The 277,998-nt window shown below is 42.0% G+C and overlaps 8 protein-coding genes and 1 long non-coding RNA gene across 22 annotated transcripts; 2 read left to right on the plus strand and 7 right to left on the minus strand.

The window, feature by feature from the left end:
• Window positions 1-1,903: 1,903 nt before the first annotated feature.
• GID8 (GID complex subunit 8 homolog) lies at window positions 1,904-10,117 on the minus strand. 3 transcript variants are annotated; one of them, XM_072110932.1, is made up of 5 exons: window positions 10,000-10,117; window positions 6,961-7,083; window positions 5,764-5,960; window positions 4,964-5,161; window positions 1,904-3,712 (listed from the first exon to the last, which is right to left on the minus strand). In XM_072110932.1, the coding sequence occupies exons 2-5, from the start codon at window positions 7,076-7,078 to the stop codon at window positions 3,539-3,541; spliced, it is 687 nt and encodes a 228-aa protein (XP_071967033.1). In that variant the 5' UTR covers window positions 7,079-7,083; window positions 10,000-10,117; the 3' UTR covers window positions 1,904-3,538. The 3 variants fall into 3 exon arrangements, with proteins under 3 accessions (XP_071967033.1, XP_071967035.1, XP_071967034.1); XM_072110934.1 differs by lacking the exon at window positions 10,000-10,117 and adding an exon at window positions 9,921-9,985; XM_072110933.1 differs by lacking the exon at window positions 10,000-10,117 and adding an exon at window positions 9,799-9,939.
• A 5,801-nt stretch (window positions 10,118-15,918) lies between these two features.
• On the plus strand, window positions 15,919-56,062 carry DIDO1 (death inducer-obliterator 1). Of its 5 annotated transcripts, none has more exons than XM_072110936.1 (17): window positions 15,919-16,074; window positions 22,628-22,754; window positions 23,086-23,194; window positions 26,623-27,373; window positions 27,997-28,309; window positions 29,857-30,132; window positions 32,017-32,239; window positions 45,297-45,804; window positions 46,330-46,489; window positions 46,572-46,688; window positions 46,966-47,064; window positions 47,718-47,850; window positions 47,998-48,490; window positions 50,401-50,551; window positions 50,644-50,733; window positions 50,874-51,069; window positions 52,019-56,062. In XM_072110936.1, the coding sequence occupies exons 3-17, from the start codon at window positions 23,119-23,121 to the stop codon at window positions 55,243-55,245; spliced, it is 6,813 nt and encodes a 2,270-aa protein (XP_071967037.1). In that variant the 5' UTR covers window positions 15,919-16,074; window positions 22,628-22,754; window positions 23,086-23,118; the 3' UTR covers window positions 55,246-56,062. The 5 variants fall into 5 exon arrangements, with proteins under 5 accessions (XP_071967037.1, XP_071967036.1, XP_071967039.1 ...); XM_072110935.1 differs by having other exon boundaries at window positions 22,628-22,731; XM_072110938.1 differs by having other exon boundaries at window positions 22,628-22,731; window positions 45,300-45,804.
• On the minus strand, window positions 55,826-60,946 carry LOC140064244 (uncharacterized). 5 transcript variants are annotated; one of them, XR_011847735.1, is made up of 3 exons: window positions 60,754-60,946; window positions 56,162-56,285; window positions 55,826-55,942 (listed from the first exon to the last, which is right to left on the minus strand). It is a non-coding gene; the product is annotated as an uncharacterized lncRNA (long non-coding RNA). The 5 variants fall into 5 exon arrangements; XR_011847733.1 differs by having other exon boundaries at window positions 55,830-55,942; window positions 56,158-56,285; window positions 60,783-60,946; XR_011847732.1 differs by having other exon boundaries at window positions 55,830-55,942; window positions 56,158-56,285.
• On the plus strand, window positions 60,763-68,772 carry TCFL5 (transcription factor like 5). 2 transcript variants are annotated; one of them, XM_072110942.1, is made up of 7 exons: window positions 60,763-61,071; window positions 61,372-62,060; window positions 63,865-64,036; window positions 64,107-64,284; window positions 65,070-65,289; window positions 65,404-65,545; window positions 67,273-68,772. In XM_072110942.1, exons 1-7 carry the CDS (start codon window positions 61,042-61,044, stop codon window positions 67,393-67,395), a joined length of 1,554 nt encoding a protein of 517 aa, XP_071967043.1. In that variant the 5' UTR covers window positions 60,763-61,041; the 3' UTR covers window positions 67,396-68,772. The 2 variants fall into 2 exon arrangements, with proteins under 2 accessions (XP_071967043.1, XP_071967044.1); XM_072110943.1 differs by having other exon boundaries at window positions 60,764-61,071; window positions 63,865-63,934.
• Window positions 67,845-114,474, minus strand: COL9A3 (collagen type IX alpha 3 chain). The gene is made up of 32 exons (XM_072110941.1): window positions 114,220-114,474; window positions 112,003-112,071; window positions 96,787-96,822; window positions 96,497-96,568; window positions 96,155-96,208; window positions 91,648-91,683; window positions 89,755-89,778; window positions 88,001-88,054; window positions 87,656-87,709; window positions 87,295-87,336; window positions 84,873-84,929; window positions 83,753-83,806; window positions 81,718-81,771; window positions 81,549-81,602; window positions 81,378-81,431; window positions 80,439-80,492; window positions 79,973-80,026; window positions 79,770-79,823; window positions 79,291-79,344; window positions 78,788-78,832; window positions 78,637-78,690; window positions 78,349-78,402; window positions 77,724-77,777; window positions 76,642-76,713; window positions 76,280-76,315; window positions 75,597-75,641; window positions 75,324-75,356; window positions 72,950-73,096; window positions 72,061-72,115; window positions 70,320-70,502; window positions 69,766-69,843; window positions 67,845-69,655 (listed from the first exon to the last, which is right to left on the minus strand). Exons 1-32 carry the CDS (start codon window positions 114,280-114,282, stop codon window positions 69,474-69,476), a joined length of 2,031 nt encoding a protein of 676 aa, XP_071967042.1. The 5' UTR covers window positions 114,283-114,474; the 3' UTR covers window positions 67,845-69,473.
• A 12,796-nt stretch (window positions 114,475-127,270) lies between these two features.
• Window positions 127,271-139,948, minus strand: LOC140064245 (uncharacterized). The gene is made up of 7 exons (XM_072110944.1): window positions 139,635-139,948; window positions 137,767-137,865; window positions 134,651-134,717; window positions 133,739-133,817; window positions 133,172-133,238; window positions 132,933-133,081; window positions 127,271-129,063 (listed from the first exon to the last, which is right to left on the minus strand). The coding sequence occupies exons 1-7, from the start codon at window positions 139,758-139,760 to the stop codon at window positions 127,995-127,997; spliced, it is 1,656 nt and encodes a 551-aa protein (XP_071967045.1). The 5' UTR covers window positions 139,761-139,948; the 3' UTR covers window positions 127,271-127,994.
• Window positions 139,949-142,125: 2,177 nt separating this feature from the next.
• On the minus strand, window positions 142,126-163,357 carry LOC140064246 (uncharacterized). 3 transcript variants are annotated; one of them, XM_072110945.1, is made up of 9 exons: window positions 163,271-163,357; window positions 163,136-163,174; window positions 153,468-153,606; window positions 152,795-152,875; window positions 149,998-150,061; window positions 144,787-144,865; window positions 144,259-144,325; window positions 143,963-144,111; window positions 142,127-143,524 (listed from the first exon to the last, which is right to left on the minus strand). In XM_072110945.1, the coding sequence occupies exons 3-9, from the start codon at window positions 153,570-153,572 to the stop codon at window positions 142,396-142,398; spliced, it is 1,674 nt and encodes a 557-aa protein (XP_071967046.1). In that variant the 5' UTR covers window positions 153,573-153,606; window positions 163,136-163,174; window positions 163,271-163,357; the 3' UTR covers window positions 142,127-142,395. The 3 variants fall into 3 exon arrangements, with proteins under 3 accessions (XP_071967049.1, XP_071967046.1, XP_071967047.1); XM_072110946.1 differs by having other exon boundaries at window positions 163,136-163,171; window positions 163,271-163,331; XM_072110948.1 differs by lacking the exons at window positions 153,468-153,606; window positions 163,136-163,174; window positions 163,271-163,357 and having other exon boundaries at window positions 142,126-143,524; window positions 149,998-150,089; window positions 152,795-152,877.
• An 11,258-nt stretch (window positions 163,358-174,615) lies between these two features.
• Window positions 174,616-181,967, minus strand: LOC140066061 (opioid growth factor receptor-like protein 1). The gene is made up of 8 exons (XM_072113613.1): window positions 181,894-181,967; window positions 180,906-180,974; window positions 178,723-178,812; window positions 178,479-178,545; window positions 177,571-177,649; window positions 176,275-176,341; window positions 175,920-176,068; window positions 174,616-175,014 (listed from the first exon to the last, which is right to left on the minus strand). Exons 1-8 carry the CDS (start codon window positions 181,894-181,896, stop codon window positions 174,786-174,788), a joined length of 753 nt encoding a protein of 250 aa, XP_071969714.1. The 5' UTR covers window positions 181,897-181,967; the 3' UTR covers window positions 174,616-174,785.
• An 18,870-nt stretch (window positions 181,968-200,837) lies between these two features.
• MRGBP (MRG domain binding protein) lies at window positions 200,838-205,899 on the minus strand. The gene is made up of 5 exons (XM_072110949.1): window positions 205,681-205,899; window positions 205,103-205,224; window positions 204,197-204,278; window positions 203,528-203,602; window positions 200,838-202,227 (listed from the first exon to the last, which is right to left on the minus strand). The coding sequence occupies exons 1-5, from the start codon at window positions 205,817-205,819 to the stop codon at window positions 202,037-202,039; spliced, it is 609 nt and encodes a 202-aa protein (XP_071967050.1). The 5' UTR covers window positions 205,820-205,899; the 3' UTR covers window positions 200,838-202,036.
• Between the last annotated feature and the right edge of the window lie 72,099 nt (window positions 205,900-277,998).

The raw sequence follows: 277,998 nt of genomic DNA on the forward strand, positions 1-277,998 counted from the left end.
CCCAGGGCAACAAAATATAGAATAAAAATGTCAGCATTTCCCCAATATATTCTAGGAGTTCTTCCTAACAGCATTTAAGAACTATCCCAAAAATGTGTCAACAGGCAAAACTTTGGCTACTAATGAACATTTTCCATCCAGCACCTGTATCAGGAAAGGCAAGGCCAACGAGGCCCTCTAATTTATCATTAAAGGAGTCCTTCGTCCATCAGCTCTCAATTCTCCTCAGAGACTTCTTCATTAAAGAGGTGATGAGGTTGTCCAGGATTAGGAAAAAGAAATGGCCGTTTTGTTCCTAAAACACTGGCACCCTTGTCTACACATAGTGTTGGTATTTTAACATAACCCCATTAAATGGGGTTGAGCTGGAATGCCATACACAACCTGTAGACAGGTTCTCTGGAAGAAGGCAGCCATATTTATTTCTAAATCCTTTAATAAGCATAATGAAGCAGCCTCCATTGTCACACTTGTTAGTAAGAAACCTGGGACAATACAACAAGGTGTGTATCAAGTGGTACAAGAATTCAACTAGGTATATATTTCAATGGGTCGGTCCCAATATGGAAGATAGAAAGACAACTATATGGACTAAGACTAGGTTTTCCCCCAGATGTCCGCCCAGTTTTTTAAGAAACAATTTAGTATGAATTCTGATCAACTGAGAGTGATGGAGGACTTTGGACGTTCATACATCATATCAGCCAATAAGTAACTAGCACCAATCTTCACATGAAGCCTGCAATGTCTCATAGTCCACAAAATGTCTGTCTAACAGGTACTTCCTTTGTTAGTGCGCCAAAGCGAACTGATCCGCGATCTTACTGGCCTTAGTAGGTATATGGCACAAGCATATTCTGCTGCAATATACACAATATGATCACTCAAATGAATGATTTATTTATAGATCAGTCCCCCCAGAGGTAGATACAGACCACCAAGTGTGTCATCAAAGCTCACTACCAAAAGTAGAGCGCACCAACCCACTGATGCTGGCAAAAATCAGTTATACTAAAAAGTAAACAGGCGACAGTGACACAAATTATCAGCTCCTCCGATCGCCATTTTACAGTTTATATATAGATAAAATCCACATAAAAATACATGTACAAATCGTACTTATCCTATGTTACATTGTGTGTTCTACTTCAGAGCTGTACTTGCCATTCTGCTAATGGAGTCAGTACCGTATTTTCCGGACTATAAGGCGCACTTAAAAGCATTGGATTTCCGTGGAAATCCAAAGTGCGCCTTATAGTCCGGTGCGCCCTATGTATGGCGCTGGGCACAGGGCAGCGGACCATACTTACATAGGTCCCCGCTACCGGAGACAGCAGATCTCCAGCGGGAACTGCAGACCACGCGGCACGAACAACTTCTGCCGCGTGGTCTGCAGTTCCCGCTGGAGATCTGCTGTCTCCGGTAGCGGGGACCTATGTAAGTATGGTCCGCTGCCCTCCTCCACCTCCCCCTCACCTTCCCCGCGTTCCCCGTCGCGTCCCGTCGGGTCTCCGCCACGCCCCCGGACCTCCGCCACGCCCCCGGACCCCGCGCCTTATAGTCCGATGCGCCTTATATATGGAATTATTACATATATAAGGCGCATCGGACTAATGCGCCTTATAGTCCGGTGCGCCCTATAGGGCAAAAAATACGGTATGTACATACAATACTTATCATGCAAGGGTCCCGGGTTGCACTCACTATTCTGCTGGAGTCAAAGGGGGGATATTTATCAATCTGTTTACAACAGAAGCATGCAGTCAGAAATATTTCTAAAAAGCAAGGTAGACACTTTTGTGATAGGTACAAAAAAAAAAAAAAATGCAGGCTTGGTAAAAGTAGGTGTAAACTAAATTGCATAAAAAGAGGTGCATCACACAGGTGGAGTTTAAGACTAGCCTAACTTTGCACCGTTTATTATTACTTTATTAAAAGTATAATAACTTTACGCTTTACAGATTAAAAATTCAAACTTGTAGTATACTCTCGTCTTGCAATCAGATCCTATTATACTGTAGTTCTACACACTCAGTATATTGCCATTGGAGCCACCATGTACAAACATTACACATCCAGTATTACACGTCATATGCTGAATCCAAATTCTAACCACTAAGTGTTTTTTTTTTAGGCGAATAATTTTTGATAAATATTCAGTGACATGATTAACTAGGTTCATGTAGACACTGAACATTGCTGAGAAAGCTTTTGGATTCAAACTATAAAGCCTGAAGAATAGTGAATACAGTGGAGTAGATCACATTTACGTTAAAGGAGAAGTCATGAAATGGATACACAGCGACTCCTCCAGTAGAATAGTGAATGCAGCTCTGGAGTATAATATATACACTCAAGGGATATGTTGGTGTAACTCTGTGTAGGATTATTAATCATCCATTATCATACCACAGTCTGAATTATCTTCTGCACAGATTACTTGATACGATTAATGATTTTATTCAATTCAGAGAAAAATACTCAATCCACTATTTGCCTTTCACCACGGTTTCTAATGTAAAATAGTTTGCACCAGGTCAGGCGTATCTTTGCACAGCAATGTTTGAGTTAAATGCTCAGACCTTTTTAGATCTAGATCTATACATAGTGTACACATTTGCATGAACGTGGAATAGAATGGTTATTCATGTACAACATTATGCTGCAAGTTTTAACTGGATTACTGTGGTAAAGGGCAAATACTGGATAAACCATCAACTAACATCTTGCAAGTGTTGTATGCGGAGGTTACTATAGACTGCATAGGTTGTGATTCAGAATCAGCACAAGATTAGTTATGTAATGGATTAACATTGTGGGGGGTGCGAAACAGATTATTCATATAATTTTTAGGCTTCTAGAATCCTAACTCTTCTCTATCACAACTTAAAAAAAAAATCTCAATTTGTGCAAAACTTTTTGACTCCACTCAATACAGATTCATTCTATATATAAACTGTAGAAACGGACCAATAAGCTTTCTTTGAAGATTCAGATGCATACACATGAGCTAACTCAAACATCGTATACTACATACAAATAATCTACTTACTTATAATGGAGAAGAACAAGGCCACAGCAAATATACAACGTTTCTAATATAATAGTCACAATTAAGGGGGAAAAAAAAAAATCTTAAAGGGGGCACATTACTAATAAAGTCTACAAGTTAAATTCTGCCAAATAGTTCATAGAAGGCTATAGTAAAAATGGGCTTTATAAATATATAGGTCACAGATCACTGTACTGTGGCTTAAATACTCTGTATTCCTGTGACAAAATGCATAGACTACTAACTCCTCCCTATATTGTATACTGGACAGCCAAGGGCAATAGGGAAAATAGACCTACTTTTTTTCTAAATCTTGCGGGGCTTTGCTTGGTTGGACCCTTGCCCCCTATAAATGTTGGTGCCCATAAGTAACCTGCTCTGTGAAGTAAGCGTCCAGGTGCTGGTACAAAGAAAAAGAAACACAATGCCGCAGTCACAGACTGGTAATGCAGGAGGTCGCACACGTTCCCACCGCCAGCTGGGAAGTTACTTGGGGTCCTCCACTGTGCCTTTACTTAGGTCATTCATCTTGGGATATTTGACTTTCTTCTGGTCAAGCTCATTCTGAGCCCACAGGAGCAGTTTAAGGAGCTTTGCCAGTTTGGGTGTAGACTCGCGGTTCTCATAGTCTAAGACAGCTTGGTTTACTTCACTCCAAACCTGTGAGGACATAATAGAGCGATAACTGCACTATATATTACACACACACTCTAACGTGGATACCAGACTTACTTATGGTATATACATTTTGAGTTTATAATTTTGGATATACACTTTTTAAGATATACTTTTCAAGCTATGGTTAGCAGTATCATTTTATATTACTATCCATAGGCCAACTAACAATTATATTTATTCTGTCCTATTGCTATTAATGCGCATGATTAATCTGTTTGTTCACATCTGTGACACAACAGGTGTTCCTGATCAAGTGAAGTACGTATCTTCTGGATGCTGCTGGCTTTGCGGTACTGACAACATGGACCAGGATGGTAAGCACCACAGAGACCACCAGGTAATTCTATTATAGCACCTTCCACAACGGGCGATATTATTGGCGCAAACTGCTAGAGGGGATGTCTTTTACACATAAAAACCCACTCGGATTTCATCACCACGGCACCCCTTGAGGAAGCTTGCGGCAAAATGTGCATCGGAGTACAATGGTGGTGGTCACTAGTTCTGATATTATGCAACAATCTGGTTTGTACATCCTTTTATTGTCTCTTTATGGCTTAACCTATAATGGTTTGAATGTACCCATCTGTCTATTGGTTAGCAAATACTTAGACCAGTAGTGATAGTGAATTTCATCTAGTGCATAAAGCATATCATTTGGTAGCTTACTCATTTGGTATATTACCATTTATATATGTATATTGATTCAGACTGTATATATTTTGTGTGACCACCACCATATGTGTGTTAACAGATGTTTTACAAATTTTCGATTAATAAAGTATTCTAATCTGACTCCAGAGATGCCATAGCAACGATTGGCACCCTCGAAAACGGTTCGGGGGCCGATCGTGGGGGAAAGACCCCCCAAAGGCATGTTAAATGCAAAGGTCACACTGACTGTGACATTTAACGGGTTAAACACCCGTGATTGGAGCCCACTCCGACCGCGGGTGTTACACTGGGGTGTCGGCTATCAGTCACAGCCGGCACCCCCTGTTTCCCAATGCCGGTTCGGCTCAGATCCTGAGCTGGACCGGCACCAGCTCAGAGTCCGATATTTTGGACGCTGAGCGTCAAGAGGTTAATGTTTTTCAAAGAAAGCTGTCATGTTTTCCTTCTTACAAGCCTTTAACCTACTGCAGAGAGTTGCATGTGTGGTTGAACTATAAATGAAAATTCCAGACTACTGTCCTGCCGAATGTGCTGTTATAAAAGGTGAGGATGAAATACCTTCTGTCGTTGCATCATGTTAAGCAAATCACCAAACGGAGAGTCCTCTGGGTTGTCAAAAGCCAAAAGCGCCAGCGTCCGTTCCATCTCCGTCAGACACTCTCTACTTTCCTCCCCCTGCTCAGCTAGCTGCGTCTGGGCAAACTCTAAGGCGGCTTCTGTCTCCCTCTGTCTGATCAGTTCAATGAGATGCTGTTGCTGAAAAACCAGAAGAGGAAAGTTTAAAGTCTGCTTTCATCAACTTTACCGATATAAAGCAAGGCACTAGACAAAGAGGTTTAAAAATAAAATGTGGAAAAACAAAAAAAAAAAACAAAAAAAAGCTTTTCGTTGTGCAATTTACATTGGCTCCTGCTGCCAGTTTAAATGAAAAAAAATCAATTCCATAGTGCTTGAGGTTTTTATGTGTGAACAGTGTGAGCTAACACAGCCTATAGAAGAAGTGGACTGCAGGTATGGCTATGCTTACAATTTCCAAATACTGCTGCACACATTGGACAGCACACAAATGGCGAGGATGGGGTTTGTGGCAGGACATAATGTACCAACAGGGCATCATGGTGCAGATTTCAAGCACTTGAGGCAAGATTTGACCCTTGGAATAAGAGGTTGTTCATACATATTTTTTACATTTTTATAGTTACAATTCTTTTATTACATAAGTTGGCAGCATGTATTTAATGTTTTTCAAGATCCCATCCACCTACTCTTATAAGTGACACATGGGGAATGGAGCCCTGTAGGTAGCCCTTTGTTTTCTATACAAGGATTACCTTACTCCACAGCATCTCCGTACTGACCTGCAGATGAAAATACAGGTAACGGTGAGTGTCCAGTAATTCAGGGTGGAGGGAGTTTATTAGGGCGATAGCTTCCTGGATCTGTCCTTTAAGAATCATCTCCCGTATTTTAATCCTTTCATCCAGGCTCTCCAGGTCTACACTGGGCTCAATACCAGATTCCATCCGAAACTTCTCTGCAGCCTCCTTGAACCCCTCTGTAATGATATCCAAAATAAGAGAAGTATACTGATCACACTGACCTCAATAATAAATCAGTGTACTATGAGCTCCCTCTAGTGACGACTCTAGGCGCACGATCTAAGTGAATCACGGCACAGTGCATGGTCTGACAAGGCACTTTCGGTGAACTCCATCGGACGGGTAGTAAATGAGCCCCATTATGTGACTCGTAGTCTTCATTCTGTAACAGCTTATATTTCTGCTGCTTGTGAGTTGCTATTGTCTCAAAGATGCTGGGGGGAGACTTTGCTGCTACATATTTTAACACCTCAGTCAGCCTCTTGCTTATTGGTAACAAAAAAAATAATAATAAATACTAATAATATGTTGGAAGAGAGAGGGCCATAAGAGGCAAAGTAAGTGGAGGATAAAGCCCTTTCTCGGATGACATAAAGCTGTATATAGTTATAGTACGTCCTTATGTGCATAGGGGTTAAAGGGAAACACCAAACGGAAATGTATAGGTTAACTACATTATAGCTGGTGCTCAATATTCAGGTCACATGAACTAAGCAACTGGCTAAGCTCAAAGACAGACGCAACAAACCAAAAAAAAAAAGGCAAAGAGCAACACCAGCCATCAAAGTTAATAAACAATAATTTTATTTATAAATTTATGCTGCTGGTTTTGCGGCAAGCTCAAGGCTGCCATCATGCAGACGTGTTCGTGGGGCCTAATTGTGGGGTGTAAGCTCCATGTTATTGCAGCCCTCCTTGCTTCTCCTACAGTCCCAGGAAGTGATACTTTAAATTGGCACTGAAAGCAGCACATCCTGGGCTACCAACAATTGCAGGACAATGCCTTGAGTAACTCAACATGTCTGGCAAACTGTGCTGTTACTGCCTGGGTGCATATAGAAATGGCTCAGTATCAGCTCTGGCACCTGTGCCATAGGTTTGCCACCACTGCCCTATGTAATGTGCACTGCTTCTGCTCTCTTATGAGGCACAGACTGGTTAACAATCAGCACTGACCAGTTACCAAGTAGTTCATGATCAGGCGGTTCATATCCGCTCTCTGGATGTGCAGGTTGTTCAGCTTCTCCATCCATTCATCCTTGGTGATGTCTTCAGGCTTCTCTGAGTAGCTCATGGTTGCTGCATGAAAACAAAATATATGTATATATAATTAAGTTTTAAAAAAATTTAAAAATTATTTGTTTGAAAAATATATACAGGCGGTCCCCTACTTAAGAACACTCAAACAGACCTCTGGATATTGGTAATTTACTGTACTTCAGTCCTAGGCTACAATGATCAGCTGTAACAGTTATCAAATGTGTCTGTAATGAAGCTTTAGTGTTAAATGTATATACATTTAAGAAATCTACATTACCCTCGTATCTCCCAAATCCCTCCCCCATCTTTGAATACAGAGGCCAGCATTGACCCAGTCATGTCCAAATTATTTGTTATTTTTGGCCCCATATTAAAAAAATGTTTTTTTTTTTTAGGAAATTTGAAACTCCAAAGTGTTGCAAATAGCCCTAAGCTATTTCCTATGTCAGATAGGGGGGGGAAGTATGGTTTTGTGCCAAAATCTGTGCAACTTTCATGTCTAAAAAGCGAGAACGTAATAGGCAAACTTTCACTTTGCAAATAAAGAAGAATACGCCAAAAATTTGATACACGTGCCCCTTAAAGGGCTTTTCCCACGATGGGGTTCTCACTGATGACCCCCAGAGATCACAAGAACTCCCGTGGGGTCCTAGGTACCTCCATCGGACCCCATGTCACTCAGCAATCTCAGTAAGCACCGTAGAAATTAATGGAGCTGAACGGACATGCCTGGCAGTCTGCTCCACTCATCTCAGGGATCAGGGGTATTTATTGAAAACTCAAATATATTGTTTAAAAAAAAAATGCAAAACAAGTAAGACAAACAGAGTACTTAAGTTGAATTTGTATGCAAGTTAGAACACATATGTTTTTAAAAATTCTGTCCCTGTGAAAACTAGATTTTCAAAATTTTGTGCTGTCGACAAGAAAGTGATTTCTAGCTGCTGACAGGTTCCAGGTGCCTTTGCTATGTTGATTTTAAAAAATGCCTTTGTCAGCATTCTGAATACTTTCAGTAGTTTATACAAGTTTATTTTACATTAAATTACTCCCTGCCAGCCGCATGTGGTGAGCCCCGGGAGGGGACATCTGGATCCTGCGTCTCCTCTCCTTCACACTCATCCAGCTTCCTAACCCCTCCCCACTTCCTGTTTAGGGCGCGGTCCCACGTTGCGTTTGCAAACGCAGACGCAGACCAAACCGCGCCCACCGGGCGGTCCGCGGTCTAATCGCATCGGCGTTTTCAATAGAAACATAGAGAAACGCCGATGCGATTGGACCGCGGACCGCCCGGTGGGCGCGGTTTGGTCTGCGTCTGCGTTTGCAAACGCAACGTGGGACCGCGCCCTTAGGTGCATGAGGAGTCCGACTCCGGCTGCCATTCACCCCTGGACTCACTACACGCTGCAGGGAACTAGGAAATTTAAAATAAACTTATATAAAGTACTGAAATGATTCAGAACGCTGAAAAACGTCACCCCTGCTGACAGCTTTGCTTTAAGATACATGTGCCCCGTAGAGTGTGTGCCAACTTATCCACAATCCACAAGACGACCAGGGGGGCGGCCCTCGGGCCGAACGCGCATGCGTTTCCAAGGAAATACATGTGATCGGCTATTAATCACATGCGTTTCCCTGGAAACGCATGTCCATTCGGGCCGAGGAACGCCCCTGTGCGCTTGCGTCGCATTATGAACAGACGGTTAGCGGAACACGTGACCACAGCCTGATGGTGCAGCAACACGTACAGTTTTTCAGATGCAGTTTTTGATGCCCAAACCAGGAGTGGAGTGAAAATGGAGGAGGGACAGCACTTCTTAATGACAAGTCCTTACACATTAGGATCCACACCTGCTTTTGGGTTCAAAAACTGCATCTGAAAAACTGAACATGTGGCTGCACCACATGGCGTTTTTAGGACGTTTTTAGTTTTGGTTGTGTGGGTATGAATGGAGCTTAGCTGCAATACCATGAACTACCCATGATCAGAAAATGGGACGAAACAAGACGTTTTTCAACCTCTGAACATTCCCTGTAATAAGAGCCCATGTAGACCTCCACCAAAACCCGATGTTACATGAAACCACTGTGAATTACTAGACACCCAGCTGTCAGCTCCTCTGAGGGGGCAGTGGGCATAGGCTGCTAATACGGCTACTGGTCCACCAGGACTGTGGGATGAATAGACAAATGATAAAATACAAAAGCAGATAAAAGGAATGAGACATAGACACTGCACCAACAGGACAGAAAACCTGTAGTGTTTTTATGACTAATCATTGCCAGCCTATATCATGGGAAAACACTACAAAACATACACGTATCTGATAAGTCAAGATCTCTGCTCATGTCATTGAATGAAATCCCTATAAGGCTACATGTGTATTCATAAAAATATGTGCAAGATTCTAACATAGTTTGATTAAGCCCAATACTCAAAATTTAAGGCCCTTCTATGACTTTGGACTAGATACAACAGTAACGCCATAATCTCCGGTCACACAAATGCTGTCATGGACATGTAGCCGAACGGGTGTCACCGCTGGGTCATGAGACAACCGGATATTTTTTATTGTATTATGATTTTTCCCCAAAGAAAATAAGAGACTGTGGTCCCGATGCATGTCATCCACTATCTAGCCCTGAGATGCATAGGGAACACATACACACGTATATATGTCCCCACATTCCAGCACAAGCATCACCTCCATTGTCTACTACACACACACAAGAAGCAGGACACAGGGCAGACACCTGCACAGATGGAGGACACGGAGGCCCCGGGCAGACGAGGCAGTGGCTATGGGAGCTCGTCTAGGTCCGCCCGATGTAAACACAGCAGTGACAACCCGGGGACCGGCTTAGGATCCAGCTACCTCCGCTTTCAATCGGTCACCGATAGCGGCCAGCAGCACCATAGATTGATAGCCAAGATCGCCCCCGGTAAACACTTACCGAACTTCCGGCACTGACGTCACCACAGCACCGAGAGCTCAGAGCGCGTCACATGACTCTGCAGCATCGCGAGGTTTAGTCATGTGACCGGTGGCTTGTGGGCTGCTGCTCTGCTATTAAAGGACTCGCCAGATGTACCCCATAAAGTGACATGCTCATAAAAAGTGACAAAATAAGTACAGTCAATTCTGTTGTTCCCACTCCCACATTTTTACCATTAATCCCAAATGTTATTTTACAAAACAAAATAATAAGGATCAAAACAAGAGCTAAATGCATAAGAGCAAAAAAAGAACAAAAGTACAAAACATCACAAGAAATAAAGGCGCAAAAGGAGCGCATACTAGTAGAATTAATACTTAACAAGTTTTTAAATGCCTGCAAAAGAAACAAAAAATGATTTGTAGGAGAGGGCAACTAACCAAGAAGAAACCATTTCAAACAAGAGGGAACAGTTAGGCTGGTGACACACGTGGCGTTTTTTTTGTCGCATTTCTGATGCGATTTTGAACGCATTGAAAATTTTTGCTTCCGTTTTTAAAATGCAACGCTTGATGTGCGGTAATTGCATGCATTTGTGTAATTTGGAATCTGTAATAACGCAGTGATCTTCTCCAAACACATGAGTTTTCAAAAACTTAACCGCTTTGAAAAACACAATGAAAATGCACCTTAAAAACGCAGACAAAAAACATAGGGGACAATAATACCAAGTTAAGAAACTTTAACCAAAAAAACATTGAAAAAGCCAATATGCAAATATGATGTGTTTTTCAAGAATGCAAAACGTGAAGAAAAAAATGCACCAAAAACGCCACCTGTGTCACCGGCCTTGGAGCATATAAAAAAACTTTGGCCAATAAATGAATGATCAAATGCAGGCATAGAGGCATGGAGAGGATTATGAGACCTTGGAGGAATGTTGTGACTTCATGTGATCAAATATATGCATGGTATACAGTTTGCTAATGTTAGGAGGCTAGAAGACCTGAGATTATGCCATCCTGGTCACATGACATTACTGCTACATGTGGAGAAAGAATTGGTATCAGTTGCTGGATTCATCCCGAGGAGGCAACACCCCCTCAACGCGCTATAGATATCCCTGGATATCACACGGAAACAGTTTTAGCTAAAAGAAAGGTGTCAGTTAGTTAATAGGGCTCTATTGGTAACCGATTTGCTGTATTTGTGAAAAATGTGGTGACAAATTCCCTTTAGTTCTAACATAGTTTTATTGAATAGAAAACATAATAATGCCTTACAATAGGTCATGGCATAACATATACCCCTTGCAGGGGGAACTCATACAAATTATTTTGTAGTGATACATAGCCAACTACTGTATCAAACAAGCATAACTAGTGTAGGGGTGACACAGGGGGGATTGGTATATAGAGTTAGTACAAGATCAGTATAGGTGATTGCTATATGTAAGAGAGATAACAACCATATGTATTGATGAGACGTGTGATCTGTTTTGGTGAGGCCTGTACAGTGATCCATGGATTTCAAATGCCCTCAAATACAGGTAGTGTGTCTGTCCTGGTCGACCTATCCTCTCAAACAACATCAGTAGATGATGCATCTAGTGTTTTCCCTTTTGTCACTATATGGATTTTAGTTGCTAAGCTATAAACTAAATCAAGCGATGAGCTTTATCTTTGGGGTTACCGGGGTCACATTACCTAATACAGAGCACATAAGGGTCTAAACGCTGTTCCAGAGAGAGGCGACCAGGGGGCAGCGCCACCATATGTGGGCCATATCACCCAGAGCATTACATCCTTTGAAGCAGCTGTTGAGTAGGTGGGGAAACATATTAGCCAGACCGGTGTTAGTGTAATAAACTCTATGTAGTTATCTAAGGGAGGTCTCTGTCAATGACACCTGCTGGCTAACCTTGCCAGGGAGAGTTCACAGCCTAAAAAGGGGGGGGGGGGGGTGACTTCAAATTTAATAATGATTTCATTGTTAGTTAGGCGTTTGCCCCAGACATCAGGTTCCTAATGTGGGAAAAGCCTTTTGCCTCCCACCACCTAAATACCCCATGCTCCATCCCCGGGAGAAAAGTGGGGTTATTAAACAATGGTAGTAATGAAGTAATGTTGGAATCTAATAAATCTAAAGTTTTAAAGAAAATCTACCATCGATATACATTCACCGGCCACTTCATTAGGTACACCTGTCCAACTGCTCGTTAACACTTAATTTCTAATCAGCCAATCACATGGCGGCAACTCAGTGCATTTAGGCATGTAGACATGGTCAAGACAATCTCCTGCAGTTCAAACCGAGCATCAGTATGGGGAAGAAAGGTGATTTGAGTGCCTTTGAACGTGGCATGGTTGTTGGTGCCAGAAGGGCTGGTCTGAGTATTTCAGAAACTGCTGATCTACTGGGATTTTCACGCAGAACCATCTCTAGGGTTTACAGAGAATGGTCCGAAAAAGAAAAAACATCCAGTGAGCGGCAGTTCTGTGGGCGGAAATGCCTTGTTGATGCCAGAGGTCAGAGGAGAATGGGCAGACTGGGTCGAGCTGATAGAAAGGCAGCAGTGACTCAAATCGCCACCTGTTACAACCAAGGTAGGCAGAAGAGCATCTCTGAACGAACAGTACGTCGAACTTTGAGGCAGATGGGCTACAGCAGCAGAAGACCACACCAGGTGCCACTATTTTCAGCTAAGAACAGGAAACTGAGGCTACAATTTGCACAAGCTCATTGAAATTGGACAGTAGAAGATTGGAAAAACGTTGCCTGGTCTGATGAGTCTCGATTTCTGCTGCGACATTCGGATGGTAGGGTCAGAATTTGGCGTCAACCACATGAAAGCATGGATCCATCCTGCCTTGTATCAACGGTTCAGGCTGGTGGTGGTGGTGTCATGGTGTGGGGAATATTTTCTTGGCACTCTTTGGGCCCCTTGGTACCAATTGAGCATCGTTGCAACGCCACAGCCTACCTGAGTGTTGTTGCTGACCATGTCCATCCCTTTATGACCACAATGTACCCAACATCTGATGGCTACTTTCAGCAGGATAATGCGCCATGTCATAAAGCTGGAATCATCTCAGACTGGTTTCTTGAACATGACAATGAATTCACTGTACTCAAATGGCCTCCACAGTCACCAGATCTCAATCCAATAGAGCATCTTTGGGATGTGGTGGGACGGGAGATTCGCATCATGGATATGCAGCCGACAAATCTGCGGCAACTGTGTGATGCCATCATGTCAATATGGACCAAAATCTCTGAGGAATGCTTCCAGCACCTTGTTGTATCTATGCCACGAATAAATGAGGCAGTTCTGAAGGCAAAAGGGGGTCCAACCCGTTACTAGCATGGTGTACCTAATAAAGTGGCCGGTGAGTGTATATGTGCTTATGTCTGTGCAAAGTATACATGGTATATGTGTATTCTGAAGAATAACATGCGGTATGGGGCCGGCAGCGAGGGTTTAGGTATATGGGGGCCCCCATTTCTTAGTTCGGGGTCCACTGGGGTCTTGTTACACCATTGTTTCTAAATGTACAAAAACATTACAAAACCTATACAAATTTGTTATCCCTGTTATTGCACCGACCCAAGGAATAAAGTAGACGTGTCATTTGGGGCGCTCAGTGAAATCCAAGCCAACAAGAAAATGGCACAAATGCATTTTTTCACCATTTTCACTGAATTTGGCATTTTTTTTCCTGCTTCCCAGTACACGCCATGAAATAATAAATATAGTCACTCTGAAGTGCAATTTGTTATGCAGAAAACAAGCCGTCACAGAGCTATTTACTTGTAAAAATAAAAAAGTTATAGATTTTTTGAAGGTGGGAAGTGAAAAATGGAAATGAAAAAATAAAAAAGGGCGAGGTTTTTAAAGGGGTTAAAAATAAGCATAATGAAACATTTTTGGAAATTGAGAAAGTAGAATGTGAGAGGGGCAAAGATTATATTAAACTAATGTCTAGGGTGGAGTATCGGTGGATATTCCAGCTAGACACAATGGCACAGAAGAGTTTAAATAATGAAATTTAACTATTAACATGTATGTAAATCTTAGTAACAAAAGCCGGCAGCATTGTATAAACAAATCCCTTTGTTCCATTTTAGAGATCTTTTTATGATTACAATTCTGTACCTCAGAGTAAACAAACTCATTCTAAATTCTTGTCAAGGTGTTATTTACATTTTAAAGAGGACCTGTCACCTCTAAAAACTGCACTTAAGTAAGCAGCTCCTAGTGCTACAGCATATGCCACAGTGTTACACTGCTAGCGTTATCAGAAACCTGCAGCGCTGTACAATTGAAAATGCTGGACCGCGCTGTAAGGCCGGCGGCACACTTGACGTTATGAACCCTTTTTTGGGCCCTTTTTTTAGCAGTCCGTTAAAAAAACGCATGCATTTTTGAAAAACACATCTGTTTTTGAGCCGTTTTAATTAAGATCATTGGTAAAACCGGTCAAAAATGAATGCATTTTCAAAAAACACATCCGTTTTCAAAAACGCATGCATTTTTTAATGGACTGATTAAAAACCTCCGAAAAACGGGTTCAAAACGCCACATGTGGCTGCCCTCGTACTCCATAGGCTGGCGGTGACTGCCGCGCTTCATGGACCCTAATCCCGCCCCTCATGAATATGCCTGACCAGCGAGGTTTCCCATAACGCTAGCAGTGTAACACTGCGGCATATGCTGTAGCACTAGGAGCTACTTACTTAGTGCTCTTTTTAGAGGTGACAGGTCCTCTTTAACCTATGTAATATCTTAGTTTATTCTAAATAAATTTAGTTTTTAATTTTAAATATGACATACTTAGTGGGTTGCAATAATGATTATAATTGCAGCAAGCAAGTTTAGCAGTCTACCACATCCATCCAGTGATACAAACAGAGGTGGGAAGTAACTAACACCTCACTGAAGACACTACTGGCTAATTAACATCTATATAACGATTCCTGACAAAGAAGGTAGTAAGTCTTGGAAACACATTGGAAAACAGTTGTATAACCCTGGGCTTTCCGTGGAGTAGAGGTGCTCGCCAGGTCTCCTCCATATTTACAGCCAGATTATTTATCTACCAGAGAAGGTGATTACTATCGGAACAAGCCTGGAACACATGGTGACGAGTGCCCAGGACTGACACATGGTAAGGTAATTTTCCCTGATGTGGATGCCTTGATTATAGATACACATTTTATAACAAACCAGGTCTAACACATTTATATAGTCTTGTACATTATCATATATCCAGCCAGCGCAGGAGTGAAATAGCTCAAAACATATTTTTCCCACTCGTAACACTCTCCAGCCCAGTGCCTTGTGCATTTTTTACTACTAGAAAAAAACTGGTTTTGGAAAGATTGCCCACAACAATCAATCACATTATATCTTTCATTTTTGAAGATCTTTAGTACAAATGCAGGCTCCACTGTGATAGGTTGCTTGGGGGTTTTGCTCCAATATTTTGCTTTGTAGGGGCATATGTGTTGTATACTGATAGATATATACATATTGTAACCGGTGTGTCAAAACTGGGATGTATGAAACCAGACTGTAGTTTGAAATCTAGAGTATTATGCAGTCAAAACGCATAATAAACGCAATGTGTGAATGTGGCATCAAGTTGTGTATTTATTAGGCAATGTGCATGTGGTCTGGATCTACTATAGCAGTTGAGTGGTTGGGATCAACTATGGAATACAACGTGTGCAATGGAAAGTGCTAAAAAACAGGGCAGAAACCAGACATTTTTTGCCACATGTGGAAAGGCAATGCAATGTATGCTTCGGACTTTATAAATGCCAAATGACTACTACAATTATTTGGTAATGTGACAGAAAGGATGTTATTATCAGTTTGGCTTCTAGGCGCATGCGTATAAGACAACGCCCGCCATTTTCTGTGTACAGTATTCCCTGCATTCCCTCATGTTACAGAAGCCCCAAGCGTCAGTGCGCATGCGCCGGTGGCATAGATTTCTCCTCCATGAGCCCCTGCTTTTGCTCTGCAGGGACCCCGTACACGAACGGCTAATGGCGGTTGTCGTGGTGTGAGCTTAGCGGCTTCGTGAGGTGAGCGAGCTATAACACTTTAAGAAATCTCCGCGGGTATTTAGGAATATTTGGCGTGAAATTTGTCTTCGTCTTGGAGCCGCGGTTGAGGAAGAAACACGGGGCGGGTTATGGCGGAGACAAAATGGACGGACGTCGTCTGAGGCGTAGTCAAGGCGGTTTGTAGGTAGCGCCGTGCTCAGGGAGACGTGAGGGAAAGGCTGTGCTCCTATATAGGAAGGGGCTAACCGATACTCTGCCTCGTGGATATTTTGGGGCAAGTCTGGTTAATGGATGATGTGGGCGACTCCAGTTATTTTGTGTAAAATGGCGTTACAGGGTGAATGGGAGGGAATGCCTGGTGTATTAGAGGGTGAGGCTGTGATCTGTTTACCGAATTATGTAGCGATTTACATTGTGTTAGAGGCTTTAGGGAAGAAATATTAGTGACTGAAGGTAAGATGGGGATTGAGGTATAGTTGTTGAATGTTTTAATAAGGATGAGTAATGTAATCTATTTTAGGTTTTGGAAAGATCTGATTCGGATTCAGTGATAACCCCTAGTGCCAATCCTATAATATGTTCTCCCATTACACAGTGCTAGCTTTCCAGTCACATACTTGTAGGTGACCCGGGGCCTAGGTTCCGGATGCATGCCAGGAAATCTCCAGCACTAGTCTCCTTTGCACACATTGTTTTGGACTGTGTGATATCTGTCGTTTCAACAGCTACCACACACCTGTGTGTCCCTCATACACGTTTCTCTGGTTTCCACTGCCTTGTGTGAGAGCTATCTGTCCAAGCCACACAACTCAGAGCAGGTCCTATTCCAGCCTGTGTTCGTGGATGGCCTTTTTACTATCATTGGTGTGTGTGTGGGCCTCACGGTGATCCACATGCTGCAAATTGGTAGGTTCAGGTAGGCTTATACATATGGAGGCTAAAAGATTATCATTTTGGCTTTTTTTTTCTGTCCTGTTTTAAACACAGAATACCATAAACTGCTGTATTCTGCACTGCCTATAAATCTGTGCAATGGACACCATCATAGTCTGTAGGAGATGTGTTTATACAGTGGGACACTATACAGTTTATCTGCTATTGTAAGTATAGGTCAGGAATTCTCTCGACGTGAATTAAGAAATGGGACGGTTATACGTACTGTTTGTCGTGTGCCTTTGCCTGAATGCATTTGCTTACCGATCGCATGCGTTTCACTGGCACGGCTAGTGTTTTGCTTGTTATCGCTAGCAGTATATGTGACCGTAACCTAAAACAAAATTAAAACATTCTCCAAATGTTTGTCCAAAATTTTTTTTAAAAATATACTTTTTTAAATGCTGCTTATGTGCCAGCTCAATGTTGAAAAGTATTATACCTTTTATGGTATCAATGTATAATGTAGAAGTTGGTATTCTGGTGCATTTGATGTCATTTGATTGCAACGGACCCATGCAAATGACTTTAAAAAAAATCCTTTTTTGTGGAGGATATAAAAAAACTGTACAAGTCCTATGTCTACCCATCTTTGCAGTCTGTGTTTTGCCCTAGAAGTCTATGGGAACATGAAAAATACTGATATTGCACAGATGGCACTGAGGTGCCACCTGCATTTCATCCGTATTTGCAGATTACAGGCGGTCCCCTACTTAAGGACATCCGACTTACAGACAACCCATAGTTACAGGCAAACCCCTCTGACCTCTGGTGAAGCTCTCTGGATGCTTTACTATAGTCCCAGACTGCAATAATCAGCTGTAAGGTTTCTGTAATGAAGCTTTATTGATAGTCCTCGGTCCCATTACAGCAAAAAATGTTTAAACTCAAATTGTCACTTGGGATAATTTTTCTTTGTCTGCATCTACAATTATAAAATATACAGGTTCACTTGCATACAAATTCAACTTAAGAACAATCCTCCGGACCCTATCTTGTACGTAACCCGGGGACTGCCTGTAGTTGCTATTTAAAACATAACTGTAAAGTTATTAAGTCTTTCATATAGCTAACATTTTTCCAAAATTCATTACATTATTGCAGCTGTTTTCTTCCAAGTATTTTGGTTGCTAAGAACAGTCTGTGTAGTAAAACTGAGGGTCAGAAAAGGGTGAGGGGTTGGGGCAATGCAGTGTGTGTCCCTATCTCTGCACAGTGACTTCAGGAAGCAGCTCCATCATGTCTGCTCTTGTGTTCCCACACACAAATTTAAAGCTGCTCAGTTTAATAGTTTACAGAATAGTGCACAGAGTGTGATCTATACGCCTGCTCTACAAATCGCCTCCATCTCTACATGGCTATAGTTGGGTCAGTGAAGAAAATGAGATGCCATCCTTTTACACAGGATCAAGCCTATTTACTTCTTTGTATGCTATGTCTCCTCCGTTCTCTGTACTCCCCGTTGCCCACTGTCCTGGGAGGAGGGTAGAGTGATGGCTTTCGCTGAACAGCCTGGATGACACACATATCTTGGCAGGTACTCTGTTTAGTATTCATAAGGCTCTAATACGTTATAGGTCTATATTTGTAACATTGCATAGATGTATATGGAAGTGTGTGTAGGACGTTTGTAAAGCTGACATTGAATTTATCTGGTTAGGATCAATCCTAATTTATCAGGTTAGGATCACATCTGCGTTGTACAGAATTAACACTGGAGATGTTTCGGCCTGAGATTGTGTCCTTGTCTGGGCTGCTAGTGGTAGAGAAGAAAGCTTAGCATTATGGGAAGTGAGGGAAACTGCTCTGGTCCCAGTACCTTTTAGCTGATGTCACACCCAGGAAGTGGGTCTGCATATTACCTGATCAAGAGAGTCTTCCTTTCCAGCATGGTGAGCTCACATGTCTGCATATGTTCTTGCTAGGTCTACACTTAATTAGACATAATGGTAGTATCTAGCTTTTTATGTAATTATTTTATGTTCGCCATTCAAGCCTTTTGATGCAGTTTTTAGAGTCAGAATTGCCTGTGGATAGAGTATAGAGGACACGATAACTAGTCTGGTCGTGACTTTTGGGAGTTTGACTGTAATGATAAATGCACACCCTCGTAATGCACTTTTTTTTTTTTTTTTTTTTTTTGTGTGTGGAAAACTTGCGCCATAAATATTAATGGACACAACATGGAGTGTTTGCAGAATTGCATTTGGATCTTAAAGTGAACCAGTCATCAGGGAGGTCAATTGATTAAAAAGCCCTTGATTTATTCATATTTTTGAAATGAACATTTTGTCACTTTCCTGATAACGTTAGACTTTAAAGGGAACCTGTCATCATATTTTCACACATACAGCTAGTGACGGGTTCATATAAAGCCCTATTAACGAACTGACATCCTTTTTAATTTATAGCCACATAAATTAACTTTATGTTCTTTTTCCTGGGATTAGAGGAAGTGTGTGCTGCGCGGCTGGTCCCTCTCATCTACACCTCCCCAGACTGATATCATCACAGGTCCTTTTGGCCTCCTAACGTTAGTAAACTGTACACCATGCATATATCTGATCCCATTAAATCACAACAGTGTCTGTGGCCTTCTACTCCTCCTTATCCTCCATGAGACTGCTGTGATTTCATGTGATCAGATACCTACATGGGTTAGACTTTGTGGATGTAACGGGACCTTTGATGATGTAATTTTGGTCACATGATTTTAAGTGCCCAGTGATGTAAAAAGGTCTTTATACAGCAGCATAGCCTGTCAATCAGGAACAAGGAGGCAGGACAATGCAATTAAATTTTAATATGCAGGACTCAATTAGTGTGTCTCACAGCAGGTTAGTTCAATGTAAGTTTACAAGCTGATTTTTGTAACTTTGCAGCCATGGAAAGAAACCATTTAGGCGTAAGGCCAATGCGTTTTAATCATAGTTTTAATGAAGCCTTTATTTTGGGTGGGTTAATTTAAAGGACCTCTACCATCAGGATGAAGGATTGTAAACCAAGTACACTGACATGCCGATGTGTGCACTTTCTGGCAGGATCCACTATTGCAGTTTCTTATGCCCTTGTTTTTAAGATATAAAGATTTTGCCTTATTATGCAAATGACATCAATGGAGCCCCTCAGGATCATTTGCATAATTTTTTAAACTTTTTTTTCCCATAAAAACAAGAAGTTAAAAGAGCAGAAAAATGCTTATTTTATAATCCTTCGTCCTGGAGGTAGCTGTCCTTCAAATAAACTGACAACTCCCAAGTTCCCATACCACTACACTACACTTGTGCCCACATTGTTTGTAAACTAAGAAATCTTATCCCCAGAAAATGAAGTTTGTAAGCATACTTGGCACCCTGCTTAAAGGAGTAGAGTGTCCCCCTGTGCACCCTGCCCCCTACTGTAATGCAGAGCTAAATGGCTGAAAGGAGGGGGAGGAGGGACTTGGCAGAAGACATGAGGTCAGAGAAACACTGCCTTGGATGAATAGCGAACTCCCTGCTGCTGTAGGCAGCGTGCCAAGTAGGCTTACAAGCTTCATTTTCTGGGGTATAGGAATGGCTCATTAAATCAGTTATGGTTTTAGCTAAAAAAAAAAAACTGTGGGTACAAGTTTGTATAGTGCTTTGGGAACCTAGTGTCTTAGTTTGTTGGAGAATATAAAGTGAGAATGGCTATTGCACTGTTCCCTGGCAGGCAGATGGTGCATTCTTGAGCTGATTACATGATTCCATCTTAATGCAGTTCACTGATGTATCAGAAAACGGTTAAGACTTAACATTTAATTGGTGTATAATTATAGTTTCAACAGTTTTATTCGATGAAAAAAGTCGGCTGTCTGTGGGGATGTATATGCGGCTCTATGCTCTTAACATGCTCTCATAGGGAGAACATTATAATCCAGTTTTATTGGATAAATAGGCAATTACTAAAATTAGCATATAGTTAAAAGAACAATAGAGACTTATATACACATATGTATCGCTCCTTGTATCACAGATGGCTCTCATGTGTACTCTAGACTGTGACTCGGACACATATGGGGAGATTTATCAGAAATGTCTGAGAGCAGAACCTCAAACAGTTCTGATAATGTCCCCTATAGAACATAGTGGTGGAGAGTTATCAAGTTTACAATCGGACCAATCGGAGCGCAGCTTTCATTTTATAAACAGCTGTGGGAAAATGAAAGCTGAGCTCTCATTGGTTGCCATGGGTAACTAGAACAGTTCTCGAAGAGACTTATTATAAATCTCCCCCAGTGTATTATCTTGTATCGTGTTTGCCTGTACATTGAAAACACTTGTACTAATGTAATGTGGTTGAATAGTCACTAGGGGGAGCACATGACTAACTTTAATGATTGCTTATTCAGAGGTATGTGAGCCTATCCAATATCCTCAAGATAAATCCCTGCTCTACCTCATCTTATAAAGAGTTGCACCAGATGCATAATGCACCAGCTAATTGCTCCTAGTGGCATCAATTTTCTCAAAAGCTATTCCTCTTGACATATTTTTCCAACACTTTGGGGTCATCTGGAGAGAATAGAGCTTATTTTGTATAGTAGAGAAAATTTAAAAAGGGTGCCAGTGCCCAGTGTATTATTATCTTATAGAGAATTGCAGGAATTGACATACATTGACATTCTGTAAATTTTAAAAACTGCAATTTGTTGCTATGGATGTGAGCCAGATTTTCTGTAGTCAGTTGAAGTTTTAGCTGCATGATCTACATGATTTTGGTGTGGACGGTCCTAAACCTGTACATTTATACCCTGCTCTTGGCTGTTTCTGTGTGCTTGTAGAAAATTTGTTACGTGGATGTACTTGGCTTGGATTTTGTGCTACTAATTGTGAAAAAATGTCTCTCTTATCCTGCCCCCCCCCCCCCCCCCCTATTTCCAACCTGAACATTTGGATATATCATGTGCCAGCATTTTCATTTTATCTTGATGTGTTTTTATGCCAACATTTCCTGTGGCACAGACACAGCCCTCTGTATATCATTCGCTAGGCAGGATGGAAAGGCGTGAATGCATTTTTTAAGATGATTTATGAATGCAGGATAGAAAAGCTCAGTGTAAAAAAAAAAAAAAAATTACTCCTAGAACAGTACCAAATGTTTTTATTTTTATCGTGTGCATAAAAATTGCAAATGCGTGGTTAATGAAAGGTATATCACAAAAACCTTTATCAATTGCTTATCTAGTCTCTAACAGATAATGACAAAACATTAAAAAAAACACCATAAAGGGGTATTCCCATAAAGCAAATGTAGAGGGATAGGAGCTAGCTTGCTGATCAGTGGGGGTTTCAGTGCTGAGACCCCTGCAAATCGCGGAGATGAGGTGTCTGAACCTCTGAGCCCCCCCACTGACCTTCAAGTTGGCTCCTATCCCGTGGATAAAGCCTAACTTTGCTTCGTGGGAAAACTCTTTAATGACTTATCTGATTAATAGGCATCCTCCCTAGTCTCTTAATGTCCCTTAAACAATTTCATGAGACTTTTATTCATGGCCTCTAGCTTACGGAGGACCCTTTGTTTTCTCAAAACATATGTAGATATCTTTGTGCGGTAAAAATAGGAACCCAACCTTATGCAATGTCAAAACCTTTGTTGTTTCTCCTCTTCTTTTCAGGATAGCGCCCTTCAGGGTGAAAAATCCAAAGTATAAAGCAGCCGTACATGTCATGAGTGTGACTCGCAGAATGGATTCAAGGTTAAGGTCTCTCTGAAGCTCAGGTAAAGCTCCTAGTGACACATAGGTATGCATTATTGGTTTCTGTGATAGGTGAACTATACTATTTCAGGCTTTTAACTACTCTAAATACATTTTGTGGTTGACTGTATGGTTTACTAAATGTAGTTGATTTAATATGTGGTGTTTTCACTGCAACTTATCTGCATTAATCCTTTCTAAACACTAACTAATTATTAGGGCTTAGTATGGAATGTTTTGGGCTCAGCCACCTTTTTATACTGGCCATCCTTCACTATACAGTCAGACGCACTTTGTTTTCAGCAGCTGTTGGCTTGACGCTTGCTCTGAAAGACTTGGCTACTGCTGCTCTTACAAACATTCATGTTTATTTGCAGAGTTGCAGTGTGGCAGCAAAAGCATCACCTGCAATGGAGGAAGTGACAAGTTCTTCAGTGACTTTTGAAACTGAACTGAACCTTGAAATCTTGGAGAGCAGTTCTCCTGGTAGGATGTAGTTTATGTACTTTACATAGAATGAGTACAGTCTTTTAATATGTATTTTAAAGATGAATCTTTTTAACTTAGAAGAAATTAGTGGTTTAAGTTGCTGTCATAAATTGTGCATGGTGCTGTTGCCCACACTAGTGCTTGGCAATTAATGGAATTCATCATTTTTTTTTGTATTCGCTCATTCAGAAGCGCATGGTTTTCCGGCCCCTGTTTTCTGTGCTTCAATAGCCAGTTAAGACATAGTAACATTACATCATATATTAAAAAGTGGTGCACAACCTTTTCAGGGTGCGTTCACATGTGGCGTTATAACATGCATTTTCAAATGCATCACAACAGCTGAGAAGAGATTAGCCTAATTAAATTGCTGTCAACTGTCATTGCCTTTTGCCCTGCTCTAAATAAATAACATTTTTCAGGCACCACTGCTCCAAAGTGCTATTGTACATTGTAATGAATGAGGAGGAAAATCCCCATATACTGCTGGTTAACGTACCCTAGGGAGTCTGAAAAATAGTAAAAGTAAAAAAAAAAAAAAAATTATGATAAAAATAACCTAAAAATTATAATCGCCCCTCCTTTCCCTAGAACTGATACAAATATTAAAAACAAGTAAAAATCATAAACACATTAGGTATTGCCGCGTCCGAATATGTCCAATCTATCAAAATATAATAAAGGTTTTTCACTGCGTTTTACCACGTAATGGAAAATAGTGCCTAAAGTCGAAAATGGCACTTTTTTTTGCCAATTTGAAAAATATAAAGAAATCGATTTAAAAGTGATTAAAATGTTGCACGGTCCTAAAAATTCTAGCAATGAAAACGCCATCAAAAGACGCAAAAAATGACACCACCCACAGCTCCGTACACCAAAGTAGGAAAAAGTTATTTGTGCCAGAAGATGGCAAAATGAAAAAAAAAAATGTATACAGGAGGTTTTAATTTTTGTAAATGTATGACAACATTATAAAACCTTTTACAAATTTGTTATCCCCATGATTGCATTGACCCAAAGAATAAAGTAGACTTGTCATTTGGGGCGTACAGTAAAAGCTGTAAAATCCAAGCCCACAAGAAAACGTCACAAATGCGGGTTTTAACCATTTTCACTGCATTTGGAATATTTTTTTTTTCCCCCGCTTCCCAGTACACGGCATGGTATATTAAATACCGTCACTATGAAGTGCAATTTGTTACACAACAAATAAGCCATCACAGAGCTATTTATGTGGAAAAATAAAAATGTTAGACTTTTGAAGGTGGAAAAACTAAAAAGGGGCAAGTCGTTAAGGGGTTCACATGTGCCTGCGAGAGCCTGATGCAATCCTCTTCTTCAAACATTGCTGCCTGTGCAGTAGCTCCAACTCCTGTTCTGATGATGCGCACCTATAGCTAGCTTCTATGAGACAGGAGACGGAGCTACATGCGCAGTAGTTGGATAGAAGCCAGTGAAGGAAGAGGATCCTTACGGGCTCGCACTGGTGCGTGTCATGAGTCTGATGAAGAAGAGGAGTGGGTGTACCTTGGGTGAGGAATAGCCTGACTGGACACAGAGGCTGCTCCACTTCCCAGTAGCCCTTGAAGGGACTCCCACTCGCGCTTGCCTCTGCAGGTAATTTACATATTACTTTTACAACTGTTTTTAAATTGGCAAAATAAAGATTAGGGTTAATGTAACTAGAATGAACTGCTCATGGTAGGTTTCTTTTCACAGTAGGCATTTCACAATATTTCCTGGTTTTTGTTATGCCATCATGCCTGAGCATTAGGGCATTTTTAAATCGGTGATTTTTCACTGAACCCATTTTGGCTTGTGGACACACATGGATTGTTTTTCTCTTCCAGGCTTAAGTATTTGTCACTGATAGCTTACTGACTCCTTCTTTTCAATGAGCTTTTTCAAACTTCATTCTTTTTTCACTGAGTAGTTTAGAACATGTTCTTTTTGTGTTCACTGACATTGGATCAGTGGGAAAGAAAACTGACGTGTGAAAAAGCCCATTGAAAAGAATGGTTCAACAAAGCCTCAATGACTAATCACGCTTAATAGCAGCATTTGGTGATATACTTTACAGCAGACTCATTATTTTAGGCAGCAATTGACTCCTTGAGGTCTATGTGAGGGATTTCAATGCTTGCTCTGTGTAGATAGGTGTGGATACATTGTCAAAAGTAGTTGTGATTATGGTGCTTTCTTTAGAAGTGTAAATCATCAGCTTTAAAGAGGACCTGTCACCCAATTTATCGGCACTAGGAGCTGCTTACTAAAGTAGTGCTCGATCAAACGCCCCAGTGTTAGAGTGATAGCGCTACCGGAAACGTCCGGTAATGCTATCAAACACTGCGGCAGGGTAGGATGTAATTTTCGGACAGCTCGCAAAGCAAAGGTTTCCGGTAACGCTATCACTATAACACTGCGGCGTTTGACAGGTCCTCTTTAATTTTATCAGAAAAATCTAGGTAAAATCCATTCCCACTACATAATTTTAGTGAATTCTTTGATTAGAGATGAGCGGACCCAACATTCAAGTTTGGTATTGGCTTTCGGCCACCTGACCCATCTCTCTGATTAAAAATTTTCCTTTAGCTTGAACCATATAATGCAGTTAATATTGGAGTTTGTTTATAAGGCTAAATCCATTTAATAGCTTGTAATTGACTCCTTTCTGACCAGAAACACCACAAAAAAAGGGAAAAAATAACCAAAATTTAGAAAGCATAAAATAACTTTTAGATCAATGAAAACAAATCCTTTTTAAAAGACAACTAAATGTACATAATAAATAGATCACAGTAAACCTGTATAGACCCCAGAAAAAGTCAAGGTACTTGCTTATTGCACGTTACCCAGAAGAACACCAGAGGAAAAGGGGGTCAAAGAATTTTGCTTAAAATAAAGGTGTTTTTACAACAAGGTCAACAATGTGAAACAAAGTAGGGAATGGAACTGTTGTATACACAAATGGCTTTAGGAAGACTGTCGGATGTAAAAGTGCAATGGACAAGGACTGCGAAGGTTAAAGTACTCTGTAGGGCTGCTGCCCGACACTTCAACTGTTTGCGACTATTGGGGGCAGGGGATTAAGATTAGAAATCTGTTATTGATTATGTGAATGAGCACAGCATTGGCTAGTTAAGAGGAAACCTACACAAAGGAAGAGATTTCTCAGAAGTGTGTGAGGAAAAAGTCCTAGTTGTTTATGGCAAAAAAATTGGAGCTCAGCCATAATTTTTGCACAACAGAAATAAAATCTGAGCTCTGGTTGCCATGAGCAACTAGGACAGTTAAGAAAACAGTGTTTTTTTTTTTTTTTTTTTTTTTAATATAATGACTCTGAACACTGACACTAAACCCCCAAGGGATTATATATGGAGCTCTTTTTCAGGTTTTCTCTATTTCTACTTTTGTTTTTATAACAGCCTCTTTTACGGATGACAAAGAACACATTAGTGAAGATGTGCTGAGATCCATTAAGCCAACAAGCAAGGAGTTCAGGAAAACGTGGGGTTTCCGCAAAACAACAATTGCTAAACGTGAGATAATCGGTGACGCTGATATGGATAGTGCAGACTCCACGCGTCAACAGACCCCCTCCCTGCGGCGCAGTGGACGCCAACCAAAGCCTACTGAAAGGGTAGAAGAGTTTCTAACAACTGTTAGAAGAAATAGAGTAAGGAAAAGCAACAATGTAGAAGATTCTAGTGATAGGTCATGTCCAGTGACTGATGCTGAAACTGCCTCTGAAGGGAGTGTAGAGAGCACCCCTGAAGTCAAGCCAGATTCCAAGGCAAAGGGTTCTTATTCTAAAGTCCCGGTTAAGAAAGAAGAGGATGATAGTTCTGATAGCGATGGAATGACTCTTAAAGAGCTTCAGAACAAATTGAGAAGCCGGCGCAGCAACAACTCTTCTGGTGAAAATGTTACCGCTCACACCAGGAGCACTGAACACACCAACACTTCAGAATCTACTGTTCGCACTAGGAGTGCAAATCGTGCAGCCTTGCTTCAGCAGCAGGCTCAGTCCACTCCTATAAAGCAGGAACCCCACAGTCCTGAACAGATTCAAAACCAGAAACCAGAGAAAATGTTTTCACCAAAAGTTAGACCTGAAGCAGAGAACTATGACCCTAATACACTATACTGTATATGTCGTCAACCTCACAATAACAGGTATGGTGTGTCTGTTTTTTTTTTTTTCTCTAAGGTATTATTCATTGTTCACATGTAAATATTGCTTGTGGGTTGAATGCCTCATAAATACAGCTGCAGTAAGAGAAGTAAACACGTGCATAGTACTAGTTATAGCGTTACACCTTTGAATCCGCTTTGTCTCAGAAAATGTACTGGAGGCTAGATGGACCAAGCAAACTTCTGTAATCTGAGAACACCATTTAATATCATCATTTTCAGATTGACTACTTGCCCGGACGCAACACTGAAGGCAGCACGGCTCTCATTGAAGTGATTTTAACCTTTGGAATCTGTTAATTCTGTTTTTATAAACATTAATTGCTGACAAAGTTGAAAATTTTATATAAAAAGTCATTGAATACTTTTATTAAAGGGGAAAAATAGCTAAAAATTCACACTATTTCAATACTTTATGGTATTTAACTGTGAACTTATTCACTATTTATTACTGCAATAAATCTTTCATGATGTGCAGCGATGATGAACTTGATGAGGGCACAATATGAAAGATCACCCTGCTTGGACCAGTACATGGTGAAAAACACATCCCCCCCCCCCCTTTCTTTCCCACTTCACTTATTCATGTTTCTATTGAAATACAGGTTCATGATTTGCTGTGACAGATGTGAAGAGTGGTTCCATGGAGATTGTGTTGGAATCTCTGAAGGTCGTGGTCGACTTCTGGAAAAGGATGGTGAGGATTATATTTGCCCCAACTGCACCATTTTACAGGAGCATGAAGAGAGTGGAACAGATGGTGAGCACCAGGAGGCTGCTGGTGACAAGGTTTCTGGTGCTTCTGAAGTTACCAGTGTGGGAACAGTGGAGCACTGCACACCTAGTCAAGGTATCAAAGGGAGAATTGAGAAGGCAACGCACCCCAGTGGTAAAAAGAAACTGAAGATATTTCATCCTGTAAGTATTCTTTACTGGAAACTTGTTCAGAAATGTTCATCAGAAGGCTATCAATTGGATACATACTGACTCAGATAACCGTTTTCAGAATCTTTATTTTAACAAAGTCAGAGGTTGAAGCTATGGGGGGAGAAAAACTGAAAAGCAACTAAGCTTCATATCTTGTAGGACCCATTTTCGATAAGCTTTTGTTAATCTCACCTCGTTGATTGTACTACCACCCCAATTCGTCCAGTATTATTTGAAAAGGAAGATATGTATATGAATACAGGTCGAGTGTATACTAAATATTTTCCAACCAAACTATATATGAATCTTTTAATCTCTTCCTGCTGTTTAACATATTGCTGTCTCCAGTACATTTTAATTGATACATTATTGTTGATGACCTTCTTGGGCTTCAGTCACACTTTGCGTTTTGTTTGCACTTAATGCATGCGTTTTCAACAGCTGAAGAGGAGATTTGAATAAATTGTCAACATTGCGTTTAAAAAAAAATGTTGACAACAATGTAATTGGGCAAGTCTCCACTTCAGCTGTTTAAAAATGCATTGCGTTAAACGTAAACAAAACGCAGCATGAGGGTGCGTTAACACAGGAGTCAAAACACACTGCAACAGCTGAGGAGAGATTTGCCTAATTCAATTAATAGCACTTGCATTCATCGGTCAACGCATTAACGGATGAGTTTTGTAAACGTAAACATTAATTATATTAGGCTAATCTCTCCAGCTGGTGCAGTGTGTTTTGAAACACGTGTTAACAACCTGTTTGAATGCAACCTTACTAAGGGCGTGTTTACACGATTATTTGCAGTGCGTTTTTGACACATTCCAAATGCTTCAGCCTTGATCTCATTCTGAGGTTACATTTCGTTTAAGCAAATGCAGTGGAAACTCAATGTAACCTTAGCATGTGATCAAGGCTAAAGCCTTTAGAATGTGTCAAAAACTTGACGCAACCTATTGTGTGAACACACCCTTAAAATAATGATGGGCATTAACAATTTCTTCTATAAGATCATGGTTGATGTCTTTTGCTATTTATAGAAGCTTTCACACTAGCTGGTTGTCAATTACTGGCATTCCATTTGGCACCTTGCTGCTATGTAACTTCTTCCAATGGAAGTAAAATTTTCACACTTTCACACAATTTTCACTGCATTTTGGTCTATTTTATTTAAAAAGATCGTGAAATCTGCTGTGTTCATCTGAGATTTTGCATATCCACCTAAGAACCAGTCCTGAAACATAAAACCAGTCTATCCCGTATGAACTTGCTTTGTCTCGCAACTGTTTATAATATTTAGAAATATCATTATTAAATATATCATAACCCATAAACTGGAAAGCTAACACCTGAATAATCCCATCCAGCCACTCTAGAATTACTCACATAAAATGAAACTTGCTTTTCTTTAAAACAATTGTACATCATACAATTAAATATTGTCAGTTAGCTGATTGTAAGCCCTATTTAGCATTTGGATATTTTTTGCTCTTTGAAATTACTTGTCTTTATAAACTTTTTTAAAATTTTTATTGCAGGTGGTGACTCCAGAGTCCGTTGTGCAAACTGAAGTGTCTGAGGCAGCTGAGGTTCCCCGTGACGTGACGACTTGTTCAGAGTTGGCTGACTCTTCAGATATAGCCAGGTGCATTGGGCCAGGTTGTGCAAACAATGCACTTCCAGACTCCGTGTACTGCAGTCATGATTGCATACTCAAGCATGCCGCAGCCACAATGAAATCCCTTAGCTCAAGCAAAGAAAGTAAGCCTAGGGAGAAGGTCAAAGTAAAATGTGAGAAGAAGCCAGCACCAAAGGTGAGGGTTGCATCTTTATATTTACACTAGGGGAACTCCTTTTTTTGCCCTTAGACATTTAAGTTTCCAAAGTTTTTGTTTACATTATAAAAGTATAGTGTTAACTGTTGGAATTACAGTTCCACCACTAGGGCCTATGTAGCGCCTGCTGTTTTTATTGGCTTAAAGTAGGTTTTTACCATGCAGCTTTATGCCTGTCACATGAAGCTGTAACAAAGTACAAAATAACAATCACTTTATCTAAACGGTCAACCAATAGAACAGGCCATAATTCCTATTGCAGCCATTGGAGCTTTTCTTTGATTTCTTAAACCACACTGGAATAACAATAACAACTCAAGTATTCCTAGATCAGATTAACCATAAACATCACTTAATTTACTTTGAACAATTACATTTTGAAATGTATTCCACAAGTTTACAGTTCTTCTGAAATAATCACTGGGTGAGCCCTCTTCATACAGAGTTGGGCTCACCCAGTGATTATTTCCAAACACCCACCGCTAATACATGCGATTGGTGTTGTCACCAATTGCATGTATTAACTTTTTCGATGCTGCTGGCAGCACCTAAGACGGCCACACGTGGACTCCACCGTCTTTTTTACGATTTCTGCTCCCCGGGACGTTATCGGGTAGTGGCAATGAGACCCGAGGCTGTATGGCTTCTGAATATTCATTAGTATTGCAGTAGTATTGTTAGTGTACAGTAATATTGTAGTGTATGGTAGGAACGATCAGACAACTTAGTTTTAAAATACCCTAGAGTAAAGAAAATGGTTAAAAAATTTTTAATTGCCCCCCCCCCCCCCCCTTTCCCTAGAACTGATTTAAAACATAATAAATAGTAAAAATCAGTTGTTGGCCATTGCTGTCTTTCAAAATGCCCGATCTCTCAACATATAAAAACGGTTGTTCCTGGCAGTAAACCCCATATTGGAAAATGGCGCCCAAATGTCCAAAACGCTCCTTTTACACCATTTTACATCACATGAAAAATGTAAAAAAGGTCCCTCAGTGCTCAAAATGGTAGCAATGAAAACCTTAGATCATTTAGCAAAAAATGACTTCTTGCGCTCTGAAGTACGAGAAGTTATTCGTGTCAGAAGATGGCGACACAATGGAGATCATTTGGAGCGCACCATGAAAGTCATAAAAACTGAGCCCACGGGAAAGTGACAGAATGTTGGGTTTTTGCCAATTTCACCACATCTGGAATTTTTTTTCCGGATTCCTAGTACACGGCATAGAGTAATGAATAACGTCACTGAGAAGTAAAATATGTTTTGCAGAAAACATGCTGTCACAGTTTACATAGAATGGAAAAAGTTTATGGATTTTTGAAGGTGGAGATCAAAAAATTAACCAAAAAAACGCTGCATATGTCCTTGTCTTTATCTTGGCTATATTATAACAGGCCAATTGTAATGTAAACATTGGGTGGGGTTTCAAGTTAAGTGTCTATTCTGAGGTCAATATATCATTTATGTTGGGCTCTCCTTTTTGCCCATCCTTTACATGACCAGAATAGTTCGGCATATGGTGCTGCTGGGGTGTGATCGCTCATTTTTATGAGTTGAAACCCTTTTATTCTTTGTGAGAGATTTCCACATAGCAATTTTACCATTTTTATTACAAACAAAAAGGTTTTTTATCAGCCTTTTCACTTTACTACACGATCCCTATATGCGCCCTTGTTTACAGATTGGGACCCTCTGCTTTTATTGACGCTGCGCATGTAGTTTAGAAAAATCCTTGGATAATCCATAGATTAAATTGAAGCATAACATCTTAAAGTGTTTCTTTATTTGAAATGTCAAAGGTAGTTGTAGAATAAGTTGTTATAAAAATGTTTCATTTTCTTGTGTTTCTGCTTATTCGCTAGACTTCATCAAACCCAACAGTTGTGCAGAAGTCTGCAACACCTGAGAATTCAGATGCGGTAATGAAGAATGTCCTGGTGATGATTCCTAGAGTGGAAGCGGAGGCCAGCAGTGCGCTGAAAATGGAAAGTGGCAGCAGCACGCCTTCCTGGGAGAGTGACCATAATTACATTGCAGTAATGCCAGAAAAGACTGCTGCCATTTCATCCACACTATTTTACAAATGTATGTATCACATAGGAATTCTCACCTAGGGCACCACCAACCTCTTGACCACATATGCATCTTTTATAAACATGGTACCATTATGCCAATATTGAACACTTCACAATCCTAATTAACATAACACCTTCTATCCATACTACTGTCTTATAAACATATGCCTACATTTGGGGATTTGTATGATATATATAAGGTAAGTATTGCCAGGTGTAGGCTGTGGACCAACTTGGGTAATTTCTAGCTCTCTAGCTGTTGCAGGAATAATGAGCATAAAACACTACTCTGTTCTCCTTTTCCTAAGGAAATTAGCAATTTTTACAATTCTAATTCGCACTTTGGTGTAGGTGTATTCCTCAGCATTAGGACCACCTAAATTCAATTCACATACACCTGACTTAAAACAAGACCTGTATAATGTTTATTGAGCTTTCATAGAGGCCTGTTTTTAGGCCTTGTTCAGATGGCTGTAATGAACCTATATTTATGCATCTCTTATGGCTGCAAATCCAAGTCTATAACAACCTGGAATTACAGCACTAGAAGGATTTAAAATTATGGCTGCCTGAATGAGGGTTTTTTTTTTTTTTTTTTTTTTTTAATTTCCACCTAGGTTAGTATAACTTTTAGCAAAGCTTATGTTTTTTTTTTTTTTAAATGATCTGTGAAATATTTGTTCACTGTATCCTAATGCAAGCCAAATGAAGACCTCTCCTGTTAATCGCATTGACATCAATACAGGTAAGTGTTCATGGACCTATCATATTGTCATTGTTTTTGAGGAAATGAAAATTAAAAAAAAATAATTATTGCACCCTCATGTGAAATCTTACTTTTGCACATTCTGATCTGAGCCATAAATGGTTAGGAAATAGTGTCACAGGCAACAAACCAGTTGAATATAGTATTTTGTTGGCATAAAATATACACTGGATGTATCGGGCAATTTGGCACAAACTTTTGAAACCACCCACAGGTCTTTATGGCTTAATGTCCCAGTTCTCCTACCCATGATGTCTGTGGATGCAAAAACATCAGATTAGTCTCTGGTACACATGGCACCTATGCCGTTGTCTGAAGTGGGAAAAGTGGGTAGAGGTGTTGAAAGTTTCTCTTAAAGGAGGACAGTTTCAGCCTTCTCTCACAAAACCTTTTGAGCTTGACTTGGCCATCTACTAATAATGTGGGGAATACATATTTATTTTTTTAAGTTGAACCACCAGTAATGGATTGAATATGCTAACGACTGGGTATACTTGGGCATATATTTAAAGAAAAATGGGTTATTGTCATTTGACCTGTAATAAAGCTGGGAAGTGCCCCGTTCTTATTTCTTGAACATCTGACTTGCTCACCTGTGGATCAGCATCATCGCATCACCATGATGCTCGGAGTCCAGTTCTCTGCACTGTGGTCAGTAAATCTGAGCAGCACATGGTAAATGATTATTGGACTGACCACGGTTGTGTGCTGGTTTAACACTTGTGAAAGCTGTATGGTCAAGCACCATGAACCTGCAGCGAGTAATGCTATTTCACAGATTAGTCTTGTTGAGTAACAGGCTAATCCACAAACACATCTGGCTGTAAATCCTAGATCTTAACTTGGGGTTTCTTTTTTCCAAAATGCTAATGCTAATTTTTTTTTTTTCAGCATATATTGAAATTATGAACTACCCCTTGCTTTTGTTATTGACTTGATAGCGTAGTAATACTTTATGGTCCTTTAGAAGTTTTATCAGAAAACGTCCAGGAACGGTTTCTGTAGAAGTGCTGCTTCTACACAATTTTTTTTCCCCTAAACTTTATGGACATGCCTGATAAAATGAAGCCTTGTGTGAGATGTCACAGCTCTTATACTGGGTGGCAGTCAAGTAGATTTTTCTTTTTTATTGCTCTTGTCATGATCACTACTTGTTCCAGCCCAAACAGGAAAATCTAGCAGGATCCAAGGTTTTCCCTAGCATTAAGCCAAATCCTGATCTTTGGATGTCAGAAGATGTTGAAAGGTAAAGGTTTGGTACACTTGAGTCTTTATTGTGATTCAGCATTGGTATACCTGGGCTCGTAGACAAACACCGGTGTCTGAATTGAAAATGTAAATTACACACATTAATTGGCGAGTTGGCACTGTCAAATCATTTTCATTACTTTTAGTGGGAAAAGTACTTTTACTGTAGATGGTGGTACACGTTGAAACAAGATGTCATGGGATAACATATTTGTATGGTAAACTGATGTCATGTGATCACTTATTCCTACATGAAGGGACATTACACGAGTGAACAACCAATATTTTCATAATTTCTGGCAGTCCCTTCCCAGGATGATTGGGGGGGGGGGGGTGATAGTACTTTTCTTGCGTATGCAGTCATGCTCGCTGTATGTGCACAGCGTAGCATTCGTATTTCTGTATGGTGTTTTTTTTGCAATTTTTTATTTTTTTTTTGGTTTAGTCCTATTCCTGGCATTGACTGACCTTTATCGGCATTTTGGGGACATTAAATAGTTCATGAGATGTGTTCCCCGCAGGTGATCCGAAGTGTCATAGGGGTTGGGGTTTATCTGTAAGGGCATCAGTTATGGAAGGGTTTTGGTGTTTAATGTAACTTCAGACATTGGTGAAGAACTGTGTGCCACACACATCTGCAGGTCCTTGGTTGCCATAAGCTGCAGCAGGTTTTCCTGGTGCCTTATTTCTGTGGCATTTTTTTCCCATTTACTTCCACATGAGCGTCATGGGGCCAACTTTTTTTTTTTAAATAAATAAACAGATTAATCATCTAAGTACAAGGAATGTTAGAACGCCACCCAACAACCAACCCGCCCCCCCTCCCGCCATCCCCAACGCCTGCATTAGCTTCTTCTCCATAAACGCTCAAATTGGGCTATATTAACGCTTGATTTCTCCAGCGCTGTATGAATCTGTATATACATGACTTTTTATCCATATGGCAGTGTCCGAATAAGATACGGTGGGCTGACAAGTGGTGGTTTGGGGACAGGTTGCACCTCCCACTGGTTCTGAGTATTGCCAGTATATACGGCAGCCTACGATGCACAACCGTATGCAACCCATATTTTAAATGGCTGAAACAGCACAGTATGGTGCACAATGCAGCCATTCAATTGAAGGCTGTATTGCCCATTGAAAAGAATAGGGACAAATAGTACCCGTATACATGGTCGTTTTCAGTCTTGGGCTACATTAATATGAACGTGTGATTAGACATGACATTTTCATCCATATCTTCATGTATGGCTCTGTATCTGTATGAAATGAAAATAACATGTTGCACATTCCCTTTGACTTCAATGGGGCATTTGGACACAAATACGTGAAAAAATAGGACATGCTCAGTTTTCATACAGCTCAAACTATACAGAACGGTGCTTAATTCAATGGAAGACTCTATTGCCCATTCAAAAGAATGGGGACATATGGTGCTCTCAAGACTGCATACATGGCTGAGATATATACGGAAGAAACTACACCATGTTTGGTCACATTTTTCTTTTCCCAGACAATGATTGATTATGCACACAAAATCTGCAGCAATACATTTACAGGATCGGGGCTTCTATACCCACAGCGGATATTTTTCCACTGCAGGTTTTAATCCAGGTTTTCTATAAATCCTGGTAGTTAACATCCTTTTATAAAATCTCTGTGTCATATATTAGGGCAGACTCCTCATGTTTGTACACTGCTTTCTAGGTGTACCAATTCACACAAAGTATGCAGTACAGATTTATGAGCAAAGTATGCCAAAAAGACTCGGTTACCACTTGCTAGGCACTTAGAAATGTGCCCTAGAAAGGAGGGGGTTCAAAATAACATAAAACTGGTAAACTAAGCCAGCTAATTGAGGCAAAGTAGGTCTAAACGGTTTTAACATACAAGAGAATTGCCATCAGACACTTTGATATATCTGGTAAAGCGTTAGTCTTTCAACATGTTTGGCAACTCTGCCCCATTGTGTGCAGGTGTCATACAAATTGCCAAAAAGATAACTGATGCTGGACTACACAAATATTTTTACTCTATGCATAATCTTGCATCTAACATTATGCATCCATGAAGTAAACCAAGCTGTGCATGGATTATAATGGTGGTTTTTCTATTTACTATATTAGGCAAGCGGCATGTAAGTAGTGCAATAAAAAGATATTAGTGAAGTCTTTTTAAGAAAGTCGAGCTTCACAGACTTGTCGGAGAGAATGACTGCTGTACATATTGAACAAATCTTGAGAAAGATGACATCTGTAGCAAATCACCTTGTCTCTCTCCACGCCTTCCAAGAGTGCACCAAGAAATGGAGTTATTTCTACTGTGGGAGAATTTATTTATTTTTTTGTTTTTTTTTTCCAAGCATCTGAGAACGTTTACAATGTTTCTATAACTCAGTGTGGTTTAGATGTATAATGTCTGGGATTAGACCTGTGCTCCTCTCACCTCTTGTGTACACATCTTGTTCTGAGCTTTCCATTACACTCTGGTTAAGAGGAGCATAATGGAAAGGTCTTCCGCTCACCTTCTTTTCCTATAGACTTGAGTGGACCTTCTATTGTGATTTTGAAGAGAAAAAAAGGGTGTACTTGACCTTTAAAAGGTAACCATCATATCAGATTTTTGATATTGTGTGTTTGATTTGTAAGGTGCTACTGAATATGATGGCGCTATATAAATATCTGAAATGATGGTTATGCTTTAAGCTTGTAGCAGTAAATATTTGAGTGCTGAATGGGTGTATCCCAGAAACCTCTCCTTTTCCCCCTTCCACCCTGTGTTATATACATGTTTGTTTTCATGGTCCTTGTGCTGCAAATTGAAGACCATTCAATTTCACCTAGGGGAGACTGAAAGACTTTAAGTAAATCTACCATCAAAATCAAGCAAGAAAAACTCCTAGATCCAGACACAGACTGTTGTAATGTTCTTATATTTATCTATGGCTTATTTTTAAAATTAACTTCCATATACGATAAAGAACCTGAGGGGCTGTATCCAGAGCCCTTCAGTGTTGCAGATTCTCAAGCTGTTACAAGCAACAGCAGGAAGTGCACAGCAAGTCATTATTGAAGTGCTCTGGAAATGCTGAACAGAGCCCCTTGAGCTCATTAGCATAGTTTTACAAGTTGATTTTTAGAAAGGAGGCCATGGATAACAAACAAGATTGGCACAGTACCTGAATCTTAGTTGGGGTCCCTGGTTTATCAAGGAGGATTTTGATGGTAGATTTCTCTTATACGGGGCAGCATATGTATAATGTATAACACTACACTGAAACTGCACAACATCACAATTAACAGATTTGCTGCTAGATTATACTGTTCCAAGGTGAGAGATATTAGCTGGGGGGTCATTCAAACACATTTATGACTAATTAGAAGTGTGGTAGGTTCATGCTTTGGCGCCAGGGCTGTGTTTTAAATCCACAGCATGTCTAGAACCTAACCTTACGGAACGAACACATTGACGCTGTATTGCAGATAACCCAAATGTCTGCTTTGGAGAAGATCATAAAAACCCAAGATGGAGCGGCAGCTGTTGATGCCTTCATATTCTGTTGATAAGAACTATAAAAGACTTAATAAGCAGTTGCAGGACTTGGGGATGTAGAAGCTGGTGACAGATACTGGCTTCTAGTAGTAAATAAACTCCCTGTATGAGACCTCGAACTCTGTTGGCACTGACTCAAACTTTACAAAATAAGCCTACAGTGCTTTATATTATGTTTGATGAAATGAGGCTGGTGGCTACCAGAGACAACACCTGCTGTTTGTCATTACGAAAAATGTAGCATCTGTCCCTGCCCCCTCCCCATGTCCGAAACCCTTGCACTCATGCTGATAGGAATTTAGATGAGGTCTTGCTTTGGATGTTATCCTCTCCTTGGTCACTTTACCTAGTAGGTCTATAGGTTGATGGCATTTCCCTGTACTTCTAAGCCTAATTGTCACCTAGCCACCATTTTGCTTTGGAAAAACCCTCAAGGTTGTGAAATGCCTGAACTTGCACTGGTCCTCGATGTAGAACACCAGAGCCCACTACTCGTGCATCTTCATATGGACACATCACTGCTGTAATTCTGTAACCGATTCCTAACTGGCAAGACTGCAGTGTGCTGCTAGGGTCACATGGGTAAGTATGGACTCTTGTTGGCGTGCGTGTGTGTGAATTTTTTTTAAGCAGAACCTTTCCATTTTGAAAATTACCATTGCGTTCCCATTAAATATAATAATTTTTGCTACGTTCTTGGAGGGTGACCTATCTCTTAAAATTGGTGAGTGGCTGCTGTTATATTCCCTTCCATTTTAATAAGCACTCAACACCCTATAACTCCCTTCCAAATCTGTCCAAACCCATATAATTGGGGGAGGAGATGGGGGGGGGGGGTTACTTACACGTGGTAGGAACCCTTATGACCTTTCTGTTTCTGAATGATCTCTGCAAATATCTGCATGTATGATGGTTTACTCTTTTAGCCCCCCTCTCCAGCACACAAGTTTCTAAAACTAAACTTTGTTCTATTTTGTGTTAAGGTGGAAATGTAGTTGATGGAGATTTTGTTGCGACTGAAAATGATTTCAATGTTGCTGCTGTGTGTGTATAAATTGCTGCAAGCTGCTTTGATGAATTGTGGTCTACAACAAATTTGTAAGGTGTGAATGTACCTTTCTAATTCATGAAAAGGTTTTTGCCTGCTTGTGCTCGGTGACATTTGTCCATATATTTTTGGGGTGCTTTTATCTTTGACTGAATTTCCTATATGGGTTAGATTTTTTTTTTTTTTTAACTACAGAGCTAGAAGTGTGATGGACACTGGCTGAGTGGATTTTATCAGCTAACGCACGCCTGTTATTAAGCCTTTAGTAATGCAGTGAAAATTACCACATAAGCTGTTTGTGTAAACCTTTTAACACAGATTACCAAGGTGCAACTGTGCTAATATTGTAGTAGTCTCCCTTTTAATCTATGGGATCTTTGGAAGAACAGTAGCATTTTGTTGATAGGGTGGGCAGCTCTCATGAAATGTACATCACTGGTCCTTTTCAAAGTGCCCTTAGAAAGCAATATCCACAAACTGGACTAAATTTCAAGAGCCAAGCAACTGCAGATGCTAAATAGTGAAAATCAGTAGTCCCCAACCACCAGGCCGTGGCCAAAAAGGTTTAAAGGGGAAAAAAAACAGAATACTTGCCTCCGACACTTCTCTTCTCCTCTAGGTTCTTGGCCCCGCGGCTTCCCAGGGAGACGGCCAGAGGCACTTTTATGCGTGCTGTCTGTGGGCACGCTATGACGTAATTGGCCACGTCATAGTATTTGTTCACGTAAAAGTGCTAAGGGAGCTGCTTCTGGGACATTATTATGGGGGGCTCTGCTGTGGAAATTTTATTGAGATGAGGCTGCTGGACATTTCGGCTTATGATTTGCTTTTCATTTTCAATTAAAACATCGTCAAGAATCCAAGGCGAAACATGTGTTGATGCAATGTCCCTACTATTGCTACAAACTAAGCCATACAACTTTACAGATTCTGCACACAGTAAAACTTGGAACCATTGCCCAAAATCTGTAGCCAGCAGGGGGTGACTTAACGGTAGCATAGGACAAAAACTTCCAAACATAGGCAACAAAAAGAGGATGTTGTCAAGTATCTCTTCCAGACACGCCTGTCCACGCTAACACTATCAGCAGGTGCCAACAGTAACTGATGCTTGGTGCTCTGTTTGATGCAACCAATATCAACGGAGGCCACCATTTCTGGTTGGTGTGAATACTTTCATCAGGGAACAGCACTGAACTCCACTTGGCATCTACAGTGTAAGGGATATCAGGTCCATTCAAGATGAGGATACCTGTGTGTGGTGGTGTGATAAGGTACCATAATCTTGTTCCACAGGGCACAGGTTTAGGATGAGTCCTAAAGAAGTCAACTTCTGTGACTCTTCCAGCCAGTATCTGTTGCAACTTGCTGATGACCCTCCAAGTTAATGGCCACTTTCCTTTGAGAATGTTCTTGAAGCCTTGCAGTGGTGTGGTACTGTCTTGTGATGTGAACATGTGAGTAGTATGATGAGGATGGTTTAAAATACCAACCTTACTGAACCAAGAATTGAATTGAAACAGGTGATCCATAATCTCGCCTGCATGTCCATTCTCTGCCTGGACCATTCCCAAATTAACTCAGATTTGAAATAGAAGTGATTTGTGTAATAGTGGTTGGAGGTGGTGGCATGACTAATGCTTGCCTGGGGCTGTATAAAAGAAGAGATTATTGGAGCTTTATGAAGGTGTTATAGACTTTAGGACATTTGATGTCCCACTAATTCACACTGCTTGAAAAATAAATAAAAGGAACATTAAAATGCCACATCCTAGATCTCAATGAATGAAATATTTCAGCTGCATTTCTTTATCTATTACGTAGTGTAATGCATTGAGAACAATAAAACACAAAAAAAGATCACAGGAAATCATAATATCCCATGGAGGTTGGGATGACATTAAATCAGTGGGAAATACATTTATTTTCAGGCTTAAGTGGAAATGGCTTAATACAAGGAATGGAGTATCCATATGTTGTAGGGCCTTTACCTTGCCTTTTGACCTCCCTACAACACTTGGGAATGCTACTGATGAGGCGGTGGATGTTCTTCTGAGGGAATCTCCTTCCAGACCTGGATTGTAGCATCTGTTAACTCCTGGACAGACAGGTGTAAGGAACGAAAGATATCCCAGATGTGCTCAAGTGGATTCGGGTCTGGGGAATGGGCTGGCCAGTCCATAGGATCTTTGCCTTTATTCCTTCATTGTCATACTTCAGAAGAAACCCAGGACCCACTGCACCAGCATATGGTCTGAGAATCTCATCCCGGTACCTTTTATAGATGTCGGGGTACCTCTCACCAGCACATGGAAGGCTGTATGCCTTTACAAAGTAATTCCACTCCACACTATTACTGAACTTCTGCCATCAATCGTGATGGATAATGTTCCAGAGAGTAGACCATTCTTCACAGCATTTCCAGACTGTCAAGTCCATCACGTGCTGAATGTAAATCTGATCTATTCAGTGAAGCTCACAGGACGCCAATGCTGGTGTTCTCTGGCAAATGCCAGTTGCCCTGCACAGCTCACCACACAGACTTGTGAATGTCAGGCCCTCCTACCACCCTCATACAGTCCATTTCTGACTGAACAGATTTATGGATATTGGTGGCCTGCTAGAGACCATTTTGTAGGGTACTGATCCTCCTTGCACAGTGGAGGGAGTCGTGGGCTCATTCTAGGTTGTTTCCCTCCTGTGGCCCCCTACACATCTTGAATCTGCTCCATGCTCTGAACACTGCAGACAGTAATAGCTAACCTTCTTTTTGGAGCTTGCATTAAAGTTCTATCCTGGACAATCTCCACTGCCTGAGCAACTTCTGTAGGTTGTAGACGGTCTCATGTTACCTCTAGGGTCCGAAGGCAAGATTTTCCCTTATGGAGAGGTTGCCAATTAAGGCTGCCTTATAGACCTGTGGAGACTTAAAGCCAAAGATTCTCCACTAGGGAATTCTTGGAAGTATGCAAATACGTCAAGGTGATCCCACTTTATGTTTTTAGACTTCTTGTAGATCATACTTTGTGTTAAGGGGTGTTGCCTTTCAAGGCAACAAAATAAGGCATTGTTTTCCATTTAAAAACATTGGAAAACTTATTTACATACTTCCTCGAATTTCCTAGTGGAGCATCTATGGCTTTAAGTCTCCACATGCCTATAAGGTGGCCTTAATCGGCGAACTCTTACCTTCTAACGCTAGTCAATAGCCTCTCAAACAGCCAATCCAGTTCCCTACAATGTACTGAGGAGACCCAACCAGGTCGAAACAGTGCTGTATACGGTTGGAAGTCTGTTCCTTCTGGAATAGATATACTGGTTTGGCTTAATCCCACATCATGTTATTAGACTTCTTGTAGGTCATACTTGGTGTTAAGGGGCCTCCTTTTCAAGGTAGCAAAAGGGGGCATTGTTTTCCATTTAACCCCTTGGAAAACATATTTGGATATTACTTCTAGGGTTGAGAGCAAATGCAAAACTGCCAGAAAGGATGAGAGGAAATGGTCTGTGGTCACCACCTACAGAACAACTCCTTTTTTGTGGTTGGCATGTGAATGGTCCATCGTTTTCTGTTACTGTTTTATTTGCACAACAGTAGAAATTAACAATCGGCGTTGATTCATAATTGGACATGGTGACTTCACAGAAGTTTGATTTGAGTTTGGGTTCTTTCACTCATCTGTTGTTTCACCACATTGATCCTTAACTGATTTTTGATTGAGTTTTACTAATACATTATTTTCAATGTGCTTTTTCACATTTTTGTGCCAGTGGTCAGTAGTTTGGAGAACATTTTGAGCTTGTCCTATTTTATTACTAACCACGTTGAATCAGTGGAAATCTAAGATTTGAAAATACATTGTAAAGAATTAGTTCATTAAGGCATCAATAAAAATCACAGAAGCCAAGAAGAGGAAAAACTGGTGCATGCGGGTGTTCCAGTACTTTTCAGTGTGTGTGTGTGTTTTGTGTATTTACACATTTTTGACTTTTAAAAGGAATACTAACATTTTGTGCGTTGGTGCCTCATGAAGATTTCATTGCTCTTTTTTAATCTTCACCAAAGTGCTTGTATCTCAGAGCAAGTTGTTAAGGAGTTGGTTACTCTTCATCATAATAAGGAAAACTATTGTATGTACACTGTCTGATCAATATTATTCCATGGAGGCTGTTGATGGGTCATGTGCCATAACCCTCCATAAGCAGCCATACTGCGATTGTTGGACCACAGAATAGCACAGCAAAAATGATGGAAACAATCTTGCAGCTTTGTCAACAATGTAAACCATCATACAACCTACCCCCACCTATTTACAATGTATTGGAGATTTTAGTTGTAAACGGCATAATGAATGCCATTAAAAGGAGCCCATCAGTCTATTGAAAAAGTGGTGTGAAACACTTACGTACAATACAGCTGCAAGTCTGTTCTGAGTGCTCAGACCATGCTCAAATACCTGCCTGAGGATCATCCACTGTACATCACTAATCCTGGTCTTCAGTTTGGAAAATATGGTGTGGCATAAGAAGTGGAGGCTTGGTTGTAGCATCCATTGTAATTGTGAAAGTGGATAGCGTTGTAAGGTGTTGCCTTTTTTGGGCCTTCAAGCAGTAGCCACTATATATTGTATAACTGGCCATTCATTTAATATTGGCACATTTCTGGGCAGGGAAAGTATGCAGCAGAACCGTAAGGAACTTTAATTTTTTTTTTTTTTTTTTAAATCTTTGGGTATGTAAAATACTGCATTCTGTGCCATTCTAGTGTCCTGGAATGAGGGTCACAAATCGTCTGTTTATATGCATGGGGCCCTCTTGCACAAGGGCCAGTGTGAGGGTGATGATTCTGTGTGTTCTCATAGGACTTTGTCCATGAGCAGATGTGCTAGAGAAGAATACTTTTACCCTTTTTTTTTTTTTTTTTTTTTGTGTGTGACTTTGAGATTTCTGTATCTCCAAGATGTTGTGTGGTTTTTATATTCAAATATAAGCTTGCATAGTAACTATGGATTTGCACTGATGTGGTGGCGGTTGTTTACATTGAATCTTGTCTTAATGCATGGGGAATAACATCGAAGTCACAAATATCTTGTGTACCAGAGCTTCTCACTAGTTTTTCGGCATCTTTGGTATTGTGCTGTGTAGGGCATGGGTCAATGGTCATGTCACACAGCTGTTTTTACTACTGATCACGGACTTGTTAAGCAGAAAAGGTATATTCACTATAATTGCAGCATTTCCAAGTCGATATTACAGTTTTTCACTCATCCAATGCTATAGAAAAAGCAGGCCACTGCGCATGAAAAGCAGATGAAAATCTAATCCAAAACTGATTTTAAAATCTGACATACTAAACAACACCTGACAGAAAAGCTATTGACTTACTGTATTTCATGGATTTCTGCAATACTTGTGTGAAACCAGCCTTGGGGCAGTTGCGCACAAATGAGGGTCTCTGCTGGGTTTGAATAAGTAAATCTTTGTTATGCTACTGGGGGAAAAAACATTTATTTTTAAAGGAAATTGAACATCAAAATAAAGCAAACGTAAAGGGGGCACTTACTCATAGAGCCGGGCACAGTCTTAGGCTATATTCACACTGCCGTTGCCCGCCCATACTGTACCGTAGCGGGCAACGGCAGTGCACAGGGAGAGGAGGAGGAGGAGGTGAGCGCAGCTCACCCCCGACCCTCTCCATAGAGATACATGGCACACAGAGTCATATTACGGGAGAAGATGGGACAGGTCCTATCTTTTCCCCGGGTACGGAGCAGTACAGTGCCGCACGTGTGCTGCACCGTACCGCTCCCGTAAGTCACCGTGCACCCATTGCTGTTTATGGAGGACGTATATCGGCCGTATATACGTCCTCCATACAGTAGTGTGAATGTAGCCTTACCCTTCCTCCTTTCAACGTTTAAAATTTATGCTAATGAGACAGACATGCTCTGGGGCTGTTACACTGTGCAGGAGGGGGGTAGTGCCAAGGGAGGAGGGTGAGACTTGCTTTGGCACAGTGTAATGAACCCAGAGCACTTTTGTCTCATTAGCATAATTTTTTAAAATTGATTGTAGAAGGAAGTAGGCCGTGTATAACAAATAAGAAAATTACGACACTGTGTGCCTGCATCTATGCAGCCCAGAAGGACTCTGCTAACACCCCTACAGGCCTTCTGGCTCATGACAAAAAGGTCAAGGTGCCTGGATCTGAGTAAGAGCCCCTGAAATAAGGCCAGTGCTTGGTCCATGATTCGGGTCAAAACACGGCTATGAGTTACTCTGGTTGCATTACAGTGGATTTCACACGCCCGGAGACCTGATTATTTATGTGTTTTATGCTCATTATTCCCTGCACAAAACTCCACATTCACTTTTCATAACGGAGAACTATGCTTTATTCTTTTCCTTATTGATTATTGCTAATACTGATTTTCATTTGTTTTTCATTTTCAGCAGCAGAGAAAGTTGATGAACCAGAAAAGAAGGCTGAAACTCCCTCGCCACCTATCAAAAAACCACCTAATTCTCCCACATCAATGGTGATGAAGCCAATTTCCTCTCTTCCAAGAATTCCAATGAAAAAGAAGATATCTCCACCTTTGGTGCCCAGCAAACCATCATCAACTCCGGTTACGACCAACACCACAAACTTAACGCCTGCCAAAGCCAAACCCAGTGCTAGCTCCAGCTTTTCTTCTATTAATAAATTGCCACCAATCCCCAAGAAGACTCAGCCATCATCCTCTTCAGGTCCCATTGTGAAGAAGACTTCCTCCAACCCCTTGCCCAAGAAAACGCCTGCTTTGGTCTCCAACGCAACCTCCAACTCTGCGTCTAATACCAACTCGCCAGCAGCATCAAACGTGTCCACCAAGCCGACCGCCAGCTCCTCACAACAGGGTCCTAATGTTCAAATGCGGCAGAACATTCGAAGGTCCTTGAAGGAAATTCTCACGAAAAGGTGTGGGACTAGTGCTAGAAATTTATACAAGCTGCAGGGTTTATGTATTAAATATATCCGCTGGTTCACGATAAACACTGGATTAAGAGCAACCTGATTTATAACGGATCAGTAGAATGGTAATCTAACTATACAAGTCACAATAGAGTAACACCCTAACTCCAATGCTCAATACTGAGGGTCCACACATTGCAGTTTAACTGCAGCATCTGATTTTGGTTTTAGTGAGGACTTTGACCTCAAGTAAATAAGCTCTTTTTTTTTTTTATGTAGTTCTACCTGCAGTTGGTGATCGCACCCCCTATGGCTGCTTTCACACGCAGCGTGCTGTAAATATGATTTAATCGTTTACAAGATGTTAAAGTTGCATGTTAATGCAGTCTCATTGGGCAATATTAGGTGACTGCAACATCTGCCACAATCGGAACCTTTATGGTAGAGTAGCCAAAGCCTCATGAAGGATTTGTATATTATTGTAACTTTTTAAATTATTTTTTTTTATTTTTTTTCCTCATGGCTTTACAGGATGAATGACAGTGATGACTTAGTGATGTCTGAGAGTGAAGTTGCAAAGATTGCTGTAAACCTTGAAAAAGAAATATTCAACCTTTTTAAGGATACAGATAACCGCTATAAGAGCAAATACCGGAATCTGATGTTTAACTTGAAAGACCCTAAAAATCAGGTAAAATTTCACTAGAGCATTTTATACTTTGGAATATAATTCCATTTATTTTACATTAAATAACACATGTTTGTATTTGTAGGGGCTGTTCCATCGAGTCTTGCGTGAACAAATCCCGTTGACCAAATTGGTGCGCCTAAAACCTGAAGAGCTTGTATCGAAGAAGATGTCTTCCTGGAAAGAAACTCCTGCTAAATCGGTGTGTTGTCCTGTGTTCCAATTTTCAATATTTTGCCCACTCTATCCCATAGATAATGCAAGAAAGAAAGATGTCTATTTGGTATAGAATCATAAACTTTCATTTGCCTTTCTCTTTTCATACCTTAAAAGATGTCAGGCTCCTTCCAGCCCCCTGCTTCAGCATGATTAGATTATAGTACATCTCTACTGCGTTTTCTTTTTTTTGAGAGTGAGAGAATGTTGTGCTTGTTTTAATTGTTTTTTTTTTTTCCCTCCTCTATTCTCTCATTTAACAGGGTGCAATTCTGAAAGTCCGGTCTCGTGGGGAGAGTAAATCCCTCTCCAGGATTGCAGTTGATATGGAGGAATCTCCTCCCATGTCTGATACTGATACAGTGAGTTTAAGATCTAAATGGAGTAGTTATAATACATACGATATACAGCATAACCACTTCAATATTGTAATAATTTGGCACGGTTGTTAACCCTGTATGGAGTGGGCCCAACCATACAGGGTAGGTCTCTATTTCATACAGCAGTCACCCACCGCTGGTGCTAATAGCAGATGTTATCTATTGTTAGATTTTTCTGGGCTCTATAGACTCCCCAATTGAACAGATCTAAAGATTGAAGGGGAGATGATATTTGAATCTAAAGGTGAAATCCTTTAATGATGCAGCTGATTTTTTTAAAAAAATCTTAATTTGGTGAAACGGATTTAAAGTTATTTTTTCCTAACTTCCCAGTTCATTGAACAGAATATTAAAGTGCCTCAAGGAATTTAAATGGCAAAATAAAGTTAGGCTTTTGAAAGGTGGAGAGTATAAATAATGGAATATGTACAATATGGTTATATACCTGTAATAACAATGTATTGTACGTCAAAGGAGAAGCTTCTCCAGTGCCTGGGGTGAGAAGTGCTAGGCCTATACTAGATTAAAGCAGCGCTGTATTTGTTCCTTTGGTTGAATTACTTAACTCTGTAATTTTTCTTAGATTCTTGCATGAAAAATGTAACAATTCAAACCCTGTTTTTTATCTGATTTAGGAACAGCAGGAAACTGGTCAAGCTCCAGAGAAGAGTAGCTTGGCCTTGCCAGATGTATTTACCAGCATGCTGAACGACACAACCAGCCAGCACCGTGCCCACCTTTTTGACCTGAATTGTAAAATCTGTACAGGTGATCAACGGTTTCCCTTTTAAATCTGCAGCCATATTGAGGAGGATGAAGCTATTTGCTTCAATTCAATGAGGAGTGTAAAATTTAATCGGAAATGGGATGTTGTGTTTTGATGTGTATTCTTTAATCTCCCATTTCACTGTGTAGGTCAGATCCCGGCTGATGATGAGCCACCACATAAGCGCGCAAAATCCTCATCGTCATCCTCAACAGTGACAAAGAAGGCTGAAAGAAAACCAGAACCTGAGCTTGTAGATGAGCCGCCACCACCCCCAGAAGAAGAGCCTGAAACACCTATGGACACTACAGAAGATGAGATTATCCCTGAAACGACTCCAGCGAAAACTCCTGTTCCTGTCTCTACCCCCACATACCCTGAACCAGTTCCGCTTAGTTCACTTCCCCCTTCCAACCCTGTCACCACAGTTACTGTATCTGGTAGAGACCCTAGAAGAGCAATCAACCGGCCCCCAGCACCTGTAGTGCCCACTGCCCTCTCTGTGAGCCCTCGGAGCATTCGAGATGAGGAGCCGCCTGCACCACCACCGCCTCCACCTACCATAACTGCCCCAAAGTCGATCCTGATGAAGCCAACGTCTGACATCCGATATTTATCATCATCCTCCTCATCAAACATCAAGTGCGTAGTCCACAATATGAACATACACCATGCATGTCTCCACATGTGCATTGCCTTCAGCATACTCCTAACTATTCAGGATAGCAATAGATTATTACACCAGAGCGTAGTCTAGGAATAATACTTTACACAAGGTAAAAATATATAGGTGAGCAAAGCATAGCTGAAATATGCCTCTGTTGTACCCAGAATACTCCCGCTCTATCACAAATGAGGATCCAACGGTGGATTGAATCCTGGCAGAGAACATCGTTTCCTTTGAGAAAAATCGATTTCTGCAAATGCACATACCTGAAAACATGGCCACGCTGAATACAGTAAAAGATTTCTGTTTTTGCCAGGGAATATATAATAGCCGATCGTCATGAAAAATGTGGACCTCTGCAGCATTTGGCTTCTTTCATGTGGGATTATGGATTCATACACCCATTATTCAGTTTCTATGTTTAACTTCTATTCCTGGTTCAGTATCCAGACTAAAATACTGCCATGTGAAGACATTTTAGATAAGTTTGGGTGTTGCTCCCTTGGCATAGATGCTTTACAGCAGTCTGTGGAGGAGCTCGGGCTGTGTTCAAACAGGTTCATATTTTCATGAAATGGCTTTGTATACATGGGGCAAAAACAGGAAACCTTCTACTGAATTCACTTTCCCACATTTCTAGCTGTGCCAACCTATAAGAATAAAAGTGCAGGAAAACCTTTCCCACTGATGTACAATGCAGTAGGACACCCCCAGAAGAGAACACCGCTACGGACACAAGTTATGGGAGGCAAAAAACACTCCCAGTACAGCTTAAAAGTTCCTTTGACGCTTTGATCAGTATGCAGACAAAACGGAGTGGAATCTACAGGAAGAATGGAAAGAGCGGTGCCCATGCTTTGCTAGACCCATTCCCAGTTTTTGCTTAGATACTGCAAAGAGATGGTATCTATAATGGAAATTTTCTGTTATGGAAGCAAATATTGGGAATGACGCGCATCCCAGTGCCTGCACTCTTCTTGTATATTTTCTCAGAATGACCCACAATATTGAAGTCATCTGGATTTTCCCACATTCTTTTTGAGATTACCTTATATCTGGCCTATATACAGATTAGACGTATAATACTGTTACTATAGTCCGAGCTTGAGCACTAACACATACACGCTTTCTTCAGGAGCAGGATACATTCATTTAGAGCAGTTTTCGTAGCACTATCCCTAAGGATTTAGGATTGGACATCTGGCATCTCATGATCAAGTGTTTGCACAGGAACCACAGATCCGTTCTTAGAGCTGCAGTAACCCAGTTCAGCCACAACAAACTCAATGTCCACATAATAGAACTGCTTCCGAATACGTTCTCTGGGGTAACGCCTGATTGTGGGGGTACAAAGTGTTATGCCCCACTAATCTGATATTCATGGAAATGTTAGATCATAAATATGCATCACAGAAAAACCATATTGTGCTAAAGACACATTTAGAGTTTACATTGCTTTTTTTTGTTCAGGTTTTTGTTTAATCCAAAGCTAGGAGAAGATTTCAAAGGAACGTGAAACCCCCACTAATGGATTTATCCTTCCTGTGGAATTTACTCCTGGCATTGTTAATTTTTGCTGTGGATACGGATTACACATTTCTACAATAGTTAACGTTATTAGCTGTATTTACAGTACTAACGTGTGTGTTCCTATCCTTAAATGGATTTTACTACTTGTAAGTGCCTTATGGCCTGCACATTTTAAAAGGAATATTGGCTACTCCACATCTCCTTTACAGTGGATTGGATAGAACACACACACATCTAAGAGCAAATGCAATGTATCTAGATGTAAATTAGGAGATGGTGTTCATCTAGTGTGTAGGCTTTTGGTGGATTGTGTGTGGTTACCTTCTGACCTCTTTGCATGGCTCTGTCTTTGCAGTTTATCAGATATCCGGTCACAACAAGAAGACACGTCCCTTTTCCTCTCTCGCCTGAGTCCCATATGGAAGGGATTTATAAACATGCAGTCTGTGGCTAAGTTTGTCACCAAAGCATTCCCTGTCTCTGGCTCTGTTGAGTATCTGAACGAGGTCAGTGTTGAGTCTTTTAATATAAAATGGACTTAAGTAATCCAGGTCAGTCCAAGAATCATTTAACAGACTTATATTTATGCTTCATGTAGGATTTACCGGACACCATCCACATTGGTGGTAGAATTTCTCCAAAAACTGTGTGGGATTACGTGGGCAAACTAAAATCCTCTCTGTCAAAGGTAGGTATGCTGTTTTATGAATCGATTTCTAATTACATGAAACTTGTGTAATACATCGAATTTTAACAGTATTTTATGTTTCCTTTGAATAATGAGTTGTTTTTTTAATCACATTTTATTTTTATGTTCTTGATTTCCAGGAACTGTCCTTGATCCGTTTTCACCCAGCCACAGAAGAGGAAGAGGTGGCATACATCTCTCTCTACTCGTACTTCAGCAGCCGTGGACGTTTTGGGGTTGTCGCCAACAACAACCGACACATTAAGGACCTTTATCTCATCCCACTAAGTGCAAAGGACCCAATTCCATCAAAACTTTTGCCCTTTGATGGACCAGGTAAGATGCTTGTACTTAAAGAAATCCCTTTTAGCCACATGTTGTGATTTAAACAAAAGGGTTAGGTAAGTATTGAACATAGGTGCAGAGTATAAGATCAACATATGACCAGGAATGCACTGCTGTTTGATGTCGTTTATTTTAATAAATAAAATTTTTATAAAACTTTGTCATTGTCTGGTTAACTTCAGGAATCAACATTCCATCCACTTGCAGAATGTAAAAGTTAAATGCATCACATAAACAAATAGCAAAGACACGGATGCCTGTAACAAGCGTCTTCACAGGCTCAGTGCAAGAATCCTTTCTACACCAGAGCGATTTTGGATGTTGTTGAACTCCTTTTATCCGAGCAAATCTACCTGCAAGAAGACAAATATGAGAAATTGCAGTCAGAAAATAAAAAACTGTTAAATTCAAGCACATATCACATCATCACCTAACTGCTGTGTTATACTATGAGATCTTCTTAAACAAGCAGACTTCTAAGTAAATCATTTGTAGCCGCAGGATATGTCAGACTTGAACTGTGGGATATGCTTTATACAATAGTGTTTACAAGGGAAGAACTTAATTTATACACAAGGGCAGTATGCATATACAATTGCCTGGGTTCCTCTAGTTACCTTGAGTAGATACATTTATCTACCTTTTATGCATAAGAAAATCCCCCCTGTTGGTTAAGTAGCATAAGCCTGGCCACCTATGCTGTAACGGAGACTGCGCACCTGAAGATGACATGATCAACGTGAAACTAGAACGGCAAACAAACTTCATAAACTCAACAGTTGTCGGGCCACTGGATATGCTGAATCCTAATAATTACGTTAAGAGTGCCTAAAGAGTAGTCTAAAAATAAAATGCATGTTAGATTCCTTTGTGCCTTATTAAATAGGTGTTTTGGAAAATGCGTGTTATAAAAAATTTTTTTCTTTTTATTGGTTTGTAGGCCTTGAATCAACACGTCCAAACTTAATCCTGGGATTGGTCATTTGTCAGAGAAACAAGCGACCAGCTTCAAGTGAATCGGATAAAGTAGAAGAAAAAAGAACAAAAGTTCCAAACCAAGAAGAGACTGAGGTTTTGAATACTGCAAAAACAACTGCCCCAGCTCAAGCTGAAAAAAGGCCCCAGAAATACCAACCCTACCCAAGTGATCCAATTCAAAGTACTACACCACCAGGATCTCCTCCTCCTCTTGCAGAATCTGTTGCAAAGGTGACCACCTCTACTCTTTCTTTGCCATCTTCAAAAATTGATACCATTACTCCAGCCAACACTGCACGCAGCTCTTCCCCACCAGCTGAACAATCTGTACCAACATCCACGACTGCCACTCCTCTGGAGCACATTTTGAAGACACTTTTTGGAAAAGCAAATGATAAGAAAGCTGAAACCTCTAACTCTCCTGCTGTATCTGCTGTTACATCCACCACCACTACTACTGCTGCCCAGCCTGTAGTGGAAAGGGGGTTTGTGGACCCCATTGTACAGCAGTTTGGTCAGCTGACAAAAGAAAAAGCTTTAGAAGAGGAGGATAACGATAGACCTTATGATCCGGAAGAAGAATACGATCCAGAAAAGGCCTTTGATACTTCAGTTGCTGATGACAATAATGAAATGCCCTATGAACCAGAGCAGCCTTGTGAAAATTTATATGATGATGAGGCCTATGATCCAGAGGATGAAACTATCTTGGAGGAAGCAAAAGTTCCAGTAGAAGATTTGCCTAATAAGATGACTAATGCAAGTAAAATCAATCCTGGGGAAGTTGGCACAGAGTTTTTGAGCAATGCCCCTGATTCTTCCACGCTTTTCGAACAACAAAAAATGTTGGAAGAACTTAACAAGCAAATAGAAGAGCAAAAAAGACAATTAGAAGAACAGGAAGAAGCTTTGCGGCAGCAAAGAGCAGCTGTTGGTGTGTCTATGGCTCATTTCTCAGTCTCTGATGCGTTAATGTCACCTCCACCAAAATCCTCTATAGCAAAGAGTGAATTCTTCCAACGAGAGTCTAGCTCAACTAAAACAGCTATGAATGCAACTTCAGAACAACTTCTAACTACTTCTCGAGATCCAAGACAAGCCAGGGATCCTCGACAAGCTGCAACAAAGAGAATGCATTCAGATATTGTAGAAGATACCCGCAAACCATTGGCTAGTGAAAAAGAACATGGACCATTTTCCCCTGAACCTAATATGTCTATCCCTGTACTAATGCCATTTTCCAGCACAGAGGAGACTAAGCCCTTAGTTAGTATAGACATTACTAAGCAAACTATTGAACCCGAACTTGATAAAGTTGAGAACAATCTTAAGCTAGAGGATGTACCTTGGAGTAACTTACAAAATAAAGCTCTTACATCTGAAAGTTCAATAGGCATAACAAAACCTCCACGCAAAGTTCTTTTACCAACACCTGAAGGTATACCACCACTAACAAAAGCCACCCCATTTACTAGTAGCAACACAATGCATTTTCCTTCTGCTCAAGAGCCAGACTGGGTCATGGAATCAAAGAATTTTGACAGTCATTTTCCTCAAGAAAGTGATGCTGATCACTTTGAATCCCCAAGGGAAATCTTTGCACAACACAAAAACCAAGCAGCCTCCTTCCAAGAGAATGATGATCGGCATCTGCCTCTATCTAATATTTCTTTATTGGGAATAACGCAGCGTGACCCTCCACCTCTCTTTGGTGATCAAAGACTGCCAGCTCCTACGTTTTCTGAAGACAGCCTTCCCCTTAACTTAGAAGGATTTGGTGGTCATCAACAAAAGCTTGAGCAGAAAGGACTTGGTTCGAATATGCCAGAACAATTTGGTCATCAGACTCAAACCCCTTTTAGTGAGCGAGTACCTCTTAATACATTTCCCACTCAAAAGGTAAATTCACCTCCTAGATTTGACAGGCAAAACAGTCCTCATTTAGAAGATACGCGATTTGATGGAACAAGTAAGCCACATTTAAGATTTGATGGACCACCCAGATATGATGGCCCCCAAAGATTTGATGCTCCTGGAGGGACCACTGCATCTCCATTTATGGGAGGACAAACCCAACAATTTAATATTGATGCTCCTATAAGACCTAGAGGTGCTCAAATTCAGCCATCTTTTAGAGGGCCTGTACCCTCACACTTTCCATCACGTGGGCAATATCCAAATGAATATGAAGACTTGCGTGGCTCAAGTAACTATCCTGCACCAAGGGGCCCTTCACCTCATCTGTTAGATGATCCCAAAAGCAATTCACCATCTTTATTTCCCAATCAGCGAGTTTCTGTTCCTGTCCCATATAGTGGACAACGTGGTCCAGCACCTTCCAGATTTTCGGATCCACCTGAACAAATGAGACCCCGACCACTGCTTGAACTTCCTCCTATTCCCCCTCCACACAGAATTGGTCTAGATTCCCATCAGGATTTTACAGAACATAGGCAGGACCCAGATCACTGGGGATCAAACAGCTTCAGGCAAAACAAAGACCATCGCAGTCAAGGTTTTGAGGGAAGACCTAGAAACTTTGATTTACCTAATGAGCCAGAACCATCTGAACATGCATCAAATCAAGGCTTTGATGAGAGACGAAGAGAAAGAGAAAATGATGTACAATGGGACAGAGACCGTGGTAGAAACTGGAACAGAGAGAGAAACTTTGAGAGAAACCGAGATTATGATCGACCAAGAACAAGAGAGTCAAATCGAGACTGGGAGAAAAACAGAGATGGAGACAAAGAGCTGGAGAAAAGGGAGTGGGAAAGAAACAGGGATAGAGAACGAAACAGAGATCGTGACAGGGACAGAGGAAGAGACAGAGATAGAGATCGGGATAGAGATAATGACCGAGATAAAGACAGAGAAAGGGAAAGAGAGCGAGACAGAGAAAGAGACAGGGACAGACATAGAGACCGTGAAAGAGATTCATATAGACGAAGAGAACGATCAAGAAGTAGAGACAGGGATAGGTCTCGTAGTAGGGATCGTGATAGGGAGAGGGACAGAGACCGTGAACGAGAAAGAGATCGCGACAGAGCAAGAGATCGGGACCGAGATAGAGGACGAGATCGCACGGTTCGCAGCAAAAGCAGTGAGAACAAAGACTCTAAATCTGAGAGGTCGAAAGACTCTTACAAAAGCACGACTCAAGAGCCCACAACTTCAAGTCACACGTGATGAACTTTCTAAAGGAATGAAACTGTAATGTGTGTGTATATATATATGTGTGTGTATATAATTATATATAATTGAGTTTTATATATGTGTATCAGTCCCTCAAATGAGAGGTGGTCATACACACTGGGCTACAGATATCTGAAAAATCGCATGTACTTCGTCTCACTGTCCCTTCTCAAGTGAAAACTTTCTCCGCCTCTTCTTTCCACTCACTTTAGACAGTTTAGGTGATAATCATCACTGTATTGTTTGTACCTGTATCATTACTGTACTGTTTGTACTATTCTTAATCAGTTTATATGTGAGGGCCTCTAGATATTTGTACAAACTTTATAAATGAGGTTTATAGTATCCTATACAGAGACGCCAGGACATTACCCTCATTCCTCTATTACAATAAAATATTTAGTAACATAAAGAGAAAAAAAATCCAGGAATTAAATTAGTTGTTTAATTTAGAGATTTGCATTGAAATGCAAGATTAAATCTTGTGCTGCTATTATAGAGAAAAATCTTGGATTGACCTTCTCCATAGAATTCCCACTAGTCCTTTTCGCCCTTTTCCTCTAGTAACTGACGGTTTGGTGAAATGAGCCTGTTCCTGTGAAGGCCACACGATCAGAAGGTTTCCATTGTATTGCACATGCATTCTTCAGGTCATGATCTTCATTCAGGAATGGAAGGGAAATATTGATCACTTGTTTGTGTAAAAAAAAAAAAAAAAAAAGCATTTTTATATGGCAGAACATCACTGTACATTACAAATGTAAATGTTAATTTTGTAAGTAGAATAAATATCTACTATGGTTAATTTTCATTCATTGATTTTACATATTCTGTCTTACGGGAAAAAAAAGGTTGATTTCAATTCTCTTCCAACATTCGATGCATAGCAGTTAGTTGATGTTTTACCTACGTGAAGTTTTGGCGTCTTTATACAGACAATAAACATGATATCTCCTCTTCAACATGTAAAAGGAAAGAATTGTGGGGGTGAGATGTTAAGCAGCGATTTCCACCAGTACCTGGATCAAAGGCCCCTGTAATTTAAAAAAAAAAAACTCTTTAAACTTGTGTGCCTGGAGCAGTGTGCGGTGTCTGAACCAGCTTGTGTCTGCTCGAATAAAAATTAGGTTGTCGATTTCCACAGACACCTGCTCCATATGGAGGGGTCTTAGCTGATAACCCTTTTCCATACAGGGTTAATGATAACTTCTACCGTGCACTAGTGTTCAGCTCTGTAACCCGGTGACTGGACTACCTGGACATGTCCTGCACAACAATTGAAGGCCCTTTACTGTATATCATCTGGCATTATAGGGGTGGGCAAAAGCAGGAAGTTTAGTTGCTCTAAATGGCAGATCATCTGCTGCTGGGGGGAAGGGGCTTCTGTAATGTAAACAGGACCCTCACACGTCGCATTTAAAAACTCATTGGAATAGCTGAAGAGTGATTTGCCTAATTGAACAGCTGTTAACATGTGTGTTTACAAAACAGTCGTTAACGCAATATTACACATGCGTTAGCGCAAGCATTAACATTCGCATTTTGTTAACGCAAATGTTAACAACTTTTTATTCAGGCAAATCACTCTTCAGCTATTGTTAAACGCGACGTGTGACCGCACCCTTAAAAACTATTTTTATCCAGAACGAGGCCATTAGAAGATAAAGGCAGAACAGATCCTGTTTCAGTGGACAGACACCAGGGTGTAAGTGTACTTGGTGTACAATGCTTCATCCATGTGGTAGATTCCCTTTAGAATCTGTTCTTTTAATGGAGCACCAGGCAATGTTATTTTATATGACCTGTACCGACTATATAATGTGTCCCTTATCTGCAGGTCAGAGGAGAACAGGCTGATTGATCGGGATCCACCTGCATGAGAATGAGATCCTAGCAGTGTGGAGAATGGGAGTCCTGCTCTCACTGATCAGTGAGGATCTGCCTGCATGAGAATGGGATCCTAGCAGAATGGAGAATGGGAGTCCTGCTCTCATTGACTGATCGTGATCCGCCTGCAGGAGAATGGGAGTCCTGCTCTCACTGATCAGTGAGGATCTGCCTGCATGAGAATGGGAGTCCTGCTCTCACTGATCAGTGAGGATCTGCCCGCATGAGAATGGGAGTCCTGCTCTCACTGATCAGTGAGGATCTGCCTGCATGAGAATGGGATCCTAGCAGTATGCAGAATGGGAGTCCTGCACTCACTTACTGATCGGGATCCGCCTGCAGGAGAATGGGAGTCCTGTTCTCACTGATCAGTGAGGATCTGCCCGCATGAGAATGGGATCCTAGCAAAGTGATGGCAAACCTTTTAGCGGCCCAAACTGCAACCCAAAACCCCCCCTTATTTATTGTGAGGTGCCAACCAAAAATTAAAGCTTGGCCTCCTGAGGACAAGATGGAAAATTTACATCATTTTAGCTTCTTGCCAGTGTCCCTCTGTACACAGAGAATCATGGGGGCAGCAGGAGGACCTCCAAAGATAATTCATCCCTATCTACTCATTCTCCCTATTCCTACAAACCCAAGTAGTGAAGTATCACTTAAATATATGACTGAAAGCAGCATCTTTTAAGTTGCTTGGAACTGCAGGAACATTCTTTGAGTCCTGTCTGGTGCGCTTGGGTGATGGCACGGGTTCCCACAGAAAGGGCTGTGAGTGCCTCCTCTGGCACCCGTGCCATAGGTTCGCCACCACTGTCCTAGCAGTATGGAGAATGGGAGTCCTGCTCTCACGGACTGATCGGGATCTGCCTGCAGGAGAATGAGATCATAGCAGTATGGAGAATGGGAGTCCTGCTCTCACTGACTGATCAGGATCTGCCTGCAGGAGAATGGGATCCTAGCAGTATGGAGAATGGGAGTCCTGCTCTCACTGATTGGTGAGGATCTGCCTGCAGGAGAATGGGATCCTAGCAGTATGGAGAATGGGAGTCCTGCTCTCACTGATTGGTGAGGATCTGCCTGCATGAGAATGAGATCCTAGCAGTATGGAGAATGGGAGTCCTGCTCTCACGGGCTGATCGGGATCTGCCTGCATGAGAATGAGATCCTAGCAGTGTGGAGAATGGGAGTCCTGCTCTCACTGATTGATCGGGTTCTGCCTGCATGAGAATGGGATCCTAGCAGTGTGGAGAATGGGAGTCCTGCTCTCACTGATTGATCGGGATCTGCCTGCATGAGAATGAGATCCTAGCAGTATGGAGAATGGGAGTCCTGCTCTCACTGATTGATCGGGTTCTGCCTGCATGAGAATGGGATCCTAGCAGTGTGGAGAATGGGAGTCCTGCTCTCACGGGCTGATCGGGATCTGCCTGCAGGAGAATGGGAGTCCTGCTCTCACTGATTGATCGGGATCTGCCTGCAGGAGAATGGGATCCTAGCAGTATGGAGAATGGGAGTCCTGCTCTCACTGATTGGTGAGGATCTGCCTGCATGAGAATGAGATCCTAGCAGTATGGAGAATGGGAGTCCTGCTCTCACGGGCTGATCGGGATCTGCCTGCAGGAGAATGGGATCCTAGCAGTATGGAGAATGGGAGTCCTGCTCTCACTGATCAGTTGAGGATCTGCCTGTATGAGAATGGGATCCTAGCAGTGTGGAGAATGGGAGTCCTGCTCTCACTGACTGATCGGGATCTGCCTGCATGAGAATGGGATCCTAGCAGTGTGGAGAATGGGAGTCCTGCTCTCACTGACTGATCGGGATCTGCCTGCAGGAGAATGGGATCCTAACAGTATGGAGAATGGGAGTCCTGCTCTCACTGATCAGTTGAGGATCTGCCTGTATGAGAATGGGATCCTAGCAGTGTGGAGAATGGGAGTCCTGCTCTCACTGACTGATCAGGATCTGCCTGCATGAGAATGGGATCCTAGCAGTGTGGAGAATGGGAGTCCTGCTCTCACTGACTGATCGGGATCTGCCTGCAGGAGAATGGGATCCTAACAGTATGGAGAATGGGAGTCCTGCTCTCACTGATCAGTTGAGGATCTGCCTGCATGAGAATGAGATCCTAGCAGTATGGAGAATGGGAGTCCTGCTCTCACTGACTGATCGGGATCTGCCTGCAGGAGAATGGGATCCTAGCAGTATGGAGAATGGGAGTCCTGCTCTCACTGATTGGTGAGGATCTGCCTGCATGAGAATGAGATCCTAGCAGTATGGAGAATGGGAGTCCTGCTCTCACTGATTGATCGGGATCTGCCTGCAGGAGAATGGGATCCTAACAGTATGGAGAATGGGAGTCCTGCTCTCACTGATTGGTGAGGATCTGCCTGCATGAGAATGAGATCCTAGCAGTATGGAGAATGGGAGTCCTGCTCTCACTGACTGATCGGGATCTGCCTGCAGGAGAATGGGATCCTAGCAGTATGGAGAATGGGAGTCCTGCTCTCACTGATTGGTGAGGATCTGCCTGCATGAGAATGAGATCCTAGCAGTATGGAGAATGGGAGTCCTGCTCTCACTGATTGATCGGGATCTGCCTGCAGGAGAATGGGATCCTAACAGTATGGAGAATGGGAGTCCTGCTCTCACTGATTGGTGAGGATCTGCCTGCATGAGAATGAGATCCTAGCAGTATGGAGAATGGGAGTCCTGCTCTCACTGACTGATCGGGATCTGCCTGCAGGAGAATGGGATCCTAGCAGTATGGAGAATGGGAGTCCTGCTCTCACTGATTGGTGAGGATCTGCCTGCATGAGAATGAGATCCTAGCAGTATGGAGAATGGGAGTCCTGCTCTCACTGATCAGTTGAGGATCTGCCTGCATGAGAATGAGATCCTAGCAGTATGGAGAATGGGAGTCCTGCTCTCACTGATTGATCGGGATCTGCCTGCATGAGAATGGGATCCTAGCAGTGTGGAGAATGGGAGTCCTGCTCTCACGGACTGATCGGGATCTGCCTGCAGGAGAATGGGATCCTAACAGTATGGAGAATGGGAGTCCTGCTCTCACTGATCAGTTGAGGATCTGCCTGCATGAGAATGAGATCCTAGCAGTATGGAGAATGGGAGTCCTGCTCTCACTGACTGATCGGGATCTGCCTGCAGGAGAATGAGATCCTAGCAGTATGGAGAATGGGAGTCCTGCTCTCACTGATTGGTGAGGATCTGCCTGCATGAGAATGGGATCCTAGCACTATGGAGAATGGGAGTCCTGCTCTCACTGATTGATACCTGTGTCCTGTGGCCCCATTCATTATTATGAACCCAGGCTCCTCCTGCAGCACCATCAATTAGTGATCATGGGACTCGCAATCTCTGGATTACTGGGGGCGCATTATGTAGGACTGGCGGCTGCACTAGAAGGGGTCTCTCTAGTATGTATGCACATGCTCCGGGTGACTGCTGTATACGGACACCGCCCTGCAGCCGGGTGTCAGTCAGCAGTTGGAGGGGAGTCTAACAGGCCGCCCGCACTACAGCCCACCAACAACATGGCGACGCCCCGCACCGACCACGTACGCGGGCGAATCACGTGAAGAGACGTCAAACACGTACGGTAAGTCTCCGGGCAGACGTTGTCCTACCCGTGTCACGTTGCTCCATGATTGTCACTACCCCACGCTCCTCCGTAACATGCAGTGAGCAGTAAAGCTGCGATACACCCACTTCTCCAAATCGCCCTACACTGAGACATAGGAGAGGGGCGGCTAGGAGTAGGCGGGGTTTAGTTGTGGTTACCGCCCTCATACGATGACGCATAGGGAGACGGTTGAGAGCCGTTCAGCTGCTGCAACGCCCCCACGGATCCCTGCTGTTAGTTACGCGCAGTAGCTGTACTATTATATGTCCTCCACTTTCCAGCCCCGACCTCCTGTAAGACGGCGCTCATGCCATTCCTACTTAGATTATAGGGTGTTTTGTGTAGATCGACTTATTTACTACATAATTTGCTTGCTTCTTGTTGTCTTTTGCCATCTTAGACCTTTTCACTCCATGTTTTGCATGTCTCCGTGCTGCTCTCCCTGGTATATGTAAACCTTGTTTCACCTTTGTATACTGTTGCTAATACTAGTCATCTCTTCTAGTATTACAGCTCATTGGCAGGTTATTGTTTTTTGCAGTGTTGGTGACAAGGGAATATTACATTTATGGTCATTTTGATGCAATTTTCAGGCTGCCTTGAGTATGTTTGAGCCAACTGAAGGACATCCTATAACTTCTAGCTGTCCCACCGGATCTTCAGACTCTTTCATCTGCACCAGTGATGACATGGTTAATGAGCAGGTCACGAATTATAGTGCCACTGACTTAAATGTGGTTGAACTGACTGAGATTGAATACACCCAACTGCAGCAACTGCTCTGTTCACACAGCAGTGAGGCGGCTCAGGAGACAAGGATGAGCGCGCCTTATTTCTTCCCATGTGATCATTTTTCCAGTGTTCCTCAGGATCAGTCTAATCATCACACAACCAGCAGCTGCGAGGGACAAAACGTCCCCCCAGGCGTGTGCCAGTCTGTAGTGTGCACTGATGGGAACATAGTGCGTGCTAACCAAGTTATAGGACATGGGGACTTTCCCGAACTGAGGATGATGCTGCTTAGTGAATTCAGTTTACCTTCCACTAATGGTAAAAAACCCCTGGGTAACATTCGTGTGGGCTCCTCAGGGGCAGGGCTCACGCAGGTGAAACCAGTCAGTAATGTCATTGGGCTTAATAAGGAAAATGAGAATTTAGATCACACGACTGAACCCAGAACAAAGTCTACGGTCCGTGTTCGTTTAGAGGACAGATTTAACAGTTTGCAGACAGATGTACCCAGGTGTACAGAGATGGTGGAGACCGCTGTAACAGCAAACAAGTGTGTATTCTATCATTTCTTTCTTATAGTTTAATTGTGATTATTTCTCAGTTTGGCTCAAATTGGTATCACCACTAGTGTTATCCAACCCCTAGACGGCTGAGATATGGGATGCTGTACTCTGAGGTCCAAAAGACACCTACCTCAGCTACCAATGGATATGTTGTAGAACAATTGGGTCCAGTGACCAATTTTACGATACAGAACCAGACACATGTTTCTTTTGAGGGAATTAAATTCTCTGGGCCTAACATCATTGCTGGAAACCAGATTTCCTATAACCAGGAACCAGCATCCGGTGCCCTGATAGACTAACCGTAGTGTACAGCCAAATTGTCATTCAATAAGCTCTATAACACCACAGGAGCCCTGCAAGGGACGTTAGTTTTTCTGTGTGATTGGCCCAGCTATGATCAGGGACAGCAGAATAAGTAAATCTGTCTACCAGAAGAAAAACCCTGAATGACTGGAATGTTATAGAACAGAGGGAGCTTAGCGGATTGTGTAAAGGTAGTATGGTATAAAGCAGGGGGAGCAGAGCAGATTGTCAAAGTGTCCCATCTGCAAGGAGGTGAGCAAATTGTACATAGTGTCCTTTCTGTAGATAACATGGTATAGAGCAGGAGGAGCTGATCAGATTGATAAATAATTTTGGAGGAACATATTACAAAGAAGTAGAAATTCTTCGATTGTGCTTTTACTTATTCTGCTCCAGTAGGTGGACATTGATAGGAAAACCCTTGACAGTTCATCCACAAAAGGACATCACTCAAAGCTTTGATTGGTTGTGTAATGTGTTCCCCATTCACATCAAAGGAAGAGCCAAAGTAGCCAAGCAGCCAGGACTATTTTGGTGATCACAACAACTTAAATGGAAAGAAGTTCTGACCACAGCTCCATTCAAGCTGTTCTTGAAGATGTAGCTATCAATGCCAAATATGGGAGAATCCCTTTAAGTAGACCACTTGCTGGACTACTCCTTAGCTCAGAACAAGCTGATGTTTCAGTGACTATAATACTAGCTTTAGTGCACATTTTGCCACTTATCCTCTCCTCATCCTAAACTCCTGCTCTTCCTGTGCTTCCTGTAGATTACACGTGATGATTTGCCTGTCATCAGAGACCTTATTTTCACTAAAGACAGTTTGCAGAAGCCCATTCCAAATATGCCTTTCTGCCTTCTCTCAGCATTTGCATTACAATATAATTGTGTGCTATAACTTACCTTGCATCCTGGGAGAATCCTCTGAGTAGTTCCAGGGGTTGGGATTTGGTTTGGATACATTTCAAAATAAACATGCATCCAAACCAAGCCCAACTCCTGGGACTACGCAGAGGATTCTCCCAGGATGCAAGGTAAGTTATAGCACACAATTATATTGTAATGCAAATACTTAGAGAAGGCAGAAAGGCATATTTGCACTGCAGGTGTAATAAGCTTCTGTAACCTGGCTTTACTGAAAATGAGGTCCCTGGTGACAGGTTCCCCTTAATTTTTAACATTTTTAATTTGTCCTAAGGACATGTGGGACTTGTGGCATGGGTTGTGGCCTAATCTCTGTCAATGACTTAGCAAGGGCTGTGTCCCAATGTTTTATACCTTGCTATTAACCATGGAACTTGTTCTACAGACTTATAGGACAGGTTTTTTTTTCAATGTTTTTAACATTACATGTAATTTATGAATGACATAAGTACACATGTGTAGGTGGCTGGACATCTTAGAATGGATGTTCAGTGCTTACTTCCTTGATATATAAATGACTAATCCACTAAACTCTGCTTCTCTATTTTTTCATTACAGTTTGGTGAGCCTTATCCATCCCCCTTTACAGATCCTAGGATCACAACAGCCGAGCAAGTGCACCCCCCTGGTAAATACTAAAGCTGCTTCAGCTTCACTTCAGTTGGTATATTCTGGCATCAACCTGCAGAACAGGACTGCTGCTGGAAACGCTGATCTGTCCCTTCCACAGGTGATATTCAGTCCTGGGGGCAGGTGTCATGGGAAGTGGAAGCTTACTTCATGTTTTTCTCATTTTTCAGACCAGTTCCTCTCTGAATTGCGGAGCAACTTGCCCCCTGCTGGAGGCAGCAAAGAACCAGGAGATCTCTCTGTCCCAAAGCTTTTCTTCCTGTTATCAGCAGGGCCCTAAATCAGCAAAGCAGAACCTTCTGCCCAGTGATAAACTGTTGTCTGAAGACATCTTCATTAAAGTGGAAGGTGAGATTTCTCTGCGATAGACCATTATGACCCATTGTAATCGGTGGCGATTGGTGGTGCATCTACAACTAGACAGATAATCCTTTCCTGGTTGTGCAACTCCACTACTACTAAAGCTTTACTCACCGCTCATTTTCTTTCCTAAGCCCCTTCAGTTTCAGCATATAACTTTGGCCCTGTAGTAGAAATTTTGGGATAGTATTATTCACTGTGGAAACATTGACACACATAAAATAAAGAGGCAAAGATAAAAATGGACGGAAAATGAAAATTTTTTGTCTGAATAATTGTTCACTCCCTTAGCTGCTAACACTGCAGTTCATTAGAGAAGAGAACCGGACCCATTCTGACCAATTATTAGCCCAAAGGGCAGGATCCTGCTAGCACCCCTTCCTTCATGTGTGCACTTAATTGGGAACATATTAACTTCCATAATTCTGGCCAAAAACTTAAGTTTCTGTTTTTGAATGGAATTATTCATTCTAGTTAGTTGAGAACATCATGCATAGCACTGTTTCTGGCCATAATATGACTTCTCTTCATTTTCTTGCAGCCATTTATCTCTAATTTGCAGTTCTCTCTGCTTTCATGTCATGTGACTCATTGGGCTTTAGAGTGTAACTCTTTTCATCAGAAAACCCAGGAGCATGTAAAGAGCTATGAGACACTTTTCTCTGCTAAGATATCACAGTGTTTCTTATGTTAACTTTTACTACCGAACTATGCAAACTTTATGGACCTTTTAATATTTCAGCAATTTTTATCACTCAAATGGTCCCTTACAGGTACGTCATATAAGCGATCAATAAAGAAGAGAAGCCGCAGCCACTTAAGACAAGCAAACACTGAAATGGAGAGGAGAGTACTTGGTGACATTAGAAACACTTGCCAAGGGACGCCATGGGCAGCTACAGCAGATCATACGGCGGAGCAGGTATCTGATGCCAGGCAGACTTGTATGTCCCAGCGCAGGGAGAGACACAATCGTATGGAGAGGGACCGCAGGTGAGAAGGATGCATATATTTTTAATAAAAGGAATTGTATTTTACAATGAGAGAGAGAGGCTTCATAGCTGGCTTGCTTTCTGAGGGGGCTAAAATATTTTCCTCTTTTCGCAGGCGCAGAATAAGAGTTTGCTGTGATGAGTTGAACAGTTTAGTTCCATTTTGCACTGTGGAGACTGATAAGGCGACAACGTTACAGTGGACGACAGCCTTCCTAAAATATATCCAGGAGAGACATGGGGACACCCTAAAGAAGGTCAGTCATCACTAGTGTTCGTTTCATGGCCCCTACTATGATAATGTCACTGGATATAGGATTTCTTTCTCCTTTTCAGAAATAAGCCCAAGCCCCTGCCCCATTTAGAGGAATAACTTGATCATATTAGTAAGATCATATGTGTAGAAAAGAGCATTATATAAAGTGGGGGCTGTAGAAGGTGTATAGAAATTGGGCGTTTTAGTTATATCTGACAGTACCTGGGGGCTTTAGAGGGTGTATACAAAGTAGGGGCTTTAAAGGGGTTATAGAAAGTGGGGGCTTTAAGGGGTTATAGAAAATGGGTGCTTTAATTGTGGTCGGACTCGGTTGTACCGATCCCAGAGATCGGGCTATTATCTATGATCCCTGGCTCTATCTCTGTGATAAAGAAAGGCTTTCTGAGACACTGCATTGCCGCCACTCGACAGATCATTCCCAGACTATGGAAGTCAAGCGTAAGTCCCTCAAGGGCCCAGTGGGCGGAAGCTTTAAACCATATCATGAGAATGGAGGAGATGAGAGCTGTGGAGGGTCTGGCGGACTCTCAGATGGAGAGATACACCAAGGTCTGGTCCCCATGGATCGACTTTCGCAGCTCGGCAGAATTTGCCACTTGGATAGAAGCAGGTGGTGGATGACATGGCCTGAGTTAGAAGTTTTTCCCTTTTCCCCTTACCATTCCCTCTTACCCGGTGTGTTTTCCCCTCCCCATCTACATCCCCTACTCCTCTGTATACCGTTATGTATTTTCCTACGGTTCCCCACGTCGTAAATGTTTAATGTGGTTCGAGTTGTTAACATTTGTTTAGTAACATAGTCTTTTTCTCCAGTTTTCCTTGCTCAATGCACTTAAGGAGACAACTTTCAACTAGGTATAATTATCGTTTTGAGAGGTGCGGAATGCATTTGTAATGTAAATGTAATACTGGACACGCCAAAGTTATGTGTGTATATGCCTTAAAAGCTTATATTCTGAAATTTTACTGTGATTCAATGACAAGTCTATGTATGTTGATACTAATTACTTTTAATAAAGTTTATTGAACAGAAAATGGGTGCTTTAGAGGGTGTATAGAAAGAAGATACTTTAGATGGTGTATAGAAAGACGGGGCTTCAGTTAACTCTGACAGTATCTGGGGGCTGTGGATTTGCACACCAGGGTGGCTGAGTGGGTAGAACTTCTGCCTTGCAGCGCTGGGGTCCTGGGTCCCACCCAGGTCAACATCTGCAAATAGTTTGAGAGGGTTTCCTCCGGTTTCCTCCCACACTCCAAAACATACTGATAGGTTGAATGTGAGCCCCATAGGCACAGGGACCAATTTGACATGCTTTGTGCAGCGCTGCGTAATCTGTGTGCGCTATGTAAATAAAGAATTATTATTATTATTACAGTGAGCACCAGTATCACAAGGTCACACTAGCCTTGTACATATTGACATAAGTTGTGTTTTAAGTACACATATAGCACCCTATATTTGTTTGAAGTTTGTCCATATTACTTTTATATGGTATTAGATAGTCGGTGGTCGGTGCTGATAGTGGAGGAGACTGAAGACTTGATATTTTGGACTTTACATGGACTGGCAGTGGATGGAGGGGGCTTGGTGGGCTTCTTTTGGTGTTTCTCATTGCTTTAAAATGGAAAATCTGTAAAAAAGAGTTTTTATAAACAGTTGTTTTTTATAGCATTGTTTTATTTTGATTGTTATTATGACACTTTCAGGAGTTTGAAACAGTTTTCTGTGGTAGAACAGGAAGGAGACTGAAAATCGTCAGGTCAGAAGGTCCAAGAACTGGCTCTGTCCAGGAGGCAGCAGGGAGCAGCTCACTCCAGAATATCAAGTAACAAGGAGCAGCATTTGTGAGCCAAGGTCAACAGTTATGGCCTCCATCGTGTGAGATTGAAGAATACTGGACATTTTATCAAATATTTATGTATTTTGGTTTGTGATCTATTATAGATTATCACATTATAGATTATTTGCCCAAAGAAAAAAAAACTAAACATCACATAACATGGAGATATCTGGAGATGCTGCCCTCTTTTATATCCTTTGATCCTTTTCTGGGTTATCTTCCCTCCTATGTGCACATTGGACCCTAATGGGCATAATTGTGATGCCTGTTACCTACTTTTGATGCACCATGAGAGACATATGTAACTATATTACATTGATAGTTACCCCCACAAAAGACATAACTGCCATTCAGGCTCTGGAAGCTGAGTGACAACCTCTCAATATCCATCACCTGTGAATAATTGCATACATAGAATATGACGCAAGCTCGGACATCTTCAAGGTAGTTTTTTTTATTTTATTTAAGGAAAAGATTTTGCATATGTTACAGAAGCAATTTATTTTTCTGTTATTATACAGTAGTTTCTTTAAAGTGAAAACAGTAAATCTCTTGCAGTGCACTGTGTAGAGGTACCACTAGTAGTTTTACTTGTTTGTAGGGGAGCCATAGGGGTCACAGACTGTATCTTACTATGCCAATAACTTGCATGTTTTAGTAATGGGGCCGATTACTAGTGGTCTTGCAGACTTATGGGAAACACAACTTCCAAGTCTAATGGTGTATTTACTGGGATGTAGACTGTACAATATTTTGCAGCACAGTCTCTAAGTTGCACTTTTACCTGTCTGCTGCTTCCTGCCTAAATTTCCTCTTTCTATACAGCTTTTCAACCTCATCCAGGGGGCTCAGCATTACCTTCCTGTAGTTGGTTTGGCATCTGTCCTTCATTAGGCAGAGTACAAACCCACCCACTGTCATTTGGAAATTCCATAAGGAAATATGGAGTTTTTTCTCTAAGCACCAAGATTTCTTGATTTATTTTGTTTATTGGACAGACATGTTAGGAAAGTTTGTAGAGAGCACAGTCTGTGCTTATCTTGGTCCACTTAATGTGGAACCACCAGGGGATAACTTTCACACCAAAACTTTTACCATAGAGTTTAATGCAATCCTCGGGACAGTGCTCTACAACTTGAGAAGAACGGCTGTGGTACCAGCTATGGATACTGTACACCTTCCCGCCAGAGACAGCTCTTCACATCTCAAAGTTCTGCCAAAAATATTGTTGAAAATAATTGTTGTGGTTGTATAAGTGTTTTTGAGTAGCAATTGTAGCAATATTTCATAAATAAACTAAGCCACCACTGGAACTGTGATGGATTTACTAAGTTATGTTAATAAATTCCAAATGTCTTGACCAGTTCTTTCCAGGTGGTGAAAGTGGCTTTATTCAGTCATTACATCAGATGAAGCAACAGGTTTTATTGTACATACAAGTCACCAAAATAAATACTAAATGTCTTCAAATTGCTGATATTCACAAAGTTTGCAGCCATTTATTTTGTCCAATACGTGAGGGCAGTGTGCTAAAACAGGACATCATATGCACATGACTTAAAAAACGGACTCTTTATTTTTACAACACATACAGTACTTGTCTAGGTCTTGGAGATGGGTTCATTACAACATGCCTCAGTCACACTGCAGGGGGTGGAGTAAGGTTCTCAAGAACCGCTTTGTCTCTTTTAGCATTTTCTATGTACACTTACCTCTAGCAAAACTAGACTGCAAGAGGGATGTCTTTTCTTGGTCTCAAAATATTGGGTGGACAGCTTGGAACCTGACAGATGAGCAGCGTGCCAAGGAAACATGGCCCAAAGGAAGGACGAGGAATGGGGGGAGTTCCAGAGAGGTAAGAAGGGGTAATAGTGAACTTAGAAAAAAAATAAATCATTGTCTAGAATAGTTTAATTCAGATGTTTTCTAGTTTTGTGGAGTCGATGCAGAACTCCTTTTTTGTTTTGGTGAAGGTCTACCTCCCTCAAGTTCTTCTACGGGAAGGTCTTCCATACAACGGACCGTTGTATAAAATAGACAGTTCCTTCTCTATATTTATTGCGGTCTTTATGACTTTTTGAAACCGGATTTTCCTGCAGAAACTGCACCTTGGCAAGCGGATGTGTCACATATTCCAGGAGTTCCTTGAGCTCCTACTGTACCAGCTCTTCCAGGCTCACCAGGATAACCAGGCTCACCATGGGCACCATCCCGCCCATCTCTGCTTGTTCCGGGTACTCCTTGTGGACCTGCGAATATAGCAAAAAACCTTGTGAAAAATCAACCCTCCATGTAAAACGTAAGAGAATTAGATTAAGGAGGTGAGCACATTAAATTTCCACCGCAGATATAAGTATACCTGGCTCTCCTTGATCACCAGTTGGTCCATCAATGCCTCTTCCAACTTGTCCTTTATCTCCTTTCTCACCCTGATTACCTAAACATGATGAAGCACTGGTTATTTTGTGTTTCTTTTCCATAAATTCAGAAGGCATTGGCAGAAATATATTACAAATGGTACACTTTGCATTATTTTTCTTTGTAATAGTTGTGCCACATTAGTTTTTCATGCTCTTAATAAATCTGGTCTCTTCTTAGGATGTGCAAAGAGTTGCACCTATTTTTTCTTGATGTACTTTGCTTTATGCTGTTGCGACAGTCTTGTGTCGCATATCGGTTATAAATGTGTCGCAAACTAGGAACACACACTACCACACACCTGTAAGTGTAAAGTATTAAAAAGTGTCAGAATGCAACCCACGACACAATTGTGGCGAACATAATAAATACATGTGCAGGCTCCAAAGACATGCAAACGTGGACAAAAAACTGATGCACACACAATAATGTATTTGCTTCATTGTCTTTTTGGAATAATGCATACCCCTACTCTGAGTCTTAGTTTTCCATTACCTCTTGAACCTGGTGCTCCTAAATCTCCAGTTGGCCCTCTGTACCCCGGAGGTCCACGACTACCTTGATGTCCCACACGTCCAGGTGCACCTTGAGGTCCTGGTGGTCCTGCAGGGCCTGGTCGACCAACCAACCCTGGAGCCAAGGGTCTTCGTAGATTAGCTGCCAGCTGTGCAATTTGATCTGCAAGTGAAAGATGCATAACACACATCATCTTTAAATTAAGTCACAGAGTTACTGTACCTCTATTCACTGGTCAACTCTTATTTCCTTCAAAATCTAATTCACTGGGGGTCATTTACTGTATTGCCCCGGGATTTTGGCGCATGCAATCGGATTGTGGTGCATGCGACGGAAATCGGGGGGCGTGGCCATACGGAAACCCGACGGACATATCTTCTTATGCCCTGGTTTTTCTTTTTAAAAGTTTTCCTGCCAGAGGGGGCGCACACCAGTATGTCAGTGTGCTTGGTTTACAATCCTTGAGCCTGGAGGTAGTTGTCCTTAAAAATGTAAACAATTCTTAGCAGGCCTTTTCATAGGAAACATGGGAACATTGTGGTCTTCCACAACCGTGTCCAGTTCTATACCCTGCAGCTGGACATTAAAGGGGTTTGCCCCTGAAAGAAAATTCTCAAATCCCCTAGTGATGTTTTCACAATAAATATCATTTTTAACTACTTTAATTTACAACTTTACTCAGTTTTATTGCTGTTTTAGCTACTATCACTCCATGGGCTGGTCAGTGTAAGGACTCTCTAAGCAGACACTTTATGATCCCTCTAGCCCTGTGAGATGCAGTGTGCTGACAAGTGCTTAGATTAGGGTACAAGGTTTATATACACTTTCATTTAGCTACTGAACATTCACTAGTATTTGACGCATAGAAAAAGAGTTGAGACAGATCAGAGATGAAATGATCACATCCATGAGATGCATATAACATATGACATTCCCAGCTCTGCTATCGCAACCATATCATACACAAAGCTGTGCCTCCCTCCCCCTCCCCTTATCTGTCTGTAGCTTTACTCTCCTCACACTGCTTGCCGGCTGTGTGGGGGCCACTGCAGAGAGGAGTTCAGTGCATTGTCAGACAGAAGAACAATGGGGCAAATTTACTTACCCGGTCCTGTCACGATCCCCGATCCGGGCGGTCTGATGAAGATGAAGTCTGGCATGATTCACGTAGATCGTGCGCGCGATTTCCTGCATCTGTCGCTTCCCTGCTGAAGTCTGGCGGAGTTCACCTTCTTCTTCCCGGTGCTTGTAAGTGCGTGTTGTCCGACACAATTTGAATTTTAAATCCCCCACGTAGTCCGAATCCGTCGAGTTGTCCGACGGCCACAGGCCCAGATTTGCGTCGCATGAAAGTCGGTGCGATTGCGCCAAAATCTCATCGCATGCGCCAAAAAACCCTGTTAAATGCTAAACGGAAATCATCAGGAAACACGACGAAAATGTGGTCCGCAGACCCTTAGTAAATGAGTCCCAATGTGTCTTGCCTGACCCTACACTTCTGCTTCAGGGTCAGATCCAGGGGCAAACAAATTTGTTGAAACCAGGACTGATAGAGACAGGTTGGAATTATATCTGTGAAATGCTGTATTTTTGTTAATAACAGTGAATTAAAAACGGTTATTTTGTTATCCTGAGTACATTTAAGAATCTTGTTTTTGTGAGAATACTCCTTTAAGTATGTTCCTATAGAAACCAGCCTTTAAAGTGCACAAACACTCACCATTGATCATTCCACCGCATAATTCCCGAATATGCTGCTCACTTGCCAGCTTGCCCTAAACATGAAAAAAATCTGCTATAAATCATTACCATCAAAGATTGTAAAGATCTTGGGAACCTTGTCATCAAGGCACCTTTAGACTCCAAAATCTTATTCTGCGCCAGATAAATCATGCTGGATGTAGTTTAGAAGTGTGGAGTTGTACATTACACCAGCTGTTAGTCGGTCTAGCTTTTGTCTGCATTTTTTGAAACGAAGACAGCATTTTCTGGTGCCTGGGTTGTGCCATGCCCCCTTTTCCTGTGCCATGCCCCCTTTTTCAACAGACAAGTTGAAAAACGGTCTGAAAATGTTCTATAACCCTGAATAAATGTGGCGTGCGGCATTCCTAAACTCCAGAATTCTTGGGTAGGCAGGTTGATTTATCTCCTCCATTGTTTTAAGCAGAAGTATTGGACATTTTCTGATGATCTGCTTAGCAAGAAGAAATTTATATAACCATAGCAGTTTGTGGATAAAATAAAATTAGCCATCTTTTGTTTAAAATTGTTAATATTCCATGTGTGTTTCTTAACAGAAAAAACAAATGTCATTGTAAATTTGTCTCAATTTTTTAAGACTTTTGTTGTGGGAGCTGGGAGGTGTAGGACAGTGTTTGTCCATACCTTATCAGCTGCTCTGAGGGCACATTATGTAAAATAGTCTGGGAAAGCTGAATGGTGATCGCTGGGTAAGTAGTCATAACAGGCATACTTGTAGCCCCCCACTAGCATTGTAATGGGCAGGTTATGGGATCCTAATTAGTAAAAGACTCCACTAAATGTCTAGCAATGTCTACAGCTCTTGTTAGTGAGTCACAAATGCTCAGAGGTCTGAAGAAATTACTTACAGGGACACCAGGCTTTCCAGTGATTCCAGGAACTCCTTGTTCTCCTTGGAAACCCATTGGGCCTGGTTGGCCGGGGATTCCTGGTACACCAGATGTCCCATTGGGTCCAGAAATTCCTTTAGGGCCAAGTTCACCTCTCACTCCTGACTGATAGGAAAACAAGGAGCAACACACAAAGTAAGAAACAAAAGACGTGCACACTACTACTTTTACCATGCAGTATGGATGGCTTCAAACTCACATCATGACATTAAGAAAAGTGGGGTTTATTGCATATTGATATCAGCTGTAGTCTTTTTTTCATTTGGCACTTACAAACCTGAAATGGGTTCCACATCCAAATCAATGGATAAAGAGCAGGATGAGGCATATTTTTACAATGCCCTAATGAAACTCTTAGTTGCTACTATTGTATTTCACCGCCATAGCTGTACAGATACTACTTGGTTTGAATGACTGCTTTGTCTGCTGTCCTGTAGGGGCAAAAGTACATCATGTTCCTATGTGTATGCAACATGCTTCAGTTCAAAACCCATCCTAAGGCTAAATGCACACGAACATTATTGTGGTCGCACAAGATCACAGCCACAATAGAGGTCTATGGCACCCATTCACATTGCAGTTAGTACACCTTGTCTTACCGCACCATGACCTGGCCTCTCAGCTTTCGATGCAGAGGGGAGTGGTGAGGAGATCTCCCCCTTCACCTCTTCTGCACCCGATCACATGCATATAGCCTTAGGTCTGAAGAGCAAGGAGCTTTATCTTTAGGTACAAGTCTTACTGAGTAATTCTGCTGCAGGCATTCGAGGCTGAGAAATTTAAACCTGGGAGGATGCCCCTGAGTACACTGACTCTTATCCATATACAAATTAGAGGACTGACTGGCTCTTACAATGGTTGGTCAATTCCCACATTAAAACGTTCCAGCAGTTATAGGAAACTATCCCATCTCACAGTAATGACTTTTTTTCGGTATCTTCAACTGAAGCATGCCTTTGAAACTCAAATGAGAATGGGGCCCCTGACATTCCAAGGAGATCTATTACTCCATTATATAGCCAAGGAAGGTCACTCTTCTGGACTCATTTCGTTACTGTACCAGCTTCTTTTATTCAAGTCTTTAGACAGCTTCCATAGCCACATGGGAACAGGACACAGGTCCTATGACATATGACCAATTGAACAATATTTTGTTTACTCTAGGGGAAGCGAATAGGATTTCTCAAATGTATTTAGTCCATACGGTATATCGGACGCCAAAAGTTCCTTTATGATATTGCCCGAATGCAGTTTGTCCAAAATGTGGGGTAGATACAGCAGGTGTGTCGCATATGCTCTGAGCATGCCCCACAATTCATGCATTTTTGGCAGCCGTACTAGATCTTATTCCTTCAGAAGGTGGAGGCGTTGCTAGTTAGTGAAAGGGCTATATATAAGGAAAGGAAGTAAAAAATTCATAAAACTTTGATTTAGGAACCTATTCACATTCTTAGGTTAAGTGGGAGAGGGGATAATAGCAACCTTTGCTCATTTTGCACAATATTGTTTGGCTGCTATTGCTACTAGTGCTAATTTATGCATTTATTCTTCTGGTATCCCTTCAGAAAGTTATGCACATGTTTTTGCTTTTGATTGTTTTTAAATGTTTGGCTAATATTGTTATATGAATTTCTACCACAATAAAAACTTTAATTGTATTTAACACGTATTTAACCTTTAACACGTCACACTTCTCTTTTGGCTTTGTATAGCATATTGTTTTGACATGTGGTACTACCCTTGTGGCCTATTGCCTCTCTTATCCATAAAACTGTGGGGCTCATGCTTGATTACCCCCGGAGTGGTTTTAGTGGAGCTGCTTTCTGCAGGTTAATATGAGTCCTTAGGTGGGATGTTATACTAAATTGCTATGCTTGTTTTTGCTTTGAGTGTTTGATATCTGTTTCAAGCGGTTCTCATAGCCGTGCGTGGCAGTGGTTGTATGCAACATGTATGCTAACTGTACCACAGTCTGTTTGTAGCCTTGGCTGGGTAGGGGGATTGTTTTGTATGTTTATGTGTAATACTGAAAATAAAGAAATTACAATTACTAGAGCAATACCAACATTCCGACACATTTTTATACACTTCCCCCCTTATCTTTCCTTTCCCCTTTGCTTTACTGTTTACTATGACACAGTATTTGCCTATGTATCCAACAAAACTGACTTATAATATTCCTCCTGCAAGAGGTCTCTTTTCAACCTGTTCAATTGTAAGGCAATTTCTTGTTTTCTCATTGAATAAAACTTTGTTGAAAGTAAAATAATACTTTCAACAAAATAATAAAATAATACTTACAGGTTTCTGTATTAAGAAAAAATTCTCTTACCTCTCCTTTCTGTCCGACTGGGCCAAATGGTCCCTATAAAAGAGGTAAAAAAAAATGAGCTGTGTCTGTGATTTCCACTGTCAAAGATATTTAGACATGTTCTACATCCCATACAATATAGAGGCCATCATAGACTACATCAACCATTTAGCTCACAGAAGACAAGGTACCATGTGTCTCTATCATCTGTACAGAACTTCTGAACATGGAAAAGTTAAAATAGCACCAGTGATGCTTTTAATATAAGGATATGTTCTGTGCTCCATTACTTACCATCTCACCCTTGTCTCCTGGAAGGCCGTCAGATCCAGCAATTCCCTAAAAATAAGTAATATAAATTAGACGTAAAGGAGACCATAATAAGATCATTCTGATGCTGATGCAGTGATAGTGTAATGGGGACAGAGTGTAATGGAGGCTCTTATGGGAAGGTTATTTGATGTAAAATATTTGTGTTATATAATGGTGCATCCATAGTCATTGTCACAGAGCAGTCTAATGGTATATGGCATTAATAGGATATCATTTAGTTTGATATTGTTATAGGGCAGTGATGGCTAACCTTTTAGAGCCTGAGTGCCCAAACTTCAACCAAAAGCCACTTATTTATTGCAAAGTGCCAGCACAGCAATTTAAGCAGTAATTTATTTCTCCTTGTTCTTTGGCGACTTTCAATCGTTCAGCCTCCTAAGGACACCAACACAGGTGAACGGAGGAGGGCAAATTCGACTGTCTGGTGAACTTCATTCTGGGGTGATGACCCGGGTGCCCACAGAGAGGCTACGAGTGCCGCCTCTGGCACCCGTGTGCCTGTATTTTGGGTGGGACCTGTGTATAGGAGGTTTGTATGTGCTGAATGTTCTGTCTATATTCTTGTCAAGCTACTCTTTTTTCACAGAAGACAACAGAGTTTCCTAATGTTTCTTATTAACATTGCAACCTATTGCCATTCTCACCTGGTTGCCTTTGGGGCCCGCAGCACCAACAGGACCCTGCAAGAAAGAACATAAGGTTAAGCCATGGCTTCCTTTAGACATTCCTGCACAGTGTGTATCCGCTACCCGCTGTATTTGTCACCAATTAACAAGAATTAATGAGTGAGGGATTAGGATAATCTCACAAATCGAGTATGCCATGTGTCACAGCTGGTCAGTCTGAATTAATGGACTGTGAACTGTTCAGAGCTCATCTCCTTCCACATCATGTTGAGGCCAATCCTGTTCATATTCCAGATGAAGTTGTAGCTCTATTTCTGCTCTTAGCACTTATCTAGCTATCTATCTATGGTCAAATTTCTTTAATCTAACAATACTCTTACCCGTTCTCCAAATCCTCCACGGATTCCAGTAGGTCCAGGCAAACCAGGGTCACCAATGTTGCCTTTTGGGCCCTGAATTAAAGATAGATAAACGAAAAAAAAAAATGTGATAACTGTACAGTAACATACAGTAGTTACAAAAATAATTTACTTCAATGGGTTTCATTCCAACCGAATACATAGTTACCGTATATAAAGAAATCATATCTCACCTCAGCCTTCTACAGACTATTACAATTTCCTTTTGGTAATATGTGAGATCCTATACACTACACATTATTGTGGTTACTCTCATAGAACTTTTTCAAGATTTTGATCTCTTGTCATCCAGTGGACCAGAGGTGTAACTTGAAGCATAATTTGTCTCACCACCTTTACCCTTTGCAATTTATAATATCCAGAAAGCAACAGGGCCTGGCGGAAGCTACCGTAGTATATACCTGATACAACCCCACTGTAGACTTGCTTCCATTTTCTTCCGTATCATTGACACCCTAATACTATAGGACAGTGATGGCGAACCTTTTAGCGGCCGAGTGCCCAAAAAGACACACAAACCCCCCTTATTTATTGCAAGGTGCCAACAAAAAATTAAAGCAGTAACTTACTGCTCCCTGTTCTTCCAACAATCATATTGGCCTCCTGAGGACAGCGACACAGTAGAAAGATGGAAAGTTTGCATCATTTTAGCTTCTTTCCAGTGTCCTTCTGTAGACCTGTAGGGGCCAGCAGGAGGTCCTCCAAAGATAATTCAGCCCTGTCTATTTATTCTTCCTCTTCCTACAGTCCCGAGTAGTGAAGTAAGTATCAAAATATGTCTGAAAGCAGCATCTTTTAAGTTGCTTGGAACTGCAGGAAGATTCTTCGAGTCCTGTCTAGTGTGCTGGGAAGATGGCCCGGGTGTCCACAGAAAGGGCTCTGAGTGCCACCTCTGGCACCCGTGCCATAGGTTCGCCACCACTGCTATAGGAGCATGGCATAAGGTAAAGCTTTATACTGTACCCATCTGCTTTGGAGTCAATCTTATGAGACAGAAGCAATATGTTAAGTTGTATTCTGTCATGAAGTAATAAATCACTTACCTGGAAACCACGCACTCCAGGAGCTCCAATGGATCCTTGCAGACCAACACCACCCTGTGAAGAAAAATACATTTCACTTTACCCGGGGGTGATGACCAGGTGACTGAAGAAGCGCATGAAACTTCTTTTAGGTCCCAGGGGGCACTGGACATGTAGTTGTAGTTGACCAGAATCCCATTTCTGTACAGCATACTTTATAGGAGGAGAACTAATGTTTGTTTTCCTGTTCTACCATGGGAAACAATGGTTTGAACCAGCACCATATAAAAATGGAACCAAGTACACTTGTAGTATAGTGGAATTAATTTTATGAACCCTAAACCAGATAGATATAATTATAACAACTCCAGCTTGCGACCGTACATATACCCCCCCATTGACTCCCACTCCTATTAGTTGGTCTAGTTTGCTGCACCACAATATTAAATTTTCTGACACTCGGGCGATTTCCTGCGAGGACACACCCCTTTTACCGTCCACATTCCCCTTCTTTGGAGGAGTCGGAAAACAGTCTAAAAATAGTCTAAAACCTTAAATAAATGTGACGCAGGGAGTTTCAGGTGCAAATTACTCCAGTTTTCTGGCTTAGACAGATTGATAGATCTCTCCCATTAAGTCTACTTACAGATACTCCTCTGGGTCCAGCTTCTCCTCTCTCTCCAGGAGGTCCAGCTTCACCCTGAAACATAAGAAAAATCTCATTACTTGGCTTGAAGAATAACAACATGTTACGACAACCAAATGCCATGGTACTACAACTCTATAACATGGGTCCTTCTTTGCTCCGGCTTCTTATTTCAGTTTCGGGATACATTTGGTAAGATTATGAGAATGATGAGGATTATCTGAGGTTGAACTTATCTACTGTTTGTCTGGTATTAGACAGATGCATTGGGCTTTGGTGGATACATACAGGAATACCTGGCTCTCCAGAGGGGCCGGCTTCTCCCAATTCTCCATGGCTGCCCTGAAAGAGGAATAATATTTGTAGAATGTAATCTCTCTGCAATAAAAAATTAAACTTGTCAAGTGGTATATAGGATATAACCATAAATGACACTTACCAGTTGACCCTTCTCTCCCTTTGTCCCAGCTTTGCCAGGAAGCCCCTAATGATACAGAAACATAGATGATTAAGAAATAAGTAATAGGTCTATGAGTAATGATATCTTTGTATCAGTACTGGAGGCTCACCCTAAGGTCACTGAATGAATGAATTGCATGTGTATTCTCTTATTTGTCACACATTGCTATGTATTGTGATCATTGTAACCTGGTTTGGGTGTTCTTATTGATACACAGTATTTATCTTAATTGGGTCACCTTGGATGCTATCCAGGTTATTCACTGGTGCCACTGCCATGATGATTCTATGCATTTACTTCTACCTTTATATGTGGCGGAACATTTATTAGCTTTGGGGCTGTTGTTAAATATTAGAGTTATAAGCTAACTTCAAGGCCTCAGTGACCCTGTTGGATCCTGTAGGCCCACCTGCCCCACAATGTCAAGGAGCTTTTCTATTTCTATTACCCTACAAGGGGTCATAGCAATGTGACATACTTACTGGCAGTCCATTAGGCCCCTTCTCACCAGAAACTCCTGGCCTTCCACGATCACCCTGAAGACAAGAGGCAAGAACTTACATGTCATGGTTACTATGATTAGGAATATAGTCTCTTAATGATCTGAAAATAAAAAATCTGTAGTAATAAACATAATTAGACTTATATGCAGTCCAGTTATTACAGCACCCGGGGCAGATTAAATCTAGGGCTGCACAAGCCCCCCACAAGTCTAATTTTACAATACCAGGATAGAGTACCAGGGGCAAAGCTACTTTAGGATTCTGCACCTCCACTTGAAGTTCAAATTGGGTGGCCATTGGCCTTGGGTGGCGGCTTAAAATTCCCATATTATAATCTGCTACTGCCAGCACCACCTTCTGTTTGCACATCTAAAGTCACCATTTCATAAGTTGACCAGTTCTAAACCTTTATAAAGTCTCCCAACATGTGACTTATTATCATCCCCATCAGTACAAACCTTCTCACCGTCCAGGCCATTGGTCCCATCACGACCATCCTTTCCTGGCATTCCCTAAAAATGACGAATAAAAAAGATAATAGTGTAAAGGCAAATAAACTGACCATCTAAAACGTCCAGAGCAAATAGCCCAATGCATATTGCATCCAATAGCCAAAAGATTGTCCCTCAAACCTAAGTGGCAACAGTATTTAATTACTTACAGGCTCTCCTATGGGACCAGGACCACCTGGCATACCCTTGGGACCAGCTTTGCCCTATAAAAATGTAAAATTGATCAATATTCCTGTATTCATGAGAGAAAACACAAGTTGTCAAACATGAAACAACCCTAGAATCACAGTTATGACTTGGACTTAGTAAGGTGTGTAGTATATGTGTAAGAACATTCCCCCAGAAATATAGAGAGGACAGTGGGTTAAAGTTGGGCATTGAACCTAATGGTTCTTGTGTTTGTGGTTCTCTACTGGGAAGATGCTTTATTATTGACATTGGCCCTGACTCCTCATTTACCATAGATATTGCTTATACTACTACAAAAATTAGAACCAATGCTTATTGTTTAGCCCAATTATAGAGTATTATGGAATATGGTGTAATTGGGGTGGGGATGTAGGTGCAGACAGATGTGTATACCACCAAGAACCCATAAAGAAGCAAAACACTTACAGTGTCACCTTTAGGTCCGGGATATCCCTGATGTCCTCTTACTCCTTGGTCCCCCTAAAATGACAGACAAATAAATTAGCAATTTATTAAATTATAGAAAATATAGGGTTAGAAATGTTATGATAACCCTATGAGGGAGAAGGTAAGGGTCTATTCAGTTTACTGATATATATTATATCGTTCCAGGGTTTTTGTTTTAGCTATTTAGTGACACATAAGTAATTATTAAGCAAAATGTGTCTAGTGAATATCTTGTCTATAACCTGTCTTATGCTTTCTTTAGAAGAAGAGATCTAGCATTGAGTGGCCTGAGGGATTTACCATTGGAGCTGCTCTAGTAATTATGCTCCAGCTGCAAACATGGCCAGAAATCGGACCTACTGCTTCTTTGCAGCTCAGGGAGTCGGCTCCTGAACAGGGTCATGGAATCCATGGTTGGGTGCATGATCCCATAGTAAGAAATGGGGGCGTGTGCTAACTGCTGGAAAAAGTGCCAGCATGAGGCCCTTAAACATGTTTCTTCTTGTGATAGTTGGCTCTCTATCCACTCTTACAAGCCGGAGAAAAAGTCAGGAGTTCCATCTCTAAAACATAGTACATCTGTACATTCAGATTTCTACTGCAGGTGAATTTCATCTCTGTGAAATCTACATGGGAATTCTCCAGTGCATGTGAATAGGGTTGTATAATATACAATTTAGAAGTTTATATCCACATGAAACAGTCACCTATTATAACACTGCTTTGTGGCTCTGTAGGCAGTTGCTATATAATCAGTAGTGGGTAATTCAGAGGAAAGAGGAAGGTGGAATTTGGTAAAAGGTGTCTGCTGCCAGGAAATGGCATAAGGAAATGGCGCATAACGTGTAGATGCAGAATTTTGCTTACTAGTCTGCCTTATGTAAAAACAAATTTAAAAAATACTTGATTTATACTTACAGCTTTTCCAGGGGGTCCAGGTGGCCCAGGTGGTCCTCTAAATCCAGTGTCTCCCTAAAAAATGGAAACATTAAAAGTTACCAATGCGCTGAATAAAAAACATGTATGGTTTTGGCTTTGGAACTGATTTATGACAAAATTGATTGACTGTACACTGTATGTGGTACTCACCCTGTCTCCTGCTGGTCCCTGGGTTCCAACTAGGCCCCTTGCACCTCTTGGGCCCTACACAAACAAATATATGGACACTTAGTTACTTACATGACAATGACTAGAGGCTTGGACACCACTACTATGTATATCTCTGCCAGTAATTAGTTTACCAGATAATTTGACTTACCTGTAACCCTACACTCCCAGGGATTCCCGGGGGCCCAGGAGGACCGGCCTCACCCTGCAAGAAATACACAGTTAGTGGGTTTAAGGGAATTTTAAAAATGTCATTAAGGTTGCAAATTAGTTATAAACTCAATGCAAAGAACATTGAATAAATAAACAAGACTTTCCCAGCAATTAAACTGCACAAAGATCTACCATTAACTCCACATGTGGTGACCAAATGACTAACACAGCAACAAACCTGGGTATAAATGAGCCATGGGGAAAAGTTCTTGTGAAAGGTCACAATGGACAAGGCTTTTATAGAAGCCACGGTCATAATCCGTGCAGACAAATTACAAATAGAGTAATTACTTTCCACTCCATCCATTGATTCATTCATGTTGTTGGCCCACTGCCCTCATTAACTGGTTCTACTGCACCAAACATGGACACATTAGTAGTCCCTACTGTCATGTAGACATGATGAGGAACCCACCAATTCTTCTTCATTACATATTAGTAAGAAACATGTTGGAAATAGTCAGAAGATCAACATAAAAATGATCTACTTTTATCTGTGACACAGCTACATGATTGTCACAATAACGGCAGAGCCCCAGCACCTTGAGGGTTCATAATAACATCTAATTGTACCAAAAACATCTAAATATATAACTGTTACTAAAAGTCACCATCTCCCTGAGGGTTCATAATATTAACTAAATGTACCAAAAACATTGTACCATTGTTGCTAAAAGTTTCCCTGGCCAAGTCTGTATCTCTATATTCATTGAGATCCTGTCTGAGCTATGTATTAATAAATAACATCTCTAGAATCCACTCATTACAATTAAAACCTCTAAAACTATAATAGTCACTCTAACTATTTCAGTCCAAATGCTTCCAGTCTGTGCCAGTCACTGCACTGGTTGCCTGTCTCCTTCCAAATACAGGCGGTCCCCTACTTAAGAACACCCAACTTACAAACGACCCCTAGTTACAAACGGACCTCTGGGTGTTGGTATTTTACTGTACTTTAGCTCTAGGCTACAATAAACAGCTATAACAGTTATAAATGGTGTCTGTAATTAAGCTTTATTGTTAATCCTGGTTCTTATGACAATCCAACATTTTTTAAATCCGATTGTCACAGAGAACAAAAAAATATACAGTTCCGACTTACATACAAATTCAACTTAAGAACAAACCTACAGAACCTATCCTGTACGTATCCTGGGGACCTCCGGTACAGTTCCAACTAATCACGCTTATCCACAAAGCTCTGCACAATGCTGCACCTCCCTATTTCTCCCCTCTCATCTTTGTCTATCGCCTAACCTGTGCTCTTAAACCTGCTAGTGATCTTAGATTATTCTCTTCTTTAATTCAAATCTCCTACTCTTGTCTCCAGGACTTCTCCAGAGCTGCAGCGTTTCTCGAATGCCCTACCCTGGACTATCAGACTAATACCCAACCTCCAAAGCTTCAAATGTGCTCTTAAAACCCATCTCTTTAGGAAATCCTATCACTTTACCTAACTGCATGAATCTTCAACTCTTTTACTAACCCATCCTGTGTTCTCCTCCTATCTGTTATCCGGCAAACACCACATACCAAACTTCTCTGCTATCCCACTGACATTAGATTATTAAATTATTTTTCAATTTCCTTATAAAGAATAGCTGGACCATTGTACAAGCTCTTATGCTCCTTGTGTCACCCCCCCCCCCCCCATCCTCATAGAAGGTAAGCTCTAGCAAGAGGGGCCTTAACTCCTATTGTTTCATATGACCATGTTATTGCTCTGTGTGTCTAATTTTATTTGGATATGTTCCCCATAACCTGTATAGCGCTACAGAATATGATGGCACTCTACAAAAAAAAGATAACTATTATTCGGTTTATCTTGGGCTTATGGGAGATTTTGAGCATTGCCTTCTGGGACATAACAACTGATATAGAGCAAAACATGCAGTTAGGCACATTACTGCAATGCCTACATTCATGTGACCATATCCCAGTCAAAAGAGAACCCTGGAAACCCACAATGTTACCTTCTGACCGTCCTTTCCAGGTTCTCCACGTTCTCCTTTATGTCCTGTATGTCCCTTTAAAGTAAAAAATAGACAATTAATACCTTCAATCAATCCATCTAAATCATATTGGTAAGAAATCGGTATAAAACACAACACAACAAAGGAGAACCTAGATCCAGCAGATCAAATGATGAATTCAGTAATTCCAGAGAATCAAATACAATCTGTTGAATGATGTCATTAATTGTCTCGAGGGAACCCATAATAGTAAGTGGACATAATTTCCACCGGCTATCCTCATTGCTTCATTTTTCTTGTCTCTGGCCTGTAGCAGGAAGTCCTACGATAGCAGGAAGTCCTAAGACCTTCACTTTTATTAGAATTACCTATATAATTGGGGTGAACATAGCAGATTGGTTCTTTAATGTTAAACATGAGGCCGGCCACACAACTAACGACTTCTACCATTAAAATCAAGCGTGATAAACCAGGGTCACTTACTAATAGATCCTTTTATTTATTATCCATGACCTCCTTCCTTCTTAAATCAACTTTTATAATTATGAGCATTACCCTACGTGCAGTAGCTTCACATGCTTATACACTGTACCCTCCATTTCCTCAGTTAGAAAGATTCAGCGCACAGTGGAAGGAGGGCAGCCTGTGAAGCTACAACATGTTGGGACTCTGGTAATGCCTCCCAGAGCCCTTCTGGCTCATAAGAATAATATTAAATGTTTAATTTAGAAGGAAAGAGGCCGCGGATAACAAATATACAAGGGTTACCACAGTCACAGTACCTAGATCTATGAGTAACTCTCGCTGATCAGGCTTGATTTTGATGGAAGATTTCCTTTAATTCATGGAGGGAGGGTAGATTTTCGTACTCAAAATTGGCCATTTGTACTGTATCCGACGCTTTTCTGGATGGTTAATAAGTATAATGTAGATAACTGTCCAATACCTGTTACATTGTCAGAGATTAGAAGGTGATCTCCTGGACTCTATGACACTTACAAAGGCTTAGCCAATAGCCTCAAAAATACCTGTTGCCTGCACTTCATCAATGGGCTCCGGGACAGCAACAAAGTATTTCTTTGAATTTCTTTGAAGAGTTATATAAACTTTTGCAAATTACCTTAAATCCAGGCATTCCTGGGGGGCCAGGGGGTCCTGGTGGGCAAACAGCTGGACACTAGGAAAGAAACATACATGATCAATTTTACCTTTTGGTTATAGAGTATACATGTTATAATCACAGATGAAGAGAAAATATTGTGAATGGTAACTTGATAAATCTTAAGTATTATATGACTGCAGGTAAAAAAGAACAATGACAATTATCTTCCAGGTATATATATATATATATATATATATATATACCTATCTAAAGGCATTATGGGAAGACTAGAGAACAAGTTTTCCAATTCCCTGTCCTTTTTGCCATAGGAAGCAGTAATGAGAATATTTCTAGGTTCTAATTTATACCCTTGTTAATGAAAGTGGTCATTAATATGGTCACATAACTGCACTGATTCATCGGAGAACAATCATGATGCGGTTTATTTTATGTGGTTTATTTTGGCACTAAATTTGCTAATCTTGGAAAAGCTACACCTGTTTGCCACATCTTGATCTACTTGATCTAAATTATAAATCTGGAGTGAGCTGTCTGAAATGGAAAGTGGGGGTTGCTATCGCAATTCAGTATAACTGTAATACAACTGTATTGCAGTAAATTGTGAAAATACTTCTGTTTTATTAAATCCTGCACTACAAATGCCTGTATCAGCGGGGCACCTGCCTGCCATGGCAAGTGATCAGCATGCCTAATCAGGCACACCCTTGTGTCGCCACTGCTTAGGTGTTACAGCACCTAACAGGATAACTACCAATATTGGTTCTGGAACTGATTGCCACAGTTAACAGAATGGGACTCATTTACTAAGGGTTGCGCTGCGCACTTTTGTCGGACTGTGCACCTTTATTGGGGCTAAAACAGCTTGCACAGGTATTTAATAAGTGTCTGCGCTGGGATTGTGATGCACGTGACCCTTTGCTGGCGCAGCTGCATTGGCCTCTATGCGACACAAATTAGGGGGCGCGGCAAACGTTCCGACTGATTCAGACTAAACGCCGTATTTAACTTTTAAATTGTGTTGCACGCCCTGTGTTTAAAATGCACCACAAAAAAGATGGTGAAAGATGTGGGACTTGAGCAGGGAAGCGACACATTCATGATTTCAGGCGCGCAATCTTAGTGAATCACTAAGACGGGCAATGCACTTTCAGTGAATTTCGGTGACTCTGTAAGTAAATGTGCCCCATAATGTGTCTGCTGTGTACCTGCTCTGTATGGAGAGGGGTCAACCCCTGAGCCTTGAATGACTGTGCACATAGGACATATGTTTATATAGAGCTTTGCTATGCTGCTTTAGTCATCAACAGAGCTTTTATCTTTATTTAAATGAAGCACAAGAGCTTGGGGGGGTGTTACCCTAGCCTCTCCAGGTTATCTTGGTAATACATGCCCCATGAAGCACCAGTAACTGCCTCCCTGAGTCCCTGCTACCTCTGCGCTCCCCTCCTGCTGTCTGCTGTCTTTGTGGGGGCATGCATTAGCCAGAAAACCCAGACCGGCTTTGGTAGCATCCCCTAAAGCACTTATGTTTCATTTAAATAGAGTTTAATGACTAAAGTAGCGGAGCAAAGCTCCATATAAACATATGTCTGTATTCAAGCTGCTGGAACAGCATCGATGGTTAAAGGGGTATTCTCGTCTGGGCATTCACATTCAGTTTGATAAATCTGTCATATATAAACATTTCTTCAATTAGATGTTATTAAAAAATATGTTTCTGTGTGAAGATAATTTCTCATAAATATGGTCATGTTGTCCCTTAGAAACGAGATAGCTTCCTCAGATACGACCACGTCTGCTGGAGGGATTGCACAAAGAAACAAAAGGTTTTTGTATATGAAATATCCGGGATTTACTACATGACCCACAGCCGTCCTGTGGCAATGATTGCTGAATCCAGGAGGTCAGACAGGACTCAATAGCTCATGTCTGGCCACCGCTGCCAGAGTGTGACGTGGTCGTAACCGAGGAAGCCATCTCGTTTCTAAGGGACAGAATGACTACATTTATGAGAAATTATCTTCACACAGGAACATTTTTTTTAATAACATCCAATTGAAGAAATGTTTATAAATGGAAGATTAGTGAAACTGAATGTGACTGCCCATGCGAGAATACCCCTTTAATAAAGATGAAATATGGTTGGCTGGTCAAGAATTGTTTAATTGGATGTGGTCATTGACAACATCCCAGTATTGACAGGATGAGGCAATGGAATCTAATCACTGGTATAGAGGAATCTAGTAATACATCTATGAATAATACATGGAGTCTATACTAGGGGGTTTGAAAAATACTAAATACAAAAGACTGAGAAATTTATTGAAGGATTTAAACTGCAATAGTGTAGTTTCATTCTTTGTCCTCTGAAAAAAAAGATAAAGAAATATACAACCCAATGCATAGTTAAGGGGCTTACTTGCAAGTCTCCATTGCCATCAGGAACAACTCCGGGAAGACCCTACAGTAAGAGATGACAAGGAATACATGAAGAATAGATAGTGAGATCATCCATAGGTAATCAATCCTACATACATGGTTCTATGAATTAAGATGCCCATGACAGTTTTGGCAGGATCATCAGCTTCCTATTATATTGGATACGAGCTGTATTGAATATAAATCTGCAAGCAAAAGCTTGTAAGAAGAACTTGCATATGTACACATGACTGAGCTTACCGCTATTTACCTTGATGTTTAATGTACATTGGGCATTGATAAGTATTAATCCTGTCTGATTCTTGTTTTAACGTACACAGTGTGTTATGTGGAGAACTTACTGGAGGGCCTGGTGGGCCTGGGGGCCCAGGAAGTCCAGATGGTCCAGAGGGTCCCTTTAAAATAAACAATAATATCAAACAAAACAAAAAGTTTCTTAATGGCTATAAAATAGGATGGTGTGGGAAGCTTGTACCATTGAAACACTTTTTGTATAGTGCTTCACTTTGATATGATTTTTATTATTAAGATAAGAATAATTAGAGTATATTTCATAAGAATATCTTACATGTTAAACCTTAGGTCCAAATTACAAAATGTAAGACATAGTCCATTAGGTCATATTGATGTTGCTTGGTACTTGCCAATGTCTTTTCATAGCAATGTTTCTTAGGTCAGAAACTTACCGCAGGACCTTGGGGTCCTTTACCACCTGGTAATCCACTTGGCCCAGCGAGACCCTGAAAAACAGTACACAAATTAGTGGGGATCAAAAATACAAGAAAAAGAGAATCCCAAATGCAGGAAGATGTCAAAAGAAAAAGATTCCTTCCAGTTACCATGACCCAGAGGTAGGGCAGGGGAGGCACAATGTGAGGAGGAACAGGGCAAAAAAGTGAGGGGTACATAAAGGGAGGGCATCATAAGTAGGAGGAGGGATAAATAAAAGTGAGGATTATATGTAAGGGGCCAACAGAAAAGAAGGTATCATGAGTAGTAGGGCTACAGAAAATAATTATTTAATAATTGACTGTTCACTAGCTATCTAATACATCCCATTCTTTCACGCACACCTAAAACTCTAACAAGAAAAGTACATATAAGGCAGCAAAGTGAAATGGGATCCAGTCCCAATATGACTGTAGCCTTCAACCTGGCCCGTTTCCCAGGTCCCTATCTTCACACAAGAATGTCCATAAAGAAGCATAACTGTACATTATATAATTTTTTTTGTTGGTCATTTTTTATTTTTCTTCTTTCAGTACTGGTAGGTTAATTAGATTGTGAGCCCCATTGGGGGCAGGGAAAGATCTCTGTGTAATCCGCATGCGCTATACAAATTAAGGAATTATTATTATAAACATTTTGAGACATCAGACACACAGCCCATGTGTCACAAAGCAGCAAGAAAAAAACAGCAGTGTATGCAAATTCAGGTTTATTTACCCATGGTACAGATTACAACAGCAATATTTCAGCTTGTGCCTGGATGCCTTATATTAAAAACATCACGTTATGGGTACTAGATTTTCGCGATAGGACATTTATTTGGACAAATTTGGAGTTGGAAAGAAATGTTTTTCACTAAAGGCTAATTTTGATCCGAATTATGGGTCTTTTTTTATCTTCCTCCGGATCGACACTGAAGAAGCTACACAATGGGGGACATTAATCTTATTTCCCTCTTCCCTGAGCTATTATTTCACCTTTTGTGAATCTACTTTTTGCGCCTGATCTGTCTTATTCAAATAAAGGTTTTTTTTGTGAATTTTAAAAAATGCACAAATCATGCCATTGCCTTTCCTAAGCATGGTCATGAATGGGATGTTTTGTGCCCATATAGGCACAAATCAATGTTAAATAAGGTGCAAACATCTGTAAAAAGGCGCATTGTAATAACAAATAAGATGCAACAACACACAATGGTTACACTGCGAACTGAGGCGTAATATTCCAAAAAAACATGTATTAAATACATGTATTTAAGAAGTATCAGCGCCACCTATGTCGCACGCAACCCTTTTGTGGCGTGGCTGCTCTATTCTTCACCCGACACAAATTTCATCACTGAAGGGGGTGTTCCGGTGCTCAGTCAGACCATGCGCCACATTTCAAATGCAAAGTCTGACAGACGTGTGTTGCACGCCCCATGTTAAAGGTGCACCAAAAATAAAGTGGCAGTGCAGGGAGCACCAGATTCATGAAGAATGGGCGACATAAATCATAAATCTGGTGACCCCTGCACACTACGCAGGCAAACTGCACATAGTACAGATTGCACTGCTTTTCGTAAATATGCCCCAGTATATTTGTTAGTACACCACCATATCTTAGCATTCGTTGTAATATCCTAGTAATAAATACTTTAACAACGCTACTCGTACAGTGTACCATGGTCATAAGATATGTTGTTGCTGATCAGTTTAAGGGTCAGACTTACAGGCGGTCCGGGTGGTCCTCGCCCCTACAGATGAAAACAAAAATAAAATCACTGAATCAACTATCAACAAGTAATTTTATACATTATTAGATTAGTTCTGGGATAGTGTTTAAGTTGACCATAAACTGGGGAGTACGTACATAGAGGCAAAATTAAGGGTCATAAGAATAACAGGCCCAACCCAGACTATCCTCTATTGGTAAATGTTCTTTAGTCCCTCCTATTCTGGAACCTTCTGGTGCAGTGAGATTAGAAGAAACAGAAATAGAATGGTGGTTCACTTTATGGCTCACAATTGATGATTATCACAAAACAATGGTTTTATAATTAATTTTCTTTGTGAATACTGACCAAATGATTGCCCAGAAATTAGCAAATCGTGATGACAATTGTCATTTGCAAATCAGCCTTTAATGGCAGTGTATTTAGGCCTATAGCCTAGGATGTTAACAGGGGGGCTCATTTACTAAGGGTCGCTCTGCTCACTTTCGTCTTACTTTGCACCTTTTTCGGGGCTTACACAGGTATTTAAGAAGTGTCTGCGTTGGGATTTTGGTGCACGTGACCTTTTATAGCGCTGGCTTCCATGCGACACAATTTAGGGGGCGTGCCGTCGAGATTCAACTTTTAAATTGTGTCACAAGCCCAGGCACTTAGATGCACCACTAAAAAGATAGTGAACTCTGTCGGACCTGAGTGGGGAAGCGACACATGCAGGATAATCAGGCACACAAACTTAGTGAATCGCGGCAAAGTGCATTATGCACTTTCGCTGAACTCCGCGGAAACATAAGTAAATATGCCCCATTAAGGATATTTGACTAACTGGTGGACAAAAATGAGTTATTGGTGCACTGATTTTTTGAAGTGAAGTCGTTTCCTCTTTCCATAGGCTACGTCCCCTTTGCCTAACCAGTTGGAAAGTGTCTTAGAACCCTTGATAGTTTTTTAGTGCAAATTATGACAGAATTTTGTCGTAAATAGACTGATAAATCTGGCCCAGTGTTTTTTCACACAGAAATTGTTGTGGAATGCGGAAAAAAAAGATCATGTCACTTTTCTGCCACGTCTTTACGTTGTTTTATGTTTTACATAAAACTACTGTATATGGACAAGTGAAAATGAACAGAAAATCAATGCATGAAAGAGCTTTTGAACCAAACAGGAATTGTTTTGCCAAAAACTAACATGATAGGTACAATTTTTTTTTTCATAGAATGCACTACTGGTGTGGTTTATGGGCTCCCACTAATGTGTATGAATAGCATAAACCTCTTTAACTCTGGTGAAGAAAGACCTATCTTCTAGGAACCCATCATCATCATTATTCACCAAGAATGAGACAGTATCCTAGAGGAAATGAAAAACTGTTCGGTTTGGAATATTTCCCTGCTCCAATGTGCTAGAATCATTACATGGTGGTTAATGTAGGACAGGGGAATAGATCTCCTTAAGGTCAATGTCAATTATAAGGAGCCTTAAAGAAAATCCACCATCAAAATCAAGCATGATAAACCAGGGACACGTACACATAGATCTAGGCACTGTAACTGCGTTAATCTTCTTATATTTCGTATGCATGGTCTCCATACTAAAATCAACTTTTAATAAAATGCTAATGACCCTGAAGGGCCCGGGGAATGTTACCAGAGCCCCACAGTGCTGCAGATTCACAGGGTGTTACACTGTGCAGAACACATCTCACTCTACCCCCTGTTCTATGCATCCTACCTCTGCTTGTGTAATCACAGGCACGGAAGGAGCAGGGGAAGGGGAAACCTTCTGTGCTCATTGTAAAAGAGTGGCCAACCCCTTTAAGGATCTTATGAACCCATGCCTAAGTAGCGCTGTGGTTTAGAAAGATAAGAAAGATAAGTTTAGGTCAGTACTCACTGCAGGTCCATCAGGTCCAGGGGGTCCAACATCTCCCTAAAACAAGACACGTGTGATAAACCAACTGAACTTGAATGTTATTCAAATGTTCTCCATACTGATTCTGTCTATTAAGAATCATACATGTTAACATACAACATACCAATCAGTCAAATCAAAAGTTGGAGCAGTCCAGGTGGTGCCAGATGCATGAAGAACAGGCTCCACAATTCCTGAATCTGTCGCACACTGCATCCTCTACAGGTAAACTGCACATAGTGTAGTTTGCACTATTTTTGATAAATCTGGGCCTGAGTGTTGAAAAAATGGGGGTCATTTACTAAGGACCCGAATCGCTATTTTTCGTCGTATTTTTCCATGAATTGCCCCGGGTTTTTGGCGCATGTGACCGGATTGTGGTGCATCGGCACCGACATGCATGAAATGGAAATTGGGGGCCGTGGCCGTCAGAAAACCCAACGGATTCGGAAAAAATGAGGATTTTTTTAAAAAAAAGTGTTGTTTGACACGCGCTTACCTGCACCCAAGATAGGACGGTGAACTCCGGCGAACTCCGACAGACCTCGGCGCAGCAGCAACACCTGGTGGACATCGGGCGTACTACCTTAGTAAATCGCCGGAAGACCCGAATCCTCGACGGAGAACGCACCGTTGGATCGCGACAGTACCGGGTAAGTAAATGTGCCCCAATGTATGTATTTCTGATGCATAAGGAGAACACTTGTTCCACTTGATTACAATGGAGTGCTGCTGCTTTTTCCTCAATCATAAGTCTGTATGGTTCCACTTTGTTCTTTAAAGTAAATAAATGTCCTCATATGCTTTGAGTACATGGGACATGGGAACATGCGTTGTCATGTCCTACTGCATTACGGGGATGAGCTAAAGGTCTTCATTATTTATGGTTGGTAACCTGTATGCAGGTATGTTAATGAAAGCAGATAATGAGAAACCAAAATATATGATGACCATGGAGGGTGTCAGAGAAGTATGGTAAGATATGGTTGATGATGGATAGAGATAGGTTATTGAAGACAATGTGGTCGTGTATCTAATATAGATTGATATAATGATATGTAAAAACCCATGGAAGAAAAATGAGTGATGGAAATATGTTAGTAAATCACTGTAATAGAAAGATGCCATTCACAGTCATTGATGGAAATAGAGAAAATGATAATATGAAATATTTGAAATAGAGTATAATCACTTGGCCACAGGAAAGAAAATGCTGATAATTATAGATGGGGGTGACTACAAAATGTGTTTCTTCCATATATTATGCATATTTTCATTTTTTGTTAAAGGAGTATTCCAGGAATCAGCATAATTCATATACAAATGATTCAGTAAAATATTAGCTAATGTGTAATTAGTTGTTATTTAAAATTTTGCTCCCGTTAACAGAAAAATGCTAATGTCATAGACTGTAATGAAGAATTTAATCAATCCGTTAATTTCCTCAGTGCAGAGAAGATACAGGACGGAAGATGGCCGCTGGTCACATGTCCACATCACATGGCCTGCACCTGCCTGAGCCGGTCATGTGACCTTCACTACGTTTGGCTGCAGTGCATCCAGTATGGCCAGCGTTTTGGTGATGTGCCATAATGGCAGTTACACATCATTACTATGGTAACAGAGCAGGACAGTCTGTTACATCATCACTGGGGGCAGAAAATAAGACGGAAGAGGAGTTACTGAGAACTAAAGGATCATGGGACTTGTAGTTTACAGCGGCAGCCATCTTGGTGATAACTCCACCTACTTTAGAGAGGCCATACAATTTTGTGAATCATAAAATCAAACTATTTAAGCTTCATTCTGTGACTAATGACATTGAGTTTTGTTATATTCATTTATTTATAACATCATGGGTTTTTGTATCAGACGCTCATATTCCCGGAATACCCCTTTAAGTAATATTGATGTAAAATTGTGGCAGCAGTTATTCTTATGTAATTAACATATAAATTTACTCAAGTAATGTAACATCCAGATAGAGTATATGATCAGTGCTTTATATTGGTGTAAAGGTAAAAGGATCAGTAATTATGGCCATGGACAATGTCATGACGAGAGTGAAAGCCTTGATACTGATGAAAGAGGAGAACCGGAGATCTAGTAATGGAAATTTGTGTAGCATAACTTCCAATATTTAACTAGCCAAAAACAGGACATTTAATCTCTGGCAGGAATTTATCAAATAGGGCACAGGAAGTATAATTATCATTGGGATGTTAGTTTGTGGCGAAAGGGATTAATCAATTGGTGAGTGAACAAAAAGGATCAGTCTCCCCATTCCACAAAACGAGTCGGAAAAGTAGATGCACCGGAAAAGTGTCGTATTCAAAAGCGGCGTCACAATTTTGCACCCAAACAAAGAACAAGTCGCGACTGCTGGAAAAACACTTAAAAAGGCACAACAGGCACAGCAAGGGGAAAATAAAAAGTTTGAAAGTAGATAATAAATGAACCCCCCCCCTCCCCCCATTGTGTCTAGGTTGTCCAGATGTGAAGCAGTTATCTTTAGGATTAGGGAATAATTATTTAACATTTTAAAAAATCTCCTCTCTGCTGCTGCCAGACTATGTGCCAAATTATAGGAAGGTTGAGGGAACAGGGTGTCCTAGTATATAGAAAGAGTTGTATGTAGTACATATTATAGTAAATAGAAGTGAGGACCAAAAAGATAATAGTCCGTAGGAGCAGGGGGCACAGCGGAGCCATAATCTAAGAGCAGGAGTTACCGTACATTATAAATGTGTGATAATTCAAGTGGTCATAGTTCATATATAGTTGATACAGGGGGTTATAGTATGTAGAAACATGGCACGTTCTTTTAATACAGAAATAGAATGGTGGTTCACTTTATGGCTCACAATTGATGATTATCACAAAACAATGGTTTTATAATTAATTTTCTTTGTGAATACTGACCAAATGATTGCCCAGAAATTAGCAAATCGTGATGACAATTGTCATTTGCAAATCAGCCTTTAATGGCAGTGTATTTAGGCCTATAGCCTAGGATGTTAACAGGGGGGCTCATTTACTAAGGGTCGCTCTGCTCACTTTCGTCTTACTTTGCACCTTTTTCGGGGCTTACACAGGTATTTAAGAAGTGTCTGCGTTGGGATTTTGGTGCACGTGACCTTTTATAGCGCTGGCTTCCATGCGACACAATTTAGGGGGCGTGCCGTCGAGATTCAACTTTTAAATTGTGTCACAAGCCCAGGCACTTAGATGCACCACTAAAAAGATAGTGAACTCTGTCGGACCTGAGTGGGGAAGCGACACATGCAGGATAATCAGGCACACAAACTTAGTGAATCGCGGCAAAGTGCATTATGCACTTTCGCTGAACTCCGCGGAAACATAAGTAAATATGCCCCATTAAGGATATTTGACTAACTGGTGGACAAAAATGAGTTATTGGTGCACTGATTTTTTGAAGTGAAGTCGTTTCCTCTTTCCATAGGCTACGTCCCCTTTGCCTAACCAGTTGGAAAGTGTCTTAGAACCCTTGATAGTTTTTTTAGTGCAAATTATGACAGAATTTTGTCGTAAATAGACTGATAAATCTGGCCCAATGTTTTTTCACACAGAAATTGTTGTGGAATGCGGAAAAAAAAGATCATGTCACTTTTCTGCCACGTCTTTACGTTGATTTATGTTTTACATAAAACTACTGTATATGGACAAGTGAAAATGAACAGAAAATCAATGCATGAAATCTGCAAACAAACTTAGTATTGTTAAGGATTTCATGGAAATTTTTACAAAAATTATTTAAGCTCACAAGTAAAATAGAAAATAAAAGTTGTTAAAAGAGACTAAAATTGCATGCCAAAAATCCACAAGCAAATCAGCATCAAAAGCACAACAAAAGTGCGTAACAAAAGTCTGCATGAAAAATGTATTACATGTAACAAGCTCAACACAATGATTATGAGCATAAAAACTGTGGGGGGATTTATTATGCATGAAAATTTTGCTATTGCTGCCAGTTTTTATGTTTTCCAACCTGCATGCCACTTTGGTCATGTTGGGGTAGGAGGGGGGAGCAGGGAGGGCAGTTGGCTGTAGCACCAGATAACATAATGGTTAGTAAGTTATAGCCCATCCCCAGTTGTCTCGCAGCCTGGTCTTGGCCTGCGGTCCCGTGGTTGTGGACCCCTGCAGTAAGGGATATTACTAGCCTATATAATGCTAATAAGTAAAAATACTACCAAATCTTTCTAGTTTGGTAGAAAAAAGATACAAAAACATTTTATTTTGTCAATGAAAAACATGAGTAGCCCCTCCCATCTGTAAACGCTTTAGATGCTATGGTATCTAAGGGGCTAACATAATGACATTGATGTTTTTGGTGATACTGGCTGTCACATCAAGGTGCAGGATGGTGTTAAAGGGATTTATACAGAATCAGAGAAAGACGGCTTGATTCTCCTAGAAACAGCATCACACCTTTACATGGGTTGTGTTTGGTAACGCAGACACCTACCCGCTCTCCTGGTGGTCCATCAGGGCCAGGTTTCCCATCAGGTCCAGTTAATCCCTAGAAAATAAGAATAAAAAACACTGTTTTGTAGCTATATGGACAATTGAGGTAGCAGGCAGAATTAGGTCCTGGTACCTGAGGAGATCCAAAGACCCTGGTACCGCGTAAGCAGACCTCCGTAATACAAATATTACTTTCTGGACTTATATTAACCATTTGGTCTCACTCCTTAACCACAATAAAAAAATATACATGTGAATGTTGCTTTGTTGGATAAGCAAAATTGCAGTAATAACATTGCTAACTGGCATTTAATCATCCTCTAGACAAATAAGATTTACTTACATCAATACCTGGCAATCCAGACAGTCCAGGTTTTCCAGCTTCTCCTGGTTTTCCGGGGGCTCCTTTTGGACCCTTTTAAAGTAAGAAGACAAAGCTTTATTAGTCCCTTTCTTGTACAAAACCCCCAATATTCTGGAGGTGCAAAGGTTACTGTTGTTTAATATGTCCCATTGTAGTGACTGAAGCATAGTGGAATAGCCTGAAGAAGTCTGATGTTGATTTCATGTCATGTAGCTCTGCTTATTTTAACCCCACTATGTTCTCCATCAGAAATTTCTGTTTGCACTTACTGGGGGTCCAGGTAAACCAGGGGGTCCGACTTCACCCTGCAAGTTAAACATAAAAGAGAGATATTAGTTTTTTGCTTTTTTAATACAATAAAATAAGCATGTTATAAAGTAGTTTGTAGCTCTGTGCTTAGATGTAGCCATTGTGGAGAATGGACACCACTTATATTTACTTTTATATATCCATGGTCACAACTGAGCCCAGAAACCTTACAGTGGTCGATAAGGAATCTTTTCTCATATGAAGAGACCATTAGACTAACGAAACATTGTAATTGAAGGCCTGGTACAGATTTTGCATGAAATCCCAGTTGCTTTAAAGTGTAACAAAAAATTGCAGAAATCAAAAGTGCAAATGTAAACTTTGTAATATATCCTAAACAAATATGTTCCTGTGTTCATAGTTTCCCCCTCGCTTTCTTCCTTATTTAAACAGTTGGTGTAAATCAGCTTTCTGTCCTGTATCCACTGACAGCTGAGAGATAAAGGTATTTTACTATTATCCCCAGCATTATTAATTATACTCAAAGATTTAGTTTTACTCCCCACCTTCAAAAATCAAAAACTTTTTTATTTTTACACATAAAGAGCTCTGTTTCTGCGTAACAAATTGCATTTCATAGTGACGGTATTAAATATTCCATGCCGTTGTCACATTACCTAAATGTAAACCCCCCCTCCCCTTTCCCAAACGGGTGCATATCGGTGCCTGATTTTGTTTCCTTCCTTGTCCCTTTTCCCTTTTTTCCTTTGTTTTTTACCGTTGTGCATTGTTATGAAAATTAATAATAATTAAATATGAAAAAAAAATATTCCATGCCATGTACTGGGAAGCGGGAAAAAAATTCCAAATACAGTGAAAATGGCAAAAAAACGCATTTTTTGCCGTTTTCTTGTGGACTTTCTTTTTTCTTTTACGCTTTTACTGTGCGCCCTGAATGACATGTCTACTTTATTCTTTGGACCAGTGCGATCATGGGGATACCAAATTTATATAGCTTTTATAATGTTTTCATACATTTGCAAAAATTAAATTTTTTTTAAAATTTTGCCATCTTTTAGCGCTAATAACATTTTTTTATTTTGGTGTACGGAGCTGTGAGTTATATAATTTTTCAACTTTTGATGACGTTTTCAATGTTACCATTTTTAGGACTACAACCTTTTGATCACTTTTTATTTAATTTTTTTATATTTTTCAAAACGGCAAAAAAGTGCCATTTTCAACTTTGGGCGCTATTTTCCATTATCGGGTTAAACACAGTGAAAAACTGTTATTATAGTTTGACAGATTGGGCCTTTAAGGACACAGTGATATCTAGTGTGGTTATAATTTTTACTGCTTATTTAGGCTGCATGCACACTGCCGTGTGCCCGCCGCACCGTAGCACGGGCTACGGAGCGGTACTGTGCCGCACGTGTGCTGCACCATACCGCTCCCGTACCATGCCGTTAGCCCATAGAAGTGTATGGGGGATGTATATCGGCCGTATATACGTCGGTCGTGTATACGTCTTCCATACATGTGTGGGAATGCAGCCTTATATTTATAGGACTTCTAGGGAAATAGGGAATGATTAGAATTTTTGGGTTTTTTTTATTATAATTCTTTTTTACTATTTTTCAAACCCCCTAGGGCAGTGATGGCTAACCTATGGCACTGGTGCCAGAGGTGGCACTCCTCAGAGCCCTTTCTGTGGGCACTCAGGCCATCACCAGAGATGACTCCAGGTATATTCCTGCAGTCCCAGACAGCCCAGGACTTGCTGTGCACAGAGCTATTTTAAAGTGACAGCTCAACCTGGGACTATTTTCTGCTTTATTGGTGTCCTCAGGTGCTGGTATCAATGAAAACTGTGACAGAGAAGGGAGTATACATCACAAATTAAATTTCTGTGTTGGCACTAAATAAATAAGTATGTCTTTGTTGTAGTTTGGGCACTCGGTCTCTAAAAGGTTTGCCATCACTGCCCTAGGGTACTTTAACCCTAGGTAAAACGGGACAGCCTCAGGTCTTCGGAAGACCCGAGGCTATCATAGGAACCGATCGCCACCCCCTGATCCCCCAGATAACACATATAAAAATATACCACAGTCTCAGTGTCTGGATCTATAAGTAAGTGTCCCTGGTTTACCATGATGGATTTTTTTGGTATATTTCCTAAAATTCCACAGAATGACCTCTGTCTCATAACACGATTATAGGCGCAACTTTATTGTTAATTCCGTTGCATTTCCACCTAATTACCAGCACATTTCTCAGAATTATAAATGATGTCAATAAGAATTTTCAATAAGGTTTATGAGTTAAAGTTGAAGAAACCACGGTTTTATGAAGCCATTGCAGTAAAAGTCAGTTTTCCTTGCAGCATTATTCTGTGTATCTCACAATTCTGCTGTTAATGAGTTCTAATCTTGTTGGCTGTTCACTGTAAACACAAAGCCTGTTCTAGCGAGTTGTATTTTTTTAAGAGTCATCATTATAGGGATTTTGAGGGCTAATAGGAAAAAGAAGAGGGAAAAGAGGATAAATGAAAAAAATAAATCTATTCTGCCTGTTCATATGTGTAGCATCTGTTTTCTCTCACAGGGGATCCTGTAGCAAATAGAACCTATCATTGGCCATAGGAGCAAGAAGAGTGACATCCAGTGGCACTATTCTAATAAAAATATCTCGCCCTTGGAAGGTATTAAAAATAGGTAAAAGTTAGGGACCAAAACTAAAGCCAAAACAGAAAGCCACCTGGAACCACCTTTACTGTACTCATGGTTCTGTGTGCAGTACACAAAGAGACTTTCAGTGACCTAGTGCATGTTGCATAGTTTAAAAATAAACCATTTTAACAATAAAATGAACTACGGTTCAAGATCTTGAGGAGATAAGAAAAGGAAAACACTGGACCTGTAAATGAAACTAGAAAATGAGGGACATGTGAGTAGAACAATAAGTCTTGGAGGAATTGTGCCCTACAACCATGTGGAAGAGAAGGAGAATGTGATGGTAGAGAATGAGCGGAAAGATCCACATTGTAGTCTAACCACACCAACAGGCCTCCATGGTGCGCCAACTGAAGAGCAACTGCAGATTGGATGAACAAAAGCAACCAAAAATAGGGTAATGAGGTACTTATATGTTTGAGTCACCAGTTAGTATGCAGAAACTTTGCTTTTGAGTTCTGTAAAAGATAGCCAGGGGTGGACTGGCCATAGGACCCACCGGGAAAAATCCCGGTGGGCCAGTTGGCAAAATAACCAAACCATGAACTCACCTTTCCTACGCTCCCCTGAAACTCCTCTACTTTATCCACTCCATCCGGCGGTGACAGCTCAGTGTGTGTCGGCGTGACACAGATTATGACATTGGCAAGTGTCTGATGTTACAGTCTGTGAGCCGCCAGCTCTCACTGAGCTGTCACCACTGGACGGAGTGGATAAAGTAGCGGAGAACATCAGAAAGGTGAGTTCATGGTTTATTCATTTAATGTGCTGGGCAGGCTGGCAATATACAGTGAGGGGGCAAGGGGGGTGGCTGGCTGTATACAGTGAGGGGAGGCGCAAGCTGGCTATTTGCTGGGGCGGGGTTGGCTATAAACTGGGGGGGCTGTTTGGCTATATACAGGGGGTTGTCTGTATACTGGGGGGGGCTGGCTGGCAATATACAGGGGGACTGTGTGGCTGTATACAGGGGGGCTGGCAGGCCATATACTGCGGGGGAAGGGGACTTTCTGGCTTTATATGGGGGGGCTGTTTGGCTATATACAGGGAGCTGGCTCTATACTGGGGGAACTGGTTGGCTATATACAGGCTGAGCTGGCACTATACTGGGTGGGCTGTTTGGCTATGTACAGGTGGGCTGGCTGTATACTGGGGTGGCTTTCTGACTATATACAGGGGTCTGGCTGGCAATATACAGGGGGACTGATCGGCTGTATACTGTGGGGGGGACTGATTGGCTGTATACTGCAGGGGGAGACGGGGGAGGGGGCTTTCTGGCTATATACAGGGGGCTGTCTATATACTGGGGGAACTGGTTGGCTATTAACAGGGTGGGCTGGCTGTATACTGGGGGGCTGTTTGGCTATATACTGGGTGGGCTGGCTAGCAATATACAGAGGGACTGGTTGGCTATATACTGGCGGCTAGCTATATACTGGGGGGTTGGGGTGTGGTGTTATATTGCATAGTAGTTATATTCCTGTACATAGGGGGCAGTATTATAGTATTAATATTCTTGTGCATAGGGGGCAGTATTATAGTATTAATATTCTTGTGCATAGGGGGCAGTATTATAGTAGTTATATTCCTGTACAATGGGACAGCATTATAGTAGTTATATTCTTGTACATAGGGGGCAGTATTATAGTAGTTATATTCTTGTACATAGGGACAGCATTATAGTAGTTATATTCTTGTACATAGGGGGCAGTATTATAGAAGTTATATTCTTGTACATATGGGGCAGTATTATAGTAGTTATATTCCTGTACATGGGGCAGTATTATGGTAGTTATATTCTTGTACATAGGGGCAGTATTATAGTAGTTATATTCTTGTACATAGGGGGCAGTATTATAGTAGTTATATTCCTGTACATGGGGGCAGTATTATAGCAGTTATATTCTTGTACATATGCAGCAGTATTATAGTAGTTATATTCTTGTACATAGGGGGCAGTATTATAGCAGATATATTCTTGTACATAGGGGGCAGTATTATAGCAGATATATTCTTGTACATAGCAGGCAGTATTATAGCAGTTATTTTCTTGTACATATGCAGCAGTATTATAGTAGTTATATTCTTGTACATAGGGGGCAGTATTATAGTAGTTATATTCCTGTACATAGGGGGCAGTATTATAGCAGATATATTCTTGTACATAGGGGGCAGTATTATAGCAGATATATTCTTGTACATAGGGGGCAGTATTATAGCAGTTATATTCTTGTACATTGGGGGCAGTATTATAGTAGTTATATTCTTGTACATAGCAGGCAGTATTAAAGTACCGTATGTTCCAGCTTATAAGACGACTTTTGAAGACAGAAAAATCTTCTGTCTTCTCTTGGGTCGTCTTATACGCCGGTAATCCCGACCGCCCGCCGTGTATTCACGGCGGCGGTCGGGTCCCGGTGCATGAAGAGGGCTCACGGGCTGAGCCCTCTCCATAGCCGGTAAGTCTTTGCTGCATATTGCAGCAAAGGCTTACCAGTAACACCCTAGCACCGATCGTGGGTGTTTTCACAGCGTGGGCTGCCGGCAGCCTCAAAAAGATAGCGGCGCATGGGCGCCGCCATCTTACCTGGGATCGCCGCTCCCCGTGACGTCATCGGGGGCGGCGATCCGTCTCCATGGTAGCCTCGGGTCTTCCGAAGACCCGAGGCTATTTTGTTTTAACCCCTTCATTACAATGTGCTGATTGTGCACATTGTAATGAATGAGGAAAATCCCCATATACTGCCATATGGCAGTATATGGTAGGATCGATCAGACAACCTAGGGTTAAAGTACCCTAGGGAGTCTGAAAAATAGTATAAATAAAAATTAAAAAAAGTAAAAAAAAAAAAATAATAAAAAACCCAAAAATTTCAAATCACCCCCCTTTCCCTAGAACTGACATAAATATAAATAAACAGTAAAAATCATAAACACATTAGGTATCGATGCGTCTGAAAATGCCCGATCTATCAAAATATGATAACGGTTTTTCAATGCGTTTAACCCCGTAACGGAAAATAGTGCCCAAAGTCGAAAATGGCACTTTTTTGCCATTTTGAAAAATATAAAAAAATCTATAAAAAGTGATCGAAAGGTCGTACAGTCCTAAAAATGATATCATTGAAAATATTATCAAATTTCGCAAAAAATGACACCACCCAAAGCTCCGTACACCAAAGTATAAAAAAGTTATTAGCGCCAGAAGTTGGCAAAATCAAAAAAATAATTTTGTACAGGAGGTTTTCATTTTTGTAAATGTATGAAAACATTATAAAACCTTTATAAATTTGGTATCCACGTAATCGTACCGACCCAAAGAATAAAGTAGACATGTCATTTGGGGCGCTCAGTGAAAGACGTAATATCCAAGCCCACAAGAAAATGGCGCAAATGCGTTTTTTCACCATTTTCATTGCATTTGGAATATTTAATAAAATAAAAATTTAAGGTACAGTATGGTAACATTTACAGTAAAATGGACGATGGTAATGTTGTTGTTGTATGCCTTATGTTTATGAGCGACAGTTTTCCTGCTATATACCTGCATGTCATAAGAATTTAAATTAAAAAAAGGACCATGTTAAATTCAAATCAGTTTTTTTTTTTTTTTTTTACCAGTGTTTTGTAGGCGTTGGAAAAGGGGTAGTCTTATACGGCGAATATATCTTAAACTCTATATTTTAAACAGGAAAATAGGGGGGTCGTCTTATACACCAGGTCGTCTTATACGCCGGAATATACGGTAGTTATATTCTTGTACATAGGAGGCAGTATAATAGTAGTTATATTCTTGTTTAACGGAGAAGGTATTGCAGACTTTTTTTTGTATATATAAGGCAGCATTAAGTTCTTTTAAAAAAAGAAGTGTTATTCCTGTACAAGGGAGGTAGTATGAGTCTCTTTCTCAGCGCTGTACATGTTGATTTAGACTATCTATACACCGTTTGTGTGGAGTTTAGTAGCTCCACCAACATCACATGATGAGGCCTACTTGTTTTGACCCCACCCACAGAATGGGGCCACTTTTAAATTTTTTTCCAGGGCCACTTTAAATTCCCAGTCCGCCCCTGAAGACAGCAGTAGTAAAACTTCTGGAGCAGGTAAGCCTGGCATATGTTCCTCTCAGTACCACTCAGTAAAGTTTGTCTGCAGTCTCTGGGAGCAGTGGGCCACCTGACTCCTGGGCAGCAGGACTCAAAGTTCCGGTGACATTTCATGTCCTGCTGGCTTCTGGCAGATGGAGGGGGGACTGTGCAGTCATTCCTTAATGCACGTCCCTCCTTCATAACCATTCACATATCGGTGATTGAAGGGGTGTGCAGATGTAATTGGTATGCCCCTCCAACCATTGATATGGGTGTGGTGTGTGTGCATACATAATGAGCATGTGACCCCCTCCATCTGTTGGAAACCAGGAGAACATGGGTTGTCACAGGAAGTGTATGTGGTATGTACAATATAGAAGATCCTATTAGGGTCTTGTACCTACCCTGGTAGAGTTTGTTATTAGTGGCCAACTCCTATAATAAAATGTAATCAATATGCTTTATAGTGTCAATGGTGGAGGAAAGTACAACGTGTCACCCAAATATGAAGCCCTCATATGGCTATGTTAACAAAAAAATTATGGCTTCAATTGCGAGAATGGAAAAACTTGTCCTTGTGAAAGATTTAAGAACCTATTTTGTATTGAATATTTGCACAGGTTGTCTGGTGATATCTGCAACCCAGTTCTTCTTAGCGGCTGAGCATTGGTCTTTTCCAAGCCTCAGTATGTTTAGCGTTGCGCTCATTGTATGAGAGTCAATGGAGCAGTGTAGTTTGGGTCACTCTAAGGCAGGGGTGTCAAACTCATTTTCTTTGTGGGCCGTATCAGCCTCACGGTTGCTTAAGAAGGGCCAAATGTAATTTTAGTACTGTATAAATGCACCTACTAATTAACAATTAAGCAAGCTGTTAGTTACATTTATACAGTATTACCATTACAGTCAACCCTTTGAGGTCAACCACATAGCACATATTGCTATGCCCACTTTTAGCCAATAGTCACAGTGCCCCACAGTAGTCAATAGTGAATGGATGTGCCACAGAAAAAAGGGGATTTTAAGGAGTGGGCTACAGAAAAGGGGGAACTATGATAACCCCCTTTTCTACCCCCTTCACTTATAATAGCCCACTATCTGTAGCCCACAATTTATTTTTTCTCTAGTCAAAACACCATCCAGTAGTATATAGCCAGCCAACCCCCTGTAGTATATAGCCTGCCAGCCCCAGTAGTATATAGACATCCAGCCTCCAGTAATATATGGCCTGCCAGCCCCCTGTAGCATATAACCTGAAAGCCCCCTGTAGCATATAGCCTGCAGCCCCTGCCCCCAATATAAAGCCTTTAGGAAAAAAAACTAACAGTGTACTCACCCTTCAACCCCATCAGGTCCTCTTCAATACAGCGCTGCTTCGGCATCGGCTCTGTATCCCCATGCTGTTCGTCGCAGGCACCATGATGTCAGCTGCTCGCTGACATCATAGAGTGTGCCGATGCCGATGCACATAGTAGAAAGCCAGCCAGCGGCTGACGTCACAATCCCTGCGAAGGACGGCGCAGGGACAGGGAGCTGTCGCATCACTGTATAGAAGAGGACCTGCCGGGGGCGTCGGAAGGTGAGTACACTGTTTATTCTCTTGACTTGAGTATAAGCCGAGGAGAGGTTTTTCACCACAATTTTTTGTGCTGAAAAACTCGGCTTATACTCGAGTATAAACAGTACATAAAAAGTTAAAGTTAAAAAAAAAATACTGCAAAAATATATATTGGTTTTCACTTTATAATGAAGTAGAGGATATTAAATCACCACATGTACAAAGTCTTTGTAAAGCACTTGGGCATTAAAGCATAACTCTTTCTTTCACAAATTAATAATTCTTGGCATGTAGGACAACTATTACCTATGTGCAGCAGTTTCCTTACTATACCCCTCAGTTTAACCTGTCCCTACAATTGTTGTCTCCTCTGTCTGTGTTAATTATCTATGTGAGAGATAGTTTGCTTACACAAGATATTCTAGGGCAGTGTTGGTAAACCTTTTAGACACCGAGTGCCCAAACTACAACCAAAACCCACGTATTTTTCGCAAAGTGCCAATGCGACACTTTAAGCAGTAACTTATTACCCCCTGCTCTGTCACAAGTTTAAATTCTATAGGCACCTGAGGACACCAATACAGTAGAAAGAAGGAGAAGTTGTTTGGATTATTATTGTAGCTTCCTTCTAGGGTCCTGGGCTGCCTGGGACTGCAAGAGGCCCTGAGTCTTGTCTGGCAAACTCTACCCTAGGGTGATGGCAAGGATGCTCATAAGTAGGGCTCTGAGTACACTTCACAGGCACTGTTTGGATAAATGTGGGCCACTGACTTCGCCAGCAGTATAGTAAGTTCAACTGTGGGGTATGATACAGGATGTAACCTGTGATCATTAATAGGAGAGGGCCGGGGCCCCGAGGTACCACTCAGGCCCCCGGGTCAGCAGGACATCTGCCCCGCTGCCAGACACAGATCACAATGAGTACATGTGCAGTCACTGCTCTCCCCGGCAGGAGCTGCAGAGGCTGAAGGACCTGTGATGACATCATAGTCACATGGCCTGCCGGGGAAAGCAGGGACAACATAGACCCATAGCTCCCAACCATCCCAATTTTGCCAGGAAAGTCCCATTTTTCTTACCTCTGCCCCACATCACAGGCAGCTATGAGATTGTCACGGATTTTCTCCCCAGGTCCCGCTGTGTCCCAGCACTGTGTCCCCATAGTAAATACTTTGAAAGCCAGAACTCACAGTACAGAATGGCTTCTACAGACATCGGGCAGGGAATCCTTTTCAGAGAAGTGTCAGCTTAGCGGAGAGCAGGGACCACGTCATCAGCATCTGTCCATATATGGTCTCCAGGGCTTCCCCAGACACAAGCTCTTTATGTAATTAAATTTTACCCAGGCTGAGATTCGAACCTGGGACCCTCTGCACTATAGACAGGAGCCTTAACTAACTGAACTATAAGCCCAGTGATACAGAGCTGAGGATTTCTGGTAACTAAGAAGTGTTATCTGCCACTGTTACACTGTGACACAGACTAATGTACTGATATATAGAGAGGGATCTTCTCAGAGGTTATTATTGTAATTATTGAGACTATTATTATTATAAATTTTATTATTTTTATGGAGACGATTATTAATAATAGTAAAAATAATAATAATCATCTCAATAATAATAATCTCCATAATAATAATAACAATAATAGTCGCAATAATTACAATAATCTCTGAGAAGATCCCTCCCTATATACCAAGACATTAAATCTGTGTCAGTGTAACAGTAGCAGTCACAGGACTTAGCTACCAAAATTCTGAACCTTGATAATCACAGAGGTTATAGCTCAGTTGGTTGGGGCGCTATGACATTATTATACATGCACACTGCAGGTTCTAGGTTCAAATCCCATAGAGGATAATTTTTTTTTTTATTGAGAAGATTTTTATTATTATAATATGGCTAAAATTTGGGGCGTGGCCAGGGAGTGATTGGGCGTGTGGCTTAGGGGGATCGCTACGCGTGCCGCCATTTTGTCCCTCTTTCCCTTTCACAAATGTTGGGAGGTATGCAGACCTGCATCTGTGAGGTGAGGGGGGAGAGACATAACAGGGGCCAAGGGGGAGAACATGGGGGGGCTGTGTGTATACAGGAGGTGGAGGGGGTGGGGCAGTGTGTATACAGGAGGAGGGGGGACAGTGTGTATACAGGGGTGGGGGGTCAGTGTGTATACAGGGGGAGGGGGGCATTGTGTATACAGGGGTGGGGGGGCAGTGTGTATACAGGGGGAGGTGGGCAGTGTGTATACAGGGTAGGGGGGGCAGTGTGTATACAGGGGGAGGTGGCAGTGTGTATACAGGAGGAGGGGCAGTGTGTATTACACAGGGGGGAGGTGGGGCAGTGTGTATTATACAGGGGGAGGAAGTAAGCATACCTCCCAACATTTGTGAAAGGGAAAGAGGGACAAAATGGCGGCACGCGTATCCCCCTAAGCCACACCCCCAATCACTCCCTGGCCACGCCCCAAATTTTAGCCATATTATAATAATAAAAATCATCTCAATAAAAATAAAAAAAAATTATCCTCATTGGGTTATGAACCCAGAATCTGCAGTGTCCATGTACAATAATGACATTATTGTATACTCAACCAACTGAGCTATAACCTCTGTGATTATCAAGGTTCAGAATTTTGGTAGCTAAGCCCTGTGACTGCTACTGTTACACTGACACAGATTTAATGCCTTGGTATATAGGGAGGGATCTTCTCAGAGATTATTGTAATTATTACGACTATTATTATTATTGAGATGATTATTAATTATTTTTACTATTATTAATAATCATCTCCATAATAATAAAAATAATAAAATTTATAATAATAATAATAGTCTCAATAATTACAATAATAATCTCTGAGAAGATCCCTCTCTATAGATCAGGGCAGTAAGTCTGTGTCACAGTGTCACAGTGTAACAGTAGCAGATAACACTTCTTATCTGCTCTTATCCTCAGCTCTGTATCACTGGGCTTATAGCTCAGTTAGTTAAGGCTCTGTCTACAGTGCAGAGGGTCCCAGGTTCGAGTCTCAGCCTGGGCAAAACTTTATGTAATTTAATTAAATAAAGAGCTTGGAGACCATATATGGACAGATGCTGATCTGAGCCTGATGACGTGGTCCCTGCTCTCCTCTAAGCCGACACTTCTCTGAAAAGGATTCCCTGCCCGATGTCTGCTCTGGGGAACCCTAGGAGATGCAGTGACCATATATGGATAGAGATCTGAACCTGATGACGTGGTCCCTTCTCTCCGCTAAGCCGACACTTCTCTGAAAAGGATTCCCTGCCCGATGTCTGTAGAAGCCACTCTCTACTATCAGTTCTGGCTTTCAAAGTTATTACTATGCGGACACAGCAGCGGGACCTGGAGAGAAAATCCGTGACAATCTCATAGCTGCCCGTGACGCGGGCAGAGGTAAGAAAAACGGGACTTTCCCGGAAAAATCGGGATGGTTGGGAGCTATGGGTAAGTGTGTATTACACAGGGGGGGGGGGGCAGTGTGTATGCAGGGGGAGGGCGGGCAGTGTGTATGCAGGGGGAGGGCGGGCAGTGTGTATGCAGGGGGAGGGGGGGCAGTGTGTATACAGGGGGAGGGGGGCAGTGTGTATACAGGGCTAGGGGGGGAAGTGTGTATACAAAAGGGGCAGTTTGTATACAGGGTAGGGGGGCAGTGTGTATTATACAGGGGAAGGGGGGCAGTGTATATACAGGGGGAGGGGGGCAGCGTGTATACAGGGGGAGGGGGGGCAGTGTGTATACAGGGGGAGAGGGGGTAGTGTGTATACAGGGGGAGGGGGGCAGTGTGTATACAGGGGGGCAGTGTGTATACAGGGGGAGATGGGCAGTAGTGTGACCACTGAAGGGGGGCCCAGTAGAGCTCTGTTGCCCAGGGGCCCACTAAAACATGGAGCCGGCCCTGGAGAGAAGTAAGGTCATGTTTGTAGTGACTTTGTACTCAGTGGCCCATATTTATTAAAACCAGTGCAGTCTGTACTTTGTGCAGTTTGCCTGTGTAGTGTGCAGAGGGCGTCAGATTCAGGAATTGTGGCGCCCGTTCTTTAAGAATCTGGTGCCCCCTGCACTGCTCGACAGAGTGCACAAACTTTTTTGGCATGGCATGCAACACATTTCTGTTGAACTCTGCATGATAAATGTGGCGCATGGCCTGACTGAGCACCAATACGCCCATTTCAGTGGAGAATTTTGTGTCACATTAGGAATAGTGCAGCTGTGACAACGCATGTGTAACACATATGTGGCGCTTACACTTCTTAAATACATGTGCAAGCAGTTTGCACATAAAATAATGGGCAAAGTCAGACAGAAAACTGGCGCATAGGCTTAAATAAATGTGGGCCAGTGACTTCACCAGTAGAATAGTGAGTGCAGCTGTGGATTATAATATGGAGTATCAGTACACAATATATCATAAATTGAGGTAGATTTGCTCATGAAGTTACAGCAGAAGACAGGCACACGGGGCTTATTTACTAAGGGTCCGCGAGCGCTCTTTTTGGGATTTGCACCGCTGGAACAGGTATTTAACTGGGGATTGTGTCACACGCCATCGGACTGTGGCGCAGCTGCGCTGGCTTTCATGCGCCAGAAATCGGGGGACGGGCCGTCGGACGATCCAACTGATTTGGACTGAGCGTGGGATTTATCTTTCTGTAAACTTAGCCTTATGAGCTGAAGGGAAGGAGGGGGGGGGGGGTGTCTAAGGCTACATTCATATTGTGTTTCTGCCCTCCATTGTAAAGATATGTAAAGAGTCCTTACAACTGAGGACATCAGTATATCCTTCTTTATGCTCAAACAGCGTGATACATCTTACTGTTGAGCTCCTTCCCACTAAAAGATGAAGGAGGAATGAATGTTGACAGGAGCCAGTGATTGGCTGTTGGTAGTTTTCAGGGTGTCTCCATATATGGATAGTTACATCACCTACGAAACATCCACAGTGTATGTTCAGTGGAGGCTCAGGATAGTTGCCATACAGTGGCACCAATCCTCAATAGCCTCTAAGTTTGATGCAACAAATACTGAGTAGATGAATGCAAAAAGATGGCGATATAAGGCCCCTTTCACACTTGCATTTTTTTCACATTTTTTGCGCATGCTTTTTGATGCACAGAACTTGCATTGTACTCTGACCCATTGAAATCAGTTTTTTTTTTCAGACTTGCTTTATTTTTCACGCACGCACTTTTTTTTTAAAGCGCGTTTAAATCTCGACATGCTCTACTTTTGCAAGTCACGCGCATGAAAAACATCTAGTCTATGGAGATTCATCAAAAACGCATTGCACTCTGAGACACATGCCAGTGCAATGCAAGTGCAATGCATTTTTCACGCATCAATTGCCATAGAAAAGATAGAGCTCAGTCCTGAGTCCTTTTCATGCGTGTTATCTGTGCATAAAAACACATTGAAATAGCATTGAAAGTGTGTGAAAAACTGAGACACCGAACAAACTCTGACTGAAAACTGATCAGATTTGGCATATTCTGTAATGCAAGTGTGAAAGAGGCCTAAGTCTCTGGACACATTCAGTGTGTACAGCGGGAGCTATCCTGGCATAAGCACTCAACATGACCAAAAAACTAAATGTAAACACAGCCTAAGACATGTAGTCACAATACAAGCTTTTCAGTGTGTTTTGTGTATAAGTTGTTTAAAAAAGTTTCTTTTGTACTTAAATTCCAACATGCAACAATGAATAGATGCCTCAACCTAGAGACTCACTTGACCCCGGCCTACAGTAATGCAGATTCTGATACAGAAAAATATCAAAATCCACACAGTTCCAGTCACGTGTGGCTATGCTGTTCCTTAGAGCCTATGTGGCTTTGATGTTTCCTGCCTGCCCTGATACTTGAGCATCATCAGGGTGAGCGGTTTCTGCAGAGCATTTGGCTACCACTTTGGGCTATTGGGTAGGATGAGACTGCTCAATTGTTAATGTCATGTAAATATATTCTTGACTCCATTTGTGGTCTGCACATTACAGACAATGTCACATTTGAGAACGAGTCACAAAGGTAAAGAAGAAGCACTTAAATGATCGTGCTGTGGGGCCCAGTGTTACTGACAAGGGCATTAGGGTGTGTTCATGTCTTGTGAGAGATGTACACTTATCATATACCCTTGAAAAATTCCCAAGATTCCTAGCAGTGGGCTCTATTTGCCTGGCATAGGCCTATACATTGTCTTTAGGCCTTCTTCAGGCCATTATATTTAGTATTCTTTTCAATACAATAGAACATGCTCTTCATGCACGTTTATACAGTAAAATAAATGTATAGTAAAACACAGGTATACACAGCACTTTATGCTTATAAAGTGGAATACATTGCACCTTCCACCTGAGGTGTATGGCAAATAGAGAACAACATATCATAATGAGAACAGACTCTCACTGCAACCTACCGAAGATCTCAATAATTATATGTAAGCGAAGCTACGGCAATGATCCATCAGCTTATATATAGAAAGATTTCTGAATGTCTGGGATTGTATAAGATTGTCTCTAATGAACGAGGTCTGGAAGGTACCATAGACCAGAGGGCACTGAGTAGAAAGGTGGTAGCAGGACACTGGAGGCTCTGTGTACACCGGACCCTCCTAGCAGGAGGCAGGGAAGGGGAGGGGGGTTACACAGAGCATCCTTTATGCTCCACTGTATAAACACTCGTCTCTCCAGCACACAGGAATTCTATTAACCACTTATCTGCCACAGGGTTCAACACTACATTCAAAAGTCATTTCTTTACTAATACTGCTGCAGCAATGATAGGGTTAATCCTCCCATCACTTCTGTGCATAGTGATCCAGCTTTCCAATCAGCCCCATGACTTACATCTATTCCATCCTTGCCTGCTGCTCCAGGGGGTCCCTGTGGACCTGGGGGTCCTGGTAGTCCAACTCTCTGTAAAAGGAAACATAATCAATCAGTAGAATATATAGAAAGGTTAGGGTGAACAAGTCAATTGGGGTCAGGCATGTGGGGTGTGATCAGAAATATCAGAACTCGTCAAATAGAAATGTCACAATATCAGTGAAGAGCAATATGCTTCATAAGGCAAAGTGCAAGTGGGAAAACTCAATGAATGTAATTTCCTGTATATACCCAATGATAATATCCACATTCAGTCACCCCAGAGTGCCCTATGCCCTGGATTGGTGATTTGGCATACCTTAAATATATGTCCAACACACATCTTTACCTTAATGTACTAGACAGGACAGCTGTGCTTAGAGCTAGCATCAGGAATATAACTAGACAGTACAAATAGCTAGTACTGAGCATACACTCAGCACCATGAATATAGATCGCAGGTATATAGCCAGTTTCTATCAATACTGTGCATATATCTAGTACCAATTAGTCTGGGAGCAAAATGTTTAGTCAGAAATAAAGCACTAAGTACACAGACATGCATTATACTATACACAGCCCACATATATGACTGTGTGATTCAGGCCGCTGATCAATGGCTAAGCTTTCAGTATGCTGTGTGTGAAGACAGTTTTTACAGTCATAAGGCCTAATGATGTTTCTTTAGACAACTACATCCGCCTTATTAATAAAAGTTATAGCAGGACATTTGAAACCCTTTAAAGTCCGGGTGGAAGTCAAGTCCCAGACACCATTAGCCCAATTTGATGCAGCAATATTCTGGTCAGTATTTTGAATCAGCATTTGTAAGCCAAAACTAGGAATAGGTCCAAAATACATAAAAAAATACATAAGAGGAGCAAATCTTTCAATACTAATGACAGTCTAATAGACCACCTAATAGAATAATATACCCCATTAATAATAATGGCTTACATAGTCAACTAATACAACCGCCTAATATTATCCTGTAACACAGCTGACTGAAATTTAAAAAAAAAATGTAAATCGTCCTCTGAGCTTACAATCTATTGATTGGTATGTGCCATACAAATAAACCACATCTTGTGGATTCCAGGCAATGTCACAGGGGATTCAGAAATTCCAGAATGCACTAAAAAGTTTCTGTAGAGCACACAAATGGTGTAGTGTCTGCGCAGACAGGAAAGCACAAGGCACCATGTGTAGCACATGTTTACACAGCAGAGGAGCGACTATAGAAGAGCAGAGGGGAAGTCTATAAGGATACAAGAGGGGCTTTGTTATCGGATCAAGGATTATTCTTCCAGTTCTGACATTGCAAGAATTCACATGAGCTATGGATCAAAGGTAAAGGTGTAGCAAAGCTGAGTTTGTCATTTAACACCATTTGCTATGAGTAGTATTGCACAGGTCTGCAGGTCCTACACTATTATTTAAACTCACAATGTAAAAATGAGTCCAGCCCAATAAGAGTTAAGTGACATATTAAGTCTTCTATATCAAACTGCACAAGAAAATAAATGACATCTCTCAATTTTCTCAATATTTAGGGGTTGTTCAATTGAAAGTGTACACTTTATGTATACTTTATACACAGCAGAGCTGAATTAGGAACTCATGGAGCTTTGTTATATATTTATCAGGATGCAGCGCTCAGCTTGGCACATTTTGTGATTTTGTGACATTTTGTGTAAAGAAATAAAACAGTTCAAATAAAAATGTAAAGAATGATGTCATAAATTTATCTGGGAGTCTTGTCCAAGAACTCAATACTGCTACATCTGTGACTTAGGAAAGTGTGAAAAATGTAATATCTGTAGTTTCTGTTCTAAGCCCCAGACAACATACAGTGATGCCTGGGCACATTGTGCTAAGCGACAAACTCTGCTGTACCAGATCTGCACAGATGTTTCTACAATGACACATTATCATGGAGCTTTTCAAATAGCCTACAAGCGAGTAACAAAACTACATCATTCAGCACGCTCTGCTGGCTGCGAGGAGTATTAGTTTTTGAAAGCTGGGGAGTACAAGATTATAGATATGAGTTCTAGACAAAGATGAAGATGCTGTTAGATCCTGGAATAAGCTGATAGTGCTTAAGAAAGTGTTCACACTATACATCCCAATTTCCCAATGTCAGCAAGCCCAGATGTAGCAGACTTGTAGGGCTCCAGAGAGCAGAGTTTGGCTTACCTGCCCTTGCGATGCCACTAAATGGATTATTAAAAGGAACCCAATTGCTGGGAACCTGGCCATGGTCACCTGGAAACCTTTGCCCCACCGCAGGCTCTACAACGTCCCAACGTTTCCCCCTTCGCGTTGGTTTGAGCCCCTGAGTGAGGGGTGTCTGACTCCAGATAAAGTTCCTTCTGCTGGTCCCAGAGATGTGCTGAGCCAGGGGGCTTCAGAGTGCTGGAGGTGGAGAGATTGTGGGCAAAGGGAGGAGGAAAACCTGAAACCCACCTATTAATGATGGAATTGTTGATGGGCAGATGAATTCCCTGGAATGCCTGGAATAACTGGAGAAAGGGAGAAGGGAGGGAACCCTGAAGGATGCACCTCCTCACACATCTCCGACCCTTGGCTGAGCACTTCAGGATCCAGGTGACTTCCATGACCATATCATCCATAAGCTCCACCTAAAAGCCTAAAATAGAAACAAATCTGTATGCTGGAATATGCAAATTACATTCCCTGGAAAAAATGTCTAACATATGTGAAAAACCCACAAACTCATACTTGGAAGGCATTAAAGAGGCGGCAGTTATAACCTTGCCTGGTGCCTGCCGAGAGCTGATACATGAATGCTGCATTGTCATGCCCATTATGATTTGTGTCCATTCCTTAACATTTACTGAATCTCTGCTTGCTGTCCTATTAGTTTGTCACAATGTATCATCACCAGTAACATTAATACAGGGTCACTGAGGATTGTCTAGGCTGGATACAAAAGTAATAAACCTTGTAATCTTCTTGTAATACCTATACATGTCTGATGACGCATCTCCTTGTATATGAGACATACCGTCCAACCGCCCCCAATTCAGTCCAGATTCTAGGAGCTGTCCTGCAGTTTCAGGCAATATGTCTCCTGGATAGAAAACAGCTAAATACAACGGTGGGAATAGAGCTCCACTACTTAGCTTGTGCCGTAGTGTTGTCCCACTGCCTGCTGTTCGATGGCGCTGACAGCAGTGAACAACAAGGGGTCAATGGGGACATTATAAACTATTAGTGCCACAAGGGGGAATTAGAGAGTGTTAGTGATACACGTGGAGCTGAATGTAGTGTAGAAGCCACAAGGAGAGCAATAAAGTGAAGGGGCAGAAAAGAGGGAATGCTACAGTGTGTGGGACATGAGGGGGGTGCATTACAATACAATCTGGGGACCACAAGGGAGAGCATTATACAGTTTATTAGTCCACAAAATGTATTATACTATGTGAGAGCCACAAAGGAGCTGTATACTGTATTGATCATCAAAGGGTGGTTTATACATTATACTTTGTGGCTGCAGTAAGGAGACAAAGCTTAATTGGGTATTTCCGTCTGGGCATTCACGTTTGATTCACCTGCCATATACAGTGGTGTAACTTGAAGTTGATGGGCCCCTGTCACCAGGCCCCGATACGAAGGTATGGTTTATAGAACTTGAGGGGGTGCAGAGTATGTGTTATGCCCCTGGCCATAAATATATATACATTTCTTCAATTGCATGTTGTTTAAAAAAAATTCCCCAAAAACAAGATAGTAGTCCTTGGATACGACCAACACACAGTGGTCACATATGTGATATTGAGGCGGCTGACAACTTGGATATAGGGTTCATTACCACAGTACAGCTGTGGGATGAGCAGTAACATTTGGCCATTTCATATGAAAAAAACTATTTGTTTCTTTGCACTCCTGCAGTGGTAATCATATCCAAGGACAGATGTCCATTGTTTTATAGGGCTTATATGACCATACCTCCCAACATTTGGGCTAGAAAAAGAGGGCTGAAATTGGCAGTGTGCAACAAAATCTTTTGTGACCTAATCCATACTGTCAGAATCACAGACTTAGGTTCAGTAAAGGAGTGTTCCATGGACCATCCTCTGACATCTCTTAGTCCACCAAACCTAAGATTTTTTAGCTGCTTTTTCCTGGTGCCTTGGAAAACAGAAATGAACAAACAGTATCTCTACAAGGTATCCCCAAAGAGTAACCAATTTCTATATGGAAACAGCCACTTAAAAAGGATTCCAAAATCCCGTCAGCCCCCTGCTTACGATGACATGAGAAAGGATTGGTGTATTTTAATTTTCTTTTATGACATCTTTATGCCTCAAAATCTTTAGATGATGATAAATGATGATATCTTGTGGCCATGCTATGAGCTTAGTCTTACTTCCATCTGTTCCTTCTACCTGCACAAATACATACTAACAGTTAGTGATGCTAACAGTAGTAAAAATTTGGAAATAATTTAATTGCTCCCTGTTGCTGGGAGCCATTTATTTGCCTTTGATATATTAAAAAAAACCTGAATGGAGTTACTAGGGAAAAGCACATGGCTGACATATGAATTATGCCCCATATTTCTGTGATGTGTTCCAGATTTCTGATGTTTCTAGATGTGACATTGACTATAAAGGACATCACCAATTACTGCCCTCTGTAATGGGGGGTGAGTAGAATCCTCTTATTGGATCATTAGGTTTTAAGATAGTATCTGGTTCATGTGGTTTATGGCACTAGCATCCTGGCCTGGTTTAGGGACCGTTAGAGGAATTTCAAGGGAGGAGATGCCTCCTTTTACTCATAATTTTGATGTTTCCCTATGTCTACCACGTTTTTATGCCCCTCCCCCAAGCATAATATAATAGTGACCTTAACAGCTCCCCACATAATATAATTCCCCCTTCTTGTGGCTACCCCCCCTATGGACCCATATAAAATCCCCTAATGCAGCTCAGCAATATATATTGTCTCATCTTGATTTTATTCCCCCTTCTGTTGCCCCCATTACTTTTGGTCCCCCACTTAGTGAGCACTATTATTTACCCCCTGACACACTCATAGGGGGAGATTTATCATTAGGCAGAATTTTGAGCAGTTGTCTGTGTTAGACTGGTAGGTTTCCACCAGCCGGATTTATAGTCCGGTGTATGTGCAGTGTTAAATGCCTGTTAAATCAGCTGTGTGTGGATAGACTGCACCAGTCGCAGGTATGTTTAACATCTGCTCAATTTCTGCCTTTTTGCGATGTTTTTGTGCAGAAAATTCTCAGATACCTCAAACATAAAACTGATCAAAAACTCAAAATTGCATAAGTTTGAGATAAATCTCTCCTCTGTAGTAGCAATGGACCCACATACACCAGCTCCTACGTTGTGTATTTTTGCGATTAAATTTGCGCTCTTTTGAAAAAATTCTCAGTTGATTTATAACTCTTATGTTCATTTCAGACTGGAGCTAAAGTTCAGTAAATCACCAGCAACCCGAGAGCTTCCCCAGAGATCACAGTGGGCAGAGAGGTTGGTTTGTATTTTAGTTGGGGACAGTCTGTATATAGGACACCAGCATAATACTATATAATGATATTTATTATGAGATCAATTATCCATAATAACATAAAAAACAGGTCACCTGGAATATATAATTTGACATAGTTTTGCAGCAAATGTTCAGTGCCATATAATATTAGTATTAATGCACTATGCAATTACCAGTTTTTGCTCCCCTTCTTTAAAAAAAAATGTAACTTTATTTAAGTGGTGAAAAAAACTAATTTGTGCCATTTTTATGTGGGCTCTGTTTTTTTTTCACACCCTTCAATGTGCACTGTAAATGACCCCTCCCCTCTCGTCTCTTGGTCAGTACTATCACAATACCAAATAAACGAAGGTTTTAATAGATTTAAAAAATAATAATAATCTTTTGTATGAACAGCTTTTATTTTTTTGGCTATATTCTTACGCTAATAACTTTTTCATACTTTGACATACAGAGCTCTGTTGCAGAACGATCGTCTTTAGTCATTTAGTGTGCTCTGAAATGAATTTGGGTTGCAGGATCGCTGCTTTTATCAGTAGCTTCAGCTATAAAATACTTTGACGACACAGTATATATGGGAATTACTGCAGATCATAGTGAGACATTGGGGATGTCTATACTACTGGCTGCTTGGAAAAGTTCTTGGTTAATTCCTATTTGCTTAGAAACAGTAGTGGGAAGGGGTGGTGGACACAGTGTCAGATGAGCAGTGAGCTCCCGCAGCCGTCTACTAGGGAAGGAAACAGACTCTCCCAAGTATTTCTTAGTTTAGGGTGGAAAAACACCTGCCAATTGTTTCCTACTTTGTGGGAACAGTTTGAACCCGGCTCTTTTCATTTGGCAGTCTTTGACATTGATATAATTGACTGACCCACACAATTACCTGACTTCAGTGAGATGACATACTTGACCCTCTCATCCAACATCAGTGTGTGACCTCACAAATGCTCTTCTGGACGAATGGACAAAAATTCACAGACACACTCCATAATCTTGTAGAAGGACTTACCAAAAGAGTGGAAATTATTGAACAGCAAATAGACTTTGGGGAATGGGCAATGCCACATAAATACCTATGGATTTGGAAGGAGATTTTGACAAGATCATACTCGCTTGATGGACTTATGTCTTTTTTGAATCATATGGACTATCAAACTAGGATTGCGGCAGTTTGTGGATAACAATATAAGAATGCCACAGTCACAGTGTCTAGGTCTATGAGGAAGTGACCTGGTTTATCATGATGGAGTTTGATGGTAGATTTTGGAGGAAATCTACCAATTGGTTTCATGCATTGTGAACCAAACATACCTTGAGAATGCTGTATCTACACTGATGCAGAAACATATCTTGCAGAAAGCTGTGTTGCATACTGGCTCTCATTCAAGAACACATTACACGGAGCTTCCTGAACTGTCCAGGCAGGACTAATAAACCATAGCTGGATGACTCATATACAGCAGCTGGGGGATGGTGCAGAGATTGATTACTTCTGCCTGTCAGGGACAACGCAGTGAATATAGCATTTTCTGGAGCGGCTGATGACCCATGCTGCGGTCCGTCTGATCTGTGCCTGTACGTTTACATGGACACAGAAGCCACGCACAGGGAGCTTCCGTTTGGCGCGGGGGCTGGCTCCTCCCATCCGTCCCTATCTCTCAGTATTGTAAGTGCTGGAAGATGGTGTCGGATGGGAGCATTCAGGCTGGCCGGAAGATCCCTGTGCACCCTTGTAAACAAACCGGCGCACAGATCAGACGAACCTGCCAGTCTTGAGGAAGAACAATGGCACGTTGGCCATGGTAATGGCAGTTACAATGATTTTTCCAAATTGGTATTTGTGATTCCCCTTTAAAGAGAAACATAACAATTCCCATATTATGTTACTTACCATTTTCTTTCTCAAGTAATGGCATTTTCTGTTTTGAAAGTGTTTCACAAAAATCTTTCTCACCAATAGTGAAGTGGGCGGAGACCTAACATCTGCCCACAGTTGCCATGACGCCTCATGTTCTTTCATTCAGTAACTATGAACACTGCATAGTGTATGTGCAGCTTGGAACATGGAGGAGCCTGGGGCATGTAATAAGTGGTAGAAAGCAGAAGTAAAACATGGTGTATAGTCTGTGCTGAGTGAGCACTAAGCGTTAATGGCCTCTCTGCACTGTATACAAAGAGTACAAGGCGGGGAAGGGGTGCAGCATGAGGTGAAGAGACATTTAATATAGTTTTGTAGAATTACAGACTAGAATACTGGAATGAAGGGACTGATAGGGACCAGGGGAGATCTTGATCTTGTTCCTCACTCCATATCTTGTTTACAAATGTATGGTTCATAAGAGTAAGGGCTCGTTCACATTTGGCGTTGGTGCTCAGCTTCATTTGTGAATCTGTTGCATCTAATTTTTTCTTCAATTTTTTCACGGTGAAGCATCTGTTTTGTCTCGGTTAAAAAATTGAAGGTTTCATGCTTTGAAAACATCACAACTGGTTTTTCAGCCACATCAGTGAAAAAAAAACCAGACTTTTTTATGTGGGCCGTAGACATCTATTGCCTTCCGTGATCCGCATTTGTGAAAAAAAAAATGGGACAGGATTCATATTTTTTTTTCCACAGACAATGGATCAGTAAAAATGCAAGTGAAAACACCCACAGAAATCAATGGCTTTGCGAGACATCTGTGGAAATCACTGAACCACGGACGTAAAAAACAAAGCCAAAGTGAAAGAGCCCTAACAAGACATGGGAAGAGATCCAGCTATTATAGACCCAGGCTAAACTGAGAAGGATAGGAAAGAAACTGCTAGATATAGGTAACAAAGATAATAGGCAAAGCGCTATTGATTTGTGAAAAGAAATGTTTCAGTTGTGCTTTAAGGGGTATTCCAGGAATATAACATCTATTACAAAAACCCATGATGCTATAAATAAATTTAATATAACAAAACTCAATGTAATCTCACACAATGGAGCTTAAATAGTTTGATTTTATGATTCACAAAATTTTATGGCCTCTCTAAAGTTATCACCAAGATGGCTGCCACTGGAAACTACAAATCCCAAGATCCTATAGTTCTCAGTAACTCCTCCTCCTTCTTATTCTCTACTCCCAGTGATGATACAACAGGTTTTCTTGCTCTGTTACCATAGTAATGATGTGTAACTGCACATCACCAAAACTCTATCCATACTGGATGCACTGCAACCAACCTACTACAGCCAAACTTAGTGGTGATCACATGACCTGCCCAGGCAGCTGCAGGACATGTTATGTGGACATGTGACCAGTGGCCATCTTCTGTCCTGTGTCTTCTCCACATGGAGGAAATTAATGGACTAATTAAAGGGCCGGTAGCATTTTAATTCTTCATTACATCTTATGTCAACAGCATTTTTCTGCTCAGGGGAGCAAAATTGTAAATAACAAATTACATATTCGCTTATATTTTACTGACTTATTTGTATATGCTGATTTCTGGAATACCCCTTTAGCCAAGTCAAATCTCCATAATTGAACCTGCCAGGTAAAATGCAAGCTGCTAAATTCATGTATAAAGGGGACCAATCATAATTAGCAGTGATTACAATGGCCGTCATGCACATGTCTTTTCAATGACTCTTACATTGCATCAAGCTCAGGTTGAAAATCCCTGACAGAGCAGTGAAATGTGGGAGTACATGAAGTGAAGTATATGGATCATATAAATAACCCATGTGTTTTTTTTTTTTTTTTTTTTAGTATTTCAACTAAGAGATGCCTGTTTGAGAGGCATACTGTGTGGAATGTGACAGCTTCCTACTAATGAAGAGACAGCTTAGAGAAGTTGATACTACAAATAAAAAAGTGTTCAGAGCCGTAGGAGGAGTTAAAAAACCCATTAAATCTCATTTAGTTAATTAAAAAAAAAAACTATTTAGAAGATATTTTCATGCAAAAATATCCACATGATTTTCAGATCAATTGCAAGATCTCTGCTTGTGTCAGTAAATAGAATGATTCTACAGTACTTCACATTTAAGTATCTGCAATGTATAATTATTAAAAACCCAACTAAGGCATCAAGAAGGAACTGTTCGAAGCAACAATATTGCATCATCACAAACTCATTCAAGTCCCCCAAGAAGGCTGGTCGCCCCTGAAGTACAAATGCAAAGAAAGGACAGTATAATGCAGAGAACCTCCATGGGTAATCGTTTCAATTACTGGAATTGCTTGTCAGCTCAGCAGTGAAGCGACTAAGGGGGTCTTTCTCATCCTGCAGTGTAGAGCATTTGGACTGAAAGCCCACTCCAACAGCGACAAAACCTCTGATTTGCAGAAAGAATCAAAATTTTACACTTACCTTCGCTGAGGGTGTTATGGGAAACATTATAAACTGGGGAAAGACTGAAGCCCAAAGTGTGTAAATGAGTCAGTTAAGGAGGGTGGAGGAAGTGTCATGATTTGGGGAATGTTTTTTTTTTTAGTTGGATCTCACATACAGATGCATGGCAGTGAATGCAAGTGTGTATCTGAACCCAATTCACTAATTTATGGTTCTTTCCATGCATTTTAGACAGCAATTTACATGCAGGACAATGTCAGCTGTTCAATATCTTTGTTTCTGTGCTGTGGAGTGTATAGAACTGTTTTTTTTGAGTGAGAGGTTTTTGACACGGGTGCGGTCGTCTTTAATCCTGCATCGCATCATAAGGCTTCTTAAAAGCTGTGCTTTATGTTAAAGGTGCTTCCTTACAAGGTAGCCAAGAGGGTTGTTTTCCTAGAAAACATATTTACATATTTCTCAGAAACTCCTAGTGGGGATTCAATGCCTAGAAGTCTCCACACACACACCTGCAAGGTGGCTTAGTGGGCAAAGTCTCTGTAAGAAGAACTCCCAGATCAATGCTAATTACATGAAAAAAAGTTCACCTTCTTCTTCCTGGTGCATGTAAGTGCATGTCTTGCGACACAATTCTAAATGTTAAATCCTGCGCGCTGTCCGAATCCGGCGGGTCATCCGACGGCCCACCCCCCAATTTCTGTCGCGTGCAAGTCGGCACGATGCGCCACAATCCTGGGGCAAATCGTCGCAAAACGGATTTGCCCTAGGATTAGTTAGATTATGCGTTAAGACCTAGTTAAGAAATGATCACGTTTAATGTCATTGGACCCCCACACCTATGCCATTGTGAGACTTATTTATTTGACCTTAAAACAGGGGTGTGCAATTAATTTTACCATAGGGTCACATGAGAAATTGGATGGTTTAAGAGAGGCAGAATTGACTTCGTTCTACAAAAAATATATTATGTATTCAGTATATAACCGATCCCTACATAAAAAAAATAAAACATTACAATGATTCAAGGAAAATATGGAGGACCTAATTGTATCATTATTCAGGCGAGTTTAGTGGTAGGTGCCTTATTTTTGACAATACTGTAGGTTAAGTATAGTGTCTGTACACTGCAATGTTTTATTTTACCTTCTGGTAATAGATTCACTTGTAAACGTGATCAAATCTGTCCACTCTCTTAGATTTCCTTTGCTAGGGTTTGATCTGTCTACCTTCCTGTTCTCTGGGTATAGCTCCAGTGCTTGTGCACGCTCCCGGATACTGTGTGCACTCATTTTGTCAGTACAGGCGCTGAAATCTAGCCTGCAATGTGATGAGAGCGATTCCTGACAGGGAGATGGACAACTTCTAAGTGTTGGATGCTCCCGAGTGCACCCGCGGCATCATGGGAACCTAGGGCAGCCTATGTGCTGCTCTGTGCCTTAGCACACCTCACTGTTATTTTCCCCACCCCTGCATTTTGAAAAGGAAGACTTTTCTGAAAAGCTCAGAGAGGAGGTTGCCATGGGACCGAATAGGTAAGAAATTAGGAGTTTAAAAAAGAAAAAAAAAGGAAGTGTAATCCCCTCCGTAGGACAGGAAAGGGTTGTCTAGATTTTTCTTCTCAATGAAGTGGCACTTACAACAATCTCACATGGGCCGGTCAGATAGTTAGAGGGCCTCATGTGCCCCCCCCCCCCCCCGGTCCATACGATGGCCAAGTCTGCTTTTAAACATACCCAAGTAATAACCTGATCAATGAACATTATTCATACGTGTGACTTATGTGCCATCCAGGTCCAGGTCCAGTGCCTAAGGCACTACCCTCACCTCCCAACCTTGGGCACCGCCGTGTATCTTTAAGATACATACACTCACCGGCCACTTTATTAGGTACACCATGCTAGTAACGGGTTGGACCCCCTTTTGCCTTCAAAATTGCCTCAATTCTTCGTGGCATAGATTCAACAAGGTGCTGGAAGCATTCCTCAGAGATTTTGGTGCATATTGACATGATGGCATCACACAGTTGCCGCAGATTTGTTGGCTGCACATCCATGATGCGAATCTCCAGTTCCACCTCCAGCTTTATGACATGGCGCATTATCCTGCTGAAAGTAGCCATCAGATGTTGGGTACATTGTGGTCATAAAGGGATGGACATGGTCAGCAACAATACTCAGGTAGGCTGTGGCGTTGCAACGATGCTCAATTGGTACCAAGGGGCCCAAAGAGTGCCAAGAAAATATTCCCCACACCATGACACCACCACCACCAGCCTGAACCGTTGATACAAGGCAGGATGGATCCATGCTTTCATGTTGTTGATGCCAAATTCTGACCCTACCATCCGAATGTCGCAGCAGAAATCGAGATTCATCAGACCAGGCAACGTTTTTCCAATCTTCTACTGTCCAAATAGTAGCCTCAGTTTCCTGTTCTTAGCTGAAAGGAGTGGCACCCGGTGTGGTCTTCTGCTGCTGTAGCCCATCTGCCTCAAATTTCGACGTACTGTGCATTCAGAGATGCTCTTCTGCCTACCTTGGTTGTAACGGGTGGCGATTTGAGTCACTGTTGCCTTTCTATCAGCTCGAACCAGTCTGCCCATTCTCCTCTGACCTCTGGCATCAACAAGGCATTTCCGCCCACAGAACTGCGGCTCACTGGATGTTTTTTCTTTTTCGGACCATTCTCTGTAAACCCTAGAGATGGTTGTGCGTGAAAATCCCAGTAGATCAGCAGTTTCTGAAATACTCAGACCAGCCCTTCTGGCACCAACAACCATGCCACGTTCAAAGGCACTGAAATCACCTTTCTTCCCCATACTGATGCTTGGTTTGAACTGCAGGAGATTGTCTTGACCATGTCTACATGCCTAAATGCACTGAGTTGCCGCCATGTGATTGGCTGATTAGAAATTAAGTGTTAACGAGCAGTTGGACAGGTGTACCTAATAAAGTGGCCGGTGAGTGTATATAGCTGACTGCCCGGCGCCCTCTAGGACCAAGGAGTGCGGCTGCCGCTAATGTCATTGCTTAAACGCCGTCTGGGTCCAAGAGTGTGGTTCCAGGGAGTGCAGGCAGGTGAGTAATATATTATTTTTTTGGGGCATGGCTATATACCACAAAGGGGCAGGCTGTATATAGAAGGAGAAAGGGGGTGTTGCTGCCTGTCTGTATACAAGGGGGGGGGGCAGGGTTGGAAGGCTGGCTGTATAGAACGGGGTAGGGGGCAGACTAACAGGGAGGGGCAGACTGGTTGTATACTACAAGGTAGGCAGGTTGGCTTTATACTACAGGGGGGCGGTAGGGGACTTGTTGGCTATATACTATGGGGCAGGCTGGATATATATTGGTTGGCTATATACTGAAGGCATGGGCTACCTATATACGGGGGAAGAGTACTGGGGCTACTGGATCAATGAGGAGGAAATTATATTGTAGTATATATTATAGTATATTGATGGGTCGCAGTGTATTATCTGTATATGCACTTAGCTGTTAAATATGGGACATAACATTGCCTGGGACAGGGAGGCCACAGTCACCCGGATGGCAAATTCTGCAGAGATAAGTCACAGCCAGGAAAAGTTTTCATGAAGTTCTCTACCCGAGAAGGAGGAGACTACAGGAAGAGGAGCAGGATGGACAGGACCAACAGACATAGAAGGGACATATTTTTAATTTTTATGTTATATTTACGGTTGGGAGTTTCATTTTTCCCCTTTCGGACTGGCCCTATTTTTGCCCCCTTTTTTTGGTGCCATCCTGTTGATCTCAGGCACTGGTGATGTCACGTTGCCGCCTGTTATTCCTCAGTATACAGCAAAAATTCCACACTCTCCTTATACATTCCAATAGATCAAATAAGACAAATTCCAAACTCTTATTTTCTTTTTTTTTTTCTTCTTCAATTTACAAATAAACAAAAATCCAGTCATAATTCCATCCACATGAAGATATAATACAAAACTATGGAAAGTCCACTATAAATGTCTACTACCCCCTCCACAATTAATATTTATTCCAGAATGTCCCCTTTGCCTAAAGGACTCATAAACCTGCAGTTTTCCTGATCACTAAAATGAATACTTACTACAGCCAAGTACACACGTGTATCTAGGCTTTCCGTTACATTCTGTTACCATTACACATCCGTTATTAACTGATAGTAGTCAGGGGCTGCACCGCTGGGTTTTTTGGCTATTAATAATGGAATGTGCTGAACACAACTGAATAGTTCTTTTTTTCTAACTAATTAGGACTATTTCTTTATGCTGATTAATTTCAAGCATAATTTCCCAGCATTTCAGCAAATTGTAGTTCTGTTCTCACCAATGCATGCTAATCCTGCCCCTCTATTCATTAGTACAGGAGGGGCTGAAATTGCAGACCACAGCGCTCAGTTAACTCTGGAACTTCCATTCACCATTTATGATATGCTGAAGATAACCTAGCACTTTACTCATCAATTTCCAATACTACCATACTGATGAATGTAGAGGTAAGACACATGCTCATTCTGCCAATCCCAACATTAGGGAAAACATGGCCCTAGGGGATAACTTGTTAAACTGGTACAATCCCTTTAACATAAAAGGTATCATTTGTCATAAAAGGTATATATTTATGTTCTGTGTGACGTCATCCCTAGGGAGAGCTTACAGCATACTTAAAAAGGACCTGTCACCCATAAAAAAGCCACTAGGAGCTGCATACTAAAGTTACTACTTACTAGCTCTACCCCATTTTTAGCAGTGATAAACTCTTAACTTTATCAGAAGCTTCCAATAAAGCTAGCAGACACTGCCACGCAGTACAATAGGAACGCCGGATTAATGAGGGAGCGCTCCGAGGCGCTGCTTTCTCCCCGGACCAGCCCTCCCACTCCATGGGCCCGGGGTGACTGGCAGGTTTCATACGCCAGTCACTGCCTCCTAGTCCCTTTGAGCGCGGTGCGGCGTTCCTATTGTACTGCGCGGCAGTGTGTGCTAGCTTTATCGGACGATTTTGGTAAAGGCAGGAGTTTGTCACTGCTAAAAATGCGGTAGCGCTAGGAGCTGCTTCCTAGTGCCTTTTTTATGGGTGTCAGGTCCTCTAATACTGCTTGTACTCTGGACTTCACTATTATGCCATTATGTAATAGCCCCCTTAAATAAATAAAAAAAAAAACCCTAACTTATTTTCTTTCTGTCAACAAATGGAAAGAGTTAATGGGAAAACTGGGAGACTTCAGACATTTATAACTAATGCCCCATCACTCTGTTGAATTTTATTGGACCTCTGATCCTGGAATTACTACTAACTGTAAGCCACTTGGGTCCTCCATTCTGCCGATTGCGGTAGATCCCATGAATGCATCCCTCATGATCATGTTTTCCCTCATCCAGCTATTTACAGAAGGAGATGAAGGTGATCACAGAATTTCATTTATAGTTTTCTTTTTGTTTTTTTTTCGAGGGGCAAATAAGCAATAAGTGAGCCTTAAGTGAGCTGTGGATGTAATAACTTCACGCCATTAAAATTGGCAAAACTAAACAATTTCTTGTTGAACGAACGACCTATCCTCTATCACGTTACCATATATAGTTAGAAAGAATCTTAAAATTATTTTCCCCATAAATTAAACATTCTGATTTTCAGCAAGTCACTAAAAAAAAAATAAAAATAAATGAAAAGACTGCAAAAATACCTACTAGCACCGATATAGATAGAGAAAACGATTCCACATTGTCTCTGCTGTCATATATGTAAGGAGCAAGTGAGTCAGAAAAGTTACACTCACCTCAAATCAAAAAAAATGGATAATACTGGAAAAAAAAAACTCATTTTCTGTTGACACTGTCCTGCCAGGATGTGCAATTAAGGCGGAAGAGAAGACAGGAGTCCAACTCTCCTAGCACTTCCTCTATCAGGTGACAGTATGGGACTATGGATTACATTACGGCTGAACCTGAATATCTTCCAAGACCCAGGCAATTGCTGGTCTACACAGGGCTTGGTAACGTTAGCTATTGCCTCAGGCAGAGGATTATCTGCTCCTCTGCCAGCCATCACCCAGCCCTGAACTGTACTCATTATACTCTATTACCCCATGGATACCCCAACTCACTACTCATCTGTGGGGAGATCTCTAGTATCATCCTTTAAGTTACATTCTGTGTCTGACAAAGCTATAGTATCACCCTTCTTTCCTAAATGGGCAGAGTTGGCAGCCTCTTCCATCCCGTTAGGATAATCCATGGCTGATCTTTCCACCAATTTGAGCTTCTTCACCTCATCTTCTACTCCATCCACTTGACCTCCATCTTCTCCTTGAGATGGACTAGTATTTTGGCTGGGCTGGGTTTTGTCTCCAGCAGCACTGGCATCAGCTGCAGGGCTCATGGGGCTTTCATCTAGCATCTTTCTTTTCCGGTGGTACTCTCCCAGGTTGCGTTTACTCTCAATGTTTTGAATAGAGTTGGAGTGTCCATTGAGCTCCAATCCACTTTCCTCTTCATCTTCCTTTTTCATATTTGCTGTACTCGAGTCTTTGGCTTCCTTACAGCCAACAATCACTTCTTTCTTTATGTTGTTAGTCATGTTGTCCTCTACCAGATCCACAACGGAATTTGAACCCTTTAAAGGTGGAGAGCTTTGGTCAGGATTGGCCTCTGTCTTATGGTTTGGACTGTTCTCTGGTAAAGTGCCTCTGTCTGTCATGGGTATCATCTCCCCCACTTTCCCTTTTTCATTCTTGGAACTATGTTGACTTGCCGCATCATCTCTGGATCTACCAGACTCATGGACTTTGAACCCAAGTCCCTGGTTCTTGTAAGGTTTTGAATCTAGATTCTTTTCTGCATCATCTCGTAGTCCTTCTGAGCTCAGACTCAAGTCATTTTTGCCCAATGGCTGGAAATGTCTGATTTTCTCCACAGGTCCCCAGATAAAGCGATCTTGGTGATTATTTGGTTTGTAGTGCTCCCAGGCAAAGTGCACCAGCTTCCTACGCTCATTCTTGTCTTTCACTGCAAACATAAAATAGTCTAATACACTTCTTTTCACATTGGGTAGTTTGTCTTTCAAAAGAGTCTCCTCCAGGAAAAACCTAACCAGAGGGGCCTGGAAGTGTTCATAGCCCATCTCCCCCAAACATTTCAGCATTCGAGTGATCCGGAGGTTGTTGTGGCTGTGACTGTAGGGAATAAGGAAATACAAATTATGAAGTGCTGGTGACCATTTCCTCCTATATAATCTTTTGTAAACAGTTTTTGACAATCTCTTATTTTTCAAACCTCATTTTATACCTTTATCTCATGCCGACTGCAGCTCTTAAGGCCACGTTTCATGGGCAGTACATATCAAATATTGATCTGTGGTATTTATGATATCAGCTCTCTTCTACCCAGAATTCAGCCATATCGTCCTTCTATTCAAGTTTTCTAATACTTGACATGAACAAAACGAAACTCAATCATTTCTCCACCTAACACATTCCTCCCGTCAGACCTAACAGCCTTGGATTCATCTTTGACCTCATTCTTTAAAGTGTAACCGAAGCGCTGCTTCTTCCCCGGACCAGCCCTCCCACTCCATGGGCCCATGGTGACTGCCGGGCTTTGTACGGCAGTCACTGCCGGGCTTTGTACGGCAGTCACTGCCGGGCTTTGTACGGCAGTCACTGCCTCCTAGTTCCTTTGAGCGCGGTCTGGCGTTCCTATTGTACTGCGCGGCAGTGTCTGCTAGCTTTATCGGAGGATTTTGATAGCCAGCAGTTTATCACTGCTAAAAATGGGGTAGCACTAGGAGCAGCTTACTTCCTAGTGCCTTTTTTATGGGCATCCGGTCCTCTTTAATACTGCTTGTATTCTGGACTTCACTATTATGCCATTATGTAATAGCCCCCTTAAATAAATTTAAAAAAACCCCTAACTTATTTTCTGTCAACAAATGGAAAGAATTCATGGGAAAACTGGGTAACTTATTATTGTAATATCTTTGCCTTATTCTTTACTTTTGATATGTTGTAGGGAAGGTAATTTAAAAGCCCTTTTGCAATTGGATTAGTTACCCAAATCTTGCTCCTTCTTGTTATCTGCAGCAGAACATCTGTTGCATCTGACCCTTCTTCAACCGAGAGTCAAAAAAACTGCTAGTACATGGGCTCATCTCCCGCTTGGTCTACTGCAATATTCTTCTCTTAGGTCTCTAACCCCCTCTAATCCATCCTTAACCCTGCTGCCCAGTCAATCTCTCTCCTTTCTCTGCTGCCTCTTCCCTCTGCCAGTCTCTCCACTGGTTTAAAACACTAACTATGACTTACAAAGCCATCTATAACCTGTCCCCTCCATATAGCTCTGAACTAATCAGCCAATACAGTCCCACATGTAATCTCTGTTCCGCAGGGTATTTTCAGCTTGTACAAAAATTGATTAATCCTCCCCGCCTCTACGTTCATCCACTCCACATTTATGGAAAAAAAATGCAGTACCTTTCCAACCAGAGATTTTTGGTACTCACGGGGACAGTCCTTAGTCCATACCCAATGTCCTCAGCGTTGCATGCCTAGGGCATGAAAAATCCTCATACAGGGTACGGTAGCTCGGCACGGCGTCCCTCCTGGGGATTCTCAAGGTAGCTTGTAGCTTCTGTGCTACTCCTAATTGTTCCCACCCGGGAACTTGTTCCTCCACTACTCGTTCCACTTAAAAAGGCCTTATGGATAAAACAAACACGCTCGGTATACCGAGCGTGTTTGTTTTATCCATAAGGCCTTTTTAATCTTTACTCTTGTGAGTATTACCATTAAAACAATTTTAACTATCAAAAAAGTACTGCACCATCGTTTTTTTCCTTTCTCTTCCCAAATCGAATAGTAATTAGAAGGAGGAACGAAGAAAGTGGAACGAGTAGTGGAGGAACAAGTTCCCGGGTGGGAACAATTAGGAGTAGCACAGAAGCTACAAGCTACCTTGAGAATCCCCAGGAGGGACGCCGTGCCAAGTTACTTTACCCTGTATGAGGATTTTTCATGCCCTAGGCATGCAACGCTGAGGACATTGGGTATGGACTAAGGACTGTCCCCGTGAGTACCAAAAATCTCTGGTTGGAAAGGTACTGCATTTTTTTTCCCTAAATGTGGAGTGGATGAACGTAAAGGTGGAGGATTAATCAATTTTTGTACTAACATTTACTGGTTATTTTTTTGGATTTTTTTAACCTGTATCCTCCTTGCGCCATTTTTTTCCATTCTTTTTGCGAGTAAGGGTAAACTGAATATCGTTCTTCTATTTTCAGCTTGACTCCATTCCACCCGCTTTTCTCAAAACAGTCTCCAAGACTTCTCCCGTGTATCCTCCATACTCGAACTCTCTACCAAAATGTGTCAGACTGACCCCCACGTTCCAAATGTAACCTGAAAAACCCACTTGTCAAGGATCAACTATAGCACCCAATAACTGCATAGCTCTGCTCTCTTACCTCCTGTCTCCATCTTCCCTCCCATATAGGTTGTGAGCTCTCACAGGTAGGGTCCTTTATCCACTGGTTTTAGATCTCTGCAGTTTTTGTATTTTGTACATCTACCCCATGTATGTATCTGATCACTTGAAATCACAGCATGCCTCTATGGAGGATGGGGAGGAGTAGAAGTCCATTGAGGCATGCTGTGATTTCAAGTGATCATATAAATACATGGGGTAGACATCGCAAATGTAACTGGATCTTAGATGACATCCCCCTGGTCACATGACAAGAAATGCCCAATGATGTAACAGAGTGCGCTCTCATGGCCTAGGAGTAAGACCCGTCAATCAGGAACAAGATTCAGGGCAATGCAAGTAAAATTTCCCATGCAGGACTCAGTGTGATGGATTCACATCAAGTGAGTTGCTTATAAAAGTTTACAAACAAATTTATTTACATTTTACCCATGGAAAGGAGCCATTTAGCCATACTTTTATATTAAGTATTTATTTTGGGTGGGTTAATTTAAACAGCAGGTTCTTTTTAAGTGGTTTTCCAAAGATTGAACTATTCTTCATGCCTTATAGATATCTACAGGACAGAATGGGTGGAGCCCTCACCCTGGCATGCCTGAGGTGCAGGACTATGTGGGCAGATTTCTGGCACATGTTCTGCACTTGCCCTCTGATCACTTGGGCACTGAGTTCCTAACCAATCAGTTACCAATTCCAGTACTATGTAGCGCATAGGAAAGTCTCCTAGGGTTATCCAAGCAGGATTAGGATCACTAAGATGGCTTTCTGTTGGAGTCACTGTTCATGGTACTCAAATGCATTGTGCTACGCTGATACTAACCCCAACTCCCCTTCGCTCTCCATTGGAAACTGTAGATTAACTGTAATTGTGGTTTATGTCCTGAAAATTTGATTTGCCAAATATACAGCTCCTAGATTCAATTCTGTGCTACACAAAATGGCATGGAAGCCCTGAGAGGATGGTGGATCTGACCCATCTGCGATATACCCTATGGGTGCTTCACAATCACATGCAACATTCTGTATCTTTTTTCCTTTTGTTTTTTTATATTTTACATCTGGATATCTGATTATTTGACTGTATGGGCATTTGTGGTAAAACGTTTGACACATTTGCATCTGATGTGTGTGATATGATGCATGTAATTTACAAAAAACAAATGGACCTTCTGTCGCGGCAGCGATTAATTCAAATTTTTATACACAAAACTGCCAGTAGGCAGTCAAAGAGAGCCTTTTATTGGAAAAATAAAAAGATAAACCATATATACATATATGCAACTACCTATGTCTTAGACCACACTGTGTTCTTAACTCACTAGAGTCCACTGCACCCAGTGGTCCATGCCACGTTTTTTTGAATTATTGTTTATCTTTTTATTTTTCCAATAAAAGTGATGTTTTATTTTTTCACCTTTCTGGATATGGGCTCTCTTTGACTGCCTACTGGCAGTTTTGTGTAAAAAAATATGATGCATGTGACATGGATGCTATGCTGATCTTTAATAATCTCAGTTTTAACAAAAAAGCATCCCAAAAAGGATGGAAAAAACACATCACTTACTAATTCAAATTCTTAAATCTGTCTTCCCAATTCTCTGCCCGCTCCACTTTTCCCGTTTCCTCACTCACAACTTTGATACCGTAGAACTGTAACATTAGTTTATATGCTTTAATAAACCTTGTCATGACAGCTTTATCCTCCTTCATCATCTAGGAAATGCAAAGAAAACACAGGCAGGTCAAGTATAACAGCAGTTATTACAGACTTATACATAAAAATGAATAAAATGTTTCTTCTACCTTAATCTCTGTCAGAGTCAGCGGCTTGGCATAAGAATTCATCCCATATTCTCGTAAAGGAAATAACCTGGAAAAGCACATTTAATCATAGAAAAGGCTGCGTGGAATAGAAGGATACCATCTCAAAGCAAGTCTCAGAACAATCACTGCAATTCCAAATTCAGAATTGTTTTTAAAAGGACATCTACCACCAGGATGAAGGATTGTAAACCAGGCACACTGACATACTGGTGTGTGCCTCCTCTGGCAGGATCTGCTCTTCTTTTAAGCTTCTCTGGTTTTTAATATAAAAGGACAAATATGCAAATGAGCCTGGGGAGCTCAAGGCTCTATCAACACCTATTAACCACTTTAGATCCGGTGGTCATGTGCACAGCGAGTCTATCCCGGCTTTGCTCTTTTATGCATCACGTTACTTCAGTGCAATGCAGTGAGGAGTGGAGAAGCGGTAATAAATCCCTTCTCCCTGGGGTCTACGGATGTACAGGGAGGTGCACATGCCTGTAAAGCGTAGGGTGGCATTTCAATATGTAATTTAATATATTTTGTTTTTCATGGTGCACTTACCATTGGATGTAAGAATGGTTCCGCTCTAGTGTGTTGTAATCTTCCTTCCATTCAGTGAGCAAATCATCTATGCACAATCCTGTATGTGAGAGACAAACTCAGTCAATGACTAATGCAATATATCATGAGAAATGTGGCAGCTTGAAAGCTGTAAAAAGGACACAAGTCTGTCTTCTATCTAAAGCTGAGAGAAGGATACAGCCATGCATAATATAATAATAATAATAATGAATTATGTATATCTTTATTTATATAGCGCCATCAAATGGACAGTACTGCACATTACTTTTCAACCTGGGGCTTTCTATAGATGCTATCATAGCATTAATATCTAATAAATGATTGCCTTTCTGCATAGAAAAGCATGCACGGCTGTTAAGACTACTTTACCTGAAAATGCAGTTGTTTCCTTTAATTAATATATGCTCCTTCCTGACCCACATGTACGTCTACAGTTTACAGTCTTTTCCTTCTGATAGAGATTCACTGGTTTGGAAATTAACCTAAATAACGTCACAAGTCTTATTGAGAGTTGGACATTGATCTATAATGACCTGTCTTCTTAAAGGAGTCGACCATCTCCTGACAGTATTTTGTAGGGTACTTACTCTTTGTAGACATATATTTCTATTTCCTGCCCATTTTAAAGAAAATACTATAAATGAGCTTCTAATTGCATCAATGACAGGTTGATGCAGCACAGGTTTGTTTTTTCCTACATGTGACATCACTCATTGTACAAAAAGGTGCATGACAGAAGGACACAGATGCAGGTGAAAATATTTTCTCTAAAATAAGAGATAACTACGAAACATGAAATAGAAGTATAAAATGCCTTACACATCTTTATAGGTAGCACAAAAGGTTTCTTTTTCCATCCTGGGAAATCTATTTGCATATATTCTTACTCACCATTTGGCTCAAAACATTTCTTGTTCTGGTAGAAGTCCAGATTTGGAGTGGATTTACAATTTTCACCCTGGGGAAGGAAAAGGGAAATAAAATATTCATTGAAAACACAGGTCAGATTTTCACTGCAGCTCCGATTGTTCAGACTGATGACTATTTATTATGCACTTCATTATAAATAAGTTTGTTGAAAATTTCTAACTTGTTATGCTTGGACAGCTAAGCCCCCAAATTGGTTACTAATTAACATTTACCATGTCTGCTTTAGTTTGGCATCATTTTTTTTACATTTTTTTAATTAGTTTAGAAGGCTTAAAAATTAGCAAAACAACAGCATTTGTATAACTTTTCACGAACATTTTAGATTAAATAATTTTTAAGCCCTATTTATAGTTAGAGGGGTTTTAAAAGTTCTAGCCATTGGAAACTCCCCATTTTAAAACCATACCCCTTGAACTATTCAAAATAGCTTTTGGTAAGTGAGTTAACTCTTAAAGCATGAATGAAAACAAAATGGAGGTTTTATACTGAATTTGAAAATTTGGACAAAATGTTTATGTATACATTTATTTTCTTGTGCAGTTTTTTTTACAAGTACGAGGGATGTGTATGTAAAACACGTTACAGGCCCATAAGAGGACACAGAAGGGAAGGATGGAGCTTTTCATGGCTTTTGTTGTAGGGTGTCGTGACACGTTAGAAGTTCATGAGTTGCCAGAGAAGTAGAAACCCCAAACAAATGACCTTATTTTGGAAACTACACAACCCAAAGAATGTACCAGGGGTATTATTAAGCATAGATGTTTCATAGAAGGTATTAGCATTGGTTCATATGAGTGAATTTTATTTTTCACAAAAACATGGCATTGGCACCCAACTTTTTATTTTTAGAAAAGGTGAAAGAAAAAAACAAAAGCACCCGATAGTTTGTTACCCAGTTTCTCTAGAATGCAGTAATATACCACACATGGTCACAAACTGCTGTTTGGAGCACAAATTTGCTTTTGGAGGGTGCATTTTGCTGGACCAGATTTCAGGTGCTGTGTTGTATTTGCAGAGCCCCTTAGATAGCAGGGTTCAGCAATGATTCTATTTTATTATATGGTTTGTTACTGAATGCAGCAATACCTAATACAGGCAGTCCCGGGTTATGTCGAGATAGGTTCTGTATGCAAGTTGGACCTGTATATTTTATAATTATAACCCCAGCACAAAAATGTTTGGGATTAACAATAAGCAGGATTAACAATAAAGCTTAATTGCTGACACCTTTGATAACTGTTACAGCTGTTTATTGTAGCCTGGGACTTAAGTACAGTAAATTACCAACATCCAGAGTATATGGTCTTTGTGTGGCCACAGTGCCGGGGAGAGGAGGAAAGCACCGCTCACCTCCGCCCCTCTCCATAGGAATATATGTCCTATCTTTCTACGGGGTACAGAGCGGTACAGTGCCGCTCCCGTTGGGTGGGGTGCGCCCATTCCCTTCTATGGGGGGCGTATATCAGCCGTATATACGTCCCCCATACGGCAGTGTGAATGTAGCCTAAGCAGTTTGGGATTTTTATAATAGCTGGCTGTTTAGGAATTTTTTTTCTCCAATTATTTTCTTTGTATTTTTTTTTTTAACTGGTTAAGGACCGGGCCCTTTCCTGTTTTTTCATTTCCATTTTTCACTCCCCACCTTCAAAAATATATAACTTTTTTATTTTTACACGTAAAGAGCTGTTTGACGGCTTGTTTTCTGCGTGACAAATTGCAATTCGTAGTGATGGTGTTGAATATTCCATGCCGTGTACTGGGAAGTAAGAAAAAAAATTCCAAATGTAGTGAGAATGGGGAAAAAACGCATTTGCGCCATTTTCTTGTGGGCTTGGATATTACATCTTTCACTGAGCGCCCCAAATGACATGTCTACTTTATTCTTTGGGTTGGTACGATAACAGGGATAACAAATTTGTATAGGTTTTATAATATTTTCATACATTTACAAAAACTAAAACCTCCTGTACAATTTTTTTTTTTTGATTTTGCCATCTTCTGGCGCCAATAACGTTTTTATACTTTGTTGTACGAAGCTGTGGGTGGTTTCATTTTTTGCGACATTTGCTAATACATTCAATAATATCATTTTTAGGACTGTACGACCTTTTGATTACTTTTTATAGATTTTTTTTATATTTCTCAAAATGGCAAAAAAGTGCCATTTTCGACTTTGGGCGCTATTTTCCGTTACGGGGTTAAACGCATTGAAAAACCGTTAATATATTTTTATAGATCGGGCATTGTCGGACGCGTCGATACCTAATGTGTTTATAATTTTTACTGTTTATTTATATTTTTATCAGTTCTAGGGAAAGGGGGGTGATTTGAATTTTTAGTTTTTTTAATTATAATTTTATTTTTAAACTTTTTTTTATTTTTATTTTTACTATTTTTCAGACTCCCTAGGGTACTTTAACCGTAGGATGTCTGATCGATCCTATCATATACTGCCATACTACTGTATGGCAGTATATGGGGATTTTCCTCCTCATTCCTTACAATGTGCTATCCCATAATCGCTTGTTCAGACTACTCATGTTTGGCAGTGTATTATTCCCTATGCACATACATAGGCCCACACTGTCAGTGCACAGATGGGTGCAGTACATATTTTTAATACATTTTGGCAAAGGTTTATCCAATTTTACGGCTTATTAAAAAAAAATGAACGAGTACAAAGAAAAGCACTTTATCTAACATTTTAGATATTTGTCTGCTAATTCTATAAAAAATAATGTATCAATAAAATTGTTCAAATTAAGGTCTCACATGTAATGATAAATACGAAGTAAAAATTGTTGCACAATGATGTAAAAAGTTGTTCCAAAGATATCAGAATTTAAAGAAGAGCATAACCATAGTACAAGGAGGAGGCCTCAGCACTTTGCTTATACACATTATAATACAAAGTTTATTTTATTCACCTGGACTATTCATTCACATACATATATTATATATTATTTGATATCACAGCTCAAATGTAAAATTTTTCATTCAATGTTATTTTGTCATTTAGGGAACACAAAGTGACATTTTCCCAAGGAAGTGCAGTAAAAAAAGAGTAACAGAATTACCGTGCAAGATTGATCGCTGGAGTTCCCCCCTCTGTAACCGTGTCTGTAGCACTGCAGGTCTCTGGCCGCTCTGTTCCTCCACCGCCGTGAATAATTAGTCTGTAATGAAGAATCAGTTTTAGTAAAAGCAACAATATATGCAAAAGGCTCATGCTTAAAGGAATCCTGATATAGATCTAATATGCAAATGATGCACTTAAAGGGGTTTGCCCACCAAGACAAGATTCTCAAATATACACAGGATAACACATTCTTTAAAGCAATGTTTTTTTTAACTTATTTACAAAATTAGAGCATTTCACAGATCTAATTTAAACCTGTCCCTATAAATCCTGGTGTACACAATTTTGGTTGCCCCTGGACCAGACCCCAAGTCTTCTGAGTTTAGGGTCATGAGGACATATTGTTCTCCTGTCTGACACTGCACTGAGCTGCTCTCTGCACCATAGCCCCCACCCATGCATTACAGGACGAGTCTAATATCATCTCATCATCTGTCATCTATGATTTCTCATCTCTCTTTCTACGTGTCAGATACTAGTAGAATGTTCAGAAGCTGAAGTGTGTATCTTTTGACAGTGTAAGGGGATCAAAATTTGAGAATTTTCTTTCATGGGCAAAACCCTTTGAACCAATGAAGGTCTAATATGCAGAAAGTAAAAGCAAAAACTCATTTCCAGGCTCCCTGCACATGAACATTGTTTTTCCCCCTTGTAAAAGATATAACATTCATTTCTATGGCCACATGTACATGGCTGGAGTTTCCCCTGATCCTTGAGGAAACAGTCATGTTGTTGCCGTACGTGGACGTCACATGGGCCGCAAAAAACGGACCTCTGATCAGATTTTCATGGCCCAAGAATGGCACACAGAGCTTAAAGGGGTATTTCCATTTCGCAAATTAATGTTATTGTTTGTATAATGAAAAATTATACAATATTCCAATATAATTTCTGTATCAATTCCCCCCAGTATACTAGATCTCTGCTTGCTGTCATTCTATACAAAGCTGACCATGGTCACACAGGTGCACGACTTGTCAGTATCACAGAGTAATTAGAGCTGTGTGTTATGACGAGCCGCTCATCTGTGTGACCATGGTCAGATTTCTGTCCACAATGAAGCTTTCTATAGAAATCTACAAAACTGTGAGGAATTGATACAAAAACTGTACTGGAAGATCATATAACTTTTTATCACACAAACAACATTTATTTGCAAAAAATGGTAATATCCCTTTAAGGATGAATACATGCTGCATGCCACATCTACCACTTATTTGTTTATAGGTTATGACTGATTCAGGGGTAGGGTTCCACAACCTCACATGCCAAAACTCTCTACACACATTAGGTACAGCCAAATCTGGTGTAGTAGCTGTACCTGTGTTACCTATGAAGAAAGAGCTGGTGATCAGCAGGGGTCTTGAATGTCAGACCTCCAAGGTTCAGAAACCGATGTCTACCCATAAGAGAAGTACTAACATTCAAAATGATGGATTTGGATTCATATTTTTGTATATGATGTCCACAACTGAGGGAAATACCTATTACAAGGGTCCCGTACATGGATCCTAACTCATATATAGGACATATGGTTGCATAACACATCCCTGGACATCTCTGTGCTCTGGCAGCACCCTGCAAGCACCTGGAGTCAGAGGCAGGATGTGTGTAGTATGTATGCCCATGGCTGGCAGCCCCATCTCATACACAGATGATGGCAGACCTCAGATACTGCCTGGCATGTACCTGCACAGACCAGGACGAGGCCTATGTGTCTTCTGTGCACCCTGCAGGGATCTCCCCCATCACCAATCCTCCATTACCATCACCCCCCAGCCACAGGAGAAGCCCCCTGCCTCTTACCCCGCGCTCCATTCTCCTCTCCCGAGCTCTCTCCGCCTTCTTCTTGTCCGCCTCCTCGTCGTCGTCGTCGTCCCACGTAGAGTCATACTCGGACGTCCACCCGTCCTCACCACCGTCCCGGGACATGCTGCTGGTAGCGGGGCCGCGGAGCCAGGGCCCGGGCAGCACCAGGCAGGGGAGCACGGTGCCGGCTGACGTTCTGGAGGCCACAAGTCTGGAGCCTCCGCTACCTGACAGCTGGGAAGCGAAACTGAAACCCGGCGCCGGGCAGTGACGTCATGCGAATGGTGGCGCTGGGTATCACGTCACACAGCTTGACCGCACAGGGTGCTGGGAGTTGTAGTTCCACGACAGAATAGCGTCATTTCCTTATTAATGCTCAGAGGTGATCACATCGTTCTACTGTCACTCAGCTTTCCTCTGATCCTGAACGTCAAATATCCTTTGTAATGAAAACTGACCTGGCACATTTAGCTTTCAGGACTTAGGAGAAGTTAGTTACCTGCAGGTTTGCTGTCCATGTGTGGAAGAGCCACTGCCAGGGAAGACGATATAATACACATTAGATCAGATGGGCCTGTCCCCACAAGTGGCGGTGACCTAGGACGCAACATTGCTCATTACAAAATCTGCTAAACTTGTGCTGCTTTTTACCACTTAAAGCCAAATAATAGTAAAACTGGAGGGGAAAGCCTCAAACTGGAGACAGCGGTTGTGATATGGCGGTATTATCCAGGATCAGTAAGGTGGTAATATGTGGAGATAGTGTTTGTGGTATGGCGGTATTATACAGAAGCAGTAAGGTGGTATTATGTGGAGATAGTGGTTGTGGTATGGCGGTATTATACAGAAGCAGTAAGGTGGTATTATGTGGAGATAGTGGTTGTGGTATGGCGGTATTATCCAGGATCAGTAAGGTGGTAATATGTGGAGATAGTGTTTGTGGTATGGCGGTATTATACAGAAGCAGTAAGGTGGTATTATGTGGAGATAGTGGTTGTGGTATGGCGGTATTATACAGAAGCAGTAAGGTGGTATTATGTGGAGATAGTGGTTGTGGTATGGCGGTATTATACAGAAGCAGTAAGGTGGTATTATGTGGAGATAGTGGTTGTGGTATGGCGGTATTATACAGAAGCAGTAAGGTGGTATTATGTGGAGATAGTGGTTGTGGTATGGCGGTATTATACAGAAGCAGTAAGGTGGTATTATGTGGAGATAGTGGTTATGGTATAGCGGTATTATACAGGATCAGTAAGGTGGTATTATGTGGAGATAGTGGTTGTGGTATGGCGGTATTATACAGAAGCAGTAAGGTGGTATTATGTGGAGATAGTGGTTATGGTATAGCGGTATTATACAGGATCAGTAAGGTGGTATTATGTGGAGATAGTGGTTGTGGTATAGCGGTATTATACAGGATCAGTAAGGTGGTATTATGTGGAGATATAGGTTATGGTATAGCGGTATTATACAGGATCAGTAAGGTGGTATTATGTGGAGATAGTGGTTGTGTTATAGTGGTATTATACAGGATCAGTAAGGTGGTATTATGTGGAGATTGCGGTTATGGTATGGTGGTATTATACAGGATCAGTAAGGTGGTATTATGTGGAGATAGTGGTTGTGGTATAGCGGTATTATACAGGATCAGTAAGGTGGTATTATGTGGAGATATTGGTTATGGTATAGCGGTATTATACAGGATCAGTAAGGTGGTATTATGTGGAGATAGTGGTTATGGTATAGCGGTATTATACAGGATCAGTAAGGTGGTATTATGTGGAGATAGTGGTTGTGTTATAGTGGTATTATACAGGATCAGTAAGGTGGTATTATGTGGAGATAGTGGTTGTGGTATAGCGGTATTATACAAGATCAGTAAGGTGGTATTATGTGGAGATAGTGGTTGTGTTATAGTGGTATTATACAGAAGCAGTAAGGTGGTATTTTATGTGGAGATAGTGGTTAAATGTACCCGTGTAAAGATAGTTTCCCATAAATGTAGCAGTGTCCATTACAAACTAGAATGTTGTCTGTGGATACGACCATCTCTGCTGGAGTAATTAGTCAAAGAAACAAATTGTTTTCGCATATGAAATGACCGGGATTTACTGCATGTCCCACAGCTGTCCTGTAGTAAGGAACAATGGGCTCCATAGTGCACATTTTGCCACTGCTCCCAGACTGCAGGGGTGGTTGTATCCAAGGTCAGCTATCTAGTTTCTGAGGGCCCCTTATGACTACATGTATGGGAAATTATCTTCACACAGGTAGGATTTTTTTTATAATAACATGCAAGTAAAGAAATGTATGTATATTAATATTATTACCATAAGAACCATTGTAGTGTCAGTTTACCCCTCTATTCAAATTATTTTTTACCCAACTTTCCTGGACAAGGAGCACAACATGTAAAAGAGACTGAGGTGATCCCAAAATGTTTCCTTTCCTTAAAATAATCAAAAAATTCTTTGTGAAGGAAATTTTTCACAACTTTATTAGTAAACCACAGCAAAGAAAGCCAGCAAAGGAAAATCTGTAATAATCAACTTACTTAAATTGATTTCTATTGTTTTACTCCAATAATGTAGTGCTCCCTGATACTGTGCATTGTGCTGCTGAGACTTGTAGTATAAATGCTAACCACTAGGAGGAGCTGAAACACCATGACAACTGCTGTTCCAATAGCAGCCATATTCATGACAGGACAATCCCTTTAAATACTCACTGTGTCCAGCTGTAAACTGTGGGACATAAATCATTGACGAGATGTGCAGATACAATTAATGCAGCACAAACCCCCAAAAGATAATATTTTGTCCCAAAAACTGGGCTCTTCTATGTTCTTTTCAAGTGGCAACAAATTTAGCTTTTCGTCAGGTCTAAGGCTTTCAGTCTGTGCCTGTATCACCTGAGTATTATTCTGTGGACTACTGCCTCCTGCCTTCATATTCTCATTGCCATCTCTAGCACTAGGCTCTTCTGTCTTCTCATTTTCTACATTATCCTCTGCTAGTTGTGGTTTATGGTTCATACCGCTTTTGCTCTCTGATCTCTGTTCATTTTCTGTCCTATTTTCTACTGTGTTCTGCCCTTTTCCCAAATCATTTGGCTCTGTTATCTGTTGGTGACTCCCCCTGCTGGCCTCCTCAGTTATGTGCTGCTTGGTTACCTTTGTCTCATTCCCTGAGCCATCTTTGTCCCCAATTGCCCTCTTCTCATCTATCCAGCTATTGTCAAGTGTTATCAGATTTGGGCTTGTATCCTTTTTTATCCTCTTATTCTCAGTGCTATTGTCCTCTGGTGTCAGCTTTGCAATCACCAAACTGTTGCTTTCTATTGTGGTTATGAAATCTTCATGTTTTTCAGCTTCTTCAGAACCAACCTCCATTGTTGCTTTTTCATCATTATGGTTCCCTGGGCTGTCCTCACCAGGTCCATTGTCATCTCTCACCTCATCCAAATTCTCTGTAGATTCAGGCTCCTGCTGTTGTAGATCATTATGGCTGTGGTTTACTGTGTCAGTGTATTTAGGGGCTTCTTCTCTATCCCCTAGTATCTCTGTTGGTTCATTCTCTATTACTTTCTCTTTTGTGACATAAGTGATATTGGCATTGAAATTTTTCAGCTTCTCCTCTGGTCCCCAGATAAAGGGTTCATGTGATTTGTAGTTCTCCCATGCATAGTGAACCAGCTTCCTGCGCTCTTGCTTATTCTTCACAGTGAATATGAAATAGTCTAGTGCGCTCCTTTGTACCCTTGGTAATCGGTGCTCACATATGGTCTCCTTCAGGAAAAACCTGACCAGAGGAGCCTGGAAGTGTTCCAGGCCCATCTCCCCCAAACACTTTAGTATCCGGGTTATCCGCAGGTTGTTGTGGGTGTTCCTGTGTAAAATACATTTAAGGAGAAAACATTAGTAACAATCATTTTGTTTGTATCTGTGTTTAGGAAAATTACCCCGGACTCTTGATATGCAAATTTACTTAGTTATAGGGCAGTGTGGCCACAGGAGTACTGCTTCGGGATACCTTGGCATAGTTGGGGATCTAGCAAAGCCGGGTGGTAGCTCTTATTGCTTACAGGTACAACACATTTTCATCCATCTTTATCAAGTACAGGAGAAGCTGAGGTTGGGTGGTACCAATATGACTTGCAATGCAGCTTGCACTAGGGTTGAAACCCAACATTTAGATTACATGCCCTATTCATAGAGGGATATGGAAGTTGAGTTTGTATTGATGCACATCAAGGGTCATGTTACTACATCTCTGTAATATTGCATCTTGTCATTCAGGACTGAGGGAAAGCTTTGATTTTCTCACCTATTTAAATTATCAAATCTCTCCTTCCAGTTGTCTGCCCGGGATACGGCCCCGGTTGTGTCGTCCACCAGTAGTATGCCATAAAACCCTAACATGATCCTGTAGGACTCGAGGAACCTTTGCATGACATCTTTATCTTCCTTCATCATCTAGAATAGTAGTGAACATTATGAACACATCTGTACATTATATGCATGTCCTTACATGACACGTTATACATTATAAACGCATGGTCTGTACTTATGGTATGTACTTATATAGGGCCAGATAATGATTGATTTTACATCCTCCCTTACCTTAATCTCAGCCAGGGTCAGAGGTGTGGCATGGGGATTCACACCGGGCTCTCGAAGCGGAAACAGCCTGTGACAATAAACATTGTAGTTACTATATACATATATAACATGTAATTATTAAATTATGTATAAAGAATGGTTGAATTATACAAGCTCTTTCACCTCGTGTAACCCCTTCTTCCTCTTGTTCAGTAATGCATCGACCGCGAGTGTCACCGGTAAGTCTTTGCTGCAATAGACTTACCGGCTATGGAGGGGGTTCAGCCCATGAGCCCTCTTCATGTACCCGCGCCCGGTGTGTGACGTACAGATTCTGTCTCGTTATTCTGGCATTTAGCAAATATAAATAATTTTTTTTAATTGACTTAAAACCGATTTATTCTGATTTCATGTCAGATAGTGAGAAAAATGCATATGTGTCTTTTTATATAGTGTATGTAAGTTTCTGGTTTCAGCTGTAGGGAGGCAGTCACTGGAGTCATTTAGTCTCCTACTTTCTACAGTACTAGTCTAGCTTTAGAATCTCACCATTGGATGAAAGAGTGATTCTCTTCAAGTTCCTCATAGTCTTCTTTCCAGTACTGATGCAAATCATCTATTTTTACCCCTGTATTTAGTGGAAATAATTTGTTAAAGTGGTTATAATTTCTGTATGGGCCAAAACACATGAATGTACTCAGTCCTTGCTTCTATGTTCTCAGTATGCTGCTGTTGTTCCATGGTGAGACAGGGACTCCTTGTATCATATATAACTATGATGCTTGGATTCCAGTCCCCAACACAGGGATTGGTCCGCACAGTTCCTGATTCTCTTACTAAGCGCATTCATATGTTTTGGCTGTAAAAAAATTATTATGGTAATTAAACAGCCAACATCCAATCTGAGCAAGCAAAGCTGTAGATGAAAGCATGGCGGAAAGGGAGCAGCAGTCTGAACCATTTTAGGTCAACATTCTGGTCATAAAGAAAGTGGATTTCCTTCTTTAGGCATCAATATATTATACATCTAAGATCCAGTTCACCTTATTTCATTTTTTTTTACATTAGTTATTCAAAGACGAATCTGGGAATGGTCAAACACACAGAACTGTTGCTTTCCACTATAATCTCTCTATGTAGTCTTCTTTGGAAAAAAGGAGAACCAATCCCACCTTGTGACAGGACTGTACAACTCAATGAAATGAAACCTGATTTACAGGTGTAATGCCCTTGAAACAGCCCATTACTAAATCCCACCGCTAGTTAACAGATAGTGTATGTTATAGCCAATTGTGATACAGAATCTACTATGCACAGCCAGCCAATTCATCACCTTGAGTACTGTTGCTAGTTTGCTGTTCTGCACTGTGTGTCAATAAAGAAATGTGAGTTTTTTCAAGATCCCCGTTGTCTCGGAGATCCCTGGACCTCCCCTTTACTATCTGCCTGGGGAGCTGTCACCACACACACACATCAAGAGTGTCCCAGGGGATCCCTACATTGTGACCTCTCCCTCTGATCACTTCTCCCTGCTGGCCCTGACAGGTGTGGATGAGGCCTGTTCCTGTGGACCAAGCCACTGTGACACCTTCTGTCCCAAGGATGTGCGCCAAATATCCTGCATGTGTCGCTTCCCCACTCAGATCTGCCGGAGTTCACCTTCTTCTTCCCGGTGTATGTAAGTGCATTGTCTTGCGACACAAATTGAATCTTAAATCCGGCGCTCAGTCCGAATCTGTCAGATGGCTGGCCCCCCAATTTATGTCACATGAATGCCGTTGCATCTACGCCAAAATCTGATAACGTGCGACACAATCCCCTGCTAAATACCTGTCACAGCCGTGCAATCCCTGAAAATGTCGGAAAATCAGATGAAAGTGCAGCCATGGACCCTTAGTAAATAAGCCCCAATGTATCTAATTAGTGAATAAAATACAACTTTTAATTCATTCTGTATTTAAATGATTTTTCCAAACCAAATAGAGTGCTGTTTTAATGATTTAAATGGGTGTAACCACAGGGGTAGCAGCCATAGAAGCTGCTATGGGGCCCACAGTGTATGGGTGCCCTGGCATCCGACCTGACAATAAAGAATGGAGGATGTGCACCTTTATGTACAAATAATGCTGCATATTGTTCAGAGCACATCTTCCACGATACACAGCATGAATAAGCAGGGGGAGAGGGAGGACACAGCAGAATGGGATCTCATCTCACAAATATGTATACTTTTTGATGGGGAAGGGATTCAGAACCCTCAAATAACTCCTCCATTCATCTATCCTCATTTTTTCAAATATTATATGCTGTTCACTGGATGAATCAAGTTAGGTATGTTACATGTTGTTTCACAAGTTAAATGTGATCATGTCTTTCCCAAAAAGTAGAAAATGAATTCACCATTTGCAACCGAGAAAAAAAACTGTTACTCACTTTCCATTTTGTTTAGTCCGTTTGTTAAAGTTAGCCAAAAAAGTCTAACGAGTAGACAAGTGTGGTAATTGAGATTAAGAGACATGTGGCGATTGAAAGTAAGTCACCATTTGTGTATAACATTGATCAAGGGAAAAGAAGTTAAAGGGGTATTCTCATTTCGGAAAATTAATGTTATGGTTTGCATTATGAAAATGTATAGATTTTTCCAATATACTTTCTGTATCAATTCCTCATTGTTTTCTAGATCTCTGCTTGCTGTAATTCTATAGAAGGCCTCTTTGTTTACTTTCAGTGGCCAGAAATCTGATCATGGGCACACAGGTGCACGGCTCGTTAGTATCATAGAGAGTAATCAGAGCTGTATGATATAACGAGCCGGGCACCTGTGTGACCACGGTCAGATTTCTGTCCACTGGGAGTAAACAATGAGGCTTTGTATAGAATGACAGCAAGGAGAGATCTAGAAAACCGTGAGGAATTCTTGCAGAAAGTATATTGGAATATTGTATAAGTTTTCATTATATAAACAATACAATTTATTTGCTGAAATGGGAACACCCCTTTAAGTCAGAGTGTATTATCAAGTCATATTTGGAGTATTCTACTTGAAACTACAGTGTCAAATGCCTCATTCTGGACTTAAAAACTAACTAATGTGTTGTGTTTTTAACCCCTTAATGACCGCCGTATCAGGATTCTACGGCGGTCATTAAGGGTTCTTCTTCTGATGCGTACGCCTTTCTATGGCGGCGCGCCAGAAGAAGATTTCGGGACTCCGGGTCTCGCTGGTGCCGGTGTCGGGCTGTGATATCACAGCCCAGACCCGACACTAACACCTGGTATCGGAAAAACTCAGATCCTGGGTGTTTAACACCTTACATGACGCGGTCATGCTTGAGTGCAAGTGTGTCCCACGTGGATCGGACCCCCCGGTGAGCTTTTGATCCCTCCTGCCGCTGACCCCGGCTCCGGCGAGTGACCCGAGGCTTCCAGCTCATCTTCACGCCGGGTTCTGCCTTCCTGGCAGGACCCGGCTGTAAGTAACTGAGAATGCGCGGCATGCTCAGTTACTAACACTGTACACTGCAATACAAGTATATTGCAGTGTAAAGGCTTGAACAAGCAATCGGATGATTTTGTATTTGTAATTGTAAAAAAAAAATAAAAGATGAAATCATTTTATAATATAATTAAATAAATAAATAAAATAAAAATCCCATAATCTCCCCAGTTACACATATAATGCAAATAAAGTATATAAAACACAAACAAACGTACATATATGGTATCACCGTGTCCATATTAATCTGTACAATAAATCTAAATCAATATTGAACCCGCTCGTTGAACGACGAAAAAAAAAACACGAAAGACTTCCCGTAATATACAATTTTTCATCAAACACCATCACAAAAAATGTTCTAAAATGTGATAAAAAAAGCTACGTTCCCTAATATGATACGACTGAATAGAACAACTCTTTACACAAAAAATAAGCCCTCAACCAGATCTGACAACAGAAAAATACAAAAGTTATGGCCCTAAAAAGTTGTCAATAGTAAAAACAATGTGATTTTCTCTAATATTGGTTTTGCTCAGTAAAATTGAGCAAAAATAAGAAAAACTATATAAATGAGGTATCACCGCAATCATAGTGAACCGGAGACTAAAGATAAAAGTGCTAAAAATCCTAAATAAAAATTTATTATTTTGTTTGTGCCCCCCTTGAAATAGTTAATAAAATCTCATGAAAAAGCTATAGACTCCCAAAATGAATTATCTATACATTGTATCGCATCCCGTACATAATAAGACCTCATATGTTTACATTAACAAAAAATTAAATTTATAGCTTGTACAATACAAATCTGCTGTGAATGGCGCCTCCATTCATTCTATACTCGGCTGTGCGCCCATACAGCAGTTTACCACCAAGTATGGGGTATCAGTACACTGGGGCATCAAACGTTGCAGTGCGTTTCATCATGTAATTTATTATGAAGCTGTCAGTTTTGGCCTAAATTAATGTATTTTCCAAAAAAATTTAAAAGTTTCTAAATCGCAAGTCCATATTGTTTTAACCCATGTGAAACACTTAAAGGGTTAATAGACTCAATAGAAGTTGTTTTACATACGTTGAGGGGTGCGGTTTCTACAGTGGGGTAATTTATGGGGTTTTACTATTATTTAGGCCTCTCAAAGTCACTTGAAAGCTGAGTTGTCCCTCAAAATGTGAGTTTTGGCAATTTTCATGAAAATGAGAAAAATGGCACCTAAAGTTCTGCACCTCATAACATCCTAGAAAAATGAGAGGACGCATAAAATATCATCTCAACATAAAGCAGACATTCCGTAAATGTTAATTATTAAGCTTTTTGGGTAGTTTTACTTCCTGTCTGGAAAGCAGAACATTTCAAACTTGGAAAATGAAAAATTTTTACAAACTTTTGCCAAATTTTCACTTTTTTTCAGAATGAAATGCAAAACTTATCACTTAAATTTTTCAACTAACATGAAGTACAATGCGTCACCAGAAAACATTCTCAAAATCACCCGGATATGTTAAAGCGTTCCGAAGTTATAACCAATTATCGTGAGACATGTCAGATTTGACAAATCAAGTCTGGTCATTGAGCTGAAAACTAGTGTCGGTGATAAGGGGTTAATCATTAAAACAGAACTCCATTTGTATTTAAAAATCATTTTAAGGCAGAATTTATTAAAAATATATATTTTATAAACCACTTTGTATATTAAATGCATTTCCTGTAAATCAGGCTTAATTTCCATGTGTCATCTTCATACCTGGTTTTGGATAACTGATGAAAAAAACTGATGAAAAAATTGTGAAATGGTCCTTATATGGAGCCCACACATTTCAATCATTATTTGTGTATCTGGGAAAAGCCTGGGTAACATCCAGCATGGTTGTTAATACGTATAGCCTTGTTTCTCAGCTTCTCCAGAGGCAAACCATGCAGCAGTACAGAGGGAAGGTAGATATATTTTTGTATTATAGGGGTAATCCGAGATTAATAAATAACTTGCGGCCAGGCTTTTTAAAAATAATAAATGTGTGCTCACCTCCTCCGGCGCTGCTCATGTCCCACGCCGCGGTCCGTCTGATTCGCGCCCCTGTTTGTTTACAGGGGCACAGAAGCTGCACTCAGTGAACACTCAGCAGAGCCGGAGGAGTTGAGTACACGTTTATTATTTTTAAAGAGCCTAAGTTACTTATTAATATCGGATAACCCCTTTAAAGGTGGCTATTAAAGAAAAGGGGGAGATATAGCTAAAGCTTCCATTTTGCTGGGCCCTACTGACCGTTAGGTTTGAAGTTGATCTTGTTCTGGTAGAATTCCAGGTTTGGCATATATTCCTCTTGTGCCTACGGAGAAAATACTCTGAAGTATGGACTTCAAGAAACAGAACTATTAACAGTAGTCATTACTGTGGGGATAAAACTGGAAACGGACTGTAGTGCCAGTGCTTTGGTCACCAATACACACGAGTATATGTCTTTACATTTAAGAATATAGTAAAGCTTCTTTAGCCTGTTATAAATTTGTTTCATTGTTTTATTGGCCGTTTATGTTGCAAGGAACATGTGTTATGAAATGCATTTGAATATATTGAATATATTGAAATTGAGAGCTGTGTTTTCTATTGGTTGTTGATGAAATAACAATCCTTCACTAAATTTATAAAGGCTAAAGAGGCTGTAAACACTTGGTGGACCTCAGGACCCAGGAGCGAACAGGAGAACAGAATGCATGAGCTGTTGACTTGCTGTTCTGCTGGTCCCAGTGCGATTGCACAGAACCAGGCATTATAAGACAATGGAGGGGGTGATTTACGAACAAATTCCAATATCATTGACCATTATAAAAGAGGATGAACTATAAAAGGGGACGATCAATTAAGTTTTAAACTGTTAACATAGGTCCTTTTACACCATTGAACTACCAGTCTATCAGGGAGGGAATGAAATATGGTTTCTAGAATTTTCTCTTTTATGTAAAATCTCACCCATTTACCAATATAAAATCTCCACTGTCGTAAAAATGAGCTGAGAAGAGTCACTTTTCCCCCCTGAGATGTGTAGAAAAGAAGGAGGAGCATCATTTCAGATGTTTTTATCTTGGGCTCTATAGTACCTTCTATAATACCCGAGACGAAGGTAGGTGTCAGTCATCCGGGCAGACGCTAACAACTCTATATGCAGGTATGACTTACTAGAGGTGGGTTTACGTACATCTATTGACAAGATATAGAACCTGTCCTCAACCTTATTATATTTATACAGGTTCTATATCTTGTCTAATCTCTTGGTCAATATAGACAATTTTTGAATGTCTAAATATATTTAGTCACTAGGGTTTATGGTACCAATGCACTATAGTCACAAACATAAGAATAAACAAAAATTCTTTTATGTTGGAAAATATGAAATTATATATTTGTACATATATGACATTTTTGTAATTGTGCATTCTCCTATGTCAGTGTCAGCCGGATGGTTCTGAACTTCTGGTGTTCACTCCAGTACAGTGGAGCTGACGGAAATTGCCGTATGCGGGATAGAGACTTATGGAGAAGAACGTTCATACGCGGCCGTCTGCTCCTTTAGTCTGACAGAACGACAAGGGGTCCGACGGAGGTACATGGGACCCCACCGGACCCTTTGTTTTTGTGATCTGTAGGGTCTTATCACTGAGACCCCAACTGATCAGCGAGTTAGGCCCTATCCTGTGGACAGAGCCTAACTTTTGTGGGAAAACCCCTTTAATTTGATCCTAAAAGCATGGCTCTACGTAACATAGAACCCAAGATTGTGGCATTTGAAGTGATGCTTTCCTTTCAGCTTCTAAAAGTGATGCATGTCAGGCTTTCTTTAACCCTTTTCTACTTGCATATGGCTTTTGAGGGGATTTTTTGTGTGTTGATGGTGAGTTTTAACATCCAAGAGGGAATTCTAGAAACAACTTGGCTGAAGGAGCTAGCTGTGTATTGCAGTAAAAGCTGGTGGCGGTTGCCCTTTAAGTGGTAGTCAATTACTCCACCAATAAGACATCTCACAGATTGTACTGTATATACTCAAGTATAAGCCGAGTTTTTCAGCACAAAAATGTGTAAAAAAAACAAGAAAAAAAACAAAAAGTGTACTCACCTTCCCACGCCCCCTGGCAGGTCCTCTTCTATACATTGCGGCCCTGGTATTATCTCTGTGTCCCGGCCCGGTCCGTCGCAGGCATCGTGATGTCACAATGCCCATGACGGACCGCGCAGGGACACAGAGCCGATGCCAGAAAATCAATGTATAGTAGAGGACCTGCCGGGAGGGGGCAGGGGCTGCAGACTATGTACTGGGGGGCAGGTGGTGGCAGGCTATATACTGCGGGGTAGGGGCTGGCAGGCTATATACTACAGGGGGCTGGCAGGCTATATACTACAGGGGGCTGGCTGGCTATATACTATGGGGGCTGGCAGGCTATGTTCTATAGGGGCTGGCTGGCTATATACTACAGGGGGCTGGCTAGCCATAGACTACAGGAGGCTGGCTAGCTATATACTACAGGGGCTTTCAGGCTATATACTACAGGTTATGGCAGGCTATATACTACTGGGGACTGGCTATATATTACTGGGTGCTTGCTGGCTATATACCGGGAGGGGGGGGGGATGCTGTGACCAATGCATTTCCCACCCTTGACTTATACTGGAGTCAATAGGTTTTTCCAGTTTTTTTCTGTTAAAATTAGGGGTCTTGGCTTATACTCGGGTCGGCTTATGCTCAAGTATATACTGTACTAATACACCTATTCCACAAATTACTGGTAGTTCCTTGGAGGTCACTATTATTAATAATTGATTGCTCTTTTAACTGTCCTTTTTAACCTTAATATATATTTTTTATATTGCTTCTAGTTATTTTGAAGTTCACAATTTTTATCTTTTTCCAGTAAAACCAGGAATGTTGATTGTCACAGATGCTGTAATGATTGATTCTTACCAATTGTCAAAATAATATATATATTTTTGGTAATTTGAGGTGTAATGGAATGGGGCATGATCTTATATATATGGCTATAAGACATCAGCTTTTGCTTAGGCAACTTACTTGGGACCAATAGCTATTGCTTTGGCGATATCCATGTCTGTAATTCTGCATGTCTCTTGCTGCACTGCTCCCATAGCTGTTCTGTGAAGGTAAAAACCAAAAACCACTCAGTGCCAAATGTATTGAAGTCCTATGGAGGCATTTATCATGGCTTGGCTTTAGGTTAGGACAGGTCTTCAGCCAAGGACTTTAAAGAAGGTTTTTTTCTGTTCACTGACAGCGTCCAGAAATTGTGGAGATGGAAGACAAAGGGGCAATAATCTTGGCTATTTAGGTGAAATGAAACCTGCAATGTGACTGGTTGCATGATAAATGTGCCAGATGTTAGTGTCCTCTGCTGATATTAATAATAATTCTTTATTTATATAGCGCACACAGATTACGGAGTGCTGCACAGACTTCGGTATTCTGCAGATTTATCATCAGATAGGATATTACTCCACTTTTTACACATTGGTGGTTATGTATCATATGCTGGCAATAAAGTGGAGTAAATTGCATGAATTGAGTAGTGGAATTGGTTGAAAAAGTTGCAAATTTGGCACAAATTGGCAGATTCGACAATTGTGAGACAAAATATTATGTAACAGCATGGATACTTTCCCCTCTGACTTTGAGGAACTTTAATCTAAACTTGGAATTTGTAAAAGCAGGGTGTATACAGGGTCTATACCTTATTCTTCTGCTTGTGCCTCTTCTGTTTGGGGGGCCCCAACTCCTCATCTTCCCAAGTGGAGTCATAATCTGAATTCCAGCAGGGATCCCAGTAGGTAAACATGGTGAGAAATCACAAACTGCTCAGAGCCTCACAACTGGGGGGAGAAATATCACAGACATGTTTAGTAAAATAACATTGATATTGTATAGATTTTCCATTGCTCTAACAGTGTTACCATTTTTGCAACTCTTATGACATTAGATGGCAAGACCCAAAAATACCAGCCATAAGAGATGGGTTTGCTGGGAACTTATAAAAGCAATGGACTCCAGTGGGGCTGTTAACCCCTTATCTCTGCACCTGTTTGATATGTTTATGACAAGGTAAGTTCTCTTCGTTGCAAGCTATAACTTTTTTTTTCTGTTATTATAGCTATGTAGGGTCTTGTTTTTTTAGGATGAAATGTAGATTATTACTGGTATTATTTTTTTTTAATGGCCTTCTTTTGTATAATGAAATCCGTTTGCGGGGGGGGGGGGAAAAGTCACCTTCTAGTTGCCATAACTTTTTAATGATTTAGTCAGCGTGGCTATGTATGGGTGTATTGTTTGCATAATGACCTGTAGTTTTATTTGTACCCTGGGGGTTCATGAAGCTTTTAGATTGCGTTTAATGTAACTTTTTATGTAATTGATGATTAGAAATGTCAATATGGGCATAGTTTTTATTTTTGAAAAACGGTTTTGTTGTACTAGATACATATTATTATAATTGGTAGGATTGGTAGGGGTGGAGAACTACAAAAAGGATTTTTGTATGCTGGTGTTCTTTTTTGGACCGCAGTGTCTAAGAGGTTAAAAACCTGGGATTAAAGCTTTTCCTATCCCCAGTGTTAGGTCCTGAAATCTTCTTCTGATCCAGTGCTGTAGAAAGGCGTTGTATCAGAAGGAGAATCTTGAACCTGATACTGTGATCTTTAAAGAGGACCTGTCACCCATAAAAAAGGCAATAGGATCTGTTAAAGTATGCAGCTCCTAGCGCTAGCCTATTTTTTTAAGGCTGCGGTTACGCGTGATGTTTTGAACCTGTTTTTGGCCCGTTTTAAAGCAGTCCGTACAGCCTAACAGTATTGGAACGCTACAATAAAGCTGGCAGACACTGCCGGGAAGTACAATAGGAATGCCGGACCTTGCTAAAAGCAGTCAGGTGTATTAAAAAGGGGGAAGGGAGACTAGGAGGCGGTGCCTGAAGCATGGCAGTCACCTCCAGCCTATGGAGTGGAGGGGGGCTCAATAGAAAGAGGAAGAAGCAGCACCTCCGTTCCTATTATACTGCGCGGCAGTGTCTGCTAGTGTTATCGGAGGGGTTCCAATAAATCTAGCAGTTTATCACTACTAAAAATGGGCTAGTTCTAGTGCCTTTTTTTTTATAGGTGACAGGTCCTCTTTAAGGTGTTAGAAGAAAATCCAACCTAACAGCATGAATCAGGATTTAATTATCATATTTGATTATTAGTGTCTTGATACATATCAAAACACTGTTATTTTGTTATCCTGTGTATATTTAACCCCTTTCTGCACCTCGACGTGATAGTACTTCATAGGATGCAGGTCGTTCCCGCACCTTGATGTAGTATCATGTCATGGCGATCAGAAAGTAAGTGACAGTCCAGCCTCGTTCCAGGGAAAAACTTCACGATTTTATTGGAACATATCCATATATTGCCAGTATTGTTTTCAATGCTCCTTTACATAACCAACGCGTTTCGAACGGGTTAACCGTTCTTAGTCATGGTGTATAGAGGTGTATGGTGTATGGAGTCTATACACCATGACTAAGAACGGTTAACCCGTTCGAAACGCGTTGGTTATGTAAAGGAGCATTGAAAACAATACTGGCAATATATGGATATGTTCCAATAAAATCGTGAAGTTTTTCCCTGGAACGAGGCTGGACTGTCACTTACTTTCTTACGAGTTAACCAGACTTCAACAAACGAAGTTAAGTCCGTGCCGGTTCGGGTACACAGAGGGGCTAGAGGTGAGCTGGAACTTTTTCTCTTTTTACCGCATGGCGATCAGAGGCTGAGCCAGTGTGATCGCCGCGGGATCCCGGCGGTACACGGTAGCCGGGATCCCGCAATAACAGCCAGGATCGCGACTATCGTTGCCATGGTCAACCCTGAAGCCCGATTAGGACCCCAGGGTTGCCTTCACTTGAAGCCTGTTAGGATCGTGCTTACAGCACGATCTAACAATGCTGATGTCAGCCTATGCAGAATGCATAGGCTGACTATGTAATATGCTGCAATACATTAGTATTGCAGTATATTACAATGAACAAGTGATCAAATGAACACTTGTTCATGTCCCACCCTGGGACAAAATAAAACAGTAAAAAAAAGTTTTATAAAAATAAAAGTCCCTTGAAGTCCCATCCCATGCAATAATCCAATAAAACATAAAAAAACTGAAAATCACCAAAAAAACCACAACATATTGGGCATCACAACGTCCGTTACAACCCGTACAATAAAATAAAATTGTCACTGAACCGTACGGTGAACAGCGTAAAAAAACACACAAAAAAACCTTGCAAAAATTATGAAATTTTCACATCTGACCTCATAAAAAGAAAGTAACATTTACCCAGACATGATACCAAGAAAAAGTACAGCTTGTCCCGCAAAAAATAAGCGCTAAACCAGCTCTGTAAACAAAAAAATATAAATGTTCTGCCCATTGTTACATGGCGATACAAAAACAAGCAAATTTCTCACAAAGTGAGTTCTATATTCTGCAAAACAAGTTAACCATAAAAAAGCCATATAAATGGGGTATCGCCGTAATCGTGATGACCCATAGAATAAAGATAACACATTATTTTTATGGTACGGTGAATGTCGGGGGAAAAAAAATGCTAAAAACCATAAACAAGACTTAATGAGTTTTTTAACCACCGCCAAGAAAAAGTTAATAAAATCTGATTATTAGCTAATGAGCCCCCCTGTAAATGATGTACCTGAAAAGTGGATCTTATCCAGAAAAAAAATTATCTCCCATATGTCCAAATTACAAAAAATAAGCATTTTATAGCCTGCAACATGTGACATTGCAGATCTGCTCTGAATGGCGCAGCTTCCCTTCTATGCCCGGCCGTGTGCCCATACAGCAGTCACCACCACATATGGGGCATGCTCAAACTCGGGAGAAATTGGGTATCAAACTTTGTGGAGTTTTTTGTCATTTAATACTAAATTAATACGTTGTCTAAAAAAATTACAGCTTGTAAATTACACCTCCATTTTGTTTTAACCCATGTGAAGCATCTAAAGGGTTAACACACTTCTTAAAGTTGATTTCTTACACATTGAGGGGTGTAGTTTCTAAAATGGCATGATATATGGGGTTTTACTGCTGTTTAGGCCTCTAAAAGTCACTTAAAGCTGAGGAGGTGCCTCTAAATAAGGGTTTTGGTGATTTTCATAAAAATGAAAAAAAATTGCACCTAAAATTCTGAACCTCCTAACAACCTAGAAAAGAGAGAGGTGGTATAAAACTCTATGCTGATATAAAGCAGACATTCGGGAAATGTTAGTCATAGCACCCAAGTAACTTTATAACTATCTGCCTGAAAACTAGAACATTTTGAACTTTGAAAATGAATAATTTTAAGAAATTTTTGCCAAATTTCAATTTTTTTCACAACTAAACACAAAAGATATCATCAACATTTTTCTATTACTTTGAAGTACAATGTGTGACGGTAAAACAATCTCAAAATCCCCTGGTTAAGTTAAAGCACCACGAAGTTATAACCTCCTATAATGACACAAGGCAAATTTTAAAATTTGGCCTGGTCCTAAAGTTCTAAAATGGCTTAGACAGTCACCAGGAGACCCATTTTTAGCACTCCCCCAGTCCCCACAGAGCATAATACACACACTGCCAAAGTGTTTTTGTATAAAAAATTGGTTTTACAGAAAAAAAGAAATACTGGCCACATGCGCTTCACTGGAAACAAATATGTGAACTGGCCAAGCCCCAGGCGTTTGCATTCTGTTTGTAGCTGCACCCTTAGACACATAGGGGCAATTATTATTGGCTTTTTTCAGTTTTTTGGTAGATTTAAAAAAAAAAAAAAAAAAAAAATTAATTATTGCTGCTTTTCCGACACTCACACTTTTTTTTTTCGGTTGCTCAATTTGGGGCGCAGCTTTGAAATCCCTACACTTCTCATGCTCTTTTCGATTACCAACACTTTTCTTGGTGCAATTTATGGAGCAAAATAAGACCAGCTTTCAGCTCGTCTACCAAGTTCTATTTCAACTTCATGATTGTAGAGTTAGTTCAGACCCTTTTTGGTTATCCACCAATTCATTAAGCCCTTGTGCCGCAATCTAACATTTCAGTGCAACTTTGCGCACAATTGTGCTCCAAAAACACAAACCCTGCAACATTATCAATGAATTCCCGTCCATTTAAAAAATCTGCAACAGAGACCTGTTTCTGGTGCAGATTTTTCAGCCATGGCAAGAGTGCAGAATTGAGAGTGCGTTCACACACAGCGACACCGATCGCTGTAAGTTAGCGCTCAATGCCCAATATATCGGAATACTGTACCTAATAGCTGACATCCCAGTGTAACACCTGTGGTCGGAGTGGGCTCCAATTGCGGTGTTTAACCCGTTAAATGGCATTTAACTGGCCTGACAGGGTTCTCTCCCCCACGATCGCCCACCCCACCGTCTTCAGGGGGTGCCGATTGCTGTCATGGCAGCCCTGAGGTTGACACAACTAATACCCTGTACTACATCAGTATTGCAGGGTATTATCATGAACAAGCAATCAGATGATTGCTTGTTCATGTCCCATGGTGGAACTAATGAAAATGTTAAACAAAAATGTTCTTGAAGAAAAAATAAATTAATAAAAATGCCCATAAGCCCCATAACATATAAAGATACGTATATTGCAAAAAAAAAAAAGTCTACATCATAACACAAACCCGACATATATAGTAAAAAAAGATACCATATTTTTTAAACTATTAGATGCTTCTATGCTACTATTTGACTATTCACATCATCCATACAGTTACACACCCAGATCAGCTATGCACACACAACAGAAAAAGGATCACACTCGGCCGTGCTACATAAACTGTGCACTGCTATACACAAATCCACACACACACATTGACTGGGTGCTACTATACACATATAAGGAACACACAGGGAACTACTCTACACATGAATACATACATACAGACCCCCGCCTCCTTCGCCTGCCCCCTGTGCGATAGCATCGCATTATGAATGTAACGCTAGCGGAACGTGACGCATGCGTTTCTGACCGTTTTCCCCAATTATCTTAATTAAGATGATTGAAAAATGGAAAAAATGGCCAAAAAACGGATGTGCTTTAAAAAAACCAATTGCGTGTTTAAAACGCATGGGTTTTTAAACGGACTGCTTAAAAAACGGGTTCAAAACACACGTGTGCCATCACCCTTAGGCTGGGTTTGCATCACGTTTTCTGCAGTCGGCTGACATGCTGAAATGCATACTTTTAAAAATGGACAGAAACGGCTTCATTTTGTCATCCGTCTATGTATACGTCACATCCTTTTTCCTCCGTTTATACACTTCTGCCTCCTGCACCTCCTGAAGCCATTCCCATGTGTCCTCAACAAGATGGAGAATTTTAAGATCCAAATATGGGCTTGAAAACAGATGTGACGGATCGATGCATACGCTTGAACACTTTGAACACATGGAAAACGCAGCAGTCCACGTTTTCCCAAACAAAAGGATACAGACCCACAGGGCTTCAAACGTACACTGTTTGGGCATCCGGCATGTCCATAAACATTAATGAATACGCTGTAGCGCATGTTTAGATACGGTTTTTGCTGTAAAAAACATGTCTGTCAGGGGGATACAAAAAACGTGATGTGAACCCAGCCTTATGCTTGTGAAATAGCTGGGTATGATGTTCCCTCCCCCCACATGTGTTGGGATAAGCCCCTCCCAGTACATTTTTGGGAGAGCAGAGAGATCTTCAGCTAATGTAAACATGTCTATATTGCTGAGTGTATGGAATATACTTTATTGGGACCAATAGATCACTTCAGAGAAGCAGGTCTGAAGGTCAAGCATTGCAAGCGAGTGTATTTCCTCCATAAAATGAAACTTTAGCACTGATCTAAACTTTAGCACTGCACAATCTAAACCATTTCCTCATGTGATATGACCTTGTACTATTTTATAGAGTTCAGCACTACAGAGCTGCATGACAATGAGGTATAGGGTGATGGCACACGTGGCATTTTGAACACGTTTTTGGCCGTTTTTAAGCAGTACGTCAAAAAACACATGCGTTAAAAAACTCATGCGTTTTTGATCAGTTTGAATTAAGATAATTGGTCAAACCTGTCAAAAACGGATGCGTTTTCAAACTGCTTGAAAACGGACCAAAAACGCATCAGTTTTTGACCGTTTTTACCAATTATCTTAATTAAAACGGGTCAAAAACGGATGCTTTTTTCAAAAACTGATGCTTTTTTCAAAAACGCATGCATTTTTAATGGACTGCTTAAAAACCGCCAAAAAACGGGTTCAAAAAGGCACGTGTGACGTCGGCCTAAGGTGCATGGCACAATATTTATCAAGACAGTGGGGAAAATTTATCATACACCGGCGTTCGTGGTGTAAATTGGAAGCCATGTTCCCCCTGCAGTGGCAAATGCATCAGGAGGCTTAAATCTACTGATGTATCTGGCAGACAGCAGCATTGCAGAGAAAAACTGCTCAGCCTGGGCGTGATTTTGCATAAAAACCTGCAAACATTCAGCAGTGAATGTGTGCAGGCGTTAGCGAGTGCATAGACATGGGATAAGACCTCTGCTACTGGCCACAATCCTCCATGCCCACTTGTAAATGCAGAGCTAGTGCCACATTTTACTATACTTGGAGGGTGCTGTCACATGGTAAGTTCTTAGGCCGGCGGCACACGTGGCGATTTAAACCCGTTTTTGGTCCGTTTTTAACCCCTTTACACTGTTTTTACGTTTTCATTTTTCACTCCCCACCTTCAAAAATCTATAACTTTTTTAGTGTTCCATGTACAGAGCTGCGTTATGGTTTATTTTCTGAGCAACAAATTACACTTCAAAATGGCGGTATTTAATATTCCATGCCGTGTACTGGGAAGCGGGAAAAAAATTCCAACATGTCTACTATTTTCTTTGGGTTGCTATGATAACAAATTTGTATAGGTTTTATAATGTTTTCATACATTTACAAAAATTAAAACCTCCTGTACAAAATTTTTTTTTTGTATTTTGCCGTCTTCTTGTGCTAATAACTTTTTTTATACTTTGGTAAACAGAGCTTTGGGAGGTGTTGTCTTTTGCGGCTTTTGATGCCGTTTACAATGTTAGGATTTTTAGGACTGTATGACCTTTTGATCACTTTTAATAGAATTTTTTTTTTAAATGGCAAAAAAGTGCCATTTTTGACTTTGGGCGCGATTTTCCGTTACGGGTTTAAACGCAGTGAAAAACCATTATTATATTTTGATAGGGCATTTTTGGACGCGGTGATACCTAATGTGTTTATGATTTTTACTGTTTATTTATATTCAGTTTATATTCAGTTCTAGGGAAAGGGAGGTGATTTGGGTTTTTAGGTTTTTTTATTATAATTTTTTTTTAACTTTTTTTAATTTAAATTTTTACTATTTTTCAGACTAGGGCACTTTAACCTTAGGTTGTCTGTACGATCCTATCATATACTGTCATACTACAGTCCTCTTTGGAAGTCCCGAGGCTGCCATGGCAACGGATCGCCGCTCCCCGATGACGCCACGGGGAGTGACGATCCTCAGAAAGATGGCGGCTCACAATGCTATTAAACCTCTTTAACATTTATTGTTCATAACTGTAACACAGGAAGGTACCTGGGAGTACCAGGGAGGAAAATCTCTGTGGGAAGAGTCTGGAAGGAGGAGTCTGTGGACCCTCTGGACCACCACGGGAGATGCTGATGGTATTAGCCGCAACACACGACTGGAGTCCAAGTGGCACCTGGTCTTCACCAGAGCCTGCGGCAAAGCGGGATGGTCTTGCTTCAGCGGGGTGGCACCAGGGTGGCGACTAGGCCCGCGATGGCAGCCAGGGAAACAGGGGATGTAGGACACAGTCCAAGCAGGCACTGGACCCAGACGGGCAGGAACTGAGAGGTCCTTGGAGGAGAGCTGGTGGCTTTGAGGCGTCTGGTAACGCTAGAGACAGGAAATACGGAGGTGTCTGGAAACGCTGGAAGACACACAGGAACACGGAGGCGTCTGGAAACGCTGGAAGACTGGAGCTTCTGGAAACGCTGATGGGCTTTCTTCTTCAACAGCAACTGCTGGGGAAAGCGAGGTCTGGAAACCTTGGAAGTTCCTTGGAAATGCTGAAGATCCGGCCAGGAACGAAGGGAGGTGGCGGATTATAAGGGTGAAGCTGGATTAGCCAGCGCCAATCAGGAGGACGCGGCCTAGTCGGGAAGCAGGGGCACTGGAGAGATGAGTCTGGGCCAGGGATGCTGTGCCATTTTCAGTAAAGGAATCAGGGAAAATGTTTGACAACTAAATGAGTTAAAGGGGTATTCCAGGAATAAGCATAATTTATATACAAGTGGGCACTCAAAATAGAAGCTAATGTGTAATTAGTTGTTATTTAAAATTTTGCTCCCCTTAGCAGAAAATGCTGCTGACGTAGACTGTAATGAAGAATTAAAATGCTACTGGCCCTTTAATCAGTCCGTTAATTTCCTCCGCGCGGTCCGTTGCAGGACAGAAGATGGCTGCTGGTCACATGTCCACATCACATGTCCTGTACCTGCCTGGGCAGGGTCATGTGATCACCACTACGTTTGGCTGTTGTCGGTTGGTTGCAGTGCATCCTGTATGGCCAGTGTTTTGGTGATGGCAGTTACACATCATTACTATGGTAACCAAGCAAGAAAACCTGTTACATCATCACTGGGAGCAGAGCATAAGAGGGAGGAGGAGTTACTGAGAACTAAAGGATCATGGAACTTGTAGTTTCCAGTGGCGGCCATCTTAGTGATAACTCCACCTACTTTAGAGAGGCCATAAATTTTGTAAATCATAAAATCAAATTATTTAAGCTCCGTTTTGTGACTAATGACATTGAGTATTGTTGTATTCATTTATTTATATCATCATGGGTTTTTGTGTCAGACGTTCATATTCCTGGAATACCCCCTTAATGCAGCCTTTCCTTAAGATGCTGCAAGTTATTATTAGAAACAAAGCCACCCCTGTCTTTATTTGCTTTTTGACTGATAGTGACTAAAATATCCAGAGGCAGGAAATATAGATGTCAAATGTAACAAAGCTGCCTTTGTCCTTTGAGGGTGTGTCCACTCGTTCAGGTTTTCAGATGCAGTTTTTGATGTCCAAACCAGCAGTGGGGTGAAAAAAGAAAAGGAGCAGCTCCTCTGTGTTATTTGTACGTTTTGACTCACATCTTTGGCTTCAAAAACTGCAACAGGAAACCTGACCTTGCGGAAACACTCTGACATGTAACATATCAGGTCACAATGATTTACCTGTGTTTTTACATGGGACTACAAGAAAATGTACTTTTAGCACTGTTACATCTACACTTACCTCCCGTATAGGATGATGGCGGATTCAGGGATTTCTCTGCTGAGAATAAGGAAGAAACTTATAGTTAACTTTAACCCCGGTTTCATACTAGTTTTAGGTTTCGCTTTCTATTTCTAAGAAATCCATATTCCCCACCCATTAAAGGAAGACACGTAATTTACAAGGCTGTAATGCAGTGTGGATGGGGAGGGCTGGTTGCAGAATTGTAACTGACATCAGTATAAATGTCAGTTATAACATCTGTCATGTGGACACCTAAGGGGGGGGGGGCTATGTTTACTAGAAAAATTTATGATTTCCGTTTTTAATTACTAATACATTTGCAAAATACAAATATGGAATATTCCTCTAATTGGTGTAAGATATATTTCCAAATTCCTATTAGTGTCATATATGAACCTCTATATGTAAACAATCCAAAAATTTTGTAGAAGACTGCCATAAGGCTATAAACATTATAGACATCATAACAGTAGACCAGGGGTCAATATCCCCTTTAATATCAGGAGTTTTTAGGTCTCATATAAAAAATGTGATTTTATGTACAGCTATACATTCCTTTAAGTGGATATCACCTGTTTTGTGCCACCTATCCTCACAGCACCTGAAATGTAAGTGATCACAACCAGTGCCTCCAGTACCACAAGTCAGGAGGGATGCTGTACCAAGGCTCCAGTGGTACCCAGCACCAGGCAGTCAACACAAGCTGATGACACTTTTAGCCGTGTCACAGATCAGCTCATGTCTCAACTATGAACTATCGAATATACTCGAGTATAAGCCGAGTTTTTGTGTGCTGAAAATTCCCCATTCGGCTTATACTTGGGTATATAAAAAAAATAAACTGAGTAACCACTATTCCGACGCCCAGCAGCTCCTCTTCTTTCTTTATGTGCTTCCGCGCCAGCTGCAGGTCAGTGACAGCACAAACTATGATATCAGCAGAGGCACACGTGTGGGAGCGACGGTCTTTTTGCGACTCTGCGCTTCTTCTGGCTCTCAGGCTACTCAGAATTAACAACACTGAAGAGGGATTTGAGACAGATGAGTTAATTTTGTTAATTTTGATACAAGAAGCCTATAATAGGGCCAAGAGTGCAACACGTGACGTCATTCTGAGGAGAAGTATTGAGAAGGGGAAAAGAAGGCAGTGACAGAAAATTTGTGTTTGACTTTACACCCCTTGCTAACACAATCAGAAAGGTGATTCTGAACAACAGGCATATGATTGTAAGGGATAAAGATTTGAAAGATATCTCTGGAAAAAGTCCATGTATATCGTTCTGTAGAGGGAGGACCATAAAGGACCTTTAGTAAAAAGTTCCATTCAAGAACAGAAAAATAAATGGTTAGAGGATTTAGCACCAAAAGGTATCTTTAGATCTGGGCACTGTAGTTGTTGCAATCAGCTGATACAGATGAAGGAGATCAACAGGTTAAAATAAAGTATTGCATAACATGTGTCACGGGTGCCCTTGTGACCCATGTCTCGGGTCTCAGGCGCACCCGTGTGCCTCTGTGTGCCCTTTGCATCACTCACCTCTCCGGGTTCCAGCGGTGTCTCCCGCACCTTGGGACCAGCTCTGCAAAGTTTAGAGGGCCAAAGCGTCACTAATTGGCACTGGTTTGCTGCCAGTTATGTTAACTAGTTAGCCCCTTTCTGTTTCCCCTGCCGGATCTTTGTGCCTCACGGCCCTAGAGAAAGCTTGTTTGATGCGCTTAGCTAGTATTCCAAATTCCTGTTGTGACCCCGATTCCGTTATTGACTCTGATCCCATGCTGCTTGTCCTGACCTACCACTACATCCCCAACTCTGATCCTGTGCTGCTTGTTTCGACCTCATGCTTGTCCATGACTGCGAGTTTCCCTTACGATTCTGTATTTCACCTTGGCCGCCACCACGGACAAAGTTGTGCCTGTGGAACGACCTGGTGGTACCACGCCGCAGCAAGACCATCCTGCTTTGCGGCGGGCTCTGGTGTGTCCAGTGGGTTCACTACCCCTGGTGGCTGACAACATGTAGAACTAAGTATGCAGTATGTTAATGTGCCACTGTGGAAGATTCTACATAGAAAAGACAATAGGGGAAATGAATATCCATTTTAAGGAACACATGAGATCAGTCAAAGGGATGGAGCTCCAAGATTGATTGCACATATCCGTAAAGACCATAATTCCAAAGCTAAAGTGTTAAAATGTGCTGCTATCGATCATGTACCCCCAAATACAAAAGGGGGTGATAGAAATAGAATACTCCTTCAGAAAGAAGGAAGGTGGAGACTAAGAGCTAATGCATTGGGTCCACTGGGCCTGAATGACAAGATATTAGTATATTTCTTTAAATAGCAAGTTAAGATGTCAAGCTATGTAAAAATAAGCATAGGTAGATGTTCTGGTGTTGAGTAAGAATAAACTTAAATATAGGGTGATTTGTTGTCACTCAGAAGGGCCTGCCCAAGAAGTGCAAGAACATATCCTAGAGTTTTGTTTATATTCTGCACATATGTTTGTACCTTTGCACTTTTTGTACTTTTTGAGTTGTACTCTGATCAATGTCTTCCTGTGCAGTTTATAGTTACTTCTCTTTTAGAAGAACTAATATTCCACTTGAGCTTTATATATGGTTGTACCCATAGCTGTGTAAGTTTTCCTCCACCCTTTCCCTCTAGCCTTAGGCCCCTTTCACACTTGCATTGCAGATCACTGACATTTTTGCCTGCCTTTTTGGTGAGCTTTTGGTAGGAGTCATTAGCATTTTTTTCATGTGCGTGTTGTTTGCGTTTTTACTATGTTTTTTGTGTGTTTCTCATGTGCATGTTTCAAATCACATGTTTCTTTAATTGGTACTTTAAATGCCACTTCCTGCCTTTTTTTTCATATCACCTTGCAACCCACCCATTTAAGCATATGTCCCCCAGTATATAGGTAGCCCAAAACATGCCTCTGCATATAGGTAGCCTAAAACATGCCCCAGTGTATAGGTAGTTCCAGCACATGTAGCACAGCAAAAAAAACCCAAAAAGAATACTCACCTACCTCTGCTCCCTAGATCTTCCTTGTTTCTGTGTTTATAGCTAGCACCGGAAGATTACCCATGTTTATAGCCAGTCCCAGTACATGCCCCCACTATATAGGTTGTCCTGACACATGTCCCAGTATATAGTTAGTGCCCACACCTGGCCCCCAGTATATAGGTTGCCTATGCTGCTGCCCCCTAGTATATACATACCCCAGGCACATGCCTCTGGCATATAAGTAGTCCCAAAACATGTCCCCCAGTGTATCGGTAGCCCAGGCACATGCTTCCTAGGATATAGGTAGTCAAGCCACATTCTCCCTTTATATATGTAGTCCATCACATGCCCCCAGTACATAGTTACCCCAGACACAATCTCACTGTTTAGAGGTAGCCGAGCACATGCCTACAATTAATAGGTAGTTCCAGCACTTGTCTCCAATATATAGCTACCCCAGACTAATACCCCACAGTATATAGAATTCCCTGCTCCCAGTATATTGGTATCCCAGTCACATTTCCCCTGTATAAATGTAGCCCTTGCCTCCAGTATATAGGTAGCCCAGGCACATGCCTTTAGTATAAAGGTAGTATAGCACACGTCCACCAATATATAGGTAGTCAAGAAACATGCCTCCCAGTTTGTAGGTACCCCAAGAATATTCTCCTTGAATATGGGTAGTCCAGCACATGAAGTACAGGGAAAAATATACTCACCTACCTCCGCTCCCTGAAGTTGCCACTTCCTTGCTCCCACTTTGTTCAGGGTACGAGTGAATGCCAGCATCCTCCTCTCTATAATGCAGGTGCCATCTAAGCGACAGTGGCAGCCTGTGGGTCATACAATGGGTGCAGGCAGTGGTATCATTGCTACCTGCATCAAGTGATCAGCTGTGTTGGCACTTGCATAACCAGAAAATACATTAAGAGCTCCCTAAATCTCATAATATATCACTGAATTGTTTCTCATTTATTCATATTTAACAGCGGCAAATCCTAATGAATTTAGATATCACAGCACCCTCAGTATGTATGTAGCCAAGCACATGCTCCTCGTATATATGTAGCCCAGCACATGCCCCTTGTATATGTGTAGCCCAGAACATGTCCCAGGTAAATATGTAGCCCAACACATGTTCCCAGTTTATAGGTAGTCCTAATACATGCCGCCAGTGTATAGGTAGCCCAGAACCTACCATTAGTATATATGTAGTCCCAGCACATGCCCCCAGTATACTGGTAGCCTGAGCACAGGTCCCCAGTGTATAGGTAGATCAAGCACATGCCCAGGAGTATATATGTGGCACAGGCTAATCTACCTATTAAGGTAGATCTGGTGGCAGGTTCCTCTGATCTATAGTAGCATAGCCCTTTTAGGGTTAATCCTTTAGTGGCCCAAATCTTTTATACATTTTAAATGCCCCTAATATGCAAATTTACAAAAGAGGCTACTTGGGTGTGGAGTAGCTGGAGCCGAGGCTACACAGCGCGGCTACTCCATGTCCCAGTAGCCTATTGCGTTTGCCTACCAAAGCATCTTCAGTGCGCAGCTATGAGGAGCTGTATGCACTCATCTGCCGCAAAGCTGTGTTCTGCGCATGTGCATTAGCTCCGGCTTCGGAGCCACGACCGTGCAGCCGGTGGCTTGTACTCTGTGCATGCGCAGAACCTGGCTTCATGAGCTGTGTGCTTAAGATGAATTTGTAGGCAGCATGCAAGATGGTACTGGGGCATGGAGTAGCCATGGTGTATAGCCTCAGCAGCGGCTACTCAACGCCCCAGTAGCCTCTAGTAAATTTGCATATTACTGTAAAGGCATTAAATTTTATAAAAGATTTGGGCCAGAAATTGAAACTTTTTACCATGTTTGACCAACAATTTGGAATTTTCAGATAAATCAGGTGCAGCAGTGTAAAATTCTGTCACTGCGAACTTCGTAGAATGGGTGTAAAAGTTGCAAATGTTGGTGCAATTACGCAAAAAAGTCGCAAACATACATAAACACGAATGGATAATTAAGCCTTTATAATTAGGTATTATTAGGCATTATTATTCCCATAATGTAACATGGAAATGAAGGACTTATTAGTATTGTCTACTTTTACTAAAGTAAAAAAAAAAAAAAATTATTAAATATATATAGTAGAGTGGCTGATGGAGAAGCACATTTCGATCAGGCAGATGGAAATTCACACCTAGGGAAAGGGCTGATTCACATGGGCCTTTTTTATTAAAATTTCACTCAGTGATTTCTCACTGAATCCGTTCTGGCTCATGGACACAGACAGATTGGTTTTCTCTTCCTGGCTTCGGTGATTTTTCACTTACTGAACCATTTAACGCTTCAGTGTTTTTCACTGATCAGATGTCAATTTAGAACCTGTTCTTTTTTTGTTCACCAACAACATTGGATCAGTGGAAAAAAGCTGAATTGTAGAAAAGTCCATTAAAAGACGCTTAAACGTCATTTTTTTGATCAGGATAACGAAACACCTACTAACATCACTACGGCAAACGTGCTCAATGTGCGGGGCCAGTCATATCTCCCTATGAATACTTTGTTCCAATAACAGCTCTCCATGACATGTCTCATGGAACTTCAAGATGCACAAACACAAGAAAATTTTCCTGTACAACAGGCTGCTAATTTTATAAATGCATCGAATCGGAAATTTTATCCAGTAATTCCAGAGCTAATGTAATGGATCTATTCCAACATAATATAGAAAGAGATTTGGCGCTTTTATTTGAACAACAAACTAAAAACAAAGAAACTGACAATCTCACATCATCGGAACAACGTGCCATAAAAGATCTACAAGCAAATCCTTACATAGTCATACGTCAATCAGATAAAGGGGGCACTATAACTGTACTGGATAAAGAATTGTACAAGCGGGAGATAACAACAATGTTGCAAGACACAACTACGTACAACTCAGTAATAGGAGATTCAACTAACCAAGTAAAATTCCATCTGAAAAGAATATTACAAGAAGCAGTAACTTTAAACATCTTTTCAGAAAGAACAGCTGATATCATGTTACCAGAATACCCAAACACACCGATCCTGTACACCTTGCCAAAAACTCAAAAGAATATTTTTCCTCCGCCACTAAGGCCCATAATCTCTGGGGTGGGTTCCACAACAGAAAAAATTGCAGCATGGCTGGACGATATACTACAACCATTTGTTAAGCACACACCACAATACATAAAGGACACATTTAAGGTGTTACGAGCTGTAAATACCATACAATGGAAAGAGAAATATGTATGGGTAACCTGCGATGTGGTTGCTTTATATACGTGCATCCCACACACATCAGCGGTTCAAGCGACGGAACATCACCTCAGGAATTACAGCAACTTTTCTATGGACTTAATTAATTATATCTTGGATGTACTAATGTTTTTGCTCAGTAATAACTTTTTTTTGTTTTGATGGAACATTCTACTTTCAACAGCAAGGCTGCCCTATGGGAGCAAAATTTTCTCCAATGTTAGCTAATTTATATATGTCATGTTTCGAAGAAAAATATTTGTACAATCTCAATAATCCTTTTGTATCTCAAATCATAAGGTACGGCCGCTATATAGATGACTGCATAATGATATGGTCGGGTGCTCAAGAAGACATATCAAAATTCATTCAGTATCTCAATACAAATACATTAAATCTAAAATTTACCTTTTCTTATTCTCCACCAATATTTCTTTCCTAGACATCATGTTAATTGGCGACACAGTAAAAGAATGCATTCACATCGATCTTTACAGGAAACCCATATCAGGGAATACCTTATTACATGCATCTAGCAGTGTTACACGTAATCTTCCTAAGGGTGAGTACATAAGAGCGAAACGAATTTGCTCAGACAACAGCACATATGAGAAAGCAACCAAATTAATCTCCAAACGGTTGCAGGATAGGGGGTACAACAAAAATCACATAAATAGAATAGAAACACTAATTAATACCCTACCAAGAATGAACTATATGGGTAAAGAGAACACCAAGAAAAGAGACAAAGCAAATAATACTGAATCCATCACCTTCAGCACTATGTACAGTAAACAGTACAATCAAGTAATAAAAGTAGTTAAAAAACATATACCCATTCTATATCAAGATGACAAATTGTCTCAAATTTTAGACAAAGGAATAAAATTCGTGTCTAGAAATGAACCCAGTCTAGGTACCATCCTGTCCCCCAATACAGGCAGTCCCCGGGTTACATACAAGATAGGGTCTGTAGGTTTGTTCTTAAGTTGAATTTGTATGTAAGTAGGAACTGTATATTTTATCCAACAAAAGGTAAAGCGTCTCCGCACCGCTCAAACGATCCGGTGTGTACCCACGCAGGTGCGCTCCATGGATAGAACAGATGACCGGAAACAAAAGGGTAGTACGCTGCTGCTGTAAGGTTCCGTAACGGGGTTGCTCAGCCTGAATATCCAAAGAGGGATCCACAATATGTAAGCAAACAGAGTAAGGCGGCACTCACCGAATCTGTGGAACAACTTTCTTTATTCAGCAGACGTGATAGTACAGGGGGGACGCTGGAGCCATGCGGCGACGGGCCGTTTCGCGCTTACTAGCGCATCTTCAAGCCGTTTACACGGCTAAACGGCTTGAAGATGCGCTAGTAAGCGCGAAACGGCCCGTCGCCGCATGGCTCCAGCGTCCCCCCTGTACTATCACGTCTGCTGAATAAAGAAAGTTGTTCCACAGATTCGGTGAGTGCCGTCTTACTTTGTTTGCTTACATACTGTATATTTTATCATTGTAATCCCAGCCAGAACTTTTTGGTCTCTGTGACAATTGGATTTTAAAAATGTTGGGTTGTCATAAGAATCAGGATTAACACTAAAGCTTCATTACAGACACCTGTGATAACTGTTACAGCTGATTATTGTAGCCTAGGACTAAAGCACAATAAATTACCAATATCCAGAGGTCCGTTTGTAACTAGGGGTCGTATGTAAGTTGAATGTTCTTAAGTAGGGGACCGCCTGTATATTCTCCTCTGTTAATAATGAACAAAAAACCTGGTTAAAATACACGGGGAGTTTCAAATGTGGTGGTGCTCGCTGTAACTTATGTCAAAAAATACCCAAAAGTTCCTTTTTTTTATCAGCTACTACCTCCAAAACATATCCCATCAAATCTCATTTGAATTGTGAGAGTGATCATGTTGTGTACTTGGCCACATGCACACAGTGCAACCAACAATATGTTGGCTGCACATCAAGAAAACTTAAAAAGAGAATTGCAGAACACATCTTAGCAGCAAATAAACACGGCAGCCAAATAAAAACAAATATATCAGGTCTCTCTAAACACTTTCACGAACAGCATGAAGGAAATACCTCTTACCTACAAGTCATTCCTATCGAGAAGGTATATGATGTATATATGTATATATATTAAATGATGTATATATATTAGATGTATATATATTAAATGCATTTGTATGTTATACATTACCATTGTTTTGTTACGTATCAGTGATCATGTGATGCAGCGCTGCACTTCCGGTCAATCTATCGTATGCTTAAATACTTTGTGCTGCAACATATCACTAGGCTACGACTAAGGGCTGATGTTAGTCCGAAACGCGTCAGACCGATAATGTTTTAGGACGTCTTTATGTTTTTAAAGATTATCAAATAAAAGTGGAATTTTTAATCTAACAAACAATCATCTTCTTTGCCTGGATGCTGGACAACCCGTTTCCTTTTCCTTGAAGTTACCGCTGGTCCCCGCACAGCACGTCCGAGCAACGGCTCCATACCAAGGCGGACATCTTAAAGGGGTGAGCTGAAGAATTATGTTTTTCCTTTTTCCATTGAAAGACAGTAAGACATCAGTGACAAATTACAGAAGCCAGGGAGAGAAAAGAAAGTTCTGTGGAAGTTGAAATTTTGGGTGTTTTCCTGTATTAGTCAGCAACCGGCATAAATAGCTTCTGAAGAATATCTATGGTGGCCCCAAACAGGTTGTACTAAAGCATTGACATGTGTTTTGGGGGTTCCAGGCAGTAGGGCAACACCTGGTGTGATGGGGTTGAGGTCAGTTGCACCCTAATTGTACAGTGTGGACTATGATTTTCATTGTGTGGCTGTTGCATTGGTGGAGCTACGCTTTGGCACATCTTGCAGGATGTAAAGGGCCAGTAGCCTAATGTTAGAGACCCTTATAAAAGACTCGCAGGAGGAGATTTATCATTAGGCAGGATTTATGTGCCTGTTTTTTGACTGTTTTAGGTGCTTATCAGAACTCATTGTAGTGGCTTGACTGCTAGATTAATCTGGAGAAAAAAATCACATATATTCCCACAACTCATTCTATACTTTTTCCTATCCCTGAAAGGGCAGTTCTCAAAATTCTGCTCAATTTTATTGCTCACAATGTTGTGATTTTTTTCTTTGCCGCGTGATCAGTTAAAGACTTCAACATCTGGATATCTGCCAAATGTAACACAGGAAAAACTTAGGCACCGCGGTATTGGCATGGAGTGTGTCTTTGACGCAATAAAACCCCACAAATCCACCAGAAAAAGTTTCAAAAAGAAGACCAAGAAAAAAGAAAAGACTGGTGTTTGCTGAAGAAAACAGTTTGCTGCTTCTTGAAATTTTTGCCATGGGTCTAATGGAGGAATATGTGAAATGTTTCTGATAGGAGGAAATCATTGCAAAACCAAAAGGTTATACCCAAACAAATCTAACACTGGGCATCAGGACCACTATCAGTAATGTACTGGCAGTACTGACGCTTTACTGTTCCCCTTTCTTTAGTGCTGTGACCCATGTCATGTAGGTTTTAACTGGAACTTGGAAGATGTAATTTGTTCTGGAGCCAATGGCAGCAGTAGAACCTCCCTATGACATCCACTTGAGGCTCTGACCTGTCCTATGTTTGGGGAGTTTCAGCTACTCTATCCAACGGAAAGGACATTAAGACGTTCTCAGGGGCAGGCAGGGAGATTCCAACCAAGAGGTTAAAGAGAATCTGTCACCACACTAACCCTCCCAAGCCCACTAACAGTACCTTCTTCTGTAACACGTACATCCTCTGGAGGTGTTTTCAGCATATTTCTAGGTTGCAGCATGAATGAAAACTCATCTTTCATTCTTTTGTAGGAAGTAGTCAGACAGTCAGGCAACCCCACCTCCTGCAGTCATATAACGCCACCTCCTGCTGTCATGTAATCCCTCCTCTAGCTGTCATGTAACTCCGCCTCCTGCAGTCATGTAACCCTGCCTCCTGCTGTTAGTCTGCTCTGTCCGCTCCATGCATCTGGCCCAGACCTCTGTAGTGATATCTTGCCATACACATGAAGGAAATATGTGTCAATTAATATTTCGGCTACATGTTTTCCCCTAATAATTCTATCCAGGCTGTTATTGTGTCAAAGACCACGGGATGGCACCACAGCAACCGGAAGCAATTAAATAACTCCCAAATGATTCGTATCCTTCCTCATTTCATCACAAGCAGGTGGGGCTGGGGGGATTTTGATCTAGAAAATAGATTGATGGTGTATTTCTGCTTCGATGTATTCCGTATGTATGATAACACCTTTGTTTGTAAGCACTGTCCATTCTGATAGTAAACCTTCAATTTATTAGGAGCCTTTGTGTGTTCTAACAATTACATAAGGGAAGATACCTAAATTGTTTGCTTAATTAGTGAGTCTAATATTCTATTTGGGCATAGTCTAATACAAGGGGGGTCATTTACTAAGGGCCCGATTCGCGTTTTCCCGATGTGTTACCCGATTTGCGCCGATTGTACCTGAATTGCCCCGGGATTTTGGCGCACGCAATCGGATTGTGGCGCATCGGCGCTGGCATGCATTCGACGGAAATCGGGGGGCGTGGCCGAACGAAAACCCGACGGATTCGGAAAAACCGCCGCATTTATGACAAAAAATGTGTAGCGAAAATTACACTTACCTTCACCAGGTATAGGCCGATGAATTTCAGGGCATTCCAGCGCGCCTCCGGGGAACTTCAGCGCAGCAGCGCCACCTGGTGGACGGCGGAGGAACTAACTTAGTGAATCCCGGCCGGACCCGAATCCACCGCAGAGAACGCGCCGCTGGATCGCGAACGGACCGGGTAAGTAAATCTGCCCCAAGGTGTCTTATCAGCCTGATATATGATGAGCGGTGGCAGCTAAAATCACGTTTTGGAAGGCAGAGGACAGTTTAGTCTGACCTGGCAGGCTCCCTTCCTGAACCTAAGTCCATGATCCATGATGAGTGCATTTGAAATATTTCAGCCTACCTGGCAGACTTCTTTCACAAAAATAAGGAGAATCGTGCTGTCTATGACAGGGGCAGGCTGTCATAGACCTTAGGCTGTATAAAAATAATGGTTTGACATTCTTGGGAAAAGAGGTGGGGTCGCTGCTCTTGGCTTTTAACAATGAGAAATCAAAAAAATAATCATCCAGATAAACTTTTTTATTTGTACTGAACATAGTAAAAACAAATCATTCAAAATCTTTGAGCTATCTTGTATTCTTATTTTATATTCTGATGCTTATTGCCTAATTTCTAAACCAGTGTGTGGAATATTTGGAGGCAGCCAACTGAAGGGCCGACTGTCCATTTTAATAGATTGCTACATACTCTGGTACCTACTGATCAAGTACTTTAGCTCTGTGAGCTCTTTCTTGTCCTTTACTGTGAAAATAAAATGATCTAGTACGCTTTGTTTCACATTGGGTAAGTACTTGTCAAGCAAGGTCTCCTCCAGGAAGAATCTGACTAGGGGGATCTGGAAGTGTTCAAAGCCCATCAACCCCAAACATTTGAGTATCCGGGTGATCCGCAGATTGTTGTGGCTGTTCCTATAAACAGAGAGAGAAAAAAATACCAGGTAAATGTATCCACCTGTTTACAATACAATTGTCGTAATTTAACTCCTGAAATGCCACATGTATTAATAAGTAAAAACCACTAATTATACATGTGACCAGAAGAAAATCCAATAAAATAAAAATGGATGTCCTTCCATATTTCTGGGGATTCAGCATTATACTGAAAAAGACATTGGAAAGCTGTATACAAATCCTCATGTGTAAGGAGTTTCTATGGAAATCATTCTAAACTACAATACATTCAGTAGCTTGGGACATCAAACAAGCCATAAGAGGACAAGCGCTGGTGGAGTCATGATTGTGATCATGCCACTGTCCTGGATGACATGTTCATGGGTGGATTAGAAGAAGGAGAGGCCGGGCCTGAGTGCAGACTTCTCAATGGGGCCCATTTCCCCCTTAAAAAATATAGATATTTGTACATTTACAACCACACACATTGATACACTCGTATGTACAAACATTTATACACTCATAGGGTACATTCATGCAGCTGTATGCCCGCCTGGCGGCAGCTGCGCCGGCTTACGTCTGTGCACTGGAGAGGAGGGGGGGGGGGGTGACCCCTCCCTCTTCCATAGAAAAAAACATGCTCTATCTTTTCCCCGTGTACGGTGTGGATCGGTGCCATACATTTGTAAAAAGTATAAAGTATACTGATCCGACTTACATACAAATTCAACCTAAGAACAAACCTACAGAACCTATCTTGTACGTAACCCGGGACTGAAAGTTTTATTTTATAAACACTTTGGCAATGTGCACACTGTTCTCTATGGGGACATGGGGGGAACCACAAACAGGGTCCCTGATGGCAGGTTCCCTTTAAAGGGGCTAAGTGAAAGAATGTTACCATAACATATAGTAAGACTCACATGTTCAAGTTCTTAAATCTCTCCCTCCAGTTGCCTGTTCTGCCCACTCTTCCAGTAATAGAATCAAGGAGTGTAATGCCATAAAAATTCAGCATTAGCTTGTAGGCTGAGTAAAATCTCCTCCTGACTTCCGGATCGTGCTTCATGATCTAGAGAGAATGTCATAATTTAACAATATTTGACCTCATATTAACAATATTTGACCTAATATGGGGGCAGTTGCATTGCTTTAGTTGATTGGATTGCACATCCCCAAATTCCCCTCTACACATAATCTATTGCTGGGTGGTAATACTGTAGATTGGCTATGGTAACGCTTGAGGCAAAATATGGTTATTTTATCGTTGTCATATACCTGAATCTCATCCATAGTCAGTGGTTTGGCACTTGAATTTCTTCCTGGTTCTTTTAGTGGAAAAAGCCTACAATTCAAAAAGGAAAAAGCATGATGTGCTGATCTGAACATACAAGCCCAATCCAGTGCTTTCACTAGTGTATCTTCAGGTTGTTAAAGTCTAGGAGAAAGAGGTACTATACAGAAGTAGCTATGGTGGATTTTCATATGTGCAGGCACCCAGGGCCTTCGGCTTCTGATGGGTCCACTCCCACCCAGACTGGAGCCCCATATGAAGATGTGTATCATAGGACGCAAAATAATTCAGTGGCACCGCTGCTGCGGAATACAAATGTGTACTTGACACTGACACTGTCATGTACCTGTCTGCCAGCCCTGACCACTGAAATGGAGATCGGGTGAAGCCCTGATGAAGCATTGCACCCGATCTCCTAGAGACCAGAGCCTCCACACTGCTCTCCTCTCCCTGGCATCCCGAAAAGTGTTTCTCCAGGACCTTGAGTGGAGTAAGAAGCATGTGATGCTTCCTGCATCCACAACTAGGTCTCTTGTGCTGCCAGCTTGGACCAGGTAGGAAGAATTTTGTGTGTGTCTCTCTATGATTGCTGGCTACTCTGTGGGGCATCCCTATGACTACTGGTACTCTGTGGGGCATTCCTGTGACCACTGGCTACTTTGGGGAATTGCGGTTATGGGTGGCTACTCTGAAGGCATCCCTGTGACTGCTGGTTACTCTGGGGGAGTCCCTGTGATTGCTGGCTACTTTGGGGGGCATTCCTGTGACTGAAGGCTACTCTGTTGGGCATCTCTGTAGATGCTGGCTACTCTGGGTGGCATCCCTGTGCCTTCTGGGTACTGGGGGCCAAACATCTGTTGTGGAAAATTAATTACGCGGACTGCAACGCTGTTGTAAAGTGGAATAGAACCTACAAACAAAGTTACAAATTTAGCATTACACGGAGTATAATAAACAGCATAGTCTGCCTCGGGCATGCCTCTTGCTCCTGGTGCAACAATGTTTCTGTCCGAACCCCTTTCCTCTGCTGCCTGTGCCACCCTGTCCTCTTGCATAGCAGATCCTGTTCCTGCGTCACACTGTCCCAGGGTATAATTTGCTAAAATCATCCCTAGACAAGCATATGTTCACACAAATTCTTCTGTAGAAGATTATTCTGTTCTACCATGTCACCTGTGGAGTGATCTTACAATTACATAATAGTGAACACACCCTAGCGTTTTCCAAATGGAATTTGACATACACAGCAAAATCTGCATTGGGCACCTTGATAAACTCACCATTGTATATAGGAATGATTCCTCTCCAATCTTTCATAGTCAAATTTCCAGTAGGTCAGTAGCTCATCAATGTATACCCCTGCAAGAGAGATACGTCAGCCAGTATTCTCAGAGAGCACTCGTACCGTAGGAGCAATCAGACTCCCCAGGGTTAAGGTAACCTGGGGGGAGGAATTGGGGTGGTTGGGGGGTGCAAAAAAAATTTGTAAAAAAAATAAATAAGTTTAAAACACCCCTTTTTCACTAGAACTGATATAAAAATAAACAAATAAAATCATAAAAATAAACAAATATAATAACAATTATTCCCTAAGGTGAACCCTGTAATGGAAAATAGCAACAAAATGTCAGAAATGGTCATACAGTCCCAAAAATGTACGAAATGGTAGCAATGAAGACTCATCTAACAAAAAATGAAGCCATCAGATGATGTTGAAAAAAATAAAAAATGTTTGTACAGAAAGTTTAATTTACTTAAAATATATTAAAACCTGAATAAATTTGGTATGCCCATTATTGTAACAACCCAAAGAATAAAGGAGACAAGTAATTTGGAGTGTACACTGAAAGCCATAAAACGAAGGTACAAACGTGCCTTTTTAACAATTTTTTTGCTGCTTCATAGTAACAATTTCCTCTGGTATCAAAATAAAGCTTTATTGTATTGTATTGTATTGTAAAGGTATGGAATATTAAATACCATCACTATGAAGTACAACTTGTTGCACAGAAAACAAGCCCTCGTACAGCTCTGTACATGGAAAATTTTTAGCTTACATGGAACATAGAAAATTTTCGATTTTTGAAAGTGGAGAGTAAAAAAATGAAAACACAAAAACAATAAAGTCGTTAAGGGGTTAAAGCTTAGAAACCCAGAATGTTTACTGGACCTTCTATACAATACTGACCATTTGGTTTAAAGGGCTGCTTGTTTCTGTAGAAATCCAGATTAGGTGTAAGGTTTAAAGTCTTGTCCTAGGAAAATCATAGAGATTTTCTCTCAACATTGAATAAAACTCCCCAATATTCCACATTTATTAATTTCAAACAAAGGGAGGTGTTTGTTACCAGAGAGACTCAATAGTATGAGGGAAGGAGGACCTTATATCTAGCTCTTTTCTTAAGAAAGGAATGGGAAGTCCTAAAACTTACGCTGCTATATGAGAAGTTTTTTTCATGATTGTAACCACCGCAGCAGTCTAATAGTGTCGGTGAAGAGTACAGCTGTCTTATTCTGACCTGCTATGTGAAATGAAAGAAAATAAGTCACATATTCACAAATATAGGCTCAATATAAGAGCATAGTATAATAGTATATAAAACATTGGGGCAGATTTATCAAGTTGTCTGAAAGTCAGAATATTTCTAGATGATCATGGCAACCAATCACTTCTCAAATTTCATTTTACCAGTGCTCATGAATATTTTAAAGGGGAGCTGTGATTGGTTGCCACGGGCAACAAGAAATATTCTGCCCATTGTATGGCACATTGCTTTCATCAGAGATATGTGGCTGTACATGTTTAGGTGTAATGGAACATTTCTGTCTCTTTGCCACTGCTTTCAGTGGCTATAGAAAATCTTGTGGGATGTATTGAATCAGTTATAAATCAGATTGGTTTTATGTATGGTATTTGCCAAATGTACCTTTTATTTGTGGATTATATAGTTGTGCATTTATGCTTCCTGTTTTGGCCATGCAGAGATACCTTTGGGTATGTTGTTACCTGTGATAGTGAAAAGTAACATTCAAGCTCTGCAGCTTTTGCAATAGCTCTGGGCAGCTCCAACATCCCGAAGAGCTTTATTCTCTTTGAGCCGTGCTGCTCCACTGGCCATCCCTTCTGGTAGGAATCATATCAGAATTTCGGTTTGGTACTTCTAGCAGTCACTAATCAGAGGGCAGGGGCGGTGGAACAGTTCATTGCAGAAAGCAAAAAACTCCTCAGGCTGTAAGACCTGCCTACAGCACTTACGGTAGCTGCAAACCTGGATTAACAGTTCACTTTTCACAGTCCTGCTGCTACTTACTACATAAATCAATTGTTACACAGCTCTCCAGGACCAATAGCCTAGTTATTTTCAACTTTGTCAAACGTTTTCAGAATCTGGACAATACCTTTAAGTTTTTATAGCATTTTTAAATACATTTTTATATTTTGATGTATCAAAAGTTGAAAAATTAATTATATGTTTCTTTGTTGTTGTTTTTGTTCTTGCAGTTTATGAAGCCAAAACCTGGATTGTGTTATAAAAAGAGAATAACTCTATTCCTTTTTTTGGCATCATAAACTGTAAAAAAATAGCTGAAACCATGTACAGTCCCCTACTTAAGGACACCCGACTTACAGACAACCCATAGTTACAGACAGACCCTTCTGATCTCTGGTGAAGCTCTCTGGATGCTTTACTATAGTCCCAGACTGCAATGATCAGCTGTAAGGTGTCTGTAATGAAGCTTTATTGATAATTCTTGGTCCCATTACAGCAAAAAATGTTTAAACTCCACTTGTCACTGGGACAATTTTTTTTGTCTGGATCTACAATTATAAAATATACAGTTTCGACTTACATACAAATTCAACTTAAGAACAAACCTCCGGACCCTATCTTGTACGTAACCCGGGGACTGCCTGTATTGTCTTTTTCCTAGATGATGGGAGTACATATGTTAAATATTTGTTTCTTAATTTGATTCTGTAACAGGGAGGATTTAGGGCAAGGCATAAAGCAAACCTGTCACCAGGAATGTCATTTTTAGCTGGTGACAGGTTCTAATTGCCTATGCTATGCAGATTTCAAAAAAGCCATTGTCAGCATACTTTATATAAGTACCCTGCTAGCATCATGAGGTGAGTCCCAGGGTAGGAGCAGCTGCAGCCTTTGTGTGCCTGTGTCTCCTCATGTATTCTTCCTCTCCTCCACACCACCTGCCTGCTCAATACACATACTGTATGAAGTAGAGAGGGGTGATGGACCTCTATGAGTGTGAAGCAGAGAAGACTCACATAGGCTCACATAGGCACATACAGGCTGTAGCTGCCCCCTTCCGCATGCCACATGCTGCTGGCAGTAAGACAGGTAATGTGAATTAAACTCATATAAAGTACTGAAATGATTAAGAAAGCTGACATTTTTCAAAATCAGCACAGCAAAGGCTATTGGAACCTGTCACTAGTTATTCATTTGTATGTAAAATATTCGACTGTGATTTAATGCTAAAAAATTAGAAATTTCTGGATAACTTTGTCCATAATTGGAAGCCCACTTTTTGACCTTTGTTCATGAATGCTATCGAGAATACTATACTATTGAGAATATTAAAGAGCTATTACATCTTGTGGGTATCTGTCTCTGTCCACCTGGAGGTTTCTTGCTGCAGTAGATCTTGGATTTCGGTGAAGCTGTGGGAGACAAATGAGAAGATCCCGCATGTATGTAATATAAATAACATGGAAATATGAGATGGGAAAAAGCTACAATTTAAAAAAACTAACTTTAATCAATTTTTGGAAAAGAATAGTTTAAGTGAAAACATGACACTTTATATATACTGTAACTGTGCACAATAGACCTCAAAGGGGGCCGTGAATTAGCTGCTGTTTTTGCGGATAGCTCACGGTTGTGTGCATGAGGCCAAACTGTAAGCAAAAAAAACCTGATCAGTAAATTGAGATGTAAAATACCTCAACTTACAGCAACTTATAACTGATATGAATTTTCAGTCACATTTTACTGCTAGGACATCTGTGAACATTTCACAAACTGTGCGTGAGGGCATTTTTCTTGGCATTTTCAGAAAATCCTTACGGTATGTGATATCACTGGCTCTTGTCTCTGACACATATGACATGCAGTAGTTCTGGCACAGGGGGAGTGTTGTGTCTGCACCTTCTGCTAATGTGAAATGGCTGATGACAGCGAACAATAGACTTCATTCCACAGCACAGCACATAGAGGTAAATACTGGTGACATACACAAAGGTTCCCCTATTCAGGCACTTGCATCATGTACACCAGGAAAGCTTTGTACAGCCTGAATGTGGCCATAGACTTACACTTTTAGAGTTTCCACCCCTGAAAGCTGGGACAGCAGTGTGTGTAGAACTTGTCATACTATACGGAAAAGCTTCCAAAGAATCATCGGACCCAATCATGTTCTCATCCCCTTCATTACATGAAGTAGAGCTGCACTTGTCTATTACACAAGTCGTATAACAAGGTGGCTTTATATAGGACTGTCTTCTTCTACATCTGTACACAGATATATAACTACCTGCAACAAAGTTTTGTGAATCTATGAATTAAAAAAGAAACTCTTACCATGGTTTCGCACAGAGTTTGGTCTTTTGTTTTTCTTTGCTTTCTGTTTCCATGAAAATCATAATCCCCGCCCTTTAAAGGGACAGGAGTGCCCACAATCATTATATAGAGATGTAATCTGTGTCAATGGAACGCCTATACTCCTATGTAAGGCCTATAATCTGTCTGTCATGTAGAGAGAACTCTGTCCACGGGCATAAACTGGGATATTTAGATTTAATGTGACAATACAAAAGGCATTGCAGGTAATTATTAATCTATAACATCTTGGGTACTTATGAAGCATATGTGGAGGAATAGCCACTGATAGTACCAGATCACCTATATCCTATGAGGGACATCTGGGCCACTGAAGAAGCATCCATGACAGACACTACAAGGGAAGCCTGGAGGTCTAGAATGAATTTACTGTAACTTATCTCCTTGTTTAGAATGGTCAGGTAGTTAATGATAACCCAATACTAGGACCCAAAACATTGAATACAATAATGATGGCTTTGATTGTACACTCAACTTCAAGGGGCCACACCTGTAACCAGAACCCTAGATGTGCCAAGAAGTTAAATACTGCAGTTGTACAATAACTAATACAGACCCCCCCTACAAATACAGCACACAAACCAGACAATATTAACCCTTTAAGAACCTGGCCCTTTTTTGTTTTTTTCATTTCCAGTTTTCACTCCCCACAATCAAAAATCTAACTTTTTTTTTACACGTAAAGAGCTCTGTGACGGCTTGTTTTCTGCACTTCATAGTGATGGTGTTGAATATTCCATGCCATGTACAAGGAAGCAGGAAAAAAATTCCAAATGCAGTGAAATTGGTGAAAAAACACATTCGCGGCGTGTTCTTGTGCGTTTGGATTTAATGGTCTTCACTGTGCACCCCAAATGACTTTATTCTACTTTATTCTCTGGGTCAGTGCGATCACAGAAATAGGTTTTATAATGTTTCAATATATTTACAAAAATTCAAACCTCCTGTACCAAATTTTTTTTTCCAGATTTTGCCATCTTCTGGCGCTAATAACTTTTTCATACTTTGGTGTGGGTGGTGTAATTTTTTGCAACTTTCTATGACGTTTTCAACGCTACCATTTTTAGGGCTGTACAACCTTTTGATCACTTTTTCTAGAATTTATTATCTTTTTCAAATTAGGGAGCTATTTTCCGTTAAATGGTTAAACGCAGTGAAAAAACTTTATTATATTTTGATACCTGATGTGTTTCAGATTTTTACCGTTTATTTATATCAGTTCTAGGGAAAGGGGAGTGATTTGAATTTTTAGTTTTTTTTAATTATAATTTTTTTTTTTTAACTTTTTTTATTTTTACTTTTACTATTTTTCAGACTCCCTAGGGTACTTTAACCCTTGGTTGTCTAATTGATCCTATCATATACAGGCGGTCCCCTACTTAAGGACACCCGACTTACAGACAACCCATAGTTACAGACGGACCCCTCTGCCCACTGTGACCTCTGGTGAAGCTCTCTGGATGCTTTACTATAGTCCCAGACTGCAATGATCAGCTGTAAGATGTCTGTAATGAAGCTTTATTGATAATTCTTGGTCCAATTACACCAAAAATTTTGAAACTCCAATTGTCACTGGGGCAAAAGAAAAAATATTGTCTAGAACTTCCATTATAAAATATACAGTTTCGACTTACATACAAATTCAACTTAAGAACAAACCTCCAGACCCTATCTTGTATGTAACCCGGGGACTGCCTGTACTGCCATACTATGGGGACTTTTATTCTCATACATTACAATGTACAATTAGCATAGTAATGAATGGGTTAAATCCAGACAGCCTCTGGTCTTTGGAAGACCCAAGGCTGTCATGGCAACAGATTGCTGCTCCCCGATGACATCACAGGGAGCGACAATCCCCAACAAGATGGCAACTTTGCTGGCGGCGATGTGCGGGTTAACACCTGCGATGGGAGCTAGCAGACCTGAGGCTGTCATGGCAACCGATCGCTGCTCCCCAATGACGTCACGGGGAGTGACGATCTCCAACTGGATGGCAGCTTTGCCGCTGGTGGCTAGCACCGATCGTGGGTGTTATCGGTAAGTCTTTGCTGCGATATGTAGCAAAGACTTACCGGCTATGGAGAGGGCTCAGCCCGTGAGCCCTCTCCATGCACCTGCAGCTGACCTGTGACGTGCTATTACATCACGGGTTGTTAAAGGGTTAATTCTGGAGACCTCCTAGAGGAGACATATAATACAGGATTACCCAGAGCTGACTATAATACAGGGGGTCCCCGACTTAAGAACACCCGACTTACAGACTACCCCTAGTTACAAACGTCCCCCTCTGGACGTTGGTAATTTAATGTATTTTAGTCCCAGGCTACAATGATCAGCTGTAGGATTTATCAAAGGTGTCTACAATTAAGATTTTCTTATGACAACCCAAAAGTTTTAAAATCTAATGGTAACATGAACCGAAACATTTTTGGCGGTGGATACAATTATAGAATACACAAAATATACAGTTCACAGGACAATATACAGGACTTACATACAAATTCAACTTAAGAACAAGCCTACCTATATTGTACGTAATCCGGGGACTAACTGTACTGGAGACCCCCAAAGCAAATGTATAATACAAGAGACCCTCAGAGCAAACATATAATTGGGGGAGACCCCCAGAGTAAGTGTATAATACTGGAGACCCCCAGAGCAGGCATACAATAGTGGAGACCCCCAGGGCAGGCATACAATAGTGGAGACACCCAGAGCAGGCATACAATAGTGGAGACCCCCAGAGCAGATGTATAATAGTGGTGAACCCTGGAGCACACATATTATAGTGGCGACTATATAATAGTCTATAATACTGGAGACCCAAAGAGTTAGAAAAAAATCCACTAACCTGTCCAGGCTCCTCTTCTCCTTCCTGCTGCACATCACAGGGTCCTGACGCTGGTTTTATGTGCCGGCGTATTGCACAGGGCAGTCACTTCTTGGGTTCTTTCCTGCACCGCATGCTGCACTGCCCTGGATCTGGATGTCCGCACATAAAACCAGCATCAGAGGCCAGAGCAGAAAATTATATCCCTAAATATAAATATACAGTAATAAGATAATAGATATGCCAGAATAATTATATTCTATAACAAAGTTATTGACTACTGTCCGCCATCTTAGATACAGCGGCCATGTTCCCTGACCATTGTCAAGTTAATGTCATCATTCAAACTTCATTTTATGTAACCTGTTTGCTCGCCTGTCAGCTAATACCCTTTGACATTTAATGAGAAGCCAGTCTGTCCTCGATGCTGCATGATATTGTGATTCTGGAGCCCACTTATCATCTCCTTCTCAGCATTAGTATAAACAATATCTGTGTACAAGGTCTCTGAGAACTGAGCACAATTAATTAATTGTTTTTCCCAGAAAGTGCTGATGTCCAATAGCTTTGCAGTATACTATTCACGCCCCTTTGATGACTTTTCTGTCTGTCATATATTATGCATTTTGATTATTAAAGGATAGAAGATCTTGACTAAGAGATTGACGTATGTCTTGGTCTCTATGTTCAATCATGGGTTAATTAGGACTCACCTTACAAAAGTCAAGAGGGCTGTTGGGGCCCTGCATAAAAATCCTTAACAATATTTGGCGTCCCTGGGTGGGCTTAGAAGTAAACAACAACAACACCGAGGCAGCCTCCGTGAAGTGTCCCCGCCGGCTTGGTGAACAGAACTGACCAGAGAGCTCTCAGGGTAAGAGATTAATTTTTGTTGTCTACCTTGATATGTCACTTCTGGTTCACTGGTTGGACGGACCGGGTAAGACTGTCTCTGTGTTATGTATTTGCCACTGTTGTTCACTGTAACCTAAGCTCAGAGTTTTTGGCAAAGAACCACTTTGTAAGGTGATGGACAGAGACTGAACAGAGACTGGACAGTGAGGGATGGTCAGACAGTCTGTGATGTTAGCTGAAGCAGTGAGACGGGAAGTAGTAACCCTTAGATGTCTGCAATGCTAGAGTGGGAGATATTCTGTTGTGATTATCATAGTGTCTAGTACTGTTTGACTGGTGCCAATAGGGTTGCCCATAGAGGTATAGAGCTCAATTTGTGCACGTGCAGCGGAGACCCGCTCTGATCAAGTGTGTGTTTAGCTTTCTTTTTTTTTGGGAGTCTGAACAGCCTCGTGGGACTGTAAGAACTAGTAGTGACTTAGTAAAGAGTCGGTAAGAGAGTGGACTTGGTGTAGTCGGTGAAAGAGTAGTGACAGGTCAGAGTTGACTTGGTGTAGAGTCCTCTGTGGAAGTCTGGTATCTAGTTTCTTTGGGGTCAGTAAATCGAGGTGTTGGCATTCGCTGTGTCTGTGGGGACAAGTTTGGTTGTGTTGCAGTAGTAGGCATTTGTGATGAGTTGTGAATTGGAATTGAGCCAAGTGCATTGCAGACAAAAAGATGTAGGTAGACAGAAGATTGGTATGATGTAAGTAGACAAAAGGTTGTTGAGTTAAGTAGGACTGATGGAAAAGTGCAAGTTGACATGATCGGACATAAGGGCTGGTAGTTTTGTGTTGAAATGAAAGGTCATAGTGAAGGTTTGAAAGTTTTTTGGGATGTGTCAGATGATCTGATGATTGTACAAGTGAGAAAACTTGATCAGATTTGCAAAACAGACACTTATAGCCCCTGACTTTGACGGACGGACCAGGACAGAGTGACAGGAATCCTTCAGAGTGCCCAATGAAGAAAGAGACAGGCGATAAGGGACATTTCAAAGTTTTTGATGTGGAAAGAATTTGAGGAAAAAGAGATTTAATTATATTTTCCTTGGAGTGAAAAATGGCCCCTGTAATCCAGACTCCACCCCTGTATCTGGTGGTTAGAGAAGATGACACGCCCTACCATTCTTCAGTGGCGGCCATCTTAAGACAGTTTATTTCTCAGTGGCGGCCATTTTAAGTTATATTCCCTTCAAGTCGATGAAAGTTGATTGCTGTTGGCAGCCATAAAAGCTGTTGTGGGGCTTTGTAGGAGAACACCTGACCATGTTTCGGGCGTCTGCTAGGGGTCTTGGAGTGAGGGATGGAGGTTGTTTGAGTATTATTCAAATTTATTGATCCCGACAATTAGAGAAAAATTACTATGAAAAAGTGTTACAATGTCTCTGGTACCTGCTTTCTGGCATTTAAGGGGTTAACAAAAGGGTGGGGGCTGTTGGAGCTGCGTTTTGTTTTGTGAAGAACTGACATGTGCTGTGTCTGTCTTATCTATGAGAGAGACGATAGTGACCTTGATGTTCACGGAAAACTGAATTTCTCCATATTGAGTTGCTTGGAATCTGTGTTCTGTTATCTTGTGGTTTACAGGCTAGTGAGAACATTTACATTTGGGAGGGGCAGATCGCTGCGTTTAGACTTCTCCCTGACAATCTAAAAAAGACTTGAAGGAATTTATTTGATTGTGGAACAAGAATACAGTATGATGTGATGTCCTCCTGTGTACCCCATGAACAGACTAAGCAAGAACGAGCCCCCAACTGTATTACAGAGCCTATGACTGACTTTTGTTCCTTTTTGATTAACAATCAACACAAGTGTACCTGGATTTTATTGAGACGTTGGAGTCTGGCCAGAACTTTATAGGTAGCACAGAACACTGGACTGGAGATGTGGTGGAGGGACTCTGACATTGACATACAGAGGGAATAGAGGATGTTTCACAGACCACGCCGAAGTGAGATTGACAACATCTCCGGAAGTCTCAACCGACCAACCCAAGTGGGCGTTGCGGGGAGGAGACATTACTTTAGTGAGTGGCTAGAGACGGCCCCCACAGGGCAGGACAAGGGGTGGTTACGGACAAGGATGTTAGCGAGAACAGTCCCCCTTCTGAACGCCCCCCCCCAGACAGAGTTAGTGCCTTTCATTGTAGAACTCTCCCCTGCTAGTCCGATGATGATTTTAGCGCATTTCCGGTCAAGAAAAGACTCAGAAAGAACAGCCGGATACATGTAGCATGGTCCATGACCTCCAAGCTGCCAAAGAGTGTACTGAAGCCCAGTGGTCCCTAGCCCAAACTGGCAGCAGTCCCTGAGAGTGACATATTATTCACTGTTATTGATTTGGCAAATGTTTTCCTCTCTGTGCCCCTACATGAAGATTACCAGTACCTATTTGCCTTTACCAGTTCAGTATTCCAGTATATCTGATGCAGATTCCCACAAGGGGGGTAAAACTCACCCAGCCAATACCCCATGGCCCTACAGGGAGTAGACTGGCAGAATAGCCCCATACTGGATGTTCTCCTTTTCAGTATGCAGATGACCTACTGTTGTTGTTTGCCAGGATGCATTTATTGACCTTATGTGTTTTCTGTTCCAGAAGGGTTGCAAAGTTCCCAGAGACAAACTCCGGTACTGCCAGGAGAAGGTGGTCTTCCTAGGCCACTGCTTCTCAGCCACAGGCAGATACCTGACAGAGGAAAGAAAGCTGGCAGTCCAGAATATGCCCCTGCCCTGAGGCCCTAAGCCTCTTCACATGTTTCTAGGACTGGCCAGCTCCTGCAGGCCTGGGATATGGTCTGCTGCCTCCAGCCCAATGCTGCCCCTTTCTGACTGAATTGCCTCTTCCCCATTTGCCCTTAGTCAGGAGGCAGTTGATGCATTTCATAGCCTTAAGCTGGCAAATCCTGTCTGCCCCGGCCCTAGGCACATGCCACTGAACCAGACCTTTTATTTTATTTTGCACGGAGTATCTAGGAGACAGGTGTCTTAGCCCAGGAACGTGGTGGCCTCCCCAGTGACCTACTCTTAGGCCCGGCTAGACTCAGTTGTGAGGGGAGCTCCTCATGTGTCAGTAGCTGCAGCCAGCAATCTGCTCAGCAAGGCCAGTGAGCCAAGGCCTAGACCCTAGATCACTCAGTTACAGTGCAAACCCCACATACCTTGCACAGTGTCCTCACCAGAGCCGGATCATAGGGGGGGCTCGCGGTGCGCGAGCCCCGGGGCCCCCACCACTTCGCCTTTAAGAGGGGCCCCCACCAAATTGGGGCGAATCGCCAGCAATATATTCGGCGCCGGGCTACCCGGGCCGCGGGCCGAATCCCGCCGATGTTTCTGCCTTTAGTCTATGGCAGAGCGAGGGAACAATAAGTTCCCTGCTCTGCCATAGATGATCCAATGTAAATGAAGATGGCGGCGCCCTGCCGCTGGGTCACGGCGCCGAGTGTGACGTCACAGCATGTGACGTCACCGCGGCGCGACTCACGGCGCGGGCTGTAGCCGGGCGCCGCCATCTTTGTTTACATCCGATCTCCACCCTAACAACGCGAGGGAGGATGACGACAGCGCGCATCGTGGGAACGATGGAGGGTGAGTACAATTTTAGTATTATATCTAGAACTGTATATAGTTGTTATGGGGGGGGGGTATTATATCTAGAACTGTATATGGTTATTATTGGGGGGGTTGTATATATTTATTATGTGGGGGGGGGGGTGTATAGCAATAATAGGAATCTGTATAAAGTTGTTATAGGGGGGTTGTATATATTTATTATGGGGGTGTATATAGTTATTATAGGGGCACTATATATAGTTGTTATAGGGGGTGTATATAGTTATTATAGGGGGGTGTATATAGTTGTTATAGGGGGGTGTATATAGTTATTATAGGGTGTACATAGTTATCATAGGGGTCTGTATATAGTTATTACAGGGAATTGTATATAGTTATTATAGGGGAACTGTATATAGTTATTATAGGGGGGTGTATATAGTTATAGGGGTCTGTATATAGTTATTACAGGGAACTGTATATAGTTATTATAGGGGGGTGTATATAGTTATTATAGGGGGGTGTATATAGTTGTTATAGGGGGGTGTATATCACCTTAGCGCTCTGCGCCGTAGCTGTACTGCGCTGAGTCCCGCGATTAGCGCTCAGCGCAGTACAGCTACGGCGCAGAGACGATGCCGGTTCAGCGCAGTATAGCAGCCGAACCGGCATCGCTAGCCGCGGGATTTCAGCGGTAATCTACCGCTGACATCCCCGGCTAACACCCGCGGTCGGAGTGGGCTCCGATCGCGGGTGTTTAACCCGTTAAATGCCGCGGTCAACGCGACCGCGGCATTTAACATGCCTTTTGGGGGTCTTTACCCCACGATCGCCCCCCCCGCACCGTTTTCGGGGGGGCCGATCACTGTTTTGGCTCCTCTGGGGTCCGATCGGGACCCCAGAGAAGCCTTGGAGGGTTTACCTTTAAGATGGCGTCTGTGACGTCATCTTAAAGGCAAAGTGTCAGCCTATGCATCTGCATAGGCTGGCACTGATAATACCCTGCAATACATTAGTATTGCAGAGTATTATCAAGAACAAGCAATCAGATGATTGCTTGTTCATATCCCATGGTGGATCAAGTAAAAAAATGTAAAAAAAAAGGTTTTTCAATAAAAAATTACTTTATAAATCACTAAAAATGCCCATAAGCCAGAAAACATATAAAGAGACATATAACGCTCAAAAAAGTCTAAATCATAACACAAACCCCACATATATAGTATCACCGCGTCCGTAACAATCCATAGAATAAAACTAAATAACTATTGAACCCATATGATGAACGCCGTAAAAAAAAAACGTCAAAAACCCGCCAAAAATTATGATTTTTACCTATTATATCCCACTAAAAATGCAATAAAAAGTGATCAACAAAACATATGTACTCCAGAATGATATTGTTGCAAAGAACAACATGTCCCGCAAAAAACAAGCCATCAACCAGCTCTGTAGCCAAAAACGTAACAATGTTATGCCACTTGGAAGACGGCGATGCAAAAATGATAGATTTTTCCCCACATTAGGGTTTTATTTGGCAAATTTAGTAAAACATAAGAAAAAATATTAATGTCTGGTATCCCCGTAATCGTATCGACCCATAGAATAAAGATAACAGGATTATTAGGATATACGGTGAACACGGAAAAAAAAAAAAGTAAAAAATCCAGTACAGAATTGATGCTTTTCTACTCATGACCTCAAAAAAAGTTCCAAAATTTTCAACAATAGGTGATACCATCCCCAAAATGGTAACACTGGAAAAAGCATCTCGTCCCGCAAAAAAAATGCCATCACATGGCCCAAATAACAGAATAGCGAAAATTTTATAGCCTTCAAAAGGGGGCAACCAGAAAACTAAAATCCTGGCAGCTGCAGGGTGCTCCTTCCCTTCTGCGCCTCGCTGTGCCCCCATAACACAAGTAACGGCCACGTGTGGGGGGTCGCTGCATTCAGGAGAAATTGTAGAACAAATTTTATGGTGAGTTTTCTCTTTTTATCTTTTGGAAATGTGTAAATTTTAGGGCTAAATGAACGTATAACCGACAAAATTTGATAAATTTGAAATTTCTAAATTTCACCGCCATTTTGATTCAATTACTATGAAGATCTCAAGGGGTTAACAATCTTTGTAAAAGCTGTTTCTGATAGTTTGAGGGGTGCAGATTTGAAAATGGGTTGGTTATATAGGGGGTTTTGTTGCTAAATATGTAAAATTTGATTTCAAACAGTATTTATCCCCAAAATAGTCAATTCCGAAAATACGGAAAATCGCTATTCGATTTGTAGGCCGCGTGACGTCAAAATAAATTATCCAAACATTTCAAAAATTATGAAAATGTAAAGTAGACAAATGGGAAATGTTATTCTGCAAGTTATTTAGGTGGTAAATCTATCTGCCTGAAAACGCGGTGATTTAGAATTTCGAAAATGGCAAATTTTTCTAAAAATTCATCATTTTTTTCTTTTTTTTGTAAATAAACGCAAAACTTATCAGCCAAAATTTACCACTAAAATGAAGTACAACATGTGGGGAAAAAACAATCTCAGAATCGCTTTGATAAGTAACAGCGTTCAAAAGTTATTACCACAGGAAGAGACACTGGTCAAATTTCAAAAAAAAGTTGCGAGCCTTAACCTGCAAACAGGCTGCGTCCTTAAGGGGATATAGTTGTTATAGGGGGGTGTATATAGTTATTACAGGGAACTGTATATAGTTATTATAGGGGAACTGTATATAGTTATTATAGGGGGGTGTAAATAGTTATAGGGGTCTGTATATAGTTATTACAGGGAACTGTATATAGTTATTATAGGGGAACTGTACATAGTTATTATAGGGGGGTGTATATAGTTATTACAGGGAACTGTATATAGTTATTATAGGGGGTGTATATAGTTATTATAGGGGGGTGTATATAGTTATTATAGGGGGGTGTATATAGTTGTTATAGGGGGGTGTATATAGTTGTTATAGGGGGGTGTATATAGTTATTATAGGGTGTACATAGTTATCATAGGGGTCTGTATATAGTTATTACAGGGAACTGTATATAGTTATTATAGGGGAACTGTACATAGTTATTATAGGGGGGTGTATATAGTTATAGGGGACTGTATATAGTTATTATAGCAGGACTGTATATTGTAATTGTTATACAGTTATTATAGGGGTGTATATAGTTATCATAGGGGCACTGTATATAGTTGTTATAGGGGGTGTATATAGTTATTATAGGGGGAATGTATATAGTGATTACTGGGAACTGTATATAGTGATTGCTGGGGGAGCTGTATATAGTGATTGTTGGGGAAGCTGTATATAGTGATTGCTGGGGGAGCTGTATATAGTGATTGCTGGGGGAGCTGTATATAGTGATTGCTGGGGGGCTGTATATAGTGATTGCTGGGGGAGCTGTATATAGTGATTGCTGGGGGAGCTGTATATAGTGATTGCTGGAGGAGCTGTATATAGTGATTGCTGGGGGAGCTGTATACAGCGATTGCCGGGGGAGCTGTATATAGTGATTGCTGGGGAGCTGTATATAGTGATTGCCGGGGGAGCTGTATATAGTGATTGCCGGGGGAGCTGTATATAGTGATTGCTGGGGGAGCTGTATATAGTGATTGCTGGGGGAGCTGTATATAGTGATTACTGGGAGAGCTGTATATAGTGATTACTGGGAGAGCTGTATATAGTGATTGCTGGGGGGAGCTGTATATAGTGATTGCTGGGGGAGCTGTATATAGTGATTGTTGGGGGAGCTGTATATAGTGATTGCTGGGGGAGCTGTATACAGCGATTGCCGGGGGAGCTGTATATAGTGATTGCTGGGGGAGCTGTATACAGTGATTGCTGGGGGGAGCTGTATATAGTGATGTCTGGGGAGCTGTATATAGTGATTGCTGGGGGAGCTGTATATAGTGATTGCTGGGGGAGCTGTATACAGTGATTGCTGGGGGGAGCTGTATATAGTGATGTCTGGGGGAGCTGTATATAGTGATTGCTGGGGAGCTGTATATAGTGATTGCTGGGGAGCTGTATATAGTGATTGCTGGGGAGCTGTATATAGTGATTGCTGGGGGAGCTGTATATAGTGATTGCTGGGGGAGCTGTATATAGTGATTGCTGGGGGAGCTGTATACAGCGATTGCCGGGGGAGCTGTATATAGTGATTGCTGGGGGAGCTGTATATAGTGATTGCTGGAGGAGCTGTATATAGTGATTGCTGGGGGAGCTGTATACAGTGATTGCTGGGGGAGCTGTATATAGTGATTGCTGGGGGAGCTGTATATAGTGATTGCTGGAGGAGCTGTATATAGTGATTGCTGGGGGAGCTGTATACAGCGATTGCCGGGGGAGCTGTATATAGTGATTGCTGGGGGAGCTGTATATAGTGATTGCTGGGGAGCTGTATATAGTGATTGCTGGGGGAGCTGTATACAGTGATTGCTGGGGGAGCTGTATATAGTGATTGCTGGGGGAGCTGTATATAGTGATTGCTGGGGGAGCTGTATACAGTGATTGCTGGGGGAGCTGTATACAGTGATTGCTGGGGGAGCTGTATACAGTGATTGCTGGGGGAGCTGTATACAGTGATTGCTGGGGGAGCTGTATATAGTGATTGCTGGAGGAGCTGTATATAGTGATGTCTGGGGGAGCTGTATATAGTGATTGCTGGGGGGAGCTGTATATAGTGATTGCTGGGGGAGCTGTATATAGTGATTGCTGGGGGGAGCTGTAGATAGTGATTGCTGGGGGGAGCTGTATATAGTGATTGCTGGGGGAGCTGTATATAGTGATTGCTGGGGGAGCTGTATATAGTGATTGCTGGGGGAGCTGTATATAGTGATTGCTGGGGGGAGCTGTATATAGTGATTGCTGGGGGAGCTGTATATAGTGATTGCTGGGGGGAGCTGTATATAGTGATTACTGGGGAGCTGTATATAGTGATTGCTGGGGGGAGCTGTATAAAGTGATTGCTGGGAGGAGCTGTATATAGTGATTGCTGGGGGAGCTGTATATAGTGATTGCTGGGGGAGCTGTATACAGTGATTGCTGGGGAGCTGTATATAGTGATTGCTGGGGGAGCTGTATATAGTGATTGCTGGGGAGCTGTATGTAGTGATTGCTGGGGGAGCTGTATATAGTGATTACTGGAAGCTGTATATAGTGATTGCTGGGGGAGCTGTATATAGTGATTACTGGAAGCTGTATACAGTCATTGCTGGGGGACTGTATATAGTGATTGCTGGGAGAGCTGTATATAGTGATTGCTGGGGGAGCTGTATATAGTGATTGCTGGGGGAGCTGTATATAGTGGTTGCTGGGGGGGATGTATACAGTGGTTGCTGGGGGAGCTGTATACAGTGGTTGCTGGGGGAGCTGTATACAGTGGTTGCTGGGGGAGCTGTATATAGTGATTGCTGGAGGAGCTGTATGTAGTGATTGCTGGGGGAGCTGTATGTAGTGATTGCTGGGGGAGCTGTATATAGTGATTGCTGGGGGAGCTGTATACAGTGATTGCTGGGGGAGCTGTATACAGTGATTGCTGGGGGAGCTGTATACAGTGATTGCTGGGGGAGCTGTATACAGTGATTGCTGGGGGAGCTGTATATAGTGATTGCTGGAGGAGCTGTATATAGTGATGTCTGGGGGAGCTGTATATAGTGATTGCTGGGGGGAGCTGTATATAGTGATTGCTGGGGGAGCTGTATATAGTGATTGCTGGGGGGAGCTGTAGATAGTGATTGCTGGGGGGAGCTGTATATAGTGATTGCTGGGGGAGCTGTATATAGTGATTGCTGGGGGAGCTGTATATAGTGATTGCTGGGGGAGCTGTATATAGTGATTGCTGGGGGGAGCTGTATATAGTGATTGCTGGGGGAGCTGTATATAGTGATTGCTGGGGGGAGCTGTATATAGTGATTACTGGGGAGCTGTATATAGTGATTGCTGGGGGGAGCTGTATAAAGTGATTGCTGGGAGGAGCTGTATATAGTGATTGCTGGGGGAGCTGTATATAGTGATTGCTGGGGGAGCTGTATATAGTGATTGCTGGGAGAGCTGTATATAGTGATTGCTGGGGGAGCTGTATATAGTGATTGCTGGGGGAGCTGTATATAGTGGTTGCTGGGGGGGATGTATACAGTGGTTGCTGGGGGAGCTGTATACAGTGGTTGCTGGGGGAGCTGTATACAGTGGTTGCTGGGGAGGCTGTATATAGTTATTGCTGGGGGTCGGTATATAGCGATTGGTGTTCCCTGTCTGGACTACATTCAATGGGGGCCTCCACCATGTTTTGCGCCCAGGGGCCCCCACCAACCTTAATCCGGCCCTGGTCCTCACCCAAGTACAGCCCAAGCATGTGAGCCAAGGCCAGACAGCTCAGACTCCAGTGTGCACTCCTGATGCCCCAGGATACACTGATAAGGTGCACAGCTCTGAATCCTTCATTCTGTCACCAGTTTTCCAGGATTCAGAGAGGGGGGAGAGAAGGGTGATTAACAGATGTTGAGTTTTTCTCATAGATGGCTCCAGGTCTGCAGGAGAAGACAGACGGTTCTACACTGGATATACAGTGGTCAGTGGCGCACATGAGGTAGTACAAGCAGAACCACTCCCTCCACACAGGTCAGCGCAGGAGGTGAAGTGACGGCACTCAGGGAAGCGCTACAGCTGGTGGAAGGTAAAAGGGCAAACATCTATACTCAAGGTATAGTTCTGGGGTCTAAACACGACTATGAACCCATATGGAAGGCTAGAGATTTCCTCACCTCTGCAGGGACCCCCTTTAAGCATGACACGCTGGTTAAAGAGCTCATGGATGCTCTCTTACTTCCATAAGAGGTGGGGATAATAAAAGTAAAAGCACACACAATTTGGTGACTCCACAAGCCAAGGGCAAGTATGTGGCCGATGGGATGGCGAAGGCAGCTGCACAGATGGAACCCAGAGACTGTCCTGAAGTCTCAGCTGTGAGTTCTGAGCTAAAAGTTTGATCCACAGGTGTTCCAGTCCCTGGTGGCCCGAGAGTCATCAGAAGTGAAGGAAATGTGGAGGAAAGCTGGAGCCCAGATGCCGATGGGACCTGGAAGCTGGGAGAGAGGGTGTGCCTGCCCGGAGCCCTGCACCCGACAGTAAGTCAAGTAGCCCACGGACACACACACACACATATCCAAAATGGCCATGCTAGTGCTCATAAACCACCAGTGGTTTGCCCCGGCATTACTACCCCTGTCACTAGACTAGTGAAAGCCTGTATAGTCTGTGCCCGCCACAACCCGGGTAAGGTGGTAAAGACCCCACGGAAGGTGACACCCAAGCTGCTGTATCCCTTCCAGAGACTGCAGATGGATTTTATCCAGCTACCAAAAAGTGGTACGTAGGAATACGTGCTTGTGTGCATTGATCTCTTTCCAGGGTGGCCAGAAGCTTCTCCCATGACCAAGGCTACTGCCAGAGCTGCAGCCAAGAAGTTGATCCAGACAGAGACCTCAGGACGCATAACCTGAAGCCGGGAGACTACGGGTGGTAAAGAGACACCAGAGAGACAGTCTGGAGCCTCGCTACGATGGTCCTTTCCAAGTCCTGCTGACCAGTGCAACGTCTGTGAAGCTAAAGGGAAGTTAGCACGCTTCCACGCTTTCTATTGCAAACTTACTTATTCTTCTTGCTAGTTGGTTTCTTCTGACTGACTGTATGCTCAGGGACACCCCAACCATGACTATCACTGTATCTATAGGGGTGACCAGGATGCCCCTAGGGTAGGAGACTTTACCTATGGTCGGTGCAACAAGACAATGACCTTCTTTAACACTGACAGCACAGGTAACCCTGTATTAGCAGTGTCTGATGCGTACAGGATTTGTGGGGATAGGAGAGTCAGGTCAGGCCTAGAGGCTGGGAAGGTGAGTGTACTGTGATAACACTTGTGTATTCCTTCCTCGTGATCCCCAGGGATAAGGTTGATCAGACACATAAGAAAAGGTGGAGAATCCCAAAGGATTCTGGAGGTCGGAGAGAAGCGCCTAGATGACAACGTTTATATGGATACAGTGGGAGCAACAAGGGGGGTCCCAGATGAGTACAAGGCCCACAATCAGATATGGGCAGGTCTAGAGTCCATTATTCCCCAGATAGCTATGAGCAAAGATGTTGGTTGGGTAACTGTTTTTTTATTGTAATCAACAGAGATTTGTGAATTATACCGGAGATGCTTCCCAGAACCGCATGGCTTTGGACATGACCCTTGCTGAGAAGGGAGGAGTCTGTAAGATGGTGGGAGTGGCTTGTTGCATGTACATCCCAGATGACATTACCCATGCTCGTAAAAAGATTGAAGGACTGTCCAGGGAACTCAAGAGAAACTCTGGGGTGGACACTTTGCCCTTCACTTTGTGGTTGGGGGATTGGAAGGGTTTCCTTTAAGTGGGGGTGATATTGGGGATTGTGATTTTGCTCTTGTCACTTATGGCGTGCTGTGTGGTCCCCCTCATCAAGTCCACCATGTCCCAGATGGCCGTCCAGGTAAAAACCACGACAGGAGAAGTGCCCGGAGCGGAGGATGATGCTGCCTGTTTACAAGCCTATGGAATATGGGAACTCAGTGATGTGATTTGAGTGTGCAGACCTGTAACCCCTGAGTGACCAGCCTCCAGGGGATCTGGTGAAGAGTTAACAAGTCCAGCAGGTAAGGGCTTAGCCTACCTGTGGGTACCTGGAGCTTGAGGAGGTCGCTCAGGATGGAGTTACAGGCCAGCAAAGCTCAAAAGGGGGGAATTGTTAAGGAGGTCGCACTTGTTTCGGACGCCATCTTGACTACTGTCCGCCATCTTAGATACAGCGGGCATGTTCCCTGACCATTGTCAAGTTAATGTCATCATTCAAACTTCATTTTATGTAACCTGTTTGTTCGCCTGTCAGCTAATACCCTTTGACATTTAATGAGAAGCCAGTCTGTCCTCGATGCTGCATGATATTGTGATTCTGGAGCCCACTTATCATCTCCTTCTCAGCATTAGTATAAACAATATCTGTGTACAAGGTCTCTGAGAACTGAGCACAATTAATTAATTGTTTTTCCCAGAAAGTGCTGATGTCCAATAGCTTTGCAGTATACTATTCACGCCCCTTTGATGACTTTTCTGTCTGTCATATATTATGCATTTTGATTATTAAAGGATAGAAGATCTTGACTAAGAGATTGACGTATGTCTTGGTCTCTATGTTCAATCAAGGGTTAATTAGGACTCACCTTACAAAAGTCAAGAGGGCTGTTGGGGCCCTGCATAAAAATCCCTAACAGTTATTACTGTAACTTGTTATTGGTTGCCGTGTTTGACCCCTTAAGGACGTTGCCAGTTTATATCTTAACGCTCAGACACATTTTTTTGGATTCTGACTTTCGTCGCTTTGTATGGTTATAACTACACTGTTACTCATCAAAGCGATTTCGAGATTGTTTTTTCCCCACATGTTGTACTTCATTTTAGTGGTAAATTTTGGCTAAGTTTTGCGTTTTTTAAAAAAAATTAAAAAACTTGCCATTGCTGCATTTATTATAGAAGAAATTCAGCCAGATGAGACCTGGTCTTAGGTCCGACATGATAGAGATTGCGCCCATATCTACCAAGAAGCCAGAACCTCTTGGTAGATATGGGCGTTGGTGAGGAAAATTTTAAAAGGATTGCCGGGCTTTGCAATGACTATATAACCGGCAGGGGCGAAAGGGTTTGTGAAAATATAGAGTTTAGGCAAACCTGGGACAACCGCTTTAACCCTTTCGAGACCTGGCCCTTTTTTGTTTTTTCATTTTCATTTTTCACTCCCCATGATCAAAAATCCATAACTTTTTTATTTTTCCATGTTCAGAGCTGTGTGACGGCTTGTTTTCTGCGTAACAAATTACACTTCATCGAGATGGTATTTATTATTCCATGCCGTGTACTGGGAAGCGGGAAAAAAAATTCCAAATGCAGTGAAATTGGTAAAAAAATACATTTGTGCCGTTTTCTTGTGGGCTTGGATCTTACGGATTTCTGCCCCAAATGACATGTCTACTTTATTCTTTGGGTCAGTGCGATTATGGGGATATCAAATTTGTATAGGTTTTATAATGTTTTCATACATTTAAAAAAATTAAAACCTCCTGTGCAAAAATTTTTTTGGGGGATTTTGCCATCTTCTGGCGCTAATAACTTTTTTTATACTTTGGTGTACTGAGCTGTGGGTGGTGTCGATTTTGATGACGTTTACAATGTTATCAATTTTAGGACTGTTCGACCTTGTGATCACTTTTTTTAGAATTTTTTTTTTTTTAAATGACAAAAGAGTGCCATTTTCGACTTTGGGAGCGATTTTCCGTTACGGGATTAAACGCATTAAAAAATGTTATAATATTTTGATAGATCGGGCATTTTCTGACGCGGCGATGCCTAATGTGTTTATGATTTTTACTGTTTATTTATATTTATATCAGTTCTAGGGAAAGTGTGGTGATTTGAGTTTTTAGGGTTTTTTATTAAAATTATTTTTTTTAACTTTTTTTCAGACTCCCTAGGGTAATTTAACCCTAGGTTGTCTGTACGATCCTGTCATATACTGCCATACTACAGGATGGCAGTATATGGGGATTTTACTCCTCATACATTACAATGTGCTGATTGTAATGCATGGGTTAACCCGAAGTAGCCCCGGGTCTTCCTGAGACCCGAGGCTACCATGGCAACGGATCGCCGCTCCCCAATGACGTCACGGGGAGCGGCGATCCTCGAAAAGATGGCGGTGCACATGCGGCGGCTTTCCAGGCGGCGATCGGCGGGAAAACACCCTGGCACCGATCGCAGGTGTTACCGGTAAGCCTTTGCTGCAATATGCAGCAAAGACTTACAGGCTATAGAGAGGGCTCAGCGCGTGAGCCCTCTCCATGCACCGGCGGCCGACCCGTGACGTGCTATTACGTCACGCATTGTGAAAGGGTTAACAGTGGTGTTTGAAACACCAATCTTAATGAATACCCCCCATTGGGTCATGGCTTGTTACAAGGCAAGGGGTAATATAACAGTATAGAGGCCACTAATTTCAATGGGAGAACTACTGAGAATTTGCAGAAATCTTAAAAGAGTATTTTCTTGTATATTCTTTCTTGTATAACGACCGAGAATAAGTGCAGTTGCACATCTAAACTAGACTGTCAACCCTGTTACTAATTTTTACTCACAGCATACAGATTGAGTACACGGATTATTAGTCTATTTAACGTCCATTACAAATAAGATAATAAAGTTAAAATCTCCATTGTTATCTTTTGATGGCTTCCACTAGTATCCATTTATACTACTTCCATCAGGCTTTCGTTATTTCACAAGAAAAAAAACAAATTGTTCTGCGTTTTCCACTAACGGAATGGAAGACTACTCCACAACAGTAGTAGCTCTGGCATTGGCTATTGTAGGACTGGTGTGGAACTTAATAGAAAACTTTATTTATTAACGGATGATATGTTTTGTTATATTTTTCTATTTTTTCAGATTTGTCTGACTTATGTAAAGTAAACTTATCTTTATGCATTACCATAAATCTTACGTAAAAGTGAAGAAATAAACACAGGACACAACACGTTATGGAACTTGTTTATATACAAAACCCTTATAAAACATTAAAATCATTAAATATTACAGCACTATAGTGCTGTACACTAGTCGTGGGGATGTAGAGAATTGACATCCCCTTCCCAAACTAGAAGAACGAGTGTCCAAGGACCTACTTATAATAAACAGACAAGGCACTGGGTGCTGGTGTCCACTACAGCTAAAAATTACCTAATAAACAGCGCTCTGTAGCTTTAAAACACTTCTTAAGATGCAAGAAGACATTGGCAGGGACATGTTAAGCCTGACTAACCCAATGTTGGGAATTATAGATCCACAACTAACTTGCCTATGACATGACAACTACCTCAGGTTTATGTCCCTTTGTAAAAAGCTGCCTTGAAACCTTATCCTGATTCCTGCCATTATCTCGAGACCCCCTAAAAGGCGGAGATCCTTTCCCCAAAGCTTTTCAGTTTCTCCTCTGAATTTTGCTGCTTCAGTATATAGACTCTGGAACACTGACAAAACAAATCAAACATAAGGACAAAATGTGACTGAAGCAACCAATGGCTGAAAACTAAAGTATAATGGATTGTCTAGAGCAAAGAAATATCCTAAAAGCAGCGATTGGATGTTTTGGTCACATGTCATTATGGATGATATGTTATTGAGGCCGGAAATAGGCATGAAAACATATGGAACAAGCAAAACTGCAACAGTACAATTCTTTATATGAGGGTCAGTTCATGGCAATAAGATTTTCCATGGCCTCCTGCCACGACAAAAGCTAGGAGAGCTGCTAGTCTACTTGTAGCTGAGTATTTCCACTAATGTAAGCTGCATCATGGTACAGAACAAGAGTTTATGGCCAGCTATAGGGGAGGCAGGAGCCGCAGCTCACTTGTCGAACCATGCAAGTCCAACTTCCCCTCCCTCACAATTGGTCCTCTTGGCATCAACAAGATGCTAAGTCTGTGGACCCCTATGTATGAGGAATCTCCTCTAACAACCTTATCTACTGAAATTTAAAAAACCCACATATGAGAACTTGTCCCCTCCCCTGTAACAGAAACTACTTGTGCCAAGTGAACTCAGAAGTCTTACACAAAAGCCTCAACTGTGGTTAGCGATGACAACAATACGTGGTAACGGAAGACTCTGCAGGCATATGAGAAGCTCTGAGTTCGATGTGATGTTCTACAAGCCTGAGTGGTGCACCTTCCATCTTATGTTCGCCTCCGCTTATTGGCATTGGGACTTGATGGGTTGCTATTGGCGTTTACCACCTTCTCTGTGAGGCGGCTACGCTTCCTCTTGTCTCCAGACTCTTTAGAGCCAGATTCTGACAGTGTCCTTTCCTTCTCTTTGCTTGGTTTGTCTGCCATCTTCCCTGAAGTTGCTGAGGTGTTTGTAAATGCTGAAAGCACATAAAAAGAGGATGTGAAACTAGACCAAAAGAGAAACTGCAGAGGTGATCCACTTTCCTAGAAACCCTTAATTCTTCTAGGATATGGAAGAATCAGCATACCATACCATAACCAAAAGCTTTGTTTCTCCAATGTATTCTTGATGGCTGTTGGCAACCTGTGATGTCTGTATTGCTTTATTCAAGCACTCAATTTATTTTACACATCAGGGTGGGGTCTGAGACTAAATTACCAGATCAGCTATACTTGCCTTTTAGGAGTCACGATTCTTGACCAAACGTATGATCTTTGATTTATGAAAAGTTGGTTCAAGTTTGTGCATGTGTTCATGAATGATAAGGTGCATTCACAGAGTTACTCATGCAATAACATAAGATTTAGGCATTTAGGATTTAAGCCCTGTAGGGAGTCCTGATTGATACCTCTGAAAATCCTTTAATCGCAACAGAATTTTTTGTTGCATTATCTACATACCCCTGAATAGGCTCTTTGCCAACTTTTCCATAGCGATTTTATCCAGTTAGGATGCTGAATATATCGCTTTACTTATCCCAACCGAGACGCCGTGATTGGCTGTATGTTTACAAGTCCTCTAATACCACTGGCGCTCATCAGACAACATTCCTCTGAGAGGTGTGGTTGATGGTCTGGCTGGGATCTATATCCCCAAATAAAGGGCATCATTGTAGACGCTGCCGACCGAGCTTCTGAACAGAGACTCTCCCGTCATTTCTGATAGGGGCTCCCCCAATGTGGTTGGGCTTACTCTTTTGACCACGTGTGCCCACACCGCGTCCTCAATTGTGCTGGCAGATGTACCCAAGTCATACTCTGAACACGATATGGAGTGTATTCCTTAATTGACATTTATACCTCTGACGACACACTGTCTATGAATGACAGTGAAGACGCATTAGGTCGATGTGTCATTATGTTTTTATATCTTTATATATATTTTATATCAGGCAGAATATAATTTTTTCATTCCACTCAACATAAACTGATATTATCCTGGTTGGACTATATTGGGGTCTGCATCATCCTTGCATTATATAAAAATATAATTCAAGGATGTTCCCTCTGCCGCCTGAACTGTCAAGCAGGAACTATATTAACTATTACAGTTCCGATGCGGCTGTTCAGCCGGCAGAGGGAACATCCTTGCATTATATTTCTACATAACGCAGGGAAACCCGGATCTCTGCTCTGTGTGCAGCAGTTCATGTGTAACAGGCCTAACATTACTATGCCGTACTATTAAGAAGATTTGTGTGAAAACCCAGTCCTCACCTTCATCAGAAGTCGAGTGCAGATCTACATCTTCCTTTGTTTCTTCTTTTACATCTTCCTCTGTGGCCACTTTACCTAAAGCAACGCAAAAGTCACCATAAAATATTTTGTTTTGTTATAACACCCACTTTCTATAATCCATACTGGGAGATTTGGACATCATGGCTAGCCACAATTTTTGGTGAGGTCCTATAGTGATGCAAGTCTGATATAAAATGGGTTAACACTTTTCTGTCTAATCTACTGGTATCCAACTACCGGAACTGGACCAGGAGAAGTTTCTACTGCAGTGAAAAAATCTGCCACATTGTGCAGTCAAATGTATATGCAAATTCTGTGAGAAATGGCTTGAAATGGGTTTTGCATGCTATTGATTTCACAAATGTACACACACAGGTAGAGACCCATTGCATCTACACATGCAACAAGCAGATTTTAGGCCATTGTAGGTTCACAAGGAGGATTTTGGAGAGGAAAAACTGGTCTCTTCATCTGCTTCCTTCATTTTAATGGGAGAATTTTCCTCTTCAGGAAAAAAAGTCCTGTTTGCAGGAAGTTTCTGTGAAAAAACTTTTACTGATGAATAGATGCTCAAAATCTGCAATCTGATATTAAATGTTTTACATACACTATGGTTATGCTGCTTTGCTGTACTTCATAGTTACTCACCCTCTTTCACCTCCTGAATTATCTCTTCGGGCAGAATAAAGTTCTTCTCAGAATTAGGGAACGGGAGGATCTCCGATTCATGCTGAGGAATACAAATCATGTCTGATGAGGGGGTGGGGAGGGATCTGACAAAGTGTAAAATTATAGGGGTTTAAAGGAATTCTACCAGTAGGAAAACTTAGTTTGGAGCTTACCATCTGCTGTTTTCATGGTTCTACCCAAACTTGTATTGCGCTATAAAAACATTAAAATGATGGTCTCACGCTCCAGGGTGCAGCTAGGATCTCACTTGGTGCTCCAGCTATTGCTCACCTCTTAATCATTTATGTCCTCCTCTGTCCTCTGTCCGAGAACCGCTGACCACCAGGATAAAGGACTGTATACAAATAAGGCTCCAGTCTCCCTTAACACCTATGGAGCCCCTCAGGCTCATTTGCATACAGTCCTTTAAAGGTAGATGCCCTTTAACAAGCTTGATTATAAAGAGCTATTCACAAGATAAGGATAAAAATCTGAGTGAGTGCGATTCCATGAATGGGGCCCTGTCAAGCATACGTCATACTGCCCCATTCAATACTATGGAAGTGCTGGAAATAGTTGTGCACTGTGCTTAGAAATATCGGACACATCCAAAGCATTGAATGTGGCAGCATGACGCATGATTGACCTGTCACTTCAATTAGTGTGGACAGGACCGATGTTCTCATGAAAGGTGCGTGTTCCATCAGTCGGACCCCACTGATCAGATTGTTATACCCTATTCTAAGAATAGAGGATAATAATCAAACTTGGTGAATCACTCAATAGTTCTGGAGGCCTGAAGTTATTTCATGCAGCAAGACAAATGAATGAGCCATTTGAAAAGCCGGGTGATGACCCTTAATGACGTCCATTAGTAACACTCACCAGGGCCTGCATGTCATACATGGTGCGTAGATGTTCCCATATAACTTTAGATGATATCTGACGGCCGATGTTCTGGCTAAACTTATCCCGAATGCAGATCATGTGGAAGTGTCTGTTCACACCTGCAGTGACAGGGAGGGGAGAAAGGATCATCAATGAGCAGGTCCTGGACATGGCAGCGCAGGATGACTGCTGTGACCTCTGATGAGCAGGCCTGTGCTCCTCCTCACAGCTGGGCTGAGCTGCTGTACCAGAGACAGCCACTGCAGCATGGATGGCGCACTTGGCAGTCTGACCCTCTGTGCCCTTACACCCCATGGGCAGGGGACGAGCACCTGCTGTCGGCTAATGTCTATGGTGGCAGCTCGTCCATTGTGTTATTATTATGGCTGGTGGCTACAGAGCATGCGTCATCTCTACCATCCCCATTGTTTCCTTCCTAGCCACATAAAATAACAGGGCATGGGACTCCCGATACTAGGCCCCGGGCGGCCCTCCGTCCTCCTCCCCGCTCCCCGTCATCCAGCCCCGGCACACTCTCTACTCTAGCCCGGGGATCAACTGTGGCCTTCACTCACCGACTGGTTTATGTCCGAGCATGGCGTGAAACAGGCACACTTCCACCTCCGGGCTCCACAGCACCGGCTCCTCCGCTGGGGGTCCAGGGACCGGCTCCGTCCGCTCCACAGCCGCTTCACCGGTCTCCGTCTCACCCATTGCAGCCGCCACTACTGTGAAACACCGGAGGACTGCGGCCTCTGCCGGGAGGAAGACGTACTGCACCTTATAGAGACATCTAATGGCGGCTTGTAGTACTGCAAGAAGAGCTACAATTTTGCGTTTGGTTAATAACAACAGCGCCACCTAATGGAAAGTCTACGTTCTAGCAAGATAGTCACTGCACCTAGAATTGGTTAGTACTTGGACTAACATTATGGTCTGTGGGACCACTATAAGGTAGCAGTGTGTTGTGGGGAAAGTACCGGAGATACACAAGATTTGTTACTGTCCTCTTCAGTCTCATAACCAGATAGGTTAGTGATCTAGGGATAGTGCTTAGGATTAGAGGGCTAGGGTAAGTGCTTAGGGCTAGAGGGCTAGGGTGAGTGCTTAGGGTTAGAGGGCTAGGGTAAGTGCTTAGGGCTAGTGGGCTAGGGTAAGTGCTTAGGGTTAGAGGACTAGGGTAAGTGCTTAGGGTTAGAGGGCTAGGGTAAGTGCTTAGGGTTAGAGATCTAGGGTAAGTGCTTAGGGTTAGAGGGCTAAGGTTAGTGTTTAGGGTTAGAGGGCTAGGGTAAGTGCTTAGGGTTAGAGATCTAGGGCTAGTGCTTAGGATTAGACTGCTAGGGTAAGTGCTTAGGGTTAGAGGGCTAAGGTAAGTGCTTAGGGTTAGAGGGCTAGGGTAAGTGCTTAGGGTTAGAGATCTAGGGTAAGTGCTTAGGGTTAGAGGGCTAAGGTTAGTGTTTAGGGTTAGAGGGCTAGGGTAAGTGCTTAGGGTTAGAGATCTAGGGCTAGTTCTTAGGATTAGACTGCTACGGTAAGTGCTTAGGGTTAGAGTGCTAAGGTTAATGTTTAGGGTTAGAGGGCTAGGGTAAGTGCTTAGGGTTAGAGGACTAGGGTAAGTGCTTAGGGTTAGAGGGCTAGGGTAAGTGCTTAGGGTTAGAGATCTAGGGTAAGTGCTTAGGGTTAGAGGGCTAAGGTTAGTGTTTAGGGTTAGAGGGCTAGGGTAAGTGCTTAGGGTTAGAGATCTAGGGCTAGTGCTTAGGATTAGACTGCTAGGGTAAGTGCTTAGGGTTAGAGGGCTAAGGTAAGTGCTTAGGGTTAGAGGGCTAGGGTAAGTGCTTAGGTTTAGAGATCTAGGGTAAGTGCTTAGGGTTAGAGGGCTAAGGTTAGTGTTTAGGGTTAGAGGGCTAGGGTAAGTGCTTAGGGTTAGAGATCTAGGGCTAGTTCTTAGGATTAGACTGCTAGGGTAAGTGCTTAGGGTTAGAGGGCTAAGGTTAGTGTTTAGGGTTAGAGGGCTTGGGTAAGTGCTTAGGGTTAGAGATCTAGGGCTAGTTCTTAGGATTAGACTGCTAGGGTAAGTGCTTAGGGTTAGAGGGCTAAGGTTAGTGTTTAGGGTTAGAGGGCTAGGGTAAGTGCTTAGGGTTAGAGATCTAGGGATAGTGCTTAGGATTAGAGGGCTAGGGTAAGTGCTTGGGGCTACAGTAAATTTTTAGGATTAGAGGGCTATGCATAGGAATATAGGGCTAAGATAAGTGCTTAGGTCATAGTGGTAGATTTACTACTGAGGGCTAGAGTAAGTACTTAGGCATAGAGGGCTAGGGTAAGTGTTTAGGGTTACTGGCCTAGGGATAGTTCCAGGATGAGGGACTATATGCAAATGAGCCTGAGGGAGGCTATAAGTGTTAATGGAGCCTGGAGCCCCTCAGGCTCATTTCAATACAGTCTTTTATCCTGGTGGTAGATGTCTTTTAACGATAGCGGGCTGTGGTAATTGCTTAGGGTTAGAGGGCAAGGTTAGGTTCTTAGGGTTGTAGGGCTAGGATTAGTGCTTAGGGTTGGAGGGCTACCCTGCTAAACAACTGATCACCAGATGCACTCCAGCGTAGACACAATGGGGCACATTTACTTACCCAGTCCTGTCGCGATCCCGTGGTGCGTTGGCCGACGAGGATTCAGGTCCGGCGCGATTCACCAAGACCGTGAGCCCGATATCCTGCATGTGCTGCTTCTGCGCCGAGGTCCGCCGGAACTCACCTTCTTCTTCCTGGTGCATGTAAGTGCGTGATCTTGTGACACATTTAGTGCAAACACGGGCAGAAATAGGATCTTCTTTGAATTTCGCATCATGGGCCGTCAGCTGACACACAAGGCTGTGTAAAACACGGTTATGTAAATGAGCCCATAGAAATGTTTTTTTCTGTGTGCCATCCATTGAATAAATGGATGACCCACAGACAAATTTGACATTTGTGTGCATGTAGGCTTAGGCTGGGGACATAACGCGTGAAAAGGCTACAGAATTTACAGAATAAATGGAATGCTACTAGTTGCTACATTGCTATGCTCTCTATGTTTTCTTATGCTGCATGTGGATGGGAGTCTGGTTTGTATATCTCCACAGATTAGAATATTCCATATGGTATCACACATGCAGATTTTATGATTCTGTTTTTTGAGCCAAACATAGGAGTAGATCCAGGATTTCTGAATTCTGTTGCAATTTACACCAAAACACTTAATGGGATATTTCCACAAGATTCTTAAATGTACTCAGGATAACAAAATAAAACATTTTCTAATTCACTGTTATTTAAAAAAAAATACAGCATTTCACAGATATAATTCCTACCTGTCTCTATCTGTGGTTAATTTTTGGTTGTTTCTAATCCAACTATAAATCTTCTGACTATGTTTGGCAGATTTCTTTATCTTCTCTTGTATTGCAGGAGCAGAGTTAGGGTAGGATGCAGAGCACACTACAGACACAGGCACTCACTGGTTCATCAGCACATGCTTCTATACTGTTCTCAGCAGCAAGGAGAGGAGACATCAGAAGTTCTACAAAGAAGATAAGGTCTTGATCCGAGGGGAGGGAGAGACATAGCAGTGCCAAGTGTTTCATTGTGTCTTATATCCATCTCATATCTCTGATCTGTCTCTCTTTTTCTATGTTTCAGATACTAGTAGACTGTTCATAAGCTTAATGAAAGTGTGTATAAACCTTAACCCTGACAATCTAAGCACATTGTCAGCACATAGCATCTAATAGCACCGGTGAATCATGAAGAGTCTGCTCAGTAAATGTCCGCCCACACTCTGGAATTTTACACTGATCATGACTGGGTGATAAGACCAAAAACAGCTATAAAACTAAAATTGCAGAGTAAGAGGTTCAAATTATCTTTTTATTGTGTAAACATCACTAGTGGATTAAAATTAGAGAATTTTCTTTCATGGGCAAACCCCTTTAAATGCCTGGTATCTAGTACAACAAAAGGGGTTAGAAAAGGGCTTTGAGCGAAAAGCTTTGAGGAAAAAAGAGCATGGACCAAAAAAGTTTTCGGGGCATAAAGTAAACCAATTAATGGTACAGTGCAAAGTATGAGCATATTGATCAAAAACTATTATATTTTTCTGACACATTGTACTTTATATTAGTGGTAAATTTTTGTTCATATGCTTTGTGTTTATTTACAAAAATAATAAAAATTTAGAAAAATTTTTGCCATTTTATAGCCCAAATTAGTTACTTACTTACATTTGTCATATGTCTATTTTAGGTTTTCATCATTTTAAAAATGTCTTTATATTTTATTATGACGTAAGACAGGTTACAAATTGAACATTGTTATTCCAGGTTTTTTTTTGTATTTATTTATTGAACAGAATAAAAAAGAAAATACAAAGCACAGTCATATATTGTTTTTGATATGCAAACAAACAGCCCCTAGTACACAAAGGTGTATTCCAGATTTTTGTGGGATCATTTTTGTTTATAAGGAGATCTGAAATATATGATGTTTGAAAACCCCTCGGAATTGCCCCATTTTCAAATCGGCACCCCTCAAACTAACAAAAACAGCTTTTACAAAGCTTGCTTATGCTTTGAGAGCTTTATAGTAATTAAAACAAAATGGAGGTAAAACATTCCTTTATGCCTAAAATTTACACATTCACAAAGGATTAAAGGACAAAACTCATCAAAAAACTTGTAATGCAAATTCTCCCAAGTTAGGAAACACCCCACATGTGGACGTTACTTGTATTATAGGTGCACAGCGAGGGGCAGAAGGGAAGGAGCGCCCTGCAGCAAACAGCTTTGCCTTAAGGTGCAGTGGTGTTTAGTTTCTTCAATGGCGCACTTTTGTAAGTTATAAAATATTTGTTTTTACGTTATTGTGGCCATTTGAAGCCCCTTTTTTGTGCGACGGCATGCATTTATCAGTGATATTATTTTGGGGGTGGCTATGCCCTATTGATGAAAATTTAATGACCTTTTTGTGGAGGGGTGGAGTAGAAAAAACATAAATTCAGTAATTGATTGATCTATGTTACTTTTATTTTGTTGGTCAGTACAAGTAAGATGATACCATATATGTATATTTTTTGTTACATTTTACTAAATTTGGAGAATAAATTGTAATGGTGCACATTTACTAAGGCCCTTGTGCCAGTTTTCTTTCGGACTTTGCACATTCTTTCTAGTGCAACTGCTTGCACGTGTATGTGACTCATTTGTGTCACGGCTGCACTATACCAGACGCGTTACAAATTTCTACACATAAGAGAGTGTTCTGGTGTTACAATTTTCATGCAGAGTCCGACAGAAGTGTGTTGCATTCCCCATGTTAATGGTGCACCAAAAAAACAGTGTTGGAGTGCTGCTTTTTTCATTGTACATATGCATTATAGTACCTATCTTCTTTTCCGTTTGAGCAGTTGTAGAGTATTTATATTTGCGTATATGGGTGGCCATATTAAAGTGCTTAGTTGTACTATGTGCTTTCACAAAGGTAATAGTCCAATGTGGAGATTTTTGTACTTAGGTGAAGTATTATAGTCATTATATTCTTGTAAAGAGAGGGCAGTTATTAAAGTAGTTATATTTTTTGTATGTACCCGGAAAGTATTATAGTACAGGCGGTCCCCTACTTAAGAATATCCGACTTACAGACAACCCCTACTTACAAACGGACCTCTGGATGTTGGTAATTTACTGTACTTTAGCCTTAGCCTTAGACCCAAAAAATTTGGCTGGGGTTACAATTATAAAAATACAGTTCCAACTTATTATTATCCAGTTATATTATTCTACATAGGTGCAGTATTATATATTCAATATAGTTTATTCAAGGAGTAATGAAGTTCACACACATATAAAAAAAAAAAATGCAAAGGAAGAATGAACAATCCAATACATGTAGAGAATACAGGTCAATATCAATATAGGTCACGCAGGACCTGAACAGAATAGTTGAGAGGAAATGACCATCCGACAGAGTGGGGATACCATTTCCCTCATGTTTATGGACATAGTCAACATGAAACACGGAAGTCCCGTGGGGATATCGAAACATGAACAAGTATAAGAATATGTGAACTGCTTCATGACAGAAAATAAAGGAAGAAGATGAGTTTAGGTGAAGTAGTGTAACCAGTTAGGCAACCCTATGGTCACCTGGCTGAACTCCAAGGTAAATAACAATAACGTATGTATGTAGAGATGAAGAGGAAGAGATAAAAAAGAAGAAGAGAGAAACCTAAAAAGCGGAAGAAAATATAAAGGTGAGTAGTAGAATAGGAGGGTCGAGGGCTGCATGGGGGATAGGGGGGGGGGGAGATGTAGGGGACGGAAAGGAGACATCAAGGAAAGGGAGGACACGTTACGGCTGATCAGTAAATAACTGAGTGTAAGCAGGGGTGTTCTTAAACAGGAACCAAGGTTGCCATATACGTGTAAATTTTTCCATAGACTGATATACCTCAGCATTGAGTTCCTCCATACGGCTTAGGTTAGAGAATTCATGAACCCATTCTGTGAAAGAGGGAGTAACCGGGGATCTCCAGTGCCGAGGAATGACCGCACGGGCGGCCGTGAGAAAAAAGCGCAACAAGTCTTTCTTTTGTGTCCCAATCGTGCCTGGGAGGATGGCAAGGAGACCTATTTTGGCTGAGGGGGAAATAGAGCGGCCCGTGACCATTCTATAGGTGGAGAACACTCTGTCCCAAAAGGGTTTAAGGCCTGCACAATCCCACCACACGTGTAGCATTGTCCCTCCTGGCTCACCACATCTCCAGCATAAGTCAGGTACGGAGGGATAAAACATATGTAAGATTGCTGGAACCCGATACCACCTTGTTATTATTTTATAATTTTTCTCTTGGGCAATACATGCCGAGGAAAGTTTATGAGTGAAGACATACATTTTCTGCTTGTCTTGCTGAGTTAGTTCTATGCCTATGTCCTGTTGCTATTTATCTACGTACCAGAGGTCCTCGGGATGTAATTCTTCCTGTAAGATGGTATAAATCTGGGAAATTACGTGTATTGGTGGAGAGGAAGAGCTGCACAATTCCTCAAACAAAGTGAGAGGAGAAGTCAATGCCCCCGCCTCTGTCTGAGCGGGTATATACGACTGCAACTGTGAATGTTCTAGCCATGAGATGTGGGTATCTGGATACTGAGTGCACAAATCATTGTAAGAGGGAAGGGCGCCGTCGGTTAGGATCGTACGAAACCGTGGGTCCTCGGATGATCGCCAAATGAGAAAAAAGTCCCTGCCATGTCCTGGGGGGAACTGCGAGTTGCCAAATAGAGGAGTAAGTGGACCAGGGCTACAGGAGAGGAGACCCATGCGGAGCAATCTTTTCCACAGTGTGATAGCTGCCCGGGCGAGACAAGCATGTCCTCCTAAATGCTGTATTGCGTCTCCAGGCACCCATGGGAGAACCTTCAGCGGAATTGCCGAAGAAAGTTGTTCCAAGGTGACCCATTGCTTAGTGTTGGAGTGAAAGGTCCAGTCTAGGAATCGCTGAAGTACTGCTGCCCAATGATACACCTGCATCATTGGACGGGGTCAGGATCTTCCACCCTACCCTGGGTCTGGAGGAATCCCAGACAAAGCATAACATTGCAGATCGGAGTTGTTTGAAGAAGGAGGAAGGGGGTAGCATAGGGGCGCCCTGAAACAGGTATAAGAAGCGCGGCAATATATCCATTTTGAGGACGTTAATCCGCCCGAACCAGGATAATCTCTTTTTCTCATAGGATGCCAGGTCAGACAGAGTACGAGCGAGCAGAGGTGCATAGTTAAGGGAATAGACTAGATCTGGGTTTGATGGGATTTGTAGACCAAGGTACTTTATGGATCCAGAGCGCCAACGGAAGGGAAACTGATTTGCTACCTGGGTGGTTTCCGCTTGAGGTAATGAAATATTAAGGATTTCGGATTTGGAATAATTTATTTTAAAGTTACTCATACGACCATACCGGTCAAATTCATACAGTAGTGATGGGATGGTGATACAGGGTTGGGAAATATACACCAGGAGATCGTCAGCATATAATGCTATTTTACATTGCCTGTCCGCCATGCTGACGCCATTTATATTTGGGTTTTTCTATTGCTACAGCTAGATGTTCCATGACAATGGCATATAGTAATGGGGATAATGGGCATCCCTGTCGGGTACCATTATGGATGGGCAGGGGAGCTGAGAGGGTGCCATTAATCCGTACTTGAGCAGAAGGCCTGGTGTAAAGGGCAGCGATTTTTCCCAGGAAGCTAGAGCCCCTACCCAGTTGTCTGAGTGCGGCTTGTATGAAGCCCCAGTGCACCCTATCGAATGCCTTTTCGGCGTCTATGGATAGCAGACATAGGGGCATTTTATATGCTTTAACCCGTGATATAAGATTCAGGGTTTTATTAAGGTTATCACGGGCCTCGCGGCCATGGACAAAACCTACCTTGTCGTTATGAATAATGGAGGGAAGTAAGGGGCCCAATCTATTTGCCAAAATTTTAGAGTACAATTTAATATCTACGTTGAGTAGCGATATAGGCCTACCAGGTCTTTCCCAGGCTTTGGTAGTACACTAATATTTGCCATTAACGACTGGGGAGCGAAGGGAGTAGAGTCAGATATTGAGTTGAATACTTTGGTTAGAAATGGAGTCAGCATTTCCCGAGCGAGTTTGTAGAAGGCCGGGGTAAAACCCCCAGGCCCTGGACTCTTCCCAGTTGGTGTTTCCCTAATTACATGGTGTACCTCTCCCTCTTCAATAGGTTGTTCCAATGCCTCTATAGCCTCACTGGACAAAGTGGGTAAGGCAGTTTCAGCGATATATGTGTCAGTGCGTTGCCGATCGTCCATGTCAGCGTACTGATTTCGTATATCATATAGATCTGCGTAATTCTGTAAGTTCAGCTAACACCTCTGGATCTAAAGAGTTCTTATGATGTGTTTCCAGGTCATGTATATTTTGCAACAAGGATGAGATTTTAGCAGTCTTTTCCCTTTTGAGTCTAGTGCCGTGTCGGATAAAAACTCCCCTAAACTCTCCCCTAAGTGTTTCCCACAGGAGGGGGAGGGGGGTAGAATCTATGTCATGTTCCCTCAAGAAGCGCTCCGCAGAGGTCCTCAGCTCGTCCACGCATAAGGGGTCTTTGAGTAAATTATCGTTAAGTCTTCACGCCCAGGACCGGCGTAAGGAATCTGGGGGGGAGATTGTAAAAAAGATAGGGGCATGGTCGGACAAGACTATATTCCCGATGGTAGCGGTAGGGTGCCAACCCAGTAGCTTATGACTGACCAAAAAGGCATCAATTCTACTGTATGTGTGGTGAGCAGGAGAGAAATATGAATAATCCCTATCAACAGGGTGTAAAATCCGCCATACATCTGTGAGGCGGAGAGCGAGCAGGTCATTATTTAATTGGTGCATGAGGCGTGCTGAAGTAGCCACAGTACCGGAGGAGGTGTCTACACGGGGGTCCATGGTAAAATTTAGGTCTCCCCCTATTATTATTTCCCCCTCAGCGAATTTGGTCAAGATCCGTAGTATGGAGCGGCAAACGGGTACGGGACGTGAATTAGGTAAGTACCAGTTAACTATGGTGTAGACCGTAGTATGGATTTTTAACTTAAGAAATAAATATCTCCCTAGTGAGTCAGATTTCACATCCAGGACTGAATGTTGCAAGGATCTATGTAGACCTATAGAGACCCCCTTAGAGCACGCCTCTGGGTTCGTACTGTGGTGCCACGTAATAAAATGCCTGTCGCGCATGTGTGGTACATGTCCAGTTTTAAAATGTGTCTCCTGAATAAGAAGAACTAACACTCCCTTTTTGCGCATCCCATAAGTAATCTGTGCCCTCTTTTGAGGGGTGTTAAACCCCCTTACGTTAAAGGACGCTATTTTTAAGGTAGCCATGTATAGTGACCACTGGTAGAGCCTAGTCTATAATGGGCAAGGAGGTATGGTATAGTTGTACTAGGACACGACAGAGACACTAGGAAACCGGGGAGGGGAGGAGGGAAGAACAAGCAGGAGGGAAGGGGTAAAGTAGAAACAATGGAGAAGTGAGAAAAGAAGAGAGATTGAGTTTAGGATAAGCTGAAACGACAGTGAAAGAAAAAGAGAGGGAGAAATACTTATAGAAGCCAAGCTCCGCACTAATCAAGAACGAAGCAAAACCTACACAGAAGGATTTAGTAGTGGTGTAAGCAAAAAATATCACGTTACGGTCAGACCAGCTGAGCGCAACACCCCAATAGGGCGGAGGATTTCCATAGAAGGTGCTCCCGGGGGAATGGAAATACCGGCTTGCTTCTATGGATACCCACCTAAAATAGGTGAAAGATCATGCTGCTGAAAGTAATCACCAAAGAAAATGAAACATGCATAATAAAAATATGTGCATCATAAGAAAGAGAACAGGTGCCGAAAAAGAAAGAACAATATATTCAATACGATACCAGTCCCTGTAGTTGTATAGTCATGTAGAGAACTTGACTACGGGGCGAACCCAACATATAAGCCGTGTAACAATCGTCAAGGATCTTGTGCCCTCGGAGCGGGATCTTGCTGGTTGAAGGAGCGCCTACGTTGGCGACGTCTTGGATCTCTTTGCTGTCTCGGAGGCAGCCCCGGTGGAGCATCAGCTCTGAAAGTAGGTCAGTCCTGTATCTCCATATTGGGTAGACCTAGCGCTGCAGAGAAGGCCGGCAAATCTCCAGGATGTCGAAGGACGACCATTCTTCCATTATGCCTTACTTGAAGACGGAAAGGAAAGCCCCAAGTGTATTGAAGACCTTTTTGACGAAGAGAGTCCAGCACTGGGCGTAAGGACTTTCGTTTCATTAATGTCAGCCTAGAGAGATCAGGTAGTAGGTGAATGGAAGATCCTTTAAATCCAATTTCTCCTTGATCTCTAGAGCTATTCATTATGGACTCCTTAATCTGATACCGATGTACTCTGCAAATGATATCTCTTGGTCTTTTTGGATCCAGTGATCTAGGGCCTAGGGATCTGTGAGCACGGTCCAGCTCCAAGGGAGAGTCAACTGGGACACCCAGGACTGTATTGAAAAGTTCCCGCAGGGTGGAATGGATTTCAGCTGTTTCAAAGGACTCTGGGAGCCCCCTTACCCTAATGTTGTTTCGCCGTCCACGATTTTCCAGATCATCCAAGTGGTCTGACAGGAATTGGAGGTGAGAATTTTGAGAGGCCAGCTGGGCGGAGTGAGCTGCCAGCTGCTCGTGCATATTACGTTATGAAGACTCAACCGTTGAGACCCTCTCTTCAATGTGATGCATTTAGTCCCTAATTACGGACAGTTCAGAGCTGTAGGATTGTTCTAGTCTGGAAACGTAAGCCTCCATATCTTCTCTCGTGGGAATGGAGCGAATATGAGCTCTCAAAGCCCTAAGATCCGCTATTGCTTCCATATCTAAAGAAATTTTTGCAGGGTATAAAGAGTTTCCAGCAGCTTGGAGCCCATTATCTTCTGATTGAGGGCCCTGTAAGTAAGGATCAAATGATGAACTCTGAGGGTGTAGCAGAGATGAGTGCTGCAAGGGTAATGGGGTCCCATCGTGGGGTTCTCCTCCAGCCCATGCCACAGCATGTGGATTTAGCCCAGAACTGACAGATGGTGGAGGGGAGCTCTGAGTTGATCCCCAGTGTGGGGAGGCCGCCAATGAAGAGCAAGGGGACAGCGCCTGGCTATATGTTTGTGCCATTAGCTCATTCCTATTGGGGGACACGTGCCTCTTAGGTCTCTTACCACTGTCTGGCGGCTGTGAGGATCGTCCCGAAAGTGTCGCTTCTGGGTCCTCAGCTAGCGGGACAGCGTGGGCTGCTGCGGCAAGTCTGCCCGGTGAATAGCGGTCGGCCGAGGCGTGTGTGCCCTGCTTCCTTGCCGCTAAATTGGGCTTGTTATGCAGGGGGCTCTGTGTATTCCCCGCTGCTCCCCCGGAGTGTACCGGAGGCGCATCCGCTACTGCGTTGCCGACTGGGAGGCCGCCGCGCTCCGCACCTGCAGCCGCCATCTTGGGATTGCCACGTGGGGGACTTGGAGTCCGAGCAGGCTCCAGCGGCTGTGTCCCGCGGTGTGTCACCGGTGAGTCCATGATAGGTGGTCCCGGTTGCAGTGCAGATGAGGAGGAGGCCCCGGGAGACCTGTTTGCAGGAGGCAGAGATAGGTCTATGAGGTCTGTAGCTTCAGCCGGGTGTGTAGGTGCTGCGTCCATCCCTCGTACTGCCGTCAGGTAAGAAGTGATGGGATTTCGGGCGGCCGATCGAGTTGAGGGGGTAGAAGTGGCCCCTGCTCCTTTACGCTTCTTTGTACCCATATAGGTGGTCTTTTGGGGTGAGAAAGAGTAGTTTTAAAGCCGGTATTCCGGGCCCAGCACGGGAGCTCAAGAGGAAAGCAACCTCATGCTTCCATGGCCAAATCACGTCCCCTAGGTGCAGTATTATAGTAGTTATATTCTTGTACATAGGTGCAGTATTATAGTAGTTATATTCTTGTACATAGGGGGCAGTATTATAGTACTTATAGTCTTGTATATAGGAGGCAGTATTATAGAAGTTATATTCTTGTACATAGGGAACAGTATTATAGCAGTTATATTATTGTACATTGGGGCAGTATTATAGTAGTTATATCCTTGTACATAGGGGACAGTATTATAGTAGTTATATTATTGTACATTGGAGGCAGTATTATGGTAGTTTTATTTTTGTACATTGAGGACAGTATTATAGTAGTTATTATCAGGATTCAGAATGTATGGATCCACTGGACCACCGCGGGAGGTGGTACTAGCTGACACCTGGGACCGGAGTCTAAGTGGCACCTGGTCTTCACCAGAGCCCACCACAAAGCGGTACCACCAGGTCGTTCCACAGTTGCGACTAGCCCGCGGTGACAGCCGAGGTCGAGGTACCTTAACGGAAGACAGTCTCACGATCGGGTGCAGGCACAGGGTCAGGGCAGGCGGCAGAGATGCAGGGTCAAGTCCAATCCGGGGTCAGCAATGGAAGGCCCAGGCAGATGGGAATGGGAACATAGGCACATGGGACACAGGAACACAGCAACGCAGGAATACAGGAACACAGAGGAACACTGGTAACACAAGAACACGAAGGGACTCTGGTAACACAGGAACGCAGCAACACAGGACTCAGGAACATACTGGAATGCAGGAATCCACAGGAACACACACAGGAACGCTGGAGGCACAGAAACGCAAGAGACACAGGAAAGCAGGATAATCGCTAGGGAGCTTTTTCTAAGGCTGTGAGGCACAAAGATCCGGCAGGGGACACAGGAAGGGGCTGGGAATTTATCTGGGAAGGTGGCAGACCAGCACCAATTATCGGCGCGCTGGCCCTTTGCGAGCAGCCGTGCACGCGCCCTAGGAGATGAACCGCGGGAGCCACAGAGACCTGTGGATAGTGTTCGGGGGCACATGGAGGTACACGGGTGCACCTGTGAACTGGGATATGGGTCACAGGGGAACCTGTGATAGTACCCCCCCTTTGGCTTCCCCCTCTTTTAGACTCATCGCCCTCCCGGATAAGATTATATGCCCCTCGAAGGTCCAATTTAGAAAAGACCTTAGCACCACGGAGGAGATCAAAGAGTTGTGTTGATCATGGGCAGCGGATACCTGTTCTTTACCGCCACCTTATTGAGTCCCCTATAGTCAATGCAGGGGCAGAGAGATCCATCTTTCTTGGCCACAAAGAAGAAACCGGCACCGGCAGAAGAAGAGGATTAGCAGATGAACCCCTTCTGCCTATTCTTCTTAATATAGGCCAACATGGCCGCAGTTTCAGGCACGGACAGTGGGTAAACTCGACCTCGTGGAGGTGATGTGCCTTGCAGCAGCTCTATAGGTCAATCGTATGGACGATGCGGTGGTAAGGTCTCCGCTTTCATTTCAGAGAAGACATCAGCATAGTCCAGATAAGCAGCGGGAAGACCCTCCACAGACTCAAGAGACGAGGAGGAGGGCATAATAGAGACTGGATGGAGAGTCATGAGACAGCGAGACTGCATTCAGAACCCAACGAAGAACCTCCCCAGTCTGCCAGTTAAGAACAGGTGTGTGTTACTGCAACCCTGGAAGTCCCAATAGAATGGAGGATGTGAAAAGGGGAAGTACATAGGAGGTCTCTCCTTATGCAAGGCACCAACTTGCAAACTGTCACGGATGCACCTGCGATCCTTGTCGGGGATTGCGGGCACACCCGTGCCCCCCGGTGTGGCACTGTGGTCCTCCCTACCTTCCTGGCCGGATCTTCAGCATTGTTTCAGCATTCTTCATGGAACTTCCAAGGTTTCCACACCTTGCTTCTCACAGCGGTTCCTGCTGAAGAAGAAGCCCATCAGCGTTTCCAGACGCTCCTATTCCTCCAGCGTTTCCAGACACCTCCGTGTTCCTCCAGCGTTTCCAGATGCTTCTGTGTCTCCTGTCTCCAGCGTTCCCAGACGCTCCTGGGGGCTCCCGTCTTCCAGCATTCCCAGACGCCTCCAAGCCACCAACCCTCCTTCAAGGACCTCTCCGTTCCTGCTCGTCTGGATCCTGTGCCAGCTATTTCCTGCTTGCCTGAAATGAGTTCCAGCTCATTTTTCCAAGCCGCACTCCTGCTGTCATCCCAGGCTTGGACTGTGTCCTACATCCCTGTCATCTCTGGCTGCCAAAGCGGGTTTAGCGGAACCCTGCCACAACAAGACCATCCCGCTTTGCGGAGGGCTCTGGTGAAGACCAGGGTGCCACTTTGACTCTGGTCCCGGGTTACGACTCCCGTGGTAGTCCATCTCCCATAGTAGTCCAGAGGGTCCACCGGACTCTTCCCATAGAGACTTTCCTCCCGGGTACCCCAAGTACCATCAGTTGTTTGTGTGACCGTTACACAAACACAGTGGTTCAGTGGATCAGAGAGAATCTGGCCACTGACTGAAGAGATAACCAGGGGCTTCCCGAGGCGGATCACTGGGATGTGATGCTGCGAGACCAGGGCAGCATCCATAAAGTTTCCTGCAGACCCGGAGTCCAAGAAGGCACACACTTGGAACTGGCTACTGGTACCAACACTGAGGAGCATGTGAATGACCAGATGTGGAGAAGCTTTGCACACACATAGGGACGCTTCTCCCAAGAACCCTAGGTGCTGGCGTTTCCCAAGCATTGGGGACGAACAGGACACAACCCAATGAAGTGCTCCAGACTGGTGCAATACAGGCAGAGGTTCCCCTGACATCTTCTGGAATGCTCTTGGGAGGGGAGTCTGGCTTTGTCCACCTGCAAAGGCTCCCTGCAGACGGTACGGCTGGAGGCTGGAGCGGCCTTTGGATAGCAGGGGCCAGGTGAGGTAGACGTTGTGGACGGCCTTGAGGTTGCTCATGACGTAACTCCTTCATCCTTAACTTGAGGCGAAAGACCTTTCCTGAAGGTTGGGGACAGGGTTCCATGTTTCTAGGTGAGTTCCGAGGCCAGGGTACGGAACTGGACACTATATCCTCTCACAGAAGAGTTCACCTGGCGCTGTGAGAGTAGCCGTGACTGGGTCGTCTCTGTCCCAGAGAGGGGCAGTCTGGGAAGCGGAACCTCGGCAGGATGCATGGTCGGATCTTACTGTCAGGATTCGGGATGTGTGGACTGTCAGGATTCGGGATGTGTGGATCCACTGGACCATCGTGGGAGGTGGTACTAGCGACAACTGGGACCAGAGTCTAAGTGGCACCTGCTCTTCACCAGAGCCCACTCCATTGTTATACTTGATGCAACCTTAAATAAAAAAACTCAATAACAATATTTAGGATGATCCCCTTACATATTGCAAACTAATGGACAACCCCATGTTATCTTGTAGAATCAGCATGAGAGTTATTGACTTGAGAACAAAAGAATACCTTAACTGGTTATTTACCCCATAGTGGCGGACATTGGGATCCTTGGGGAACGTTTGGGAGAGTGCATATACTCATACTTACAACAACTTACAAAAGTCACACCCAGCTAAATGTTGCCATAGATATTGCAAAGCATGCAAGTGCATTACATGGGACAACACGTTTACTTCATATACAACTAACAGATCATATGCTAGTAAAACTTACTTGAATTGCAATACAGCCTACACTATATATCTCACAGCATGTGCAACATGCAGATCAGAGTATGTAGGCTGTATGAGTTGTCCATTAAAAATACGCATAAGGCTACATTCGCACGAACGCGGGCCGGGCGCACGTCCGGCACGCTGGAGTGGAGGAGGGATGACCTCTCCCCACTCCATAGAGATGCACAGCATACAGTTGTGCACACAGGGAAAGCTAGGACATGTCCTATCTTTTCCCTGTGTACGGAGCACTAAGGTGCTACACGTGTGCAGCACCATACCCCTCCGTGCGCCTATTGCTGTCTAGCTTGCGGCCATACATACATCCCCCATTCGTCCATGTGAATGAACCCTTAGACAACACATTTCAGATGTTACCAATGAAGCTGTGAATGTATCATCCCTAACCCGCCAATCTAGGGATACACATGCAGGAAACATAGATACGTTAATTTGGCAGGGTATAGTAAAAGTACATAAACCCATTAGAGGAAAACCAAAACAGATAATCCTTCTGGATTTTTTTACTGGGGTCCTGACAGTTACAAGAACTAAAAGAGCAACATTGGGGCACATTTACTTACCCGGTCCAGTCGCGATCCAGCGGCGCGTTCTCTGCTCTGCATTCGGGTCCACCCGGGATTTATGAATGTAGTTCTTCCGCCGTCCACCAGGTGGCTGAAAGTCATCTCATTGCGACGGAATGCACCACCTCGGACCAGGTGAAGGTAAGCGCTCCCCAAGCGACACTTTTTCGGTTTTTAAATGCGGCGGTTTTTCCGAATACGTCGGGTTTTCGTTCGGCCACGCCCCCCGATTTCCGTCGCGCGCATGCCGGCGCCGATGCGCCACAATCCGATCGCGTGCGCCACAATCCCGGGGCAATTCAGGTACAATCGGCGCAAATCGGAAATATTCGGGTAACACGTCGGGAAAACGCGAATCGGGCCTTTAGTAAATGACCCCCATTGTGTTTCCATCCATGTTCTTCTTCTTTTTTGGTATAGTGTAATGCCTTCCTCATGCCTCTAGTACAATGGTATATAATTTTCCATATAAAATTGCGTTGGGCAACTTGATCTTCTCTTTGCATGTTAACTAAGTTTGTTTTAATGTAGTCAGAATAATGGCTCGCCCCATGTGGCCATGCGGCAGCAACTTTTTAATAGCATGTTAGTAGCTCATGTTAGGAGACCAAGATTAGGACGAAAACCGAAACTTGAAGATCGCTATTATGTTTTATTATCCGATGTATGAACTAATCTGGATTATTAATAAAGCCTGAATAAATTTGGAAAAGAATGTAGTAGTGCTGGACAGTTCTTTGGATACCATCAAGCCAAACTTACCTTCAAAGTTTGGCCGCACTCTTTGAACCCAAGCTTGAACAGGTGCGCTCATCACTTATTATGAATATTATGGAAACCTGTCATCAGGATCACACATTTTCACCTAATGACTTTTAATACTAATTCCCAATTTGCTTATATCACCAAGATTACTGTTTTCAATCACTTTTGTAAGCATATAAAAATATTCCTGGCTCCCTGCCAGCAAACTGGATCAAGTTACGGGAGCATCTGTTACAAGACTGCAATCATCATCATTATCTCCTCTTTGCTCAGATAGCTCTCTGCCTACTTTCTCATTCCCCCCTCTCTCATGCAGCCGTTAGCTGACCCCAAGTAAATCTCTTTCAGCTTACATCTGCAGGAGGGAGGAAGGAGGGAGAGGAAGAGCTAGTGGATTTGAGAAGAGATGACAATGATGATACCAGGGACTCCAAAGCACAAGTGCTGTTTGCTGGCAAGGAGCCAGGTATACATTTATCAACTTTTAAAAATAAGTGGAACCATTAATGAGGATGGTGTTATAATTGTAAACATATTCCATAACCGATTTTTGCAGGGCAATTTCTCTGTTATTAACCCCCCCACCCCTTTTGTAGCTTCTATAGCCATTTTGGGTCACTCAATGTAGCGTGATGGCAATGAGGGTTATACTTTCATGAACTTTTAAAAGTGAGTGAAACCATTAATGATAATTAAAAAAGCAGATTGAGAAGTAGTATTAAAAGGCTATGGGTACCTGTCATTAGGTCAAAATTTGGGATCCTGAAGTTTCCTTTAATGAGCAAGTATGGCAGTACTGTGTTGTAAGTATTATTCACAGTATTAAATAGTTACATAGTATCCAAGGGTACATAATATATACTATTTTTTAGGATCTCTTTGGCAGTATTATGTGAGGATTGTATGTCCGTGTTCAGCAGAAACAGTATTGAAGTTTTGTACTGGCACTATATGGACACTCTCCAATTACTTCACTAAGATTTACAAATAACAGCCCTTTACCAGTCACTACCAAATCTTTAGCTGCACACGCTATAGTTTCCCTATGACAATATGCCACTCATACTGTAGCAGTCTATTATCACGCCTTGTTAGTACAATGACTTTTCAAGATGTCTCTGCTGTGAAGAGAAGCTGAAAGTTACAGTCTATTAGAACAGTTTGGATCTGGATCAGATGTTCTGATTTGTGTCAGATATTTTCTGCTGACAACTGAGAAAATGCTCAAACAGATGAGAGCTGAGAACAAGAAAGTGATGTGCATGTCCTGGCTCTTAGTCTTTACATCACTAGTTGTTAGCTCCAGAAAATAAAGCAACTAGATAAAAAAAAGTCTTAAATAAACTTCAACTGTATATACAGTTCCTACAGGAATACTAATTGTATACAAACCTTTTTCTAATGACTGCAAAAAATAACTTTAAAGCTCAACCCCAGGAGCATGTTGCTCCTTTAACAGTAAACCACCAACCCTACTTATTTTGTGAGAAATTTGCTTGTTTTTTCATCACCATGTATTAATGGGCATAACATTTTTATTTTTTTTGTTTACAGAGCTGTTTTAGGCCCCTTCCACACTCGCGTTGCATTTCACGTCAGAGTTTGATCAGGGTGCGATCAGGGTTTGGTCAGTGAAAAACGCGCATTTTGCATCAGAGTGCAATCAGTTTTCAGTCAGAGTTTGTTCAGTGTCTCAGTTTTTCACGCCCGTTTTTGATGCAATTGCAATGCAATTTCAATGCGTTTTTCACGCGCAGAAAATGCGCGTGAAATGGACTCAGGGCTGAGCTCTATCTTTTCTATGGCAATTGATGCGTGAAAAACGCATTGCACTTGCATTGCACTTGCAAGTGTCTCAGAGTGCAATGCATTTTTGATGCATCTCCATAGACTTGTATGGTGCGTTTTTCACGCGCGTGACTTGCAAAAGTAGAGCATGTCGAGATTTAAACGCGCGTAAAAAAAACGCGCGTGTGCGTGAAAAAAAATGCATTTTTTTCACGCACACACGCGCGTTTTTTTAAAACCGTGTTTAAATCTCGACATGCTCTACTTTTGCAAGTCACGCGCGTGAAAAACGCACCATACAAGTGCAACATCCCCCACCGGGGCCTAGCCCTTGAGGTGAGGCCTGGAGACAGTCGGGGCCCGCTGTACCGGAGTGGCTGGCGGTTGCGGCCTAAGCACGCTATGGTCACGGTGCTTGGTACGGGGGAACCGGAGGGCTGTCCTACAGCCTGGCAGGTCTCCAGCAGGGTGGTGTTGGCAAGAAATGATGAGGGAGAGGCTGCTATAGCGGATCTCCCTGGGGCAACCCCTTAATGTCCCGAGTGTGAGTCTCTGGGTGATGGACAGGGTGCCGGTGATGAAGGCAGCCGTATTAGCAGGGACCAGACGGAGACAGAAGTTGAAGAAAACAACTTACAGTTCTTTATTTGAACCGGCAGGAACCGCAGCAACGTGCCTTTAACAGGTAGATGGAGTGCTGAGTTGCTTTTGGAGGGAGCCTCAGGAGATAGTTCACCAGCCTGGATGTAGAGGGCAGGCTGGGAGGCAGCTGTGTCCTGATAGGAAGCTTCAGCTTGTCCTGTAGAGCTTCAGGTATCACCTTTAAAGGTAAGATGATACCCCTTTCCTCACTATACTAACTCTAGTCTTCTTGCTCCACTCTTCAGAGGCAGGGGCTAGGCTCTTCCTGCTCTGGTATGGGCTAGACAGAGATTACTCACTCACTCCCTAGATAGACATACTAGAATTCTCTCCACTAGAATCTCTCCAGAACATTCCTGGCCAGGGGTTTTGTAACTCCTCTGGTCAGGTGGTGGCTGCTCCTTCAATCACATCTCAGCTTACAGAGGACAGGATGTAACACAGATCATTGGATGACAGATCTAGCATCATACAAAACACTTAACTCCTGCCCTGCCAGGCAGGAGCTACCACTGCAATGTCCCCTGTATGATGTGATGACATGCTGTGGGGCTTATTCGCAAGCACTCCTTCGCCATTGCATCGGCGAGGGTGTTGCACAAGTCTATGGAGATGCATCAAAAACGCATTGCACTCTGAGACACTTGCAAGTGCAATGCAAGTGCAATGCGTTTTTCACGCATCAATTGCCATAGAAAAGATAGAGCTCAGTCCTGAGTCCATTTCACGCGCATTTTCTGCGCGTGAAAAACGCATTGAAATTGTATTGAAAACGCGCGTGAAAAACTGAGACACTGAACAAACTCTGACTGAAAACTGATTGCACTCTGATGCAAAATGTGCGTTTTTCACTGACCAAACACTGATCGCACCCTGATCAGACTCTGACGTGATCTGCAACGCGAGTGTGGAAGGGGCCTCAGGGCTTGTTTTTTTGCATGACAAGCTGAATTTTTTCTTGGTATCAAGTTGGGGCAAATGTTATTTTTTGATCACTTTTATGCTGTTTTTATGAGGTCAGGTGTGAAAATTTCATAATTTGTTTTTGCGTTTTTACGGTGTTCACTGTATGGGTTCAGTGACAATTTTATTTTATTGTACAGGTTGTTTCATACATGGTAATACCCAATAAGTAGTGTTTTTTGGTGATTTTCACTTTTTTTGTTGTATTTAATTTTAATATGGGATAGGACATCTTTTATTTTTTTTTTATATTTTTTTATTTGCGCTTTTTAAAAACTTTTTTTGACTGTTTTATTTTGTCTCGGAGGGGGGGGGCATGAACAAGTGATCATTTGATCACTTGTTCATTGTAATATACTGCAATACTAATGTCAGTCATCATTCTACATAGGCTGACAGCAGCACTGTTAGGCTAGTGGCACATGTGGTGTTTTTATGCCGTTTTTTTCATTGCATTTTTATTTCATATTTGCATATTGGCTTTTTCAATAGGTTTTAGGTTAAAGTTTCTTAACTTGATGTTTTCTCACCTGCATTTTTTGTCACCGTTTTTGAGGTGCACTTTTATTGCGCTTTTGGTTGCGTTTTTGAAAATACATGCGTTTGTGGTCTGCGTTTTGAAATGCTTGCAATTACATGCACAAACAGCAGGGAGAAGATCACTGCATTCTTACAAATTCCAAGAGACACAGCTGTCTGAAATTACTGTACATTAAGCATTGTGTTTTTAAAAACGCAAGCAAACATTTGAAATACGCGTTCGCAAAAACACATCCGTTTTCAATGCGTTTGAAATCGCAACAGAAACGCAACAAAAACACCACGTGTGTCGCCGGCCTCAGATTGTGCATTCAGTACAATCTAGCGGGCTTCTACTGAAGGCAGCTCTGGGGTCCTTTATCGGACCTCAGGGCCATCATAACAACAATCAGCACCTCCAGAGTGTGCCGATCGTCTTGGTAATGCCCGGTCACTATGATTATTTTTAAAAAGTAATTAAATAATCAAATCCTTAAATGTCTTTAATATTCTTTTTTGTCAGTTTTTCAAATGTTATTAGATAAACAATTAACAAATATTTCTTAACAGCAATCGTTGCAAAAAGAACCACTCACCTATATGCCGGCCAGCCAGCGGGCATATAGTCCAAAAACCCCAGTAACAATACCAATCAGAGTACCCCAAAAGGGAGGGGGTGGGAATGCGATCAAGAAGAGGGTAGCACCTAGAGGGCTGCACCTAGAATTTAAGCTGTGTTCACCTAAACTATCAAATTACTTCAGATTGAGGGCAGATTCAGATGAGCATGGTCAGTCTTTGAATTGTGGACTTTATGCTCACCATTTCACGGACCAACCACTTTGCAGTGGACGGGACTCCATGCATCATAGTGATATATAGCAATATATAATGCACAGAACCCCTTCTCCCATGTGGAATTGTAATGATGATTACAGGGTTAGGAGGGACTCTCATGTATCACAATGATTTAAATCCTCTACATTGCAGTCAGTCCATGAATCCCAACCTCTCCACATTCCATGATTCATGGACCGACAACAGTTGTCTTAAACGGTTGTTTTAGCCCTAAAGCAACACAAGGAAAATGCAGTTTAACACTACTTTTACAATCTGAAAAATCCATTACATTTTTCTGGAAGCGCAGCATTCATCTGTAGCATTTTACAAAATAGTATATGGCTTACGCTGCGATTCAATGTAAGGTTGCACAGTGGAGTTACTTTCTAAAAAATGACTTTTACTTTCTTTGCATATTAGTGCCAAGCGCCATTATTCAGCCAGACACATTTATATCAGCTAAAACAGCATCCTGACCTTGGATCACAACAAATACAAATTGTCAGAAATTCATTGTATTTTGAATTTTAACTACCGTATATTCCGTATAAGACGACCTGGTGTAGAAGACGACCCCCCTACTTTCCTGTTTAAAATATAGAGTTTAAGATATATTCGCCGTATAAGACTACCCCTTTTGCAACGCATACAAAACACCGGTAAAAATTAAAAAAAAAAACTGATTTGAATTTAACATGGTCCTTTTTTTAATTTAAATTCTTATGACATGCAGGTATATAGCAGGAAAACTGTCGCTCATAAACATAAGGCATACAACAACAACATTAGCATCGTCCTTTTTACTGTAAATGTTACCATACTGTACCTTAAATTTTTATTTTATTAAATATTCCATGCCATGTACTCAGAAGCGGGAAAAAAATTCCAAATGCAATGAAAATGGTGAAAAAACGCATTTGCGCCATTTTCTTGTGGGCTTGGATATTACGTCTTTCACTGAGCGCCCCAAATGACATGTCTACTTTATTATTTGGGTCGGTACGATTAAGGGGATACCAAATTTGTATAGGTTTTATAATGTTTTCATACATTTACAAAAATGAAAACCTGTACAAAAATTATTTTTTTGATTTTGCCAACTTCTGGCGCTAATAACTTTTTTATACTTTGGTGTACGGAGCTGTGGGTGTCATTTTTTGCGAAATTTGATAATATTTTCAATGATATCATTTTTAGGACTGTGCGACCTTTTGATCACTTTTTATAGATTTTTTTATATTTTTCAAAATGCCAAAAAAGTGCCATTTTCGACTTTGGGCGCTATTTTCTGTTACGGGGTTAAACGCATTGAAAAACCGTTATCATATTTTGATAGATCGGGCATTTTCGGACGCGTCGATACCTGATGTGTTTATGATTTTTACTGTTTATTTATATTTATGTCAGTTCTAGGGAAAGGGGGGTGATTTGAAATTTTAGGTTTTTTTATTATTATTATTAATTTTTTTTTACTTTTTTTAATTTTTATTTATACTATTTTTCAGACTCCCTAGGGTACTTTAACCCTAGGTTGTCTGATCGATCCTACCATATACTGCCATACTACAGTATGGCAGTATATGGGGATTTTCCTCATTCATTACAATGTGCTATCAGCACATTGTAATGAAGGGGTTAAAACGAAATAGCCTCGGGTCTTCGGAAGAGCGGAGGCTACCATGGAGACGGATCGCCGCCCCCGATGACGTCACGGGGAGCGTCGATCCCAGGTAAGATGGCGGCGCCCATGCGCCGCTATCTTTTTGAGGCTGCCGGCAGCTTTGCCGGCAGCCCATGCTGTGAAAACACCCGCGATCGGTGCTAGCACCGATCGCGGGTGTTTCCGGTAAGCCTTTGCTGCAATATGCAGCAAAGACTTACCGGCTATGGAGAGGGCTCAGCCCGTGAGCCCTCTCCATGCACCGGGACCCGACCGCCGCCGTGAATACACGGCGGGCGGTCGGGATTACCGGCGTATAAGACGACCCCAGAGAAGACAGAAGATTTTTCTGTCTTCAAAAGTCGTCTTATATGCCGGAATATATGGTAACTTTTCTTTACTACCCTCGGACCCAGGGCAGTGATGGCAAACCTTTTAGATACAGAGTGCCCAAACTACAACCAAAACCCACTTTTAAGTTGCACAGTACCAACATGACAATTTGAGCAGTAACCTATTGATCTCTGCTGTATCACAAGTTTCAATCGTATTAGCGTCCCAAGGACACTAATACAATAGAATGCAGGATTGTAGCTTCCCTTATTGGTCCCTGAAGAGGATGAATCAGGGTACCCAAGGCAGGAGCTCCAACAATAATCCATTTCTGTCCACACCTTCTCGCTCCTCCTGGCAGCTAAGTAGGTGTCAATAGGTGTCCTGGGCTGTCTTGGACTGCAGGAGGAAGGCTTGAGTCCTATCTGGTTAATTCTGTGCTGGGTGCCAGAGGTTCGCCACCACTGCCCTAGGGAATGTTGCCACATTGATCTTTAAACAAATTGAGCCCACTCTTATAACATCAATGTTACTAGTCATGTTACACCATGTTACTAATCCCTTCATCCCACATAAAACAATCAGGAATAAAGGTTTGATTCCTGTCGCAGCAGACTCGCAAGTATCTTGTCTTCCCTCATGCATATAAATGGATACCATATAATGCTGCCTTATTCATCTAATCATAAAGAGGAACTCCATCCAAATCAGATACTTAGATTGCATTTTTAAATAATATCAATCTCCTGTCTATATAAACTTTCGGCAGCAAGGGGGCAGTATGGTGCCAAGCATTGGACCATGCTGAGAACATAATGATCTACAGATAATTAATTCAGAAAATGTCGCTATTCTAATGCATTCAATTAAAATGAATAAAGAATGTGAACTAGAGACAGAAAATCCGATTCTCCTTCCCTACAAGAACTGTCATAAAACAAGTAATAGAACTGGTTCTCCCTAAGGCTTGAACACAAGCCGGAGGGAGGTCTAGTTTCTTTATGTTGCAAAGTTAGTGAATTGAGAAGAGAACAAGTTCACCTATTATAAGACTTTAGTGAAAAGTGCACATAAAATATGCATTTTTATTGTTGATTTGTAGGTTCATTCTTCCTTTTACCTGAGCTGTCATATTTAATCTTGATAAGATGCTTAGCTCCACCATGTTTTCGAATACTGGGTATAACAGACTCTCTCATGTTCATAGAAGTGACTGAGACAAATACATCAAAGCCCCTAAACTCCTCTACAAAATCCTTAATAGGGTAATGATCACACAAAGTGAAGAGGTGGGATTGTCAGGGAATGGTTGGTGATGTCATATACTATCAGAGGTGGTCATGTTAAAGAAAGATGGCTGGCATATCTGGGGCAGGATGGTGATGTCACTAGATGAGATAATGAAAACAATACCAAAAGAAAAAAGAGTGCATTCAAGGGCTCTGGTATAGTACAAAGTGAAAGTCCAAGTTTATTAGACAAAAAATAATGACAAATGTTCAGAAAAAATACACACATTTAAAATCATTTAAAAATACTATATACATGAAAACATACAGTCACCTGGTATGGTGAATCTGTAAACTACCCCCCGACCAACACAAGGTAAGTGGTACAAGGCCAACCTGACTGACCAACAATAAGATAAATGCTTCAGTTACTAAATAAACAAGGTGGGTCCCCTAACCTATCTAAACATGTCAAAAGCCAAATGGCAGCCTCCGGCTCCATGCAAGATGCAAAAAGATATATTGTAAGCAGATAAGCATGAAAAAAAGCATAAATGGATACCAAGAAGAGGACTCTGATATAAGCGGCGGACCTATGAGCAGTCAAGGAGGGCACAAGTGGACGGGGGTGGCGGGCTTCCCACGCGTTTCGTCGTGCAAAGCACGACTTCCTCAGGGGTATGTGTATGTGTATGTGACACATACCCCTGAGGAAGTCGTGCTTTGCACGACGAAACGTGTGGGGAGCCCGCCACCCCCGTCCACTTGTGCCCTCCTTTTGGCTTTTGACATGTTTAGATAGGTTAGGGGACCCACCTTGTTTATTTAGTAACTGAAGCATTTATCTTATTGTTGGTCAGTCAGGTTGGTCTTGTACCACTTACCTTGTGTTGGTCGGGGGGTAGTTTACAGATTCACCATACCAGGTGACTGTATGTTTTCATGTATATAGTATTTTTAAATGATTTTAAATGTGTGTATTTTTTCAATGCAGGCTATAACTGAGAACATCTAAAGGATAAGCAATCTAATGTATGTAAAAAAGGGGCTCCACCAGCAGTTTATTGAGTGCAGCTGTGGAGTGGATTACGGACAAGGGGGAAGATTTACCATAAGAAGGTGCTAGGTCTCCTGATATATCAGGCGGGGCCACTGCAAAGTCTATTTTTCTACATTAGATCCTACCTGGCATAAAAATATGCGCCACACTTTCACTTGTGTAGGCAGGGGCAGGAATCCCCCAGTGTGTGAGGGACAATCTGAAGTGTAGAAGCTCTGAGGAAAGGGATTGTCCCCTTGAGGAGTTTGGTGACCTGCTGGAGAGCATGGACCACTTCCTGCTTCATTTTCCCTTTAAAACAGAGGTGTACAAAAAGCTTTGCGCTTCCATCAGTCGTCCCGAGTTGGCCGGGCTATCGCATGTGGAGTTGGGCTATGTAGCATGTAGGGACTGCTGCACGTTATTCCTAGTTGGCCTAGAGATCGAGTATAACACATGGAATGCAATTTACGTAGTATCGGCACAGACGAAAATCCTCCTGGTGGATGAGGTGGTACGGAACATCCTGGTGAAGGTGCGCTCTCAGGAGTATGAAAGACTGGGTATTGGGAGGGCATCTCTTCTTCGAAGGGGGTTCTCCTTAAGTGTGCCTCAGTCTGTCAACTCCCCTCCTGGTGTTGGCCTTCTTCTACAGTGTAGATTCTTGGTTTGTTTAGGAGTTCACAGTGATTTAAGGCTTGCAGGCACTGAACCCGGGCTTTAATTGGTTTAGATATTAGTATTACATATGTTTAATTTTGTATATAGTGTACACTGTGTATGCCTTGTGATTGGTTTAGGGGTTTAGGTAATAGGTTGGAAGAGGCGTGTTTTTTTTGTTAATATTTAGTGATTAGTTCTATTTTTCTACTTTTGGGGTGTAAAAAAATTATAATGAAAAAAATATATATGGTAAAAATGGGTTACATGATATAATTATGTTTGGTGATATAACAGTTATGAGTTCCTATTTACAAATGCTTCTCCATAAATTAGATTGTCAGCAAAAAGTTATTTTTTTTTCTGTAAAAAGTGAAACTCGTATATTATGTATAGTTATTACAAACCAAGTGATATTTTTCAAGTATTCACTTATGTTAATGTTGATGATTATGGCTTACTGCTAAAGAAAACCCAAAATACATTCTCTAAGAATAATTTGAATAATTAACCCAGACTACCTGCAAAAGCTTCCTAAGAATTTTTAAAGGTCTCTTATTCTGGTTAAATAGGTGACACAATCATGGGGAAGACTGCTGACTTGACTGATGTCCAGAACGCGGTCGTTGACACACTCAACAAAAAGAATAAGTCACAAAAGCTCATTGCTAAAGAAGCTGGCTGTTCACAGAGTGCTGTATCAAAGCATCTTACCTGGGCCAAGGAGAAAAAGAACTGGACTGTATCTGAGTGGTCCAAGGTGGTGTTTTCAGATGATTGTCTATGGGAGGGGACAGTTTGGCTACTGTGGGAGTGGAAAGTTTTTTTATGGGAGGTGGACAGTGTGGCTACTGGGGGGCAATGTGGCTACTTCGGGGGAGATGACATCGTGGCTACTGGGGAGAGGCAGTGTGGCACTGGGACCGACGTTTACTGAAAAGTGGCCAACTACGACTACACTAATTGACTTTACCAGCAGAATTTCAGAGTGCAGCTCTGAAACATAATAACTACTGTAACTCAGGATAAATACAAGATAAGTAATTTACCGCATTTATTCAGTATGAATACATTATTTATATGGGATACATGGGCCATAAACACTGGAATGTCTGCTTGAATTAATTTATTCCTGTCTTCTGTAACCAGACAAGGACACGTTCAGTTTTAGAAAATCTTAGGTTTTCTGTGCTTCTCTAACCCTGGAGGATGCAGTAAATTCCTGTGGAGTTAATTGGATCTCCTGTCTTGGACTCTGTTTGGGAGTTTGTGAAGTTGTGTAGGATTTACAGCTGCAGATGCTGCGGACATGATTGTTTGGTGGGGTAAAGATGCTCAGCCAGCCCTTGACACCGGTAACAATCCATGAGAACTCCATATGTGAATCTAAATAATTTGAGATTCTCGTGGAAAAAAATACAAAAGAAGATAAATAAAGTAGTAAAGTTATGGAACATTCAGTTTAAGCGGACAAGCTGGGTGTTTCATATTTCTCCCACTTCCAGGGAATCAGGAATTTCTTTAATTTGTAAGTTTCTGTTATTTTCTCCCTATTTATTTTATAACTGTTTTGCCGTGTTGTGTGTCATTTTATTTTGTAATTCTTTTTGTTTTAAAATCTTTTAGAAGCACTGAACAACTTTTGCAATGAAAGTTTATACTTTAATTTTGGTCCCTGTATGCTCTGTGAACTCATAGCCTTGTGAAGTGTGGTTAGCTGTGTGACTGCTAGAGTGCTGAGCGTGCATGTCCAGTTGTGTGACAAGGTGACTGCTTGCGAGGCAGGAGTGGGTGTAGAGTGGGATACTTATTGGTCCCAGTGTAAATTCAATAAGTGGTGGCAGCAAATACTCATAATTGGAGTGCAAGGACTGAATGAGGTGTGATTTATGCTCAATATGTGTCCTGACTGAAAGGTGAGCGTAAGTTTGAGTAAGGCTAAATTAATCTGTACAGGAACAACCCAAGTCATGCGACGAGGAATCAGCGTCCTCGCTGTGACAGAGGATTTGTATCAACCCCAAATGGGAAACATTGCATTGTTCTATATCTGCCGCGGTGCTGATGCCGGCTCAGCTGTAACTAACAGCCGACATCCCTGTGTAACACCCGCAATCGGAGTGCCGCGGTCATTTAACATCCCTTCTGGGGGTCTTTCCCCCACGATTGCCAACCCGCACCGATCATTGCTATGGCAGCCTTAGGGGCTGGTCAGAACCCCAAAGCTGCCTGCAGGCACTGCCTGAAAGATCCTGAAAGCTTCTCTGACGTCATATTAAAGGCACAGTGTCAGCCTATGCATGTGCATACATTACCAAAAAGAGAAAATAGAGCACATAATGCTAAAACAGTCAAAGTTTATTGAGTACATTTTAGAAATAGAACATGTAAACAGAGTAGGTGGTTACAAGGCATGAAACATATAGGTGCTGGGCAGCGAATACAGATATAAAGTTATAAAATAGATGACATTCATAAAGTGCATAATGCATAGTGACACAAACATTGTTGCATAAAGATAGCAATGCATCAGACACACACAATGCGCGTACAAGATAAAGTGACAAATGAAATGTGCATAGGCTGACACTGATAATACCCTGCATTACATCAGTATAGCAGAGTATTATCCCATTGTGGAAATAGTAAAAAAGTAATACGGAAAACTGATATTCGATTTGTAAGCCATGTGACATCAAAATAAATTATGCAGACATTTCAAAAATTATGAAAATGTAAAGTAAGCATATGGGAAATGTTATTCAGCAACTTATTTAGGTGGTAAATCTACGCAATGATTTTGAATTTTGAAAATGGTAAATTTTTCCAAAAAAATCTACATTTTTTGTTTTTTTGTAAGTAAATGCAAAACTTATCAGCCAAAATTTACCACTAAAATAAAGTACAACATGTGTGGAAAAAAACAATCTAAGAATCGCTTTGATAAGTAACAGTGTTCAAAAGTTATAACCATATAAAGCGACGCAAGTCAGAATACAAAAAATGGGGCTGAGCCTGAAGCTATAAACTTGCTGCATCCTTAAGGGGTTAAAGGTGTATTCTCATTTCGACAAATTAATGTGATTGTTTGCATAATGAAAAATTATATACTTTTTCAATTCCTCACAGTTTTCTAGATTTCTGCTTACTGTCATTCTATAGAAAGCTTCTATGTTTACTACCAGTGGCCAGAAATCTGCCCGTGGTCACACAGGGGCATAGCTTGTATGAAAAAGTAATCAGGGCTGTGAGTTACAAGGAGCTGTGCACCTGTGTGACCATGGTCGATTTCTATCTACTAGAAATAAACAATGAAGGTTTCAATAGATTGATAGCAAGCAGAGATCTAGAATACTGTGAAGAATTGATACAGAAAGCATATTGGAAAACTGTATAACTTTTAATTATACAAACAATAACATCTATTTGCTGAAATGTAGGGTTGAGTGGATCCATTATGAACATTGCCGACGTCAACCAGTTTGTGTTCACCCCAACGATAACAGTCGGTGCTGGCACTGATCACAGGTGTTGACCCTTTAAGAGCTACTGAGAGAAAGCCAGCCACACAGCACCGATCGTGGGTGATTAATAAGCCTGTTTACTTAAAAGCTGCCAGCATTTAAAGGGTTAACAACAATCACTTGTTCAAGGTCCAAGCCCGGCAAACTGGAACGATTTTGCTCATCACTTGTTCTAAGAAATTACTCGGAGAGGAACTCGGTACAGTCGTATAGTTGTCCCTTCTGGTCTAGCGCAGTAAGCAAGTAGGCAAGGTTTGTGGGTTACCTAAAGGCCTGCACCTCTTTCTCTGCCTTGACAGACTGTATGTAAAATGGGAGATAAAATAAGAATAAATTGCTGTATCATCTGAAAGTAATGGCATATTCTGGGCCTGAATTAGCAGTCTAGCCCACAGTGCTGGTCTGGTATATATCTGGTGCTTGAAAGCCCAGAAGGACTGAAGGCCCCATGTGGCCCAAGGTTTCCGCTTGGGAACATTACAAGTAGAAGCTGGTCCATACAATGAAAAGGAGCAGATAAAGTGGCATCTTTTATCTCCACTTTCACACCGGTGACTCCATCTCATTACATCACATCACATTAATATTGCATTCCTGCATAGTCTTTGTTTTGTGATGGTTTACAGGTTTTCTGCTTTAATGTGGGGCTCAGCCGCCATGCTAGAGCCAGCAGGAGATTGTGTGTGCTTTGGTATCTACTGGGACAAGAAGCTCATGTTTCTTAACCCTGTAAATTGCTAACATATCTTCACATATAGCACACCTCTTCTTACAGCTAAACATCTTCATAAATGGTTAAACACATGAGCCTGGATGCACTGGAGTATAAGCTAAAGGTAATTATTCCACATTTTGCATGATTTACAACATGCATGAACACCACTTGGCACCATGGACAACAAATGTTACTCTGCACACATGGTGACATTCTTTTTTTTTCTTTTTTTATGTTTGGCTGAACTTCTCCCTTTTTTATTTTTCTTTTATGTTTGATAAGAATAAATTGGCCATGGTAATCTAAACTTCACTCTGAAAAAATAATCCAACCCCTTCCGTGTGGGTCCTGTAAAAAATTGCTGAAGTATAACACGAAATACTCATAATATTCATTTGTCCTGAGGAGCAATGAATGTGCTGGTTGATGCCTTTTCATTTTTTGTCACATTTAGTGCTCAGGAAAGCAGCCCTGAAATATTAGAGTGTGTTGTTCTAAGTTCAGGTATCATAATCCCTCATGTCACTTTCTTGGCCTCTCCTGCCATGTCGGAGTTGGCGCTGCTTCATTTGAAATGACATTCTCAAGGTCACATTGCACTACACCATTAAGCAACGTTCTGTCTTTTGCGTATGATGCATGTCATGAGGTTGAGTGTAACTCTCAGTCATCTCCATAAGTGAGCCAGGCCATGCACAGGCTGGAATATCAGTTTCTTTTTATGGCCTATTGTTAAAATATTATTTCATCTGGAAATGAAAAGGTTCTTGGCAAAATATGTTCAATTTCCTATACTTAATTACTGAAATTCTGACAGATATATTGAAGATCTAGGGCAGAGAAAATCTATGAGAGAAGGGGAGAAAATAAGTCTGTAGATTGTAGACCTTTCCTTTTTTCCCAAAGTGGCACCCCACAATCAGCAGTTATTGATTCTCGTCTGTATCTTCTGCCATTCAAATTGGCAGACTGAAGACTTTAGATTCATCAGACTGCTCCAGCCCTGAACCCCACACCAATAATAGCAAGCCTAATCACTTTGACTAGGCTTCCTGGGGCCCACCCTTCTGCTACACAGAAACTCTCTAAAGTTGTAAACTGAGGCTGCAGTGAAATTATGCGGGGGATGGTGTAATAATTACCCCTGGTTTCCTCCGGGTGGTTGGGCTGTAGTGAGGGATGTACTTATCAGCACAAATATTACTATTTAATAACTGATGATAACATTTACAATAACTGATGACAATTCCCACATCCATGGAGCCACAGCATCACATATAGAAGACAGTTGCAACACCCCTGCCAACGTATAGACAGTGGAGTGTTGCGAATGAGGCCCTCTATCTGTATCTCCCCAGCAGGTGAGCCTGCGCAACTCGTCTCAGGGAGAATGCAGTCAGTGTTAGGCCTCAGTAGTTTAAGACCCTGTCTGTATAGCAAGGGTTAAGGTTTGTGATGTTTCTTATCCAATGATATTCTTCCATGTGAACTGGAGTGTAGTTGGAGAGTGAGCCACCACCTGACCAGGGAAAAACAAAACCCCTGGACAGGAAGGGGCAAGGCCTCTTGAAATCTAGCTCCTGACATAGGAGCATCTTTTTACCACCAGCTCCCCCTAGAGTGCAAACCTTGCTGATTGTCAGTGGCCAGAGAAATAGTGTGACGCACACCTTAAGTGCTACACACAGAACACCCAGGACAAAGCTGCAGCTTCCATATCTGGACACATCTACATCCCAGCCTGCACCTACTACCAGGCTGGTGAATATTCTCCTGAGGATCACTCTCCATGACCACTCCAGTAATCTGGCCTCTGTACAAGATTGTTTGGCCCATTGCCTATAGTTGTTCTAATAAAGAACCGTGAGTTATTTTGCACAACGTTGCCTCCGTCTGTTCCCTGGATATGGTTGTAACACCAAGGGCACCCCATCCATTACCTAGGTACTCATACTACAGACACCAAAGGGGTTGCCCCAGGGAGATTCAGTACATCAGCCTTTCCGTTCCTCTTTCTTGCACCCACCACCTGCTGGAGACCTCCCAGTCTGTAGGACAGCCCTCCGTTCCTCATACCAAGCACCGTGACACCAGCGTGCCCTAGGCCGCAACTGCCAGCCACTCCGGTATTCTGGGCCCCGGCTGCCTCCAGGCACCAAGAAAAGGCTAGGCCCCGATGGGGGATGTTGCACAGTCTTGAATCACTGACAGTATGGATGAAACACTTGCTCAGAGCTGTCTCACAATCTGAAGGGTATGTCAGTGACTACAATAGTGATCAGACACAGACAGAAGTGGGATCTCGTATCTTACAGGTGACATGTTGTCTTTCTTGGTCCAGAACTGCATTACAACTGCTCCTTGTTGTCACTTATGGCTGCATAATTCTTCACAAGAAGTCTTCAGCTCTGAGCAGCACATCTCCACACCATGCAACTAAAAATACTACAGTCACTTACAGTGTAATGTTACTAAGATAGCAATGTCCAAAACTGTGCTCCTAAATTGCTCCATTCTAATTAATTATGCTATACAAAATGCTCTTAATTATTCTTAATTACATTGTATCCTCTAATCAGTTATTTAATACATAGTGCCCCTCTAATTAATAATGCCATCAGCACAAGGATAGTGATAATCATGGTGCTAACATAAACAATACTAGTTCCATCTATTTTTTTTTCAATTGATATTTATCAATGTGTGCCTTTGTCTATAGGGATTCCTGCATAAAAAGCACGTGCTGGTCTCTAGTTACATGAATAGATTCTATTTTAGCCCTGACCCACATTAGCAATAAAGGATTAGCAAATACAGTATAAAAACCTAAATAAGACCTAAGTAGTGTGCTAGATCTGCTCTACTATTAAACCTGAAACAACCACCCTCCCGTTACTTTCAGTCTTTTATTTCCCTACTGTCTGTTCCCCTCCCCCCCAAGCCTCCTTCCCATCACCTAAGATCACTCATTTTCTGGCTCTAACCTTTAGATTGTAAAGTGCCAATTACAGATCACAAGGTGACAGACTCAATTTAAGGGTCAGTATCGGGAATGGGAGGACGATGTGTGCGGTATTTTTACAATTGGTGGGAATCTGCAGAGAGAAATAGCTGGTAAAAAAATATTAATATTAATAAAATCTGAAGAATTAAATTTGTCAGGAGATAAAAGACTTACTGACACTTCTGACCCATAGTCACCCATTGAAATATCAATTACGCTGAAAATCTGCCAACGCCAAGCAGGGAAATTGCATCTAGCAATGACTGCCAAATGCTTTATACTGTAAATAAATTGGATTTAAAATATAATTTCAGCTATCGTTATATTCTCAATGGGCTGTTTAAGATTAGGTAATTTTGGAAAACATTGCCACAATTCACTATGGTCAGGTCAGGTCAGGTAGTGCAGCTTAGAATTGCATTGGAATGAAGTACCATAGTGAATTCAGCGCTGTGGCTAATGCAATAGTCAAGTTTCTCATCCTGGGCAAAGGGATTTTTACTCGGTAACAGCTGTCTCTGAACACCGATAATTAAGCATAAACTGACTCCTAAACATACACTGAGCAGAGATTTTTTTATTTTTAAAAATGTAACTCCTTCAAGGCCAGGCCCTTTCCATTTTTGCATTTACGTTTTTCACCTCTCACATTCCAAATACTGTAACATTAAATTTTTACATTTACAGATTCATATTATGACTTGTTATCTATTAAACAGAACACTTATTCTGGGTTGCGGGGATACCTAACATGTCTATGATTTTTTTAAAAATTGTATCTGCCTTCTATGCCCCACCGATAGCATAACATGTTACGGTGCTGATGTTGGGCTATATGCTGAAATTGATGCCAATATAATTGGTGTTTAATATAGCAGACACATTCCCTATATGGAGAGGGCTCCGGTTACGATCCCTTTCCGTAAATCCCTAACCGCACTGTAAAATACAGTTACATTAAGGTGTGGGAGATTAAGGGGGTAAAGGTGTTGACCCATTTATTACGCATGTGGCCTGTGTATAGTTTAGTGCATTTTAATGAAATTGGAGGAGCTGCAACACCAAAAACAAATGCCACATAAGTGTTCTTGGCAGGAAGTGAAAAGTCTTCAGAACTCATGTGACCACTGCAGTCTCTTCAGGCAATCCCTTTGAAGGACATCTATCACCAGATCAAGGATTGTAACCCAAGCACACTGACATACTGGTGTGTGTCCCCTGTGCCAGGATCTGCTGTTCTTTTAGCTTCTTATGCTCTTGTTTTTAAGAAAAAAGTTCATAAACAATTATGGAAATAAGCCTGAAGAACTCCAGGCTCCATTAACTCCTATGGAGCCTGAAGCCCCTCAGGCTCATTTGCATAATTTTAAAAGCCTTTTTTTGTAAAAACCAGGGCATAAGAAGCTAAAAGAAGAGCAGATGCTGCCAGAGGGGGCACACATCACTATGTCAGTGTGCTTAGTTTATAATCCTTGATCTGTTGTTAGATGTCCTTTAAAGGAAATCTATTTTGTTATTCCTGCCTGTTCCTGCCCATGGTGCTCTATGGGTGGGACTAGGCGCGAATAAATTAAAAGCAGATCTGTGTGGCGTTCAGGCCTTGTTCACACATTTCATTTTCATTGCATTTTGAGACACAATCCAAGGGCTTCCCCCGTTATCATATGTCGAGGTAACATTGTGTATCCATCGTGTTTAGGAAACACAATCAAGTTTAGACACACTATCAGTGGGCAAGCCGCTGCATTTTTTAGATTAATGGAGAGGTGGAAATAGTCCTGTGAGACTTTTTACTAGAAAAAATTCCCTGAACTTATTTTACGCCAAAATAAACAGAAAAAACAATCATAAATAACCCCCATATCTCAATCTGTTCAGCTCCTCCAGCCCTATAAATGTAGCCCCAGATTACGCTCTTTTACATGGTCCTTTAAAGGGTTTTCCCATGAAAGGAAAGTCTCAAATTTCAACCCCCTAGTGATGTTAACACAATAAAGATAATTTTTAATCCCTTACTTAATATTCTACTTAGTGTAATTGCTGTTTTAGTTCAAAATTCCTGAGTGTGGACGGGGACTCTATGAGCAGACACTTTGGGGCAGATCTACTTACCATTCCTTGCGCGATCTCCGAGGTTCATTCCCCAACGAGAATGTACAGCTGCCGCAATTCACTACAATCCTGCATGTGTCGCTTCCCCGAACAGGTCCGCCAGAGTTCACCTTGGCTTGCGACACAATTTAAATGTTAAATCCCACGGTTTATCCCAATCCGTTGGATCGTCCGACGGCCTGCCCCACCACAGTGTGGTTAGATTATCTGGCTACAAGGTTTATATACACTTTCATTTAGCTTCTGAACATTGCTCTAGTATCTGACACATAGAAAGAGAGATGAGACAGATCAGAGATGAATGGTGAGATCCATTGTGCTTATTGCACATAATGAGACATTCACTAGAGTGCAGGGAGCAGAGAGAGAGAGAAACTCAGCTCCACAACCGTCACACAGAAATCCAAGATGACGGCCCCCTCCCCATGTCAGAAGTTACAGGGTCGTGTCTAGAAGCAACTGAATTTGTGTACAGCAGGACTGATTGAGAAAGGTTGGACTTATATCTGTAAAATACTGTACTTTTGTAACATTTAAGAAACTTGTCTTAGTAGCAATACCCCTTTAAGTATTTTGCATTACACTGCAACACAAAAAGCCTTTGTAAATACAAATAAACAATTTTAAAGTACCCCTGCCCCCACTTCCTTGCTTCACTACCCGCTATTTATAATTTGCAGACCAATCAATGTCATATGACCATGAGCATGACCCTGCAAGCAATATTACTTGACCCCTTTTAGAATTAGAGTAGATACAATATCTTATAATTTGATTAATACTCCTATTTGCTGCAGGACCATGGCCCATCTCCTGTACCCGATGGAGCAGAAAGACTAAATCATACAGAAGAACGATTAATTAGTAAAATTGGAAATGATCCATTAAGCAGAATCATGGGAGAAGAAGAAACAGAATCACATCCGGCCAATGCTGGGTAATTAATCAGTCTGTTCATGCATGGAAACAGAAAAAAGCCTGTACGCAATGCAGGTCAAGAATTTAACCTAGGCCTCTGCATACAATTCTTTGTTACCCATATTGCTCATGAGTATGTAAATAGCCTTTTTGTTATTGGCCATGCCACTTTATAAAATATTTTTATATATTTTGATGTCCAAATAATGCATTTTGTCGTTAAAAAACATCTTGTAAGCATGGGGTGATTATATCAAGTGACCACTACTAATTATGCATACAACTCAATATATAAATTTATAACTTTTGATTTTAAACAGATTTGACTAGGAGATAGTCCTAAAAGCATTATATAAGTGGTCCCCAGGCTCACCCATCTTATTGTGGGCCTCTCTCATATCCCTCTATTATTGTGAACCCCCTTCATCTGCCCCACATATTGGGGGTCATTTACTAAGGGGGCGAATTGCGTTTTTCCGGCGGGTTACCGTTTAGCGCAGATTTTCCCTGAATTGCCCAGGGTTTTGGCGCATGCGATCGGATTGTGGTGCACCTGCGTGCACGCAACGGAAATCGGGGGGCGTGACCGTACGAAAACCCGAGGGATTCGGAAAAACCGCCTGGTGGACATCGGGGGATCTACCTTAGTGAATCGCCGGAAGACCCGAATCCTCCACACAGAACGCGCTGCTGGATTGTGAATGGACCGGATAAGTAAATCTGCCCCATTGTGTCTCATTCATCTGCCCCTTATTATTTCTTTTTGTGGCCCCTTTCATCTACAACTCAATTTTTGCCTCTCTCATCTATTTCCTCATAGTGTGGCCCTATTCATCTTCCCCTTAATTGTGGTCCTTAAAGGGAACCTGTCACCAAGGACCTCATTTTCACTAAAGATGGTTGTAGAAGCCCATTGCAGCTGTATTGCAAATATGCCTTTCTGCTTTGGGCGTGTGTGAACACGCCCTAAACTGTAGAGGATTGTGTTTCAGTAGTACAATGACGGTCTCACATTGCAGAAGGGAGGGGCTTGGGAGCATATCATAATCTCCTTAATAACTTGAAAGTTGCTAGTTCTTTATCAAGGTACCTCAATGTCTAAAGTAACTGCTAGTAGGAAATGTCACCTTATGATTGATGGCAACAAAGATTCTGCCCTTGACCTTTTGTCTGTGTACTTTCATCCAAGAAATGTTATTACTACCCCAATTTAACCACATACCCTTGAACTGTTAGAGGGGGTAGTGACAGATCCACTTAAAAGGGTACCTGAGTTTTTACTAAAGATTAATATCATGTGTAGTGTACAGTGAGCAAGTTCACCTGTTGTGGTTTCACTATTGTTGAAGATTTTTAATAAAAGTAAATGTATAAAGTAAATAATATCCCACTAAACTAGCAGCATCTACAGCTATGGTATGAAATATCCTTTATAGAATTGTCTCTTTTATGTGAAATCTCACCCCAGTTTACCTATATAAAAAAATCTCCTCCAAAGTCAAGTGAAAATGAGCAGAAAAGAGTTGTATTTTGCCTAAGATGAGTCACATTAAGAAGCTGCAGGGGGAGGGTCATTTTAAGGGAACCTGCTACCAGGGACCTAATTTTCACTAAAGACAGATTGTAAAAGCCCATGACACCTGCAATGCACATCTGCCTTTCTACCTTTTCTAAGCATTTGCATTACAATATAATTGTGTGTTATAACTTAATCTTACATCCTGACAAAATCCTGGGGTAGTCCCAAGGGCTAGGCTTTGGTTTGGATGCATTTCAATAAACAACATGTGACTCCATCTTTGTGCTCCTGTGCAGCTTGTGCCCGTCCCCCTTGATGTCATCTCACCAGGCTGTGACCTCTGAGAAGGAGCAGCAGGTGGAGCTGTACAGGAGCACAAAGGTGAGGGCTAAGCTCTGAGGAGTGAGTAGCACAGACAAGCCACATGTTGTTTTTTGAAATGCATCCAAACCAAAGATTACACAGAGGATTTTGTCAGGATGGAAGGTAAGTTATAACACACAACTATATTGTAATGCAAATGCTTATAGAAAGCTGAAAGACCAAAAGCCTGATGATGAATTCTTATCTTTAATATGAGAGTCCCCAATAGGATCATGTGCATGGGATCTAAGAGAGTGCATAGTTAGACTACACAATATTTGTTTGTGGTTGTAGTTTATGTGGGAAGACTGGTGCATTTGCAAAATATTTGATGCACAAGACCGCATCTAAAAAATATCTACAACCCTTAATAAATGTGGCACAAGCCATAACTTTGGGATATGGGAAGGACCCCCACATCATCTTAAAACAACACAAGTCAGAGGAAGCACTGTGTCTGGAATAAATACACAAAACGTCAGGAAAAAACCCTGCAAAAAATATTACGAAAAAAGATAATTTTTCATTAATACCTTTAAAAATGCTCTAAAAAGTGATAAAAAAATGTAACGCCCTCTAAAATAGACCACTAAAACAACTCTTCTTGCAAAAATTAAGCCATTGACCAGAGCCTAAAAATAAAAAAATTATGCTTTTGAAGAGATGGTGATGCTAAAATGAACAAGATTTTCTCTAAAAACAACTCCAAAAAAAACGCTCTTAAAACCAGATAAGTTTTAATAAATACCCTTTAAAAAATGCTCTAAAAAGTTATTTAAAAAAATGTTATGAACTCCAAAATAATACCAAAGAAGAACAACGCTTCCCACAAAAAATAAGCCCTTTACCAGATTTGTCAACCAAAAATTTTAAAAGTTATGCGTATGAAAAGACTGTGGAGCTTCTTCCATTCTATGCCCAGCCGTGTGCCCATAATGCAGGTTACCACCACATATGGGGTCTCAGTGTACTCAGATATGATTGACTGGAATAACAATTTGTAGACTGTACCTTCATTTTGTTTTAACTCCTATACTCCTAAACGGTTAACAAACTTCTCAAAAGTGCTTTTTAATATGTTGAGGTGTGTAGATTCCATAATGGGGTAATTTACTTTTTAGACCTCTAATATTTAGACCTCTCACAGTCCATTAAAAGTTGTGCAGGTCCATCTAAATACGGGTTTTGGTTATTTTCCAAAAAATTTGAAAAATTGCACTAAAATTCTGAGCCTCATAACATTCTAGTAAAATATGTGGAATCTTAAAAAACCATCCAACATAAAGCAGACATTTGGGAAATGTAAGTTATGAATTTATTTGGGTGCTATGACTATCTGCTTCAAAAGTAGAGAATTTAGAACTTTGAAAATTAAGAATTTTCAAAATTTTTGCCAAATTTTGATTTTTTCATAACTAAACATGAAAGATATCATCCAAATTTTTAAACTAATTTGAAGTACAATGTGTCATGAGAAAACAATCTCAAAATCCCCTGGATATCTTATAGCGTTCCAAAGCTATAAACTCTTATAGTGACACAGGGCAGATTTGAAAAATGGGGCCGCGTCCTAGAGGCCAAAATAGGGTCCCGAAGGGACTAAAAAAAGGGGCTAAAAAAGAGTCCACCTGCAACTTCCTCCCGTCTCCTCCACCACCACAGTGAGGCCGTTTGACACCTCAAATGGACTCCACCGCCACCAAAACAATAAACTCTAGTCATCAAAGATGCCATTGCAAGCCTAGCGGGGAAATGACCAATAAAATAGCACAGACCAATTCTACAAAAATGTGGCTGATAGGAACTAACAATTGAAAGCAACAAAAATGTCCTTAAAGAAAATCTACCATTTGATTTCATGCGTTAAGAACCAAACATATCTTGAGAATGCTGTAGCTACACCGATGCAGCAGCTTATCTTGTTTAATCCCTGAGATGAGTGGTTTTGTTGAAAATATAATTATAACATTCAAGCACTTGGGAAAGTAGGATTTCATGCTGCTTGCAGTTCATAAAACATTACAGGAGCTGTCTGCACTGTCAGCTGTCAGACAGGACTAATCAACCTGAGCTAGATCACTTGATCAATTTATTACTTCTGCCTGTCAGGCACATCTCAGTGATTAGCGACTTCAGCAGTGCATACTTAGGCTGCACTCACGGCGGGCACACTTCGGCACACGGGAGAGGAGTAGGGGGTGAGCACTGCTCGCCCCCGCCCCTCTCCATAGAGATACATGGTGCATGGTGCCGTAATCCGGGAAAGATAGGACATGTCCATTCTTTTCCCTAAGTACGGAACCGTACCGCTCCCTAACGGAGAGGGAGTCCTGCTAAAGACATTGCTGCAGACTCCGGACTTGGGCTCACTGGCCTCTAAAGCCAGCGGGCAGTCCAAGATGAATTAATCTCTAGTTACCTTAATGTTCAGTCACACAAGTATATACTGTATTATATTACTAAACCTACAATGAACCCTTTTCTAAAATACAAGAAATACCGAACCATTATAGAGAATGGATGTGTAAAACCACCGGTTATGATTGACCAATCACCAGGATGTGAATATGTCCTATAAACCTTCAATATAGTAAGGAAGACAAAAACAGTATGGATGAAGGGGAAGGAAGTTTTCCGCTTTGATGTAGCTATTACCCAGATAAACGGAGGACAGCCAACATACTTGGCATTGTTTTTATGTAACTTTGCCTGGACTTCTCTCTGCAGTCTCCGACCAGACCACCTTCTTTTCCTAATATAAAAAAAAAAAAATCAAGTTGAGCAGGCTAACAGTTCAAGTTGAAAATAAAACTGACTTGACATGGACCAGCACCAATTTGGTGTTGCCTGTTTCTCTTACCAACCTTCTTCATTGTTTCTGCATCTGCTTCCTAAGAAGCCTGAGAAAAGCATCAACTGGTCAAAAGAATGGCTGTCAACTAATTTAAAACATTCATTATTATTATAAATTTATTGTTATGGATACTTGAAGCCATATATCCTATCAAAACATCAACATTTATTTTAGAATATACACAACATGTAATAGAAAATACTACGTAGAGAAGAATTAAAGCTAAAACAATAGCTATATGGAACTCATAGAGGTGATACATGACACATGACACATACAACCCATGTACACTACTCCTTAAATTCTCCTGGATAATACCAGTTATAACATATCTAGGGAAAAATGTAGAAAAAATATAGCCATATATATGATTGTTATAATAACAAATAGCCAATACTGTGCTGCACAATGTATAATGTATAGTCCAACTATCAGCTTCTACATATACACAATGGGGCAGATTTACTTACCCGGCCCATTCACGATCCAGCGGCGCGTTCTCTGCACTGGATTCGGGTCCGGCCGGGATGCTGCGCTGAAGTCCGCTGGAATGCCTCGAAATACACCGGCCTATCCTGGATGAAGGTGAGTGTAATTTTCGCGACACAATTTTTTAAAAAAATGCGGCGGTTTTTCCGAATACGTCGGGTTTTCGCTCGGCCACGCCCCCCCGATTTCCGCCGCGCGCATGCCGGCGCAGATGCGCCACAATCCGATCACGTGCACCAAAATCCCGGGGCAATTCAGTTACAAACAGCGCAAATCGGAAATATTTGGGTAACACGTCGGGAAAACGCGAATCGGGCCCTTAGTAAATGACCCCCAATATATGTGATTACACTATACAGATATGCAATGACCAATACAAGGCCAAAAGTGTAAACTATATGGCTGACATTTCAGGGGAATCAATATTTACACAAGTCCCACATATTAAAAACCTTGTAACATGGTGAGATAAGGGTGGCCAGGGTCAAAAGACTTTCCTACACGCGCTTTTCACTGCACTCAGCTTCGTCAGGAGGAAAGTAAGTTACAAAACAGGGAGTATTTAAGCCTCTGTCATCTAAGGCAGGTGGATCCACGGCAATGGCCCCATGGAGCAATATGGTGCCGCACTTTTACTGACTCGTCGGGATCAAAAGAATATAAAATTACACACAATACCTGCAATACAAAAAAATGTGATTTAATATGTCCTTGCAGGAAAGTGTATGTAGGTTTGACTACCCGCGAGATGAAAATTTGCATACAGGAACATAAACGAGACATCAATTTTAACTTTTCAGAGAAAAACACCTTGGAGCACATTTACTTACTCGGAGGAGTTTCCGAAAGTGCATAGTCCGACGATAATGCACTGTGCAGTGATTCACTAAGATCATGCACCCAATATCCTACATCTGTCGCTTCCCCGTGTGAAGTATTGTTTTATGTTTAATGAAAATGTTTTTATTTTTCATATACTTGCTGAGTGTTGAAACTAAGAAGATGTTTGACTATGACTGAAGCTGATCAAAGTCCACTGCTGTCCACCAAAGGAGTGAAAGACCCCCCACAGCTGCTGTTTGCATCTCTCTTAGTCAATGTTTAAATCTATCAAGAGGGATTTACGACTGTGTATCCACTTCAGAGAAGTGTCTCCGATGCCCATGTAATAATTTACCAACCAAAGGACTATGGACATTACTTCTTTATCCCTAAGTAATTTAGCCTTTGTCCTGCCCCACTGCAGGTTTCTGTATAGTACTTGGTGACACAAATAAAGCATCTCACATCTGCCTTACCTTTGATGACAACAGTACGGAGAGACTGAGATATTATACCATGCGATTGTCTTGGTTTGATCTCTCCTGAGCTCAACTCTGTGAATGTTATCAGTCATTAGAGAACCTGAGGTTGTGTGAACAAGGTCAGAACTTGACACCCGCTCAGGTCCGACAGAGTTCACCATCTTCTTCCTGGTGTATGTAAGTGCATTGCTTGTGACACAATTTTTATCTTAAATTCCGCGCTCAGACCGAATCAGTTGGATTGTCTGACAGCCCGCCCCCCCATTTCTGTCACATGAAAGCCGGTGTTACGGCCTGTACGCCATGCATTTCAATGGAGAGGGGAGGGGTCACCCCTCCTCCTCTCCATCGCGGTGGATGTATGCCCGCCTGGTCGTAGCCGTACGTCCATACGTGACTGTGAATGCAGCTGAAGAGAGATACAGGACAGGAAGTGACATGCTGTGCCCTGCCCCTCTCACATTATCACACTTGACATTAAATACTCTGTCCCCTAATAGGTCTGCACTACACACCACATATTTGTTCCCCTTAAAACATACAGGCGTTATAGGTCCCTCCTTAACAAAGTCATGCCCCCTTTGCTTATGGCTCCGGGCAGGGTTGTACCAAGCCTGTCTGCTGCCTGAGGAGAGCCATAAAGAGACGCCCCCCCCCCCCCCCACATTTATGTAATATATAAGGAAATGTCAGGACCAGATCCTGGTGTGAAAATAAATCAAGTATAAAATGCATACAGCGTACCACCATGTAATACAAGATAGATACAGTGTACAGCCATGTAGTTTAAAATTCATAGAGTACCGTCATGTAGTAGAAAACATATACAGCCAGGGCCCCCATTGAATGTAGTCCATATATATATATATATAAAAACCTATTTCATGTTATACCTGTATATACAGTATACACGCATTACACCTATATCTACACCCTTTACATGGTATATCTGCATATACACATACATGTCACCTATATATACAGCTATTACATGTCATACCTCTATATACACAAGCATTACACACATATATATATATATATATATATATATATATATATATATATATGTATTCAGCTATTACATGTCATACCTTTATATATACATGCATTACACCTATATACACATGCAGCTATTACATGTCATGCCTCTATATACACATGGGTGACACCTATATATATGTGTACATATAAATATATATATGTATATATATACAGCTATTACACGTCATACCTCTATATACGCATGCATTACACCTATATATATATATAAATGCAGCTATTACATGTCATACCTCTATATATACATGCATTACACCTATATATACAGCTATTACATTCCATACCTCTATATACACATGCATTACACCTATATATATATATATATATATATATATATATACATACAGTTATTACATGTCATACCTCTATATACACACACATTACACACACACATTATATATATACAGCTATTTCATGTCATACCTGAATATACACACAAATTACACCTATATATACAGCTATTACATGTCATACCTCTATATACACACACACGACATGTTTTACACACATATACACATGACAAAATACATATAAACAGGGGACACACACACACATATATACACATGACAAGACACACACACATATATATATATATATACACAGGGAAGACACACACATATACGCATTACACTTACCTGATATCCAGCAGGAGGTCCAGGTCAGGCAGTGCATTCATCATGGCAGTGGATGGAGCTGTCTCCTCTGTGCAGCAGGACCGCGATGGTGGGCGGGGCTTCTCCTGTCAGCTCTGCCTGGGCTGCACCTCCTGGGAGAGCAGCCACAGGTTTGAATGTGGCGCTCCCACTTCTCCTCCTCCTCCCCCTCCTCCCCCTCGCTCCTCCAGGCTGCTTCTGTGGTAGTGACACAGGAAGCGCTAGTAATCTGAATGATGCAAGTACTATTGTAAGTAGTAGTGGAGCAGCCTGGCAGCCTGCAAAATGCCGCCCCCTCCACCAGCAGGAGGCGTGCCGCCCTGAGGCAAAAGTCTCAACTCGCCTTATGGCAGGTGCGTCCCTGGCTCGGGGGTTTTCTTTTAGACTGCAGAGTATCCTGGAAGGAGGCCCACCATCCAATAGGATGTAGGTGAAAGAGGTGCAGTTAACGGTTTAGTATCGGGTAGTATCTCACCTGACAGCACTAGAGACAGGGCTTTGTATGTAATATCATAGCTGCCTGTTGTCAGGTGATTCTTCTTCTCTAACCAGGGCTCAGGCAGAAGGGTATTAAATGAAGTACTATACAATAGACGATCACATGAAATATTTTTGGTGCTCGATGGATAATAAAGCTTTGCGTCAGGGATAGATGCAGCATATATATCTAAAATGCAAGTTTCAGCCTAGAACTTAGACCTTCAGGCATCATGACTGATGAAGTCCTATGACCTGCAGCAAAACGTGTTGCATTTTATATATATATATTTTTAAAAATTAAACTTTTATCCATCCATCTCTGAAGAATTGCTATATTATCTGTCAAGCGAGACCTATCTTCCACTGGATATTGCTTCACAAGGCATTTAGGACAGTTTTTTTGATGCAATTGCTACAGAATTCTGTCATAAACTGTTGAATAAATCTATTCACTGACTATTCCTCCATCCTTCATATTCTGCAATATTTACAGACAAACTTGACATTTTTGTGTGTGAAGGCAATTACCAGCAGTCCAACGCGGGAAGAGGCTTTTCTTGTATGTCAAGCTAACAGATGTAAAGGTTTTAATAAATTTCCATCACTGGAGGGTGACAGCACATGGGTGAAAGATGTCACGCTGAAGTGAAATACAAACATAGGTAGTTACAAAACACAGAGAGGGAGATTTATCAGAAGTGTCTGAGGTAAAACTGTCCTAGTTTCCCATGGAAATCAATCAGAGCTCAGCTTAAATTTTAGAAAAGGCTGTGCCATTGGCAGCTAGAACAGTTCTGTTCTCAGACACTTCTGATAACTCTCCCTCATAGAGTATGTACCTAGTGTTGGACTGGCCAACCAGAGTACCTGAGGATCCTCCGGTGGGCCCAGGCTCTAACCCAGTACTGGACTCCAGAGATACAGCAGAAGATAACCCAGTTTGGAGAATTCTAGAGTCTGTTTTGTAGAAGTTGATGGAGGGTGGGCCCCCAACATAATTTAACTGGTGGGCCCAAGGAACCCCAGCCCGACACTGTATGTTCCTGTTAGGGTAATGTCTTGGAGGACTACAGAGGTATGGTACTCAAGGTACCCAAGGTGCTGGTATTCTTGGCAGCATTAGTGTTTAACACTAAAAGAATTGAAAGCACTGACATTGGTTGTCATGAGCAGGAAAGACAGTTTTCTTTTAGATCCTGCGGTACTTGATCGTCTGCATGATATTCCTTTTGGAGGTCATGGTCGTCTCTATGGCCTGTGTCATTCTTTCCACTCTCCCAGTCTTAGCTCATATAATAGCACCATTTCATTCTACACAATGTACTGGAAAGCTGCAAAAAACTCCAATTATAGTGGAAATTGTAGTTGTACGATTTTCTTATTGATTTAATGTGGTACAAATGTCATATATCTTTTATACTTTAGGTGAGTGCAATCACAGAGATACCCAACGTGTTTGTATATAATTGTAATTATATGTTATTATTTTTAAATGTCTAAATATTTGGAAACATTCTTTTATTAGTTTTGCTTGTGTTCGGCGATAACATTTTAAACACTTGACAATTTGATCACTCTTAATTCAAAAACATACGTGTAGCAAAATTTTGATTTTACTTTCTGTAACTACAGCCACCATAAGGAATAATAATTTTAAAGGTAGGGTTGGCAGTTTCACTGGGGGGCAGGTTGGGGGGTGCTTACCTAGCATTTCTGATTCTTGAAGCGAGCAGTGAAATAGCACCCCTCCATCTCTGCAAGTTATATATATAAATACATATATTAAAAATAGTACTATATGTTTAACATTTGATTTATTCTGGAAATTTTTCAAAATCTTGGAATGGGATATATGTGAAATGGGTGGACTCTTGATGAGTCTAAGCCAAAAAAATTACGTAATGCACATTGTAAGGTCTCATGCACATAAATGTATCATGGCTTGAGATGGGCAAGTTGTTGAAATTCGATTCGACCTGAAGGTCTGTGCCAGCTCGAAAGGACCGAGCTGAGGGCCAACATCCCACTATAACATCAAAGGGTGCACTCTTTTTACACTGACATCAGATAATTCCATAGATTACAAAAGAACCTGTTCTGTAAAACGCGGATGCATGTAGAAACCCCCCCAAAAGAGTGGAGAGGGTGTCGGCAGGGGTGAACCTAGCCTTTCTGCTGCCTGAGGCGAGCTATAAAAAGACGCCCCCCCCCCCAACTCCATATATGTAATATATCATGGAGTGTCAGGACCAGACCCAATCATATTGTTTTAATGTGAAAATAAAGCAATTCAAAATACATAGAGCTTCCCTCCATGTATAAAAAAACAGCGAGCTACCATAAAGAACAAAATACATACAACAATCCGCCATACAATATAAAATTAATACAGTGCTCCCATATAGTATATAATACATACAGTGTGCAGCCATATACCATATAATACATACAGCGTGCAGCCATATACCATATAATACATACAGCGTGCAGCCATATACCATATAATACATACAGCGTGCTGCAATATACCATACAATACATACAGCGTGCCGCAATATACCATACAATACATACAGCGTGCCGCAATATACCATACAATACATACAGCGTGCCGCAATATACCATACAATACATAAAGCGTGCCGCAATATACCATACAATACATACAGCGTGCCGCAATATACCATACAATACATACAGCGTGCCGCAATATACCATACAATACATACAGCGTGCCGCAATATACCATACAATACATACAGCGTGCCGCCATATACCATATAATACATACAGCGTGCCGCCATATACCATACAATACATACAGCGTGCCGCCATATACCATATAATACATACAGCGTGCCCCCATATACCATATAATACATACAGTGTGCCGCCATATACCATATAATACACACAGCGTGCCGCCATATACCATATAATAAATACAGCGTGCAGCCATATACCATATAATACATACAGCGTGCCGCCATATACCATACAATACATACAGCGTGCCGCCATATACCATACAATACATACAGCGTGCCGCCATATACCATATAATACATACAGCGTGCCGCCATATACCATTTAATACAGCGTGCCGCCATATACCATATAATACATACAGCGTGCAGCCATATACCATATAATACATACAGCGTGCCGCCATATACCATACAATACATACAGCGTGCCGCCATATACCATACAATACATACAGCGTGCCGCCATATACCATATAATACATACAGCGTGCCGCCATATACCATTTAATACAGCGTGCCGCCATATACCATATAATACATACAGCGTGCAGCCATATACCATATAATACATACAGCGTGCTGCAATATACCATACAATACATACAGCGTGCCGCCATATACCATATAATACATACAGCATTCCGCCATAAACCATATAATACATATAGTATATGTATAATACCATATAATACCATATAATACCATATAGTATATTTTACATTTTTTGGCACGCTGAATGTACACACTTACATACTGAGTATACATACAGCAAATACACATATATAAACAGTATGTACAGCAAATACACACACATTTACCATATACAGAATATACATATATACAAATATATACAAACACACATCTATACATACATTCATACATACCTATATACTTACATATACAAACATACATGGAAGTTACCTTACCTTTTTTCTTCTTTCATCATCGGCCTTGTCCTTCAGGGGGTGAAGGGGGGGGGGTTGCTGGGGAGGTGGGAATCGGTCCTGGGGGGAGGGGTGAATCGGAGCCTGGGGGGAACCAGCGTAGACTTTGGGCTGGTGCACGTAACTGTGCCGGCGGGTGGATGTGCCGGCGGGCGTTTGGAGGGCGGTGTACTTTGGGCTGGGGCAAGTACCTGTGCCGGCGGGCGGGGGAAAGTGTCGGCGGGCAGGTGTGATGGGCGGGCCGGGAGGGGAAGTGCCGGCATGCGGGGAGATGTGATGGGCGGGCCGGGAAGGGAAGTGCCGGCATGCGGGGAGATGTGATGGGCAGGCCGGGAGGGGAAGTGCCGGCATGCGGGGAGATGTGATGGGTGGGCTACGGGGGGAAGTGCCGGCATGCTGGTGAATGTGATGGGCGGGCCGCGGGGCGATGTGCGGGCGGGTGGATGGATGTGATGGGCGGGGGAGTGTGCCGGCCAGCGGGTGGTTTGCTGCTATGGGCAGGTCCATGTGCCGGTCGAAGGACATGCCGGCAGACGGGAGCCCGACGCCGCCCCCTCATATAGCAGGAGTCGCGCCGCCTGAGGCGAGAATCTCAACTCGCCTCATGGCAGGTGCGCCCCTGGGTGTCGGCAGTAATTTTGCATTGACGTCACTGATAATTCTGCCCTTCATTTCATCCATCAGTGTCCGCTTTCAATCAGCCAATTATCCATCAGTATTGCTAAAGCGAAAAACAAACAGTAGTTGATCCAAAACAGAGATGACGGGTAAATGGGATATTTGCATGTCCTTTGTGTTCTGTATCCACTCCTGCTTTTGGCTATCAATCCTGTGGCAACGTCAGAGAGTGTTGGAGGGTGAAAACAGCATTATGGAAATCAAAGGGTGTTCAGTGGTCAGTTGGCAGCCCCATGAGTAGGCCGCAGAGTGGCACAATGACAAATTATGGAGGTGGTGGAAACATGCTTGGCCGCAGAGTGGCACAATGACAGAGTGTGCAGGTGGCAGCAGTAGCAGGAGGCCACAGAGTGGCACAATGACAGAGTGTGGAGGTGGCGGCAGCAGCAGGAGGCCACAAAGTGGCACAATGATATAGTGTGGAGGTGGCAGCAGCAGCAGGAGGCCACAGAGTGGCACAGTGACAGAGTGTGCAGGTGGCGGCAGCAGCAGCAGACCACAAAGTGACACAATGATATAGTGTGGAGGTGGCAGCAACCTTGTAGGCCACAGAGTGGACATTGACAGTGTGGAGGTGGCGGCAACATGGTAGGCCACAGAGTGGAACAATGATATAGTGTGGAGGTGGCAGCAACCTGGTAGGCCACAGAGTGGCACAATGACAGAGTATGGAGGTGGCGGCAGCAGGAGGCCACAGAATGGCACAATGACAGAGTGTGGAGGTGGCAGAAACCTGGTAGGCCACAGAGTGGCACATTGACAGAGTGTGGAGGTAGCAGGAGCAGAAGGAGGAGGTCAGAGAGTGGCACGATGACAAATTCTTTAGGTGTCAGCAACATGGTAGGCCACAGTGTGGCACAATGACAAAGTTTGAAATGAATTCGAAGTTTGAAATGAATTTGAAGTTTAAATTTTCAATTTAAATTAGAATTTGAAGATTAGAGACACCACATGCATCCTTCTTCACAATTTTCCTGAAAATATCGTGTCTTTGCCAAAAAAAGAACTGCAGAGGTGGCACCAACAGCAGCAGCATGAGGTCAGAGAGTGGCATGATGACAAAGTTTGAAATGAATTTCAAGTTGAAATTTTCAATTTAAATTTGAAGATTAGAGATGCCACATACATCATAAATTATATTTTTCCTGAAAATATTATGTCTTTGCCAAAAAAGAAAGGGTAAAGTTGGCGTAAGCAGCAGCATAAATTCTGGAGCTGGCGGCATTATGGGAGGCCACAGAGTGACACAATGACAGAGTGTGGAGTTGGCAGCAACCTGGTAGGCCACAGAGTGGCACAATGATACAGTGTGGAGCTTGGGGCAGCAGGAGGTCAGAGAGTGGCACAATGACACAGTGTTGAGATGGCAGCAACCTGGTAGGCCACAGAGTGACACAACGACAGAGGGCGGAGTTGGCGGCAGCAGCAGCAGGAGGTCAGAGTGGCATAATGACAAATTCTTCAGCTGGCAGCAACATGGTAGGCCACAGAGTGGCACAATGACACAATGTGGAGCTGGCGGCAGCAGCAGCAGGAGGTCAGAGATTGGCACAATAACAAATTCTTTAGCTGGCAGCAACATGGTAGGCCACAGAGTGGCACGATGCCAGAGAATGGAAGTGGCAGCAACATGGTAAGCCACAGAGTGGCACAATGATAGTGTGGAGGTGGCAGCAACCTGGTATACCGCCGAAGTGGTTATTTTACTGCCAACACTCTGCACTGAGTGACTACTAATGCCGCTGCCTCACTGAGACCCTGTGCCACTGTTTACTTGGACCTGCAAAGCGGGGTTTGTACTTGCTGCCTGGTTTGCTGCCTGACGCTCAAGCTGACACCCTCTTCTCCTGACGACGATGATGAATCAATGGCTTCAGCAGGCTCCCAAGTGCGATCGGCTACATCATCATCGATTTGTGTTTCCCTGTCACTGCTATTCTCCTCAATTTTCTCAGTATGCACAGCCCGACTACTTGCAAGTGCAACATAACCACTCTCCACATATCTACTTTCCCGCCCACTGCACAAAGTAGTGGATGTCTGCCCCACCTCTTCACTGCCAAGCAGCTGCTGACTGTCCTCACGGAGTTTGTCCTCGCTGTATAGTGGCGCTGAGCCCAGACCACCTAGTAGATCTCTGGCTGAGGGAAATGAACAGGACAGAGGCTGGTTGAGGACAGGTGAGCGCCGCTGACCTGCTCCTGGGCCATGCCAACTAAGTGTTATATCTGACGAACCCACGGACTCAGACTGGGGTTGTCAGATGTCATCTGGGAGGAAGTGGATGAGCTAGTCAACCAATCGACAACCTTTGGGTTGTTTATCAACACACTGCCGCTAGATGACAACGGCAGTTCTGGCCTCACAAAGTCACCCCTGACGTGATGTCTCCTTACTGTGCTGTGACCTGTGCCTGCTCCACCTGCCACCTCTCTGTGTGACATATTGGTTAATCAACTATGTTGATTTCACATGGATCTACTTTATGTACCAGAAAAACTTTAAATTTGGGGTATGCAGAAGCACAAGAACTGACACCCTGTCATACGAGCAGAAATCACTACAGAAAGTATGTGGATTTTTTCCTATTCACATCAGCAACAGAAAAAAACTGCTATTTGGGGTATACAGATCCCCAAAACGGACACCCTGGGATTGAAGAAGAAATCACTACAGAAAGTATGTGGATTTTACACAGATTTCTTCCTATTCACTTCAGCAACAGAAAAAAACTGCTATTTGGGGTATACAGATCCCCCAAAACGGACACCCTGGGATTGAAGCAGAAATCACTACAGAAAGTATCTGGATTTTACACAGATTTCTTCCTATTCACTTCAACAACAAAATAGAACTGCTATTTGGGGTATACAGATGTCCCAAAACGGAACGAAAATCACTACAGCACAGAACAGTACAAGCAGCTGGACGCTACAGACAGCACATGCAGTGTGAATTGCCGCGATTGGAAATGGCTGCCTGTTTTTATAGGGCTGTGTGACATCACATAAGCCTGCCGGTCGCTGATTGGCTTACAGGTCTGCACATGTGATCGAGGGTGTTCCTTTCTTCTTCCCAGAGATCTAAAGGAGGAAAAAAACAACTTTGTGACGAATCGAAGTTTTCCTGAAATTCTAACCGAATTCCAATTTGTTAGAATCGATTTGCCCATCTCTAATCATGGGGCCTTTTATTTTTTTAAAATCCACTCTTTTTTATTAAACAGTTTTTCAGTTTACAACATTCACAGTAAAACAAATACCCCCCGCCCCATCCTCCAGGGACCGTACAGGATGAAAGGATCTTTTTTACATACAGTTTACATTATACATTGGGACAGATTTACTTACTCGGTCCATTCGCGATCCAGCGGCGCGTTCTCTGCGGTGGATTCGGGTCCGGCCGGGATTCACTAAGGTGGTGCCTCCGACGTCCACCGGGTGGCGCTGCTGCGCTGAAGTTCCCCAAAATGCACTCAAGTTCACCGGCCTATACCTGGTAAAGGTAAGCGCGAGTCTCGCAACACTTATTTTTTTTTAAATGCGGCGGTTTGTCCGAATCCGTCGGGTTCTCGTTCGGCGACGCCCCCCGATTTCCGTCACGTGCATGCCAGCCCCGATGCTCCACAATCCGATCGCGGGCGCCAAAATCCCGGGGCAATTCAGGGGAAATCGGCGTAAATCGGAAATATTCGGGTAACACGTCGGGAAACCGCGAATCGGGCCCTTAGTAAATGACCCCCATTGTGTGATGGGGTTAGCATCATATACAAAAGTAGATCAAAGGCCATAACTTCCTGTGACATTTATATCAATAAAGCTTGTGACAGCCAGTTTCCGCTTTTTTCCATATAATGTCTTACAAAGTGTTAAACGGGTTCCTGCGCAGGTGCGCAGATGGGAGTCCTGGCGAGTCAAGCCAAGGCCCCCATATTTTCTCAAATCGCTTTTCCGCCTTTCTCTTAATGTATATCCCCTTCTCTAGCCTAATTATCCTGTTCATTTTATTAATAAATTCCTGTTTAGTAGGAGGAGCAGCTTGTATCCAGTGGTACGCAAACAGTTTTCTCGCTTGATACAACATACGGGCAATGACCAGTCGAGGTCCCCTTTCATCTGCTACCTCATCTACCCAGCCCAGAATGCAAACCATAGGCGTGGCAGGGATCTGCACATCATATACCTTTTTTACAAGATCTAGTACCTCCTTCCAAAAGGTACCCAGTTCAGGACACTCCCACATCATGTGGAGTAGATGTGCCCCATCACTACCACATCTGGGACAACAATCATCCCCCCTTATGCTAATTCTACACAACCACACTGGCGTCTTATATGTTCTGTGGCATAAGAATAATTGTGAGAGTCTATGCTTCTCACTTGGAGACAGGTCTGGTGTCCAAGCCAGGATGGAGGTCCATTGTTTGTCCATTATGGGCCCAATATCAGCTTCCATTTAGATCAAATTGTTAACGGGAATTTTTTATTATATTCATCTAGTAGTTGTCTATATATAAGCGATATTATTCCCCTGCCATTTCCTGGGGAGATCAAAGTGTTAATAACTAAATGGTTTTTAATTGTCAATGGGGTACTTTTCATTTGAGTATCCAGGGCATGCCTTAACTGGAGGTACCTATAAAACATTTTATGTGGCAACTGATACACCTCCCGTCCTCCCGTAGGTGCTCAAAGCTCTTCACTACTCCATCAGCTACTACTTGCCTAACCTATGGATCCCTTTATTTTCCCATACCCCAACCTCTTGTAATTTATTCACTTCGATGAATTGTGGGTTCTTCCATAAAGGTGTGATCTTTGTGCAGCCCTCCAGTCCTAGCATCAGCTTAGCTCTCCTCCATACCTCTACCAATAAAGCTACTGTAGGAAGCATGTCCGGGGGTCGGGTCTGGGCAGGAGATAGAGAGGGGGTCTCCCACCATTACAGTAGGGCAGAAGACGTTCCACTGTTATGAAACTACCCGGCTGTCCCCAGCCCTTCAGCTGTTGTAGCTGGGCAGCCAAAAAATACAAATATGGATTGGGCACTGTTAGTCCTCCTTCATCTTTTGCCCTTTGTAACGTTTCTATCCAAATGTGTGCCACCTTCTTTCGCCAGATCAAAGACCTGAATATACTTTGTATATGGTAAAAGTTTGACATTGGGATCCACACTGGTGAATTATGCAATAGATAAAGAAATTGTGGCATCAAAACCATTTTGGTTAAATTCGCTCTCCCCACTACAGGCAATTGCAACTTACACCACGCATTCACCTTTTCCAGAGCCCTGGCCATCATTGGTTGAATGTTTAAAGATATATAATCTTTGGGGTTAGTTGATACCCACACACCCAGGTACTTAAATGTGGATACTACCTGTAGCTGACCTGTGTTAAAATTTCCAGGAAGAGGGTCTAAGGGTAGAAGCACAGACTTATTCCAATTTATTTGGATACCTGAGAATTTTCCGTATTCTGTCATAAGAGTCATAAATGGGGATAGGGAACTCTGCACATTGTCAAAGAATAGTAGCATGTCAACTGCATATAGCGCAATGCGCTCATCTAGGGGCCCATACTTAAATCCTCCAAGAGCTGCTGACGCTCTAACCATGCATGTGAATGGCTCCAGTGCTAAGGCAAACAGGAATGGGGATAGGGGACAGCCCTGCCGGGTTCCCCTCCCCAAGCTAAACGGGCTGGATAGCTTTCCATTTACTCAGATTCTGGCCTTTGGTTCCGAATACATAAGCTGCATCCATCGTAAGTAGTATGGCCCTAATCCCATTCCTGCATGACTGCCCATAAAAATTCCTGTCGAGTGAGAGGACAGCCCTACAGGTAGCATTTTCCGGGGACATCTGCAGATTCAGAAATAGGCGACGGATGTTAATAGTGGAGGATTTTCCTGGCATAAAGCCGGTTTGATCTCTATGCACCAGATTAAGGATAACTTTTACCAAGCTATTAGCCAGTACTTTGGCAATAAGTTTGATATCTGTACACAGCAGTGATATGGGGCGATAAGACTCCGGCTGTAGCGGGTCCTTGTCAGGCTTAGGGATTAGTACAATTGTTGCTTCCTTCACGGATGCTGGAAGATTGCCCGTCTCATGGACAGTGGCAGCTACTTCCAATAGTTTAGGCAGAAGTATTTCCTGATACTGCTTAAATAGTTCTACAGGGAGGCCGTCAACCCCATGGCGCCTAGTCATTCTGAAAACTTGCTAGGGCCTGCTCCAGCTCTTCTATGGTTATGGGGCCATCTAACAGTGATCTCTGTTCCTCTGTTAGAATGGGTAAGGAGACATCAGTTATAAAGTTTTCTATCTCTCCCCTACTATATGTCAGTCTTGATTTGTTAGTATCAGCATAGTATTGCTGCATGACCCTCATTATTTCAGTGTCTGTGCTGACTAACGTTCCATCCCCTTCTCGGAGTGAGGAGATATGAGCTGGGCCACCTTGTGCCCTAATGATCATGGCTAAGAGATGTCCTGTCCCCTCCCCTTCAATGAAGTACTTCTGTTGAGTGAAGTATTGTTTAGCCTCTGCCGTCTGTTGATAATGTGCTTTTAGAAGATCCTGCGCCTCCATCCAATCTCCCTTTGTTGCATCAGTAGGGTTCAGCACATAACTTTCCTCTGTGTCTCTAACTCGCTGCTGTAGGGTTGCGAGATATTCCCTCTTTTTGGCCTTATGCCCACAGATTTTACAATGGAATAGCCCTCTAATGGATATGATTAAATAAAATCTTCCACTTCCCCTGTTAAGTTAAGAATTTGTAGCCAGAATGGGTTGAGGCGCCACAGTCTCCCCCCGTGTCTGCAGCCCTGACCAGCGTAACCAACACGGGGGAGTGATCTGAGACGCTTCGCGGCAAGTATACAACATCTGCCACATGCTGCACTACCTGATTATTGCCTACAACCAAGTCAATTCTAGATAAAGAGCCCAGTGAGGTGGAAAAGCAAGAGTACTGCCTAGTATCCGGGTGACGCTGTCACCAGATATCCACTAAGACCCACTTCCTGCAGCAGTTTCACCAACACCGTGGATGTTGCCCCACTTACCCCGCTCGTTGCTGAAAATCGATCAAGAGTGGGATTAAGACACTGATTGAAGTCTCCAACTATAATAACTGGGACCCCATGGGCTTCTGCGATAATACTCAGGACCTTTTTTAGTGCTTCTCCCGAATATGGTGGAGGTATATAGATCGCCACCAGTAACAATTGCAAATTATATATGCGGCATCGTATGCAAATATATCTGCCATCTGCATCCACATGGACAGTGAGACATTCAAAAGGGATCTGTCTATTAACAAGTATACTGACCCCTCTTGAATGTGTAGAATAGACAGGGTGGTATGCTTCCCCAATCCATGCCCTTTTAAGCCCCTGTATAGAGTCAGCCACTAGATGTGTCTCCATCAGACATATTACTGCCAGCTGGTATTGTTGTATTACATTAAACACAGCATAGCGCTTGGAGGAGTCCCCCAGGCCCCTAACATTCCACGCTACTATGTGCCATTGAGCCGCCATATCTGGTGTGTGACAATAAGTTTTCCTAACCCTTTTGGTCTCTGGCCTACCCTCATGCACCCCTCGTCACTGATTTTCCACTCCTTCCCCATCTGTATCCATGCTGTACGACCTCCCTCCCAAAACATCAAACCCCTTCCCCAAACATACATTGTACCCTTTAACTCTGCTACAAGAGGTCACTCAAATACCTGGGATGTGAGCAGTAAAGAAAGTTTTCCTTCACCCACAGGAAAGTAGATAATTCAATAATTCGATCAAACAACATGAAGAACTAATCCTCCCTCTAAACTGAGAGAATAATGTATTCCTGTTTACCTTGTGACATGAATGTAATATTAGTATCGTATATTATTACCATTATTGCAAAATGTAACAGCCTAACTTACGTCAGCTTTTTTTTTACTTAAACAGGAGACATCAACATATTATATAACTGTTAAACATAAAAGGATATTTTGCCACCTGCAGTCCACATAACTTCATAACCGCAGCATACGAAGAAGAAGACAAGTCTCCATATTTGACTCCAACATAAGCCAAGAAGAAGAGGGTCTTCCTTCAGAAAAGAGATTATTTCCATACAGGTGTCATCCCCCACCATGACAAAGTCGTCTCTCATTGGTATCCAAGCATTGCATTGCCGCCTCTGATGTTTCGAAGAAATGGGTTGTGTTTAAGGCTACTACTCGCAGTCGAGCCGGATAAAGCATGGAATATCGTAGATCCAGAGCCCTCAATCTTCTTTTGACACTCATAAATTGTGCCCACCTCCTCTGCACCTCAGCTGAAAAGTCCGGGAAAATGGAGATCTTTCTTTATTATCAATGCTGAGGTCTTCTCTGTCCCTCGCCTTGTGCAGGATTATATCACGGTCCTTGTAGTGCAGGATCCTCAGCAGGACAGGTCTGGGTGGATTACCAGGCGGGAGAGGTCTGGAGGGGACATGATGTGCCCTTTCTATTGCAAACAGGGGGGTGAGGGTTTCCTTCCCAAACACCCCCAAAAGCCATTCCTCAAAGAAATCTTTCCCTTCCGCCCTTTCAGGTACACAAATGAGCCGTAGGTTATTCCTACGTTGTCGGTTTTCCATATCGTCGGCCTTATTCTTTTGGGCTGCCACATCATTCTGCAGCCTGGAAACATTGCGCAGGACTGGTAGAAATTTATCTTCTAGCTCCCTCACACGTTCTTCCAAAGCTCCCACTCTCTCTGACACTTTGCGCATATCATGCCTTATGACATTGACATCTTCTCTGACACCTCCAATTGTTTCAGTGAGAGTAGTCAAGGCAGCGCTGCAGTGTTGGACTACTTTGAACACATCAGTCAGTGTGGGTTCAGGGGGCAAAGCAGTAGCATTAGTATCTGTAGCCGTTGCTGCCTCTTGGAAGCGTTGGAGGAGGGGGGCCACGAGGTCTGCAGAATGTCCCGGTGAGGCCTCCTCCGGCATAGCCAATGGCCATTCCTCACTATCATCTCCCTCCTCTCCCCATTCTGCTGATGAGTCTCCCATACCTTCTGGTGCTTTCACTGCTGCCGCGGGGCTCCGGGCAAACCGACCCAGACGGGCCGCTATGGCCGCGGAGTCATGACTTCCAGTCCGCTGAGCAGCATTGCAGGAGCCCGCCGCCTCCTGCCCCTTTGGGCCGCGGCTCTTATTTCTTCCGCCGCCGGCCATCGCTGTGACGGGGGATGTTCGCTCACCACTTCGGACACTGTGTGGGCTGACAATATGCCGGTAAGCAGGCAAAAGGATGAAATATCAGGATGTGTTAGCGGGAGCTCCGTTCCACACGTCTGCTCACATTCTCATCCAGGCCACGCCCCCGTGGGGCCTTTTTTTGTGACTAACACACTGCCAAAGGGCTCATGCACTTGAATTAGAGCACATAGAAGCTGAATGCTTATTTATTAACTTAGCATTTGCTGCTATTCTACACACAGATAATCCTAATACAATGGGGTATATATTCTTGTGGCCGTCCACCTTGGTTTTAGTGGTAACAGAGTTGGTGAAAGCAGAGCTATATAGCATACACTTTCTGAGTGCAGAAAGACATATATACAGTACAGGTGTTCATAGCTTTACTAGCAGGTTAGAATGTGCAGGAACCTACTTCATTCCCCCCATAACTACCATACTGCAGCTTTGATAACCTTTAAACTACCAAACCTCACACATAACAGAAGCAGAAGAAAGGAAGGGATCAGAATGGAGGGGACTCTCCATTTATAGCTGCCTCTGTTAGAAAGAGTGGCCATACCTGTCTTTCCATAACTTTCCCCGCCTCTCCTTACTACTGCTAAAGTCGGCGTCAGTCTATTGAATGCTGAGCTGGGTGTAGCTCCTAAAGACTGCCACTGGCTGCAGGTAGGAGGAAGTCCCATACAAGGCAGATTTCTCACTGTCTATGGTGGAGGACTGATGGTTTTATGTGCAGAGACACCTAAGGACCAACACAGGGACTGGGTTTCCTTAGGCCAGTGATGGCAAACCTTTTAGACATCGAGTGCCCAAACTACAACCAAAACCCACATATTTTTCGCAAAGTGCCAATGCGACAATTTAAGCAGTAACTTATTACTCCCTGCTCTTTCACAGGCTTAAATTGTATAGGCACCTGAGGACACCAATACAGTAGAAAGAAGGAGAAGTTTGGATTATCATTGTAGCTTCCTTCAAGGGTCCTGGGCTGCCTGCAACTGCAAGAGGCCTTGAGTCCTGTCTGGCGAACCCTGCCCTGGGGTGATGGTGAGGGTGCCCATATAGAGGGCTCTGAGTGCCACCTTTTGCACCTGTGCCAGAGAAAATAAATCTGGGGGCCCACTATTCATTATCCCCTAGGAAATATACTCTAGCAGCCTGCTAATTGTGCTGTTTTGTGATGGACCTCTGGGGTTTAGTATTGGGTTGAGCCAGGGACTACCGGAGGATCCTCTGGTACTCTGGTGGGCCAGTCCAACACTGGGCCTATACCCGTCTGCGTTTTGGCTTCTGTTTTACGGTTTCTGTTTGCAAATGAATGAATAAAGGATTCATTTTTTCCCATTGATTTCAATAGACTTTCTATTTTAGACCTCCTGTTATTTGAGCAGATAGTTAGAATACAAATAAAGATGGCTTTAACAGAAACTAGCTGACACTAACTAAGCAAAGTATTGTTTTTTTAATGGATCCGTTTAAGATATCCATTAAAAAAACTGATACAGGAGGTCCCCAACTTAAGAACATCTTATCTACAGCTGACCACTGTGACCTCTGGTGAAGCTCTCTGGATGCTTTACTAAAGTCCCAGACTGCAATGGTCATCTGTAAGGTGTCTGTAATGAAGCTTTATTGATAATTCTTGTACCCATGACAGCACAAAATTTAAAAAATCTGGAGTTACAATTATAAAATATACCAGTTCTGCCTGCTTATAAATTAAACTTTAGCACAAACCTAAAGAACCCAACCTTGTATGTAAGTCAGGGACTACCTATACTTTGTTATTAATGTGTCCGCCAAAACATCTGTTTCAGAAAAAAAGGGAAAATGGAAGCCAAAACATAGATGGCAACTGGCCGTAAAGGAACAGAAGGTCAGATGGCTACTTACTGGGCCTACAAAACAAAAACAATCTGATGGAGGACAGGCTACAGGCAGAGTCAACCGGGGCAATTGTCTGCACAACTTGTGGACTACAGGTGTTTTTCAATAGTATAAATACAGGTGGTTCCCTACTTAAGAACACCTGACTTACAGACGACCCCTAGTTACAAATGGCCCTCTGGATATTGGTAATTTACTGCACTTTATTCCTAGGCCACAATGATCCCCTGTAATCCTGGTTCCTATGACAACCCAACATTTTTAAAATCCAATTGTAACAGAGAGCAAAATAATTTTGACTGGGGTTACAATTATAAAGTATACAGTTCCGACTTACATACAAATTCTGCCTGTAACTTGGTAGGACTAGAAACAGTGTAATTCAGACCTACAGTTAGGGCCAGAAATATTTGGACAGTGACACAAGTTTTGTTATTTTAGCTGTTTACAAAAACATGTTCAGAAATACAATTATATATATAATATGGGCTGAAAGTGCACACTCCCAGCTGCAACATGAGAGTTTCCACATCCAAATCAGAGAAAGGGTTTAGGAATCATAGCTCTGTAATGCATAGCCTTCTCTTTTTCAAGGGACCAAAAGTAATTGGACAATGGACTCTAAGGGCTGCAATTAACTCTGAAGGCGTCTCCCTCGTTAACCTGTAATCAATGAAGTAGTTAAAAGGTCTGGGGTTGATTCCAGATGTGTGGTTTTGCATTTGGAAGCTGTTGCTGTGACCAGACAACATGTGGTCAAAGGAACTCTCAATTGATGTGAAGCAGAACATCCTGAGGCTGAAAAAAAAGAAAAAATCCATCAGAGAGATAGCAGACATGCTTGGAGTAGCAAAATCAACCGTCGGGTACATTCTGAGAAAAAAGGAATCGACTGGTGAGGTTGGGAACTCAAAAGTTATGGGCGTCCACGGATGACAACAGTGGTGGATGATCGCCGCATACTTTCTTTGGTGAAGAAGAACCCGTTCACAACATCAACTGAAGTCCAGAACACTCTCAGTGAAGTAGGTGTATCTGTCTCTAAGTCAACAGCAAAGAGAAGACTCCATGAAAGTAAATACAAAGGGTTCACATCTAGATGCAAACCATTCATCAATTCCAAAAATAGACAGGCCCGAGTTAAATTTGCCGAAAAACACCTCAAGAAGCCAGCTCAGTTCTGGAAAAGTATTCTATGGACCGATGAGACAAAGATCAACCTGAAAAAGAATAATGGGAAGAAAAAAGTTTGGAGAAGAAAGGGAACGGCACATGATCCAAGGCACACCACATCCTCTGTAAAACGTGGTGGAGGCAACGTGATGGCATGCATGGCTTTCAGTGGCACTGGGTCACTTGTGTTTATTGATGACATAACAGCAGACAAGAGTAGCCGGATGAATTCTGAAGTGTACCGGGATATACTTTCAGCCCAGATTCAGCCAAATGCTGCAAAGTTGATCGGACGGCTCTTCATAATACAGATGGACAATGACCCCAAGCATACAGCCAAAGCTACCCAGGAGTTCATGAGTGCAAAAAAGTGGAACATTCTGCAATGGCCAAGTCAATCACCAGATCTTAACCCAATTGAGCATGCATTTCACTTGCTCAAATCCAGACTTCAGACGGAAAGACCCACAAACAAGCAAGACCTGAAGGCTGCGGCTGTAAAGGCCTGGCAAAGCATTAAGAAGGAGGAAACCCAGCGTTTGGTGATGTCCATGGGTTCCAGCCTTAAGGCAGTGATTGCCTCCAAAGGATTCGCAACAAAATATTGAAAATAAAAGTATTTTGTTGGGTTATGTTTATTTGTCCAATTACTTTTGAGCTCCTAAAATGTGGATTGTTTGTAAAGAAATGTGTACAATTCCTACATTTTCTATCAGATATTTTTCTTCAACCCTTCAAATTAAACGTTACAATCTGCACTTGAATTCTGTTGTAGAGGTTTCATTTCAAATCCAATGTGGTGGCATGCAGAGCCCAACTCGCGAAAATTGTGTCACTGTCCAAATATTTCTGGCCCTAACTGTATATCTAAGAACAATCCTCTACCTCATCAACTGACTGTATTTTAATTTACAAATAGGATTCTGGAAATATTCCATTAGTATAATGCACCACGTAGACTGTGCTAAGTACCAAGTCAGATGGATCCGATACATTTACTTCTCATTTTTCTAGATCATTATGATGAATGTGTAGAATTAGCGGAACTGGAAATCAAAGTGAGACTGCAGATGTAATAGAGATCAGATACAGTAAGGTATGGGTGTGCAGTTCATTAAAATGCAACCGTTATATTGTGAAATCTCAAGTGCTACAATTGTGTCTGTGCTATTCACAGAGACAAGGTGTGTGAGAAACAATAGTTATTGATAGTATTGTGAAACTTGAGAATTCATGTGAATTGTTGTCGAAGGTCCCAAAACTGAAGTCATGTTGTGTCAATGTTCAGCACCAGGACAAAGCATTTTAGACCTCGAGCAGACAACCCCCTCCCCCCCCCCCCCACCACACACACACAAGCCATTGAATCTAATCATAGTGGCATTTTTGGTTTTTAAGAGACTAGAGGGAACCTGTCAGTAATATGCTTTTACCATAGGTAGAATCTGTACATCCCAGTTTCCCACACATGTTCCGCATATTTGTTGTGGTTTGTTGTGGATGTTTGCGGCAAGACACAATTTTTCCATATGGATTTACTCTTTTTGCCACATTCATACAAGTATTCAAATCAGTATTTCAGTATTTAGAATCAAAATTGATTGGTAATCACAGTAGCCAATAGTTGCAGTGTCCTCCACAGTAGCCGAAAGTCACAGTGCTGACAGCTGCTACTTTGGGGGAGTGGGAAAAGGTAAGTATCGGAGTACACTGCCCCTCTGCTGTTCTCCTGACTAGAGCTGCATAGGGAGATGGGCTGGATAACATAAGGACACAGGATTTGGCCCATGGGTCTTGTGTTTTATACCAGTGGTTTAAAGGTTTAGAAGGTTACAATGAAAAAAAGTACACCTGTTTTGTGTTAATTTTTGTAATACAAGGAACTTAAAATTCAGGAAAATAAGAATCCTTTATTCAGGGAAAAATTGTATATATTACATGGGAAAACAGCAAACACAATCCAGCTTCAAGGATGCAACAGGAATCCGTATAAAATATTCAAGGCTTTATTTCATCTCTTTAAAAAATTGTAGATTAGGCCAGGTTTTTTTCCAGATTTCAATGCAGATCAATGTACAACGAACCTCTGACCACATGCATATATAATGTACAGCAGTAGGTTAGATGCAGGTTTTGCAGCATTCGACCATTGGGCTTCATTGTACAGTAGCAGCAATGTAGCAACTAACTACAGTTGTCATCCACATGCTGCAACTAACACTTGCAGCACTAGACCAGTTATGGAATTTCTGCCACAGTTGTATTACAGACAGAACATCAGCAACATTTTTGAGGTCCCACTTGTCTAGGATTTGTTTTACTTTTGTTCAAAACCAATAAGGAAGGTGAATATGGAGGGTCTTTAATTCCCGGTATGGCAAGGTTCCCTTCCATCATGTTTGGCTACACCACATTTAGCAAAGTGCCTGATGCTGGATGATAAATTTGGTGTAACATAAGACAGTCTAGTTTAACTTTGCATCTAAATTGTGGTGAATTTGCATAAATGCCACCTTTCCCAGTGAAGCCATGCCCTTTAGGAGGACATAGCTCTTTGACGTGCTAGTTATTTTTTATGTTAATTACAAAATCTGACCCAATGTCGGTGATGTCTTGGGCCTGGACGTATTTCATCCAGTTCTGCTGGTCGAACAGCAATCATCCTTGTTAGTATATCCAGTTTGTTCTTCCACATCACAAAAATGAATGTGTAACATGAAGGTGAACGGATGTAGTTTGGGTTTATCTACGACTTGGCTCTATAGACTGCTGTACAACCATTTTCTTTTCTTATCTACTGTATTTCCTATCGGCAGACAGTTTTATCCATTGGTCCCATTGTAGAGTATTAGTGCTCATTCACCAGGTTAGTGCAGTCTCGTCATGGACTCAGGCCATGCTACACATTCAGTATCTTCCCATGCTGTAATGTGCATCTATTGTAAATATAACACCAGATTAACGAAAAATGTGCGCCAGAAATCCTGTATCTTGCACCTCCTGCACACTACACAGACAAACAGAATTTAGTGCAGTTTGCACTGTTCTTAGAAAATGTGCCCTATTATGTAAATGTTTGTAGCTTGTCTTTTGTATTGTTTAGTTTTGTTCATTAAAATCCATTTTTGCAGCAAGTTATTGTTATATTTCCAAAACTTCAATGTCCACATCACACTGTAATCCTCGCACAGGACTGACAATTGAGCAGGATCTTGTAGGAATTGTCTTTGTAGCAGCCAGTTGTCAGTGACAACCAGCCATTGTGCATTTCTGGAGCCGCATTGCAGAAGTAAATGGATATATATATGAACAGGCATTCAATGTCTTACACAATAAGAACATAGCTTCTGTCGCCCAGGATACCTTACTGTGTGCATTCAGATTTCTGTACTCTTCCCATGTTATGTAACATTCTTCCAAAAAGGTTCTCTCTGTAGGAAACCCTGAAATGAATTTTCCCTAAATTATAGTAAGTTTTAGTATGCACATAGAACAATTTGGCTGCTTCTGGTATAGGAGAGCATTTTCGGGGGACCCATAACATATTGACCACACAGCTCCCTCATCCCTTCTACAAGAGAAACAGGACCTATATGAAGATTAGCATAGCCCAGAAGATTGTATATTTTCATGTTAAAATACGTAGAGAGTAGCAGATTTGTGCAAAGTCTTGTATGCTCCAGTAGTTGACCAATAATTACGTTGTACAAATTAGCCAAACACCATGGAGACATTTATGGTGCAAGTTGTACATGCATACCTCCCAACTGTCCCGTTTTGGGTGGGACAGTCCCGTTTTTTAACCCCTGCCCCGCCCCCACGGGCCAGTAAGAGATTGTCCCGGTTATGACTGCAGTGTCACGGATTGTTCTGTCTTGTCCGCCATCGAGTCCCGCCCCCGTCCTGGTAGGATACAGGGAATCCAGGGGGTGCAGCGTTCTCCTCCTCTCCAGCTCCCGGGTTGTCTGCTGCAGGGCCGGCACCTCCTCCGTCCCCTCCCCTGGGAGGCAGAGCCCTCCCTCTCCTCAGGCTGCCATGGCCCCCACAGATCAGTGCAGTGACATGCCTGGAGCTCCAGTGTCTCGCCACATGGAGGGTAATGGAGCAGCAGTGCAGAGTGTGATATTCTCTGCACTGACCCTGCACAGCAGCCCCAGAGGATCAGCCTCCGTGCAGGCAGGAGCTCTCCAGCACTGCTACATCATCCCCTCCGTGCAGATGCAGCAGCAGCAGGTCCATGCCCCCACCTCCTCCTCCTCCTGCTCCTCACTGAAGTTCATCTGAGACCGGGGAAAACAGATTAAGCAGAGTCAAGTGTGTGCAGCTGCTGCAGTGGGATGACAGGTACTCTACAGCGACTGCAGGCAGCAGCTTAAGTTTTAAACACTTCACTTTCCCCCATAGACCCCCTGCCCCCATCCCTAATCCCCCAGTGCCCTTCTATTCGGTTTTTATTGTACCATGTACTTAACCCCTTAAAGGGGTTTTCCCACAAATACAAGTTAGGCCCTATCCACAGGATAGGGCCTAACTTGCTGATGTGTGGGGGTTTCAGAGATGAGACCACCATAGATCATGAAAACGAGGGGTCTGTTGGGGTCCCATGTACTTCAGGTGGACCCCTCATCGCTCTATGACAGTAATGGAGCAGACTGCCGTGCATGACCATTCTGCTCCATTAATCTCTATGGAGCTGGCGGAGATTGCCGAGCGAAATGAAAATGTCCAGAGGCATCGCTCTGCGATCTCCGCCAGCTCCATAGAGATTCATGGAGCAGAACGGTTATGCGCAGCCGTCTGCTCCATTACTCTGACGGAGCGACGATGGGTCCAATGGAGGAACGTAGGATCCCTCGTTTTCATGATCTGTGGGGGTCTCATCACTGAGACCCACACTGATCATCAAGTTAGGCCCTATCCTGTGGATAGGGCCTAATTTGTATTTGCAGGAAAACCCCTATAGGGATATGGCCCTTTTTAATTTTTGCGTTTCCATATTTCACTCCCCACTTTCAAAAATCAATAACTTTTTTATTTTTCCATGTACAGAGCTGTGTGTGGCCTGTTTCTGTATAACAAATTACACTTCCTAGTGACGGTATTAAATATTCCAGGCCCTGTACTGGGAAGCTGGAAAGAAAATATCAAATGTGGTTTTTATGGCTTTCACTGCGCGCTCCATAGGACCCCTCCCCTTTACTCTTGAGTTTGGTACAATCACAGCAATATCATACTTATATAGATTTTATTATGTTTAAGTAGATTTAAAAAATTAAAGGACATCTATCACCATTTTTTGGGTTTCATACTGTCCTCTAACTAATGCTCGTTACCTGTAGGGGATGTTCTCGGTTCTTTCCGCTAGTTTCCTGGCTCGTGGCAAAATTTATTCTATAATATTTGCAAATATGGAGGCGCTCAGGGTGACGTCACTGAGCTCCTTGGCTCACTAAATTATGTGGTCCCCCAAATCTCGCGCATGCAGGAGAACTCTTCACTTGGGCAGCCCCCGCAGTCACCACTGCAGCTGCACAACTGAAACAGAAGACGTCAGCCAGCGATCTTCGGAGGATGTCGGAGTTTATTGTATTCGGGTGTGCACTGGTAAGTATGATTCTTCCCCACTGTGCTCACTGCTCGTACCTCCAATGCATCCACTGCTACCAATGTACACTCACCGGCCGCTTTATTAGGTACACCTGTCCAACTGCTCGTTAACACTTAATTTCTAATCAGCCAATCACATGGCGGCAACTCAGTGCATTTAGGCATGTAGACATGGTCAAGACAATCTCCTGCAGTTCAAACCGAGCATCAGTATGGGGAAGAAAGGTGATTTGAGTGCCTTTGAACGTGGCATGGTTGTTGGTGCCAGAAGGGCTGGTCTGAGTATTTCAGAAACTGCTGATCTACTGGGATTTTCACGCACAACCATCTCTAGGGTTTACAGAGAATGGTCCGAAAAAGAAAAAACATCCAGTGAGCGGCAGTTCTGTGGGCGGAAATGCCTTGTTGATGCCAGAGGTCAGAGGAGAATGGGCAGACTGGTTCGAGCTGATAGAAAGGCAACAGTGACTCAAATGCCACCCTTTACAACCAAGGTAGGCAGAAGAGCATCTCTGAACGCACAGTACGTCGAACTTTGAGGCAGATGGGCTACAGCAGCAGAAGACCACACCGGGTGCCTCTCCTTTCAGCTAAGAACAGGAAACTGAGGCTACAATTTGCACAAGCTCATAGAAATTGGACACTACAAGACTGGAAAAACTTTGCCTGGTCTGATGAGTCTCGATTTCTGCTGCGACATTCGGATGGTAGGGTCAGAATTTGGCGTCAACAACATGAAAGCATGGATCCATCCTGCCTTGTATCAACGGTTCAGGCTGGTGGTGGTGGTGTCATGGTGTGGGGAATATTTTCTTGGCACTCTTTAGGCCCCTTGGTACCAATTGAGGATCGTTGCAACGCCACAGCCTACCTGAGTATTGTTGCTGACCATGTCCATCCCTTTATGACCACAATGTACCCAACATCTGATGGCTACTTTCAGCAGGATAATGCGCCAAGTCATAAAGCTGGAATCATCTCAGACTGGTTTCTTGAACATGACAATGAGTTCACTGTACTCAAATGGCCTCCACAGTCACCAGATCTCAATCCAATAGAGCATCTTTGGGATGTGGTGGAACAGGAAATTCGCATCATGGATGTGCAGCCGAGAAATCTGCGGCAACTGTGTGATGCCATCATGTCAATATGGACCAAAATCTCTGAGGAATGCTTCCAGCACCTTGTTGAATCTATGCCACGAAGAATTGAGGCAGTTCTGAAGGCAAAAGGGGGTCCAACCCGTTACTAGCATGGTGTACCTAATAAAGTGGCCGCTGAGTGTATATATACACAAATATATTGCTGTTTGTCCCCCCCTCTAGACAACGAGCATGTCCCCCCCCAGACAACGAGCATGTCTTTCCCCCCTAGACATCGAGCATGTCTTTCCCCCCCTAGACAACGAGCATGTCTTTTCCCCCCCTAAACAATGAGCATGTCTCCCCCCCCCCAGACAACGAGCATGTCTTCCCCCCCCCCCTAGACAACAGGCATGTCTCCTCCCCCCTAGACAATGAGTATGCTCTCCCCTCTGGCTCCCCTTTTTTGTGTGTGTGTGGTTTTTTTGTCTTCCAGGACCGTACCTGCTGTGGACTACTTCGGATTACGTCGATGACCAACCAACATTTCCAACAAATAAAATGGTCAACGAGGGTGTGTTTTTTGTCCAATAAAATTTTCTATCTGCTGAAAACGGTGTGATTATTTTTTTTTTTTTTTTGCGACACTCTTCATAGTTTGCCATAGTAGTGGTGCCGGCTAGATGACGGTGCTCATTACTAAGGGCTGGCCTTAGTGTTTGCCTTAATTTTTTTGGCAAATTCACACTAAGCCCATACCATTACCCCGGTACCCACCGCCACCAGGGGTGCCGGGAAGAGCCGGGTACAAACCAGTACCTGACCGTCTATAGATGGTCAGGTAGTGGGGCAGCTGCAGGCTGTTATTGTTGCGCTGGGACAGCCCCCTAACAGTGGGCTATCCCAGCTCAGTAATGGCAGGCTGCTGCTGCTTTTTTGTATCTGGCTGAATTGGTGAATAGGCGGTACCCAACGGCGTTTTTCCCCCATTTTTTTGTAAAAAGGGGGCAAAACGGCCAGAGGTCCCCCTATTAAAAGGGGGGACCCCACGTTGTTTTTTTTCCCCAAAAATGGGGGGGTATCTGGCAAATCAGCCAGATACAATAAAGCAGCAGCCTGCCATTGCTAAGCTGGGATAGCCCACTGTTAGGGGGCTATTCCAGCGCAACAATAACAGCCTGCAGCCGCCCCACTACCTGACCATCTATAGATGGTCAGGTACTAGTTTGTACCCGGCTCTTCCCGGCACCCCTAGTGGCGTTGGGTACCGGGGTAATGGTATGGGCGCTAGTGTGAATTTTACTATGGCAAACTATGAAGAGTGTAGCAAAAAGAAAAAATCACACTGTTTTTAACAAATAGAAACCCTCATTGACCATTTTATTTGTTAGAAATGTTGGTCATCGACATAATCCTTCGAATCCAATGTAATCCACTGCAGGCACAGTCCTGGAAGACAAAAAAAAGCACACACCACAAAAAGGGCACGCATGCTCGTTGTTGGGGGGCCATGCTCGTTGTTGGGGGGGAATGCTCGTTGTCTAGGGGGAGTGGAATATGCCCCCCAATTATATATATAAATATACATTTGTGATGGGGTTAAACTTCAATATGTGTGTATATATATGCTGCTGTATGTAAATTAGTGGCAGTGGATATGTTGGAGGTACAGGCAGTGAGCACAGTAGGGAAAAATTATACTTACCAGCCTTGGGCTATGACGTCAACGTCGCACACCCGAATACAGTAAATTCCGATGTCTTCTGTTTCCCTTGCGCAGCTGCAGTGGTGACCTGTGGGCTGCGCAAGAGAAAAGTTCTTGTGCATGCGCAAGATAACTCGGGGGAGCCACATGACATCACGATAGCAAGTACCCGGGGGCTGCATAATTTACTGAGCTCAGTGAAGATTATAAAGTCATTTTTGCCGTGATGCAGGAGCCAGGAAACTAGCGGAAAGAAGCGAGAACATCCCCTACAGGTAACAAGCATTAGTTAGAGAACAGTATAAAACCCAAAGAACAGTGATAGATGTCCTTCTTCTGAGACCAATTACTTTTTTATCAGTGTACAGAGCTGTTTAAAGTGTCCTTTTTGCAGTATGAGATGACGTTTACATTAATACCATTTTTGGGACTGTACGACATTTTATAATAATAATAAATTATTTATATAGCGCCTACAGATTACACAGCGCTGCACACAGCTATCCAAATCAGTCCCTGTCCCCATGGGGCTTACAATCTAAACAACCTACCAGTATGTTTTAGAGTGTGAGAGGAAACCAGAGGACCCAGAGGAAACCCATGTAAACACGGAGAGAACATACAAAAACTCTTTGCCTGGGTGGCCTGGGTGGGACTCTTAAGACCCAGGACACCAGCGCTGCAAGGCTGTAGTGCTACCCACTCAGCCACCGTGCCACCCTACTTTTTTTTAATGGCTTTTAATTAAAATTTTTATGTCTTGCAAAGCAGTGGTGTTTGAAACATTTGGGCGCTATTTTCCATTACAGGGTTCACCGACGGGAATAACCGGTTTTTAATATTGATAGATCGGGACTACTAAGAGGTGGCGATACCTAACATGTTTTATGATTTATATCAATTTTTTAGATCCCTATGGCACTTAAACTTTAGGTTGACTGGTTGATCCTACCATATTCTGCTATACTACAGTGGCAACTGGCACATTGTAACAGATCTTCAGAAATTACAGCTCTTCAGTCTAAAGACCCCATTGCTCCATGATGACATCATGCACCCCAGCTATTACATGCCACCAGCAGCTTTGGCGGTGGTGTGTAAAGGGTTAACACCTGCAATCGGTGCCAATACTGATCGTAGGTGTTTGCTGCATTATGCATTATACACTGGCTGCTGCACCATGATGTTGGGGAATGTTATGCTGCAGCAAGGGGTTAGAGGACATCCACCATCAGAATTATTCATTGATGCTTATTACTCACCTCCTCATCCTGAGGTGCTGTGCAAGGACTCCCTGACTGCCGACTGAACCTCAGCAGATTTGGGGCGTGGCCAGGGTGAGGTTAGGGGCGTGACTAGGAGCGTGGCTTATAGGGAAAAATCGCCGTGGAGCGCTCCACGCCCAGCCTTTTTGTCCCTCTTTCTCATCTGGAAAAGTTGGGAGGTATGGTACATGTAGAGCTAATTGTACAGAGTATAATAAAGTTGTATTATGTCCAAGACCAGAGGTTTGCATGTGTTAGGATTAGATTAGAATAAAAGAGAATTATAATATGGTCATGTCCGGTGGTGATCATGTTAGGAGCCATAGTGTTTCATATTCCATAGTATATTAGAAATGTCCAGTTGTCA

Source organism: Engystomops pustulosus, chromosome 6 (genome assembly GCF_040894005.1).
Source record: "Engystomops pustulosus chromosome 6, aEngPut4.maternal, whole genome shotgun sequence".
In the NCBI taxonomy this organism is placed as follows: Eukaryota; Metazoa; Chordata; class Amphibia; order Anura; family Leptodactylidae; genus Engystomops; species Engystomops pustulosus.

Coding starts and splice junctions, on each gene's coding strand:
- GID8 (XM_072110932.1), bottom strand. CDS start 7,078: ATGAGCTACTCAGAGAAGCCTGAAGACATCACCAAGGATGAATGGATG. Junction 5,961..6,960: donor CATGAACTACTTGGTAACTG/GTCAGTGCTGAT, acceptor ATATCATTACAG/AGGGGTTCAAGGAGGCTGCA. Junction 3,713..4,963: donor ACATGATGCAACGACAGAAG/GTATTTCATCCT, acceptor ATGTCCTCACAG/GTTTGGAGTGAAGTAAACCA.
- DIDO1 (XM_072110936.1), top strand. CDS start 23,119: ATGGAGGAAGTGACAAGTTCTTCAGTGACTTTTGAAACTGAACTGAAC. Junction 46,689..46,965: donor AAGAAACTCCTGCTAAATCG/GTGTGTTGTCCT, acceptor CTCATTTAACAG/GGTGCAATTCTGAAAGTCCG. Junction 48,491..50,400: donor TCCTCCTCATCAAACATCAA/GTGCGTAGTCCA, acceptor CTGTCTTTGCAG/TTTATCAGATATCCGGTCAC.
- TCFL5 (XM_072110942.1), top strand. CDS start 61,042: ATGTCCTCCACTTTCCAGCCCCGACCTCCT. Junction 64,037..64,106: donor CTGATCTGTCCCTTCCACAG/GTGATATTCAGT, acceptor CTCATTTTTCAG/ACCAGTTCCTCTCTGAATTG. Junction 65,546..67,272: donor ATGGGGACACCCTAAAGAAG/GTCAGTCATCAC, acceptor TGACACTTTCAG/GAGTTTGAAACAGTTTTCTG.
- COL9A3 (XM_072110941.1), bottom strand. CDS start 114,282: ATGGCCAGGTTCCCAGCAATTGGGTTCCTTTTAATAATCCATTTAGTG. Junction 87,710..88,000: donor AAGGACCCCAAGGTCCTGCG/GTAAGTTTCTGA, acceptor TTTATTTTAAAG/GGACCCTCTGGACCATCTGG. Junction 79,824..79,972: donor CTGGTCCCATAGGAGAGCCT/GTAAGTAATTAA, acceptor CGTCATTTTTAG/GGAATGCCAGGAAAGGATGG.
- LOC140064245 (XM_072110944.1), bottom strand. CDS start 139,760: ATGTCCCGGGACGGTGGTGAGGACGGGTGGACGTCCGAGTATGACTCT. Junction 137,866..139,634: donor AGAGGAGAATGGAGCGCGGG/GTAAGAGGCAGG, acceptor TCTTCATTACAG/ACTAATTATTCACGGCGGTG. Junction 133,082..133,171: donor TGACTCTGACAGAGATTAAG/GTAGAAGAAACA, acceptor TGCATTTCCTAG/ATGATGAAGGAGGATAAAGC.
- LOC140064246 (XM_072110945.1), bottom strand. CDS start 153,572: ATGTTTACCTACTGGGATCCCTGCTGGAATTCAGATTATGACTCCACT. Junction 150,062..152,794: donor GCAATAGCTATTGGTCCCAA/GTAAGTTGCCTA, acceptor TTTTCTCCGTAG/GCACAAGAGGAATATATGCC. Junction 144,112..144,258: donor TGACCCTGGCTGAGATTAAG/GTAAGGGAGGAT, acceptor CTACTATTCTAG/ATGATGAAGGAAGATAAAGA.
- LOC140066061 (XM_072113613.1), bottom strand. Junction 178,813..180,905: donor GAGACAGATACCCACAAGAT/GTAATAGCTCTT, acceptor CATTTCACATAG/CAGGTCAGAATAAGACAGCT. Junction 176,069..176,274: donor TGACTATGGATGAGATTCAG/GTATATGACAAC, acceptor CATTCTCTCTAG/ATCATGAAGCACGATCCGGA.
- MRGBP (XM_072110949.1), bottom strand. CDS start 205,819: ATGGGTGAGACGGAGACCGGTGAAGCGGCTGTGGAGCGGACGGAGCCG. Junction 205,225..205,680: donor GCTCGGACATAAACCAGTCG/GTGAGTGAAGGC, acceptor CTGTCACTGCAG/GTGTGAACAGACACTTCCAC. Junction 204,279..205,102: donor TGTATGACATGCAGGCCCTG/GTGAGTGTTACT, acceptor TGTATTCCTCAG/CATGAATCGGAGATCCTCCC.